The sequence below is a fragment of the Macaca fascicularis genome, chromosome 15 (genome assembly GCF_037993035.2).
Source record: "Macaca fascicularis isolate 582-1 chromosome 15, T2T-MFA8v1.1".
NCBI classification, from domain to species: domain Eukaryota; kingdom Metazoa; phylum Chordata; class Mammalia; order Primates; family Cercopithecidae; genus Macaca; species Macaca fascicularis.
Genome location: NC_088389.1, coordinates 36,193,605 through 36,477,394, shown reverse-complemented (window position 1 = coordinate 36,477,394; position 283,790 = coordinate 36,193,605). Strand labels below are relative to the sequence as shown.

At 51.9% G+C, this 283,790-nt stretch overlaps 1 protein-coding gene and 1 pseudogene across 50 annotated transcripts; one reads left to right on the top strand and one right to left on the bottom strand.

The window, feature by feature from the left end:
* Positions 1-14,456: 14,456 nt before the first annotated feature.
* On the bottom strand, positions 14,457-15,801 carry LOC102120274 (putative high mobility group protein B1-like 1; annotated as a pseudogene).
* A 50,873-nt stretch (positions 15,802-66,674) lies between these two features.
* On the top strand, positions 66,675-283,277 carry DAB2IP (DAB2 interacting protein). Of its 50 annotated transcripts, none has more exons than XM_074016647.1 (17): positions 66,675-66,829; positions 177,812-177,915; positions 198,416-198,549; positions 254,964-255,117; positions 256,616-256,714; positions 257,601-258,155; positions 261,232-261,376; positions 261,461-261,605; positions 264,236-264,472; positions 266,177-266,378; positions 268,301-268,479; positions 270,483-271,305; positions 272,086-272,238; positions 274,028-274,221; positions 279,191-279,278; positions 280,082-280,152; positions 281,284-283,277. In XM_074016647.1, the coding sequence occupies exons 1-17, from the start codon at positions 66,790-66,792 to the stop codon at positions 281,291-281,293; spliced, it is 3,333 nt and encodes a 1,110-aa protein (XP_073872748.1). In that variant the 5' UTR covers positions 66,675-66,789; the 3' UTR covers positions 281,294-283,277. The 50 variants fall into 50 exon arrangements, with proteins under 50 accessions (XP_073872748.1, XP_045229707.2, XP_073872769.1 ...); XM_045373772.2 differs by having other exon boundaries at positions 270,417-271,305; XM_074016668.1 differs by having other exon boundaries at positions 177,812-178,052.
* The last annotated feature ends 513 nt before the right edge of the window (positions 283,278-283,790 follow it).

Genomic DNA, 283,790 nt, shown 5'->3' with positions numbered 1-283,790 from the left:
CGCAGATAATCGAAACCTCAGAAAGCAAAACTACAGATAAGGGGAACTACTGTACTGAGAAGTCAAACTGAGTGTGTGCCTGGAAGGCAATTGTGCCCACCTCTTTGTTGTCCACCTGGACAACAAACGTCCACCTGTGTGTGTACCTTTGTGTGCCTATGTGTCTGTGAGTTTGTGAGTGTGTATGCTTGAGTGTGTGGATATATCTGAATGTGCCTGTGTGTCTCTGTGTGTCTATGTGTCTGCACGCCTAGACCATGCCAGACACATATTAGGCACTCAATCAGTATTTGGCAATTGAATGAATGTGGGCCAGGCATGGTGGCTCACGCCTGTAATCCCCGCACTTGGAGAGGCTGAAGCGGGTGGACGACCAGAGGTCAGGAGTTCAAGACCAGCCAGACCAACATAGTGAAACCCTGTGTCTACTAAAAATGCAAAAAATTAGCTGGGTGTAGTCCAGGCGCAGTGGCTCACACCTGTAATCCCAGCACTTTGTGGGGCCAAGGCGGGCGGATCACGAGGTCAGGAGATCAAGATCAGCCTGGCTAAAATGGTGAAACCCTGTCTCTACCAAAAATACAAAAAATTAGCTGGGCGTGGTGGCATGTGCCTGTAGTTTAGCTACTCGGGAGGCTGAGGCAGGAGAATCACTTGAACCTGGGGGGCAGAGGTTGCAGTGAGTCGACATAGTGCCACTGCACTCCAGGCTAGGCAACAGAGCGAGACTCCGTCTCAAAAAAAAAAAAAAAAAAAATTAGCCAAGTGTGGTGGCAGGCACCTGTAATCCCAGCTACTGGGGAGCCTGAGGCAGAAGAATTGCTTGAACCCAGGAAGTGAAGGTTGCAGTGAGCTGAGATCGTGCCATTGCACTCCAGCCTGGGCAACAAGAGCAAAACTCCATCTCAAAAAAAAAAAAAAAGGAATGAACGTGTACAGGTGTACAGGTGTATCAGGACTTGAGGGACTTTGCATATTTATAGACATATGCGGCTTCACGTGCATTGCCATATGTTCACCAGTATATGCCAGCTTGACTGTGCCTTGGGGGTGGGAGTGGACAAATGCACGTTGTATGTTTTGTATGTCTGTGCTGGTGCAATTGAAGAGTGAGTGCATGTTTCAGTGTGTGAACCTGCAGGGCTGAGTGTAAGGAAGTGGGTGCTCACGTGTACTTGGGAGCTTGTCTGCAAGGGCAGTAAATGAGCATGTTTCTGGGCATGTGGCTGTGAGCATGTGTATGTGTGCATGTGTGCTTCATGCATGTGTGCTGTGAGGATTGTGCAGCTGGGGACCTGCATGTACACGGAGCCACGTGGACCTGGGTTTGTCCTCCATGCCCCAAGTCAGCAAATCTCTGTGGTTTGTACGATAGGTCAGTTCCCCTTTCACTTCAGTGGGGGCCTGAAGGACCCCTGGTAACCTCTTAGCTATTCTTACTCACCCACTGGGTTATTTCTGCTCCTTTGTGGGAACCAGAGAGTGCATGTTTGCAAAGGCTCAAATGAAGCTTTTCAACATGCCCAGATGCTGAGGGTCTGGAGGAAAATACCATGGTTCTGGTTCCAAGGAGGAAGCCTCTGTGCTGCCCCCTCCCACTGCATATTCCCAGGTCCCTGGCAGTGCAGCAGGGCAAGGCCCCTTCCCCAGTCAGGGGAGCCTGAGCACCTGCTGGAGGAGCTGACAGTGCAAGAGATTTGAAGGTAGACAACCTGGGTTCAAGTCCTGCCTCTACCCGGGGCGGACCAAGAGGCTTTGGACAAGTCACTGAATAGGAGTCCTGATATCAAGGTTGACCTCTCCCAATGCCAGTGAACCTGAACTGAGACCATGAATAGGTGTGGTGGATGTTGCCAGGACCCCACCCAGGTCTCTGTGCCCCAGCAGATGCACCCGTCTCCAGCCTCGGTGAGTATTTATTTCTTTTTTCTTCTTTATTTCTCTTTTTTTTTTTCTTTTGAGATGGAGTCTCGCTCTGTTCCCCAGACTGGAGTGCAATGGTGTAATCTCGGCTCACTGCATCCTCCGCCTCCCCAGTTCAAATGATTCTCTTGCCTCAGCCTCTCGAGTAGCTGGGATTACAGGTGCCTGCCACCACGCCCAGCTATTTTTTGTATTTTTAGTTGAGACAGGGTTTCACCATGTTGGTCAGGCTGGTCTCGAACTCCTGACCTCAGGAGATCTGCCCACCTTGGCCTCCCAAAGTGCTGGGATTACAGGCATGAGCCTCTGTGCCCAGCCACAAGTATTTGTTTCTAAGGTTGCAGCTGACCCCTTCCTTAGGGAATGTCCTCAGGTAAATGGAAGTCACTTTGCCTGGAAGGTCATGTTCCCCTGAGGGCACTCAGCAATGAATGACTTCCAACTGCTGTGGGCTATAGATAATTACCCTTCTTGTCTCAAAATGGAACCAACTCTGGGATAGGAACCAACTCAGGGATGTGATCACACTCTAGAGCTCCTTGTGGTGTCAGGTTAAGCTAATACCAGCCAAGACCAGACCCTGCCTTAGCTCTGGTTCCCTGCCCTAGCCTGCATCCCTCAGCCCCCTTGTCCAGAGAACATACCCCTAATAAATCACTTTCACAAGAGCCCCCCTCTCAAGCTCTGCTTCTGGGCAACTTGGCCTAAGGCAATAGGAAAGCACTTTAACTGGTCTCGTCTTATTTTATACACACAGCAGCCCTATGAGTTGAGGTATGAGCTAGGTATTATCACTCTGTTTTATGAAAATATGGACTTTAGTGGAGGACAAAATGAAATCATAGAGAATAACGTGCTTAGAGAGGGTTAAGAACCCAACCATCAACTTGAACCTCTCAGACTTTAGCCACCCGGTTATTTCTAGAGTTTTCTCCAGCCCTGCAGCTTCTTAGGATCAAAGGGAACCTGAAAAGTCAACTGGGACACTCATCTGACGCTTCTCTCTGCTCTAGACAAATGTTCCTTCCAGTTTGTATTTTAATGCTTCTCAATGAGGGAGGGCTCACTCTCTCCAAAGAAGCAACTTCTACTCTTAGACAGTGTGGCTACTGGTCTCCTTTCAATCATTTGGCAAATATTCTTTAACCCATTTCCTGATTAGAGAAAAAAAGTGCAGCTCACCGCCAGCACAGTAGTCTTGGAGCAAACGGGAAATGCACTTATTGTATGCCAGGTGCTGTGCTGAGCTTTGAGGTCAGGCTAGTGGACGCGTTGGTGGGAGAGAGAACCAACACGACCACAGAAATAAAAACCAACCAGGGGCCGGGCACGGTGGCTCATGCCTGTAATCCCAGCACTTTGGGAGGCCAAGGTGGGTAGATCACCTGAGGTCAGGAGGTCGAGACCAGCCTGACCAACATGGTGAAACCCATCTCTACTAAAAATACAAAAATTAGCTGGATGTGGTGGCAGACACCTGTAATCCTAGCTACTTGGGAGGTTGAGGCAGAATAATCACTAGAACCCCGGAGGCGGAGGTTGCATTGAGCCACGATCATGTCATTGCACTCCAGCCTTGGGGACAGAAGGAGACTCTGTCTCAAAAAAAGAAAGCCAACCAGGAATTGTTCAGAGTAAGGCTTAAGGTGCTGCGAGGGCTCACGGTTGGGGAGATCTCAACTGGCTTAGCAGGGACAGGGAAGGCCTTCTAGAGGACCCGATGGCTGAGCTGGCATACGGGGATGAATAGGGAGTAATGACGAGCTGAGCAAGGGAAGCGTGTGAAGGAAAGTGGGAGCAGCATGTGCAAAGGCCTGTGGTGGGCAGGAAAGGGGAGTGGCACATGTGTGGCACTGAACAGAAGTTCATGAGAGGACTCAGAAGACAGGCAGGAAGGCCAGGCACAAAGGCTCACGCCTGTTATCCCAGCACATTGGGAGGATGAGGCAGGTGGATCTCTTGAGGTCAGGAGTTTGAGACCAGCCTGGCCAACATAGTGAGACCCCATCTCTACTAAAAATACAAAAATTAGCCAGGTGTGGTGGTGCATGCCTGTAGTCCCAGCAACTCGGGAGGCTGAAGCAGGAAAATTGCTTGAACCCAGGAGGCGGTGGTTGCATTGTGCCGAGATTGCACCATTGCACTACAGCCTGGGTGACAAAGCAAGACTCCATCTCAAAAAAAAAAAAAAAATGAATAAGAAGACGGGTAAGAGGGAGATTGCTTGGGATGAGTCCGGGGGTAAGGTAGGACCCAAAGGCGATTACCCCAAGAGCAACTGGGAACCCGAGCGGCTAGGTTCCAGTCAGGGCCCTCTTATTTCAGACCATCAGAGCCTCATCTTCCTCATCATTATCATCATAATCTCATCATTATCACCACTACCATCACCAGCATCACATCATCACCATCACCACCATCATTACCATCTTCATCATCATAATCTCATCATTATCATCACAACCACCACTAGCATCACTACTATCACATCATCACTATCATCACCATCTCCCCCACCACCACCATCACCATCATCTCATCATCACCATCACCACCATCATCACCAGCATCACCATCATCATTATCATCATAATCTCATCATTATCACCACTGCCACCAATAGCATCACTACCACCACCATCATCACTATCATCACCATCTCACCACCACCACCATCAACATCACCCTGTACTCCAGCCTGGCAACAGAGGGAGTCTCTCTAAATAAAATAAAATACATAAAACAACAAAAAGAAATGTAAAGCCCTGGAGCCATGCAGATCACCTAAGAGCTACTCATGCCTTTTGCTAGCCTCACTCAGAGGGTCAGCTTTGTCATAGGTAAAGTGATGCCTCCCGCTGGGATTACTGAGAATGTGAACAAAGAAAGGGATAAATAGAGCTCTCCTAATGGCTGGCACCTCTCGTTGTAACAGCTAAGAACTGTCTTCATTTGGGGAAAATACCCTGATAAGCCTTTTGGTGAGACCCAGCAGGCTGGATGTGACACGGGGAAGGGCCCTGTGCAGGGGAAAGACAAAGGAGGGGCAGACAGAAGAGCCAGCAAAACGGAGAGAGCCCAGGCAGGGAGAGGCAGGGCAAGGAGGACTCCCAGCCTGTAGTAGGGTTCTAGAAGGATGATGCAGTGCCACTCTCCCCAGAGGCTGCTTGTAATAGCACCTCTGTCCCCTTGCTGCTCCCAAATTATCAGTAACATCTGCCAGTACCCTAAGCGCTTTATAGAAGTTGTGTGTGTGTGTGTGCACGCGCATGCACGCGTGTGTATGTGTGTAACTCTAAGAGAGCTATGTTTCCTATTTGAGTCAAGGCAACATAAAACAGACCACAGAGACGGAAGAAAGAGCCAAGCATTGGAGAAAGCTTGATTTGGCAGATGCTACTGGCTGTCCATGGAAATCCATTCCGTTCCTCTTCCTGGGCTCACAGCTTGGCAATACTCCCCAGCCTCCCTTGCAGCGAGGTGTGGCCAAGTGACAGAGCTGGAGCCCTGGAAAGTGCCTGGAAGTGATGAGTGCCACTTTAAGGCTTGGCCGGGAGGACCACCCACCCAGTTCCTTGCTGCTCCTGGGATGGTCCTGAAACCTCCTGTTGATAGTGGCAGATCCCCCACTCAACCAACCTGGAACCCCCTAGACCTTATCATGAGGGAAAATTAAACGTCTATTACAGTCTGAGTCTAATTGTTAAAGAATTTCAGCCTATGCAAAACGATACACTTGGGTAGGGCCTTGAGCTTCCGGGGACTATGAATTCAGGGTGGACACTGCGGGTAAAAGGTGTTGGACCCTTCAGCAGATCTACAGAGTGGACAACACTATCTGACGTAGGTTAACTTCGTGGAGTGTTTTGTAAGCCCTTGGCAAGCAACAGACTTTTTTTTTTTTTTTTTTTGAGACAGTCTCACTCGGTCACCGAGGCTGGAGTGCAGTGGCACTATCTCAGCTCACTGCAACCTCCGCCTCCCAGGTTCAAGGGATTCTCCTGCTTCAACCTCCCAAGTAGCTGGGATTACAGGCATGTGCCACCACGCCCGGCTAATCTTTTTGTATTTTTAATAGAGACAGGGTTTCACCATGTTGGCCAGGCTGGTCTTGAATGCCTGACCTCAAGTGATCTACCTGCCTTGGTCTCCCAAAGTGCTGGGATTACAGGTGTGCGCCACCGCGCCTGGCCAGCAACAACCATTCTGATGATGGTGTTGCTCATTATGAAAGAGCTTGTCTATATCTAAAATGAATTCACAGACCCTATCTCTCAGGCAGATCCATGGGGACTGGGTTAATGGGCTGTGGGTGCTGTGCTGGCCCGCAGAGAACTTGAGTTTTGTTTTCCCGCTGTTGGAGAAAGAAGACCCCTTGGCTGAACTGATCTGAGCTGGTGAGTGTTGCAAAAAGGGGAGATTATTTGGCTCAGGAAGGCACAGAAGACATTCCCACCCTCAGGGGGAGCTTAAGCACCCTCCATACCAAAGAGAGTATACAAGCCCTTTGCATTTCTAAGTTCCCAACCTTCCGGATAAGCCATGAAGCCTCCCGAGTAACTGGGACTACAGGCAGAGAAAGGGGCAGAATGCATGCTTAATGTTTCTAGGGGCTGAAAAGGAGAGTGCCCTGCCTGGGTAGGGGGAAGGGGCAGTGAGTGGGCACCGCAAACCCTCAGGGCACCAGTGGCTGAGCTCAGCACTGAGATATGAAATTATTGGCTGAGCCCCTACACTTGGAAGGGTCACAGTGGCCTGAACGAGAAACCGGGTGATATGAGGCAGCCACAGTGGATAGGTACAGGAGACTGTCACCCAAGCAGTGCCACACAGCAGCTAGCAGCATGGCATTGGCGGCAGGGACAACATAAACAGCAGCTTCCCTCTGTGATGCCTGTATCTATCCCCAGCGTCCCTGACGACACAGCACTTCCTGGTGCAGCTGGTTTTAATTTAACTTGAAGAATGGAGATGGAGCATCATTTGCTGATGAGTGAGTGGAAGAGTTTGTATTTGTCAGCAGAACTTAGAAGAGAGGCCTATGGGCCCCTGGTGAACACCTGGGGGATCAGGGGCAGGTTACATTCCCCAAGTCGAACCAGGCACCCTCTGCCCTGTCCACTTCTGCTGGCTATCAGCATCTCAGGCCTCTTAGGAAATTCAGAGACCCGACTCTCCAGGAACAAATCAGACCTAGACAAGCAGGAGGCCTCAGGACAAGGTTCAGCCCCCAAAACACATGTCCAGCCCTAGAGCATGGCTGATGGAGGAGGAGGGAAGGAGAGGCCAAGCAAGAGCAGGAGGAAATGAGCTGCAGACGTCTGCAAAGGCTCAAAATGACTTTAGCACTGCCAAGACAACTAGAGGTTCAAATGTCCACAAATTATGTTTATCTTGCAAAACACCCATTTCTTCCCACATTGATGATGAGGAACAGCAAGCCATGATGTTAGGGGAGCCAACTGGAGTTCTGTACAGAGAAGGCCGGGCCCCGGTTGGCCAACGCCAATAATTCCAGCACTTTGGGAGGCCGAGGCAGGTGGATCACTTGAGGTCAGGAGTTTGAGACCAGCCTGACCAACATGGTGAAATATAAAATTTTTAGTCTGTACTAAAAATACAAAAATTAGTGGGGCATTGTGGTGCACACCTGTAATCCCAGCTACTCGGGAGGCTGATGCACGAGAATCACTTGAACCCGGGAGGCAGAGGTTGCAGTGAGCCAAGATTGCACCGTTGCATTCCACCCTGGGCGACAGAGTGAGACTTCATCTAAAAATGAAAAGAAAAAAAAGCTCTGTACAGAGAAGCTAGAGACTTCTTGTCTCTGAGCCTCAGTTTTCCCATCCATAAAATGAGGATTATAATATTTGCCAGATAGAGTTATTGTGGGGAATTAAAATAAATGGAATATACAAGCAATTTAACATCATCTTTTAAAAAATATTAATAACTGTTATTATATTTTAGAGACAGGGTCTCCCGGTCTCAAGTGATCCTCCCGCCTAAGTGGTGGGATTACAGACATGAGCCACCACACCCGGCTCTCCCCGAGTTTGTGATCCAAAGCAGGTTGTTATCTGTGTTCAATGTAAGGTTGAAATCTACAGTGGGAATACAAAGACAGGAAGTGTCATTCTAAGAAGGGTTCTTGGATGGGGGCAAGATTTGAGCTAAAATTTTCCAAGGAAAAGCAGGGTATCAGCAGGAGGAAAGTGGGGCAGAGGGGACGCCTTGCTAGGCAGCAGCTACAGTTGGAACAAAGTCAGGGAAGTGGAGACACAGCAGGCATACTGAAGAGTCTCAGGAAGATGCAGGCTGCCACTGAGGCCTCCATGGCAGAGAAGTGAGCAGGGGCTTCCCAACTGGAGCTGTTACTTTACAAAAAGGAGCTGTCATTTTTCTTTTCTTTCCTTTTGTTTTTTTTTTTTTGGCGGGGGATGGGGACGGAGTCTTACTCTGTCACACAGGCTGGAGTGCAATGGTGTGGTCTCAGCTCACTGCAACCTCCTCCTCCCAGGTTCAAGCGATTCTCTGACCTCAGCCTCCCAAGTAGCTAGGACTACAGAGACATGCCACCACACCCGGCTAATTTTTGTATTTTTAGTGGAGATGGGTTTCATTATGTTGACCAGGCTGGTCTCGAACTCTTGACCGTGTGATCCTCCTGCCTTGGCCTCCCAAAGTGCTGGGATTACAGGCGTGAGCCACTGTGCCCGGCTGTGGAGCAGTCATTTTTCTTCCAGGTCCCTTCACAAATCCATCAGACTGCAGTGCCACGTGGGCAAGGACTGGCTGGGTATCCTCTGCTATTGCAGCCCCAGTGCCTAGCACAGTGCCTGGACCACGGTAGGCACCGAGCATTTGCCGGATGAATGGAAATAGGAGGGAATGTATTCTCGTCCATCTCTTATTTTTGACAGACTTCCTCCTCTGTGACCATACAACCTCGTCTCTCCCTGCAAAGAAAGCAGCCTGAAACTGGAGAGGGGGTGGGAATTAGGGAAGGGTTAGGATGGAAACCAGCCCCACTGAGAAGCATTTATCTCAAGATACTGAAGCCACAACCGTCTCCCTTTCCGCACACCTGTTCACTAGGGTGCATTGGGAGCCAATTCTCCAATGGTTTTTCAAGTCTTACAAGCAGAGCCACTGACTGCCTTTTGTTCTGGACTACCTTTTCTACAAGCAGCCTTGGAAGGCAGAGCCTGTGGCTCTCTGAATTAAAGGGCAAGCATGCTTACTGCCCTTATAAAAGATTATAAAAGATTTAGGTTCTTCAAATCAGTGTCAGTCTCTTGTAATGCAACTCACCGTGGGTGAACTCATACAGCTGAACTCATCTGTGCCACCCATGTCGAGTTGCCAGTTAAAATACAAGACACCCCCTTCAATTTGAATTTCAGATAAATAAAGAATACTTTTTTTAGGAATACTTTTTTAGTATATGCACACCCCATGCAGTATTTGGGACATACTAAAAATGTATTCATTGTTAATCTAAAATTCAAATCCAACTGGGTGCTCTATATTTTTGTTTTCTAAATCTGGCAACCCTACCCCTGTGGGACTTGGGGGTAAGAGGAATTAATGCAAATATGTTGATATTTATGCTGCTTCTCATGCTGTGAGGAATAAAATCTTTTGTCTCTGACCCAGGAATCTTGTGTGTTCTGTTAGCACTTCAGTTAGCTACCATGTAGGGTAAAATCTTATGCTCTCCACAGTTCTTAATACATATCCCCAACTTAAGCTTGGAGCGTAGCAAAGAGTTGGCTGTGAAATATATTTGTGGGATGAATGGTTGTCAATCCATAGGAATTGCTGCCAAGTACACAGAATTCCTCAGAGTTCCTCAGAGATTGAGAATTTGTTACTGGTGCTTTGTGCGCAACTTTACATCTCACTAACGCAATGTTGTTACCATGGTTACTATAACTACATTGTACTTCATAGCTCCCAAAGAGCATTCCATGCATTTCCTCATTCAATTTCCCAATGACTTGCTGAAATATGTGTGATTATTCTTACTTTAGGAATTAGAAATTGAAGTTCAGGGTCAAGTGATTCTTCTTCTTCTTCTTTTTTTTTTAAACGGAGTCTCGCTCTATTGCCCAGGCTGGAGTGCAATGATGCAGTCTCAGCTCACTGCAACCTCCACCTCCCAAGTTCAAGCGATTTTCCTGCCTCAGCCTTCTGAGTAGCTGGGAATACAGGCATGTACCACCATGCCTTGCTAATATTTGTATTTTTTTAGTAGAGATGGGGTTTCTCCATGTTGGTCAGGCTGGTCTCAAACTCCCAACCTCAGGTGATCTGCCCACCTTGGCCTCCCAAAGTGCTGGGAATACAGGCGTGAGCCACAGCACCTGGACTTTATTTTTTTTGTGAGGAGGAGTTTTGCTGTTGTCACCCAGGCTGGAGTGCAGTGGTGTCATCTCGGCTCACTCAACCTCTGCCTCCCGGATTCAAACAATTCTCCTGCCTCAGCATCCCAAGTAGCCAGTATTAGAGGTGCCTGCCACCATGCCCAGCTAATTTTTGTATTTTTAGGAAAGACAGGGCTTCACCATGATGGCCAGGCTGGTCTCCAACTACCAACCTCAGGTGATCTGCATGCCTCGGCCTCCCAAAGTGCTAGGATTACAGGCATGAGTCACGGGGCCCAGGCCCCCTGTCCCTCACCTCCCTTTTTTTAAGTAAAAACTCATTAAGACATTTTGGAAAATGCTTAGAAGCAAAACATTACTTGAAATTTATCATTTTTTCCTATTTTTAGCAGAATGATGCCTTGATTTTTGCAAAGGAAATGAAAAAGAACACCATGAAGGCCACCACGCTGCACAATTCCAGAAGCTGTTGCAGGACTAGCAGGGATCCCAATGGGCACCATTCACTGTGCTTCATGTACTCTAAGTCAATAGTGCCTCCTGGAGTTGTGCAAGGTGGTACCCTTGGCAGCATTGATTACCTAAAAAGAAGTGTTGAGACAGAGCCTGCTTGTCTCCTTGTCTCTGGAGCCCTTCACATATTTCCCATAAAGCCTTTGTTTGTTTTTGTTTTGTGAGACAGAGTCTCACTCTGTGGCCCAGGGTGGAGTGCAATGGCATGATCTTGGCTCACTGCAACCTCCATCTCCCAAATTCAAGAGATTCTCCCGCCTCAGCCTCCCAAGTAGCTGGGCTTACAGGCATCCGCCACCATGCCTGGTTACTTTTTGTATTTCTAGTAGAGAAGGGTTTCACCATGTTGGCCAGGCTGGTCTTGAACTCCTGGCTTCAAGTGATCTGCCTACCTCGGCCTCCCAAAGTGCTGGGATTACAGGCATGAGCCACCGCTTGTGGCCAAGTTGTTCCTTACTTTCAGATGCTACGACATCTTCTAATTTCATCTATATTTTCCCTGTTCCAATCCTGGAATCAGCCATTTTTTCGAGAAAATGGAGGAGAAATTCTATGGAGTCCTTATTTATTTTATTAGGGAATGGTATTTGAAAGTGAAATCTGGGTGCAGAATGTCCTCATTGTGGTTGGGGTGTCATGGATTCTAGTCCCTCTCCACAGACAGAGCTAGGGACTGTGTTTACGTATACTCACGTGCCTATTGTGATGGTTACTTCCATGTGTTAACTTGACAGGGCCAGAGATGTGTGGTTATACATTATTCTGTATGTTTCTATGTGGGTTTTTTTGGATGAGATTAACATTTAAATTAAGCCAAGTACAGTGGCTCATGCCACCGGGCAGATCACCTGAAGTCAGGAGTTTGAGACCAGCCTGGTCAACATGGTGAAACCCCATCTCTACTAAAAAATACAAAAATTAGCTAGGCATGGTGGTGCCTGCCTATAGTCCCAGCTACCCGGGAGGCTGAGGCAGGAGAGTCGCTTGAACCCAAGAGGTGGAGATTGCAGCAAGCCAAGATCATGTCACTGTACTACAGCATGGGTGACAGAGTAAGACTCCATCTCAAAAAAAAAAAAATTAAAATTAGTGGGCTTGAGTAAAGCAGATTGGCCTCCATCATGCGAGTGGTCCTCGCCCATCGTTGAAGGCCTGAACAGAGAAAAATGGCCCACGAACAGGAGGGAATTCTGCAACAGATGCCTTTGTATGTGAATGAACTGCAGCATCGGGCCCTTGGTCTTAGCCTACCAGTCTACTCTCAGATTTTAGACTTGCCAGCCTCCGTAATCGCATGAGCCAATTCCTTAAAATAAATATATTTCCCTCTATATGCACATCCTACTGGTTCTTTTCCTGTGGAGAACTCTGGCTAATGCACACACACACATTTCTCTCTCTCTCTCTCTCTCTCTCTCTCTGTTTTTTTGTATAGGCATATGTATATTGATATGGTTTGGATCTGTGTCCCCACTTATATTAGTCTGTTTTCACGCTGCTGGTGAGACATACCACAGACTGGGCAATTTACAAAAGAAGGAGGAGGTCTAATTGGACTTACAGTTCCACGTGGCTGGGGAAGGTCTTACAATCATGGCGGGATTGTTTACATGGCAGTGGCAAGAGAGAATGAGGAAGACGCAAAAGCCGAACCTCTGATACATTAGAAGATGTTGTAGCATCAGAAAGTAAGAAACAAGTTGGCCAGATCTTGTAAGACTTATTCACTACCATGAGAACAGTATGGGGGAAGCCGCCCCTATGAATCAAATTATCTCCCACCAGGTTCCTTCCACAACACGTTGGAATTATGGGAGTACAATTCAAGATGAGATTTGGGTGGGGACACAGAGCCAAACCATATCATTCTGCTCCTGGCCCCTCCAAATCTCATGTCCTCACATTTCAAAACCAATCATGCCTTCCCAACAGTCCCCCAAAAATCTTAACTGATTTCAGCATTAACCCAAAAATCCACAGTCCAAAGTCTCATCTGAGACAAAGCAAGTCCCTTTCACATATGAGCCTGTAAAATCAAAAGCAAGCTAGTTACTTCCTAGATGCAATGGGGGTACAGGTACTTGGTAAATATAGCTCTTCCAAAGGGGAGAAATTAGCCAAGACAAAGTGGTTGCAGGGCCCATGCAAGTCCAAAATCCAGTGGGGCAGTCATATTTTAAAGCTCTACCACTTTGGCCGTATGATTCCACAGATCCAATGGTTCTTGAGGTGTCAGTGGCAAGAAGGATGCTGTTTGGAGCCTTTGGCCAACCTCTATTGGTGAATCGCAGCACAGGCCCTTAGGATTTTGGAGCAAGGCCTTGCCATCTTCTTTTGAGAGACAGCTCTTGTCCAGCAGTTGGACTTTGTAGAAGCTGGATACTTGATCATGGGCCACCAAGTTATCATGTGACTCGGTGGGCATTATCTGACCTGGTGGCAGTTGACTGCATTGGTCCTCTCTCATCATGGAAGGGGCAGCATTCTGTCCTTACTGGACCAGACACTCTGGATATGGATTTGAACTTATGGAATGCCTTATCCATCATCAATCATAATATTCCACATAGCATTGCTTCTTTTTTTGAGACAGGGTCTCAGTCCTGTTGCTCAGCTGGAGTGCAATGGCATGATCATGGCTTACTACAGCCTTGAACTCTTGGTCCCAAACAATCCTCCTGTCTCAGCTTCCTAAAGAGTTGGGATTACAGGCATGACCCACCATATCCAGCCTGTTTCTGATGAGGGAACACAATTCACAGCCAGAAAAGTGCAGCAATGAGCCCATATTAATGAAATCCACTGGTCTTACCATGTTCCCCGTCATCCTGAAGCATCTGGCTTGACAGAATGGTGGAATGGTTTTTTGTAGACTCAGTTACAGTGCCAGCTAGGTGACAGTACTTAATAGGGCTGGGGCAAGGTTCTCTAGAAGGCTGCATAAGCACTGAATCAGCATCTGATATTTATTCAGTATTGTTTTCCCCAAGCTAGTGTTATAGTCTCGTCAATGCACCACAACGTGGCAGTCTCTCATTGTTTAAGGTATCATCTGGAGTTCTTTTTCTCATGACCATGAAAATTAAGGTGTGTGTACACCAAGGGTGAGGTTGGAATGAAAGTTCAATAAGCAAAAAAAGAAAACTCTCCGCTGTGGAGACAGGGCCCAAAAGAGGGTTGCCATTTTTACAGTTGAATGCAAAGGCTTCTACAGGAAACTGATGAGGGCTGGGTGTCTCATTTGCATAAGGTGTGAATTTCTAGTAGCTCTACCCCATGCTCCTAATGTGCATGTGTGCCTTTAGCTTGAGTTACTCCATATTGCTTTGTTTCCCTTACTGCACATATGTCAGGAGATGGAATTTTCCATTGCAAGCATGTCTAGGCAAGTTACCTGTGTAGGCTTTCTTATCTGTGCATCTGTGGGCATGCCTTAGGCAAGGCCCCATGCAAGTTCCCTTATCTGTGCCTGCAGCTTGATTTTTCTTTTCTTTTTTTATATAAAAAAATGTATTTACTTAGAAGCATTCAGAATGTCAATAAACAGCTGCAACTTTTTTTTTTTTTTTTTTTTTTTGTAATTACAGAGTGGTATTCAGTTAACTGAACAATTATTTTGTATAAGCTGCATCAGAGACAACTGAAGATGAAAAATCTACCATCCCCATATGTAACTAATTTGTGCTGTACACCAACAAGAACCTGTTTTAAATTTCCATGCCAATTTACAACCCCCATAATGTACCAGGCAAAGTTAGTGGCTATTGAAAATACCACCAGGACAAGGCTATCTAAAGACACATTTGGTAGTGTGGTTTTGTTTTTTTTTTTTTTTTTTTTTTTTTGAGACGGAGTCTTGCTTTGTCACCCAGGCTGGGGTGCAGTGGCGCAATCTCGGCTCACTGCAACCTCCAGCTCCCGGATTCATGCTGTTCTCCTGCCTCAGTCTCCCGAGTAGCCAGGACTACAGGCGCCCATCACCACACCCGGCTACTTTTTTGTATTTTTTTTTTTTAGTAGAGACGGAGTTTCACCGTGTTAGCCAGGATGGTCTCGATCTCCTGACCTCGTGATCCACCCACCTCAGCCTCCCGAAGTGCTGGGATTACAGGCGTCAGCCACAGCCCCCTGCTGGTAGTGTGTTAACTATACAAAAAAAGACACTACACAGTTTAAAAACAAATCTTACAAAGCCTTACATTTCCATTTTTTTCTTTAAAAGGAGTGAGTTGCATACAGGGGGGTTAAATGCCTTATAGACAAGAAAAGAAACTGCGCTAGAATCAACTTATTCATCATCATCTTCTTCATCTTCCTCCTCCTCCTCCTCTTCATCTTCCTCATCTTCCTCCTCTTCCTTCTTTTTCTTGCTTTTTTTCAGCCTTGACAACTCCCTTTTTTGCTGCATCAGGCTTTCCTTTAGCTTGATATGCAGCAATATCCTTTTCGTATTTTTCCTTCAGCTTTGCAGCCTTCTTTTCAGAAGGCTGCTTTGCCATCTGCAGCAGTGTCATTCCACATCTCTCCCAGTTTCTTTGCAACATCACCAATGGACAGGCCAGGATGTTCTCCTCTGATTTTTGGGTGATACTCAGAGCAGAACAGGAAAAAGGTTGAAGGAGGCCTCTTGGGTGCATTGCAATCCTTGAACTTCTTTTTTGTCTCCCCTTTAGGAGGGATGTAGGTTTTCATTTCTCTTTCATAATGGGCATTGTCCGCCTTTGCTGTATCTTCAAATTTTCCCTTCCCTTTAGCAGACATGGTCTTCCACCTCTCTGAGCACTTCTTAGAAAACTCTGAGAAATTGACTGAAGCATCTGTGTGCTTCTTCTTATGCTTCTCCAGACAAGCTTGCACAAAAAATGCATATGATGACATTTTGCCTCTCGGTTTCTTAGGATCTCCTTTGCCCATGTTTAGTTATTTCTCCTCAGCAAGGCAGAGAGTCGCCCAGTGCCCATCCGGCTCTCACTTGCCCCGGTGCTGTCTCTGTGAAGCTCAATGTACTGCAATGACTGTGCAGCTTGGTTTTTCAGGCTGTTCTTTTGTTTGAAAGAATGTAATCGAGAATCCACCCTAACTGCCTGCCTCACCAGTTTCTTCCTTTCTCCTCTCTCATTCCCCCTCCTCAAGGGTGAAGGCCGTAACTGCTGTTAGGGAGGTGGGGAGATGATCCTTCTGGCTACTTCCTACTGGAGAGGGGGTTGTGTGGGGAACAGCTGGTAGGGTTCCTACTGAGGTCAGTATAAGAGTCCTCGGAAGAAAGGTGCATCCATGTGTGATTTCATTTGCATCACTATTTGGAGCTCGATAGCCTTTAGGAAAGAAGAAACAATTTGGGTTATTAGAGGACATGTATTAAAACAAAGCAAAGGGGTGGGGGTAAGGACAGCTATCCCAAGGCTGCCAACATGCCCGGATAACTGGTAGCTATATTTATGCCTGCTAAGATTTGGATGCATGGGGTTTGGCTTTGGTTAACTTCTTTGGTTCTATTTTCTAAAACAAAGAAAGCTCTGGGTTATGGGCACCCTATTTACTCACATCACCTGGCAGGATTTGCAGGGTAATTGCTCAGAACTAGAATACTGATCTAGATTTTTACATTACCCATTTCTCTTTCTTTTCTTTTTTTTTTTTTTTTTCCTGAGCTGCAGCTAGAGATTGCTAGTTGGTTTACAGGAATAAGCAGGGTTAGTCTAAAATGTAGGCAAGAACTAAAAACAACCAAGGAGATTAGAATTTAATGACAAGTGTATAAGTTTTGAAATATAATTTGTCTCTCTCTGGTCCTCATTTTTGTTAAAAACAAATCATGATAGGACTGAGTTGTTTGCAAAATAAACTTTAGGGTTTTTGTTTGTTTGTTTGTTTGTTTTTGAGATGGAGTCTTGCTCTGTTGCCCAGGCTGGAATACAGTGGCACAATCTTGGCTCACTGCACCCTCCGCCTCCTGGGTGCAAGCAATTCTCCTGCCTCAGCCTCCCAAGTAGCTGGGATTATAGGTGCATATCATAACGCCTGGCTAATTTTTGTATTTTTAGTAGAGATGGGGTTTCACCATGTTGGTCAGGCTGGTTTCGAACTCCTGACCTCAAGTGATCCGCCTGCCTTAGCCTCCCAAAGTGCTGGGATTACAGGCATGAGTCACCATGCCCAGTCAAACTTTAGTTTTATACTTGGCCTGATTATTTGAATAAAGTGCAACAGGAATAATTAGTTTTATATAGGCTTTTAAAATTGGCTTTGATAGAACTCTGTTCCATAAGAAATCTCAGATAGGAGTTTTTAAAGCCAAGCCCAGCCATGGGTTTGTACCCTCAAATACCTATGAATTGCGTGAATTCCTCTCTTCTTATAGTCCCAAAAACATGGGATTCCTAGACCTGTAAAAAACTGACATTCTCTACTCACTACAGCTTAGGAACCCTGCATGGGGACTGTGTAGACAAGGTATGAGGCCAGTTTTCCCAAGTGGCTTTTATTGGCTCTGTAAGTCAAGCTTGATTCCTTAAAGGGAAGCATACCCTTCCAGTCAAAGCCAGTAAAACAACTAATTTCTCCAATTGTGTCCTGTTGCAAAATGAAATGGATTCTTACTGCACTGATGCAAACAACTATATTGCCATAAGTTAACAGTACTCACAAACAGTTTTCAAATTTTGGAGAAGTCATGCAGAAAGAAACAAACATGCTCCAAGTTTTGTTTACAAGAGTATACCTCACCTAATTGTTAAAGGCTGTATATAGCTTGTTTCCTTGACTCTGAAAAACAAAACAAGGATCAACAACTTTTTTTTGAGACAGAGTCTCACTCTGTCACCCAGGTTGAAGTGCAGTGGCATTATCTCGGCTCACTGCAACCTCCATCTCCCAGGTTCAAGCAATTTTCCTGCCTCAGCCTTCTGAGTAGCTGGGACTACAGGCACCTGCCACTACCCCTGGCTAATTTTTCTATTTTTAGTAGAGATGGTGTTTCACCATGTTGGCCAGGCTGGTCTCAAACTCCTGACCTCAGGTGATCCACCTGTCTGGCCTCTCAAATTGCTGGGATTATAGGTATGAGTCACTGTGCCTGGCCAAGGATCAGCAATGTTTTAAGCAAAAAGGTTTAAAAAATTAATTACTTCAGTTTTCTATTAGTTCAGTCCATTCTGTTAACTCTTGTTTTGCTTGATGTTTATGAATATTTCAGCACTTCATGAGCCCTGTACGTTTTTCCTTTGTTCCAATGTCATAATCTCCAAAGTTATTAGAGACTTTTATTTAAGAGCACCTGTCAAAGTCCTATAGCTGATTACAAACCATCTTTTGAAGAGGATTAAAACAAGACAACAATTGTCTGGGAATGACAAAATGTCTAGGGTAGTTACAGTCAATAACACAATGGCCAGGCATGGTGGCTCATGCCTGTAATCCCAGCACTTTGGGAAGCCAAGGCGAACGGATCACTTGAGGTTAGGAGTTCAAGACCAATCTGGCCAACATGTTGAAACCCTGTCTCTACTAAAAATACAAAAATATTAGCCAGGCATGGTGGCACATACCTGTAGTCCCAGCTACTCAGGAGGCTGAGGCATAAGAATTGATTGAACCTGGGAGGTGGAGGTTGCAGTGAATCGAAATCATGCCTCTGCACTCCAGCCTGGGTGACACAGCGAGACTGTCTCAAACAACAACAACAATGACAAGACACAATTGACAAAGAAATTTGGTAATTTCTGTGGTTTACAATAACTTAACATAATAACCTTAATTATGATTGATAGCATATACTCAGACATTAGAATTATAGAAATTCCATAAAATTTTGGAACGTATGTTAATATTATTCACTAAAATATAAACTGAAGAAGATTAAACATCATGTTGGCAATCCCACATACCTAAATATCCCAAATAATCCTGTTTACCTCTCTTCTGGATGCTTTAGGGGCCCTCTGTAGCATCTGAAAGCTAGTGGTTAGTGCTAGGGATAGGCCCCCAAATCTGGCCATAAACTAGCCCTAAAACTGGCCAGCAACAAAATCTCTGCAGCACTGTGACATGTTCGTGATGGCCATGACACCCACACTGAAGGTTGTGGGTTTACTGGAATGAGGGCAAGAACACCTGACCCACCCAGGGTGGAAAACCACTTAAGGCGTTCCTGAACCACAAACAACAGCATGAGCCATCTGTGCCTTAAGGACATGCTCCTGCTACAGATAACTAGCCAGAGCCCATCCCTTTATTTTGGTCTATCTCTTTGTTTCCCACAAGGAATACTTTTAGTTAATCTATAATCTATAGAAATAATGCTTATCACTGGCTTGCAGTCAATAAATATGTAGGTAAATCTCTGTTTGGGGCTCTGAGTTCTGAAGGCCATGAGTCCTCTGATTTCCTACTCCACATGCTATATGTCTCTGTGTATGTCTTTAATTCCTCTAGTGCCTCTGGGTTAGGGTCTCCCCAACCGAGCTGGTCTTGGCAGGTTAGGAAAGACAATTTTGAATCTGAAGTTTGATTTAGGGAAGCCTGTTAAATGTTAGAGATTTAAAACACTTGATATTATAAAATACAATTCCAGATTAACATAAATTATTTATTTTGTCAAAATGATGACTCAACATTTTAAAACAAGGTGAAAACCTTTACTCATTAAGAGGGAAGACTTAGCTAGCTTTTCAACAGTTTTTCTCCTTTCCCCTTTTTCCTCTCCTTGGCAGTCTCTCTGGAAGGCAAATGAAAATCTTTCATTATTCTTCACTACTACATGAAAATCTTGTACAAGGGAGAGAAAGCCAAATTTTACCCTTAAATTTCTTTCAAAACAATCTTTTATTCCTAGACAAGATTTATATTTCCACTCCTATTTTTATTGTTTAATACAAACATATTTTACTTTTCTTACACACCTTGCATGGAAATCTATTTTCAGTAGTCTCATTTACATGTTATAATGGTAACTCTTAGCAATTTTAACTTTAATGTAAAACCCTGGTAAGTTGTTTTAGTTATATACTAGGAGCAGATAAAGTCTGACTTTTTCCAGCACAGTTAGGGGCATGGTTAATTTCTTATGTCACCAGGCCTTACTAAGTTGTAAAGCAGGCAGTTGACGATCTTGAAACATTTGGCAAAGCTAGTATCTAACTTACATGATTTAGAGCACTTATTTACATTTTGACAACACTGCATTTTACCAATTATCTTTAAAACTATTTTTATTTCCTAAAGATTAAAGTCACTTGAACTGAAAGGCATTACAGTGTTTATCTTTCCTTTCTGTGTATCTGTGTTTCCAGCAGAGATTGGTGTGTTAGCTGCTGGACTGAGTGGTGAAGACTTCTCAGCTTCCATAACCATGTGAGCCAATTCCCCTAATAAACCCCCTTTCATCTACCTGTCTCTGTGTATCTGTCTAGCTGTCTGTCTGTCTATCTATCTATCTATCTATCTATCTATCTATCTATCTACCTATCAATCATCTTATCTATCAATCTAATATGATTTGACTGTGTCCCCACCCAAATCTCATCTTGAATTCCTATGTATCATGGGAGGGATCCAGTGGGAGGTAATTGAATCATGGGGACAGGTCTTTCCTGTGCTGCTCTCATGATAGTGAACATATCTCACAAGATCTGATTTTTTTTTTTTTTCTTTGAGATGGAGTTTTGCTTATTTGCCCAGGCTAGAGTGCAGTGGCATGATCTCGGTTCACTGCCACCTCCGCCTTCCAGTTTCAAGCCATTCTCCTGCCTCAGCTTCCTGAGTAGCTGGGATTACAGGTGCCTGCCACCATGCTTGGCTAATTTTTGCATTTTTAGTAGAGATAGGGTTTCACCCTGTTGGCCGGGCTGGTCTCAAACTCCTGACCTCAGGTGATCTGTCCACCTCGACCTCTCACAGTGCTAGGATTACAGGCATGAGTCACCACACCCAGCCCTAGATCTGATGGCTTTATAAGGTGGGGTTTCCCTGCACAAGCTCTCTCTTTGTCTGCTGTCATCCAACTAAGATGTGATTTGCTCCTCCTTGCCTTCCACCATGAATTGTGAGGCCTCTCCAGCCATGTAGAAAAGTCCAATAAACCTCTTTCTTTTGTAAATTGCCCAGTTTTGGGTATATCTTTAGCAGCAGCATGAAAACGAACTAATAAACTCTACCTATCTATCTATGTATCTATGAATCTATATATCTATCCATCCATCCTATTTGTTCCATCTCTCTGGAAAACTCTGATTAATAAAACAACTAAATGCAATATGGAATCCTGGAGTGGATCTCGGACTACAACAGGGTATTAGTGAAAAAATGTAGATAACTATTCCATTATATCAATGTTCATTTTTTTTTTTTTTTTTTGAGATGGAGTTTTGCTCTTGTTGCCCAGGTTGGAGTGCAATGGCATGATCTCAGCTCACTGCAACCTCTGCCTCCTGGGTTCAAGCAATTCACCTGCCTCAGCCTCCTGAGTAGCTGGGATTACAGGCATGTGCCACCGTGCTCAGCTAATTTTTGTATTTTTAGTAGAGACGGGGTTTCCCCATAATGGTCAGGCTGGTCTGGAAGTCCCCACCTCAGATGATCTGCCCGCCTCAGCCTCTCAAAGTGCTGGGATTACAGGTGTGAGCCACCTTGTCCAGCCCGTTTTCTGATTTTAATCACTGTGCAACAATTATGTAAGATGTTAACATTAAGGCAAGTTGGTGGAGACAGTACTTTTTGTTTTTTTTTGAGATAGAGTCTTGCTGTATTGCCCAGGCTGGAGTGCAGCGGCGCAATCTCGGCTCACGGTAAACTCCGCCTCCTTGGTTCAAGTGATTCTTCTGCCTCAGCCTCCTGAGTAGCTGGGACTACAGGTGCACACCACCATGCCAGGCTAATTTTTGTGTTTTTAGTAGAGATGGGGTGTCACCATATTTGCCAGGCTGGTCTTGAACTTCTGACTTGATGATCCACCCGCCTTGGCCTCCCAAAGTGCTGGGATTACAGGCATGAGCCACTGCACCTGGCTGAGTGTACATTTTTTGTAAATTTTCTGTAGGTAATTTACAAAAGAATATTTCAGAAGAAAACCTGTTTATTTTTTTATTTAAAACATATTTAAAATTTTTTTTATTTCCATAGGTTTTTGGGGAACAGGTGATATTTGGTTACACAATAAATTCTTTAGTGGTGATTCGTGAGATTTTGGTGCACCCATCACCCAAGCAGTATACACTGTATACACCCAAGCAGTACATACAATTTGTAGTCTTTTATCTGTCACCCCCTTCCCACCCTTTCCCCTTGAGTCCCCAAGGTCTATTGTGTCATTCTTAAACCTTTGTATCCTCATAGTTTAGCTTTCACTTATGAGTGAGAATTTTTTTTTTTTTGAGATGGAGTGTCTCTCTGTCACCCAGGCTGGAATGCGGTGGCGCGATCTCTGCTCACTGTAACCTCTGCCACCTGGGTTTAAGTGATTCTACTGCCACAGCCATCCGAGCAGCTTGGATTACAGGCGCCCATCACCATACCCGGCTAATTTTTGTATTTTTAGTAGAGACGGGGTTCACCACGTTGGCCAGGCTGGTCTTGAACTCCTCATCTCAAGTGATTTGCCCACCTTGGCCTCCCAAAATGCTGGGATTACAGGCGTGGGCCACCGCACCTGGCTGAGTAAAACTTTTTTTTTAATCACTTGAGGTCAGGAGTTCCAGACCAGCCTGGCCAACATGGTGAAACCCTGTCTCTACTAAAAATACAAAAATTAGCCAGGTGTTATAGCAGGTGCCTGTCATCCCAGCTATTCAGGAGGCTGAGGCATGAAAATTGCTTGAACCCCAAGGCAGAGGATGCAGTGAACCGAAATCACGCCACTGAATTCCAGCCTGGGTGACAGAGTGAGGCTCTCTAAAAAATAAATAAATAAATAAAAAAAGAAAAAAAAAAGAAAAAAAAAATCACAGCTCACTGAAGCCCTGACCTTCCAGGCTCAAGCAATTCTCCTGTCTCAGCCTCCTGAGTATCTGGGACTACAGGCGTGCATCACCATGCCCGGCTAATTGTTTTTTATTATTTGTAGAGACGAGGTCTCATTATGTGGCCCAGGCTGGTCTTGAACTCCTGGGCTCAAGCAATCCTGCCTTCTCAGCCTTCCAAAATGCTGGGATTACAGATATGAGCCACCGTGTCTGGCTGAAAAGTGTTTTAGGGAGAGAGAAATGTATATGAATGTTCTTTGCAGTGTCATTTGCAACAGTGAAAAACTGAAAACAAGAAAAGTAGTCAGTAGTAAGCAACAGGTTGAACAAATTGTAATCCTTTCATAGGATGGAATGCAATGACACTATTTAAAAGAATGAGAAAGACCTGAATGTAGGAATATAAAAAGTTCTCTAAGATTTATTACTAGCAGGCAACATCAATATGCAGAAAGGTAAGTATAGTTTGGACCCATTTCAAGCAAAAGTTTTAAAATGTATATACAGAATTTAAATATATATATACATGCTGATATGTGCATAAAGCTTTTCTTTTTTCTGGGAAGAATCACAAGAAATTATCAACAGTGGGGAAAAGATTGTTGCGGGGAGAGACACTTTTCATTATGTAACTGTACTGTCTGCAGTTTCCAGTTTTATTTATGTATTTATTTTGTTTTTTCTTTTCTTGAGACAGCGTCTCACTCTGTCATCCAGATTGGAGGGCAGTGACAGAGTCATTGCTCACTGCAGCCTCCACCTCCCAGGCTCAAGCGATCCTTCTACCTCAGCCTCCTGACTAGTTGGGACTACAGGCACGTCCTACCATGCCCAGATACTTTTTGTATTCTTTTGGTAGAGATGAGAGGCTCACTTTGTTGCCCAGGCTGGTCTTGAACTCCTGAGCTCAAGTGATCCTTTTGCCTTGGCCTCCTGAAGTGTTAGGATTACGGGTGTGAGCCAGTGTACCCGGCTGGTTTTTTCTTTCAACGCTTTAAATATTTCACTCTAGTCTGACGTAATGCTTATTCTTGTTCCTCTACAGGTAAGGGGTTCTTGTTTGTTTTTATCTCCTGCTTCTTTCAAGGGTTTCTTTATCTTTGGTTTTCTGCAGTTTGAATATGATATGCCCGGGCGTAGATTTTGTTGGAATTTGTCCTGCTTGGTATTCTCTAAGCTACTTGGATGTATGGCTTTGGTGTCTGTCATTAATTTTGGGCAATTCTTAACCATTATTACTTCAAAAATTTCTTCTCCTCTTTTCTCTCTTTTTTCTCCTTCTCATATTGCCATTACACATAACCCACAGTTTTGTGTATTCCGTTCCTTTTATTTTATTTTAAAAATAAAAATAGAGATGAGGTCTTGCCATGCTGCCCAGGCTGATCTCGAACTCCCGGCCTCAAGCAATCCACCCACCTCAGCCTTCCAAAGTGCTGGGATTATAAGTGTGAGTCACGGCACCCAGCTGTTTTTTTTTTTTTTTTTTTTTTTTAATTTTCCCCATGATTTTTTTCTCCTTGCATTTTAGTTTGGGATGTTTCTATTGCCCTATCATCTGCCATGTCCAGTTTGCTGATGAGCCGATTAAAGGCATTTGTCATTTCTGTCACAGTGGTTTTTATTCCCAGCATTTTTTCTTGATTCTTTCTCAGAGTTTCCATCTCTCTGTTTACCCGTCTGTTCCTGCATGTTGTCTACTCTTTCCATTACACCCTTTACATTGTTAAAGAAAAAGTTCATCCATACCCTTGTTAAAAATGGTAAGGCAAAGCTGGGTGCGGTGGCTCACGCCTGTAATCCCAGCACTTTGGGAGGCCATGGCAGGTGGATTACAAGGGCAGGAGTTTGAGACAAGCCTGACCAACACGGTGAAACCCCGTCTCTACTAAAAATACAAAAAAAAAATTAGCCAGGCATGGTGATGTGAGCCTATAATCCCAGCTACCCAGGAGGCTGAGGCAGGAGAATAGCTTGAACCTGGGAGGTGGAGGTTGCAGTGAGCTGAGACTGTGTCACTCCTCTCCAGCCTGAGCAAGAAAGCAAGACTCTGTCTCAGAAAAAAAAAAAAAAAAAAAAAGATAAGAGGTTTCTGCATGAACTGACTTGATATGACTTTTTTTTTTTTTTTTTTTTTTTAAAGGGTCTCACTTTGTCACCCAGGCTGGAGGGCAGTGGCTCACTGCAGCCTCGACCTCCCAGGTTCAAGCAATCCTCCTGCCTTAGTCCCACAAGTAGCTGGGACTACAGGCATTAGTTGTCTTTGTAGATTATCTTTTCTTATTAAGAATGATATTGAGATTTTGCTTTTTTTCTGGACTGATCCAAACAGAATGCCAAAGTTCAATCTCCATCCTTGTAAATCTGAAGGAGACTTGGGCCATGAACTCCTGGTCTCTCTGGGAAGGGATGTCTGCAGGCCCCCACTCTGGTGGGCACCCCGCTGAAGGGCTGCTCATACCAGGTTGGATGCACCACCTGCAGCTTTCAACTGAAAAGAAACACTCTTTGCTCCGGTTTTTGTCTGGCTGAGCTTTGGAAAGGCGGGCCCCTCTCAGCGAGCTGGGAGGCCGCGGCTGCTGAAGATGACCTACGGGGCTTATCAGCACTTGTCTTTCATGAAAGCCCTGAGAGGCCAGCTTTGTGTCTGGGACCCTGGCCGCTCAGGAGGGCAGCTCCACTTTTGTTCCTTGTTCTTCTCCAGCTGTTGGGAACTTTGCTGACAGCAGAAATCGACTCCATGGATTCACAGCACAGAGACGTATTTTCCTCCTAAAACATTTATTTTTTTCTGATTTAAGAGTTAATGCCCATTTTCTTTTCTAGCTTTTTATTTGGAAATAATGTGAAGCTTCTAAGAACACTGTAAATGCTCCTTTACCTCTAGATGCCTCAGTCTGTATTTCCCCCAAAAAATAAGCACAGGCTAGTGACTAGATCAGGAAATTAACGTCGACACAGTTCTGTTAGCTTCCACAGGCCCTCATCATACTTTTCCCAGGCCCAGGAATGGGCCTTTTCTGAATCACACCTTGGGTTAATTATAATTATTGCTTCTCTTTAGTCTCCTCTAATCTGGACCACCACACCTGGCTATTTTTTGTTGTTTGTTTGTTTTGTTTTTTGTTTTTGTTTCTGAGATTGAGTTTCATTCTTGTCACCCAGGCTGGAGTGTAATGGCACAGTCTTGGCTCACTGCAACTTCTGCCTCCCAGGTTCAAGCAATTCTCCTGCCTCAGCCTCCCAAGTAGCTGGGATTACAAGCACTCACCACCATGCCCGGCTAATTTTTTTTTTTTTTTGTATGTTTAGTAGAGATGGGGTTTCACCATGTTGGCCAGGCTGGTCTTGAACTACTGACCTCAGGTGATTCTGCCTGCCTCAGCCTCCCAAAGGGCTGGGATTACAGGAGTGAACCACTGCGCCTTGGCTGACGCCCAGCTAATTTTTGTATTTTTTGTAGAGACAAGGTTTCACCATGTTGCCCAGGCTGGTCTTGAACTCCTGAACTCAAGCGATCCACCTGCCTTGGCCTCCCAAAGTGCTGGGTTTATAGGAGTGAGCCACTGCACCCAGGCTTTGATAGGACTCTTGATAAAGCCTGACCAGGGTAGTCAGATGCCAAGAGGAGGGATTTTCAATAAACTGACCTAGCAGGATTCCTGCTCCAATTGGATTCTGCAAGGACAGAAAGGGAAACCCAAGAAAGGCCTAGTCAAGCAGAGAACTCAGAGAAGCTTGACTAACATTTCGGTCAAAGGAGTGAGTCTTTGCCAATATAATCAGAGTTATTTCAAAATTTTTATCTGATAATTCCTTATTCTGTTTTATATCTGAGTCTGGTTCTGATGCCTGGTTTGCCTTTTCATGCTGTGTTTTTTCTTGCCTTTTAGCAGACCTTGTGATTTGTTGTAGAAAGTCAGTCATCAAGTATCTGGTGGTAGGAACCCAGGTAATGGGGCTTTTAGTGTGAGGTTTCATGTTAATCTATCAAGGAGTTGGGCTGTCTTTAATGTTTGTTGCAGCTGTAGGTGCCACAGGCTTCAAATAACTTCCTCTGGTCCCTCCTTGTTTTTGTTTTTCCTGTTGTCTTTGGTTTGCCTAAGAATTCTTTTTAAAAATATTTTTTCATTTAAAACATTTTTTGGCTGGATACTGTGGCTCACACCTGTAATCCCAGCACTTTGGGAGGCCGAAGTGGGCAGATCACTTGAACCCAGGAGTTTGAGACCAGCCTGACCAACATGGGAAAACCCCATTTCTACTAAAAACACCAAAATTAGCTGGGCGTGGTGGTGGGGGCCTATAATCCCAGCTACTCAGGAGGCAGGAGAATAGCTTGAACCCGGGAGGCAGAGGTTGCAGTGAACTGAGATTGTACCAGTGCACTCCAGCCTGGGCAACAGAGTGAGACTCTGTCTCAAAAAAAAAAATAATAATAATAAAAGTGAACATTTTTTTTCAAGACAGGATCTTACTCTGTTGTCCAGGATGGAGTACAGTGATGCAATCTCAGCTCACTGCAGCCTCCACCTTCTGGGCTCAAGCCATCTTTCCACCCCAGTCTCCTGAGTAGCTAGGACCACAGGTGTGCACTGGCTAATTTTTTACTATTTTGTAGAGATGGGGTCTTGCTATGTTGTCCAGGCTGGTCTTGAATTCCTGGGCTCAAAAGATCCTCCATCTCAGCCTCCCAAAGTGCTGGTGATGGCAGCAGTGGCCTGTCTAGAGTAACTGCTGTCATGACACTGGCTACAGTGGGTGAGGTGCGGCCAGGGCTGCATACTCCATGGAGCTGGTGGGGGCTGGGAGCAGGCACGAGCCCCACCCTTCCAGATGCAGCTGCAGCTGCCCAAGCCATGGCTGTGGATCCAGGCATTTCTGTACTCTCAGGGGCCTGGGAAGACACCCCTTCCCCCACAGGCTTGGAAGCTCCTGCTCCTGCTGCTTGGCCTCTCCTTGATCTTGGAGTGAGGTTGGGGCTGAGCCCAGGCGCTCTCACAGCCTGGCCAGGTGTGGGTACGCTTGGTGCAGCACTGACACACAAGCCCCCTGCCACCTTAGCCCCCTCCAGACTTTGAGCACTGATGAGCAGGGGAGGGGGACCAAGGAGGGACTGAGGGTTCATGCCCTTCCTCGGAGGGGAGGAACTGTGCACCAACTGGTCCATGAGTAGCCATGGGTGGGCCCAGAAAAAGCACCCCAAATTCCCACTCCTTTCCATGAGACTGGCAGCACAGTCCCCAGGCTTCAGGCCCTCCCTGGCTTGAAGGTGGGGCTTCACCAGGGGCCTGTCTCCTCCCACCCAGGAGCCTGTCTGCCTCCTGCTGCCATTCATGGCGCTCAGGCTGTTGGTGCCAAGGGGCCTGTAATCCTAACACTTTGGGAGGCTGAGATGGGCAGGTCACCTGAGGTCAGGAGTTTAAGACCAGACTGGCCAACACGGTGAAACCTGGTCTCTACTAAAAATACAAAAAATTAACCGGGCATGGTGTTGGACGCCTGTAACCCCAGCTACTCAGGAGGCAGAGGGAGGAGAATCGCTTGAACCCGGGAGGTGGAGGTTGCAGTGAGCTGAGATCGCGCCACTGCACTCCAGGCTGGGCAACAAGAGTGAAACTGTCTCAAAAAAAAATTTTTTTTTTTAATTTTCCTTTTCAAAAATGTATAATTTTTATAAAAAGATCAGCGTCTCTGTCACGCAGGTTGGAGTGTAGTAGCATGATCATAGCTTACCACAGCCTTGGGTTTCTGGGCTCAAGAGATATTCCTGCCTCAGGAAAATTTTTTTTTAAATTATTTTTCTTTTCAAGAATTTGTAACTTTTTAAAAAAATCCAAGGTCTCACCCTGTCACCCAGGCTGGAGTGCAGTGGTGTAATCACAGCTCACTGCAGCCTCAAACTCCTGGGCACAAGGAATCCTCCCTCCTCAGCCTCCCAAGCAGCTAGGACTACAGCCACATATCACCACATCCACCATGCCCAACTAAGTTTTTATTTTTTGTAGAGATAGGACCTTGCTATGTTGCCCTGGCTGGTCTCAAATTCCTGGCCTCAAGTGATCCTCCCACCTTGGCCTCCCAGAGTGCTAGGATTACAGGCATGAGCTACCTGCTGGTAGATCACTTTTGGTTGCTGTTATTTGTAAACTGATAGGTTTCTGCCCTGGAGGCATTTACAGTCTGGAGGGGGAGATAGAGGGTAAACCTGTAAGTAAATGCTACAAATTGCAAGAGGTGCTGAGAAGTGCCACAAGAAAGTCTTCAGGGGAATCTTGAGGCAGAGAGAAGGTCTTGGATGGCAACAGTGACTGCTCAGCAAAGGTCTGAAGGAGGCTCAGGCAGAGAGAATGGGTGGAAGGGCAAACATTGAGAAGTCAGGAAGCCCCAGCCTTTCCAACTCCCAGGCCAGAGCATGGTCCTCCGGCCTTTATATTATCCCTCTTCAGTCATTCTCACCCTTAGCTTGATTTGACAACTCTGCTGCGTCCACCTGGGTGGTTGAGTTGGAGCCATTTTCACAGGCAGATGCTCTCCAGGCTGGATGACTGTCTTCCTCTCTTCGAATAAAGTTGCTTGGGCCTAGTTGGTGATTCTAGGAGAAGAAACCTACAAACAGTGTTTTGGTCCCGGGTCCTGCTACCACTAGCCTCAAGAAAGGTATGTGACACACACACAAAAAAATAAAGAGCAAATAATAATTAAAAAACAAAACAAAAAACGATCAGAGCTGGTGTCCTTTTGCTGCTAGATGTCCTTGTGTGTGTTAATCACTCTCCTTGATCACACACCCTGTGTGATAAGCATTATTATCCCCATTTTACAGACAAGAAAACTGAGGCTCAAAGGGGAGGGTGCTCATTTGCCCAGTACCAGGCAGCTAGAAAGGGTGGGGATTCAGACTTAAGTGTCCTAACTTTAGGTCTGAGCTCCACCCCCCACACTCCCACCAAAGTCATGCTGACCTGGTGTGACAAAGTCATGTGCCCTGTGGCCTCAGCTGCCGGCATCTGTCCCAGATGTACACACAGACACTGTTGGTGATTTCATGGCAGGCCCGTTGGAAATTTGGCTTAGAGCCTCCATTGTCTCAGCATTCTGTAATCTGGTCCTGGGCAGGGGGCTGGGGGCAGAGGCCACTTTTCATGGGAACTCAGGCAAGGAGGGAGTGTGAACCGTCAGACTGGGACCCAGGCCAGGAGAGTGAGAAGAAAGTTGGGGCCTTTGCCAAGGCTCAGGGCCCTCGAGAGCTTCCAGCTGGATGGGGCCATGTGGGCTGAGCCAGATGTGGGCCGGAAGGGCACAGAGTTGCCAGGATTCACTGACTGAAGGGGAGAGAGACATGAGCAAGCTGACATGCCGGTCCAGAGGGCGGGGCTGCCATCCAGGCACACAGGGGCTTCCCGTCACCCAGGAGATCAGCCCATCCATTTTGACGGAGCAGAGAGGAATCTTAGAGGAGGGACTCCTAGTGTTCTGACACCCAAGAGATGAGCAACGATGGACTGGGGGAGAAGGGAGAATGGCCTTTCTGGTGGAGGAAACAGCAGGAATGAAGAGCATATCAATGAGGAAATGTCTAACCCATTTGGGGAGCTTCTTTTTTTTTTTTTTTTTTTTTTTAAATTTTTGAGACAGGGTCTTGTTCTGTCTCCGAGGCTGGAGTGCAGTGGCACAATCTCGGCTTACTGCAGCCTCAACCTCCTGGGCTCAGGTGATCCTCCTACCTCAGTCTCCTGAGTAGCTGTGACTATAGGCTTGTGCCACCATGTCCAGATTTTTTGTTTGTTTGTTTTTAAGATGGAGTCTCAGCCAGGTGTGGTGGCTCACACCTGTAATCCCAGCACTTTGGGAGGCTGAGGCAGGCAGATCACAAGGTCAGGAGTTCAAGACCAGCCTGGCCAACTTGGTGAAACCCCGTCTCTACTAAAGATATAAAAAATTAGCTGGGCGTGGTGTCGCACATCTGTAATCCCAGCTACTTGGGAGGCTGGCGCAGAAGAATCACTTGAACCCAGGAGGCAGAGGTTGCAGTGAACTGAGATCATGCCATTGTACTCCAGCCTGGGCAACAGGGCGAGACCCCCTCAGGAAAAAAAAAAAAAAAATGGAGTCTCACTTTGTCACCCAGGCTACAGTGCAGTGGCACAATCTTGGCTCACTGCAACCTCCACCTCTTGGGTTCAAGCGATTCTGCTGCCTCAGCCACCTGAGTAGCTGGGATTATAGGCTCGCACCACCACACTCAGCTAATTTTTGTATTTTTAGTAGAGACAGGGTTTCACCATGTTAGCCAGGCTGGTCTCGAACTCCTGACCTCAAGTGATCCACCTGCCTAAGCCTCCCAAAGTGCTGAGATTACAGATGTGAGCCACTGTGCCTGGCCTATTTTTTTTTTTTTTTTTTTTGTAGAGACAGGGTCTCACCATGTTGCCCAGTCTGGTCTCTAACTCCTGGGCTCAAGCAATCCTCCTGCCTCAGCCCCCAGAGTGCTGGGATTCAGGTGTGAGCTACAGTGCCCAGCCTAGGGAGTTTCATGTAGTCCAGTCTGTCCCAAATTTTACATGTGGAAAACAATGTGGCAAGTAACAAGGTTGGAGATATGGAAAGAGTGCAGGGAATGGGAGACTGTGCTGCCAAATACTGCATGGGATGTACTCATACTAAAAAAAAAAAAAAAAAAAAAAAAAAAAAAGGATTTCATATTTATCTGAAATTCAAATTTAAGTAGACATCCTCTATTTTTATTTGCTGAATCTGACAACTCCAGCCCAGGGCTAATTTGGACCAAATTCCTAGGTAGTGGAAGTCATCAGAGGTTTCTTATTTTTAGTTTTTATTATTTATTTATTTGTTGGTTTGTTTTTTTGAGACTGAGTCTAACTCTGTTGCCCAGGCTAGAGTGCAGTGGCATGATCTCTGCTCACTGCAACCTCCACCTCCTGGGTTCAAGAGATTCTCCTGCCTCAGCCTCCCAAGTAGCTAGGATTACAAGCACCTGCCACCACACCTGGCTAATTTTTGTACTTTTAGTAGAGACAGGGTTTCATCATGTTGGCCAGGCTGGTCTCAAACTCCTGACCTCAGGTGCTTCGCCCACCTCAGCCTCCCAAAGTGTTGGGATTACAGGTATGAGCCACACTGCACTTGGCCCCAGAGACTTTCAGAAGGGAGGTGACAGGATGATATTTGCATCTGAGCAGATGGGCAGCAGCAGGACCGAGGGGCAGGACCAAAGGGAGGAGACCAGCTGGGAGGCTGAGGCTGGGCTGAGAGAGAGGCTGTGAGGAGGAAGAATGGGTGGGACAGGTCGGGATTTATTAAAGAGGTAACGTCAGGCCAGGTGCAGTGGCTCACATCTGTAATCCCAGCACTTTGGGAGGCTGAGGCCGGTGGATCACCTGAGGTCGGGAGTTTGAAACCAGCCTCTACTAAACCCCGTCTCTACTAAAAATACAAAAATTAGCTGGGCGTGGTGCTGGGCACCTGTAATCCCAGCTACTTGGGAAGCTGAGGCAGGAGAATCGCTTGAACCTGGGAGGCAGAGGTTGCAGTGAGCCGAGATTACGCCACTGCACTCCAGTCTGGGCAACAGAGCAAGACTCCATCTTAAAAAAAAAAAAAAAAAAAAAAAAAACCAGAGAGAGAGAGATAAACACAGTGGGTCTTGGCAATTAATTGGGTGTGGAAATAGAAGATGGGCAGTCGAGTTTGACATCCAAGTTTCTGGGCCACTAGACAAATGGTGATGACCATTTCTTTTTTTTTTTTTTTGAGATGAAGTCTTGCTCTGTCACCCAGGCTGGAGTGCAGTGACGCGATCTCGGCTCACTGCAAGTTCTGCCTCCCGGGTTCACGCCATTCTCCTGCCTCAGCCTCCCAAGTAGCTGGGACTATGGGCGCCTGTCACCATGCCCAGCTAATTTTTTGTATCTTTTTTAGTAGAGACGGGGTTTCGCCAAGTTAACCAGGATAGTCTTGATCTCCTGACTTCGTGATCCACCCGCCTCGGCCTCCCAAAGTGCTGGGATTACAAGTGTGAGCCACTGTGCCCGGCCTCCTTATTCTTTTCTTTTTTTTTTTTTCTTTTGAGATGAAGTCTTGCTCTGTCACCCAGGCTTTCCCTCCTCAGACACCACTAACCTGACAATAAAGGAATAATATAAGCTGATCCGCAGTGACAAAGAAGCCGGGAGAGGAGGCATCTGCCAAATAAAGATTCCAACTAACCTTTGGAAGATGGCATGCTAACAGAGAAGTACCAAGGTCACTAGTGGTTACGACCCAAAGTACGCATGGAGGAGATACCAAAGCCAATTTGTCCTAAAACATCCCGGAGAGGTCCAAGTCTTGGAGGGAACAGGTGCAGCTGGAAGTCTGAACATGGAGGAATTGTCTCCCAAGCCTTCTCCCTATCCCATGCAGCCAGATAACTAAACCCACAGGCATAAAAACAGCAGTTTCTTCCTGGAGGAATTGAACTCAAAAGCCCCCAGACTTGTTCGGACCGGGCACCACAGAGAACAGGACTGCAAACAGGGATTAGGGACATATATTCTGAGTGGCAGGATTCCAGCCCTTTTTCCTCGGCCTGCTCCCAGAATGCCAACAAACCAGGGTGTCTCCTCCATGCCCTACCCCAAGCAACAGATTGGAGAGCTTTTCTTTTCTTTTCTTTCTTTTTTTTTTTTCTTTTTGAGACAGAGTTTCACTCTTGTTGCCCAGGCTGGAGTGCAATGGCACAATCTCAGCTCACCTCAACCTCTGCCTCCCAGGTTCAAGCGATTCTCCTGCCTCAGCCTCCTGAGTGGCTGGGATTACAGGCATGCACCACCACGCCCAGCTAATTTTGTATTTTTAGTAGAGACGGGGTTTCTCCATGTTGGTCAGGCTGGTCTCGAACTCTCAACCTCAGCTAATCTGCCCGCCTTGGTCTCCCAAAGTGCTGGGATTATAGGCGTGAGCCACTGGGCCCAGCCTGAGATTGGAGGACTTTTCTTTTAAGCTACTAAGTTCCAAAGAATGTACTTTCTGCTGATGGTATGATGAGAGCTCTACACATGCTTCAATCACCTTTCAGTGGAACCCGGCCGTGAGAATCGAGCTTCCAACCACCTTTTGAAAGTTCCTTTCACCTTAGTGTTTTTAAAGAAACAACTAGAATTTCTTTCTTTCTTTTTTTTTTTAAGACAACTAGAATTTCTAAAAAAGAATCAAATGAGGCTGGACCTGGTGGCTTACACCTGTAATCCCAGCACTTTGAGAGGCCGAAGTGGGCAGATCACTTGAGGTCAGAAGTTGGAGACCAGTCTGGCCAACATGGCGAAACCCCGTCTCTATCAAAAAAAAAAACCCACAAAAATTAGCCAGGCATGGTGGCGGTCACCTGTAATCCCAGCTACTTAGGAGGCTGAGGCAGGAGAATCGCTTGAACCAGGGAGGGAGAGATTGTAGTGAGTCAAGATCGTGCCATTGCACTCCAGCCTGGGTGACAGAACGAGACTCTGTCAAAAAAAGAAAGAAGAGAAAGAAAGGAAAGAGAGGAAAGAAAGAAAGAAAGAAAGAAAGAAAGAAAGAAAGAAAGAAAGAAAGAAAGAAAGAAAGAAAGAAAGAAAGAAAGAAAGAAAGAAAGGAAGGAGAGAGAGTAAGAGAGACAGAGAGAGAGAAAGAAAGAAAGAAAGGAAAGAGAGGAAAGAAATAAAGAAAGAAAGAAGGAAAGAAGGAAAGAAAGAAAGGAGAGAAAGAGAGTAAGAGAGACAGAAAGAAAGAAAGAAAGGAAAGAAAGAAAGAAAGAAAGAAAGAAAGAAAGAAAGAAAGAAAGAAAGAAAAGAAAGAAAGAGAGAGAATCAAATGAATATCCTAAAACTAAAAATTACATGCTGAAAATAAGCATTCCAGGCCAGGCACAGTGGCTCATGCCTGTAATCCCAGCACTTTGGGAGGCCGAGGCGGGCGGATCACCTGAGGTCAGGAGTTCAAGACCAGCCTGGTCAACATGGTGAAACCCCGTCTCTACAAAAATACAAAAATTAGCCAGGCGTGGTGGCGGGTGCCTGTAATGCCAGCTACTTGGGAGGCTAAGGTGGAAGAATCACTTGAACCTGGGACGTTGCAGTGAGCTGAGATTGTGCCATTGCACTCCAGCCTGAGCGACAGAGTGAGACTCTGTCTCAAAAAAAAGAAAAAAAAAAAAAGAGAGAGAGAGAGAGAAAGAAAATATGCACTCCATAGATGGGTTTCACAGAAGATTGGAAATAAGTAAAGCCAGGACTAGCATACTGAAAGATGGGTGTGATTAAAGATATCCAAACTGAAGCATAGAAAAAAAAAGTAAAAATAAAACATAAAAGAGCATAAGACATAAATACAACACACATGAAAGATCTAATATAATATAAATATGGTTTGAGAAAGAGAAAATTAGGAAGAAGCAATATGTTAAAAGATAAACACTAAAACTTTTCTGAATCTAATGAAAGACATCAAACTATAAATTCAATAAGCTCAGCAAACCCAAAACAAAATATAGACAAACAAGCCACATTAGAGTACATCAGAATAAGATAGTCAGAAACCAAAGACAAAGAGAAAATTTTAGAAGCACCATAGGACAGCCAGGGGCAGTGGCTCACACCTGTAATCCTAGCACTTTGGGAGGCTGAGGCAGGAGGATTGCTTGAGCCCAGGAGTTCAAGACCAGCCTGGGTAACATAGAAAGACCTCATCTCTACTAAAAATCAAAACAATGAGCCAGGCACAGTGGCATGAGCCTGTGATCCCAGCTACTCGGGAGGCTGACGTGGGAGGATCGCTTGAGGCCTGGAAGTTGAGGCTGCAGTGAGCCGTGATTGTGCCACTGCACTCCAGCCTCGACAACGGAGAGAGCCCTGTTTCAAATAGAAGTAAAGTACCATAGGAAAGATATATTTCCTTGAATACTCACCCTCATCTCTAGAAACAGCAGTTGTTGTCTACTTTTTTTTTTTTTTTTTTTTTGAGACAGAGTTTCGCTCTGTCTCCTAGGCTGGAGTGCAATGGCGCGATTTCAGCTCACTGCAACCTCTGCCTCCCAGATTCAAGCGATTCTCGTGCCTCAGCCTCCCAAGTAGCTTGGATCACAGGCATCCACCACCATGCCCAGCTAATTTTTTTTTTTTTTTTTTTTTTTTTAGCAGAGTCAGCATTTCACCATGTTGGCCAGGCTGTCTCATACTCCTGACCTCAAGTGATCCTCCCGCCTCAGCCTCCCAAAGTGCTGGGATTACAGGTGTGAGTCACTGCACCCAGACTTTACTTTGTTATTTTTAAATTACTTCAAGTCCTCCCTTACCTCCTTAGTGGTTAACTACCATGTTTCCTTTTCTCTTTTAAAAATTTTCTTTGAGAGAGTCTCACTGTTGCCCAGCCTGGAGTGCAGTGTTGTGATCATGGTTCACTGCAGCCAGGACCTCCCGGGCCCAAGCAATTCTCCCACCTCAGTCCCCCAAGTAGCTAGTACTACAAGCACAGACCACCAAGCCTGGCTAATTAAAAAAAAAATTTTTTTTTTGAGATGGAGTCTTGCTCTGTTGCCCAGGCTGGAGTGCAGTGGCGTATCTCAGTCCACCTCCCAGGTTCAAGTAATTCTTCTGCCTCAACCTCCCAAGTAGCTGGAACTACAGGCGCACACCACCATGCCCGGCTAAGTTTTGTATTTTTAGTAGAGACAGGGTTTTACTATGTTGGCCAGGCTGGTCTCGAACCCCTGACCTTGTGATCTGCCCACCTCGGCCTCCCAAAGTGCTGGGATTACAGTCATGAGCCACCACCATGCCTGGCCAAAAGATACAATAATAATAATAATTTTTTTTTTAGGTGGAGTCTTGCTCTGTTGCCCAGGCTGGAGTGCAATGGCACAATCTCAGCTTACTGCAACCTCCGTCTCCCGGGTTCAGGCGATTCTCCTGCCTCAGCTTCCCGAGTAGCTGGGATTGCAGGCGCCTGCCACCACGCCTGGCTAATTTTTGAATTTTCAGTAGAGACAGGGTTTCATCATGCTGGCCAGGCTGGTCTCGAACTCCCGACCTCAGGTGATCCTCCCACCTTGGCCTCCCAAAGTGCTGGGATCACAGGCATGAGCTGCCGCGCTCGGCCAAAAAAAATTTTTTTTTGTTTTGTCAAGTCGAGATCTCCCTATGTTGCACAGTCTGTTCTTGGCTCAAGCTATCCTTCCTCCCTGGCCTCCCAAAGTGCTGGACTTACAGGCATTAGCCATACACCTGGCCAAGTCCAAGCTTTCAACCACAGCAGCAGATACAAGATAAGGTTTCCAGGTTCTGTCTGCAGTTCTTTCCACGGAGGCTCACTGCTGGGGACAAACTGGGCTCCCAGCAAAGAGCCCCTCCCACTGACTTCCTCTTCTGGGAGAAGAAAAACCAGAAGGACAGTGAAAAGTGGGACAAGCTGCAGCTATTCCTACCATCTCTTCCCACCCCCTGAATCTCACCACCGAACAAGCAGCTACAAGAGAAAAGAACCGGCCTTGTCTCGCAGGGGTCTGTCCTGCAGAAGGTGGGCTCATGATGCCAAGGGGGAAATATGGTGGTAACAGCATGGACCTGACCTGGGTTGGGTCCCAGGCACTTTGTTTTTCTGAGATGGAATTTCGCTGTTGTTGCCCAGGCTGGAGTGCGATGGTGCCATCTCGGCTCACTGCAACCTCCGTCTCCCGGGTTCAAGCAATTCTCCTGCCTCAGCCTCCTGAGTAGCTGGGATTACAGGCATGCGCCACCATGCCCAGCTAATTTTGTACTTTTAGTAGTAGACAGTTTCTCCATGTTAGTCAGGGTGGTCTCAAACTCCTGACCTCAGGTGATCTGCCTGCCTTGGCCTCCCAAAGTGCTGGCATTACAGGCGTGAGCCACCGCACCTGGCCTGGCACTGACCTTTTAAAGGGCAAAGCCATCCGCTCCTCCAGGAAAACATGGGGAAGGAGAGTCCCAACATTTCCTGAGCAGCTCCATGTCCGGCACTGAGCACATTCCATCTGTTCTCTCATTCACTCCTAATACTGACCTAGAATGCCTGTCTGACATTAATTCACCCTGGAGGCCTGAGGATGCTGTCAGCCTATAGATTGCTGCTGTTTCTCAGCTCTCTTCTGCCCTGCTGTCCTCCCTCTATAGTCCTCAAGGCCCATCTGCAAGCACTATCCCATCCATACCTGAGGTTGCCCTGGCTCTGACCTGCATGACATTTGGGAGCTGCTCTAATGCCACCTTCTGGCTGGTACTAGAAAGACAAGGATCTGGCCGGGCACGGTGGCTCATACCTGTAATCCCAGCAGTTTGGCCGGCCAAGGCAGGCGGATCACCTGAGGTCAGGAGTTTGAGACCAGCCTGGCCAACATGGTGAAACCCTGTCTCTACAAAAAATGCAAAAATTAGCCAGGCATGATGGCACATGCCTGTAATCCCAGCTATTCGGGAGGCTGAGGCAGGAGAATCACTTTAACCCAGGAAGCAGAGTTTGCAGTGAGCTGAGATTATGCCATTGCACTCCAGCCTGGGTGACAAAGCAAAATTCTGTCTCAAAAAAAAAAAAAAAAAGAAAGAAAGAAAGAAAGAATGAAGAAAGAAAGAAAGAAAGAAAGAAAGAAAGAAAGAAAGAAAGAAAGAAAGAAAGAAAAAGACGAGGACCTGGTCATGGCTTCAGCCTGTCTGGCCCAGGCCAGAGGGTCCACCAATCCAGTTGTACATTGTCTGGTTGGTTGGTTGATTGGTTGGTTTGCTCCCTGCCTCACTGCAGAAAGGACCTCAGGCAGCTTCTGAGGATGCACAATATACAACCAGAGCAGAAAAAAGAGTTGGGGGAAAACAAGAAAGTAGCACAAGGGTGGGAGCACAGAGGATCCAGGAACAAGGTTAAAGTGCAGAACATAAAGATCTACTGTGGGGGAAATAAGACCAGAGACTCAGGATTTTTTTTTTTTTTTTTTTTTTTTGAGATGGAGTCTCACTCTGTCACCCTGGCTGGAGTGCAGTGGCCTGATCTCTGCTCACTGCAACCACCACCTCCCAGGTTCAAGCAATTCTCCTGCCTCAGCCTCCCGAGTAGCTGGGATTACAGGCACACATCACCACACCCAGCTAATTTTTGTATTTTTAGTAGAGACAGGGTTTCACTTTGTTGGCCAGGCCGGTCTTGAACTCCTGACCTCAGGTGATCTGCCCGCCTTGGCCTCCGTGCTGGGATTACAGGCATGAGCCGCCATGCCCGGCCAGGATTTTTTTTTTCTAACTTCTTAATTTTATTTTATAAAGACAGGGGTCTCACTGTGTTGCCCAGGCTGGTCTCAAATTCCTGGACTCGAGCTATCCTCCCACCTCAGCCTCCCAAAGAGCTGGGATTACAGGTGTGAGCCACCTGTAATCCTGGCCAACTCAGGAAATTTTGATGGTTTTTACGGTCTACTCGGGCACAAAGGAATAAGGGAAGCATCCACCAGCCATGACTGGGTGATAACTCATCTTCGTTCTCAGCCTATCAGTTTTACATGTTCTCTTTATCAGTGATTCCACGCACACACATGCACACATATACATATACTCACCACCTCCTTCTGGAGCTCATGTTGAGATGTACAGGGGAGGGAGACCCTTGTAACACAGATTTGAAAAATGATTCAGACATGCATCATGAAAACAAGGAGAGCCGGGCGCAGTGGCTCACGCCTGTAATCCCAGCACTTTGGGAGGCCGAGGTGGGCGGATCACAAGGTCAGGAAATCAAGACCATCCTGGTGAACACGGTGAAACCCCGTCTCTACTAAAAATACAAAAAAATTAGCTGGGCGTGGCTGCGGGCGCCTGTAGTCCCAGCTTCTAGGGAGGCTGAGGCAGGAGAATGGCGTGAACCCAGGAGGCGGAGCTTGCAGTGAGCCGAGATTGCGCCACTGCACTCCAGCCTGGGCGACTAAGCGAGACTCCGTCTCAAAAAAAAAAAAAAAAAAAAGAAAGAAAGAAAACAAAGAGAGGCCGGGCGCAGTGGCTCATTCCTATAATCCCAGCACTTTGGGAGGCTGAGGCAGGAGATTCACCCGAGCCCAGGAACTTGAGACTAGCCTAGGCAACATAGTGAGACCTTGTCTCTACAAAAATTTAAAAAGTTAGCTGGGTGCAATGGTGTGTGCCTGTAGTCCCAGCTACTCAGGAGGCTGAGGTGGGAGGATCACTTGAACCTGGAAGTCAAGGCTGCAGTGAGCTGTGACCAGGCCACTGCACTCTAGCCTGGGCAATGGAGTGAGAGCTTTTCTCAAAACACAAAACAAAACAAACAGGGAGAGTTTCAGTAAACTAAATAAGGTATTTGTGTGAAAAAAGATTCAGATACACATTTGAAAGGACAGTATTCTTTTGGAAGAAAAAGGGAATATGATTCTGAAGGAGTGAAACATGAAAGATATTTCTGTTGGTTGAGCTTGTAACTTTTGGACCATGTGGCATGGCGTTCTTTTGCTATGAGGGGCTGTATTCCCTCATCACTATACTTTTGCCACACATTGGCTCTAAGCTTTCTAGCAGGTGGTGTGAAAAGGGAAATGTGTCCACCTACACAATGTCCAAAGTCTAGGGAGGACGACAAACCAATTGCTTAGGAGAAGCAGGATGCTGGTACTGAGATAGGAATAAGGTACCCCTGGGCCCAGTGGAGGGTTCCAGGGGAAGATGACAGAGCCGAGGGTGAAGAATGCCCTTGGTGACAGCCTTCCCATCACGCCAATCCCAAGACAGTACACTGCTTCCAAGGAGACCAAGACCATGGGGGCTGCATGGCCCACTCTCTGCTGGCCTAGCCCTACCCCTGGAGATGTTTAGACTATCAAGACACAGACCCTATCTACAAAAACAGCAATAATAATAATTAGCAGGCATGGTGGCACACACCTGTATTCCCAGCTAATTGGGAGGCTGAGGTGGGAGGATCACTTCAGCCCGGGAGGTTAAGGCTGCAGTAAGCCATGATCACACCACTGCACTCCAGCCTGAGTGACACAGTGAGATCTTGTCAAAACAAAAACAAAAACAAAAACAAAACACACACACACACACACACACCACACACACACACACAACTGTCAAGAGGGTTGTTTCTCCTTCACAGGATTTGATTTTCTGATTTCTGGGGCTCTGTGAGTACTCTGAGTTTGTGGTCCCTGTGGAAGCCAGGGAACTGAGTGTTTCTCTTAAGCCCTGAGCTGTCTGGAAAGGTACAATCTCATTCATCTGCCTTCCAGCATCACTAGCTCCAGGGCTCCTCCCTGGAATGGAGGCCTCTGTAACCCTGCCTGGGTGGTCCTGCTCTCAGACCACTGTGCCAGACTCCGGTGAGGGTCTCAGCCCCGTAACCACTGAGTCACTGTCTCAGGCTCCAGATTCCTGCCAGGCTGTGGTGAGGTCCCTCTGTTTTGGTTTGGCTGAGGTGGTTGAAATGAACAGGACTGCTCTGACCAGCTCATGGAAGGGGAAGTGGATGGCACAAGCACAGGTAGGGCAGCCAGGGAGCAGAGATTCTCTCGACACCCCAAAATCTCCAAATCAGGGTTCCTTGGGATGCAAATGACAAAAATCCCAAGCTAACCTCAAGCAAAAGAAGGAAGAGGAGGAGGTATTGGCTGATGCTGGCTTCAGGTACTGCTGGATCCAGCACTCCATCTTGCTTTCCTCATCTGCCTCCTCCCTGCTCATTCAACCTCTGACTCAACCCCATCCTCTCAGCTGCCAGTGAGCAGTTTTTCTCTTCTTATCAGTTCTAACCATGGTCCCAGCCAGACACAAGTCTCACTGAGCCAGACGAAGTACCCGGCCCTGCTCTGAACCAATCACCACAGCCAGGGGGAAAGAATTACACTGATTGGCTAGGTCTGTGTCTCCACTCAATTCTAGGCAACTCAGTCCCCTAGACTAAGGTTTTAGGAGCTCCTTAGGGAAAATAGACATCCAGAAGAGAGGCTGATAGGCAGAGAAATATCCATCCTTTCTATCCAGGAAGCCCAGAAACCAGAGCCAGGGAGATGGTGGGGGGCTGAGGTGGGCCCTGCAGGGCTATGGCGTTCTGCTTCTCTCCTTTCTTTGGTGGCCCCTTGTATTTCCCTTCCTAGTTCCTAGTCTGCCGATATGGAGACCCAACCCACCCCAGGGCCAGGTGACACAAGCTCATGGAGTCAGTCCATGTGGCTTTGAACCCTGGCTCTGTGTTTCTTAGCTGAGGGACTTGGGACACTTCATCCATCTGAATCTCATTGTCCTCCCCTGCGAAGTGGGCCAAGGACAGGGCCAGCCTCCTGGGTGGTGGCTGCCAGAGCTTCATGAGATAAGGCATTAAGAACACTTAGCAGAAGCTGCTGTGGAAAACAGTCTGGCGGTTCCTCAAAAAGTTAAACATAGAATTACCATATGATCCAGCAATTCCACTCTTGGCTATAGACCCAAAATAATTGAAAGCAGGGACTCAAACAGATATCTGCACACCATTACTCACAGCAGCATTAGTTACAACAGCGAGAAGGTGGAAACAACTCAAGGTCACCAACAGATGAATGGATAAACACAATGTGCTAATACTGACAGGATACCCCCAATATGGCATCTTGGCTTTTTTTTTTTTTTTTTTTTTTTGAGAAGCAGTTTTGCTCTGTCACCCAGGCTGGAGTGCAATGGCACAATCTCAGCTCATTGCAACCTCCACCTCCCTGGTTCAAGTGATTCTCCTGCCTCAGCCTCCCGAGAAGCTGGGATTGCAGGTGGTCGCCACCATGCCCAGCTAATTTTTTGTATTTTTAGTAGAAATGGGGTTTCATCATGTTGCCTAGATTGGTCTCAAACTTCTGACCTTGTGATCCGCCTGCCTCGGGCTCCCAAAGTGCTGGGATCACAGGCGTAATCCACTGAGCCAGACCCATCTTGGCATATTGACTATTCCAAGCTGAAGGAATTTGAGAAATGGAATGTGCAGGAAAGATCTTCTGACCTTCCCCTGATGAGGTAATAAAACCCACTTGTGAGAGGTGCCCTGTCTCTACCTGGAGGAAAGGAGACTCCTAAACTCGAAGACAAAAGGATGTCAAGAGGAATCTGAATGAAAAGGCCTTGGTAAATTTCCCCCAGCTGATTACACTCAGCTCTTTGTCCCATCCCATTCTTCCACGACTTTCTGCTCTTCGTCGCACCTGCCATAAAACCAGCTTAGGCAACACAGTGAGACCCCTATCTCTACAAAAACACAAAAATTAGCTGAATGTGGTGGCATGCACCTGTAGTCCCAGCCACTTGGGAGGCTGAGATGGGAGGATCACTGGAGCCCAGAAATTCAAGGCTGTGGTGAACCATGAGCAAGCTACTGCACTCTAGCAGACAGCAGAGCAAGACTCTGTCTCAAAAACAAAAAATAAAAAAACTAGCATACAAATATTCAGGTTTAATGGCTTCTTTGGGTCTTCATTTCTTTATGAAACCTCTTGTATTACATAGAACTTACATAAAACTCATAAGAAATAAATTTGTATGCTTTTCTTTTTTTTTTTTTTTTTTTTTTTGAGATGCAGTCTTGCTCTGTTGTCCAGGATGGAGTGCAGTGGCATGATCTCAGCTCACTGCAACCTCTGTCTCCCAGGTTCAAGCAATTCTCCTGCCTCAGCCTCCTGAGCAGCCGGGACTATTGGCACAAACACACCACAATGCCTGGCTAATTTTTGTACTTTTAGTAGAGACAGGGTTTCACCATGTTGGCCAGGCTTGTCTTGAACTCCTAACTTTGTGATCTGCTCACCTCGGCCTCCCAAAGTGCTGGGATTACAGGTGTAAGCCACTGAGCCTGGCCCTATTTTTTTGGGACAGAGTCTTGTTCTGTCACCCAGGCTGGAGTGCAGTGGTGCGATCTTGGCTCACTGCAGCTTCCGCCTCCTGGGTTCAAGAGATTCTCCTGCCTTAGCCTCCCGAGTAGCGGAGACTACAGGCGCCTGCCACCACATCTGGCTAATTTTTTATATTTTTGGTACAGACAGGGTTTCACCATATTGGCCAGGCTGGTCTTGAGCTCCTGACCTCAAGTGATCCCCCTGCCTTGGCCTCCCAAAGTGCTGGGATTACAGGAATGAGCCACTGTGCCCACCCAGTCTCTTATCTTTCTATATATGTATATACACACACACACACACACACACCACACACATATAAATTCATCAGGGTTCTCCAGAAAGACAGAACTAGTAGGATACATGTGTGTCTGTGTGTGTGGCTGTGTGTGTATATGTGTGTGTGTGTGTGTGTATATATATATATATGTGTGTATATATATATATATATGTGTGTGTGTGTATATATATATATATATGTATATATATGAATTTATTGGAAAGAATTGGCCACACCATCACAAGGTGAAGTCCCATGATAGGTCACCTGCAAGCCGAGGAGTAAGGAAGCCAGTAGTGGCTCACTCTGAGTCCAAAAGCTTCAAAAGTAGGGAAGCCGACAGTGCAGCCTTCGGTCTGTGGCCAAAGGTCCGAGAATCCCCAGCAAACCACTGGTGTTATAAGCCCCACCCAGAGTCCAAAGGCGGAAGAACCTGTAGTCTCATGTCCAAGGGCAGGAAGCAGCCAGCCTGGGAGAAAGATGAAAGCCAGAAGACTCAGCAAGTCGGCGTATCTCACCTTCTTCCGTCTGCTTTGAGATTGAAGGTGGGTCGTCTTCTCCCAGTCCCCTGACTCAAATGTCAGTCTCCTGGCAACACCCTCACAGACACACCCAGAAACAATACTCTATCAGCTATCTACGCATCCTTCAATCCAATCAAGTTGACATCTAATATTAACCATACATGTATGTATGTGTGTGTGTGTGTGTGTGTGTATATACAGCATCTTTTAAAAAAAGAGAATGTAGTACAGAGGCTGGCACGTGGAACCCGCAGTGCTATGCACAGTAGCTGTGATGAGTTTTGATGGCTCTGCTTATATACTTTTGGCATTTGCTCTTGCTGTTCAGGTGACCAACTGTCCCCATTTCCTGGGATGCAGGACTTTCAGTTTAAAAATCAGGAAAGTCCTGGGCGAGGCGGAGTGCTTGGTCACCTGGCCTGCTGCTCAATTCTCTTGGTTTCCCAATTCCACAGCAGGATATTGGTTTGGTTCAGCTCATTTTTCCTAGCCAAGCCACTCAGGTCACTAACAGACCTGCAAGGGTGTCCTTGGGGCAGGGCTCGTCCCTGGTAGGAGGCGTAGGGTCACTTGGTGGGGGGGCACTTTGAACAGCCTGTGGGTGAAGCAGAAGCAGAATGGTTTCAGGGTAAGACCCCACCTGGGCAGGTTGGTGGCCACTGACCTCAAAGCCAGCACTTTGGAAAGCAGCCCAGTGGTGACAGCAGGGGGACCTCAGGCTTTCAATCTGCCTGGCTCAAGCCTGTGTTCCTCAGCCAGACACGGTGGCACCTGACTGTGGTCCCATCTACTTTGGAGGCTGAGGCAGGAGGATCACTTGAGGCCAGTTGGAGACCAGCCTGGGCAACATGGGGACACCCCGTCTCTACAAAATTTTTGTAAAAATTATCTGAGAATGGTGGTGCACACCTGTACTCCCTACTACTGGGGAGGCTGAGGTGGGAGGATGATAGGATCCCAGGAGGTTGGGACTGTGGTGAGCTGCTACACTCCAGTGTGGGGGGCAGGGCAAGAGCCTGTCAAAAAAAAAAAGGCCCGATGTGGTGGCTCACGAACCTGCAATCCCAGCACTGGGAAGCCAAGGCCAGCAGATCGCTTGAGGCCAGGAGTTCCAGACCAGACTGGCCAACATGGCGAAACCTTGTCTCTACTAAAAACACAAAAATTAGCTGAGCATGTTGGCAGATGCCTGTAATCCCAGCTACTCGGGAGGCTGAGGCAGGAAAATTGCTTGAATTCAGGAGGCAGAGGTTACAGTGAACCGAGATGGCGCCATTGCAATCCAGCCTGGGCAACACAGCAAGACCTCATCTCAAAAAAAAAAAAAAAAGACTATGCTCCAATTCGTTTATCTGTCCCTTCCCCCACTCTCCTTTGCCCTGGTATCACAACTTTGCCCAGAAAGGACCCAGAGACCCCGCCCCTGTACTTGGGCGTGGCAGTGCCCTGGTGTGAGGGGGCGTCTTCCACTGACCACCGGACTGACCCCATCCTCTGGTCCCTACTGTACCCTGTGAGTTACAACAGTGACCACAGGGCCTGCTATGTGCAGGGTGCTCAACGGCCCTCACATAAGCGAGGAAACTGAGGCAGGAGCCGCGAGGTCACTCGCCTGTCTGTGACTGGGCCAGACTTGAACCTAGTCTGTCTGACTTCAGAGCACGTGCTTTTTCCGACTTCCTGCCCCCCAGAGTCATCCCCCCTCCGGAATCGAGGCTCTGGGATCCCAGGGCCTCAAGGAGGGGGCACCTTCCCCCCAACCACCGCCGAGGAGTGGGCGTTTCTACAGCCTCCTCCGTGGGCCTGCGACCCCCAGTGGGAGGGGAAGGCCGCTGTGGGCTCTGGAAATCCCCTCTTCCATGGTTGGGAGGTGAGGGGCTGAGGCGCAGCGCTGGACTCGGCCCAGGCCAGCTTCGCCCTCACCTGGGATGGAGACGGAGGCGCTCCGGGTGTTCTGCAGGTGGGCCACTTTCCCACCCCGCTGGCCCCTCACGTCGGCGCATCCTCATGGGATCCTCATGAGGGGTCCGTGAGGTGGGCTCCATTCTTACTCTCTCCCCTGGCGGGAGGCGAGCAGAGGCCCCGGACTCCACAGGTGGAGCGTGATGAGCAGCCAAGATGAGCTCAGGCAGCCTCTCCAAAGCAGGGGCGCTCCCCCAGCCACCTCTGACGCCCTGGCCGCCTGCCCGCCCCCTCCGCCCCTGCCCCTGCCCGGTCCCTAAGGCCACATCTCTCCCTCCTCCTCGGCCAGCTCAGCCCAGGCCGTCCCTCTCTACGCCCGCCAGGGGGAGTGCGAGCTCCTTGCAAAGACCTCAGGAGGCCGCGGGGAAGGTCTGGACAGGTCAGGCGGGGCGGGAAGCAGGTGGACCCGCGGGGCGGGGACCGGAGCTGCTGGGAGACCGCCCAGCTTGACGTCCTGGTCCTGCCCAGGCCTCCCCAGGCTCCGGTCCTCCGCAGGCCTCAGTTCCCTTGTCTATAGACAAATGGGAAGTGGGGCCCTCGGGAGCAGAGCTGCTCACATTTTAAGAACATGTGAATCACCTGGGAATCTTTTTTAAAGGCAGATTCTGATGCAGTGGGTCTGGGGTGGGGCCTGGGAAGCCGCATTTCTAATGAGCTCCCAGGTGAGGTCCATACTGCTGGATTCTGGATTCATCTCTCTCTCTCTCTCTCTCTCTCTCTCTCTCTCTCTCTTTTTGAGACGGAGTTTCACGCTGTCGCCCAGGCTGCAGTGCAGTGGCACGATCTCGGCTCACTGCAACCTCCTGGGTTCAAGTGATTCTCCTCCCTCAGCCTCCCGAGTAGCTGTTATTACAGGCGCCTGCCACCATGCCCAGCTAATTTTTGTATTTTTAGTAGAGATGGGATTTCAGTATGTTGGTCAGGCTGGTCTTGAATTCCTGACTTCAGGTGACCCACCTGCTTCAGCCTCCCAAAGTGCTGAGATTACAGGCGTGAGCCACCATGCCTGGCCTCTGGATTCATCTCTAAGAGACCTGCCAGCTTCGATGACAATTTGGTTTTTTGGGTGGAATGAGGAAGACCTGTCTGTGTCCCAAACCCTTCTGAAGAAGTGGCTGTTCATGTGGTCATTAACTTATTCCCTCATTCATTCATTCAACAAGCATCCTCTGAGCCTCTCTCTGTGCCAGGTCCCTGCCTGGTGCCAGGGATATAGAAATAGACAAGATCTTGTCCTGCCCTTGAGGAACTCATGGACACAAGAATCAGAGATTAGCACCCAACGCGTGATCAGTGCTGTGGGGGAAAGAAGCCCAGGGCAGAGGCGTGAGAAAACCAGAGGAGCCCCTCACTAGACATGGGGGGAGGTCAGGGAAGGCTTTTGGGGGAGAAGACCCCTCCCCCTCCTTTGTTTTTTATTTTTGAGAAAAGATCTCGCTCTGTCACCCAGCAATCACTGCTCGCTGCATTCTCAACCTCCCAGGCTCAAGTTCAGACTCCTGAGTAGCTGAGATTACAGGTGAGCGCCACCACACCTGGCTAATGTAATTTTTTTTTTTTTTTTTTTAAGAGACAGGGTCTCACAATGTTGCCCAAGCTGGTCTCAAATTCCTGAGCTCAAGGGATCCTTCTGCCTTGGCCTCTTAAAGTGTTGGGATTACAGGTGTGGGCTCCACCTCCTCTTGATGAATGGGCAGAAGAGCACCAGGCAACGGGGAGGGGAGGGAAAGGGTTTTCCAGCAGAGGAATGGGCATATGCGAGGCCCCGAGCAGAGAAAGGCCGTGGGGTAAAGTGGTTATGCAGTGAGAGGGGCCGCACACAGACACACAAGAGCACATAAACCCCTCATACAAAGCAAACACACAAATACAACAGCACATACACACACCCCCTCAGCGGTGCAGATGTGGGTAGGAAGCTGCACCCTGAAAGAGAGGAGAGTTCTTATTCGGGAACTTCAATGAGCTCTGATTGGAGTGGGTTGTTGTAGGATGGTTTCCTTAGCAACCTCCTGCTTTCCTCCCCCAATACTCTGCAAGGAGGGCTTCCAGGGCTCCTTCAGCTCCATGGCTGAGGCTCCCCTGACTGCCCAACTCCAGAGTTTACTCCCGCCCCATCTCCCTTCTCCACTCCCATCCTCAACTCTGGGCCCCCAGCTCTGAAGAACTGATTCCAGGGAGTGTCCTGTCACATACAGGCCCACACCCATTCCCACCCCTCTCTGCCCCAGTCGCTACCTGCTTTTCCCTACCTCTGGCCCCATGCTGTCCCTCCAGCAACTTTGAGGGGCAGGTCTGATTTGCGCCTTTGTTTTTGTTTTTGGGATGGGGTCTTGCTCTGTCACCCAAGCTGGAGTGCAGTGGCGTGATCTGGGCTCACTGCAACCTCTGCCTCCCAGATTCTGGCAATTCTCCTGCCTCAGCCTCCCAAGTAGCTGGGACTACAGGCTTGTGCCCACCACGCCCAGCTAATTTTTGTATTTTTAGTAGAGATGGGGTTTCGCCATGTTGGCCACTCTGGTCTTGAACTCATGACCTCAGGGGATCCACCCGCCTCGGCCTCTCAAAGTGCTGAAATTACAAGCGTAAGCCACTGCGCCTGGTCTAGGCCGCTGATCTTACTGTTTGTTTTCTATTTGTCCCACTTACACTGTTACTTTTTTCTCCTTTCTTGCCTTCTCTTGCCAACCTACACCAACGTACCCAGCAAAAAATACTCTTCAAAAACAAAGGTGGCCTCTTCTAGAAGATCTGATTTTATAAAAAGAAGAAGAAAAAAAATTTTTTTTAATTCAAGTGAAACCGAGACATTTCATACAAATAAAAATGGAAAGAATTTGTCATCAGCACATCCCCATCAAAGAATTAGCAAAGGGTGATTTTCAGGTGGGAGAAAATGGATCCCAGGTGGAAACTTGGAGATTTGGGAGGAAATGAAGGCCAATGGAGGAGAAAATATTTGGTTAATCTAAACAAATATTGTCTGTGTAAAACAATAATAATTAGATCTTGTGGAGTTTGAAATATATAGAGGATTCAAATAGCAGATGGTAACAGATGACTATAGCATCCAAGTCAGGAGGGGGTAAATGGAGTTTTAAGTGGTCTAAGCTTCCTGAATTTTCCTATGAGCAGTGAGAGTTCGTCTGTAGCAGACTTTAATAAGTCAAGGATACGCATTATAATCTTTAGGACAACCACTAAAAGAAAGGAGTACTAACAAATTAATAAAGCAATGACACGGATTAATTAAAAGTACTATATCAGTCTGGGCTCAGTGGCTCACGCCTGTAATCCCAGCACTTTGGGAGGCTGAGGCAGGCAGATCGCTTGAGGTCAGAAGTTCAAGACCAGCCTGGTCAACAGAGTGAAACCCTGTCTCTATTAAAAATACAAAAACTAGCTGGGCGTGATGGTGGGTGCCTGTAATCCCAGCTACTCAGGAGGCTGAGGCACGAGAATCGCCTGAACCCGGGAGACGGAGGTTGCAGTAAGCGAGAATGCACCACTGCACTCTAGTCTGGGTGACAGAGCAAGACTGTCAAAAAAAAAAAAAAAAAAAAAAAAAAAAAAAAAAACCACCAAAACAAACAAACAAAAAAACCCATATCAATTCAAAATAAGATGAGAAAGGAGGGAAAAAAAATATTTTTAAAAGAAACTTCAGGGTAATTAAAATGTTCTTAAATTGGATGGTGGGCACACAGTGTCCCACTTCAACCTGATTCATATACCGCATGTGTATTAAATATTTTTTTCCCCAACGCCTGCCGATCCCGCGGTGTCCTCGGCTCTCCCCAGCGCCAGCACCTCCAGCTGAGCGCCCCGACAGCCTGCCGTCGTGACCCGTCTCGCCCACATGGTGGCGCTGCGGGGACGGCCCAGACTCTCCAGGTCCGAGGGCTGGGGACCGTCGCGGCAGGGAGGGGGCGGCGCGTCTTAGGGAACTGATTGATTTCTTCGGCTTCCCGCCGACAGCCTTACCAGGTGGCATCTGGAGCGCTCGCTCGCAGCAAGTCAGTCGCCCCAGTGGGTAGCTCCGGAGCACTCAGCGCCAACTGCCGGGCCGTTATTCACGCAGTGGTGCCGTCCAGCCCACATCGCCGCCCGGAGTCAAATGGGCTCGTGTCTCCGGCGACAAGACTGGATTCCCAGAGCAGGCCTGGGGGGCTCTCACGGCATTTGTTAGGACAGGCTTGGGGCCTGCCTCCAGAGGCCCTTAGGTTCGGGTCCCTGGGGGAGTGCAAGCCGTGTTGACCCACCTCACCCGTCAAGGGAACTACAGAGGAGGGAGAGGGGTCTTGCCTGGGTCCCTCTGGGCTGAGGTTAGGTGTTTCTGATCTGTCTCTGAATGCTCCCACATGCAAGTCTGAGCAAGCCACTCCCTGCCTAAGACACTCCATGGCTCCCTATTGCCCTCAGGAGAAGGTCCAAGTCCCTAAGTCTGACTCTTGAGGTTCCTTACCACCCCCAACACCCAGTGCTCCATCTCACCTAATCCCTTCATTCCCTTCCACCTATCAGGCACTTTCTTAGCTCTGAGCTTCGCACATGCCATTCCCATTCACTCAAACACCTTTTCACTCCTTTTTCTTCTTGGCTAACTCTGACTCATCCTTCAGACCTATAGTTTAAATGCTGCCTCCTCCCGGAAGCCCCCCCCCCACCCCTCAAAGGTCCCCAGGCTTCCCTTTCTCAACATCACATGGAGTCTTGCTCTGTCACCTAAGCTGGAGTACAGTGGCATGATCTCTGCTCACTGCAACCTGTGCCTCCCAGGTTCAAGAGATTCTCCTGCCTCAGCCTCCCAAGTAGCTGGGATTACAGGGACGCACCGGCTAATTTTTGTATTTTAATAGAGACGAGGTTTCACCATGTTGGCCAGGCTGGTCTCGAACTCCTGACCTCAAGTGATCCTTCTGCTCTGGCCTCCCAAAGTGTTGGGATGACAGGCATGAGCCACCACGCCCAGGCTTCACACTTGATTCTAATGATAGGTTTATTGCCTGCCTCCCTCATTGGACGGTGGCCTCAGGAGGGCAGGGGGCTGTCTGCCTGAGTCATTACTGCTCTCTCAGGGCCAGGGCCATGCAGCACTCAGCAGGTGCTCCATAAATTGCTGTGCCATGAGCGAATGTTCGAAACCATGCATCTCCTGGTGGCAGGTGCTTGAGGGGTGTGCAAAGACGCTCTGTGGCCTGTGGGTAGGTGGAGGTGTCAGGGACGAGGCATGGTTACCACAGCCTGTCTAAGGAACCACTGGGCTTCCCTTGGACTCCTGCTCTCTGGAGAGACAAACCACAATGACTGGTGGTTACCGGGCCCATCCCCAGCACCCAGAGGGTGGCTGGACACAGACTGACCTCAAGCGGCACCAGAAAGAGGTGAGCGTGTGTGTCCCTTCACCCAGCTCTGTCTGGCCTCCTCCCTGTGCACACGGTCACCTCCCAGACTCGATGCCCAGCCTTCATGCCCAGCTGATGATGGACATCGCCTCAAACATCTTCCAGCATCCTAAAGTCATCTGCATTCTCATCTTCCTCAAATTGCTTCCCTTTCTGGTTCCCCATCTCAGGAATGGCTCCACCATCTCTCAAGCCACCAGCCCGTTTTCCTCCCTCTACCATCACCCACTCATCACCAAAGTCTGGTCGTTGATTGAGGACCCCACCATCTGCTTTGCTGATCTCTCCAGGGTTCTGGTAATAACACCTTTGTCCACCTCTGAGCCCTCCTGAGCCCCATATCACAGCCGGGCTTACCTACTTTCAGTTCCCCGAATGAGCTGAGCCTGCTTTCTGCTCCTGGCCTGTCTGGCTGTTCCCTCAGCCTGGCCTCCCCGTTTTTATCTGGGGAAGGTGTATGCACCCCTGAGGTGTCTGCTTAGACATCCCTTCTTCCAGGAAGTCCTCCCTGATTGGGTGCCCCTCCTTGGGGATCCCGTGGTCACCTGGGCTTTCCTGGTCTTTGCTCTCATCACACTGTGTTGTTGTTGCCTGTCATCTGTCTCCTTGTTGCCAAATCTGGGGTCAGCGTTTGGTCCTCAGCACACACAGCTGCTCAGCCTTGCCTGACCCAGCCGGCCATGCCCTCCTTGATGAACACCCTCCTCCCATGACTTCCAGGTCACTGCTGTCTCTGAGGTCTCCTCCTGTTGGCTGGCTGCTCCTACTCAGTTCTCTTGGCTGGTTCTTCCTCATCTCCTGCCCCTAATGTTGGCGTCTCCCAGGACTGGGCCCCGGGAACTCTCCTCTCCTCTGTCTACTCTCCTTCCCTTTGTGCCAGCCTTCAGATGCCCGGGTTTCAATCCCATTTGCATGCCGACAGCCCCTGAATTCTATCTTCAGCTTGAACCTGTCCTCCGGTTGCTCCTCACCTCTCCACTCAATGTCTAATGGACGCCTCCAGCCCAGCAAATTCACATCAAGCTCTTGGCTCGAACCCCTTCCTCCACTGACTCCTCTTTTGGGACCCTCACCCTTCTGTTCAGGAAGCCAAAAAGCTTGGTGTCATCTTTCAGTCCTTTTTCTCATCCCCACGTCCAATCTGTCAGGAAAGCCAATGACCACCTTCAACGTACACCAGAACTCCACCCCTTCTCATCACCTCGCCTGGACCACCTGGTCCAAGATCTCTTGTTAAGGCAAGTGCAGTGGCCTCCTGGCCCCATCACTGTTTCAGCCCTGGCCCCCTGCAGTCTAACTGGCGCCTGGCCTGGAAGTGAGGCCACGTTCACCCTCAGGCCCCACCTCACTTGTAGTAACAGCCAAGCCCTTTCCTGCTTATGAGACCCTCGGGGGCTGACCTGCTCTTCCACCACTGCTGGCCTCATAGCCTTTGCACTGTCTGTTCCCTCTCCCTTTGACACTCCCCCCATCATATCTGCACAGCGCCCTCCCTTTTGCTGTCATATCTCTACTCAGGGAGGTCTCCCCTGGCCAATCTGCATGCAAATCAGGTCTCCGGTACTTCCCATCTTAGACATATGTTTATATGTTCCTTATCTTTCTCCTCCACTAGAAATAAGTCTGTGAGAGGAGGAATTTCTTTCTCCTGTGTTACCTGCTGTATTTTTAGTATCTAGAATGGCACCTGGCATATAGTAGACCCAGATAAATATTTGCTAAATAAATGAATGAATGAACAAGTGCCTCCTTCACCAGACAGTGAAGATTAAAATGGCAGACCAATGATTGTACTCACCACCATAACCCGAGTACTTGAGCCTAATCAGGGCTCAGGAAATACTTGTTGAATGCATAGGCGGATGGATGGATGGATGGATGGATGGATGGATGGATGGATGGATAGATGGATAAACTATCCCCAAGGGTTGCTACCCAGACAGGTACCTGGCCCAACTTTGCAGGAAGAGGCAGGTCTGTCCACCCTGGCGATGCCTGAGCCCCAGAGTCTCCTAGGGGCAACTGAGACATGAGGTCTCAGCTCCTGACCACTCCATAGGACTTCCCCAGGTTCCAGAGGGTTTGCAATGCTTGTTCCTGGCAGCAAGACAGGAAACTGCCACAGGATGCCAAACTGATCCAAAACTTCAGTTCTCGTGCCCTTTAACACAGCATTTTTGCTTCAGAGAATCTTTTTGACTAAAAGGCTAGCAACAGTGCACAGAGTTAGAACCGCATGTTGGAGGGTCACAGCAGCATGGCTGGTAATCACCTAGAGAAGGGAGCAGCCTGGATGCCCAATCATAGGGGACCGCCTGGGTGCAGGGTAGCACAGCCTGCCACGTGGTGCTTGGTGGCCAATACAAAGATCAAAGAGGATGGATCCAGGTGCTGAGATGGGAAGACACAGGTGGAGTTGCTAAGTGACAGAAGCATGTCATGGAACCATCGTGTGGAATGAGCTATGTGTGGTGTGAACAATGAAGCCTGTGGGTGTGTGTGTGCCCATGTGTACATGTCTGTGTGCATTGGAAAGGGGCTGGACTCACACTCACCCACCTCCTAATCAGGTCACCCCTGGCTGGGGAGCAGGATTTGAAAGGACACTTCCACTGACTGGCCTAGATACTTTTTTTTTTTTTTTTTGAGATGGAGTTTCGCTCTTGTCGCCCAGCCTAGAGTGCAATGGCATACTCTCAGCTCACTGCAACATCTGCCTCCAGGTTCAAGCGATTCTCCTGCCTCAGCCTCCCTAGTAGCTGGGATCACAAGTGTGCGCCACCACTCCCAGCTAATATTTGTATTTTTAGTAGAGATGGGATTTCACCACATTGGCCAGGCTGATCTCAAACTCCTGACCTCAGGTGATCCGCCCGCCTCAGTCTCCCAAAGTGCTGGGATTACAGGCGTGAGCCACCATGCCTGGCCCTTTCCTTCCTTCTTTCTCTCTTTCTTTCTTTTTTGAGACAGGGTTTCACTTTGTCACTCAGGCTAGAGTGCAGTGATGTGATCTCAGCTCACTGCAGCCTTGACCTCCCAGGCTCAAGCAATCCTCCCTGCACCTCAGCCTCCTGAGTAGCTGAGACTAAAGGTACACACCACTTTGCTCGACTAATTTTTGTATTTTTGGTAGAGAAGGGGTCTTGCTATGTTGCCAAGGCTGGTCTCAACCTCTTGAATTCAATGTATCTGCCCACCTCGGCCTCCTAAGGTGCTCAGATAAGTGCCTAGCCATTTTTTTTTTTCTTTTCTTGATACAGTGGCTCACTTTGTTGCCCAGGCTGGAGTTTGGTGGTGTGATCATGGCTCACTGCAGCCTTGACCTCCCGGACCAAAGAAATCCACCCACCTCAGCAGCCTCCTGAGTAGCTGGGACTACAGGTGCATGCCACCACACCTACCCAACTAATTTTTTGTTTGTTGAGACAGGGTCTCATTAGATGGCCCAGGCTGGCTTTTTTGTTTGTTTGTTTGTTTTGTTTTTAAGAGACAGAGTCACCCAGGCCTTGGAATACAGTGGCACAATCATAGCTTACTGTAACCTCAAACTCTTGGGTTCAAGGGATCCTCCTGCCTCAGCTAGCACACACCACACCTGAGGCTCACTTTTTTATTTTTGGTACAGATGGGGTCTCACTATTTGCGTAGGCTGGTATTATTATCATTATTTGGAGATGGAGTTTCGCTCTGTAACTCAGGCTAGAGTGCAATGGTGTGGTCTCGGCTCACTGCAATCTCCGCCTCCCAGGTTCAAGCGATTCTCCTGCCTCAGCCTTCCGAGTAGCCGGAACTACAGATACAGATCACCACACCCGGCTAATTTTTGTATCTAGGCTGGTCTTGAACTCCTGGCCTCAAGCAATCCACCTGCCTCAGCTTCCCAAAGCTCTGGGATTATAGGCACGAACAAACACACAGGGCCTGTTTTCACATTTTTAAATGTTTGGGGGGAAAAAAAGTCAAAATAATACTGTACTGTTTTATGACACAAGAAAATGACAGGAAATTCAAATTTCAGTGTCAACAAAGTTTTATTGGTAAACAGCCATGCTCATTCATTGACACATTGTCTATGGCTGCTTTTAAGCTACAGTAGCAGAGTTGAGCAGTTGCATCTGTGACTACGTGGCCTGCAGCATCTAAAATACCACTGGGCCCTTTACAGAGTAAGTTTGCCAACCCCGACATGTAATATCTTGCTTGGGGTCAAACAGTAGCTCTGTGGCCTGTCTGGCTTTTTTCTCTTGTATCCACCTAGCCTAAATGCCCTCTCTGTCACTGGGAAATTAGCCACCCTAAAGGATCCTTTCAAACCCTCCCCTCCACCAGGTGGGCTCACTTTGCTGATCCAGTCCCCTCCTGGCTGATGCCTCTGGTCCCTCCCCACCCTCCCGATCCCCATCTGAGTGGAGAGCCTCATAGGCAGTAACTGACTGATTCATCTCTGTGTCTCCAGCACTTGGCATAGTCCCTGGTGAAAGTTTGCTGAATTGCATGAACTGCTGTCATTGCTGGGTTGGTGAAATGCTTCCAGGCTTCTTGAGGTTTATCCTGACTCACCGCAAAACCTGAAAACTATCCAAGAAGCATGGGGAAGGGTGGCTGGGGAGGGGGGTCAGGTGGAATGCAGAGAGCTGAGCTCATGTGGGGAGTTCTGATGATCTCAGGGGCTTCCCCGGGGCAAAATCACTCCCTGTGACCACAAAGAATAAAACTAGGATGACAGATTAGTTACTGAGTAAAATGGGTGTTATTCACATGATGGATACCCTGTAAGTATCCCTGACTTGACCACTACGCAATCTATGCATATAACAAAATTGCACATGTACCTCATACATTTGTACAAATGGAAACAAAAAAGAAAAGCTAGGGCAGGGTGCGGTGGCTCACGCCTGTAATCCCAGCACTTTGGGAGGCCAAGGCAGGCGGATCACTTGATGTCAGGAGTTCAAGACCAGCCTGGCCAACATGGTGAAACCCGTCTCTACTAAAAATACAAAAATGAGCCAGGCTTGGTGGTGTGTGCCTATAGTCCCAGCTACTCAGGAGGCTGAGGCAGGAGAATCGCTTGAACCCAGGAGATGGAGGTTGAAGTCAGCCGAGGTCGTGCCACTGCACTCCAGCCTTGGCAACAGAGCAAGACTCCGTCTCCAAAAAAAAAAAAGAAAGAAAAAGTGAAAAAGGAAAACCTAGGACCAGGATTGCCTGGAGGTAGGGAGTTCCCCATTTTGAGAGGTAAGCAAGCAGAGTTTAGATCAAGGATGTCACGGAGGAGATTGCTGCTCTGTTGGAGGGTTTACTGGATGAGATCTCCAGTTGCTTCCAACCCAGAGCTCAGGAAGCCTGGGGTTCTCTTGGATGATGGCCAGGCCCTTGTGCCTCACCAAGGCCAAGCTCTGGGGGCTGGGAAAGGGGACGGAGAGCCCCATTCCTGACAGCTGCTGAAGATCCCACTCCATCCACACAAGCCTGTGTCTCATCCCTGCCCTGACCTCCTACAATTATGTGCCTGCTACGGGAATCCTGGGGATAGCTTCCTGGAACACAAGGCAGGGCCGTGGGACCCAGCAGCCGAGACGTCTCAAGTCCAGCCCCATAGTCCATCATGAAACTGATGATTTCCAGGAATTTTGAGGACCCCAGACCATCATCTCCGTCCACTCAGCCCGGGAAATCCCCTCACTCCAGGCATTTATTTATAGCTTGCCTCCTTTCCTGGAAAGGTTTGAGGTTGTTTAATGATAATTCCACCTCACATTTGCGCGGCGCTAGGAGGAGGCCACAGGGCATTGTGGCTGAGAGTCTGGGTCCTGGAATCAGCTGTGTGATGGGGGAGGAGGTGCCAAGTTATATAACTTCCCCAGCCGCACCACCGCGGAGGACTGGAATTTCTAACCCAGCCCCAGAAGCGTGGTGCCTGTCACATCCTCCCTCTGTGAGGCTGATTAGCCATTTCCTCCTCTGAGCCTGGGTTTCCTTGGGACGGCTGGGATTCCCTGAGAGGACGTGGGAACTCACGAGGACCCTCGGCAGGCACACACGGGGCAGCTGGCTGGCTGTGGCCCCCGCCGGCCCTGGGGAGCCGATGACAGGGCCGCCAGCAATGCACCCTCGTCCCCTGGGGCTGGCTCAGAACTCCTAAGGTGGTGCCAGTCTTTGGTTCAAGGCCTTTAGATGAGTCAAGAAAGCCTCTGTACAACAAACCCCTGTGACATGAGTTTCCCTAAATAACAAATCTGCATGTGTACACCTAAACCTAAAATAAAAGTTTAAAAAATAATAATAAAGCAGAGCCCTCCCCCTCCCTAAATGGGGGGGGTGGAGAAGGACAGCTGTGGGAGGGGCCCGGGATGTAAGGCGAGACCACCAGCGAGCAAACCAAAGCCTGGCTCAGACATTTCTCTTTGAAGGTCCCTTCCCACCTCCGCGCCTCCCTGTCACCCCCACCCAGACATACTTCTGCCCTCCTTGGCTAAGAGGAACTGGGTGTTTATGTGGGGCGAATAATGACTTCCTGTCCGGCAGACTTGGATTCAAACCCCAGCTCTGCTGCTTCTCGGCCACTTGAACGCCTCTCAGTTTTCCCATCTGTGAAATGGGGCTCAGAAAACCTTTTTAAAAGGTTGATATATGAGGTGCACGGAGAGTACCAGGCCTCTCTGAGTACAAGACCCTCTGGTCTCCCTCCTCCCATTCTGGTCCCCGGGTACCAGCCCTGAATGAGAAGGGGGAGGGACCCAGTCCAACCAGAAAAGCATTAAGATGCAGGGACAGTCAGGCGTGGTGGCTCACACCTGTAATCCCAGCACTTGGGAGGCCAAGGAGGGCAGATCACTTGAGGTCAGGAGTTTGAGACCAGCTTGGCCAACATGGTGAAACCTTGTCTCTACTAAAAATACAAAAATTAGCTGGGTGTGGTGGCCCGCACCTATAATCCCAACTACTTGGGAGGCTGGGGCAAGAGAATCACTTGAACCTGGGAGGCGAAGGTTGCAGTGAGCTGAAACTGTGCCACTCCACCACGAGACTGCACTCCAGCCTGGGCGATAGAGAGGGAATCTGGTACCTCAATAAGGGCTCCTGGATGGAGTGCATACAAGGCAGGAGGGGGTGGGGAGAAAAAATAATAATTCAGCCAACACTTAGTCATTCCACAAATACTTTTTTTTTTCTTTTGAGACAGGGTCTTGCTCTGTCACCCAGGCGAGAGTGCAATGGTGCAGTCATGGCTCACTACAGCCTCAACACCCCAGGCTCAAGTGATCCTTCCACCTCAGCTTCCTGAGTAGCTGGGACAGCAGGCGTGTACCACTAAGCCTGGCAAATTTTTGTATTTTTTGTAGAGATGGGGTTTTGCTATGTTGCCCAGGCTAGTCTTGAGCTCCTGGGTTCAAGCGATCCACCTGCCTCAGCCTCCCAACGTGTTAGGGTTACAGGTATGAGTACCAGTTAGGGTTACAGGTATGAGCCACCACGCTCAGGCAAATGTTCAAATATTTTATTCAAAACATGTCTATTGAGAGTCCACTGTGCTAGGCACTGTTCTAGGTGCTGGGGATACAGCCTGGAGCTTCCATGAAGGCAGGGGCTGGAGAATGATACACAAATAAATATATAAATAATGTCAAGTGGGATCCGAAGGGCCAGGAAGAAAACTAAAGCTGGGACAGGGGCAGATAGAGCAATGGGAGGGGCAGGGATGCAGGGCTCATGATATCTTAGGGAGGGTGATCAGGGGAACCTCTAAAGGAGGCAGCATATGGCCAGGACCTGAACGTGGGGGAGAGGGGTCTTATTCCAAGCAGAAGAAATAGGGTCCTGTAATCCCAGCATTTTGAGAGGCCAAGTTGAGCAGATCACCTGAGGTCAGGAGTTCCAGACCAGCCTGGCTAAAATGGTGAAACCCGTCTCTACTAAAAATACAAAAATTAGCCAGGCATGGCGGCACACACCTGTAATCCCAACTACTCAAGAAGCTGAGGCAGGAGAATCGCTTGAACTTGGGAGGTGGATGTTGCAGTGAGCTGAGATGGCGCCACTGCACCACTCCAGCCTGGGTGACAGAGCAACACTCTATCAAAAAAAAAAAAAAAAAAAAAGAAGAAGAAGAAGAAGAAGAAATAGGGAAGCCCTGAGGTGAGATGCAGCGCAAAGAAAAACCAGGAGGCCAGTGTGGTTGGGGGATGGGGGAGAGGGAGAAAGGAAAAGGAGAGAGTGCAAAGAAGGAAAGAGGGAGGCAGACAACGACAGAGGGGAGAGAGATGGAAGGAGGGGGAGATGAGGTGGTGGGCAGATTTTGCAAGGCCTGGCAGGCTGTGCTACGGGCTATGGATTTTAGATTCACTGAGCACCTCCTCTGGTCCAAGTTCTGTTTTTTGTTTTGTTTTATTTTGTTTTGAGATGTAGTTTCACTCTTGTCACCCAGGCTGGAGTGCAATGGCGTGATCTCAGCTCACCGCAACCTCGGTCTCCTGGGTTCAGGTGGTTCTCCTGCCTCAGCCTCCCGAGTAGCTGGGATTACAGGCATAAGCCACTCCCGACCTCAGGTGATCTGCCTCCTCAGCCTCCCAAAGTGCTGGGATTATAGGCATAAGCCACTGCTCCTGGCCCCAAGTTCTATTTAAGTTCTACCTGAATTAACTCATTAGTTCTCCTAATGGCCCTCCAGGCATGGCCTATTTTTATCCTCGATTACACATGAGGAAACTGAGGCACTAAGGAGTGAAATCACTTGCCCAGGGTCATCCAGCTGGAAAATGGGAAGCTGGGATTTGGACCCAGGCAGGCTGATGTGAGCTCCTGAGCTCCAAATCACTAAGCTCTGCTACCTGTCCTCCGGGTGAGAAAACCAGCCGGGAGGCACTGGAGCCAGAGCTGACGCTGGATTCCAGCCCATGTGGGTCTGGCTAAATGGCTGGAGTCTGTGTCCTGGAGATGGGTGGTGCTGGGTCAAGGAAAGTGCCCCAGCCTTAGGTCAGTCCCCACCCTGGCTAAGAATCTCAGGAAGAATAAGACATTCTGGGCCCCCTATGGGCTCCATTTGGCCTTCAATAGCAGGATGTAGCTAGAAAATCAGTGGTTTACTCATTGGCTTACATCTGTAATCCCAGCACTCTGGGAGGCTGAGGCAGGCAGATCCCTTGAGGCCAGGAGTTCAAGATCAACCTGGCCAACATGGTGAAACCCCATCTCCACAAAATAGCCAGGTGTGGAGGCGTGTGCCTGTAATCCCAGCTACTTGGGAGGCTGAGAAATGAGAATTGCTTGAGCCTGGGAGGCGAAGGTTGCAGTGAGCTGAAATTGCGCCACTGCACTCCAGCCTGGAGCACAGAGCAACACTCTGTCTCAACAAAACAAAACAAAACAAAAATCAGAACTCACGGCAGGAAAATAACCTGAAAGCATACACAGCCAGGCTGTCACACATTTGCATGCCTTGATACATAGTAGTGCCACATGCCCATCCTCCTCCAGTCTGCCTGATGAGCTCCTCTTCATCCCTCATAGTCCAACTGGGCTGGCCCTTCCTCTACAAAGGCTTTCTGGATCCGGCTGAGCAGATCACTCCTCTCTCATGCTGCTGCTTTACGCTAGACCTGTCTTCTTACAGCTTTTAGGCCCCTGGGTTTTGGTTTGAATCATTCCTTTGTGTCTGGCTCCCCCATCTCCACCCAGCCCAGGGCTTGTCAGGGGCAGAGGGGGTGAGCGGGGCAAATGCCACATCTCGCTGTGCCAGCCTCACTGGCCGCATCCTCCCCAACAGGGCAACCAACGAACAAGCTGACCACCAGGTGCTGCTGTCTCTCCCTGATGCCCACTGAGGGACCCTGGTCTACCCACTCCCTCCTGCTGACATCCCTCCACACAGCCAGACTCGGGGGGCCAGCTGCCACCAGTGACTCCTCAGCTCCTTCCTTTACATGGAGTGACAGGTCATGTCTGGAACCTGGGAATTCCTGCTGCTGCTGCTGGAGCAAAATCATGCAGTGGGTTGGTGGAGCTATGGCTCCCAGATCTATGCCCTCTGTCCCCACCACTCCACTGAGCCCTGATCTCGCAGCCAGTAATGACTTGCCGGACATCGCCACATATCTGTCTACATTTCTCAAACTCAACATCACCACAGCAGAGCTCTCTCTGCCCAGCCCTACCCCTTTCCTTCTAGCCTCTCCCAGCTCCATGGACCAATCCAATTGCTCAGGCCAAGAGCCTCAGAGTCTGCCTGGACATGTTGCTTTTGCCTTCCTCCACATCTGTCAGGTTGTGCCGTTTTTTTTTGTTTTTTTTTGTTTTTTTTTTTTTTTTTTTTTTTTTTTTTTTTTTTTTTTGAGACGGCGTCTCGCTCTGTCACCCAGGTTGGAGTGCATTGGTGCAATCTCAGCTCACTGCAACCTCTGCTTCCTGGGTTCAAGTGATTCTCTTGCCTCAGCCTCCCGAGTAGCTGGGATTACAGATGCCCACCACCACACCCAGCTAATTTTTGTATTTTTAGTAGAGATGGGGTTTCACCATGTTGGCCAGGCTGGTCTTGAACTCCTGACCTCAGGTGATCCGCCCGCCTCGGCCTTCCAAAGTGCTGGGATTACAAGCGTGAGCCACTGCACCCGGCCCCCATGTGTATCCTGAATCTGTTTACTTTGCCCCACCTTTGCTACCAACACCCCAGCTGAGGTCTTTCTCCTTAGAGACGACAGCAGTGTCCCACTGGCTTCCTGCATCCTCTCTGGCCACTCCTCCAGTCACTTTCCCTTTGTAGCCAGGGAACCTCCCATGTCACTGTCCTGCTTCCACCTGCAATGGCTCCCATATCCCCTGGCCCACAAGGTCCTTGGAGAGGTGGCCTCTATGATCTTCCCCTCTTCTCCTGGACTACTCTTCCAGCTGTTCCCAGCCCTGGCCATGCTGGCCACCATTCCTACCCTCCTGCTCAGCCAGCTCACTCTCATCCCGGCTTTGCAGCAGCTCTGCCCACTCCTGGGTGCTCGGCCCCTGAACTCTGCATGGCTGGCTCCTGCTTGCCTGGCAGGTTGCTGCTTGGATGTCACCCCCTCTGTTGTGCGGCCCCCATTTAATTCTCTGAACAGCACTCCTTTCTACCAGACAGTGTGTGTCTCCCCCAGCTAGAGTAGAAATTCAAAGGAGCAGGGACACCATCATCCCAGGCCTTCTACAGGTCCAGGCACAAAATCAGACTCAACAATGGCTGGCGGGATGAATAAAAGAACAGAGGGGACTTGCAGGCCCTTTGCCACCATGCTGGGAATTTTGCAAACACAGGCACCTTTTGACCCAGCAATTTGGTGTCTAGGGTTTTCCCCTAAGATCAGTAGACAAATGGGCACAGTACGGTCAAGATAGTCCTTGCAGTGTTGCTTGTCATCAGACAACTGGCAGCAACCTAGGTGTCCATCAATAGGGGATTGGCTCAAAGCAGCTGTGGCATAGCCAAAGGGTGGTATGTTATACAGCCACTAAATAGACGTGTCTCTTATCACAAAGGGAGGGAAGCAGAGTCTAGAGCCGGATGTTCAATACAATTAATCCCTGGAGGGTAGGAGTTCTGGTTGCACTTAAACATGTCTAATTCATTACAAGAGGGAAATGGATTCGGAGGTGGGAACTGCCAGGGTCATCTAAGTCCATACCTTGACTGGTGAAGAAAGTGAGGCCCAAGGAAGCAAGACCCTCTCCCTAGGTCACACCACTGCCTGGAGGCACCACCAGAGCTGGGGTCCACATCTTCTTCCCACTAAGACCTACTTCTGCTCTCAGCAGGTTCTGGGGTTACAGCCAGCCAAGTGAAGGGTACATCCTGAGCCTCCACGTAGACCCTCAAGTTGAGTCCTTTCTTTTGGAGCCTCAGTTTCCTCATCTGTAAAATGGGCCCATGTTCTCCCACGCTTCCTTTACTAGGTTGTGGAGATGATAAAATTTGCATGAGGATGAGCATTGCCCTTTACTGAATGCTTGAGACACACCCAGACCTGCCCTAAGGCTTTGATGCACATTACCCCTTTTGTCGGCACAATAACCCTCTGAAGTAAGGGCTTGAGTAGCCCCATTCTGCCAACACGACTCACAAGAGTTGAGTAACTCACCCAGTGGCACCCAGCTAGTTGGTGGCAGAGCCTGGATATAAATCCAGGTTGTCAATTTCAGCCCCATCCTGCTAACCACCACAATCTATCTGAAAAGAGACCGCGTGTGCATATGTACAAATGGGCACGCAGATCCCCTAGGGCCTTGGAGGACTAGGGAGAGCTATACCTGAATCCATCTATTGGCTAGTGGTTCAAGGACCTGATTTCCCCCTTCTGCCTCCTCAACCCCCAGCCTGCCCTACCCACTGATTAGAGCCGGGGAGCCTGGTGCCTGCAGCTAGCCTAGGTAGGGCCAGTCTCCCCATAATTAAGGCAGCAGGAAGTTGGGAGCTGGGATCCCTGTCATCCGAGGTGGGGGAGGAGGGGTGACGAGTGACAGAAGGAGCCTCCCTGTCACCAGGCCAACTACGTCAGCAGCCACTGGCTGCTCTGGGAGCCGCTGGGCAGCAGTGGGTGGCCGGCAGCAAGCCTGGTGGGTTCTTACCTCCTTGCCATCCCTGGCCTGGACCCTCCTGTTAGCCTCCTGCCTTGACTCCCTGTCTCCCTGTATCTCCCTTCTCTAAATGTCTCCTCCACCCCAGCACCAGAGCCATGTCTCCAAAAACCAGGTCACCAAGGTTTGGCTTCTAGTGTTCCAGCCATGCTGTGGGGACAGAGGATTTCTCCTGCTTTCAGAGCAGAGCGTTAAGAAGGCTGCAAGGAGCTGCTTACAGGAGCTCCCAGGCAGCCATTGAGAAGGAGGTCATTTCCCTGGAACAAATGCCTGCTGGGGCTGTGTATCACCCTCTGGAACCCGCCCACACCCCCAGGCTGGCACTCCAGGCCCTTTCTTGATCTAGCCCAAACCTGCTTATCAACCCTGACGTCCTCCCAGTCACCTGTCATTTCCATTGTGTGTTACCTTCCTGCCTCCATGCCTTTGCTTGTGCCATTCCTTCTAACTGGGACACTCATTTTACCCCGCTTGGCCCATCAAATTCTGCTCTTCTTTGTCTGCCCAGTTCAAACACCTCCTCCTCTCAGCAGCCTTCCCTGATTGAGCCCAAATGAAGCTGTCTCCCATAAGCCCACGGTACTGCCCTGTGGTCTGGGTGGGCTTGTGGGAGAGGCAGATAAAGACTTTTTTTGAGATGGAGTCTCACTCTGTCGCCCAGGTTGGAGTGCAGTGGCCTGATCTCTGCTCGCTGCAACCTCCACCTCCCAGATTCAAGTGATTCTCCAGCCTCAGCCTCCTAAGTGGCTGGAATTACAGGCACACACCACCACCCTAGGCTAATGTTTTGTATTTTTAGTAGAGACGGGGGTTTCTCCATGTTGGCCAGGCTGGTCTCGAACTCCTGACCTCAGGTGATCCACCTGCCTTGGCCTCCCGAAGTGCCGGGATTACAGGTGTGAGCCACCGTGCCCAGCCAGGAGATGCAGATTGAATGCAGACTGATTGAGATGCATCTTTGTCCTCTCTACCGTCCCAGCACCAAGGCTACGCCCTCTCTGGGGTCCATGCCTGCCCTGGAGGTCACTCACAACTGTGGCCTTGGTCAAGTCACATCACCTCTCTAAACTGCATTGTCCCCATCTGTAAAATAGGAGAACCACAGTTTCTCCTGGACGGGACCAGAGTAAGGAGTGTATGAGACAATGTGGGCAGTACTCGAAACCGTGCCCACCTCTGGCGTCTGCTTAATAAATAGCACCCAGGGATCCTACAGCTGTGGCTGTGGAGCCTGCATCTCCCTCTGCCCTGGTGGCTTGGCGGCTTCCCCTCTTTTACAAGGTCACCAGGGAGGCCTTCCCAGAGGACAGTCCGGATCATGTCATTCTCATGGACCCTCCTCTGGGCAGGCCTGGAGCCATTCCCAAAGGCCCTGTCCAACCCATTCCTGACTCTCTCCCTGGCTCTCCGATCCCATCTCTCACCAACCACCTGGAACTTATTAGGGGGGCACTGAACGCCCCATGCACCCTTTCACCTCAGGGCTATTACACAGGTCACTCTCTCCTTCTGTACCTGGCTAACTCCTGCTCATCCTTTAGGCCCCAGCTTACGTGCCCATTCCTCCAGGAAGCCTTCCCTGACCACCTCGTCCATCCTGGTGAGGTGCCCCTTCTGTGTGTTCCTGCAGCTCTTGCATCACACACTGTGCTGCAATGACCTGTTTTCCTGTGAGCTCCAAGAAGCCAGGCACTGTGCCTCGCTCCCTGCTGCAAACTCAGCACCGGGCACGGTGTCTGGTGCTGACTAGATGCTCAAAAAATATTTAGTGACTAACTGAATGGATGGATGAGTCAATTTCTGCATCCCCCACACTGCGGGAAATGTCTGTAGAACAGATTTGAGTGGGAGGTTCCAGCAGGGCCTGGGAGAAGCCCCTGGGGTTTGGGCACTGGGGGTAAACAGAGCAGACCCCCCAACCCCTCCCCTGGAGGGCTGGGCTCCCCGCGTCCTGCAAACCCCCTGGGCCCCAGAGGCGGCTTCCAGATGCTAAGCCCATCTCAGCCTCACCTCTTAGCTTTTCAATCTGCACAGCCGGGCCAGATCCCCGCAGCCAGCATCACGGGCAGCCAGGCCAACCGTCCCGGCGTCTTCCTATTTTAGACATCTCACTGCCTCAGTCCCTTCTAATGTTTCCAGTCAGGCTGCGGGGGGAGGAAAAAGAGGTTACTGCTACTTTAAATGTACTGTATGAAGGCGAGGGCTGGAAAGGGGCCTGCTTGCAGGAATACCCAGTCATCTAGTTGGAAAAGCCGCCAGATGGAATACAAAAGGAGGAACCCAGACGCTCATGGAGACAGCCTCGGTTCATAAATCAGGTGGGGCCAGGGGCTGGGGGCCCACATGCCATGGAGCCCGACTCCCTCCTGGACCAAGACGACTCCTACGGTAAGACGGTGCCGGCAAAGTGCAGAGTTGGGGGTTTCAGCCTCTCTGCTCAACGGACTGTTCTCTGCTATAGGAATCTGAGTTGAAGCAGGGAGGCAGTCAGGCATCTGGGCACTGTCTGGTCTTGGGACCCATGGGTGGGCATGGGTGCCTTGGGTTATGAGGCTCAGGGCTGGAGGGTCCCTGGAGTGGGCAGCCCCTCAGACTCCAGGCATTGACAAGGTCCAGGGGAGGGAGAGAGAGTTTCTCAGCTGCTTCTGTTTTGCTCTTGGCCAAGAAGGAAACGAAGGAAGTTTTGCAGCCCCCCTGCCTGTCTGCCTGCCTCGCTGTTCGCCAGGCCTGCCCTGTGCTGTGGGGAATTCAATTAGTGCGATCCTACAGATAAATATAGATGGAAGAGGCAACAGGAACATACCTTGTAATTAAAGGCCGGGGCTCATGCTGAAAGCACTCCCCGTGTGACAGGGCCCCAGTGGCTGCCACCGGGGAGCTGCCCCTGTGCAGCTGCCCAGGCCACTGGAAGCCCTGCATGCATTATTGGGGAAAAGTTGCTTGGGACAGAGACCATGCAGAGTATGGAACAGGGATTTATAAGACTTGGAAGGGTTCCTTCGTGGCGGTTTCTGCGGGCCTGGGGCTCCAGGGATGCAGTAACTCAGCTCCTGCACTGCTCAGCCTGGCCAGAGAGCTCACTTTTGGCTGGGATGCCCAGCACAGCCTGGCTGTCTCTGGACAATCAAGGAGGGATGCAGGAGTGCAAAAGTGTGGCCGAGGGACCAAGGCTGGGCATGGGGAGGGGGGTGGGGCAGCAGGTTTTAGGACTCAGCGGGGAGAAGGCCTGTTGGCCTCGGAAGAGGTGGTAATTGCAGGGCGACCTCATCCCAGCTTGGGTCAGGTCAGCCTTCCAGGGGCTCAGGTCCTCCTGAGACCACAGTTCTACTAAGAAAACCAAGCTCTTGTTTCTCTGGACATTCCCCGACCACATCCAGGCCTGGCTGCCTGGCACAGATCCAAGGCCAAATTTCCTTCCTCCTGCAGGAGCTCAGCCCTTTCCAAGGAGAGGGGCCCTTTGCCACGTTTGGAGCTGCAGCCCTCAGGGAAGCTTGGCAAGGCCTAGCCCACAGACCTGGCATCTTTGGGCACTCGGTGGTGGGGGGCAGTTGATGCATGCAGAGTGACCTCCGTGCGCCAAACCCCGTGTCAGGGTCAGGGGTGTGTAGGAATAAGGAACTCAGTCCTAACAAATAATTGGTGCTTAGTGAATGGAAGGAGGAGAAGAGAAAGGGAGGAGAGTGGGAAAAAATAGGGAGAGCAGCCCTTGGCCTGGAAGAGCTCCCAGTATGGAATGGGAGACAGACAAACAATCCCAGACTAAATTCAGAGTGATGCGGTCCTTGGGGAGGCGAGGGGCAGACAGCCTGAGGGTGTGGGACAGGCCTGCCTGCCTCCAGAGCTATTCACTGGAAGCATGGCATAGGGATGGGTATTGGCTCATTGGATGTATGGATGCTCCCCTAGGGAGGGCATTGACCTTTGAAGAGGCAGGCGAGGGGGTGGGGAAGACCAGCCCCAGCCAGGGATATCTCAGGAGCCCACAGCCCCCACTTGCTGTCCTCCAGATTTGCTAGTAGCAGCCTCTGGGCTGGGCAAGGCTGGAAACTGAGGCTGCCTCCACCCTCACAGAAAGACCCTGTGCACAATCAACTCCTTGTCCTGGCCTGTCACGAGGCCGGTTGCTGATCTCCTGGAAGCTAGCCAGGCAGGGAGGTAAGGGATTCAAGAGGAAGAGGAAAGGGACAGAGAGGGCCTTAGGAAAGGGACGAGCAGGCATGGAGTGGAGCCCAGGCTCTCTCTGGGAGCAATCCCAGGCCCAGCTGGAGAGGAGTCCGGCTTTTCCAGCCAAGGTCTCCCACCCAGCCAGTCTCAGGGGTCCAGGGCTGAAGGAGGCCATCCTGGGTCAGGGCAGCACAGGAAAACTGCGGTCTCAGTGAGTCACTTCCCCAGTCTGAGCCCTGGTTCTACATTCGTTCATTTAACAATTACTTTCAGGTTCTGGACTGGGCTTTGGGGTTCAAGAACAAATCAAACCTTGTGACATTCCTAGGCTAATCTGAGAGAGAGGCAGGTGCTCTGATGGGGGAAGTCAAGGCACGTGGAAGTCCTAACCCCATACTTGGATTCCAGACAGACTTCCTGGCAGAGGTGACTCCGCCACTGAAGAAGTCAATGATTCCCTCTATATTGGTCAGCTCAGGCTGCTGTAACAAAATAGACAAAGTGACTCACACAACAAAGTTTTCAGAAACAGAAATTAAAGCAGGAGCCTGGGCGCAGTGGCTCACGCCTGAAATCCCAGCACTTTGGGAGGCCGAGGCAGGTGGATCACTTGAAGTCAGGAGCGTGAGGCCAGCCTGGCCAATACGGTGAAACCCCATCTCTACTAAAAATACAAAAAATTAACCAGGCGTGGTGGTGCATGCCTGTAATCTCAGCTACTCGGGAGGCTGAGGCATGAGAACCACTTGAGCTCGAGAGGCAGAAGCTACAGTGAGCCAAGATCATGCCGTAGCACTCCAGCCTGGACGACAGAGAGCAAGACTCGGTCTCAAAAATAATAACAACATTTTGCAATGATGTGATCAAATGTCACTGTAGCCTTGAACTCCTAGGCTCAAGGGATCCTTCTGTCTTAGCCTCCTGAGTAGCTGTGACTACAGATGCATGCCACCACACCCCACTAATTAATTTTTTTGTGTGGAGATGGGGTCTTGATATGTTGCCCAGGCTGGTCTAGAACTGTTGGGCTCAAGCAATCCCAATGCCTCAGGGTCCCAAGTGCTGGGATTATAGGCGTGAGCCAAAGCAGTCAGCCCTTTTCTCTCTCTCTCTCTCTCTCTCTCTCTCTCTTTCTTTTCTTTTTGAAATGGGGTCTTATTCTGTCACCCAGGCTGGAGTGCAGTGGTGCAATCTCGGCTCAGCTGCAACCTCCACTTCCCAGGCTCAATCCATCCTCCCACCTCAGCCTTCCGAGTAGCTGGGGCCACAGGTGCACATCACCATGCCCAGCTAATTTTTTGTATTTTTGGTAGAGACAGGTTTTCGCCATGTTGCCCAGGCTGGTCTCAAACTCCTGAGCTCAAGTGATCCACCTGCCTCAGCCTCCCAAAGTGCTGTGATCCTTTTGTCTCTTCTTATAAGGACACTAATCCTACTAGGGACCCATCCTTATGACCTCATTTAACCTTAATTACTCATTAGAGGCCCCATTTCCAAACAGAGCCACATTGGGAGTTCAACATATGACTTGAGGGTAGGAGGGATACACATGTTCAGTCCACCACACTCTCCTTTTTTTATTGAGACACGGTCTCTCTCTGTCACCCAGGCTGGAGTGCAGTGGCATGATCACAGCTTACTGCAGCTTCAACCTCCTGGGTGTAAGCAATCCTCCTGCTTCAGCCTTCAGAGTAGCTGGACTACAGGCGTGTACCACCATGCCTGGCTAATTTTTGTAGTCTTTGTAGAGACAGGGTTTGCCCATGTTGCCCAGGCTGGTCTCAAACTCCTGGGATCTCGCAATCTGCCCACCTCGGCCTCCCAAAGTGCTGGGATTACAGGCATGAGCCACAGTGCTGGCCTGGCTTCTGGGACAGGGTGCTCTCGAAGTTTCCTCCCATTCTCTCTGGCTGGCCCCTTCTCCTGGGGCTCTCTTTCCCGCTGCTGCCCACAGGGTCTCTTCGCCAGGGCCTGCCTCCTCTGCTCCTTCATGAATGAACTATTCCTCCCTCACCGCTCACTCCCTCGCTTCCAGCCATCGGATCTGACCTTCCTCATGTCCCCAAGCTGAGTCTCCCCTCAGGGCCTTTGGGCACCCTTCCTCTTTCTCTTCCCTAAGCTAACTCCTCCTCCTCTTCCCAGTATCAACTGAAAAGTCACCTCCTCAGAGAAGCCCTCCTTAAACCATGTTCCCCCAATGCATCAAATGAGACTCACTTTCACAGCCCTACTGCCCTACTTTTCCTTTACGGACGTGTTCATATGTGCGCTACACATTATTGCATGCTGATATGTTTCACCTGCGTCTCCCATGAGTCTCTAAGCTCTCTGGATCCCCAGAGCATAGTTCTCCACCTGTCAGGAGTAAGCATCCAACAAATGCTTGTTGAAAGAGTGAGTGAACAAATGCAGTTGGTTCAGGCAAGGAGGCGAGGAAAGGCAATCCAGGGCAGAAGGAACAGCGGGTGAAAAGGCATGGAGACTGGTGATGCTTTAGCGCATTCTGTGATACTTACAATCTCAGCCAGGGGTTGGCAAGTTGAGCTCCTTTAGGGAGCTAGGGAACATTGATGGGGATGGGGAAGGGTTGGGAGCTGCAAATCTGGGAGTGAGGCTCTGGACACCTCTCCTTGCTTCAAGCTGAGCAAAGCGCCCTTCTGGTGAAGATCCCAGCTCCGATTGCATCTATCAGGTGTTCAGAGGCCGAAAGGGTTTGGCCATGGCATGGTGGGGAATCCGCAGCCACTGGCACTGAAGTTCCGGAGGCCTAAGCCTCTTAGCAGGCAGGACTGAGCAGAGCCCTATTGGGTGGTCTGGCAGTGGGAGCCCCTTAGAGCAAGGCCAAGAAGGGCTCAGACACGGCTGCAGAGAGGAGCAGACACAGGTGCAGAGGTTTGTTTTACAGGACAGTCAGAGGCAGGAAGGTGAGGAGAAGAGGAGAGCTTGGAAACTCAGCACTAACCCCTGCAGAGCCCTTGTGATTGGCCTTAGTTTCCCCAGGTGTAAATTGGGGTAACGGCCAGACAAGATGTGACTGTTCCCCTCTGGTGCCAGCCCCTTGGAGCTGTGTGAAAAGTCCAGCTCAGAGAAGCATGTCCTTTCTGTCTGCCTTGTGATTTCCAAAGAAGGGGGCAAAAGGGAGGCCTGGCAGTGGCCAGCATAAAAGAAAAGGCTCTGCCCTGCAAAATATACTTTCTTCAGGTTCTCTTGGAGTCCTGCTATTTCTCCCACTTCATGGGTACCACCTCCTACCTGTACCCTGCCGACAGCTCCTAGTGCTTCCTCTGCCAGGGTGTATTTTCATTGCCTGCTCACCGGCCTGACTCCCACAGGAGGCTATAAGGCCCTTGAGGACAGGAGCTGTATCTTGTCCGCCACTGGGTTCCCAGGGTGTTGCACAGCACTGGTCCTGAGAAGGCGCTCGATACATACTCAGTGGATGAGTGAATGAATGAATGAATAAGTGAGCGAGAGTGAGTGAATTAATGAGTAGCGTGAGCTGGATCCTGCCCTTAACTTGCTCCGCAACCTTAGGCATCCTCCCCGACTCTGGACTTCTGGTTCCTTAGCTGTCAGCTGAGGGCGCTGGGCCCCATGCCCCAAGAGAGCAGGCCTGCATCTCGTCCCAGTTCTCTCTGTTATTGGGTGGCCTGGACAAAGTCCCTGCCCTGACTTAGCCTCAGCTTCCTCATCTGACAAATGGGCAGACTCAGCCCTGTCTTGCCTGTTTTCCTGGTGGTCTTGGAGCTCTGGAGGGGTAAGGAGACAAAAGAGTGTGAGGTTGGACACCTGTCAGGGGAGTCTGTGACTCTTACAGGAGGGGATTGGGCTCAGATAGCCTGCTGGGATAAACCCTCCAGAAGGGGATGGTTGCTTTGGATATCATGGAGGTGGAGCAGGCAGCTCAACAGCTCAGAACTTTCCATTTCTTCCTGATGACAACCAGCATGGGCATCTACCCCAGGGTTGTTGGGAGATCCCAGCAGAGAAGCAGGTGGATGTGAGCTTGTAAACTTCCAAGTGCTGCTGCTGTAATAACCAGTATCATTCGGTAAGCACCTGCTCCATGCCAGGATCCGAAGGCACTTTATCTACACTGTCTTCTGTTTTTGTTTGTTTGTTTGTTTGTTTGTTTTAGAGACAGAGTTTCGCTCTTGTTGCCCAGGCTGGAGTGCAATGTCACAATCTCGGCTTACTGCAACCTCTACCTCCTAGGTTTAAGCGATTCTCCTGCCTCAGCCTCCCAAGTAGCTGGGATTACAGGCATGTGTCACCAAGCCCAGCTAATTTTGATTTTTTTGGTAGAGGTAGGGTTTTGCCATGTTCGTCAGGCTGGTCTCAAACTCCTGACCTCAGGTGATCCACCTGCCTTGGCCTCCCAAAGTGCTAGGATTACAGGAGTGAGCCACCGTGCCCAGCATTGTTTTGTTTTGTTTTGTTTTATTTTCGAGATAGAGTCTCACTCTGTCGCCCAGGTTAGAGTACTGTGGCATGATCTCAGCTCACTGCAACCTCCACCTCCTGGATTCAAGAGGTTCTCCTGCCTCAGCCTCCTGAGTAGCTGGGACTACAGGCATGCAACACCATGCACAGCTAATTTTTCTATTTTTGTAGAGATGGGGTTTTGCCGTGTGAGCCAGGCTGGTCTCGAACTCCTGACCTCAGGTGATCTGCCCACCTCGGCCTCCCGAAGTGCTGGGATTACAGGTGTGAGCCACCACATCTGGCCTACATTGTCTTCTGAATCCTTGTGATACACTTGGTGGGTTGCTGTTAGCCTCATTTTCCAGATGAGAAAATTGAGGCCCAGGGAGGTTACATGACTGGCCCTGATCACATAGTGAGGGCACTGATTTGAACCCAGCTCGCTCCAGCTACAAAGCCTGATATCTTTATTTTGCTGCAGTCCTGAGAGCCATTGTGTGCCAAAGCTGGCACCTGGAGGCCCCTCTCTGTGCCGGTGGAAAATCCTCTCTCCTGGGGAGCGTTCACTGAAGCAGCTCAGATGTGGCAGGAGCCATGTCAGCTTGGCTGGGCAAGGCGAGAGGCAGACTCAGCTGTGGGCCTGTGATGGTCTAAAGAGAGGACAATTTGAGGCCACAATAGCCTGATGTCATCAGGGGGCCTGACGTCATGACTCCTTGGGCCTTCCTTTGAGAGGCAAAGGGATTAGCTTCAACTGGTGACAGATAATAATCATAAAAAGTAATAGCTATGTGTCCGGCCACTGGCCTCCCATTCATCATCTCGCTTCTCCTGCTTAGGCCTGCCCTTCCTCTGAGGCCTCCTCCTGGCTCTGCCACTCGTCTCACTCAACAGGTGCCAGCCAAAGACCTGGGCTCTTGTTGAGCCTCCGTTACCCCATCTGTGAAACTGACACCAGCCTAGCCTGTCTGGAATGGGGAAGGGATGCCAGAATCTAGATTCCTTCCATCTTGTTCAAGGGCTCTGTCCTAGACCAGGCTGCCTGGGTCTCAGAAAAATCAAGGAAGAGATGCCACATTCATACCTGGAGCCCTTCTATAAGTGAAAAAATTAGGCCAAAGAGGCAGAGCTGGGGTCCCGTTTATGAGCATTTACTGTGTGCCTGGCTCCCTGCTAAATATTCTCCATTGACTCCTCACAGAGGAAGGAACAACCCCACAGCTCAAATGAGACAATCCAGGCTTAGAAGGGCCCTGCCACACAGCGACTGAGGAACACTTGTGATTCAAACCCAGGACTCCCAGACTCCTGTGCACTTTCTCCACTTTGGGCTGCTTCCACCACCCCCCTGGGTCTCCTGGTCCCCAATCCAGGGCCCTTTCCCATGCCCAGGGGAGCCTCAGTTCTGCTGGCCAGCCATGCGGGGGGCTTCTGAACTTGCCCAGCTGGGCAGGTGGATGAGTGGTAGAGCCACATGCCCCCTCCCCTTGCCCTGAGACTCTGGGAAGAGGCTCAATCAGGAAGAACAGACAATAAAGAACAAAGAGGCCAGCTCAGGAGAGGCTCCGGTCATTTCTGCACACAAGCCTGAGCAGCTGGCCTCATAACAAGGTAAGGGGCTGAGGCTGCAGTGAGGGGTGGCAGGTGAGGAGGGAGCCCCTGTGCCTGGAGCTGGGCGGGGAAGAGCCAGGATAAAGCTCAAGAGAGAAGAGTTGGTGTCCCCAGAGAGAGGGACAGGGAAAGGGAGGGAGTGCCTGTGTGCATAGGTCGCGGACATTTCACTTCCCATAGGCTCCTGGAGAGCCCCTCCTGAATTGCACTTAACACCCCCAGGCCTGGGCTTCTATCTACTGTGCCTCCATGTGACCTGTGAGCCAGGCCCGTTGATTCTCAGAGCCTCAGAGGGATGGGGACCACAGCAGCTATCGCGCAGGGCTCCTCTCTTGAGGACTAAGCAGGATAGATCCTTGCTTCTTTTGTGGTCCTGGACAGCCACTGCCTCAGGCTGGCTCCTCCGCCATGGGACCTGGTGCAGAGTCGCAGATCTTTAAGTCAATCAGTAGCATGATCCGTGTCCCCTAAGCTTTCCTACCACCGAATGTGTTTCTTGGCATATTGTTCAATTCCCATTTTATAGAGGAAGAAACTGACACACTCGCTTGAGTATCAGTCCTTCAAGTAACACGGCCTGACTCATGCTCAGGTTGCTGGATGGCTGCCGCAGCCCTCCCTATTCCAAAGAGGCAGGTGGACCCCACGCATCAGGCCCAGTGTGTCCCCAGCTTCCCCTCACTGGCCTCCCAAGGCTGACTGCAGGATATCCAGAGTCCAGCCCTCTGCTCCCACTGCCCAGTCCATTCCTTCTGCTGGGTGGAATGCCCTGGGCCGCTGAGCCCACCCTGGGTCTTCCAAAGCCAGAGCTGTGGTCCTCCCAGCTGGGATTCCTCCCAAGGTCTCACCTCTGGAAGCCCAGGGAAGCTGGAACAAATAGCAAATGGCCAAGGTGTGGGGAGACCCCAGGGGAAGGTTCTCCTGAGGTCCTCGTGTCCATTCCCTGTTACATCATGGGAAGATGGAGGTCAGAGAAGATGAAACCAGGCCTGCTTACAGTCCATGCTACCTCCTAAGAGGTCCAGAGATCCACTCCGACTCTCCATCTCCCAGCCCTCACTTCGGGCCAGGCTTCACCTTGGACACCTGCACAGCTGCTTTGCCTCTTCCTGGGGCTCTCCATCTCTACCTGTCCCCCCAACTTATCCTTCATGTGTAGCCAGAAGGGGCCACACATAGGCATTCAAAAAACTTCACAAGGCCCACCACTGCAGCAGGATAAAATCCAAACTCATTAACAGGGCTTAACGCAGTTCATGGTCTGACCCTGCAGATACATTTCTGCTCTCATCTCCAAGCCACACCCCTCTTTCTTGCCACTCTTACCATCATGAATTAATTTCTGCCTTGAATATGCCTCTCTCTCTCCCTCACCTTTGTACTTGCTGTTACCCCTGCCTAAAACACTCTTTCATCTTAGCCTTCCCTACTACCCCTCCAACCTGGTCAATCCTGCCCATCCTGAAGTCTCAGCTCAGGTCACCTCCTCCAGGAAGCCTTCCCTGACTAGCTTATTTGAGCTGACTAGGCTCCCTGGGTTTTCTGCTACCCCACTGCACTTTGATGACTAAAGTCCATTTGCATCTCTGAACTGTGAGCTGCTTGGTGAGCCACAGTGAAAACCTGGAGGGGAGGCTGGGTGGATAAAGAAAGAAGTCAGGATAATCCTGATCTCTGGCCTGTGTGGCAGGAGATGTTGGTGTCCACACTAACAGGGGAACCTGGGTGGAAGGGCAGATTCTGGGGTGGAAGGGGGATCGATGTTCTGGGCTTGCTGTGTCTGAAGGGCCTGCAGGGCCCTCCAGTGGCTATCTCTAGAGGAGTTGGTGACAGTCACCTTTGAGAGAGGCCTGGATTCCAGAGGGGAGGGAGAGAAGCTGCTGGGGCCTTCCCGGTGTGTGTCAGAACCGCTCCCTTTCCTAGGCTTGCAGAAGCCCTTATTCAACTGCCCAAACAGGGTCCTGTTACCTCCCCCAGGAAGCCAGCCTGGCCCTGACAAAGCAGTGCTCTGTTCTCCCCTTGACCATTACTCGCCTCTGGTCTGAGGACATCTCTTGGACTCTGCCTTAGAGATGTCCTCTTCAAAGTGGGAGCCACATCCCTCCATGTCTTGTAGACTCCGCATCGCCCAGCACAGGGACAGACACAGAGAAGAAGCTGCATGGACAAGGAGCCCCGCCCCCTCCCCTGGACAGAGCCCCAGACAGTGGGATTCCGGAGGAGAGAAAACACAAGCCTGAGGAGCTTTGGGTCAGATTGTCTCGGGAGAGCGGGGAAAGAGGCGGGTGGAAGGGGGGTGGATTTCTGTCCAATCTGGAAGCATGTGCTGGATGGCCGGATCACCAGCACCCCAGGCTCGAAGCATTCCAGCCAGTGACCTACATTCCCAGGGCGCCTCTGTGTTGCCCACACGGGCAGGCGTGCGTGAGTGCAGGAGCTCCACGGTGTGCCTGCCAGTGGGCCTCTGTCTCGGCAGGCTGTCTCCTCAGGAGCCCGTGAGTGAGCACGTGAGAGCGTGGGGCCCACACTCCCGCTCTGGGGTTCCACAGACACTGCACCAGAAAGAGTCGGTCCGTGCCCCAGAAAAGCCAGCGCCAGGGACTGCAAGAACAGACATGGCTGGGGGTGCCTGTGCCACCTGCAGCCCTGCCCAAGACCCTCTTTCTCTCCTCCCATGCTGTCTCTGTGACAAATGGCCTCACACTGCCCTTTGCTGATGGTGGGGTGTTAGGCATGGAAAATGGAGGACACAGCTCTTAGGTGGTGGTGGAGGGCAGGGTCCTCAAACCACAGCCCGAGGGAGCCAGACGGCAGCCAGAGGTCAATAGGGCAGGTGGTTCAGCAGAGGGAGCAGGCACCGGACTCTAGGCCCTGCAGCCCGAGGTCAGAGCGTCACTCAGGGGTCCTCAGGGACTGTCCCAGGTCGGGATTCTCCTGCCCCCAGGCGAGGGTAGAGGTGGAGATCCCTCCCCCTGGGAAGGCCTGTCCTTGGCTAAGAAGCTAAGCTCTCTATGGCCCTGAAGCCAAGGCACCAGGGAATCTGGGGGGTGGGTTCCCTGCTCAGAAGACCCTTTAGTCTCTCATTTGCCAGTTCTGTGGTGGGTGGGGTAGGGGTGGCTGTCCCCCAACCCCTTCTGAGCCTCTTCTTTCAGACTTGGTCCCTGACAGCAGGGAGGGGTTGGGCAGTCCTTTCAGAGACTCTCTCTAGGTCTATCTCTGTCTCGTTTTGTCTCTGCCTTTCTGTTTCTCCGTCTCTGTTCCTATCTCTCTGTCTTTCTGTCTCAATCATCTCTATATCTCTCTCTCTCTAGCTCTGCCTCTCTCTCTCTTTCTCCCTCCTGCTGGGTTCTCCCTGCTCCCCGCTTCCCCTCCTCTCCCGCTAGTGACTCCTGCAAACCTCCCCCTCCCCAGCAGAATGGGGTCCACAAAGACTTAGCCGAGGGCCTACTGTGCCCGGCAGCAAGAGAGAAGTGAGGCTCAAGCCCCCGACAGCTTCTCCGGGGCCCTGCCAAGCTCCAGGGGATTTTTGCTTCAGTTCTCCTCTCCCTCCGTCAATTCCCCAGCTGAGGCCAACCTTGCTCCCTGGGCTCTGCATCTCCTGCCCACCCTCCTGCCTATATGAGGACCCCCTTGCTGGCTCTTTCTCCCGCCCTGCAAAGAGCCCAAGTCTCTCCCATCCCATCCCATCCTCACTGCCTCATCCTCTCTGGCCCATGTCCTTCTTCTTTCTTTCTTTTTTTTTTTTTTTGAGACGAAGTCTTGCTCTGTCACCCAGGGTGGAGTGCAGAGGCACGATCTTGGCTCACTGCAACCTCCGCCTCCCAGGTTCAAGCTATTCTCCTGCCTCAGCCTCTCGAGTAGCTGGGATTACCAGCCCATGTTCTCCTGATCTCTGCTTCCCCACTGGCATCGTGCAACTCGACACCACTCCCTGCCTCAAAGCTGCTCTGACCGGGCCCACCAATGGAATACCAGCTGCAGAATCCAGGGTTTTCTCTTGGGGAGTCATCTTACAGTCCTCTCCGCGGAGGCTCTGGTAGGGGGTAGGTCAGGGCAGGGTGCCCGGAACCCCACACCATCAGATCTCTGCCCCTCACCAGCGGAAATGATGTTCTCTGAATCTCGGTTTTCCCACGTGTGAGATGGGATGGTTACCCTGGTACTCCTCTCACAGGTTACTGAGAGGAGTAACAGTGTTCATGCTTATTTTAAAAATTATGAGAACTGTTCTAGCAGAGAATGAGGCCTCAGTTGATCCTGGCTGTTGTTATAATCATTTGTGTTTACCATTGCTTGAATCTCTCACCAACCCACCCCCGCAACGAGGACCCCACCGTCTCCTCTCCTGGCATTCCTCTCGCCTCTCTCTTCATCCCTTCTCGGTCTTTCCTGCAGGCTCCCAGCTAAGCCACCAGGTGCCCAGGCCAGGCCCTCTGCAGTCCCCACCGTCCCTCCTCACATCTGTGTGTCTTCATACCCCTGCCCATGGCAGGACCAAGTCCACCTCTGCCACCTGCACCTTTGCCAGCCCCTACCTGGACCTTCTGCCTTGCCAGTACCACCCAGACCAGGGGGCCTCCCTAACATAGGCTCAATACCCTCCTCCTCTGTGCCCCTGACCGGTTCTGCTAAGGGCTCTGGGGGCAGCCCTGTCACACCTTATGGCCTTGTTCATCAATCTGTCAGTCCACAAACCTGTCTGCCACACACCTTGGAGCTTCATCTTTGTGGCCCCAGCACTTTCTGCTGCATATTTGTTCAATGAATAATGAATGAATGAATGACTCGATGCAAGTGAAAGTACTTTGCAAGCTATAAAGCGCTTCTCCAATCAATGCAACACACAGTGGCGTATTAAGGAGCACTCAAAGCCTCCCGCAGGACTTGGCCTCACCTTGCCCACTGCACCTGGGTGGGGGGAGGGAGACCTGAATCTTCCAGAAAGTTCTAATCCTTGATATGCCTCAGGATCATTCTGGGTAGGAACAATGCCCAGCCTTACCCTAGAGATTTGGATTCAGTTTAGTCTAGAAGGGGCCTGGATATTGGAATGTCTACAACCCTCCTCCTTTTTTGCCTTCTCCCTTGCCCCACCAGGTGACTCTAAGGGGCAGCTGCTGGAATTGGAGGAGGACTGTTGGAGCCCTGGTCTTTGTTCACTGCCCAGGTTCACTTCTTTTAATTTGTGCCTTCTCTGTGCCAGCTCCATGCTGGGTGCTAGAGGGGAAGCATGCACCCAGGAAAGCATGAGGCTGGGTCTCTGCCTTAAGGAATCGCTTAGAATAGGCACTCAAGGCTACAGTGACATCCCATGGTGGGGAGGCCTCTGGGGGTAGGTGGGAAGGAGAAGATGCTGACCTTTAAGATAACCAGAGACCTAAGGCCAGGTACAGTGGCTCGTGCCTGCTATTCTAGCACTTTTGAGAGGCCAAAGGAGGAGGATCGCTTGAGGCTAGGAGACCAGCCTGGGCAACATAGGGAGAGCCCATCTCTAAAAACAAAGCAAAACAAAACTCCAGAGTTTGGCTTGGTGGATGGAGGTAGTGAACAGGCAGAGGGAACCACAGAGGAAAGGCCTGGAGTTGAGAACTACAGAGTAGCCCATCTAAGAACTTTTATTTATTTATTTATTTATTTGTTTATTTATTTATTTATTTGTTTATTTATTTATTTATTTATTTATTTATTTATTTATTTTGAGACAGTCTCGCTCTGTCGCCCAGGCTGGAGTCCCGTGGCGGGATCTCGGCTCACTGCAAGCTCTGCCTCCCGAGTTCACACCATTCTCCTGCCTTAACCTCCCGAGTAGCTGGGACTACAGGCGCCCGCCACCACGCCCAGCTAATTTTTTTGTATTTTTAGTAGAGACGGAGTTTCACCGTGCTAGCCAGGGTGGTCTCGATCTCCTGACCTCGTGATCCGCCCGCCTCGGCCTCCCAAAGTGCTGGGATTACAGGCGTGAGCTACCGCGTCCGGCAGCCCATCTAAGAACTTTGAGTGATTCAGTGAGGCTGCCCCCCAAAATCCAGGTGGGCAGGGCTGGAGAGGTCGGCCGGGCTGGGGTAGTGGCCTCAAATACCGGGATCAGGAGATTGGGCTTTATCTTGCACCTGGAGGAGCCCTGAATAGTTTCAGGCAGGGAGGAACAGGGTTGTGCTGCGTCTCCCTGGAATTCCTAAGACCCAAACCACCCCTGAGCCAGCTCAGGTGAGGCTGGGTGGCTGCCTACCTCTGGGAGCTCACAATCCCAGCAGGAGAAGCCTAGCCCAAGGAGGGAGGCCAAGAAGACCCAGAGCCAAGGGGGCAGTGGGTTCCTGGACTGGCTACCCCCGACCCCAGGCCTGCTCAGCCTCCAGTTCTCTATCTAGTGGCATTAAAGGTCTCCATGCCCCACTGTCCTTGGCAGCCCAGTGCACGCTCAACTTGTGGGGGAGGAGGAGGAAGACAGCTCTGACTATCTTCTTTGTACCTTGTACCTTCAGGAGGGGAGCCAGCCAGACTCTTAAGGAACAAGAGAAAGGGAAGGGAAAGTGCATGAGCATTTTGTGCTGGAGCTCATAGAACTCTGGTTGGAAAATGTAGCCCCATTTTACGGGGAGGAAACTGAGGCACACAGAGATTTGTGATTTGCCCCTGGTCGTACTACCAGGAAGTGGCAGAGTCAGGATTTGAACTCTGGTCCTGCTGGCTTCAAAGCCTGCGTGCTTCCCACTGTGTGCATCCCTGCTCTGAGTCTGCACTGAGCAGCCCAAGTGCCTAGTCCTGCTCCAGGGAGAGGCAGACGAGGCTGTGTGAGAGCTGCAAGGAGCCTGGGGTCTCTGCTCACCTCAGCAGTCCCAGTAGAGTAGGCAGGAACCATGGGAGAGATTTGAGCAGAGGAGGGACAGGTCCAAAGCTGCAGCCAGAAATCGCCTGTGCTCCAGCCCCCGTCCCCAGCCCCTCAATGCCAACTCCCCATCCTTCAGCTGACCCCGGGCTCATTAAGTGCTAGGAAACCCCACCAGCAGCGGGTGCAGGGCTGAGGGCCAAGCTGCCAGTTGGAACAAAAGAGCTTGTGTTTGGGGATAGGACCTCCCCCTCCTTCACCACAGTGGGGGGCTGTGGGGGGAAGTGAGGACAGTCATCTGGGGCCAAGAGGGGCTGCAGGGCTGGGGAAGGGGCTTGTCAGAGCCAGGATTCAGATAGAAAGGGCTGAAAGGGGGTTGGAAGCTAATCTGCCTGAGCATCTCAGCACAAACGGGCCATTTTCAGAGGGCCCAGAAATCAAAACATCCCAGCTGGGGGAGAGCAAGCTTTGAACTTTTCCTGACTCATGGTCCTGGGGGTGAAGAGCTTGGGGACTGCCTTGAGGTGGGCGCCAGGCCAGGGTAGGATGAGCAGCCGGCAGCCCAAAGCCCCCTTCCTTCTATCCCCATGCTGAGTCTCAGAGGGAACCAGGGCTGCTCAGAGCATTCAGAGGAGGGTGCAGGCTGTGGGAGGTGAGAAGGGAAGGGAAGCCCCATTTTCACTGTCTCCCCACCCCCAACTGTGGGCAGCCAGGTGCACTTCTACAATACAGTTCTGGCCCCACATGCCCTGCTGCAAACCTCCACTGGCGCCCCCGCGACCCTCAGGATCTATTCCCAGCTCTGGAATAGCCTCTCCAGACCCCTGGCCCCCCGTCCCCTGGGCAACTTACCATGTCCCACTCCTGATAGCCCCCCAATGACCACTTTATGCTTCAGCCAAATCTAGCAGTTGACAGCTCCTCAAACGCTTGGGCTGGCTAAGCCTCCGCGGTTTCCATGCCTCTCTTCTGAGCCGGAAACACCTAACTCCTCCCTACCTGCATTCATTCCCACCCCACAAACGGGACAAACTCCTATTCACCTGCTGGTGCCCCTTTGCTCACCACTGCCTCCAGAAGCCTTCCCAGCCCCTGTGACTGAGTTCTTAGTGCAGTGGTGGCCACAGTCACTGCAGGATGCAGCTGTCTCCAGGTGAAGGCTCTGCCCTGGGGGCAGCCCTCATGTTTATCTCATTCCCCTGTAGCCTGAGGTTTGGGACAGAAAGCTTGAGACCAGCAACCAGCCAGCATTTGTTGAAAGATGAAGGGGAAGGGGAAGGAGCAATGAAAACAGAACAAAACAAAACACGTATTTTTAGAAAAGGGAGAAGCTGGCCAGCTGCAGTGGCTCATCCCTTATCCCAACACTTTGGGAGGCCAAGGTGGGTGGATCACTTGAGGTCAGCAGTTCAAGACTAGCCTGGCCAACATGGCGAAACTCCGTCTTTACACAAAATAAAAAAAAATTAGTTGAGCATGGTGGCAGGTGTCTGTAGTGTCCCAGCGACTTGGGAGGCTGAGGCAAGAGAATTGCTTGGACCTGGGAGGTGGAGTTTGCAGTGAGCTGAGATCACACTGCTGCACTCCAGCCTGGGCAACTGAGTGAGACTCTGTTTAAAAAACAAAAAGGAAAAGGGAGAGGCCAAGAAAGAGAAAACAAAAGGGTAACAGGGGTAGGGGAGTAGCCAACTCTTCTGGCCACTGAGGAACATGCCAGAACAAACAGACGGCACACCCTGAGCATCAGAGCAGATACCATTTCTCTGTGGCAAGACCCCTGGACAGCTCAGTGCCCCAGAGGCAGGGTCCTGGGCACAGGCTGGCTTTGCTGGCAGGCCCCTCTACAGTTTAGCCAACAAGGCAGGACAGGTGTTGGGGGGTTGGGTGGGGGGGTCCCAGGTGGGCATTTAGCTGCCCACATAGCACTTTGGGCATCACCTGCCATCCGTGGATCCTAGATTCCTGTCTCTAAGAGCCCCAAGAGCCTATAGGCTCTGTCTAGGCCAGTGGTTTTCCTGTCATGTCCAAGGAGAAGCTCAGAAGTTGGCATGTAGGAGACACTTTCTTCCTTGAACCCAACTTGGACTAGAGCAGCTCACTGGCATCTGATACAATACAAACATTGATGCTGGGCCTGGTGGTTCATGCCTGTAATCCCAGCACTTTGGGAGGCCAAGGCAGGCGGATCACAAGGTCAAGAGTTTGAGACCAGCCTGGCCAACATGGTGAAACCCCGTCTCTACTAAAAATACAAAAAATAGCCAGGCCTAGTGGTGCATGCCTGTAATCCCAGCTACTGGGGAGGCTGAGGCAGCAGAATCGCTTGAACCTGGTCCTGCAGAGGTTGCAGTGAGCTGAGATCCTGCCACTGCACTCCAGCCTGGGCGACAGAGTGAGACTCTGCTTCAAAACAAACAAATAAATGAATTCTTTTTTGAGATAGATTACAGGTGTAAGCCACCATGCCCAGCCTCAAAATAATAACAATAACAATAACAATAATAATAATAAAATAGTAATACAAATGTTGGGCTTGCCTGAACATTTTCATTTAAATGAGGGTTCTCGGTCACTTGAACCCAGGAATTTGAGGCTGCAGTGAATTATAATGTGATCACACCACTGCACTCTAGACAGGGCAATAGAGCAAGACCCTGTCTCTAAAAAATAAATAAATAAATAAATAAAATGAGAGCTCCATGGCTTAAGTAGTTTAAAGAACACTGGTCTAACCTCTTCCCCTTGTAAAGATTGGAAGACAAGGCCTAGAGACAAATAGGTTTCATCCTAAGTGCCCAGGGAGGATAGAGTGACAGAGCTACCTCTAGCTCCTGGCCTCTCCTGCTGGACCACACAGCCCTCTGTTGAAAGTATAAACATATGAGGGAAAGATCAGGAATCTGAAAGTAGGTTTTGTTGGGTAACAGGGAATAGCAACAAAGGACACTTGGTTTCTGGAGCAAGGGGTGGGAAGTAGAAAAGAGGACCAAAGTGGGAAGTGGGGCACAGAGTGGCTGGAGAGGGGTTTGTGGGAGGACGATCACCGTGCACTTAGTTAATTAATGATAGCTAGCCTGCTGGCAAAGCCATTCAAAAACACGTCATAAATTTCCCAGCTTTGGACAAGGCAGCCGTAGGTTTATTTTTATTTATTTTTACTTATTTTTAGAGGTGGGGTCTTTCTGCATTTCCCCAGCTGGAGTGCAGTAGCTATTCATAGGTGCCATCCTAGCCAACTGCAGCCTTCGACTCCTGGCCTCAAACTGTCCTCCTGCCTCAGCCTGCTGAGTAGCTTGGACTACAGGCGCGTGCCACTGTGCCCAGCAGCACTAGGTTTAGAATCAGAATCTCAGAGTTCAAGTCCCAACTCCTGCATTTATCTACTCACTGCATTGACCTTGGCCAAATCAATGACCTCTTGAGAATCAGTTTCTTCCTCAGTAAAATGCGGCTAACAACACCTCTATCCCAGAGTGTCGAGGGGTCAGTGAGAGCACAGAGTCAAGGCTGAACAATTCCTGGTGGGTTCAGGATTCTTCCTTGCATAGGAACTTGGGGAAGGTTCAAATCCCAGTTCTGCCCCTTACTAGACATGTGATTTGAGGCAAGTTTCCTAACCTCATCTGCAAAATGAGGATAATAGTAGCATTCACCTCCCTCACAGGATGTAATGAGTTGATATGGATTAAAGCGCTTAAAACAGAGCTGCACGAGGGTTTGTTATCATTATTTAGACTCTATTAATAACTGCAAAGATTAGGTCTTGCCAAGGAGAGATGGTCAAAATGGAATAAAATAATGCAGATAATTGGCTGGGAGCGGTGACTCACGCCTATAATCCCAGCACTTTGGGAGGCCAAGGCAGACAGATTGCTTTGAGCTCAGGAGTTCGAGACCAGCCAGGGCAGCAAGCTCCCCGTCTCTACAAAAAATACAAAAATTAGCCAGGCACATGGTGCATACCTGATGTCTCAGCTACTCAGGAAACTGAGGCTGGAGGATCGCATGGACCCAGGAAACAGGTTGCAGTGAGCTGAGATCATGCCACTGGACTCCAGCCTGGGTGAGGGTTAGGGTTTTTTTTGTTTTTTTTGTTTGTTTGTTTGTTTTTTAATAGAACGGGTTAATGAATGGGTATAAGAAAAATTAGGGTTCTTCCAGGAACCCTAGTTATGGATCTAACTTGACATGGTCCTAACCCATCAGTGTCTTCCAGTCATTCCTCTGGCTGGGAGCCCACCCTGGCTTGCTGTCGCTGGGCCTCTCCCTGCATTCTTCTACACACACGTAGAGGTAGGATACCATGTCACCTCTAGATGACTTTGAGTGATAAAGAAGTAACTTCAGCCTCCTTGAATTGAATCTTCTATCCAGAACGTGTAACAAACCTGGAAATTGGAATTGCCCTGAAGCTGATTATTTTGGGAGGGCACCTCCTGGCATTAAAACTAAATTAGATCAAGATACCTCTGTTATTAGCAAAATAATTCCCTACGATTACCGAATACAGCCATGAATCCTGATGGCAGATGAACTTCAGGTGACTTATTTGAGACAAGTAACTGCGAAAATCACAGGCTCATCGAATCGCTTCTCTATAGTGTTGCCGTTGGGTAATTGTGGTAATAGTTATAAGAAATCATCCTTTGTGGTCTGGGATCGGGAGGGCTTGAGACAGACACGTGAGTGGCAGATATTACCTGCTTCGAGCTGGAGAGACTGGGCGCCATGTTTGGGTCCTAAATGGGCCCTTGCAGGGAGTTGGTTTGGCCCCTGTCTACAGGGGAGAAATCTGTTATGCAGCCTGAATTGCAGTGGCCTGGCACTTCGGGAGGCTGAGGCAGGCAGCTTACTTGAGCCCAGGAGTTCGAGACCAGCTTGGGCAGCATAGCAAGACTCCCTTCTTTACAAAAAAAATACAAAATTTAGCCAGGCAAGGTAGTGTATACCTTCAGTCCCAGCTACTTGGGAGGCTGAGGTGGGAGGATTGCTTGAGGTGGAGGCTGTAGTGAGCCACGATTGCACCACTGCACTCCAGCCTGGGTGACAAAGCAAAAACAAACAAAAAATTACGGTGGCCTCATTAAGCGTCCCTTTTAAAATCATCTTAATACAGGAAACTGAGTTTTTCCAAGTTCCACTGTTGGGTATGGTAATTCCAAGAAGCAAGTTAAAAACTGTAAAAGCAGGCCGGGCGCGGTGGCTCAAGCCTGTAATCCCAGCACTTTGGGAGGCCGAGACGGGAGGATCATGAGGTCAGGAGATCAAGACCATCCTGGCTAACACGGTGAAACCCCGTCTCTACTAAGAAATACAAAAAACTAGCCGGGCGAGGTGGCGGGCGCCTGTAGTCCCAGCTACTTGGGAGGCTGAGGCAGGAGAATGGCGTAAACTCGGGCGGCGGAGCTTGCAGTGAGCTGAGATCCGGCCACTGCACTCCAGCCTGGGCAACAGAGCGAGACTCTGTCTCAAAAAAAAAAAAAAAAAAACTGTAAAAGCTTGGGACCTCTGAGTTGATTTGATTCAGCAAACATGCCTCTGTGCCCACTGTGTGCCAGGCAGTGATCTAGGCACAGTCAGGGAGGGTGCCAGCATTCAAGGGTGTACTTGATGCTTTCTAAACAGTCTCTTGTCCCCTCTAACCTGATAAGAGAGACAGTATTGTGCCCATTTTAGAGACAAGGAAATGAAGGCTCAGAGAAGCGAAATAGTGCTACTGCTGCTAATCAGTGGAAATGACTACTTCTATCCACCCACAGGGAATCTAGATCTAGGAGACTTCCTGAAAGAGTGGATTTGGGAGAGTGCAGAGTAGGCAGAGGAAACAGCTTGAGGAAAAAACCCGGAGGCAGGGGATTAAAGTAGAGGTTCAAGAATGGGGTTGAGGCCAGGCACGGTCGCTCATGCCTGTAATCCCAGCACTCTGGGAGGCCGAGACGGGGAGATTGCTTGAGCCCAGGAGTTCAAGACCAGCCTGACCAACATGATGAAATCCTGACTCTACTGAAAAGACAGAAATTAGCCAGGCGTTGTGGCGCATGCCTATAGTCCCAGCTATTTGGGAGGCTGAAGTGAGAGAATCACTTGAGCCTGGGAGGTTGAGGTTGTAGTGCGCTGAGATCTCACCACTGTACTCCAGTCTGGGCAACCAAAGTGAGATCCTGTCTCAAAAAGGAAAAAAAAAAAAAAAAAAAAAAAAAGAATGGGGTTGAGAGGGTAGCTGAAGGTCCGGAAACAGAGGGCCTCAAATGACTAATTGAGGGTTTGGACAATGGGGAGCCACCAGAGGTGGCTGAGTAAAGGAGGAATAAGATGGAACCTGAGAATACCTGGGCGGAAGTGTGGGGGACCCACTGGTAGATAAGGCTCCTCGCAGGGACGGGGCCAGAAGGGGATAAAAAATGGATAGTTTTTTCAGTATAAGTGTGTCCCAAATATTGCACAGGATATACTTATACTAAAAAGAAAAAATTGATTGTTTATATATGATTGATGTTCACCTGCCATCTTGTATTTCATCTGGCAATTCTACCCCCATCTCCTCACATCAGTGCCCAGCTGGGTTCTCTGCCCATGATGACTTTCCCCTGTGGGCACACAGCCTGGTAAACTCCTATCCATGCATTGAAGCCCTGCACGCCTTACCACTGCTGTGGCAATAATTATCATGCACTACAGTGATTACTTTCATAGGTGATTGTTTTACTATCTACCCATCCCCTCAGCAGCCAACCTTACTTCTGGCTGCACAGGGGAAATAATGTCAAGACTGTGAGTCCCTCCATTTCCTGACCTCCTCGCCACCCCAAGTTGCTTCCAGCTTCTGCTTCTGTCTCAAGACGAGACGGCCTGTCCATCCCTCCTGCGACCTTGCGTGATCCCTTGAGTACTGTACACGTCTCTCCCTGGCAGCCCCCAAATCAGACATTCTGCTGGGTCATTCCCATCAGGTGGGCACCTAGCAAGTGTTTCCGGTCCTCCTTATCCCCAGTGGGGTTCCCCAGGAGCAGACTCTGAGAGGTATTCATGCATGGGAGATCCATCAGGGACTGCTCTCAGGCTCAACACCTGTGGAAGAGAAGGGAAGGGAAGGGAAGGGAAGGGAAGGGAAGGGAAGGGAAGGGAAGGGAAGGGAAGGGAAGGGAAGGGAAGGGAAGGGAGGGGAGGGGAGGGGAGGGGAGGGGAGGGGGAAGGGGAAGGGAGGGAAAGGGAAGGGAAGGGAGGGGGAAGGGGAAGGGAGGGAAAGGGAAGGGAAGGGAGCAGGACTGGGCAGAAGAAGGAATTGAGCTTCCACGCAGTCAGTGCAAGCCTCAGCCCACCCTACACCTGGAGCTGAGATGGCCCTTCAGAGTCATCCTGAGCAGTGCCAAGCTTTTATGACCCTGGGTTGGTTAGTCACTGGATGTAGGACACCCCAGGAAGGAGGTGTTGCCTCCAGGGAGGTGGCTGTCTTCAGCAGAGGCAACCTCCAAAGAGCTAAGCACTGAAGCACTACTTCTAGCAGCCTCCCCATACCTAGGGGAGTGAGACCTTCACTCCTGAAGAGGAGATCCCGGGGGCACATCACACCCCCTACCCTGCACCAAACCCAAGGCATTCCCCTCCAGCAACCATCCAATCTCTTATCTTCCTTCTGACCTAACCCTTCCTGTCCTCCCTTCCCTGCCTCCTACTCACTCCTCAGATTTTTGTAAAACTCAAGAGTTGGCTCTATCCCTCCCCTGGGGTGATATGATCGAGTCTGTGCTTTGAAAACCTGATGAGGAGAACTGGTAGATGGGGATCCACATGGAGGGGGCCAGTAAGGTCACCCAATAGCTCCCTTAAGGTCTCTCAGTAGCCTCCTAAAGGCCAAGCTCCTGTGCATGGCATGTAGGGCCCCTCATGGAGCAGCCCTGCCTCTTCTCCTGCCCCCTCTCAGGGCTGCTCCCTTCACTTGAGGCTCCAATAATACTTGACTGCAATTCCCCGAGCATGCTGGCTGTTTCATGGTGCCATGCTTTTTCATGGGCTGTTTCCTCTTTGCCTGGCTAACTTTTCTTTCTTGCTTCCTTAAAGACACACTCAGGTCATCTCCTTGGAAGCCTTTCCTAGAGCCATTCCTACCCCGCTCCCAAGGCTGGTAGCAGAGCCCCATAGCTGCCACCTCTGTCTCAGCCATTACCAGCAGTGCTCAGTAGCATATGGGAGTGTCCTGCTTGGGGACAACCTGATGACATTGTTACCTGTCTTTTCCCCCTGCATCTGTGTCTCCAGCACCTAGCCCAGAGCCTGGCACAAAAGGAGCCCAATGACATTGACTTAGGCATGTGGAGAATCCATGGACAACCACCTCCCCAGAGGTGACACCTCCTTCCTGGGGTGTCCTACATCCAATGACTCACCAACTCAGGGTCATAAAAGCTTGGCACTGCTCAGGATGACTCTGAAGGGCCATCCCAGCTCCAGGTATAGGGTGGGCTGAGGCTTGCACTGACTGCGTGGAAGCTCAGTTCCTCCTTCTGCCCAGTCCTGCTCCCTTCCCTTCCCTTCCCTTCCTGGGGTATGAGAGAAACTGTGGAGGTGGAATCGAAGCATCTGAGAATGATTAGACTCAGACAGGGATGTGCCCCCTCAGAACAGGTCTTCCCTGGAAACAGCTGTTTTCCTGTTCAGTATCACCTGTTCCTTCCTCCATGCATGGTATCTGACATCATCTCATTCTCTCTGGGTATTGAATTCTCAATGCCTCAGAGGCAGAAGTGAGGTCTGTGCATTTCTACTGTTTATGCTCCGTGACCGTCATGCCCCCCCACAACACAAATCGGAGATGCTCTCTCCTCCTGGCCCCTCCTTCCCACTCCTGCCCTGTCATTCACGCCATCCCTGCTCCAGGGTCTTGTGGGCCTGGGTCTTCATCCTATGATGCTTCAGTCACTGTGGTTTTGAGTTTCACTTCCATCATCAGGTAAGGACCCACCACCCCTAGCTTATCTGTGAAAAGGGTGTTGTGGTTACAAAACCCATGATCTGGAATCAAATAGATGGGGTTTGAGAACAGGCTCTGTCATCTACATGCTGTGTGATCTTGTGCAAGTTGCTTAAACTCTGAGCCTTAGTTTCCTCATCTGTCAAATGGGAATAGATACTAGAGCCTTTTCAGAGGCAGTCGTAAGAATTAAATGAGAGAGCATCTGGCAAAACATTCAAACTTACATTCACAGCAATGGGCAGAAATGTCCAACAATGATAAACAGAGCCTATTGATGGAGGTGGGCAAGCAGACGTCCTTGCCCACCTCCATCAATATTCAACAAACATTCATTGAGCACCTACTACATGCCCTTGCTGAGGGTAGGAGGAGATATAACAATGAGGAAAGCCAGGCATGCCAGCCCGGGAGCATGACACATCCACTCAGTGACCACACGATGAAGGTGCCATCACCAACTGCAACGAACACCATGAAGGAAAGTGACTTGAGCCATGGGTGTGTCAAGTGGGAGGCCAGGGAAGCCTTACCTGAGGAAATGACATTAGGCTTCCACTGGGAGAAGTTAACTGGGCCAAGGAAGGGAAAAACGTGTTCTGAAGAGGGGAACCTGGTATGCAAAGGCTGTGTTGTGGGAGGAAGGGTTGCATATTTGAGGATCTGGAAGTTGGCTGGAGTGGCTGAAGGCAGAGAGGGAGGGGGCAGATGGCAAGAAATGAGGCTGGGGCCAGGCATGGTAGCTCACACCTGTAATACCAGCACTCTGAGAGGCTGAGGCAGGTGGATCACTTGAGGCCAGGAGTTCAATACCAGCCTGGCCAACATAGTGAAACCCTGTCTTTACCCAAAATATAAAAATTAGTTGGTTGCAGTGATGCGTGTCTGTAATTCCAGCTACTCAGGAGGCCAGGCACAAGAGTCACTTAAAGCCAGGAGGTGGAGGTTGCAGTGATCTGAGATCGTGCCACTGCACTCCAGCCTTGGGCAACATAGTGAGACTCTGTTCCCCCCCACCCAAAAAAGAAATGAGGCTGGGGAGGTGGGTAGGACCTGACCAGCCAGGATCTGGGAGGCCACATGATGGCAACAATAAATCATTGAAAGCTTTGAACAGAAGTGAGGGTAATATGACCAGATCTGTGCTTTGAAAACCTGATGAAGAGAGCTAGTAGATGGGGACCCACATGGAGAGGGGCCAGGTGGATGCAGGGAACTGGCTCAGTTCTTAGTGAAGTCCAGGCAGGAGACCACAGTGTCTGGACTGGGCTGGAGATAAACATTTGGGAATCATCTGCATAAGGACAGTGGTTGAAGCCACGGCCTGGGTGTAGTTCAGTTTGCCTGTGGAGAGAGTCTCGAAAAATAAGAGGGACTCAGACCGTGTCCAACTCCAACTTTTACAGCCCAGTGGAGTCAGATGAGGTAGCCAAGGAGGAGAAGTGACCAAGGAACTAGGGGACAAACTGGGAGAGTATGGTAAGATGGAAGGGAACAGAAGTTTCTGTGGGGTTAAGTATTGCCAAGAAAGAGATCAGGTGAGATGGAGTTGGAAATGTATCCTATGGCATTACCAACAAGGAGGTAATTGGTGACCTTCCTGAGAGCCATTAGGAAAGATTGCAGATCTGGCCAGGTGCCAGTGGCTCACGTCTATAATCCCAGCACTTTGGGAGGCTGAGGTAGGCAGATCACTTGAGATCAGGAGTTTGAGACCAGCATGGCCAACATGGTGAAACCCCGTCTCTACTGAATACAAAAATTATCTGGGCATGGTGGTGTGTACCTGTAGCCCCAGTTACTTGGGAAGCTGAGGCAGGAGAATCACTTGAACTCAGGAGGCGGAGGCTGCAGTGAGCCAAGATTGCACCACTGCACTCTAGCCTAGGTGACAGAGCAAGACTCTGTCTCAAAAAAAAAAAAAAAAAAAAAAAAGAGAAAGATGGCAGATCTTAAACTGGGTCAGCTTCCTGCCTGGCATGGCCGTTTGCATGGGACAAAGTGCCCCAGTGGCTAATGTCCATGTCACCAGGATAATATTACATTGTTCAGAGAGATCTGAACCAAAGAGGATTGGCACATTAGCTCAGAAAATCTCATTGCAATCCTTGAAGTACACGTTGTTCTTTTCCAGTGACCATATAGCCCTGTCAACTTTATACATTTGTTTGCTTGTACAACATGTAACATTAGCCAATTCATCATCTAGAGCCTGAACCATAAGCAATTTGCTATCCTGTATGTTGCCTTGATGGAAGAACTTGACAAGTGGACACATGTGGATTTTGCAGATACAGTGCAGACGATGTGTTTGGTAAATCACTTCAGAGGCATCCCTTGGGGAAGGTGCTGCAGGCTCTGTCGCCCCTACAGATGGAAGCTGGCAAGGCAAAGACGGGTCCAGATTGGAATCCCCGGGCTACATGTGAGAACAGACTGCAGGGAGCCAGAGCGGATGGGGAGACAGAGAAGAGGGTCTATAGTTCTGAAGTGTTGTACAGCGCCTCACCCAGGGGGTGGGACAAAGGACAGGAGGAAAGAGCACCAGAAGCACTAACTTCACGCTTTTGACCTTCTCATCTCCTGGGCCAGCCTCCATGGGTGTTTTTGACCTTCTCATCTCCTGGGCCAGCCTCCATGGGTGTGTTTTTGTTTAGAACTGGAGAACACCCCTGAATTGTTTAAATAATTGAGACAGAGTCTCATCTGCTGCCCAGGCTGGGGTGCAGTGGCGTGATTGTAGCTTATTGCAGCATCAAACTCCTGGGCTCAAGGGATCGTCCTGCCTCAGCCTTCCAAGTAGTTGGGACTGTAGGCATGCTCACCACTGTGCTTGGCTCCTCTTGGAATTTTGTTGTTGTTGTTGTTGTTGTTGTTGTTGTATTTTTTGAGACAGAGTCTCTCTTTGTTGTCCAGGCTAGAGTGCAATGGCGTGAACATGGCTCACTATAACCTTGACCTCCTGGGCTCAGGTGATTCTCCCAACTCAGCCTCCCAAGAAGCTGGGATCACAGATGCATGCCAACATGCCCGGTTAATTGTCTTTTCATTTTTTTTGTAGGTATGGGGTCTTGCCATGTTGCCCAGGCTGGTCTTGAACTCTTGGGCTCAAGCGATCCTCCTGTCTTGGCCTCCCAAAGTGCTGGGATTACAGACATGAGCCACTGTGCTCGGCCCCCTGGAATTTTTGATCTGCTGCCCGCTTTCTTTCTTTCTTTATTAGTTTTCTTTTCTTTTCTTTTTCTTTTTCTTTTTTTTTTTTTTGAGACAGAGTCTTACTCTGTTGCCCAGGCTGGAGTGCAGAGACGTAATCTCGGCTCACTGCAACCTCCACCTTCCAGGTTCAAGCGATTCTCCTGCCTCAGCCTCCCGAGTAGCTGGGACTACAGGCATGCACCACCACACCAGCTAATTTTTGTATATTTAGTAGAGATGGGGTTTCACTATTTTGACCAGGCTGGTCTTAAACTCCTGACCTCAGGTGATCTGCCCGCCTCAGCCTCTCAAAGTGCTGGATTTACAGATGTGAGCCGCCATGCCCGGCCCTCCCACTTTCACAGTAATCTGATCAAGTTCCTTCCATCCTCCCCTGCAAACATTTTCCTCTTGACCATAGTCATATAATTGCTACCTGTACCGAGAACGGAGCCACACATTTTGCCACTATGATCTCACTGAATCTTTGTAATAACCCCTTGTGATAATCTCTAGTCAATGTTGGCTGTGTAAACCCAGCAACAGGCTCAGAGGGATGTAGTAGCATAGTCTAGGTCACACAACTGACAAGCGGGTCAGCCTGGATATGAATGCAGCACTCTTTTTTTTTGGAGATGGAGTCTTGCTCTGTCACCCAGGCTGGAGTGCAAATGGTGCAATCTTGGCTCACTGCAACCTTCCCCTCCCAGGTTCAAGCAGTTCTCCTGTCTCAGTCTCCCTAGTAGCTGGGATTACAGGTGTGCACCACCATGTCCAGCTAATTTTTGTATTTTAGTAGAGATGGGGTTTCACCATGTTGGCCAGGCTGGTCTCGAACTCCTGACCTCAGGTGATCTACCTGCCCCGGCCTCCCAAAGTGCTGGGATTATAGGCACTCTTTGACTTTGAAGTTCACATTGCCATCAAGAACACTCAATGAAGACCAGTCCGTCAGTCCAGCAGGTGGTGGGGTTGCTTTTTCCTTTTGACAGTTTGGAATGATCCCTTTTGGTTTCTGAGTCTTTGGGTCACTCAGTCCTTTTCTTCATTCAATAAACTTTCCTGAGGCCAGGCCCCATGCAGGTGGTGGGGCTGCAAGGTTTGTGACTTGGAAGAGCTCACAGTCTGCTCCAGGAGAGAGACCCATAGCTAGGCGCAACAATCTACAATGTGATAAATATAGATGGTGGAGTGGGTGGGTATGGTGGGAACCCTCTGCTTCCCATGGGCTGGAATGCCTGAGCTGCATTGTAATAGGAGAAGTAGGCACTGACTGGGTAGAGATAGGGAGGACAGGCATTCTAGGAAGAGTAAACAGTGTGTGCAAATTCCTGGGGCATGGTAGAGCTTGGGGGACTTGGGAGACCTGGTTGTTTGCTGGTGGTTGGGTGGGGGCAGTCTCAGCTGACTAGGACTAGGGTGTGAAGGACCCCAGTGAAGACTGCAGACTGGGCTATTCATGTTCTTAAGATTTGCTGAGCACTTCCTCATGAGCCAGGCTTTGTGCTAGGTTTTTCCCAGAAAGGATGACCATGTTATTAACATAAGGAAACTGAAGTTCAGAGTAGGACTGGGTTTTATGTGGCCCCCCACCATGCTGCTCTGCACCTTAAAAAAAAAAGTGATGAAGAATAAGACAAACACTGTGTGTCTCCTATCCTGGTCAAGAAATAAAACCTAGGATGAGCACAGTGGCTCACACCTGTAGTCCCAGCACTTTAGGAGGCCAAAGCAGGAGGATCGCTTGCGCCCAGGAGTTTGAGACCAGTCTGGACAAAATAGTGAGACCTTATCTCTACAACAAACAAACAAAATTAGCCCGTCATGGTGGTGTGTGCCTGTAGTCCCAGCTACTCAGGATGCTAAGGTGGGACAATCCCTTAATCCTGGGAGGTTGAGGTTGCAGTGAGGTATTATCACATCATGCTACTGCACTCCAGCCTGGTTGAAAGAGTGAGATGCTATCTCAAAAAAATGAGCAATGAGCAAGAGGGTCTCCATGTCAAGACTCTGAGTCACTGGGGTATGTGCACTTCAACAATTCTAGATGCTGCCAAATTGTTTCCCAGAGTGGCTGTACCCATTTCCCCTCCTGCCTGCAGCATGGGACAGTTCTCCAGACTCCTGCTGTCCCACTTCTTTGTTTTTGCGCCCATCTGACAGGTGTGAAGTGGCACTTTACTGTGGTTTTGTTTACTATTTTTCTGATTACTAGTGAGACTGACCATCTTTGCCTATGTTTATTGGCCATTCACGTTTCTTTTTCTGTGGACTGTCTGTTCATATATTTTGCCCAATCTCCCATTGTTTCTTTTGCAAATTGGTTTGTAGAAAGCCTTTGCATATTTTGGATATCATGTTGCAAGTATCTTTTTATAAACAGAAGTTTTGAATTTTAATTAAATGTATTGATGTTTTTCTTGATGATTTATGCTTTTGAGGTCTTCTTTAAGACATCCTTGACTATTATGAGTTTTGTGTGTGTGTAAGTTTTCAGTACACCTGGAACTGAAATTTTATGCATGGTGTGATGTAGGGATTCAGCTAATCTTTTTCTAATACGGACATTAGATCGCTCTAGCACCCTTTATAGAAAAGTCTACCCTTCTCCCACTGACCTGCGGGGCCATCTCTGCTACATATCAAGTTTCCATACCTGTATGGGTCTATTTTTGCAGCCTCTATTCTAGTCCACTGACCAATTTATCTATCCTTAGGCTAATACCAGATGCTGTGATTGTACATTTTGGGGTCCTTAGCACCTCCTCTCTCGAATTAGAAGAGTGCTAGTGACTTCCTGAGAGTAGAAACTTGTGTTCACCTTTGCGGCTCTCTCATCACGTTTTACACGAACATTCACATAACCCTTTTGTTTACAAAAGGATTTCTTGCATACTGTCTCTTGGAGTTCTAAAACTCCCTTTTTGCAGAAGATAAAACTGAGGCACAGAGGTGAGATGATTTGCCAAGGTCGCACAGCTAGAAAGTGTCGGATTAGGGGTTCTATCAGATTTCAAAGCCATCCTGTGCATCCATCGCATATGCTCTGAAGACTTCTACTGACCCTGGTATCGGATTTCACTGCTTCCTGCCTTCATTCAACAAGTAGCTCCTGAGTGATGACTGCGCCAGCTTCTGTCGGGTGCTGGGGCTGAGACCCCATTTCTAGGAGGCTCTTCCCAGTACTGGAGACCGGTGAGAAGGGTGAGACAGTAGATGGACTTTTTATGGGACATCGTCTGCGGCTTGGGATCAGCATCAAGTCCCGCCAGGTTTCAGAGCCAATTTAAAGAGCCCCATTTTTGGCGTGCAGTTGGGCCCAGGCGCTGTCTTCGGAGAGGACGCTGGCTTCCCCCTGGAATTACAGGCGTCCTCCCGCCCTCCCGCCTCGAGAGGCAGGAATGCGAAGGATCAGCTTTCAGTAGAGCTGCGGCTGCCGTTCGGGGAGTTCACCGTGCAGGCCCGTCCCCAGCGGCCGAATTAACTTGTTCGGTCTGTCCGACTGGGAGAGCAGCTCTCGCTAAAAATAGCGCCCTGCCCAGCTCGACCTGCGCGCCGCCGTGAGATTCCGAGCCGGGACAGCTTGAGGAGCCCGGGAGCCCTGCGCACCCCTCACCCCGGGCCTGGCCGGGGACCGACCCCGGAGGCGGAGGCCGCGGGCACCGCGCTGGCCCCACAGGTGCGGCGGAGGGTGGCAGGCCCACTGGCCGAGGCACTGCCGAGGCCGTCAGGGATGGGAGCCGGCGGTGCCTCCTTCCGCCCCCTAGCCTGGGCCTCCCTGCCCCTGCTGGGGCCTCCGGCCTGCGCGCTCTGCGACGACACGCTCTGCTGCGGAGGTAAGGCCGGGCGCCTGCGGGCGCGCCCTCGCCCTATCCATGCACTTGTCCGGGGCCTGTTTCTCCTCCTCGGCCCCAGATCCGCGGCTGGGGGCAAGGTGAGGATGAACACAGGCATCCGCATAGGGCTGGGAAAAGGAGGCAGGAGCTCTCAGCAAACCCACCTTTAGCTGGAAAACGTCGCTGTCCCTCGCCACCACGGTCCGAAAAGTGTTTGCCCTGCTCTGGCCTCAGTGTGCCTATCTGGGAAATGGGTCAATATTATAGTCACGTTTTAATATTTGTTGTGGCCCGAAGAGAAGTTTGGGGGCTTGCTGAAGCGGGTCGCAGACGTTCGCGGGAAGTTCCCTCCAGCCAGCCAGAGTCCTCAGGAGTTTCTGTTGGTGGGAGTGCTAGGGTGCCTTCCCTGTGACATCCCGCAATGTCCCCTTCCAAAGCTCTAGTTCCCCCATCAGTCCTCGGCTCCTGAGGTTGGAGATCCACGCAGGGCGCACAGAAAAGTTTAAGGGGTCAGCGGATGCGGGAAGATTCTAGCGGGAAGGGGAGCTGTAGGGTGGAAGAGGGATAAGTAAAGCAAAGTCGCGGCCCTCTCCCGGGTCCCGTACCCTCATAGCACCGAAACGGAAGCAGAGCTTATCTCTGGACTCCTGAAGGCCTGCGGACTCCGGGAGGGGAGGGGGCGTGTGGTCCCGCCGGCATCTTGGGCCAGCACTAGGCTGGGGAGTGTGTGCTCTGAGCTGAGGGCCTCGGCTCTGCCCAGTCCGGCCTGGGCGGGGCGGTGGTGGGGAGGTCGATTGACCAAACAGGTGCGCCCCCGCCCCTCCGCTCCCCGCCCTCGCTGGGTCCCCGGCCTGCGGGCGGAGCCGTGGGGGGCTGGGCCTGCGATTGGCAGAGCTGGGCAGGCCGGGTGGCCGCGGGAGCCCGGGAGCCAGAGAGCGGCGGCGCCGGGGGAGGCGCGGAGCCCGCCGGAGCGCGCTCCTGCCTGGCCAGCCGCCTACTCCGCCCGCCCAGCTCCACTCGGCTCAGCTGGCGCGACGGAAACTTTCCTGCAGCCACCCGGCGACTCCGCGACTCCGCGACTCCGCCGCTTCGCAACCCTGGCCCTGGGCCGCTCGGGCTCCGGAGCCTTTGGGATGGCAGCGCCCAGCGGCCCGGCCCGCGCGTAGAGGTAAAAGCTGGTGGCCGCGGCTCAGGTGGAGGGGGCCTGGGTGGTTGCCGGGAACCGAGCAGCATCCCGGGTTCGGGAGGATCCGGGGGCTCCGATGCGAGGTGTTGGGGTAGGGGACTGAGGAATGGGCGGCGACTTTGCTTTATTTACCCCGCTGTTACCCTACAGTCCCCTCTCCCGTAGGGAAATCTGCGCGATACATTGACCCTTTAAACTTTCCTGTGTGCCCTGCCCAGATCTCGACCGCCGGGACCCAGGGCTGGCGCTGTTTTCTCGGGAGAGTACAACATAGGGGATCACGAGGAAGGCGTCCCCAGCCGGGGCCCGCAGGCGGCGGGAGTTGGGGATGGGGGGTGCCAGCCTACCGATCCCCAAGGCTTCCAGCGCTCTGCCAAACTTCAGACCTTCCTCAGCTCACCCTGGGGATTGGTGATGGGGCAGCCAACCAAACCTCTCCACCCAGAGCCAGGCACCCCCTGGGGCACCCAAGTTTTGGGTGTTTTTGTTCAATCCTAGCCAATCCTAAATTATCAGGGAGGCGATTGACAGGGCTGGGTCGTTGAAGTGAGGTCTCTTTTCCGTTTCCTGGGCTGCTCTGGACCCCATCTTCCGTGAAAACAGCTTGGGCTCAGCAGAGTGGGAACAGGGACCAACGCCACCTGGTTCCAATGCTCAGCCTAGTGGGAATGACTGCAGGGTGTTCTGGTCTCAGGATGGTCCACTCTTGAGCTATCTAGTGTGAGCCATATGGAAACTCCTCTCGCTCTGGCCCCTTCTGCTGTTAAGGAGGGACATTTTACTTTAATTTTGATTGTGAGTGGGTGAGTAGGTAGCTTGTCACCAATAAGGACCAATCTTTAACATTATTCCTTCTTAATGTTAACTCCTTTCCGTGTTTTATTGACCCAGGACAGAACACCTAAGAGTAAAAAAATGGAACCAAACACCTACCTCTTGAGCCCAGGGAACCTGGGTTCCAACATCGAGCCCTGCGGCTCACTAGCTGTGTATCTGTGGGCAGGTTTCCTAACCTCTCAGAGCTCAAGGGTCCCGTCCAAGGGGGATATAGGGAGGCTTTTTCAAGGTGAGGCGTTGAAGGCGCCTGGCTCATAGGACAGCCGTCTTGTGCAGCCAATCTATACCCTGGAGCTTGTGCCCTCTTGCTGTCTGAGAGAGCCAGCATCCTCGTGCCTCAGTTTCCCCTCTTCTAGAAAGTTGGTAAGGACCAGCCCCTCTTAATCAGTCCTTTTGAGAAAAGTGCACAGTGCACACACCCACAATTTCAGTGGGTTTGTAGGCTTGGATTTAAACAGCCTCACATGTTCTTATCCCTGCAATGAACTATTCAGAATGTACAAGGCTTCTATCTATCCTGATCTCTCCCCCTTTCCCCACCCCCTTTTAGACACCTGGAGGTAACTATTGTAAATGGCAAGGAAGAGCAAATGAACTAAATAACCAGCATGATGGGGAAAAGGGCTGACCTGCAGAACCTGGCCCAAAGTCACCTTCAAGATCACCTTGCCCCCCTAGCCCCCCATTCTTCCTTCCCTGGTGCTGTGTCCCTACTTGGTGAACATCTAGTCTTTTTTTGCTAGGGTCCTATAGTAACAGTGAATTCACTAGACAGTTGGTTTCATGATTGGGAAACTCTTGGTTTCATGATTGAGCAACATTCTTCCTGTTTGGGACAGAAATCTGTGTCTCTATGACTTCTATCCACTGGCTCTGGAACAACCCTTGGGGCATCTCTTACTGTCTCAATTATTCACTGTGGTCCCCTGGTGCCTGGCATTCTGTTCCGTCCCTTCAGTATTCAACACACAGGCACTGAGGTTGGTAATGATCATAGCACTGTTTATTGAGTGTTTATTATATGTCAGACCCTGCCCTGAGGACTTTACACATATTATTTTCTTGCACCCATAAAACAAACCCATGAGGTTGATTATTTTCTTATCTTCATTTTGCATATAAGAAACTGGTTTAGAGAGGTTAAGGGACTTACCCAAGATCCTACAACTGGCAAGAGGCTGGCTGGGCTGTGCACCAAACTCAGCATCTGTATCTGTCTTTAGAGCACATGCTTCGCTTTTGACCTTTGCTTGCATACATGCCTCTCTGTGTGTGTGTATGTGTGTGCCCACGTGCGTGTGCACGTGCATGACTGTGTGCCTGGGACTAGTGTGTGACAGCAATGCTTTTATCACAAGCACCTGGAGCACCTGTTAAAATGCAGATTCCTCATCTCTACTCCAGGCCCTCGGATCTGCACTTTAAACCACCCCCCACCCCCACCCCCACCCAGCCCAGGCCATTTCCCTGCAGGTCACAGTTTGAGGGCCATAGCACTAAGGTACTCTTAGGAAGAGGATGTGGAATATAGGTTTCAACAGATCTGAATTTAGTCTTGGCTTCACTCTCTGGAGCTGATCACTTTTCCTTTCTAGGGCTTTCTTCCAAGTTAAGATGGGCATGCTCTTCCATCCACTGGTGGGTGGAATGGAGCAGGCCCTTGGCTGATGGGAGCCCTGGCAAAGCTTCTCCTGCCACAAGTGGATGTGCTTGCGGGCAGACCCGTGGCACCCCCAAGATCACTGGCCTCTGCTTTCTAGGATTGGTGTGCCTTAGATGAGGCCCTCGTGCTCAGGTTATTTTATTTTGGAGACAGGGACTCACTCTGTCGCCCAGGCTGGAGTGTAGTGGTACTATCATAGCTCACTGAGGTCTCAAACTCCTGTGCTCCAGTGATCCTCCCACCTCAGCCTCCTTAGTAGCTGGGACTACAGGCACATGCCACCATGCTTTGCTAATTTTTAAATTTTTAGTAGAGATAAAGTCTTGCTATGTTGCTCAGGATGGTCTCGATCTCCTGAGTTCCTGATGCTCCTGCCTCAGCCTCCCAAAGTGCTGGGATTGTAGGTGTGAGCCACCGTACCCAGCCTCTGCTCAGGTTTTTCACCCGCAGTGGTGGGGACCCTGGAGAGGCTGGCGGAAACCTCTCCCTCCCCTCTACACCTTCTTCCTCCATCCTCCTATGGTGGCCTCTGGCCCTCTAGGAGAAGGTGTTGGGCCTTCATCTCGGGGGGAGAGGAGTGGGGTGGTTCTGTTGTGTGCCCATCTGTGTTTTTTTTTTTTTTTTTTTTTTTTTTTTTTTGAGACAGAGTCTCGCTCTGCCGCCCAGGCTGGAGTGCAGTGGCGTGATCTTGGCTCACTGCAAGCTCCGCCTCCCGGGTTCATGCCATTCTCCTGCCTCAGCCTCCCGAGTAGCTGGGACTACAGGCGCCCGCCACCTCGCCCGGCCAGTTTTTTTGTATTTTTTAGTAGAGACGGGGTTTCACCATGTCAGCCAGGATGGTCTCGATCTCCTGACCTCGTGATCCGCCCGTCTCGGCCTCCCAAAGTGCTGGGATTACAGGCTTGAGCCACCGCGCCCGGCCCCATCTGTGTTTTTTATCGCCATCCTTTCCCTTGGAGGATTGCTCTGTGGGCCATTGGGCAGCTCTGGAGAAATGTCTGGGGAAAATGTGAGGTTGCCTGGCCTGGGCTGACTCAGGAGATACAGGGTAAGGAATCACATAGACCCCCGCTGTGTCACAATTCTGGCCTACCAGTTGTGCTGTAGACAGGGTGCTTGTTCTGCCTTGGACCTGTTTGATCCTGCTGAAAGCACAAAATTATTAAACACCTCATTTTATGAAAGAGGTCACTGGAGTCCAGGAAACTACAGTGACATTTCCAAAGCCCCAATGTGTGTATGTGGGCAGGGGATGGCATGGTGATAAAAGTCAGGACCTGAATCCAGGTGCCTTGACAATAAGGCACTCTGGCCTTTTTTGCAGTCTATTTTATGCCTTACTATTTTTCTGCCCTACCTGGTTGTGGCTTTGGTGCCAGAGCCCTCACCTGGAAGCTTGAAGACCTGGGCCATGATCGGGCTGTGTGATCCTGGGCAGGGCTGGTCATCTCTTACAACGTTAGGTTTCTCTTCTGTAAAGGGGCTGGAGGTGGGGCTTGTTGGCCAGATCTCTGAGGTTCTTTCCCACCTTGACGTTCACAAGTTGGACTCTGTCTGCATTTCCTCTCTGCATTTCTAGGGAGAGGTTATGGGCTCAGGGCATGGGTGAAGGGTTGAGTTGGGCTGGAGGGCAGAGTGCTCCATGGGAATTACTATGAAAGGGGCCAGAAGGGCTCTTATGGGAATGGTGGCCAGTGGGGCCGGGACACCTAGGGGCAGTCCAGTGGGGGACAGGTAGTGGAGGAAGCCCAGGGGAGGGGGAGATCACTTACCTTAGAATTACACAGTATTTTGCACCCTGATCCTTGCAAGAAGGTGACGGTGGGAATGATGGGGGGGTCAAGGGCAGGAGCCAAGGGGGAGTGTGGGGGCACTAGGGCCTACCCCACTGCAGCCCCTCTCAGCCCTGGGTAGTCTTGACCAGGAGACAAGGGGGACACATAAGGACCTTGTCTCCCTTCCAAGCCATCATATATCTCTCCTCTGGGCTTCCTCAGCCTTTCCTGAATCTGACCTGAATGATTCTAACCTCTCCCTGGAGCGAGCAGCTGGCTGAGGGGGTCCAGCTGCCCGTTTCCCATCCCAGGTGAGCCTCCAGCAGCACAGCTTCCTGAAGTAACCCTTGGTAACCGCAGCCTCTGCTGGCCACTTACTGTCATGTGAGTGGCTTCCTGTTAACCACGAGATCAAAGCCAAGCTCCCTGGCCTGGCAAACACAGCCCCATGGCTGGCTCCAGTTTTCCTCCCTGCCTCTTCTTTCTCTGCTCTTCAGGTTTTATGTTGCCTGGACTTTGCCTGTGACTTCCAGAATGCCCTTTTCTCTCTGCCACTGCTTACTGCCCAAATTCTTCCTGCCCCTCTGGGTGTAGCACCAATTTCACCTCCATTTGGTCTCATTGCCCCTCTAAGGGTGAGCCGTTCCCCACTGAGGTCCTGGCTTGCAGCTCTTTCTTACTAACTGCCCTGCTTTGACTGGCATTGTCTGCTTGCCTGTCCCCTGTGATGGGCTCTGGGCTCTAGAAATTGCTCTAGTAAATGCCCTAGTGAATGCTTGGAAAGCTTTGTAGAGTTGGACTAGCTTTGAATCAGGCATGATTTTTCCACTCCTGCTCCAACTGCTGTGCCTGCACCCTGCTCCTCAACACAGTCAAGTGGGGGAGCCTCGCAGTCAGCTCTGGGCAGGGCTGGCTCTAGCAAGCGACAAGTAACAGATGGAGAGATGCCTATGGTTTGCAGAGGACTTATCTGCTTCGTTTGGATTGTTCTTTCTTTTCTTTTCTTTCTTTTTTTTGAGACAGGGTCTCCTTCTGTTGCCCAGGCTGGAGTGCAGTGGCATGATCTTGACTCACTGCAACCTCCGCCTCCCAGGCTCAAACGATCCTCCCACCTCAGCCTCTCGAGTAGTTTGGACTACAGGTGCTCGCCACCATGCCCAGCTAATTTTTGTATTTTTTGTAGAGACAGGGTTTCCCCATGTTGCCCAAGCTGGTCTCGAACTCCTGAGCTTAAGTGATCTACCCACCTCAGGCTCCCAAAGTGTTAGGATTACAGGCATGAGCTACCATGCCCGGCCCCATCATTTGGATTGTTATTGACCTGCTTCTTAAAAAAAAACTTTATTCTGGCTGTGTGGCATCAAGTGGGACGGGCCTAGAAGCAGGTTGGGGAAAGCCACCTGTCAGTGTCCGTCCCCAGCTACGGGCTGAATTTCAGGTCTCAAATGAGAATAGCCAAATTCACCTGTTCTTTAGAATTATTATTGGTTTTTTTGAGACAGGATCTCACTCTGTCACTCAGGCTGGAGTGCAGTGGCGTGATCTTGGCTGACTGCAACCTCCACCTCCTGGGCTCAAGTGATCCTCCCATCTTAGCCTCCCTAGAGTATCTGGGACTACAGGCGCGTGCCGTCATGCCTGGCTAATTTAAAAATTGTTCTTCTTGTAGAGATGAGGTCTCACTATATTACCCAGGCTGGTCTTGAACTCCTAGGCTCAAGCAATCCTCCCACCTTGACCTCCCAAAGTGCTGGGATTGTATGCATGAGCCACCGCACCCGGCTTCTTTAGAATTCTTAAGAGTGTTTAGGGCCGGGTGCGGTGGCTCAAGCCTGTAATCCCAGCATTTTGGGAGGCCGAGACGGGCGGATCACGAGGTCAGGAGATCGAGACCATCCTGGCTAACACGGTGAAACCCCCTCTCTACTAAAAAATACAAAAAACTAGCCGGGCGGGGTGGCGAGCGCCTGTAGTCCCAGCTACTCGGGAGGCTGAGGCAGGAGAATGGCGTAAGGCTGAGGCAGGAGAATGGCGTAAACCCGGGAGGCGGAGCTTGTAGTGAGCTGAGATCCGGCCATTGCACTCCAGCCTGGGCGACAGAGCGAGACTCCGTCTCAAAAAAAAAAAAAAAAAAAAAAAAAAAGAGTGTTTATAAAGTACTTGTGAAGGGCCTGTGGGGGTCATTGGGATTGTGTTGGGGGCCCACAGACATGGTCCCCACAGACATGGACATCGAGGAGTCACATGGCTTTTCTAGGGTTGCACCATTATTTGTGGCCAGAAAGTTCACAGAAACATCTGTCCCTGAGTTCAGAGGGGACTGTTGAGCCTCAGAGGCCAAAAGGCAGAGAAAAAAATGAGGACCAAGAATACATATGAACGCTGGGTGTGCTAGCTCATGCCTGTGATCCCAGCACTTTAGGAAGCCAAGGCGGCAGGTCACCTGAGGTCAGGAGTTCAAGACCAGCCTGGCCAACATTGTGAAACCCCGTCTTTAATAAAAATACAAAAAAGGAAAACAAAAAAAAAAAGAAATTAGCCAGGTGTGGTGGTGCATGCCTGTAATCCCAGCTACTCAGGAGGCTGAGGCAGGAGAATTGCTTGAACCCAGGAGGCGGAGGCTGCAGTGAGCTAAGATGGCACCACTGCACTCCAGCCTGGGTGACAGAGTGAAACTCTGTCTCAAAAAAAAAAAAAGTATGCTAAAACACAAAGCATTTATACCACACTTTCTGGTGTGCAAGGTGCTTTCTTCAGAGGGTCCCCTCCCAGTCCCCCTGTAACTTTCTGCTGAGGAAACCAAGGCTCTGAGGAAACACAGCTCAGCTCCCGTGGCTGGAGGGACCCAGCTCAGGACTTCCCTGACTCCCCTCACTCCAGGTCCAGTGCTCACGGGCAGGGCTCAGAGTGGGTGCTGGAAGCAGGCTGTCCTTATTGACGGCTCCCAATTCAGAGTAAGGATTTTTTTTTTCTTTGACATTCTTGTGTTGGAATCACTTTCCCTGTTACTATCATTGGATAAGCGTGAACTCAGGCAGTAGGGGGTGAGGGGGGTGGGACCAGGGAGAATGGCAGCATCCTTCTTTTTTTTTTTTTCTTGAGATGGAGTGTCGCTCTGTTGCCCAGGCTGGAGTGCAGTAACACGATCTCAGCTCACTGCAACCTCTGCCTCCTGGGTTCAAGCAGTTCTCCTGTCTCAGCCTCCTGAGTAGTTGGGACTACAGGTGCATGCCACCACGCCTGGCTGATTTTCATATTTTTAGTAGAAACAGGGTTTCACCGTATTGGTCAGGCTGGTCTCAAACTCCTGACCTTAAGTGATCCACCTGCCTGGGCCTTCCAAAGTGCTGGGATTACAGGCATGAGCCACCACGCCTGGCCGGCAGTGTTCTTAAGAATGTAGCGAACGCCTGTGCAGATGGGCCAGGTGACCAGGTCAGAGATCTCTGTCCTGAAGTAGGAAGCCCTCTCTCCTTGTAGGTGACAGTGGCTGATACCTAGTAAAGACTCATCTTGGAGTGAGGTCTGATGGATGCTAGGATACTGGAGGGAGAGGAGAGAGATTGATGATAGGCTGGTTTTATGTTCAGATACTCCTATCATTCCTTTGGGTTTTTCTTATTTTTTTGAGATGGGGTCTTGCTCTGTCACCTAGGCTGAAGTGCAGTGCCACAATCATGGCTCACTGTAGCTTGAACTCCTGGGCTGAACCAATCCTCCCATCTCAGCCTCCCAAGTAGCTGGTACTGCAGGCAAGCACCACCATGGCCAGCTATTTTTTAAAAAATTTTTTTGTAGAGATGGGGTCTTGCTGTACTGTCCAGGCTAGTGAACTCCTGGCCTCAAGCAATCCTCCCACTTAAGCAATCCTCCCACTTCAGCCTCCCAAAGTGCTGAGATTACAGACATGAGTCACCACTTCATCGTTCCTTTGTTACTTCCTGTCCTACTTACTGTTGCCTTATCAGTTTATCTGTCTCTGCCCCTACCCCTGTCCCTAGACAGAGCATCCTAGCACAGGTGCCTCATGGTTTTCCCCTCTGGGTGACCCTAGAGCAAGACTCACCTCTTAAGAGGGGAGGGGAGGGAATGTGAATAAGTAAATAAATAAGCAGATGAATGAAGGACTCTTCTCAGCATCTTTGGTGACCTTGTCTGACTATCACTGGCTGTAGAATGTGTGACAACTGAGTCCACCAGACAATGGCTATTTGCCGGGGGCAGCAGGACCCAGCCAGACATAATGGAAGCAGGCCCTGGCCGGAGCAAGGACCTCAGAGCCTTTCCCGGCAGAGGGAACGCTGTCAAAGCTGGTGCTGCTTCCGGGAGGAGAGAATTCCCAAAAGGCTCTGTCAGCCCCTCTGATAGGGATCTGCAGGGTGTGTGAGAGATTTGTTTTTCAGCCAGGATGTGGGGAGTTAAAAATAGACACCCTAATCCCTTGAGTTCGTGTCACACTTGACGCTGTGCAGAGCCCTATGGCTCCATTATCTCACTTGAGTGGCTCGGCAGCCTTTGACGTGGGGAGAGGTTGCGCTGCCCGCTTTATAAACGAGCGTGTGGAGGTGTGCACCCAATTTCTCACTTGAGACTGTACCCCAAATTCAGTGGCAGAACCTGTCTGATCCCCAGTCCCTGGGGTCTGTGTTTTATATTCTTAGGAGAAGCCAGATGAGAGTCAACAGGCTCCAGGAGGGAAGCGGGTTGGTGGAAACAATAGGTGTAGATTTTTAAGCAAAGCAGCAAGGATGGCAGGGAGACTAAGAATGAATCGAAGTCCCAGGGAGCAAAGGCTCAGGATGGGCTTGGGGAGCAGCTAAGGACTGTAATTGAGTTGAAGCAGGAGTTGGGGGGCGGGTAAGGTAGTGATGGGAATAAAGCAGAAAAGTACCATCAGGACCCCAAATCGAGGACCTAGAATGCCATGATAAGGATAGTGAACGTAAAGCTGTAGGCAATAGGGAGCCATTGAGGATTACAGAGCACAGTAGCTTCCTGCTGTAACAACCATGCATTGCAATGACGCGGTGACTTTGCTATAGGTATTACTTTATGGTGTTTGACAGAATATATATTTTTTAAACTCTCAGAAGACACCTGTCCATCCTGACCTCTCCTTATGGAACCTTGCATCATGCTGTGGGGAGCACCCCATTTTCTGCTGCCTTTTGGTTTTGGGAGGAGCCCACTCTGGGGCAAAGTCTGTAACTAGGTTTCTTGGCTTTTTCTAGTTTTTGTTTGTTTGTTTGTTTGTTTTTGAGATGGCATCTCACTCTGTCGCCCAGGCTAGAGTGCAGTGGCGTGATCTCAGCTCACTGTAACCTCTGCCTCCCGAGTTCAAGCGATTCTCCTGTCTTAGCCTCCCCGGTAGCTGGGACTACAGGTGTGTGCCACTACGCCTGGCTAATTTCTTTGTATTTTTAGTAGAGATGGGGTTTTGCCATGTTGGCCGGGCTGGTCTTGAACTTCTGACCCCAGGTGATCCGTCCGCCTTGACCTCCCAAAGTGCTGCGATTACAGGTGTGAGCCACTGCGCCCAGTCTTCTAGTTTTTAATCTAGGTGCTCCTGGTTGTCCGTCTGTCTTTCCCATGGTGGGAGGAATTAAGTGAGAGGGAGGAGGTAGTGGCTGAAGTACTGGAGGAAGGCTTTTCCTCTCTCCTGACCTGACTCATTGAAACTTTTATAGGATGTCTGGCGCATCTGACCCCCTGCTACTGACAAGCTCCCAGACCACCAGGATCATTTTTCTCTTCTTCCCAGTTCCACCCCTCCTGCTTTGGGACCCCCATTCGGCTCCCAACTTCTCCAGGGAGCCGCACCAATCGTTTCAGCAACACTGGCCTTTTCTGCACGTTTTAGTGCCCATGGCCCGCTAACTTGTACCTTCTTTGCTCCTTCCCTAGCTAGGCCAAGGCCCCTGGTGGGCAGGACAGGAGCTAAGAAAGATCTGAGCTGGACAGACCATTGGAAATCTTCTGGTGTAATCCATCCATTTTAGAATTAGGGAGATAGAGGCCTGGGTTTGCCTAAAACTTCATGACAAGTTCCTGGCAGAGCTGGGATTCAAACCTGGATCTCCAGGGCTATCTTGGTCCTTGGCTGCAACATCACCCACTTCTCAGAGCCACCCTGCTTCTCAGCCCCAAGAACCAAGAATTCCCAGCTCTGCAAGAATCACAGTTTTGCAGCCTTGGCTCCTCCTAGGCCTGGGAGCCAGCAACGCCAAGCCTGCAGGTTCCCAGAGAGGGCTCCTGGCGTCGGTGTGGCTTAGTCACAGGGATGAGATCACTACTCACCTCTGGATAGGGGAGGATGCCAAGGTTTGGGAACTTTCACTCTGATGCACTTGATTTTGTGTGTGTGTGTATAAGAAAAACAAACCTGTTGGTTGGGACTTTGTACTTGGCTCATGAACTGTGGGCTTGGGGAAGCTGCTGGGGCATGATAAGCACTTGTACTATGCCATCTCACAGCTTCCCCGGACAGTGGCTCTGTGTCAGGAAGGAGCCCGGCCCAGGCCCAGAACCTGGTGTTAGCATTTGCTCTGCCTCACATTGGCTGTGTGACCCTGAGCATGGTGCATGACCTCTCTGGGCTGTAATGATAATATCTAGCAGCTCACACTTTCTGAGTGCTTTCCATGGGTCAGTCACTCGGCTTAAGGCTTTCCAAGCATCAGCCCATTTAGTTCTCACAGTAGACCCGTGAAGTCCTGTTTTCATCTCTGTTTTGCAGATGAGGAAACTGAGTTCCAGAGAGGAGGAGTGACTTGCCTAAGGTCACCCAGCTGGGAAGGGCAGAGCCAGGGTTTGAATACAGGTCTTCCCAACTCCAAAGCCTATGGTGTCAGGCACTCTGCTGCCCTGCCCTCTAGCTGCAGGGCTACCTCCTGAGGGATTATGGAAGTATGGAGAAAGCAGGTGTAATTAAGCAGGTGAGGGGTGGGAAGGTGATGAATGAAGGGTCTTCTACACTGATATCATTCTCCATCTTCCCACTGTCCAAGAATAGTCAGAGGTGGGCACAGAAGAGAGCAGGTACAGCGGTATCCAGGCTCCATGAGAGGAAGGGCTCATTTGAAGACATGATTTCATGGACTGCCAGTCCTGGGCCTATCTCTTTCCACCCCCTATAGGTCACTGGCTTTTTGGATGTTGATTGTAATTCCTTTCCCATCCTCCCCTAGAAGGTACCTTCAAGGCAGGGGCTTGCTAAGGGACTTCATTTTGAGCAGAGTAACCATAAGGTTGTTTGTTTGTTTGTTTGTTTGTTTGTTTGTTTTTGAGACAGTCTCACTCCATCACCCATGCTGGAATGAGTGGTGCAATCTTGGCTCGCTGGAACCTCTGCTTCCTGAGTTCAAGCAATTCTCCTGCCTGAGCCTCCCGAGTAGCTGGGATTATGGGCGCCTGCCACCACGCCTGGCTAATTATTGTAATTTTTGGTAGAGACTAGATTTTGCCATGTTGGCCAGGCTGGTCTCGAACTCCTGACCTCAACTCCTGAGGCCTGCCTCAGCCTCCCAAAGTGTTGGGATTACAGGTGTGAGCCATCGTGCCCGGCGTTGACCATAGCGTTTTGATTCAGATTTGGAACAGAAATCTGTTGATGGCCACTGAATCCTGGGCTTGGGGTAGGAGCTAGGGAAAGCACCAAGTAACTCGTTCCCATCCCAAGGAAGCTAAGTACAGCAGACAGGGTAAGGAGGTGTGTGTGGTCTAAGGTTCATCAAACAGACCTGGCTTTGAGTTCTGGCTGCTCTACCTACCAGCTGTTTGACCTTGGACAAAGTTATCTTATTTCTCTGATCCTCAGTATTCTTAACTATAAATTGGGGATAATAATGCCTATTTTTAGGGCTGTTATTAGATTAATTAAAAAAATTTTTTTTTGAGACAGGGTCTCACTCTGTTGGCCAGGCTGGAGAGCAGTGGTGCGATCTCGGCTCACTGTAACCTCTGCCTCCTGGTTCAAGAAATTCTCCTGCCTCAACCTCCTGAGTAGTTGCGATTACAGGTGTGTGTCACCACACCCATCTGATTTTTGTATTTTTAGTAGACACGGGGTTTCACCATGTTTGCCAGGGTGGTCTCGAACTCCTGGCCTCAAGTGATCCACCTTCCTTGGCCTCCCAAATTGCTGGGATTATAGGCATGAGCCACCGCGCCCGGCCTAGATTAAAATTATACATGCAGAGAAAGAACACAGTACAGTGTCTGCACATCATAAACATTTAATAAATGCTACAGTTTTGCTTTTACTTATTATTTGCATTATTACTACTGATGGTCTTCTTAATGCACTTTGCAGCAGTCTTGGGATCCTCTGGCCATACCCCTTTCCAGAACTTACTGCCTTTGGTGAAGGTAGTTCTGAGTAGGGGAAGGTCTGAATTAAAGAGTCAGTCTAGGAAACATAGGAAAACCCTATCTCTACAAAAATAACAATAATAATAAATACCTGGGACTGGTGGTGTGTGCTTGTAGTCCCAGCTACTCTTGAGGCCGAGGTGGGAGGATTGCTTAAGTCCGGGAGGTTGAGGCTGCAGTGAGTTGGAGCCATGATCGTGCCACTGCACTCCCACTTTGGTGACAGAATGAGACCCTGCCTTGAAAAAAAATTATTATTTTTAATGTGAATGATTTTTCTCTTGGAGATACACAGGGTCTCATATCAGCCGGAAAAAAAGGTGTCTGAACATGGGTTTTTAAGGAAGCTACTTTGATGAATAGAGAAAGGGGATAATAGAGAAAAAGATTTCTTTAAGGTGCTTAAAATGTATCTTTTGCACGGTATTTTCCCCTGTGAGCCTGTTTCTGCTGTGTAAGTCACGGGGTGAGTGTTTGTTGAAGCAGGCATGCTGGGTTAAGGTGGGGCAGGGCGAACTCCAACAAGTCTCAGCTGCTGCTCCTCCCTCCCTCCCTCCCGAGAACCGCCAAGGTCCCCCTTAGAGAGACAGCCTGCTCAGCCTTTGGGGAAGCCACACATTGGTGAAGTTGGTGTAGACAGCAGTGTGTGTGTGTTTGTGTGTTGTGTGTATGTGTTGGTCGGGGGAGGTGAGAGGTCTAGGGGGTTTCCCAGAGGAAGAAAGGCTAGAGCCAGGCCCAGGAGGACAACTGCTCAGGTTTCTGCAAACAGGATTGCAAAATCACTTTTCACGAGCTTACCCGGTTCTCCATCGGAGTCTTGCAGGCAGGTCAGCTGGGAGCCCCCAAGCTTGGCAGTTAGGACACTTGGGGAGGTGGGGGAGGGGAGGATGTCAAATCCTGCCTCAGTTTCCCCATTTGTCCTGGCTATTCCTAGAGCCCCGTTTATCTAGGTCATGCTTTTGGACAGGAAGCAGAGAGATGTGGAAGGAGAAGATGCGGGTTTGGGATAAGAGTTGAGTGTGTCACTTCCCACTGTGTGCCCTCAGGCAGGTCTGGTCCTTCCTTCTCCAGCTGCCTCGGCTCCTCAGTGTTTTGAGGCTTCAGTGAGGTAACGTGTGTAAAGTGCTTAGCACAGAGCTGGCCTGAGGTAGTGCCTGTAATTAGAAACCACCTTGGCCACTGTTGTTTTTAGCTTGGGACCCACCTCACCCCGACCTGACCGCCCTCTCCTCTTGCCTTCCCCGGAGTTCCTGTTTGTTTTTGACATCCTCCTCACCAACTAATGCAGGGATTTTTAAAGTATTTATATCCTTGCTGGAATTTCTCTTCGCATTGTTTAGTTAATTACCAAATTAAATTACAGCAAATAATTTCACTTCCTTTCCAGTGCTAGGGCAGGAAGTGGCCCGGTGCCTTTTTTACTGTGATTGAGATGATTATTGAGATATTTGATGATAATGATGTCTCCTTCCCTTGAAAGGGTCGCTTCCTCTTAGATCAGCTCCACTGGCCCCATAAATCAAGTAGCAGCCATATGTGCTTGGAACATAAATCTTGTTGAGGATGTTGATGCTTTGACCACGTGTGGTTTTTGGTGTTTGGGCAACTCGAAAACTCGCGGAGGGATAGTCGGACTCCCTTTAAAGATTCAGAACAAATGACCTATGTGCTTATTGGAGAAGTGCTGTCCAATGGCATACAAATTAAAAATCAAGGCACAGGGAGAAGGCTTCAGATGGCAAGAAATCAGTGGCTCTTCTCCACACCTTGACAGTGTTGATAAGTGTTGGCTTTTGCCCTGTCCCTTGTGGCTCCAGGGTGGTGAAGCAGATTGGATAAAGATATGGGGTTGAAACTGATGTGTTGGGGGACTTCAGATCCCTGCCCTGCCACTTAGTAGCTACGGGAATTAATTGCGGCCACTTAACTTTCCCTGGGTTCTAAAACAAGGGATACAAGATAACTGGTTTCATAGGTCTATGTTGTAAGAGTTTTGCTTCACACAATGCCTGGCACATGATAAGCACTGGTAAGTAAGCCATTACTTTTAACTCACGGATCCTCATCATGTTCTTTACCCAAAGACCCTTCCCATCCTACCTTTCTAGCCTTGACCTCCTTCTTGCAAGATGATAACCAGGACTCAATGTGTCCAGGACTCTGCCACCTCTGCACTTCTTTTTTTTCTTTCTTTCTTTCTTTTTTTTTTGAGATGGAGTCTCACTCTGTCGCCCAGACTAGAGTGCAATGGCATGGTCTCCGCTCACTGCAACCTCTGCCTCTTAGGTTCAAGCAGTTCTCCTGCCTCAGCCTCCCAAGTAGCTGGGATTACAGGCATGTGCCACCACGCCCGGCTAATTTTTGTATTTTCAGTAGAGATGGGGTTTCACTGTGTTGGCCATGCTGGTCTCAAACTCTTGATCTCGTGATCCACCTGTCTCGCCTTCCCAAAGTACTGGGATTACAGGCGTGAGCCACCACATCTGGCCCCACCTCTGCACTTCTGTTACGCAGTTTCTACTATTTGGAACATCCCCTACTTGGTCTCTGCCCATAGAATCCTTTCTTTTTCTTTCTTTCTTTTTTTTTGAGATGGAGTCTTGCTCTATTGTCCAGGCTGGAGTGCAGTGGTGTGATCTTGGCTCACTGCAACCTCTGCCTCCCGGGTTCAAGTGGTTCTCCTGCCTCAGCCTTCTGAGTAGCTGGGACTATAGGGGTGTGCCACCGCGCCCAGCTAATTTTTGTATTTTCAGTAGAGACGGGGTTTCGTCATGTTGGCCAGGATGGTCTTGAACTCTTGACCTCAGGTGATCCACGAGCCTCGGCCTCCCAAAGTGCTGGGATTACAGGCGTGAGCCACCGTGCCTGGCCTCTTTTCCTTTCAGAACTTATCTCAAGCGCTGTGCTGTCCATTAAGTTTCCTATGGCCCCTCAACATTAACTGCCTTAGTGTAGGACACGGCAGCCAAGGACCTGCTCTCAAATAACTTTCTCTTTTTTTTTTTTTGAGACAGAGTCTTGTTGCCCAGGCTAGAGTGCAATGGCACAATCTCAGCTCACTGTAACCTTGGCCTCCCTGGTTCAAGCAATTCTCCTGCCTCAGCCTCCCGAGTAGCTGGATTACAGGTGCTCAACACCATGCCCAGCTAATTTTATATTTTTCGTAGAGACAGGGTCTCACCACATTGGCCAGGCTGGTCTCGAACTCCTGGTCTCAAGTGATCCACCTCCTTTGGCCTCCCAAAGTGCTGGGATTACAGGTGTGAGCCACTGTGCCTGGCCTTAAAGAACTTTTGGTCTTGTTGAGGTGGCGAGATGGGCATATGGAATAGAGACAGATTAACTGCTAATTTTGTGTCCCTGGGCCCACATGTAACAGGAGCCCTGGGACCCTGTTGTGTCCCTGCCCAAGGAGGGACACGAGAGTCAAATGTCCTTTGAGATCCCAGCCCTGTTTCTGGGCCTGGGACCCCAGAATTTGACCCCACTTGCCTCCCACCCTGATCCCTGGGGATTCCTGTGGCCCTACTGTGGATGCCTCCTGCAGGATGTAGGCGAGGGAGGGGCGGGAAGGCTGCAGGGAAGAGAAGAGCCTGCTGTTTATCCAGGCACAGCCTTTTCTTGCCTTTCTGGGGGAAAATGCTCCTTTTGGAGTTCTCTTTTTTATCTGAAATTCTCTGGGGAGCAATTACCTGACGATGGGAATTATCTGCTGTCTTTATTCTAGTGCCTGTCTGCCTGAGCTCCCTCTTGGAGTAATTGATTTTGGTAATTCAGAGCTTCTGAACGTTTCTTAGGAGAGGGTGTGGGTGCCGAGGCAGGGGGATACCCACAAAGGCGTTTTTAAAGGCGTTGGCGGCTAGCGGCTCTGCTGGTGGTGGTTGGTGACAGGGATGGAACAGTGACTAAAGAAAATGTATTTTTTAGCTTTGAATTTTTCCCCACTTATATGGAAGGTGTGTGGGTTGCATGGGAGTGCTCCTGACTGTGGAACTGGGGCAGGTTTGCTGAAGGGAAGTAAGGAGTTGAAAGGCAAGTTGTCAGGTCTGATGGGCTTGGTCACCCTTCGCCACAGGCAGGTCAGTCCTAAGTACCAGCCTTGGCCCGACCCTGGCCCTGACCCTCACCCTTTGGTCTGCCAGGGGCCTTGGGAGGTGGCAGAAACTCCTTGGAGAGCCTTTAAAGAGAGCAGTGGCTCCCAATTGGCTTGACCTTTCTGCTGGGCAGACTGAGGTACTGGCTCCTGGCCCTGCTGCCCCAGGCACTGCTGTCCCCTGGGAGGAGGGCGCTGACCAGGGCACCTGGCTTAATGGGGGGCAGAGAAGATCATGAAGGGTGGACCTCAGTGTGAGGGGCCTGGGTGACTGGAGAGGTTTATGTGCTCAGTGAATAAAAAGAGAGTAGGGGGGCCAGGCATGGTGGCTCATGCCTGTAATCCCAGCACTTTGGGAGGCCGAGGTAAGTGGATCACCTGAGGTCAGGAGGTCGAGACCAGTCTGGCCAACATGGCAAAACCCCATCTCTATTAAAAGTACAAAAATTAGCCGGGCATGGTGGCACACACCTGTAGTCCCAGCTACTCAGGAAGCTGAGGTGGGAGAATGGCTTGAACCCAGGAGGTGGAGGTTGCAGTGAGCCAAGATTGGGCCACTGCACTCCAGCCTGAGCAACAGAGTAAGACTCCATCTCAAAAAAAAAAAAGGGTGGGAAGAAGTAGCGGGTAAATTTCCTCCTAGAAATGCCCTTCTAGCTAATGCCCCAATTTCAAATGAGTGAATATTCTGGATGTGGGAGGAAGAGCTTGGACTAGAAGCTTCCTCAGGCTCTCTCATCTCAAGGGTTCTGTGGGAAGGACAGCCCAATACAGCGGTTTCCGTGGAGTCCCTCTTTCTTCTCTGCATCTCACCCAAGGGAAAGGAACCTGTGGGGCACTGGTTTGGGTCCAGTCCCAGAGGCAGCCTGTCCTTTGTCATAGTGACCACCCTCCCCATGAGGTCTGGACACTGCAGCTCTATTTCATGGCCTTCGGCCTGGTGTTACCTGGTGTGTTCATTCCTATTTTATAGATAAGGAAATCGAGGCCCAGGGTGATTGGTTCACACCGTGAGTTAACAGTGGGGCAAGGCCTCATACCCAGTCTCCTGATAGCTGGTCCGGGATTCCTGTGAGCCTGAATGGAGGGTCGGGAGCTCATCAGATGCCCAGTGGAGGAGTGGGGTGCATACTCACGTGGGAGGGAAGCTGGTTTCTCTGGTTCCATCGTAGCTCTTAGCTGGATTCTCAGCTCCATGACTGGTTACTTGAGTCTATGTTTAATCGCCTGCTAGACCGAGAAGCCCCTGAAGGACAGGGACCCTTTGTCACATTGGGATCACCTTTTGTGGCCAGCTCAGTGCTTGCATGAGGTCAGCCAGGGCGCTTTAGGTATAAGACATAAGGCCACCCTCAAGCTGGCCAGAGTGAAAGCGATTTTATGGGCTCACCTATCTAAAAACCCAAGGAGGCCCAAATGAATTAGGATGGGATTATCTGTCTGTCTGTCTCTCTCTTCCCATTTCCCCCAAGTTCTGGGTTCAGTTTCTCCACTGAGCTGGGAATGGGGAAAGGGGAGTCCCCAAGGGAAACTGGGGTGTTGGCCCCAGAAGGAGGAGGGAGCAGACAGAGGCAAAAACAACAAAAGCCTCACAAACACACAAAGTGTATATCATGAATGGTAAATTCAATGGATTTTTTTTTTTTGAGACAGAGTCTCACTCTGTTGTCCAGGCTGGAGCACGGTGGCACAATCTCAGCTCACTGCAACCTCCACCTCCCAGGTTTAAGCAATTCTCCTGCCTCAGCCTCCTGAGTAGCTGGGATTATAGGCATCCATCATAATGTCCGGCTAATTTTTGTATTTTTGGTAGAGACGGGGTTTCGCCATGTTGGCCAGGCTGGTCTCGAACTCCTGACCTCAGGCGGTCCTTCCAGGGTGCTAGGATTACAGGCTGAGTCACCGTGTTTGGCCAAATTCAATGGATTTTTGTAGAAACATTTTTTTTCCTCCCAAAAGGAATTCACACTGGAAGCGTGACATCCAGGTGCACATCAGCTCCTACAACTAAACAGAGCAAGCCCTGTGCATTGAGAAAGATTCTGAAACCACCTCTTGGTTCAGCAAAAAAGAGCATCATAATCGGTTTAATGATTTGTGCCTTTGCCTTGGTGGTGGGGGTGGTGGGGCAGGGGCTGTGTGTATGGCATCCCTAATCTGGTCCCAATTTTGGTGTTATAGAAGTACTTTTAAGAGTTGAAAACAATTGGATTGAACCTAAATAATGTTGCAAGATTTCCCCAAACTTTAAAGAGCCAAATATATGTGGTTGGGAGCCCTTTTTGACCGGCTGTGATTCCATCCTAAGGACCGACAGATAAATTATAATGTGGAGGCCATGATGAAGGGTGATTGTTGGAAGCTGTGGCTCTGGGCACTCTGATGGCTCCAGGGAGAGCTTCATGTTCTTTGTTTTGAGACAAGGTCTCACTCTGTCGCCCAGGCTGGAGTGCAGTGGCGCGATCTCAGCTCACTGCAACCTCAGTCTCCCAGGTTCAAGCAATTATCATGCCTCAGCCTCCTGAGTAGCTGGGACTACAGGTACGTGCCACCACGCCCTGCTAATTTTTGTAATTTTTGTAGAGATGGGGTTTTACCATGTTGCCTAGGCTGGTCTTGAACTCCTGGCCTTGAGTGACCCTCCCGTCTCTGCCTCCCAAAGTACTAGGATTACAGGCATGATCTGCTACGCCTGGCCTTCATATCCTTTAACTGTGACAAGAGTGAGCTGCATGGCCCCTGCCTGTGCTAACGGTGTCAACATGTATTTATTCAGTGCCTACCATATATCAGGCACAGTTTTGGGGCAGATTGAGAGAAATCTATCCTGGATTATATGTCAAACTTCTGAAAGAGGAGACGTTGGAAAAGGAGGTAGCTCTTAAGATTTTTTTCTAGCAGGGCCTTGGTAAGACTTGAAAATGTCCTTACACTTGGGTGGAGTATGTTGTGATCCCAGTAATGATTTCCGGGAGCTCTTGTAAACCACCTCTGGTGTCTGAAATTCCACCATTAGTGATTCATTCCTTTGGGGTAAGTATTGCTGTTTCTATTAATAGCTTAGGTATTAGGTACTAATGGGATACTAAATAGGGATCTCATTCATCGCTAAGACCTCCTTGGGTAGGAAGTTATTCTTTGTTTTTTCTCCCATGACAGGGCCCTAAGAAGAGAACCCCATTTGGGTGGAAGTAGAAATGGAGTTAAACTGGGATACAACATTGGGTTGGTGGTGGAAGCCAAAGTATGTGCATTGTAAGACGTGGTGGCTGCCCCACCCAGAGTGCTAAACTTAGCAACAGTCAAAAATTGTCATCATGGAATCACTTTTAGTGGTCATTGTTTTCCAAGTTTGGATCCTGAAGGCAGAACAAGAAGTAAAGGTTCTTCCCGGCTCTGACCCCCTGCTGCAGCCTTCCGGATCCAGCCGCTCAAATGGGCGGCTCCAACTCCTGCTGCCTGGGCCAGCTGCTGGAGGAAGTTGCTGGAGCCCTGGCCAGGCCTCCCTGCCCTCCCACCCTTCCCAGCTAGAGGTGTGGCTGTCTGTTTCCACCTGTTTACCTTCTGGCTTCTAGCAGCTCCTTCCGCACTGAAAATGCCAGCCACTGACTGGTCTACAAACGCCGACCATCCCCCTGCTCCACATACAGTAGTTAAAGATGTGTGTGAGCTCTGGAGTCTGAATGGATTTAGGATGAGGCTTGACTTGCTGAGTAACTGAGCTGCTCTTTGCTGACATTCCCATCTGTCAAATGGGATAACAGTGCTAACCCCGGTAGGTTCTTGGAAGTATCAGTGAGGTAGCTAATACCTATCAGGTCCCTGGTTAAAGACCTTGCATGTAAAAGGAGCTCAATATATGTAAACTTTGATGTTATGTTATTGCTTGGAGCCTTGGCCAGCCACCCTGGGGGCGGTCCTGCCCCTCCAGCTGCCCTCTCTTGCCTTCCCAGACACTGTGCTCTTCCGGTGTCTCAGATGTTTCTCTACTGAGACTTCGCTGTTGACACCGCCTGACCCTCTGAGGTCCTACCCTGGGTACCCCCCTCTTCTCACTTACCAGCTCTCATCTGGGAGCCCCACACAAGCCCAGGGCATTAACAACCCCTGAACCTGGGATACTCCCAACCCAGACTGTAAACCTCTCCTGAGCTCCAGATGGAGAGAAGTGCTTTTCACTGGCTGCTCTAAAAGCACACCAACCGGTCCAACATGAAAGGCCCTTCCTTCCCCTAACAACCACTTACTCTCTCGCGTTCACCTGCTGCCCTAGGCCCCAACTTTCCTCTTTGAGGAGAAGACCACACTGGCCAGCCCCTGGGACAGGGAACCACACCCAGGTGTTTCCCTCCTTCTCTTCCCTTTTTCCTACCTGCAAGACTGGTGGTTCCCCTTGGGCACCATCTCCCGCACCCCATCCCTGCCCTCACTACCCATTAGGGGACAGCCCAGCCACAGCCCCTTCTGGTGCGGCTTCCTGTTTCCTCCACGCTGCCCCCAGGGAGAGCCTCTGGACCTTGGTCTGAGGGGTCCCTCCCCTGCTCAAGGACCTTGAGGGACTCCCTGTTTTCCCTGAGGTATAATCCAGACTTCTCAGCTCAGTTTTCAGGGCCCTTCTACCAAATTTCAGTAGGAGCCTCCTTGCCAACAGTTCCTTCCTATGTGCCCAGGAGCTCAGCTGGCTGAACAGCCCTCGCCATGGCCTCTGCCTGTTCGACTGCCTTGCCTGTGTTTCTCAAAGTTCCCCTGCCTGGTGTGCCTTCCCCTCAGCCCTGTGCCTGCCTGTGGATCTGATCACATTCACAAAGCCTGCAAGGGACGCAGGTTCTCATGCAGCCCAGTCCCCTGTTTCCCATCAGAATAGCACGGCAGTTTTTTTTTTTTTTTTTTTTTTTTTTGAGACCAGTCTCATTCCGTTACCCAGGCTGGAGAGCAATGGCGCAATCTTAGCTCACTGCAACCTACACCTCCCAGGTTTAAGTAATTCTCCTGCCTCAGCCTCCCAAGTAGCTGGGACTACAGGCACCCGCCACCACGCCTGGCTATTTTTTTTTTTTTTTTTTGGTATTTTTAGTTAGACATGCGGTTTCACCATACTGGTCAGGTTGGTCTTGAACTCCTGACCTCAAGTGATCTGCCTGCCTTGGCCTCTCAAAGTGTTGGGATTACAGATGTGAGCCACCATGCTCGGCCCTGTTTGTGTTTCTTTTATTTTTTTTCTTCTTTTTTTTTTTCTGAGACCAAGTCTTGCTCTGTCACCCAAGCTGGAGTGCAGTGGTGCAATCTCAGCTCACTGCAACCTCCGCCTCCCGGGCTCAAACGATTCTCCTGCCTCAGCCTCCCGAGTAGCTGGGACTATAGGCACCCGCCACCACACCTGGCTATTTTTTGTATTTTTAGTAGAGACAGAGTTTCACCATGTTGGCGAGGATGGTCTCGATCTCCTGACCTCATGATCTGCCTGCCTCGGCCTCCCAAAGTGTTGAGATTACAGGCGTGAGCCACCATGCCCAGCCCTGTTCATGTTTCTTACCCTCCCTTTGGCTCCTTCCATAGAAGCAATGCTCTTTGCAGCCTGGAAATCTCTGGGGTCTACAAGAGAGGGATCTTGCCTTCTAGGAAAACCACCTCTCAGGGGCAAGATGGCTGCCTCCAGAAGTGTGGGCTTTGAGGAGGCCAGGATGGGAACCTCTGATACCTGACACAGGGCAGAACTCTATTCCTTGTGACTCACTGTCTCGGAGGTTATGTGGGTTTTGTCAGATACGCTGGCCTCCATGGCCGGGAGCCCTCCACTGCCCTCGTGTCGGGGCTCTGCGTCCCTATCTCTCTGTCAGGAGGTAAGATTTCCACTTCTCAGGGCTGGGGCTGCCGGGTGGATTGAGCAATGGTGTGCATAAAAGCAAAACAGAAGTACACAAACTAAAAATTAACAGATGTCAATTGTTAATAGCTGAAAAATACCACCATCACCCTACCCCCTACCCCCAGGAGGGAGGAGAGCAAATGATCACCTGACCCCTTGGAGGAGATCATTTCACAGCCAGCTTGGGGCAGGTTTGGCCGAGGGAGTGACAAGTACTGTGGGGTATATGGGCAAGGGGGATGGGAATAGTGCCATTGCCAGGGCCACCGGGCTTTGACTTACTTCGATTCCCTTGTTTAATGCCCATAGCCTTAAGAGTCAAGGGCGGAGGCATTCCTGAGAATGAGCATGTGGGTGCCTGGGGCTGTGCACATGAGGCACACTGGGTCCTATCTGCCGAATCTGAGCCTTGCGCCATCTCTCTCTCTTTTTTTTTTTTTTGAGACAGAGTCTCGCTCTGTCGCCCAAGCTGGAGTGCAGTGGCACAATCTTGGCTCACTGCAAGCTCCACCTCCCGGATTCACGCCATTCTCCTGCCTCAGCCTCCTGAGTAGCTGGGACTATAGGCGCCCGCCGCCATGCCTGGCTAATTTTTTGTATTTTTTTTTAAAACAGAGACAGGGTTTCACCGTGTTAGCCGGGATGGTTTCAATCTCCTGACCTCGTGATCCACCCGCCTCGGCCTCTCAAAGTGCTGGGATTACAGGCGTGAGCCACCGCGCCCAGTCGCACCATCTCTCTTAAGCAAGTGAGATGCTTGCTTAAGAGAGTAATTTTGCTCTCTTTCTCACCTCAGTTTTGCAGATGACATTGGCTTGACATGCCTGAGGTCAGCCCCAGATTGCCAAGCCAGGGTCCTCACTGTGACACCGTATGGCCAGTCCCTACCCTAGACCCAGGTGGCAGCCCCACCAGATTTAACATCCAGGGGTGGTGCAGGGCCAGTGGGAACTTTACCTAGCTTGAGAGGCCTCCTCTTTGAGGCAGGGCTTTTAAGCTTTCAGGTTTAAGAGTTCAGTTTTGTTGTTGTTGTTGTTCTTTTGGTCGGGGGAATAGGGTCTTGCCCTTTTGCCCAGGCTGGAGTGCAATGGCATGTTCACTGCTCACTGCAACCTTGACCTCCTGGGTTCAAGTGATCCTCCCACCTCAGCCTCCAGAGTAGCTGGGACTGCAAGCATGCACCATCACACCTGGCTAATTTTGGTATTTTTTGTGCAGATGGGGGTCTGGCTATGTTGCCCAGGCTGGTCTTGAACTGCTGGGCCTCAAGTGGTCTACCCACCTGGCCTCCCAAAGTACTGGGATTACAAGCTTGAGCCACCATGCCTGGCCAGGGTTAAGGTTGTTTTGTTTTGTTTTTGAGATGGAGTCTTGCTCTGTTGCCCAGGCTGGAGTGCAGTGGTGTGATCTCGGCTCACTGCCACCTCCACCTCTTGGGTTCAAGTGATTCTCCTGCCTCAGCATTTTAGTAGCTGGGATTACAGGTGCACGCCACCATGCCTGGCTAATTTTTGTGTTTTTAGTAGAGATGGAATTTTGCCATATTGGCCAGGCGGGTTAAGGTTTTGAGTTTCCTTCACATCAGTGATCTGCTTCTCTCCTTCCTTTGCCTCCACGTTTGTACATTTTCTCATGAGAGAAACCATCCATTTGTTCTCTCACTTGCCTTGGGCCCAGCCAGGTTGGTTCTGTCTGGACTGCAGTTCCCACCCTTCAGCCCTCAGGCTTGGAGGTACCTTGGGTTCACTCCTGGTGCCACCAGCTCACAACCTACCTGTGCACCTGTTGGCCCTGGCTCAGGTGTCAACTTCTCCATGAAGCAACTTTTCCAGGCAGAGTCTATGGTTGTCTGTGCCACGGACCCAGCGGGGCTGCCCAGAGGCAGGAGTTGGTGTTATTCCTGGTGTCCCCAGGCTGACCAGGTTAGCACCTGGCAGCTTGTAGGAATCACAGAGGTGTGTGGCAAGGAGGAAGGCAGGCACCTGAGGAGCAGGCTGGAGTGGTGACTGAGATTGCTGAAATAGTGTACGGCCAAATCCAGCCTGTGCCACTTACAAACCAGCCTTGGACAAGTCAGATCACTTCTCTGAGGCTCAGTTTGCTCATCTGTAAAACGGGGAGGTAAAAATACAGTGATGTGCCACTTAATGATATTTCAGTCAAGGACAGACTGCATATATGTTCGTGGTCCCATAAGATTTAATACCATATTTTTACTGTATTTTTCTACGTTTACATACATGAATATTTACGATTGTATTACAATCACCTACAGTATTCAGTACAGTAACATTCTGCACAGGTTTGTATCCTGGGAGCAGCAGGCAACCCACCATATAGCCTAGGCATGTAGTAGGCTACACCATCTAGGTTTGGGCAAGTATACTCTATGATGTTCACACAACAACAAAATCACCTAACGATGCATTTCTCAGAACATATCTCCATCATTATGCAACACACACACAACTGTACATACCTTCTGGAATTACTGAGAAAGTTAAAAGACAGGAACTTACGTGAAGCATTTAACACGGTGCCATGCACGTAAGTCTCAATAAGTATTCATTTCTGTTGTGAGGATTTAGGGGGCTGCAAGAGGAGCATACGGCTATAAACAGGCCTTCCTGGGCCAGGATCTCGGAGGCTAAGCACTGGCATTCCCTGCCCCATCCAGGACATGGATGAGGGGCTGAGATGGGGAGGGAGGGATCCTGCTTTGGCAGTCAGCTCCTCCGTGATGAGTCCATATAACATCCATAGGAAGTTATTGTTTTTCCCCCATATTTTACAGAGGAGGAAGTAGAGGCTCAGAGGAGAGAGAGGCTCAGAGAGGTGAAGTCATTCACCCCTGTCACACAACTGGGAGCTGCAGAGCCAACACAGATGCTACCAAAGTGACTGGGCTTTTTTTTTTTTTTTTTTTTTTTTTTTGAGACAGAGTCACTCTGTTGCCCAGGCTGGAGTGCAGTGGTGTGATCTCGTCTCACTGTGCCTCCACCTCCTAGGTTTAAGCGATTCTTGTGCCTCAGCCTCCCGAGTAGCTGAGACTACAGGTGCGCACCATCATACCTGGTGAACTCTTTTTTTAAATTTAAATTTTTTTAGTAGGGACGGGGTTTTGCTATGTTAGCCAGGCTGGTCTCAAACCTCTGACCTCAAGTGATCTGCATGCCCCGGCCTCCCAGAGTGCTGGGATTATAGGCGTAAGCCACCATGCCTGGTCAATAGTTGGGCTTCGAATCTCCCTTTGGCAGTGAGGTTTGGGCTCTGCAGTGAGTAGGTTTTGGAGTTTGGGCTGATGGGATGGCAGGATCAGGAGGGCTTTTTGCTTTTTTTTTTTTTTTTTCCCAATGATGCCAATTCTGAACTGTTGCTTCCTGAGGCACCACAGGCAGGGAGTCTGGGCCAGTCTGTGATGACTTGTATTTTGCTATGACTTGTATGGTGTGTGTTTATTTTAATATGTGATCTAGTTGTCTCCATTGAACAGTCAGGATTTTATATCCAAATCTGGTAGCTTCTTGTAAACTTGATCCTCTGGCCATCGTGGGCCCACATTCTAATAGGACAATGTGGGCTGGATTGTGTTCCCCATTTAGCCTGGCCAGTCCTGCTTCTCTCCTTTCCTTTCCCTCCTGGCTCACACTGGCATTTGCGTTTGTGATTCCTGAGCCGAGTGAGCTATAGGGCTGGGGCACACGTGCGATGTGGGTCCTGGGAGCCCTCTCTGAGAAGCTCCCTGTTAACAAGGGCAGGCAGAATTATGATTCAAGGCAAGATGAGTGGCCCCAGAGAGATGTCTAGACAGTGCTTGGGGCTTTCAGAAATGTTAATGTGTTCAGAGGAGGGCATCCAGTGACTTGGCACACATTTAATGAGCTCTTGCCTTGTGCCTGGCACTGGGCATCCCTGGAGGCTGCAGAGATATATTCAGGACACAGACTGTCCTCAGAGAGCCTGTGTTTCAGGGGGCTAGGGCATCCAAAATGGGCTTTCATGGAGAAGGATATTTGTATTGGTAAAAATGAAGATGTGAGGCACTCTGGGCAGACGAGATGGTATAGGCAAAACTTCAGAAGGGAAACCTTTTTTTTTTTTTTTTTGAGATGGGGTTTCACTCTGTTGCCCAGCCTGGAGTTCAGTGGTAGGATCTCGGCTCACTGCAACCTCCACCTCCTGGGTTCAAGTGATTCTCTTGCCTCAGCCTCCTGAGTAGCTGGGATTACAGGCACCTGCCACCACGCCCAGCTAATTTTTGAGTTTTAGTAGAGACAGGGTTTCACCATGTTGGCTAGGCTGGTCTCAAACTCCTGATCTCAGGTGATCTGCCTGCCTTAGCCTCCCAAAGTGCTGAGATTACAGGTGTGAGCCACTGTGCCCGGCCAGAAGAGAAATCTTGACAGCACACCCTGGTTTGAGCTTTCGGAGAGTGGCACTTGCTCAAGAATGATGAAGGCACAGGGAGATTCAACCTGGAGAAGCACTGACTTGGAGGAAAAGTTCTCCTGTGTTTTGAATTTCTAAAGACTTTTGATCTATTTTTTAAAAAATAGTCTTTATTTTTTAGATCAGTTTTAGGTTCACAGCAAAATTGAGCAGAAAGTACGAGATCCCATCTACTCTCTGCCCCTGCACAAGCACAGTCTCCTCCACCATTAACATCCTGCACCAAAATCTGCTTCTTAGTCTATAGAAATGGCATGTCATGATTTTGTTTACTAAAAAGAAAATCAAACATTATAGACTGAAAACTAAGCCTTTTTTCTTGACCCCCACTCAACACACACACACACACACACACACACACACACACACACACACACAGAAGTATATGTAAGAATCTACTGGCCGGGCACGGTGGCTCACGCCTGTAATCCCAGCACTTTGGGAGGCCGAGGCAAGCGGATCACAAGGTCAGGAGATCGAGACCATCCTGGCGAACACGGTGAAACCCCGTCTCTACTAAAAATACAAAAAATTAGCGGGGCGTGGTGGTGGGCACCTGTAGTCCCAGCTACTCAGGAGGCTGAGGCAGGAGAATGGCATGAACCCGGGAGGTGGAGCTTGCAGTGAGCTGAGATAGCACCACTGCACTCCAGCCTGGGCGACAGAGCGAGACTCTGTCTCAAAAAAAAAAAAAAAAAAAAAAAAAAAAAAAAAAAAAAAGTCTGTCCACCCAGGAGATCATCCCACGTATCCTGAAGTATCCCGTGCGTCTTCACCTCGAGGTCCACGGTGTCAGCACACACATTTCCAGCTCGTGCTGCAGAACGGTCACACAGGATTCCATTTTCAGGAGATACTATAATTTATTCAACCAGGCCCCCGGTGATGGACACAGACGTTGTTTACAGTTTTGGTGCGTGGTTTTTTTTTTTTCCTGCTTTAAACAGGAGTGCATAAACATCCTTGTACATCTGTTCTTACACGCTTGTGAGAATTTATCTGAGGGATAGCATGTAGAAGGAGAATGTATGAGTTTAAAATGCACGTTTATGGATTTTTAACTTTTGATCCATGTTGCCCACTCACCCTCTGCAAAGATTGTGGCTGTGTACTCTCCTGGCAGCAGGATGTGAGAATCGGTGGGTCATGATCTTCCTGCGTATCAAGAGTGGGGCTGGGCTAGGGCTGGGGCAGAGTTGGGGTGGGCCCCTGGCAGCAAAGCCTAGCCAATGCGTGGGAGGCATTTGGAGGGCGTTTTTCTCAGTGCTGCCTTGCACTTTCATGCACATGTATATATCCATAGCATAATATGATTCTGTTTAAATTTCTTTTTTGAAGTCACATATCGTTCTGCAACTTGCTTTTTCGTTCAGTAAGATATTTGGAGCCATTTTTTTAGTTCAGCTGTGGAATTCCGTCTCACTGTTTCTATCTGCTGCATAGAATTATCTGCAGTATGAGGTTGACTCAGCCACCCCTCTGTGAAGGTTCTGCTTCAGGGAACATCCTCTGTGGGCCTCATCAGGCTCGGGTGCCAGCATCCCTCTGTCTGTAGGAAGCACATTTATTAGGAAAGTGGTCATTGCTGTAAACGACACTGATGTTATTCCTGCCATGCACCTGGAGCAGAGGTTGTGGTTCTTGCCTTGGCCTTGACCTTGGCCCTGGCCCTGGCCCTTCTCTGAGTTTTCTCAAGCTCCATGAGGATGCAGTGAATCTGCTGACTTTGTTCCTGGAGCTGGGTGGAGATGCTGGCTCAGGGCTTCTTCTAGCTCAGAGAGTGGCTGTGATGTGATTCCTAGCCCCCCTTAGTCATCCTATCAGACTGGATTAGGTGGGCCCCCCCCTTCCTAGTGATTCTGAGGCAGATGCCCCCTGCCCAGGTGTGAACAGACTCTGCCTCTGGTGGAAGGTTGGCACAAGCCATGGGGTCACCTATTTATCTTATTCTAGCAAGATCTTCCTCCAGGCCTAAAAGAGACCCTGTAGGGCACTTGGACCTGGCTATGGGTGTGGTGGTTGGAGGTGATAAGGAAAGAACTTAGGTGCTGCTGGTGGCCAGTGCTGACAGCTTCTGCTAAGGGTGGGAGGCACTGGAAGACTTGAATCTGCAGAGTGTGGGCAATCAGGGAAGGCTTCCCGGAAGAGGTGGGACTGGGCCCAGTGAGGGTTTTAGAATGAAGAGGCAGGGTCTCTGGGCTCCAAGGGAGCCCCTGCGCAGGGGCAGGGAGGGAAAGGGGCATGCAGAGGACCTGGTGAACTTTCTTTAGAGGGACTCTGTGGCTACCTGTGGTTGCAGGATGACCACTTGATGTCGAGAAAGCTACTAAAGGGGAGCTTTGGAGCTGGGCAGACTGGGCTCAAACCCTGCCTCTGTTGTTACCAGCTGTGCCAGTCACTTACCCTCTCTGAGCCTCAGTTACCTGGTCTGTAAAATGTGATGATAACAGTTCCTTCTTCACAGGGCAAGTGGGATGGTTGCTTGAGCTCCTGTTTGAAGAATGGTTGGCACCGATCTGCAAAAGGTGACAGGTGTGGTCACACCTGAAGGTGACCCAATCACTTGGGCCTGGAGTGATGGCTAGAACTGGCCATGGTGTCTGGGCGAGGACAGAGCTACTTCCCTAGTAGAACCCCCCGGACTCAGTGATGGACCCAAAGTGCTGGCAAAGGCGACAGAAATGATGGGATAGACTCCCTTCCGCCCTTGGGTCCCACCCCAGGGGCCCACCTCGGGGCCCCATCTGCAAAGAGCAATCCCTCAGGGACACTGGACAGGTGAAGAGGCTTTGAAGGCAGGACCCAGGTTGGAAGGCACCCTGGGGTACCCGGGGAGGAGGAAAGCCTGGCTGGCTGATGGCAGAGGGCGGTAGGGGCGACAGCTAAGCTTCAGGCTTAGTGCTTCTCTCAGAAAATGTGTCCAGAGATGATGTCCCCAAGCAGCATTGGGTGCGTCCTCATGGCGCCCTTTCTTCCTGGGTAATTAATGGTCCTCTCATCCCCCTGAGAGGGCGGTGGTGGGTATGGCGGGCTGGCTGGGCAGGCGCCAGGCAGGCAGTCAGAGCCCACTCCAGCCCTCCTCAGCCATTTATTACCTGTCAGCTTTGCTCTTTCAGGACATAAAATAAGTGCCTGGGAGGCGGCCAGAGCCCTTGAAGCCCCAAGCTGGGCTGTCTGGGGCACACTGGCTCCAGGGAGTCATTCTCTGGAGGCTTCTGCTAAGCTCACCCCACTGAGGGGCTTCAGATAAGCTGGGACAACCAGGCTGTGGGCACAGGCTGGGTTCCTCTGTGATGTGACTGAGGCAGGCGGATGGAGATGCAGGACTGGAGAAGGTCAAGGCCTTGGCAGTCAGCTAGAGGCCAGAACTTGGGTTCCGAGACAAATCCTTCTCTTTTCCCTTAAACGCCCCCCTCTCAGCCAGGGCTTCTTTACCAGGGCTTCCAGGACCCAGTGAGTCTCAGGATGGAATCCAGAGTGTCCAAGAACTGGAATAGGAAAAAAAGAATCCCAGTGTTATTTTCAATAACCACTAATTACAATGACAAATGATAATTCCTGCAATTATAAATGTAGATGATCAACCACACTGGCATTAGCCATTCTATGGTGTTGCGGAAATCATAGGAATTGCAGAAATTCTCATGTCCTATTATCGTGGACATGATAATAGGACATGAGATCCCCAGCTGACATGGTTATCCTAAAATAACATTTTTGTTCACCATACTTCAAAATTACAGTAGTTATTAGCCCCAGATCTTGTTCTCTAAGGCATTAATAAAGAAGCACCTATATTGCTATAGCATTAAAAATATGTGGAGGCAGGCAGATCACGAGGTCAGGAGTTCGAGACCGGCATGGCCAACATGGTGAAACCCTGTCTCTACTAAAAACACAAAAAATTAGCCAGGGGTGGTGGCAGGCACCTGCAGGAGAATTGCTTGAACCTGGGAGGTGGAGGTTATAGTGAGCCAAGACTGTGCCACTGCACTCCAGCCTGGCCAACAGAGCGAGACTCTATCTCAAAAAAAAAAATTTTTTTTTTTTTGATAACCAGGCATGCGCCACCACACCCAGCTTATTTTTGTACTTTTATTTATTAATTTTTAATTTTTATATATATTTTTGAATGGAGTCTTGCTCTGTTGCCCAGGCTGGAGTGCAGTGATGTGATCTTGGCTCACTACAACCTCCGCCTTCCAGGTTCAAGCAATTCTCCTGCCTCAACCTCCCAAGTCGCTGGGATTACAGGTGTGCACCACTACACCCAGCTAATTTTGGTATTTTTAGTAGAGACAGGGTTTCACCATGTTGGCCAGGCTGGTCTTGAGTTCCTGACCTCGGGTGATCCACTCGGCTTGGCCTCCCAAAGTGCTGGGATTACAAGCATGAGCCACCGCACCTGGCCTGTTTTATGTATTTAAAAACACTTTTCTGAGAGGGGGTCCTTAGACCTTACCAGAGCCCAAAGGGCCCATGGCACTAAAGAAAGGTAAAGGACTCCTGCTGAGGCCCAGGGAGGGGCCCTCACAGTCTGGGGGCTACCCCACACTGACAGGGATGAGATGTCCGACCGTCTAATGGACTGAAGTCTGCACTGGGCAAGCCTACTCTTTGTACCCAGCTCTGTGCTGGCCTTTGGGGGACAGCAGCTTCTGGTGAGAGAGGACCTTGCCCTCCAGGAGCTCCTGGCCTGGTTGCGGGAGGGGGCAAGGCACACAAACAGCTGAACAGTTCTCTGCACTGTCAGGAGTTCGGAGGAGAGAGAAGTCACTTCCACTACTGGGACCTGATTGGCCATCCTGGGAAGGCTTCGTGGAGGAGGTGGCATTGGATTTGGGCCTTGAAAATTTTGATGTAAGAGATGGGGGAAAGCAGGTCAGGCCAAGAGGGACCAGACTAAGCAAAGAAATGGAGACCAGAAGGCTGGGGCATGAGTGGTGCCCAGGGAAGAGCAGGGTTCAACTAGAGGGTACGGGAGAGAGACCACAGGGAGGTGGGAATGGAAGTCCTGAATGCAAGGCAAAGAAGTTTGCGGCCGGACACGGTGGCTCACGCCTGTAATCCTAGCACTTTAGGAGGCTGAGGCAGGTAGATCACGAGGTCAAGAGATCGAGACCATCCTGGCCAACATGGTGAAACCCCGTCTCTACTAAGAATACAACAATCAGCTGGGCGTGGTGGCACGTGCCTATAGCCCCAGCTAGTTGGGAGGCTGAGGCAGGAGAATGTCTTGAACCCGGGAGGTGGAAGTTGCAGTGAGCCAAGATCGTGCCACTGCACTCCAGCCTGGTGACAGAGTGAGACTCCATCTCAAAAAAAAAAAAAAAAAAAAAGAAAGAAGCTTGCACTCTGCTGTTGGCCCAGGGAGCTGTGGCAGGGCTTTCAGCAGGGAGCAGGGCAGGTTTGGGTTTGAGGACAGACCCCCTGGTTGTCGTGTGGAGAGACGATGGGAGAGGATGGGTAGGAGGGTGGCCATTGTTGAGACCTTGCAGTCGTCTGATGGGGAATGTGGAGGGCTGAACTGAGCCCAGGGTCCTCGTGGGGACAGACAGGGGCCATCCCAGCTACGGAATGAGGTGGAAGGTCAGGAGGCTCAGATGTCTGAGGCTGGGACTGACCGCCTGGGTTTGAATCCTGGCCTCTGCGGGTTACTAGCTGCGAGGCCTCAGGCATGTTTGTTACGCTTGTGAATTTATTTGCTCATATAAGATGCACGGTGATAGCAGCACCTGTCTCTCAGAGTTGCTGCGAGCTTAAAATGTGACAAGGCATTTGAAGCTCAGCACAGTGCCTGGCACAAAGTAAGCCCTGGACACGCCATGGCTATGGTTGTGTTTATTACCAGTGATAAAACAGATGGGTCCTGGTGACCCAGTGGACTGGAGGAGATGCAGGGACAAATGAGGCCAAGCCTGAAGTTTCAGATCAGCACCAAAGCCTGGGTCTCTGCAGCTGGTATCTGAGCACAGACTAGGTCTCCAGGTGCTCTCTTCCCTGCTGACCCTAAGGGCTGGGGCAGGGACACCTCCTCCCCTGCCCTCACCTCTTCTACCCAGCTTTCCCTTAGCAAGGCCTCCTCTGATCCCTCCAGTATAGACTCCCACCCCCCAGGAAGGGTCAAATAGAAGCTCCATCTCATTCCAACACCTCGTGCTGTCTAACCCTGTTCTTTTCCTCCAGGAGTTCCCAGGGTCAGGAAGGTGCAGTGAATGAGACAGGCCTCAGAGAGTGATGCTGGGAGCTCCACTTGGTTTCCAAGTCTCAGAGCAGGAAGTGTCTAGACCAGCGTCCCGCTGTGAGTGAGCGCTGGAGCCTCCCTGAAGAGGGATGCCGTGGGCGAGATGGCGTGACAAAGGTGGGGTCTTCGAACGTGGGATTTTGCAGGACTAGCTTCACCTCTGGGCCCTGCTCATTCTGGGGCTGATACCTGGGGTCCTGGAATGCCACATGCATTTCCCCCAGACCCTTTCGGGGGGCTCCCCACCCCTGCTCAGCTTCCCTCTCTCCCAGGTGGAGGGGTTCCAGCTGCTCCGGGCAGTGGGAGCCCACTGATGCTGGAGAATAAATTTGCTGTTTTGTAGACATGTGGAGGCATATTTGGGGGATTTAATCTTCTTAATAAATTGTTCTCAGATTGTACACTATTAAACTCCCAGACAATTCATGAGCACGCTGGGAATAGAGACCTCATCGGCAAGGTTTGACATGAACAATACAATAAACGCAGCTTCTAAATTGGGTCAGGGAAGCCTTCGAGGCCCAGAGAGAGGACATTCCCGCTTGACCCTCCCCAGGCCTATAAATTAATCATGTGCACAAAGAGGGCCTTGTTCTCTCTTGTCAGAGCAGGGGATTGTGTCTTTGCCCACTGACCCCCCCAGCAAACCACCTCTGCTGCAAACAGAGCGCCTGGTGAGGCCGTTCAGCGTCTGTGCTTTGTTATTCCTGTGTCTCCAAAGCAAGGTGGGTGTACGTTTCGGCAAGGGAGATGTAGGTTAGATAGGGGAAGAACTTCCTGGCCGACTGTGGGGCGGTGTGAAATCCTGGAATGGGCTGCTCTGGGAACTCGAGGAGACTCTTTTCATTAGGCTTTTAAGACCTGGCAGGCTCTGTCCCCCTTGGTGCTCTCAGGCCATTGCCCAGAGACAACAGTGACCAGGACAGACATTGCCCCAGGGTTTGGCCACAGGAGCTAGCCTGGATGTGCCTCATTCTGGACCATGGTGGGAGATTTAAGGCTCAGTTAAGGGGATGTCAGGACAGCATCCTCCAGGCCCAAACCCTCACCATGGTCTAAGTACATGGCATTTGGATAAGGGAGGTCAAGTTAGGTCTCTGCCATGGGTCTGGGGCTGCTGCTCCCTTCCTCAACACCCTCAGCCTCTTGGAGTCCTATTCAAAGGCTTGGCCCAGATGCCACCTCCTCTGTGAAGCTTTCCTTGATTTCTCCCTGCCCTGTCAGTCAAAATTAGTTGCTTCCTCCCTTGTGCTTCCTCTGCCTTGGGCCCTTGAGAGTCTCTGTGGAAGCCTATGTGTCCCACCAGACTGTCAGCTCTCTGAGGACAGGGACTGTGTCAGAGCCCTCTTAGGACACAGAGGGACACAGTTCTTGAAGGGTCCTCCAGGGACCATGCCATGGCTTGCATTGGTTTTCACATGCCAACTCCTAGGAAGGGTCCCCTATGCACCCCGGGGTGGAAGCTGAATGGCCTGGCTTCCCAGTGACAATGTGGGAATCCTGTGCTTTTAAGACAGGAGTAGGGCCAGAAAGAGGAGAGGTGGAGGAGGCAGAGGCCCCAGCCCGCCACAGTGGGCCCTCCCTTTACTCTCTTGGTTCTGACATTTCACAAGTCTTCATTTTTTTCTGAATCTGCTCAAAGTCCTTCAATCCTGCAGGTCTTTGGAGCAGGGTGAAATGGCCACCCCCAGTGTACACAGGAGCCCCACCCTGAGCCAGTGTGGCCCCAGGCGTCCCCTTGTGCCTAGAAAGCAGCCTCACTCCAGTACAAGCCTGGGCAGGTGCAGCCTCGGTGCGCAGTTTGGAAGGGGTGATGCGCAGGTCTGAGAATGGGTGGGCAGTGGGGGTGGAGTTCACTGTCAGCGCCAAAGAGGAAGCGGGGAGGCCCTCGTGAGAGTATGGAAGAGGAACACCTTTCTCTGGGGAGAGCACTTCCAGGAGATGTAACTGGGTAGCCTACCCAGACCCCCGGCCTTAGTGGTCCAGCCTCTAAAGGAAGCAGATGGTGGCAATAGGAGAAGGCAGTGAACTGCCCCATCGGTCCTGCAAGTGCCCCAGCCACTACCTGTGGCTAGGCTGGGAGGAAGCTGCTCTTCTACTCCCACCCTCACCCCATGGGCTTGGCTGCTCCCTGCTGACTTGTGAGTGTGTACCCCCAGCCCCCTCAGCCAGAACAGCCAACACCAGGCAGGTTTGATGCCTGATGCCATGGGGCCCTGTGTGTCAGTGCGGCCCACCCAGCCTCAGACCTGCATATGTGTGTGTGTGTGCACGCGTGTATGTGTGTGTACGTGTGTGTGCGAAGGGGAAGCTTGGCAGAGGGTGACTATGGCGTGGACGGGGCTGGAGAGGCCAGGCCTCTATGTGACCGGTCAATGCCTCAGGAGGTCAGCAGGTGGAGAAAGAGAGCCATGTGTGGGGTCAAGGAGACCCTGGGGCCGTTCAGTGGACAGCACTAATTCAGTGCCTAAAAATAACCTCAGACTTCGTACAGCACTTCGAAAATTTCCAGGCTCTTTCAGACCCTCCCAAACTCATTTCAATCTCCAACGTCCTGTGAGGACGTTAATTCCATCCTTATTTTACCACCAGGAGCACCAAGTTCTAGAGTAAATCTGTGAAGGGCTCACAGTTAGCTAGTGGTAGAGCTGAAACTGGAACCCTGGTCTCTCTGGCTGTAGGTTCAGGGCCACCTCCTATGGACTTACTGTGTGCTTAGCCCCGTGCAGGGGCCTGGACATGGAAACGGAGTGAAGGAGGCACTGGCTTTGCTGCCAGCATGGCCTGTCTGCAGGGAAGAAGGCCACCTGAGAAAGAGAGGTTAGGACGCACCAGGGCAACCACAGGAAGGAGGGGAACTGAGATGGGAGCGAGGCCGTGGGTAGTAAAGGATATCCAGAGCTAGAGAGGGTGGGGCTTGAGGGTGGAGGCCATTCAAACACAAAGCATGCTGGGTGAATACAAGACAGTGGTAAGCAGACTTAGGCCCAGCCCCACGCAGAGCCTTAAAGATGCAGCCGTGGGCATCCCCTGCAGGGCCTGGCAGGCAGTCCGCCCAGGAGAGTCACATTTGAGGGACCCTGCTGTGGAGGACCTTCCCAAGGGACAGTCTCCTGTTCAGATGTCTTTTTTTGGGGGGTGATGGGGGGACGGAGTCTTGCTCTGTCCTCCCAGGCTGGAGTGCAGTCACATGATCTTGGCTCACTGCAACCTCTGCCTCCCAGGTTCAAGCGATTCTTGTGTCTCAGCCTCCTGAGTAGCTGGGACTACAGGTATGTGCCACTGTGCCCACCTAATTTTTTGTATTTTTTTTTTTTTAGTAGAGAAGAGGTTTCGCCATGTTGCCCAGGCTGGTTTCGAGCTCCTGAGCTCAGGCAATCCACCTGCCTCGGCCTCCTAAAGTGCTAGGATTACAGGCGTGAGCCACAGCGCCCAGCCTCAGATGTCTTTTGAGGGTGGAACCAGGGCTGCACTGCAGAGGTCACCCCCCACCCCTGGCCCTGTCACTCTCCATCCTCTTCCTCCTGGCCAGACCTCCTGCTCTGGCCTGCTTTTATTCTCCTTTTAGCATAAGATGGCAAAGTGACTGAGAAGGAGGAAACAATCAAAGGAAGAGAAGTGGTTGCCACGGAAACTATAAAGTGGAAGCAGAAACTTTCAGGAGCAGGAGGGAGGAGGGAAGCAGACCTGGTGGCTGGGTGGGAGGAGAGGCAGGAGGCCTGGCCTGGGCTAGCCTGGAATGCCCCTACGCCCAGTCCTCGCCGCCCTCCCCAGCTGAGCAACGCTGGGACCTGTGCTTTCGGGAGCAGGAGGGCCGTCTTGTTTCTCCCCAGCCTGGGCAGGAGGTGGCTGGTACCAGAGTGAGGTAAGCAGCTTGGCCTGTGGGTACATGGGGCTGAGGAGGAGCCCTTGTCTTCTGCCCAGATCCCCACATGGTTCTGAGCCGCCAGTCCCATGTCTGTCTGGAGGAGTCTTTGCATGTCTTTACACCATGTCTTGATTCCTCTGTTCTAACAAGCCAAAATGACACGGTGCAGGACCGGGCAGTTTACCAGGCAGCTTCCTGAGTGCAGTCTCATTCAAGTCTTGTGACAGTTCTGGGAGGATAGTATTCAGATTCTACAGAGTGGGGAGTTTAGACGCAGAGAGATTAGGGAACTTGCCCTAGGTCACAGAACTGAGAACCCCCAGGGGTAGGATTTATGCCCTGGACTGTCAGATCCTAAAGCCTTGAGCTCTCCTTTCCTTCTAGACACTTTGTTTTGTAATGCAGGGCTCTGCATGAAGCCATGAGTTCTCTGTAACCTCCAGCCCCTTCTCCCTTCTCACGCTTCATTTCAGTAAGACTTTCCCCCAGGGAGCTGCTCTTTGCTTCCTGGAGGAGCCTAGGGAAATTTGTTGTCTCTGAGGCTTAATTTCCCCATCTGTAAAATGGGCATAGTAGCACCTTTTCTCTCTGAAGGCTTTTGTGAGGATGCAATGAGACGATTCAAGTCAAGTGCTGGGTGCAGTGCCTGGCATAGAGGATACCCTTGAACTCTCTGCTGGCTGCATCTGAACCTAGCATGCACCTGTGGAATGTGCAGGGCTGGGGCAACCTCCCTGTATTTCAGAGAAGCTACTTCGTCTGTGAAACGGTTCCGATGGGTTCCTGCCTTGCTCGGGGAATTGGAAAGGCAGATTGAGATCATGGCTGTGGAGTAAACCACCGAGTCTAGTGGGGGAAGAAGCAGGGTCTCTCCTGCTCTAAAACAGGGCACTACAGCTCCAGTGGACATTGAGACGTCTCACTCCGCCAATGGTCTCTCTGTTGGAGGAAGGGAGAGGAGAGGGATTGGGACCCTGCCCAGTTAGCCCCTGAGTAGGAGGCTCAGACCTGCTGAAGGTTTGGTTCTGAAATGAGCCCTTGGAATTCCACGTTGCCTGCCCCGGAATTGCAGCCAAGCCTTAGATTTCTCCCGGGAGAGGCCCAGCGAGCCAAATGTATTATTAAATGGCAGAGAGGCCGAGCGCTGCATGTGAAGATAATAGGGGAATTTATTTGATGGGCTATAAATCACAGAATGAGAAGCCCTGCAACCTGTGGGGAGGAAAATTAAGAAGTCCTGAGCAGTGACTTGTTTGGGGTGGGGGCGGAAGGCATTTGACCATGTTTTGCTGTGAGCCTGGCAGGTTCACGATGCACGAGGCCCAGGGGTCCGAGGGGCTCTGATGTGCACACTTCCTATGTACTCAATGGTGACACCCCCCCTCCCCCATTGGCAGCTGCTGTGTGACAGTGCCAAGCTGGGCACTGGGTTATGACCCTCAGGGAGAGCAGTGCGCCAGGAGAGACAGATGTGAGATGAATCATCAAAAAATATGCAGTAGGCCCTCAGAATCTACGGGTTCTGCATCTGTGGATTCAACCAACCGAGGATTGAAGATAGAAAAAATTGCATCTGTACTGGACATGTAGAGACTCTTTCGTGTCGTCATTACCTAAACAATGCAACGATCTCCATAGCATTTACATTGTATTAGCTATAAGTAATCTAGAGATGATTTAAAATATACAAGAGGGTATGCATATGCTATATTTTACTGTCAGGGACTTGTGCATGCTTGGATTTTGGTATCTGACTGGATTTTGGTATCCTGGATCCAATACCCCTGGGATACTGAGGGAGGCCTGTATGGCATTGCACAAAGCAGTGGACTCCCTGGAGGAAAGGCGCACGGAGTTCAGGGAGAGTGTTGCAGGAGGGCTGTGGAGGAGGCGGTGAACTGGGAGAGGGGAGTGGTGGTTTTTCTGGAAAGGAAGAGTGAATGGGAGTCAGCCAGGTGGCTCAAGAGAGCTGTGGCAGGGGAGGTGAGCCAGAAAGAGTGGCCAAAGGCCAGCAGGGCCAGGGCAGCCAGGGCAGGGGCTGTGTTTCAGATTTCACTCTGGCTGTTTTATGGAGAACTACACTGAAGAGGCAGCGGAGGATTTGGGGGGACAGTTTGGGGGGATGGAGGTCCCCAAAGGTAGAAATGGCGATGCCCTGGTTCTGGGAGATGTCAGTGAAGGTGATGAGGTGGACAGCCTCATGCTGGAATTTGGAGCTCAAAAGAGCCCATTTCACAGAGCAGGCTCCGAGTCTACAAAGTCAGCCCCATGTCCTGTATCCTAGGAGGTGGAAATCACGGGAGCAAAGACACAAAGGAAAGAAGCAGTGGAGGGCTGGGGGCCAGGGTGACTGGGGAAGGGACAGGAGTAGGGTGTGGTAAGAGGGGAGATAGGAGTAGGGCTGGGGCCATATCCACCGACCACTACTCTAGGCTAGGACTAGAGTCAAGGCTGTGCGGGATTGAATCCTGTCTCTGCCGCTAATCAACTCTTGTGCCTGTAAAATGGGAGAGTAACAGGATTCACTGCTTTGGGTCATTAGAAGGACTCACTGAATTGACACTGTCTGACAAAGGGGAAGCACTGAATTGGGATTAATAAGTATGCACTGAGTGACCTTGGGCAACTCTCCCCTCTCTGAGCTTTGCTTTCTCCTAGCAGGTCTCTGCAAACCCTTCAGGCCAAAGTCCTCTAATCTCCCTGTGCTAGCAGTGTGCAGCTCCGGAGGGTGGTCAGAGCACAGCATCAAGCTAGCTGTATTGCCTCAGATGGGACCGTGTCCCTCTCTGCCCTGTAAGGGGATACCATGCCTATCAGAGCTGTAAGGGGATATTTTAATCAGCCCAGGACCTGCTGAGGTCAGAGGACACAGGGACCAGGACAAAGGGTGCCAGTCACGGCTGCTGCCTGGCCCTAGATGACCTGCTGGGCCCCAGAATCCAGACCCCATGGGGAGCCTGCAGAGGGTGGTAGAAGCTAGGGGCTTCACTGTGGGTCAGGGACTGTGCAAACTGGGTGTTCTCCATTTTGGGCCTCAGTTTGCCCATCTGTACCATGAGGTTAATAACCGCTCCCTGCCTGCAGGACATGGGGTGCTGAAAAAAAGGAACAGGCTGCAGTTTGGACAAAGCAGATTCAGGTCTTTATTGGGGGCTGTGGTCTCAAAGCCTGAGAGAGAGCAACAGGTGGGCGAGTGAGGCTCAGTGAGGCCCACAGATGACCTGCTTCGGAATCACCTGTGGGCCCACTGCCCGCTGATGAAAAATGCAGACTCCTGGGCTGTTCCCCAGACTGGCTAACCTAGACTCTGCCGGGTGGGCCCAAGTGTCTGCACTTTGACCCACATCCCAGGGGACTGAAGCGTCTTAAAGTCCGAGATCTGAGGTTCTGGGCATCCCCTTCTTTGTACCAGGAGAACAGGGGCCCAGAGGGCATGGGGTAGGCTGGCCCACATTGCCTAGGAGACTGGAACCCTATGCCATGCCACTCAGGGGTCTACCCTGGACATAGTCCCAGGATCCCTGGGAGTCCTGGGTGATGCCTGGGGCAAGGGGGACTTTATCCTAGGGCTCCATAGCCCAGCAGGGAGCAGTGCGGATCAGCATCTGCTGAGGGCTCTCCGCTGCTGTGTGGGCCTGGGCGGGGCAGCGGGGATCTACAAAGAGCCCACCGTTGGGGAGAGGCAGGTGTGGGCTTGGGTGGGAAGGCGAGCCTGTTCGTGCATGGGAGCCTGTGTCAGGGGGGCGACAATGAGAGAGGGAGCACCAGGAGGACACAAGAAATGCGATGTCAGAGAAAGCAGGCCCAGAACATTGTGAAACTTCCTTACGGCTTCCCAGGGGCAGAGGCTGCAGGGGAAGAGGACAGAGGCTCTGTCACTCAGGCTGCCTCCCCAGGACTCTCAGTGGGATTAGGGTGAATTCAGGCCTCCCCACCTACCCCCACACCATGTCCTCTGGGCTTTTAAATAAGGATCAGTCAGAGGTCGGCCCCTCCCCAAGTCCAGCATCAGAGTCAGGAGGGACTAGGGGTTGGGCTGCAGGCTAAACTCCAACCCCAACTCTCCAATTGGCCCTTCCTTACTTTGCCTGCTACAGCTTCCTCAGTTGCTGGGAACCTGTGGGCAGGCCTACGGTGTGGGGTGGGGCCCGTCCTGAGCCTCTTGGCCTCTGACTTGAGAGTGGGCTGACCACTAGCTCTCTTGAGGCCCTTCTGCAGGTCCCAGTTGTGGGAAGGCAGCTTCACTTTCATACTGTCTCAGGGCAATGGGGGGCTGGTTTGGTAGTGAGCTCCCTGTCACCAAAGGTATGCCAGACAAGACTAGATGAATTTTGCTTCCTCTTAAGCCTTTGGTGACAGGCTAAAGGGTGGGTCCTGGGCCATCCCCTCTTTATACTCCATCTGTCTATGTTAATCGTTAATTGCCAAGAGAGCTCCTCCTGGGATGGGGTGAGTCCCTAGCTATGGGGGATGCTGATTTCCAGGATGACATTGAGCTTGTTTTTCTTGGCCCCAAACTTTCTGCTACTTCCTGTTTGAGCAGGTGCAGAAATTATAGGGGCCCAACCCTTCCTTGTTTCCCTGGTGGAATTTTCAGACAAAATGCTCTTCCCAGGATGGGAGCAGGACTGTTCTCACTCCCAAGGGGATTTGAGGAATGAGGATGGCAGAAGGTCCATGTAATTCCCACCTACACGGCCTTAGGATGCCAGCTATGGGCTAGGTGGGATCCTCAGGAAGGGCCAGTAAAGGTGAGAACCGTGGCTCCGGCAGTGCTTGCCTCTCCTCTAACACCAGCTATGGCTCCCATTTATGTTCCAGACTGGACACAGAGGCTCTGAGTGTCAATACCCAATGGCCTTGAACAGCCACCCAGGCCAACCCCATTTTGTAGGAGGGGAGGCTGGGGCTGTGAGCCAGAGGAGCCTTGTTCAAAAGCACATAGCAAAGTGAAGGCATTTATTCATCCATTCATTTATTCACCGAGTGCAAACTCTGTGCCAGCTCCTTCATGGTCAGGATTTGCACCCTGGCCTCCTGACCATCCTCAGCTGCCACTCAAAAATAAACTTTCCAGCCTGCCATCCATGTGTCACACCAGGCTCCATGAGGTAGATCAGTTGTTCCTGGTCCCACAACCAGCCAGCCTGCCTGCCTGCCTGCCTGCCTTCCTTCCTTCCTTCCTTCCTTCCTTCCTTCCTTCCTTCCTTCCTTCCTTCCTTCCTTCCTTCCTTCCTCCCTCCCTCCCTCCCTCCCTCCCTCCCTCCCTTCCTTCCTTCCCCTCTCTCTTTCTTTCTTTCTCTTTCTTTTTTTTTGACAGGGTCTTCCTTTGATGCCCAGGCTGGAGTAGAGTGACACGATCATAGCTCACTGTAGCCTCAACCTCCCTGGCTCAAGCAATCCTCTCACCTCAGCCTCCCTAGTAACTGGGACTACAGGCACACACCACCATGCCTGGCTAATTTTTAAAATTATTATTATTGAGACAGTCTCACTCTGTCGCCCAGGCTGGAGTGCAGTGGTGCAGTCTCAGCTCACTGCAACCTCTGCTTCCTGGGCTCAAACAATTCTCGTGCCTCAGCTTCCAGATGGGATTTCACCATTGCTGGCCAGGCTGGTCTTGAACTCCTGACCTCAGGTGATCTGCCTGCCTCGGCCTCCCAAAGTGCTGCGATTATAGGCGTGATCCACCGCACCTGGCTTTTTTTTTTTTTTGTACAGACAGGGGTCTCACTATGTTGCCAGGGCTGGTCTCAAACTCCTGGGCTCAAGTGATCTTCCTCTCTTGGCCTTCCAAAGTGCTGGAACCACAGCTTGTTTTCTTAAAAAAAAAAAAAAAAAAAAAAAAAAGATCAGGAACTTTGAGCCCAGCTCCCTTCATTCACCTCGTTCATCACACATTTATTGAGTGCTATTCTATGCACTGGGCATATGGCTATGAACTGGACTCACAGGGATCCTGTCCTCATTAACGTTTGGGGAGACAAATTAATGAACATCTGAATACACAGATTAGATAGTTTCAGGAAGCGATAAGTGGAAGAAAATAAAACAGGGCCGTGGGATATCATGGAGAGACTGGGGCAAAGGCACTTGAGATAAGATGTCTAGGGAAGGTCTCTGAGGGTGTGACATTTGAGCTGAGGCCTGAATGACAGGAAGGGGCTGCCCATCTGAAGATCTAGGGTTTGTGGGAATGAGGTAGCAGGAACCAGAGATGCAAAGGCCCTGAGGAGGGACCACATTTGGCACATTCAGAGATTGAAAAGGTATCAAGCTGAGTCTAGAACTATCTTAGCCAGTGGCTCCCCAAGAAAGCCACTAGAAAGCTCTTTTAAGAATACAGATTCCTTGGTCCTACCCATCAAAATCTGGATTCAGGCATGCTGGGAGGGGCGCCCTGGAATCTGTTTCTGAATGCTCCCAATGTAGTTAATGGCATGCAGTCCAGCCCCACACCTGTAAGCCTGCCATAAAGAGCCAGCCCCTTCTTTCATGGTTGCAGAGGGAGGATCAGAGAGGCACTGTGACTTATTCAAGGTTGCACAGCCACACAGTGACAAATCTAAGCCTCAAGCCCAGATCTCCCACCAGAGTTCTGTCCTTACCACATCTCTTCTTGCCTTCTGGAGAAGCTGCCTGGGCCTCACCCCAACTTGGATCTATCTCCCTGTCTCTTCTCCCTGATCTCACCCCTCACATAGCCTGCTCCCCAGTCCCCACTGTATCCTCTGCTCCAGCCTCACCATTTTACCCACTGTCTCCAGTACATGCTTTGCTCATTTCCATCTCTGGGGCTTTTCTCATGCTGTCTCTCCCTCCAAGAATATACTCTTCTGCTCTCTACCCAGTCAACTCCTACTCGGTCGTCTAGCTCCATGCCAGTGTCTCCTCCTCCAGGCAGTCTTCCAGGACTTCTCCCTCTTCCAGATTCTCTCAGTGCTGACTCCAGGTCAGATAGGCCCAACCACTTTTTTCGAACATTGCCATCATCTCTCCCAGTGTTGCTAAGAGCCTGCTCTGGACTGGGAGCTATACTGATCAGCTCTGAACTGTCCTCTCAATGAATCCACAAATTAGTGAGAAAAGAAATAGCCAAGGCTAGGCGTGGTGGCTCAAACCTATAATCCCAGTGCTTTGGGACAATAAGGTGGGAGAATCACTTAAGGCCAGGAGTTCAAGACCAGTCTCAGCATCATGGCAAGACCCTGTATCTACCAAAAAGTTAAAAAATTAGCCAGGCATGGTGGCACACACGTCTATAGTCCTAGCTGCTCGGTAGGCTGAGGCAGGAGGGTCACATGAGCCCAGGCACTCGAGGTCGCAGTGAGCTATAATCCCACCACTGCATTTCAGCCTGGGCAACAGAGAGAGGCCTTGTCAAAAAAAAAAAAGAAAAAAAAAGAGGAAGCAAAGAAGGAAGGAAGGAGAAAGAAGGGAAGGAAAGAAAGAGAAAGAAGTAAAGAAAGACTGGGCGCAGTGGCTCACACCTGTAATCCCAGCACTTTGGGAGGCTGAGGCAGGTGGATCACCTGAGGTCAGGCGTTCCAGACCAGTCTGGCCAATATGGCGAAACCCTGTCTCTACAAAAATTAGCCGGGCATGGTGGCACATGCCTGTAATCGCAGTTACTCAGGAGGCTGAGGCAGGAGAATTGTTTGAACCTGGGAGGTGGAGGTTGCAGTGAGCCATGATCGCGCCATTGCACTTCAGCCTGGGCAACAAGAGCAAGACTCTGTCTCAAAAAAAAAAAAAAAAAAAAAAAAGAGAGAAAGAGAAAAGAAAAGAAAAGAGCCAGGAGGGGAAGCTTGTCAGTTTATACACAAGGCTTTGATCCACTATGTTATTTGACTCTTCCACAACCTCACAAAACATTTGTATACCCCTTTACACCTTAGGAAATGGAGGCACAGAGAGGTGAGGCACTGATATGGGGTCACACAGCAAAGAGGGCAAGGCTCATCACTCCAAATGCCCCACCTGGATGGGGGCTTCCTAAGAGCTGACTACGGTGGCCCATTCAGCTGTCCTCCTCTGTGGGCTCTGCAGGAGTTGAGTAAGGCCCTCCCCTGGAACCTAGGCCAGTGCCAGCTACGAAATGGTTCACAGATGACCAGGCAGGCCTGCTTGAGAAGGGAGGGGGCTCAGTGACCTCACACTGGGATCATATGCCACCCCCTCTGGTTTCCCAGTGGGTGCGGAGCTGTCTGGGCCCATACTGAAGGGGGAGGAGGAAGCCCAGAGACCTGGAACCTCAGCCCCAGGCCTGGGCCAGGGAGAAAGGAGGGAGTGTGGGCCTCACTGGGGCCCGGGGCCCACCTGGAGCTTGGCAGCGTTTCTGGGTCAGGGCAGGGAGAGGAAGTACACAGAGAGAGTGGCTCCAGGCTTGGCCATCTGGGCTGAAATGCTGGCTGCTAGGGCTGGGGTGAGGAAAGAGGGCTGGGGCTGGGGCCTGGAGAGTGGATTAGTCTCCCCTGGGCCACAGGATTGGAGCCCTCAACTTCAGGGCAGCCAGTGTGGAGTGGAAGCCCAGGGCTCCTGTGGGCAGAAGGCAGCAGGCATTCTGGGAGAGGTGGTCTTGGCAGCTGTATTTAGGTTCCAAGGTGGAGCCCACCCTAATCCGCAGCCCCATGTGTGACCCTGGGTGAGTCGCTCCTTCCCTTGGCCTCACTTTCCCATCTTCAGGGAGAGATGCTGCCCCACCCTGACTGCTCTGTGCTGGGGTGAGAGAGTCAGCCAGACCCTCGTTGGTTGCAGAGTTGATGCCAGATTCTGCTTTGCCATGGGTTAGGGAGGGTCCTCTGGGCAAGCAGCTGATTTTGAGGGCCTCAGCTTCCCCAGTTCATCAGTTTCTCTCAAGGTTCCTTCTACCTCGGACATTCCGGGGCTTTATGACAGGCTGCCGACATGTACGAGGGAGATGTGCGTGTCCTCTTCTCTGGGCTTCCGGAGGACTGGAGGGGACCTGTAGGTGGTGGTTTGGGGAATGGGGAGATTTTTAGATCCTGATGGAATATCTGGAGGTGAGCTGAGCAGAGCTGTCACATCTCCATTTAACACGTGGAAACCTGAGACCCAGAGATATCACATGGTGACCCCCTCTTAGAGCCCTGGCCTCTCCCGAGGGCTCTGCCCTCGGCCCAGCCCTGGGTGACTTGATTGGAAAAGCACTCACACTCCCCGAGGCGCTGTCTGTGTGTGTTCAGATGTCCACGCTTGACTGGTCCCCAGCTTCCGCCTGTGTTGAGAGGGGCAGAGCCATCCAAGCCTGGGGTCATCTTGTCCCTGACTGCACCGTTTTCTGCAAAGGATGTCATGTCATTAAATATATCGGTGGCCTTTGGGAGGAAGTCTGGGGGGGGCGGTGGCAGCGGTGGTCGCCTGGCCAGCCTGGAGTGCTTTAGCGTGACCTCACGGAGCTTGTCTATGCTTTTCCCCGAATGGGGTGACCTGGCCCCAGTCTCCCCCTTCTTCCTAGTGAAGATCCTGCTCCTGGTCCAGCCTTATTCCTGGAGGAACAGTGGATGCAGGAAGTCGTCATTGCCTGCCAGACAGGCCACCTCCTGGGGCAGAGGCCATGACCTTAACCATGAGTGTCCCCTGTTCCCCCACCCCCACCCCTGCCCAGAGATCCAGAGACTGAAAGGTTGACACTGTCCTTGGAGGCGGATGTGTGCAGGACTGCCTGGCTGGGGACTTCACCGGTCACCACCACCCACCCTCGTCCCAACAGGAAACCTGACAGCTCTGAGCCTTCCAGACACCCATTGTGTGGGGACTGGTGTGGGCTCCGATGCTTCCCCTGTCAGGACTCCTGTCGCCCCTAGCCTCCTCCTGTCCCTTGACAAAGCTAGCTGTTAAAGAAAGTTCCAGACTGTTTCCACTCCCTGTCTCTGCATTCAGTACTGCTCAACCTTATGATCTTTGCTCCTTTCAGCCCCCTGGGTTCAAATCTTGCCTCCTAGTGCAAGCCCTGTGACTTTAGGGAACTCACCTACCCTCGTTCTGCCTCTTGACATTTCTTTTGGAGAAAGAAATAACCATCTGCTTCTTAGGATTATTCTGAAATTAAATGAGATGATGTGGGTAAAATGCTGAGAATAGGACCTGGGACATAGTGCATGCTAGATGCAGCTCAGCTACCATGATTAGGATTAAACCTAAACTCCACCCTCAAACCTCTCGAGGTCAAACTTGTAACCCTCCTGTTAAGAAGCCTTGGGTTTCTGTAGTGCCCCACGCATGACCATCTCTCTTCCCCTGGGGGAGGCTGGTGTTTGAAGATAACTGGTTGTGGTTGCTGTTATCATCCCCCCTGTACAGAATGGCCTGTCGATGAAGGCTGTGCTCTTCTGTTTTATGCTCAGCTGCAGAAATGGGTGATCTGTCTTAAGACTGGAGGAAAAACTATGCTTTATGGGCAGTTTAAGGCTTTTCAAAGGTAATTTTGGCAATACGCTTTTTTAAAATCTTTTTATCTTTTCTCATTGACCTCAGTCAACCCTGACACCCCAGAGGGATTCAAGACTGCCTTGGGCTAGCCTCCCTCCCCTGCATCTGGTGACCCTGCTGACCCAGCCCTGGCCTGGCCCATGATGTACCTGGACTTTCAGCCCAGCCCTGATGCCACCCACTGCTGCTTTTCCAGCAGGGATGCTGATGGTTTTCTGCCCAGAGGGGAGTTTTTTGGGTCCATCCCTCCCTGGTCGTCACAAGTAGCCTCCTGTGTCCCCATTATTCAAACTGACTATTGGGGTATACCAGGAGCCAGGAGGAGGGTGTCTGTCCTTGGAGTCAGAGTAGACTTTTTAAAGGAGGGGGTGCTTCAATTTGCAATTGCAAAAATGTGGAACCAAGTCAAATGCCCATCAATCAATGAGTGGATAAAGAAACTGCGAGAGAGAGATATATATGAAATATATATAAAATATATATATACACACACATATACATACAGATTGAGCTTTCCAGCCCTGCTGATGTGAAAGCCTCAATACCTATAGGGTACTGAGTGAGGGTGATTTGGGGACTGCAGCCCTGTCCCCCCTAAAGAAGCACATGGGAGGGGTGGGAGCTGGGCCTATTGAGGAGCCCCTCTGGAGGTGGCAGAATAAGACCAGACCTTTATTTATTCCATCATGTATATATATACACATATATATGTATATACAGACATATATATGTATGTGCATATATATATGATGGAATACTACTCTGCCATAAAAAGGAGTGAATTAATGGCATTCCCAGCAACCTGGATGAGAATTGGAGAATATTACTCTAAGTGAAGTAACTCAGGAAAGGAACACCAAACATTGTATATTTTCACTCATAAGTGGGAGCTAAGTTATGAGGATGCAAAGGCAGAAAAATGACACAGTGGACTTTAGGAACTTGGGGAATAGGTGGAAAGGGGGTGAGGGATAAAAGACTACAAATTGGGTTTAGTGTATACTGCTTGGGATATGGGTGCACCAAAATCTCACAAATCACCACTAAAGAACTTACTCACGTAACCAAATACCAACTGTTCCCCAAAAACCTATGGAAATAAAAAATTTAAAAAATAAAAATAAAAATAAAGGAGGGGATGCTTGAGCTGGGTCCTGAAGGGTAAGCAGGAATTCACCAGGTGGGTGCAGAGGGAAGAGCTTGGTGGCAGCCGTCCAGGTCCTACCAACAGGGCGAAGACTGGTGGTGGGAAAGTGTGTTTGGAGGATGACCAAGGGCTCTGGAATGGGTTGGGGTACAAGCGGGAGATGGTCGCTTTGTGGCACAGCTTGGTCTCTGAGAGTTTGCCTGGGGAGGCTTTTGAGGGGAGGGTGAAGGTGCTGTTGGTGGGGTTGCATCAGATCTGATTTAGCCAGCCCCAGTACCCACGCCCCTACTCACTAAACACGCATGTTTCCAGGCCCCATCCAGACCCACTGAACTGAGTGTCTTGAGGGAAACCTAGAAATATGTCTGTTCACTGAGCGAGGGTGATTTGGGGGCTGTAGCCCTGTCCCCCATAAAGCAGCACATGGGAGAGGTGGGAGCTGGGCCTATTCAGGAGCCCCTCTGGAGTGGCAGAATAAGACCAGACATTTAGCCTTGTAGGTACTGAGGCTCTCACATCGGCAGGGCTGGAAAGCCCGATCTGTTGGTCTGTCACAGGAAGCAGTGGTAGTAATGGTGGTGATGGGCACTGGAAGTGGGCTTCTCCTGATCAGAGGGAGGAAACCACAGGGGCGCTGGCGGGAGGTGGGAGCAGCAGATGGGGAGCTAGTTCCTGAGCAAGATTGATTCCAGGTCCCCTGCTGGGCTGTGCAGGGAGCAGCCTTTATCTGCTCTGGTCTTGGGCCAGGAGGAGGGACACGGAGCTTGGGCCCTTTCTCTTCTAGCTCTGGCCCTGCCCCCTTCCCACTCAGTACCTGGCGAGTACCTGCCCCAGGCCCGTGGAGATGCTCGGCTGGGCTGGTTGGCGATGCCCATTCCCGTCCCAAGGGCAGAAATGCACAAGCTTCCTCCATTTCACTAGCTGACCCTCCTTCCTCCACAAGGCAGATGGATTGGGGGTCCATAGCTTCTCCCTGTAGGTAGGGAAACTAAGGCACAGAGAAGAACTTGAAAAGCTGAAACGGGGAGACCATGCCAGACCTTTGGAGCCCAACTGTGTTTACAGATGAGGTCCTGAGTTCCAAGTCACTGCTCCCTCTCCCCTCCACACATACTCCTCAGACATCTGAGGGCCCAGGCCAAGACCACTTGCCCACACCACTGATAACAGTGAGTTGACTGTGAGCCTCCCGTCCCCTCCAGGGGGGACTAGTACCTGGCTGATCAGAGGGTTCCTGCTTTGGGAAACAAAATGGGCCAGATGAACTCAGGCCCTGGGAGCAGGAGCGTTGCCCCGGCCCTAAGCAGGACTTCCTGGGTGGGAGTCCCTCACCCCCAGAACCCGTGGACCTGGCTGTGGAGGTTAGTCATCCCTGGAAGTGCCACGGTGTGGACAGGTGGCGCTCGGAGCCCCACCTGTGTGAGGAGGCGCTGAACTGGGTTCTGGTGGTTTGGCCAGAGGAGGATGCATGCTAAGAAGGTCCCCCCAGCTTGCCTGGGGACTGAGTGACTGCGTGTGGGCTCTGTCCATGGGCTTCTTTTTAAAGACGTTCCTGCACCATGTCTGCTGTGGAAAGGAGATAGGGCAATGCCTCCAAGCTTATCCAACCTGCAACCTCTACAGGCTGCATGTGGCCCAAGATGGCTTTCAGTGCTGCCCAACACAGATTCATACATGTTCTTAAAACATTATGAGGTTTTTTTGTTTTTGTTTTTGTTTTATCATCAGCTGTGGTTAGTGTGAGTGTATTTTATATGTGGCCTGACAATTCTTCTTCCAATGTGGCCCAGGGAAGCCAAAAGATTGGGCACCCCTGGCCTAACCTGAAGGAAGCTAAGGGTGTCCTCTTGGGCACCCTGGTTTTCCATCTTCCCCGTGGGATTGGAAGAGGGGACCAGGGCAGCTGACGGCTCCGGACTTCCCAGACTGGATTTGGTGGAGTAACACCCCTCCTGCCCCTCCCCCCTGGTCAGGGAAGGCGCCTGGCTTCCAGCTGTGAGACGGGCTCCTCCGGACTAGGGGCCCTCCCCGCTGGCTGAGAGAGCTAGGGAGGGGGCTTCCTCTGTGACGTGCAAAACCCGGCCTGGATTTCTGCCCAGACGGCCCGGCGCCCTCCAGGGACCCACCTTTCTCCCACTGTTCTGGAAGAAGACCCCCAAGACGGCCTCAAGCACCTGCGGTGACTCACACTCACCCCCCACCCCTAAGTTTGAATGTTGAGAGCCCCAGGCTAAGACCACTTGCCTCTGCCACTTTCCATGTGGCTGAGGCAAGACCTCCTTGCCAAGGCCTCAGTTTCCCCCTCTGTACTTCAAAGGGTGCAGCTCAGGCAGGTGTCTTAATAATTTAAACGACGAATGTTGCTAAAGGCATAAGGGGCGGGGAGAGGGAGAGATCACTGTGGGCCATGGTCAGGGAAGGGTGGAGGAGCTGGGCCCTGAAAGGGTGGACTTTGATCAGGTGGAGAAAATAGCCAAGAAGGCAGTCCCTGCTGGCAGCACAGCAAAGAGAAGTGAGAATTAGGGAGAGCGGAGGTGAGGCTGGAAGGGACTTTGGTTGGGGCAAGATTATTTGGGGTCCAAATAACAAGGAAGGATGTTTAGACGTATTGCCATTGTGCTCTGGGGAGCCATGGAAGGTTCTTCAGCTGAGGAGTGACTTGGAGAAAGCTTTTCAGCCAATCCAATAGAGGGAGTTGGCACCTTTCCTTATGCCACCCTGAGTTTCTGGTCCCTATAGTAGGGTAGGGATTATTCTGCCCCGCCTTCAGTGCTTTGAGTGCTTGAAACACACACCATAATTTTAATTATATAAAAATGACATGTGTATCAGACGGGACAACCTTTAAAATGTAAAGAAGAGGCAAGTATCCTGCATCACAGGGAAGTCTTTCAACCTGGCTGGGCCCGGGCCTGCGGAGCAGTCAGGGTCCTTTCTCAGCCCAGCGAGCCTGGGGCAGGAACGCACACTAATTGAAGGTGACGGTCCCCACGCGTGCCATCCTGCCCTGGGCTCCGGAGGGCGCACAAGCAGGTGTGCACCGTCTACCCGCGCTGGCGGGATTGGGTGCCTGGTGCGCCCTCAGGTCGACGGTCGAACCCTCGGGCGCGGGGGTAGGAGCCAGGACCCTCGGGGGGACCCATCTGGGGTCCCGGGGAAACTCCGGGCCGCCTCGTCCCGCTAACTCCAGGCCGGGATTTCTCCCGCACTGACTTTCCGGGCCGGTGCCAGCCCAGCCTCCCGGTCCCCAGCCCCCGCCGCGGGGCCGGCTGCTCTAGGAGCGGGAGTGGGCAGGAGGCGGAGGAGGAGTTTGAGCGACTTTGTGGGGCAGCCTGGGCCTTGGCGGCCGCTCGGGCGAGCGCGGGAGAACGCGGGGGCGCCCGCCGGGCGGTCCGGAGTGGCCGATGGGGCCCGTGTGAGCGCGCCCAGGCCCGGCCCGGTGCCCGGCGGGCGGCAGCATGTCCGCGGGCGGCAGCGCCAGGAAGAGCACCGGGAGGTCCTCCTACTACTACCGGCTGCTGAGGCGGCCCCGGCTGCAGCGACAGAGGAGCCGCTCCCGCAGCCGGACCCGGCCTGCCAGGGGTAGGCGCCACCCCGACCCCTGACCCCTAGACCCTCCCAAGGCCACTAAGCCACCTGATGCCCTGGGATGCTAGGGACCGGCATCCTCCTTCCAGCCATTTGCCGGGGGTTTTTCTCATCCGCCCCTTCCTGAGTCTCCGGACCCCCCACTCCTCCCGCTTCTGCCTAGTCCTCCTCTCTCCGGGGGAACCTGAGGCTCTAGGGTCTTCTTTTAAGCCACGGGCAGGGAGAGGGGAGCCTGGAATCTTTCTCCGCACCTCAGATCAGACCTCCTACCCCACTGTGCCTCAGTTGACTCAGCAGCCGGGCAATAAAGTAACCTAGGGTGGATCTTGGCTTTCCCACACCTTGCCTTCCCAGCCCTGGCCGCGGACTTCTTTCTTCCATTTCCAGGAACTTAAGGGGCTCCCCACTCTTGGGTGCTTGGACAAGTGGGTGGACCTCAGGGAAGGAACCGGGACCCCTCGAGCGGGTGGGCGCCAACTCCTTTGCAAAGTTTCTCTCCATCAAGCTCATGAGGCAGGACGAGACGGAGGGGGAGGTGCGAGCAGCATTTTCTTTTTCCAGTAACAGGATCCTCGGCTGGAAATGCGTGTGATCCAGGGGGCTGCGTTTGGGCGGGTGGGGGCCGGGACTTCCTTCCCTGGCGGAGTGGGAGGGAGGGAAGCCCCCTGGGAGGAGGAGGCCTTCAAAGGGGCTCTGGGGAGGCTGGAGTCCTGGGCAGAGGTTCAGGCCCACCGAGGGTGCCCGTGGGGTGGAAGGGAGGAGAAAGACGGCGCCTTAGCCGGGACCTGGGCCGAGTTGACACCATCAGGTCATCTTGAAAGTGGGAAGCCGGGCCCTGTGCCAACAAATGCCATGCAGGGGCCGCATTCCCACCCTGCACGCTGCCGATGTGTGACCTGGGCTGAGCTGCCTCTGAACTTCAGTTTTCTTGTCAGTGTGAGGGTAAATGAAGCAGGCAGGCAGTGTTCATTTGCTTCCCCATTCCCACAGTCAGGACTGAGCAGCAGTCCAGGGCTTCCTCAGAAAGTGGTGACTTCCCCGTGCGCAGAAGGGTTCAAGCTGAGGTTAAGGGTATGCACAGGTGTGTGCTGGTAGTTCAGTCCTCAAGGGTCTCTCAAAGCCTGTGATCCCCCAGCTCCTGCCTTTCCTGAAGTCTTAGTAAGTACAGAATTAACAGTACTAAGCCTTTAGTACTCCCTCCCCCTGGAGGGAGTACTAAAGACCTGGGGAAAGGCTTTGTCTCAGAGGTTCAGGTTTTGATTCTTCTATCTCTGTCCTTCTATCTCTGTCCTTCAATTTAATTCTGTACTTTCTAAGACCTGGGGAAAGGCTTGTACTATCAATTCTGTACTTACTACCTCCCCCTGGACTTGGTCTGGGAGACTGGGAATCTGAGCTCAAGCTTTGTGACTTTGGGCAAGTCATTTCACCCCTTTCTGAGCTTAGTTTTCCTGGTTGTGAAATGGACCTGCCATATGCGGAGGATTCAGTGAAGAAACTGAGAAATGGGAGCTGTGAAAATGCCCAGTACTGTTTAGACCACCCTGGGGCCTCTCCTTCTGCACCCACCTCACGTCACCTCACCCCCTCCGCCCGCCCCCCCTTGCCTCAGAAATGCCCTGCATGACCTTTCCCTCTTCTCAGCTCAGCCCAGTTCCATCCCTGACTGTAACAGGAGTCCCACTCCTGCTCAGCTGACCGGGCAGGGGATAATCAATGTGTCAGGGGCTGTCACCTGAGCCCCAGCTCCCAGACCCCACATGCACAGGATCACTGCTTTGTGTCCCCGCCTTAAAGGAGCTCACAGCCTGCAGAGAATGGGGAGGAGACTGTCTCTGAACAGAAGTTATATCTGGGGAAACCAGGGAGAGCTTCACAGAGGAGGTGACATTTGGATGGGATCTCACAAAATGGATAGGATTTCCCTTGGCAGAGGGAGTCATTGAGTCAGATCTGAGTTCAAGCCTCAGCTGTGCACACAACTATTCTTCAGCCAGTTACCTCTCCAAGCCTCAGTGACGTCGTGTTGTCAGTGGGGCTAGCAGTGACAGGGTCATGTGAGGGCCAGAAGCCAGTGCCCGGGACTAAGGCTGAAGCTGAGGGTGAGCTACTGTCCTCTCTCTGGACAGAATGAACAGACTGTGCAGTCAGGGAGAAGGAAAACGACTTGGGTGTTGAGGATAGAGTTCCTACTGGGGTTGGGGAGGAGGGTGGATTGGGAAAGGGGCTGGGTCGGTGGGTGGGGAAGGGCAGGCAACAGTAGTTTGGATTTGATAAAGGGCTTTGAACTTTGGGAGGCCAAGGCAGGAGGAATCCCTGAGCGCAGGAGTTCAAGACCAGGCTGGGCAACATAGCAAGACCCGGTCTCAATATTTTTGTTTTTGTTTTTGTTTTTTTTTAAAAAAGGCATTGAGTGATGAGGAGTGAGTTAGAGCTGCAGCCAGGGTGTGGGGTGGAGGCTGGAGGCACCCTGTCCTCCTTGGTGGGAGGCAGCTGGGGCAGCCATTGCCCTCTCTCCACTAAAGCCTCAGACACCTGACTCTGCCCCAGAGCCACAACCACCTGCTGAGGGCAGGGCCCCACCCAGGGAGAAACTCAGGCTGAGGAAGCTACCCCGTGGCCTTTGAGCCAGTCCCTTCTGACCTTGAACTTCAGTCTCCCTATCCATCTGGGGACTTGGTCCCATCGTATGGTAGCATCAGACCTCAGAGGAATGGGTGGTGCCTAGCATCTCAGCTTGGATCAGACTCTTGCCCCCACACCCTTTCTGGCCTCTGGCACTAGTATGGAAGGAAAATGACCAAGAACTCAGGCTGCGTATTTGTTCAGAAACAGAAAAGTGCAAGGAAGAGTTGGTAGCTGCCAGGTTCTGCAACTGGCCAGGTTGGGGGAAGGGACCAGGGCTTTGTCCCTGGTAGGGCTGTGAGTGAGGGACAGTGTCTGCAGTCTCCCTAGTTTGACCCAATAAGGGGCTTAGGCTCTACCCTTTTCTGGGCTTCCGTTTCCCCGTCTGAAGAACAGGCAGAGTGAGACCTGCTGTGGTAGGGGGTAGAGCACGAAGCTGGAGGGTATCTGGAAGTGGGTTAGAAACACTGACCTTCAGAGGGCGAGGGCCGTTTGCCATTTCCCACTGTATCCCTGACTCCACCTGAAGGCTGGGCATGCCCTATGGATTTGGGGGGATCCTGTCCCCCAAAGGGTGTCATAAGCAAGGTGCCTCCCCACCTAGTCACACCAAGAAAAGTTTTGTCTCTGACCCATGTTTCCCCAGGGCTGCTAGGAGAAACAGAAATTTTCCTGTAGCCCTGGATAAAGTTCTGATCCTTTCATTCAGCCAGCCAGCAGCTCTTAAGCACTTACTATGTGCTGGTCTTCAGCTTGGGTGCCGGGGCACATGGAGATGAATCACATGTGCTCCCAGCCCTCGCCAAGCCCCCAGTCTGTAGGGGAGGCCAGCTTGTTGGGGTGCACGAGGGCACAGGGCTCTTTCTAGGGGACAGAGCAGTGGTTAGTGGGAGGCAGGGGCTCTATTTCCAGCTCAGCCTCGGACTGGTTGTATGACTGGACACATCATAGGACCTCAGTTTCCCCATCTGTCGAGGGGGGTTAATCCTGCTCTGCTGCCCCTTGGAATGCCTATACCCATAGCCATGAGGGGTTTTGATTATGTTATTCATATTTTCATCTGAGTTTTTCTAGGGGTCCAGCCACCTGCCAGGCCCTGGTTGGGAGCTGGGGATTTTGCAGATGTTTTTTTCTTGAGATGGTTAGGTCCTCCTCCGTGCCTGTAGGCAACCCTCTTGCATGCCTCTGTATCTTGCCTGCATGGTAGAGGAGGATGGTTTCACACAGCTGGTTCCTAACCAAGAGAACAGTTAGGTAAGGACCTGTGTGCCACCATGGGGGGTGGGTAACTTCTCGGAGGACCCTGGCTTTTTTTTTTTTTAACGAGACGGAGTTTCGCTCTTGTTGCCCAGGCTGGAGTGCAATGGTGTGATCTTGGCTCACCACAACCTCCGCCTCCTGGGTTCAAACGATTCTCCTGCCTCAGCCTCCTGAGTAGCTGGGATTACAGGCATGCGCCACCACGCCTGGCTAATTTTGTATTTTCAGGAGAGATGGGGTTTCTCCATGTTGGTCAGGCTGGTCTTGAACTCCCAGCCTCAGGTGATCCACCTGCCTTGGCCTCCCAAAGTGCTGGAATTTCAGGCATGAGCCACGGCGCCTGGCCGGGACCCTGGCTTTGATAAGGTCTGCAAGAGGCCTCTGGGGCAACAGCTTGGACTCCATGAGTGGGGCGAGCCTGAGAACAGCCCTGAGGTGGGGGGTTTGTGGTTTCCCAGTTTTCAAATGTTGTGTTTTGTGGTTCCCCAGTTTTCAGATGTTCCCTGAAAGGGCCCTAGGCCTGGCTCTCTGCCTGCACCTTGGATGAGACCTGTGAAATCATCATTATGCCCTTTTCTGCCTTGTTTCTTCTTCTTTTTCTGCTGAGACACAATCTCTCATTTGGGGCTTGGCCCTAGCCTTTCCAGTACCTCCTCTTCCTTACGTACCTCAAGGATTGGGGAGCTCACTCCCTCTCAGGTCGTGTAACGTGGGTAAAAATGGCTCCTTTTTGTTATGACTCCTGTGTGCCGCATGCCTGCTCTGTGCCTGGCAATGAGCTCAACTCTGAACTTGCCTTGTCTTATGCAGTGTTCAGAACAACACTGTGAGATGGATACTGATAATACCCTCATTTCATAGGTGAGGAAACTGTAGCCCAGAGAATGAAAGCCTTGCTCAAAGCCACACAGCTCAGAAATGGTGGAGCCCAGCTCTGCCCACCTCCAGGTCCTCAGATTCACCTTGCGATATCCATGGGCAGGCAGACCTTTCTGAGGTCAGGCCCTGACTTTGAGAAGGCCACCTCCCTTCACAGCTAGTGACTCCACTGGGTGTTCATGGCAATCGTCTCTCACAATCTTGGTCAAAGCTTGGGAGGGAGGCAGGGGAGTGGCCCTGTTGGCATCTGGTTGCCTCCTCCACCTGCCTGGGATAGCTCAGGTGGGACCTCCCTGGCCTGCCCCTGCCCCCTGGATCCTGCTGTCACTCATGTGCTGCCAACCATGCCCTTTCTAGGGCATGTGACAGGTCTCAGGGCCTCAGCCATGTTTCTCCACCAAAGCCCTTAGTGCTGAGGGTTCAGAGTCCCCTGGTGTGAGTTCCCTGGAGTCTGGGGAGATAGCTGAGGTCTAATCCCCAGAGCTTTCTAGGTCCTTGAAGGAAGCCACAGGCCCCAGTGAATCTGCTGGAATGTCAGCCTCTTGCCTTTGTCCTTCCTGACCCACCCTCATCACCTTTAATAATCAGGAAGAGAATAGCTCCCTTTCACCAAGCTGAATGTGTGCCCAGCCCCATGCCAAGAGCTTCCCCTGATTACCTCATGTCGCATCTCAGCTCTCTAGTCCTCCTAGCTGGTAGGGGTTATTGTTGTTACTTTCCTTTGCCAGGTGAGGAAACTGAGGAAACCAAGCTCTGGGTGTGATATTTCCCCTGCATTTTCCTCTCAGGGTGGTGAAATAACTGGTTTGAACCCAGGCCACTGGACTCAAAAGCTCATGCTCAGAAGCCCCAGGGCTCCCTCTAACTTTCTTGGTTGCTGCAACTCAGAGAGCGCTGGAATGGACCCAGGTCATGCTCCTCATCTCAGTGGTTCAGGTTTTGGTTCTTCTATCTCCATCCTTCTGTTTAATTCCATACTTACTAAGACTTGGGGGCACGGGGTGGGGGGCTTGGAGCCTATTTGCCCAGCTACTGAATGGGGAGGTTGGAGAGATGGGTACTTGTGGTTCCAGTACCAGGAGCCAACTGTTCCCCTTGACAACTGGGGAAACTGAGGCCCACAGAGCCAAGACCACTTGCCCGTGGTTACCTAAAGACGTTCATGAGAAATCCAGACCTGGAGCTCAGATCCCTTTGTGTCCTGTTTTGGTGTTGGCATAGTTGGTTGCTTTCCCTAAGATGAGTCCAGATAGGGAAACTGAAGGGCCCGGGCTCCTCACTGGGTCTTCTTGGGGGAGAGAATGGTGATTCAACTCCCGTGTACTGTTGAACTTGACACACACACGTTCACATACCAGGTTGCATACGTGTTTTGCTTTAGAAATGACATGAAGCCTTGTGACTATTTTAAAGAGAAAGGCAATGGCTGTGATATTTCCCCTGCACCTCCCTCTCGGGGCCACTTGGTTAAATGTCAGGAAAGGGAGAGTATTTCCTGGTCAGGAACATTCAGAGCTTGCTGGGAGCTGAAGTTTTGTTTTCCATTAAGTAGGTATTCAGGGAGTCTATTTCCCTCCGCCTCCACTGCTGTTTCCCGGGAAGGTTGCGCTTGACAGTTGCAGGGAGGAGGGGTTTGAGAATGAGCAGCCGAGATGCCCATGTATCGTGTGCCCGCTCTAGGAGTGGCGGGGTGGCTATTTTTAGCCATCCCGATTCAGTAGAGGCATTTCAGCGTTTGTTCAATATTTAATTATCCATCTGAAATTGGCCCATGTGGCCTTCAGTTTGGAAGCAGCTCTCTGTGCTGTGATTTCCCAGTTGCATAAATAAGGAAGCAAGGGGAATCTCAATAGCCCTCCAAATAATAATAATGGGAAAAAAAGGTAGACTCGGTACTCAGCAAAGACAGGCTTGGTTCATCGGTCTAGACAGACCACCTGTACGTTAGCAGAGAAGTGCCACCGAGGATGCCCATCACGCCCTTGGAAATGCGGCAGTGCTCAGTCTCCGAATCTCAGATCCACAACTGCCTGGGTTTTATTGGGGATGGGTTTTCCTCCCTTCGCCAGGTTCCTGTGTTGACTTTGACAGCTGCTGGGTACCTGAGAGGTGGTTTGGGGATTTTGCTTTTGGAAGTCTTGTTAGCTTTTATTTCCCTCTTCTCTTCTCTGTGACAGATAGGAGAGTACTGTCGGCATCTGGGCTGTGCTGTTTCTTTTTCCTTGGCCTTTGGAGGCAATGTGCCAACATAGCTGTGAAATGAACAAGGCAGAGCACAGGGAGGGAGATGTGGGAGCCATGAGGCTCTGTCTCCCTCGCCCAAGCCCCTGGCTGATGAGGCAGAGAGGGGAGAAGAGGAGAGAGTGGGGCCCAAGGGTGCTGGGCAGTTGGAGATGACTCCTTCCTGGTTGGCATGGGGATTTGTGGACTTTGGTTTGGAGATTGGAAACCAAAAAATTGGCAATCTGGAATAAGCTTGGTTTTCTATCCATGTATACCTCTATTCTGGGGACACAGAGTTTGGCCTGGGAGTGTGTACAGAGTCCTGACTAGGTCATAAATGCTGTGTGACTGCAGACAAGTCACTGAACATGTCTGGACTCAGAAGCACATGTAACAGATAGATATGACACAGCATAGGATGTCATTATAGGCTGGGAGAATTGTCATTATTAGCTGTTCATCCAAAGTCTGAGGGGTTGCTTGCAAATCAGTTAGGGCTGATCTAGAAAGAAAACGTGATGCCAGTGGGGATTGGACCCACCTTGGTGGTTTCTTGGCATCCCTCCCCAAAGAGGCTGCCATGGGTCTCACTGGTACTTGTTCAGAGCAGCAGAGCTTTAGCGCACCACCTAGTATGTGCAACCTGTGTGCCAGGGGCTGCCATGGCAGATATAGCCGGCCCCCGCCCTTGGGAGCTCAGAGGCCAAGGGGAAGGTAGTTTTAGCATAAGGTTAGCAGATGGTGTGACTAGAAAGGTAGGCAGGGCCTTAAGCGATGAGCAAAGAGGGGAGAACAGCCCCTGGCAGGCTACTGGGAATCAAAGGAAGTATTTTGAAAATAGCAGGAATGGTAACAGTGATCTCCATGTCTTGAGCACTTACACAGTGCCAGGGGTTCTCCTAAGTCCTTTACATGCATCCTGCCTTAAATCGTCATTCTCCCAGGTAGCGTTATCAGCTCCATTTTGTAGATGAGAAAACTGAGGCTCAGACTGATTAAGTGACCTGCTCAGCATCACCTAGCTACTGAGTGGCAGAGTCCAGGATGTTTAACCCTCACTATACTTACCAGAGCTGTGATTTAGGAAAAGAACTCTTAGCGACCCACAAGCTAAACTGGTATGGTGCAGGGAGAAGAAAGTGGGAAGAGGGAGCAGGGAGGCCAGTCCGCTTCCTGGGGAGTCTTGAAGGAGGCCAGCAGGTGCAGGATGGGGGAAGGCAGAGGGCTGGTGGAGAGGAGCTGGGAAGTTTGGAAGGGCTGACACAGGAGAGAGGCTGCCGCCATCCGAGGGCCAGTGCTGGCCTCCTGCCGTGATCTCCCCCTGGCCTGCGGTGAAATGAGGACTGTAAGGGCATTACAGCGAGTTTCCCATAACATCCATTTCACTTCAGTAATCCATTTTGGTGCCTCTTTTTTTTCTGAGATGATGGTCTTTGGATTCTTTGAGGTTAGAACATTCCTTTTATGTAATGCATAAATGTCTAGTATGCACCATACTAAATTGTGTTCATTTTTAAAAAACATCTGTATTTGGCAAGAAAAGAAGTCAGTGGTTCTATGTGGCCCACCCTCGTATTATGTTACTTCATAGGTTTTATTTGTAAACATTGAACTAGTTCCTGGAATTCCCACAGGATGGTAGGCTGACACCCACAAAGGAGAAGTCCAGGGGTTGTCCTTACAGCGAGAGGAGTGGGAGATGGTGGTGAGATAAGCCCCTTGGAAAGGTGTTAAGAAGGGGAAGGATGAGGGTCAATGAGGGCTGGGGTGGGGTGGGGGCCCGGCAGGCTGTGGACATGGCTGATGGGCCTGCCTTGGATGCTGATGCTGCGGGGGTCGTGGCATCAGACTGGGCAAGGGGGGTCTTTAGGGAGCAGCTTCAGGAGAAGGCGAGAAAGGTGCTGGAGGCTGCAGGGGATCGATTATTTGGGGAAGAGCAGGTGTGGGGTGCAGAATAGGAAAGCATTGGAGAAGTTTGGTGAAAATGGAGGTGCAAGAAAAGCTTGGATTTCCCATTAACTGTCGATACAGTCGTGGTTCCACCTGGTATCTAGAAACCTGTTCACAATTGTAGGTTTAGCAGCAAACAGGGTGGGATGAGTGTCTCTCCCCATCAGTAGCAGCCTCTGAACTCTCCTGGGACCCTGAGCTTCAGAGAACCCAGGCTGTGGTCCTCCTCCCCTCCCCCAACTTTGGCAATGCCGTCTGCAGTGGCACGGGCCGGTTTTACTAGCACAGGGAGTGCTCCGGCTCCTGTGTGTCGGGGAACATTCTGGAAGAGGCTCCTAAGTTATGGAAGGTCCCCAGGAGACAGACCACCAGTTTGGGCCAAACCCCTCCATCTACATTAAACAACAACAACAACAACAATAATAATGTTTATGGCCAGGAACCATGGTTTATGCCTGTAATCCCAGCACTTTGGGAGGCCAAGGCGGGAGGATCACTTGAGGCCAGAAGTTTGAAACCAGCCTGGGCAACATAGTGAGACCCCATCTCTACAAAAAATGTTAAAATTAGCCAGTTGCGGTGGCACGGGCCTGTGATGTTATCTACTTAAAAGGTTGAGGTTGGAAGATTGCCTGGGCCTGGGAATTCCAAGCTGTGATGATCTATGATTGCACCACTGCACTCCACCCTGGGCAACAGAGTGAGACCCTGTTTTGGGAAAAAAAACAAAAAAAAAACAAAAAAAACCAAAACACCCAACTCCTAAGATTACAAAAAACAGTAAATATCTATTACAGAACAGAAGAAAAATAAAAATCACCTTTAATCTGGCACCCACCAATAAGCTCTGGGATCATTGAGGGGTTATTTCCAGCCCTTCCCCTTCTTTTCTCTAAGTTTTAAAAAATTCTAAAATATTTGACAGTAGTAGAGAAAAGCATAGAAAATAATATTGCAGACAGTCACCTCTCAGGTTGAACAAACCTTAACATAGCCATACCTGCCTCTCTTCTCTTTTCTGTCTTTCTTAGAAATAGAAATGATTCAGGTCCAGGAATCAGCACAGTGTGGTCTACTGGCCAAACCCAGCCCCTCATCTGTTTCTGTATGACTTGTGAAGCCAAGAATAGTTTTTACATTTTTAAAGGTTGGAACAAAAAGTCAGAAGAAGAAGAACGTAGGGAATTATATGAAATTCAAATTTCAATGCCCATAAATAAAGTTTTATTGGAACACAGCCATGTTCATTCATTTATGTATTGTCTATAGCTGCTTTCACGCTACAATGGCAGAGTTGAATAGCTGAGACAGAGACCATATGGACTTGTAAGCCTGAAATATTTGCTATCTGGCCTTTTATGGAAAGTTTGATGATGCCCGAGATATAGCTAAAGCCACCTACTCTCTCTCCAGGGATAACTGGTCACCTAAAGGTGGTGGGTATCCTGACTACATGTGCTTTCTGCTTTTACATTGAAGCCTATGTGTATGCTTCCAAGTGTGTCGAATTGCATTGTGTGTTTAAAAATGGATATGGTGAAATTGCACATGGCAGAGAGGAGCAAACACATATGGACACCCTGAGACCTCGTTAGTTTCCTGAACTCCAGCAGCACGGAATAAATGCCAGCTCTCTGCCAGCCCTGGAATAGGCCCTGCAGCTGCAGAGAAAAGAATCGTGGGAAGAAAACTCCAGAATAAAAAATGGGGAAAGTGACACTGCTGACTCAAATTACTAGAAATCCTCAGAAAGTAAAGAAGGAAAAAGAAACTCAAGGTTGAGAGAAGACTTTGGGCCGGTGAATTCATCCTTGGAGTGTTCAGGAAATCCAGAGATTTTTGGAAGGCTGAGAATTCTTTGGAAGTGAGGCGTGTCTGGAGATAAGGAATAGGAAGCATGGACTGTCAAAAGCAATTGTTAGGGGGCTCAAGTAGAGAAGCAAAAGGAAAAGCTGGGGAGGTTGACAGATGCTGAAAACCTTGTAGGATTTATGCTAGGCTATACTAGACTCTTAACGCGGCCAACCAGAGGCCAATGAGCGCGCAAACCCTTGCACTGTCCTTGCGGAAGGGCCCTACCCAGCATCCTGGGATGTAACTGGGAAGGACGCGTCTCATTAGCTCCTCTGCCCCACTTCTGGAGTACCAGCTCCAAGACAAACAGGTCCCCTCTGAGGAGCTGCTGTGCCCTGCCCCTGAGTGCTCTATGTTGAGGATCCTCTGGGCTTGAACGGTGGCCTGGATGCTGAGCCCTCCACAGTTGTCCCCATGTCCCTCTCCCACCAGACGGCATCCCCCAGCAACAGTGGGCAACATCCTCTGACTCTGAACCACCTCCTGAGCTTAGGGACCATTGGAACTCGGATCCCAGCTCCCTTAAGGAGACAGCAGGGTATCACAGTTCCATGGCCTTGGGACACTGTACCTGTGCCACCTCCAAACTCAACATCTTGAAAACAAAATGTGAAATCAACATCCCTCATCTTTTTCTGCCGGGTAGCTGGGACTGAGCTGGGCCCTGGGGATATAGAGAGAGGCCAAGGGCTGGGCGCGAACTCAGCTTCCCGAGTGACTTGGGAACGCTGTCTTCTCACTCATCTCTGCATAGTGCCATTCCTTCCCCACATTAGGAAAACCCTTAGATTCAGAGATATCCAGGCTTGAATCCTGTTTTCAATGTTTCCTAGCTGTAAGGTCATGTTTTGAACTTTAGTTTCCTCAGATTAAAGGGGAGCTGATGTTTCTTAATTCAGGAGTCAGTTTTAGGATAAAAATACAAATACATGGCACAGTTACTATCTCTCTTAGATCTGTTTCTCCACATTTCCTGGTGATCCATTTATATTACTTAGAGAGCTAGTTGTTTTAGAACTATTTGTTGAAAAACATATCTTTTCCAGCATCAATTTACCTCAGCACTGTTTTTGAAAATCAATTGCCCCATGTATGTATGGGTCTATTTCTAGACTCTATTCTGTTCCATTGATCTGTATGTCTACCCTTATGCTAATACTACACTGTTTTGTAAATTAGCTATATTTCAAGACCAAAGTACTTCTTGAGACCGGGTAATATAGTCCCCCAACCTGTTTCTTCTTTCTCAAGTTTGTTTGGCTGTCTAGGTCCTTTGGTTTGCCATCTAAACTTAAAATTCATCTTGTCAGTGTCCTCAAAATTTTTATTTTGGATTTTGATTAGGATTACGTTGACTCTATGGATCAGTTTGCGGAGAAATGCCAACTAAGCAGTAGTGAGTCTTCCAACCCTTGAATGTAGTATATCTCTTTATTTAGATCCTTAGTGTCTCTCAGCGGAGTTTCTGAGTTATTAGCCTGTTATGTGTTAAATTTATTAAGTATATTTTGGTGCTCTTGGCTAATCACTGAAGCAGCTGAGATTTTACTCTACTTGCAGCTAACAAGTTAAACAGGTAGTTTCATGAGTGCTGGCGGAAGATATGAGACACCTGGGTCAGAGACAAAGGACTCTATGATTCATGGCGTAGCAGGCAGCATAAGCTTCAGGTTTATATCAGTTCCCTTTCCTGCTAACTTCCTAGGGCTGTTGTAGAACATAAAATCATCTATGCTAGAACATAAAATCATGATCTATTCTAGAACATAAAATGATCTTCTCTGTAGCTTTCCCAAATTATAACCTCATGTCCCTTACAGGATCTGATACACAGTCTGAGTCAACTGTTCTGGAGGCTAAAAATTACACAAAAGGCTGAAATTCAGTTTTGTTTTAGTATCAAGTCATTAAATTAGAACCTTGGAGATAAGTTAAAAATTGACTTCCAAGTTGCCATATACAGAAAGGTAAAGAAAGTTTCAAAATTATGTGGAAAAACCAACACATACATACTTAAAACTTTATGCCTGTTTATATTTGTTAGAAAAAATAAGCCTATTATTTCATATAGTCATGTTGTCCTAATTTAATAATATAGATTTCAAATAAACATGGGTTGGACATGGTGGCTCATGCTTGTAATCCCAGCACTTTGGGAGGCCAAGGCCGGAGGGAGGATTGCCAGAGGCCAGGAGTCGGAGGCCACCCTGGCCAACAGAGTGAGACCCCCATCTCTAATGAAAATAAATAAAGAAAAGAACAAAAGTGCAGAACATTACTAAGGTGGAAATTTTGGGGGAAAATAGTTTACAGTTAATGAATGAAATGAAAAATAAGATGAATTTAATAATACATGTGGATATTTAGGTTTTGATAATCATGGTTCCCTCTGGAGTGCTATAATTAGAACTTATATACCCTAAAGAAGTATTATTGATGTAATTAGTACCTATACTAAAGGTAAAATACACAGAGTGTGGAGTGACTGTATGAAAGGATAACATGTGTACAGATGTGAAAACATCTCCAAGCTATATTATGAAATAAGCAACCAAGGTACCCTATATTTTTGTGGTTTTCAAGCTCTATCACATATGTCTTTTGATAACAAGTGCATTATGGAGAAAGAATAAAGCTTACCTTACATGGGAATAAGTGTGATATTTCTAAAAGGAAGCTCTTCTCTTTCATTAAGGCAGTTGCAGATTTGAAGGAGGAGAGATGGGAGCCCTTGAAAGTCCACAGTCCTGAATCAGCTGATGATCTGAACCTCTATCCCTCTATCTTTACTTTAATGTAACTAGAATATGTTGCGCCTCGATCCATGCATGTATTAGTGCCTGTGACTGCTGTAACAAATTACCAGAAACTTGTAACTTGAAGCAGCAGAAAGTTATTATCTTACAGTTCTGGGGGACAGAAGTCTGAAATCATTTTAGCTGGGCTAAAAGCAAGGTGTCAGCAGGGCTGCACTCCTTGAGGCTCTGGGGAAGAATCCATTTCCTTGCTTTTGCCAGCCTCTGGAAGTTGCCTGGTTCCTTGTCTCATAGCCCCGTGTCACTCCCACCTCTGCTTCCATCATCACATCGCTTTCTCTGACCTGCCTATCTTCTTCTTGTAAAGACCCCTGTGATTATTTTAGGCCCACCCAGGTAATCTAAGATAATCTCCTCATCTCCTTAACTTAATCATATCTGCAAAGTCCCTTTTGCCATATATGGTGACATATCACAGGTTCTAGGGATTAGGACACATGGTTCTTTGAGGGCCATTATTCTGCGTAGCACAGGTGGGTAAGGTTTAGTAACCTCCAAGCAACACCTTTCCTCCCTGTCCCAGAGAGGGGTGCCTAAAGACTGAGCTAGAAAAAGTGTGCAGTGACATGTTCTCAATCATAAGTGGGAGTTGAACAATGAGAACACATGGACACAGGGAGGGGAACATCACACACCAGGGCCTGTCGGGGGTAGGGGGCTAAGGGGAGGGAGAGCATGAGGACCGATACCTAATGCATGCAGGGCTTAAAACCTAGATGACAGGTTGATGGGTGCAGCAAACCACCATGGCACATGTATACCTATGTAACAAACCTGCACGTACTGCACATGTGTCCCAGAACTAAAAGTAAAATTAAAAAAAAAAGAAAGAAAAAGTGTGCAGTGGGAGCCAGGAGAGCTGCCAATTTATCAGTGCATTATTTCAGCAAATTCTTTATCTGGCTTCATCCCCCATCCCAAGCTCCAAAACACACACACACACACGCGCACACACACACACACACGCGCACGCACACACACGCGCACACACACACGCGCACACGCGCACACACACACACACGCGCACACGCACACACACACACATGAGCGCACACGCACACGCACACACACGCGCACACGCACACATGCACACACACGCGCACACGCACACACGCACACACGCGCACACGCACACACGCACACACACACACGCACACGCACACACGCACACACACACGCACTCTCAAAAGAGACGTACACAGAGGCATAAGCTGGACAGCTCTTCGTCTGGAAAGTTCCAACAATCTCAAGATTCCATGACTTGTTGCATGGTGTTTTTTGTTTGTTTTTGAGACAGAGTCTCGCTCTGTCACCCAGGCTGGAGTGTAGTGGTGCCATCTTGGCTCACCACAACCTCTGCCTCCCTGGTTCAAGCGATTTTCCTGCCTCAGCCTCCTGAGTACCTGGGATTACAGGTGTGCGCCACCATGCCCAACTAACTTTTTGTCTTTTTAGTAGAGACCGTGTTGGCCAGGCTGGTCTCGAACTCCTGACCTCAAATGATCCACCTACCTCGGCCTCCCAAAGTGCTGGGATTATAGGCGTGAGCCACCACGCCCGGCCTGCATGGTGTTTTTTACCTTTGGCTTCCTGCTCAGTTCACCTGGCTCCTCCCTCGGGGAGCGCTAGCCAGTTCACTTTCCACTTGCGAGCTGTTTCCCCACCCACAGGTATGTTTCTGATTCCTGATCTTTGGACTTCTCTGATCCACTTTTTCTTTCTTCCTTTTTTTTTTTTTTCTTTTTCTTTTATTTGGATGGAGCTTCACTCTTGTTGCCCAGGCTGGAGAGCAGTGACGGGGTCTCGACTTACTGCAACCTCTGCTTCCCAGGTTCAAATGATTCTCCTGCCTCAGCCTTCTGAGTAGTTGGGATTACAGGTGTATGTCACCACACCCAGCTAATTTTTCGTTTTGTTGTTGTTGTTGTTGTTGTTTTAATACAGATTCAGTTTCGCCATGTTGGCGAGGCTGGTCTTGAACTCCTGACCTCAAGTGATCCGCCCGCCTCAGCCTCTCAAAGTGTTGGGATTACAGGCGTGAGCCACCATGCCCGGCCAGATCCACTTTTTTCTAACTGGCCATTTGTATTAGTATGTTTTCACGCTGCTGATAAAGACATACCTGAGACTGGGAAGAAAAAGAGGTGTAATTGGATTTACAGTTCCACATGGCTGGAGAGGACTCAGAATCATGGCAGGAGGTGAAAGGTACTTCTTACATGGTGGTGGCAAGAGAAAATGAGAAAGATGCAAAACCGGAAACCCCTGATAAACCCATCAGAACTCATGAGACTTATTCACCACCTCCAGAACAGTATGGGGAAACCGCCCCCATGATCTAAATTATCTCTCACTGGGTTCCTCCCACAACATATGGGAATTATGGGAGTACAATTCAAGATGACATTTGAGTGGGGACACAGAGCCAAATCATATCACCATTTGAGCTGTTGTTGATTTTTATTTTATTTTTTATTATTATTATTTTTTGAGACAGTGTCTTGCTCTGTCTCCAGGCTGTAGTGCAATGGTGCGATCTCCGCTCACTGCAACCCCCCGCCTCCCGGGTTCAAGCGATTCTCCTGCCTCAGCCTCCCAAGCAGTTAGGATGACATGCATGTATTACCACACTTGGCTAAATTTTTAACTTTTCTTAGAGATGGTGGTCTCGCTGTGCTACCCGGGCTGGTTTTGAACTCCTGGCCTCAAGCAGCCTTCCTGCCTCGGCCTCCCAAAGTGCTGGGATTACAGGTGTGAGCCACCACGCCCAGGCTGTTGTTGATTTTAATTTGTTTTGTTTTCTGATTTTGTTTTTTCTCTTCCTTCTATTCTTTTCTCTTCAGATGTATTCAGCGAGTGCAGTTTGTGCTGAGTCATATCACCTATTTGTATTTTAATTTTACTATTAGTTTTTGGAAGTCTTAATTATTTTTCATTCAGGAAATGGTACAGTCATCTGTTTCCATTCATAGCCCATCCCCTTCTCCAAAGAGAACTTCTGATAACAAGTTTCTGGCTACTGTGTAATATGATATTTTTCTATGTAAGTGCATGCACATGTAAACAAAGTAAAACATCATATTAATCACATAGAAAGCCTTACTTTTTTTTTTTTTTTGGAGACAGAGTCTTGCTTTGTCACCCAGGCTGGAGTTCAGTGGTGTGATCTTGGCTCACTGCAACCTCCACCTCCTGGGTTCAAGCAATTCTCATGCCTCAGCCTCCCAAGTAGCTAGGTTTACAGGCATCCACCACCAGGCCCAGCTAATTTTTGTATTTTTAGTAGAGACGTGGTTTTGCCATGTTGGCCAGGCTGAGTGTTGGCTAGGCTGATCTCGAACTCCTGTCCTCAAGCAATCTGCCCGCCTTGGCCTCCCAAAGTGCTGGGATTACAGACGTGAGCTACCGCGCCCAGCCAGCCTTACTTTTTATTTTGAAATAATTATAGATTTACAAGCAATTGCAAAACCAGTATGGAGAAGTCCCAAGAACCCAGTTTTCTCTGATGGTTGCATCTTACATAACTATAGGAGAGATCCTCCAGCTGCAGTTCCTTCTAGCCAAAGACCCACCGAGAACGCACCTCTAGCTGAGTAAATTGCATTTATTACTCACTGCAGTGAGGGAGAGCACACACCATGGGGCATCTCGGTAAGAGATGTGTTAGGTGTTAGGAGTGTGTTAGGAAGAACCTAGTGTAGAATTTGGGTTTTGGTTGGGTGATTTGGGGGAGGTTGAAGGGAGTAGGTTTCACACTAGATGAATTGCGTCTGCTGTCAGAAGGCAGAAGCAAGTCTGTAATTGCGCAGCTTGAGTCCTATCACTAGGAAGAGGAGACTAGCGTTGGGGGCTAAAGCTATGATTGGTGAAGCAGCAGCAGTCACTGATTTCAGCCAAGAGAGGGTGATGGTCGGTATTTTGTGGGTGGCACCGTGACCTTGTCTTTATGGGTTACTTAAAAATTATGAAGTGACCTTGTTTTGTCTCACTTTATCATAGCCTCAGAGTAACCTTGTCTGAGGTTGTATCTTGTGTGATTATGTCTAAATGGAGAATAACATGGCATAGCTGTGCATGCCAAGCCAGCTTCCCGATGTCAGGGGCTTTTATTTCTGATCTTTCATGGACATTGGTACCATGCATACGTATAGTTCTCTGCCATTTCATCATGTATGTAGATTTGAGTAACTACCACTGCAGTCATCATCCACCACGAAGACTTCGCTCGTGCGGCCCCTTTAACATCATATCCACCTGCCTACCCTAACCCCACCATCCCTAACGCCTGGCAACCACTAATCCGTTTTCCATCTCTATTGCTTTATTCCTTTGAGAATGCCGTGTACACGGAATCATACACTATGTAACCTTTTGATACTGACTTTCCTTGCTCAGCATAATGCCCAGGAGATCCATCCAAGATGTCCTGTGTATCAATAGTGTGTTTCTTTTTTAGGGCTAAGTAGTGTTCCATAGTGTGTGTATTCGTTTTCTATGACTGCTGTAACGAGTTAAAACTTAGTGGCTTAAACAACACAGGTTTTTAATCTTACAGCTCTGTAAGTCAGAACTCTGGCATGGATCTTGCCAGACCAAAATCAAGGTGTCAGTAGGCTGCGTTCTTTTCCAAAGGCTGTAGGGAAAAACCCATTTTATTGCTAATTCCTTGCTAGGGGAATTCAATTCCAAGTGGTTGTAAGACTAAGGTTTCTGTTTTCTTGCTGGCTATCAGCTGAGGGCTGTTCCCAGTTTCTAGATCGAGGCCACCCACATTCCTTGGCTTGTGACCACCTCTGTCTATGTCAAAGCTGGCAACAGCAGATGGAATTCCTCTCAGGCTTAGAGTTTCTCCTGCCTCTTTCCTAATCACATTTCTCTGACTCACCTCCTTGCTTCCCTCTTCCACATTTAAGAATGCATATCATTTGGCCAGGCACAGTGGGTCACGCCTGTAATCCAAGCACTTTGGTAGACCGAGGCTGGTGGATCACTTGACATCAGGAGTTCGGGGCCAGCCTAGCCAATATGGTGAAACCCTGTCTCTACTAAAAATACAGAAATTAGGCCGGGCGCAGTGGCTCAGGCCTGTAATCCAAGCACTTTGGGAGGCTGAGGTGGGAGGATCACGAGGTCAAGAGATCGAGACCATCCTGGCCAACATGATGAAACCCCGTCTCTACTAAAAATACAAAAATTAGCTGGGCATGGTGGCGGACACCTGTAGTCCCAGCTACATGGGATGCTGAGAATCACTTGAACCCAGGAGGTGGTGGTTGCAGTGAGCCGAAATCATGCCACTCCACTCCAGCCTGGCAACAGAGCGAAACTCCGTCTCAAAAAAAAAAAAAAAAAAGAAACCAAAAATACAAAAATTAGCCAGGCATGGTGGTGCATGCCTGTAATCCCAGCTGTTCAGGAGACTGAGGCAAGAGAATTCCTTGAACCCGGGAGGTGAAGGTTGCAGTGAGCTGAGATTGCAGCACTGCACTCTAGCCTGGGTGACCGACCTAGAATACATCTCAAAACAACAACAACAACAAACTCATATCATTAGATTATTCTCACCTCGATAATTCAGGATAATCTCCCATCTCAAAATCCTTAACCTCAGCCACATCTGCCAAGGTCCTTTTGCCACGTAAGGCAACATTCACAGGTTCTGGGAATTAGAGTGTGGACTTCTTTGGGGTACCGTCATTCTGCCTTACTCATCCTGGATGCAGCACAGTTTAACCATTCACCTGTAGAAGGAGGTTTGGTTGTTTCCAGTTTTGGGGCTATTAAAAATAAAGCTGCTATGAACATTCTTGTTAAAAAAAAGGTGTATAAGTGGATTACACAGTGTTTCCTTTTGCAACTGATTTTTTTTACTGAACGTCATATTTCTGAGTTTTATTCATGTTGATCTCTATAGTTCTAGGCCCTTTGTAGTGCCATTGTGTTCCATGTGAATACTATCTCCCCCTTCCTTGCTGTGTGATGTTCTACTGAATGACTGTTCCCCTATTGGTGGACATTTAGGTTACTTCTAACTTTTCTCTGCTACAAAGAGTGCTGCGGTCAGTATCTTTGTGCAGATCTCCACGTGTGCAGGATGAAGCAGTTTTCTAGACTGGATGTGTAGGAAGGAAGGTTCTGGCCCTAGCACATATGTGTTGTCGGTTTCTACTGGCTATTGTGTAATTGTTCTTCAAGCCCTTTTCACTCCACCAGCAGTGATGAAAGTGTAATGTGCCTCTCTGCCAACATTTGGAGTCAGTTCTTTTTAATTTCTAGACTGGTTTCTTTTTCATTTCTTTTAATTAATTTCTTTTAAATTATGGACTGGCCTAGGACCTTTCCAAAAGGTATGAAATGGCATCTGAGAGTTTTAATTTGCATTTTCCCGATCACTGCCGAGGACACAGGGACACCCCTGTCCAACACCTCCTCGTTCTACACCCTTGCCAACTTCTTTTCTCCTGACACTAGCGTTAGAGGTTGCTGCCTCTACCTGCTTTTAAGCATTAAGATCTGGGCAGTGCAACCCGACAACTGAAATTTGGTGTCTTGTCTGAAATTACAGGATGTTCCTCAGGCCGCCATGTTTCCATGGGAACAAGTAACAGTCATCCTTCATGATTAGGTGGTATCCATGGTAACCAAGCCAGCAGCATTTGAATGAAACTGATTTTATTTATTTTTTGCAAACATATGAAGGTTAAAATGCATTTCTCCGGCTGTGGCTTCCAAGAATAGGAAGACAGCCTGGTAAATAGGAAGACAGCCTGGTAAATGTCCTCCAATAGGAGGACAGCCTCCTAGTGGAAAGGGGATCCAGGATCAGCTGGTCCCATGCCTAATTTTGCAGACTAGGTGACTGAGAGGTCACACAGAAGTCACACAATGAGTCTGGGCCGAGGAGGAAAGACTCCTGGATCAAGCTCAGAGGTCTGGGGCGGGCTCTTAAGAGATCGGCTGGGTCTCCCTTCCCATGATCTAGCCCTAGGAATGCCACCTTCATACTGTGTGATCTTAACAGATTCACTTAACCTCTCTGGGTTTCTACTGGCACCAGCTGTGGTGCTAGACCTGTGGGACCATGAGGCCAGGCCTCCCAGTGTCTGTTTGCCCAAATTAGAAAAGATTTTCTACAAAATCAAAGGCCAAAGGCAGCATGCTGGGGCCTAGGACCCCAAGGCTGAACTCCCAGGGTCCAGAATTAGGACTCAGGGTCGGTTCCCTGCCTTCTTTTCCTGTTTAAAATAGAGGGTGTGTGTGTTTTTACTTGGTGCCAAGGACTGGAGATGACCATTGCTCTTACTCCCTGACCATTAGATTGATGAAATCAGCTCAGAGAGGGAAAGGGGCAGCCATGGAGTCACACAGCAGAGTGAGGGTTGAATCCCCGCTCCTGGTGTCAGCTTGGCCCCTCACCCGACCCCATGCTCCATGTCTCCTCCACCTTCTCTGGGGCTGGAAGTGGGGGTTTGGGGGCCGTTTAAGGGACTCTCAGCATATACTCTTGTTTCTTCCCTGGAGGACTTTTAGAGGAAGTCACTTTTGCTTCTAGGAACTTAGTTTCCCCATCTGGAAAGTGGACTCACTACAGAGCTGCCCAGGTTGTCCTGTGGGATTACATCTGAAAGGGTCCAGAACATGCATTCTCAGCGGAGGTGAGATTGCTCCCAAGTGGGCAAAAAGTTGGTTCTTGGACTGGAAGATGAAAAAAAAAACCTTTCTGTACAAAGCCCAGTATATACATTTAGCGCATAAAAGATGCTGTATGTCTGTGATATTAAAATTTTATGGAGGGGAAATTAGGAAAAAAGTGTCTAAGAAGACTTTTAAGGGAGAGCGACAATGAAAAAACATTGAGAAACCCAGCGATCCATGTGTTTGTTAACTTTGTGTTTAGAGCTTACGGCAGGCAGCTGGCTCCTTGGGGAAGGTGTTTGGGGTGTCGGGTCAGGAGAGAGCCTGGCCTGGCCCAGACTCTGCCCTTGATGTTCAGTGTGACCACGGGCACACCACAGCTCCTCTCAGGGCCTGATTTCCCCATCTGTGGATAAAGGAGGTCCCATCAGCTCCATGGGTGACTCCCAGGCAGTTGAGCTCCCACCTGGCGGATCAGTTCGGGGTTTGGAGAAAAGCAGGTGGTGCCTCAGACTATGGTGATTAGAGGAGCGTTTAATAGAGGGGCTGCTTACGAAGGTGTGGGCAGGCCTCGGGAACCACAGGGACAGTACAGGACCCCAAAGCTAGGGACAGCAGGGGCTGCTTCCCTGAGGCCCTGCGGAGGAGGGGAGAGCGTGGTTGCTGGGAAGAAAAGGTCCAGAAGAGAAGGTCATCCTGATGGTGGCTGGACCTTCCGTGGAGGAGGCAGGCAGCCCAGACGACTCTCCTCCCTCCCCTCATCTCTTGCCAGGGCTCCTCTTTGGCCAAACCACATGGAAGCTGAGGGTCTAGAAGCTCAGATAATAGAGTCTGTACAGGCCAGTGCCCTGGAGCAGAAGGCAGTGTGCAGAGAGGTGGAGAATGGAACTAGGGGCCACACAGGAGACACCTGGGAAGGTGCCCCAGGTTCCCCTCCAGCTTTGTATGGAGTGCAGGCCTTGCCCTGGTGTGGGCTGGGAGAGTGGGGAGGTCAGGGGGGAGAGCCAGCCACCCTGTTCAGGAGGGAGAGTGGGCGCCTATCCTCCGCCCCCCTGGGCTCCTTGCTTGCCTTCCTATCTTCTCAGGTGGAGGGGTGTAGCCAGGGCTTCTGAATGGACGTTTTAGACTATTTTGGGAGCACTCTTTTCGTTTCTTTTTTCTTTTTTTTTTTTTTTTTGAGACAGAGTCTCGCTCTGTCTCCCAGGCTGGAGTGCAGTGGCCAGATCTCGGCTCACTGCAAGCTCCACCTCCCAGGTTCACGCCATTCTCCTGCCTCAGCCTCCCGAGTAGCTGGGACTACAGGCGCCCGCCACCTCGCCCGGCTAATTTTTTTGTATTTTTAGTAGAGACGGGGTTTCACCGTGTTAGCCAGGATGGTCTCGATCTCCTGACCTCGTGATCCGCCCGCCTCGGCCTCCCAAAGTGCTGGGATATCAGGCGTGAGCCACTGCACCTGGCCGAAAGCACTCTTTTCTATAGACCTGTTGTTGAGGGGATCATGCACATGTTTCTTTCCTTTTGGTCTTAGCTTCATCATCTATCAGATGGGAGGTTGGACCAAGCAGCCTCTGAGAGCTTCCTGCTCAGACCCAGGAGGCAAGAGGCAGGATTCTGGGCATCGGTGTTGGTCTCAGTGGAAAGACATCCTCACTGGGCACCCAGCGTTCTACCAGGGGACTCCATGTGCCTCTTGCCTACAGTGGTGAGGGCCCACCTACCCAGGAAAGTGTAAAGCTGTGGCCAGGGGTGTGGGGTGTGTGTGTGTGTGTGTGTGTGTGTGTGTGTGTGTGTGTGTGTGTCAGGTGAGGGAGGGTAGTTCCTGGAAGCTCCAGCTCCTGTTGTCCTGGTGATCCCAAGACCCCTGTGGGGCAGCCTGACTCTGCCAGCCAGGTTCCATAACTGCAGTGGGTACCCCGTGTTTGTTGGTTTGATGGAGGAACTTTGAGCACTGCAGGGTGCCTGGCTCTGGGTGGGGGTGGGAAACAGACAACCCATCTTCCTGCCGAGACGCCAAGGAGCAAGTCTGCAAGGCTGACTGATGTGCGGGGTTGTGAGTCATTCTGCCTAAAGTGATCTGGGCGTCCCCAGCATTGCCCCAGAGCTCAAAGGATGACAGTTCCCACAGGAAGCCATTCCAGGGAAGAGAATGCTAGGGAGAGGGGAGAGCATGGGCAAAGGTGTGGAGGTGGGACATTCCTACATCGTGGCAGGTACAGCGAAGAGGGTTAGCAAGAAAAGCCAGAGAGTTGTGTAAGGTAGAATGACCTTGGGTACCAGGGTGAGGAGTCCCTTCTTTCTGAGGGTGTTGAGGGCATTAGAAGAACTTGGGCTCAGGGTCCTGACTGTGCCTGGCACTGCCCATCTCCCACTTCTACCACTTTCCCTAGGAGAGGTTGCTGAACCCAGGGGTCTGCCTCTGGCTAAGGTTTGCATCCCGAGACTAAGTCCTGAGTACCTCTTATGTGTTGGCCCCTTGGCTGGGTGTTGGGACCCATGGGACTCAGGGCTGAAGGAGCCATGGACTCCGTCCAGACACACTAGACCCTCATTCTTGCTCTAGTGCTCAGTAGCCCTGTGACCTTGGGCTGGTGACTGCACCCTGAGCCTAGCTTCTGCTCTAGTCATTGGCAGCTTGGCTGAGTGTAGCAGGTAGGACATAGGTTATGGGTGACAGCCTCCCAGAGGGAGGTGGCATGTGCTGTCACAGAGCACAGGAGGGTGCTCCAGGTGGGTGGTGCGATGGGGTGAGAGATGAAGGCACACAGGAAAGCATGGGAAGAATTTTCCTAGCAAAACCTCCAGAAAGAGTGGTTATCCCTTGAGTGTGACTAGAGAGATTGTGGAGGAGGAGGTCCAAGGAAAGTTCTAAGTAGGAAGCACCGTGCGGGAAGAGCAAGGGCCTTAAGAGACGGATGACGCCAGGCTGAGGATAAGCCATGTGGGAAGGGAGCTTTTCTGGAAGAGGCGCCTGGGGCTGGATGGTCTGGACCTGGTGTCAATGCCTGCCCCAGGCCTGCCTGGAGGTCAGCGGGCCTGAACCAGTCTCAGGATGGCTTTGCCTTCTTGGCCATGGGCCAAGGCTCAGGATGGAGCCTGTGCTTTTGTGGACTCCTGTCCATGTGACTGTGTGGAGGGAATGACCTGGAAAGCACACAGAGCCCCAGCATCCTGTTCTGCCTTCTGGAAAGTCTGCTCCTTGTGTGAACCCCACGTCACCTGGCCTGTGTGTGTGCACACATCCCCTGCTCAATGTGTACCTGGGGTGGGTCTGGGAGTGTACACATTGGAGAATCTGCATGAATATAAACATGCAAGTGTGTTTGTCTGGGCATTCCTGTCTCATTCCACACCCCTGTGTGTTCACACCTACCAGGGAAACCTCTGCCCTGTCCTTTTTTTCCCTTGTGAGTCAACAGGTCTTTCCCAGGCACCCCCCACGCACCAGGCTCCATGCAGGGTGCTGGGAGGTGGAGAGGCAGCCAGCTTAGGCGTGGGCGTTAGGAGTTCTGCAGACACACACATACACACACACTCACACACGCACACATACTGCAAATGAGAGCGTTGATAGGAGACTCAGATCTAGTTATTGCTATAGGAGCCAAAAGGGAGGCAAGAGCTGGAGGTAGAGGGGGTCACCCAGCACCTCCTCCAGGGACTGCAGGATGGACCAGGCTGGGGAAGGGTAGTAGGAAGAGAGTCCTCTGTTGGGGGCCACCTCTGGAGCAATGGCAAAGAGGCAGCTGGTGCCACACTGTTGTGGGGGAACCAGTGAGGAAAGTGGCCATGTTGGCAGGTTGGACAGACTCAGGAGGTTTTATGTAGGTGTGCTCAGGCCGTGGCTAAAAGTTTTCAATGAGCTGTCACCATTTAAGAATCAGAATACTTCATAGTTTGAAAAACCCAGATTATCAGCCTCTGTTGAACCATGGAAGCGATGGCTACCCCGAGCCCCTCCTTGTGATGTAGCAGTTAACCAGTTAGTGCTGAGTGGGTGGCTGCTTTCCTGGATTCTGGATTTCCTGCTGGCCTCTGTAGGCCTCCGAAGTTTACAGCCTCTGGAAAATAAGGTCTGAACTGGAAGCCAGAAGTCACAGATTCTCATGTTTGAAAAAACATGGGGGCTGACACAGTGACTGAGCCCTGTAATCCCAGCACTTTGGGAGGCCAAGGTGGGAGGATTGCTTGAGGCCAGGAGTTTGAGACCAGCTTGGGCAACAAAGGAAGACCCCATCTCTACAATTTTTTAAAAAAATTAGGTAGGTGTGGTGGGGTGCACCTGTGGTCCCAGCTACTTGGTAGGAGGCTGAGGCAGTAGGATTGCTTGAGCCTAGGAGTTCTAGGCTGGGTGAGCTATGATTGCATCACTGCGCTCCAGCCTGAGTGAAAGAGTGAGACCTTGTCTGTAAAACAAACAGAAAACTTGAGAAGTCATCAAGCTCCCCAAGTGTGGCATCCCAGGAAATGGCTGTTATCTGTCTGCTTGTATGCCTCCAGTGACAGGGAGCCCACCACATTACAAGGAGTAGGGGTTTAGGGGAATCTTTCCCCCGCTTTTTTTTTTTTTTGAGACAGAGTCTCACTCTGTTGCCCAGGCTGGAGTGCAGTGGTATGATTTCGGGTCACTGCAACTTTCGCCTCCCAGATTCAAGTGATTCTCCCACCTCAGCCTCCTTAGTAGCTGGGATTACAGGTGCATGACACCACACCTGGCTAATTTTTGTATTTTTAGTAGAGACAGGGTTTCACCATGTTGGCCAGGCTGGTCTCAAACTCCTGACCTCAGGTGATCCTCCCGTCTCAACCTCCCAAAGTGCTGGGATTATAGGAGTGAGCCACAGCGCTAGGCCTTTTTTCCCCCTTTTTAAAAAGGTATGATAAAATATATAAAACATAAAAGTCATCATTTTAACTAGTTTTAAGTGTACAAGTCAGTGGCATGAAATCCATTTGTAATGTTCTGCAACCATCACCACTATCCAATTCCTAAAACTCTTCATCACCCTTCACAGAAACTCTGTACCATTAAGCCATAACTCCTGATCCCCTCTCTCTTCAGCCTCTGCTAACTTCAAATCTACTTTCTGTCTCTACGAATTGGCCTCTTCTAGATATTTCATATAAATGGGGTAATACAAAATATGTCCTCTTGGGTTTCTCAGCGTAATGTTTTCAAGGTCCCATCATGTTACAGCTTGCATCAGAACTTCATTCCTTTTTAGAGCAGAATGGTGTTCCCTTACATGTCAATACTGTGTGTGTGTTCATTCTTCTGCTGATGGACACTGGGGTTTCCATCATTTGGCTGCTGTGAACATTTGCATACAGGTATTTGAGTACTTGTTTTCAGTTATTTTGGGTTATACCCAGGAGTGGAATTGCTGGGTCATGTGGCACTTGTATTTTTAATTTTTTGGAGAAACTGCCAGACTTTTCCATAGTGCCTGGATCATTTTCTAGGGGTCAGTTTGTCTGTTGTCCTGGCTGCGATGGGAGTGGCAGGAGGTCCTAGCTGGGTGGCCTTGGCTGTTCTTGTTCAACCTCTCTCTTCTCCTCTGTTGGCAGAGTCGCCTCAAGAAAGGCCGGGCTCTCGGCGCAGCCTGCCCGGCAGCCTCTCCGAGAAGAGCCCCAGCATGGAGCCCTCGGCCGCCACGCCGTTCCGGGTCACGGTAACTATCTCTGCGTCACCACCACCGCCACTGCCACCACCATCACCACCTCGCCCGGGGTGCTGCTCTGCGACCCCACGGCCCCCCCTTCCTGGAGCCTCATGGACCCGGAGAGCATCCGGCCTCCCTTGCTCTAGGTATCCGATCCCTCAGCTGCTCCCATCTCCGTGGCTCAGCCCTGGCCCCAGGGGCCACATGGGGGGTCCCATCCTGAGAGGGAGGGGGCAGGTGGAGGACAGACAGCACTGAAAGCTATGGGGCCCAGCGCTGAGCTGGCCCAGGAAGACAAGAGGCTCTTGTTAGTTTGGATAAATGTACCCTTGAGGGCGCACACACACTGTGCTTCTGCAACCCTGAAAAGATACACTGTTTTTGTTTCCATGTATTTTAACACCTCTCATGGCATACCATAATTTAAATCTTTCTTGGCGGTACATAAAATGATGCTGTATCTTACAATTGACGATGGCTTAGAACCGACAAAACACAGACTGTATATCGTAGCTATTGAACTGAGTCCTCCCCACCAGCACACAGACTTTTTAAAAATTACAAATCTAAACAGCTTTATGGAAACAGACCCCAGTGACCCTTAACGGCTGACTGTTCACGCCCTTCTGCATTGCTGTGTGTACACACACACACACACACACACACACACCACCCCCCCAGAGTTTTGGGTCCCTCCACTCCCTCATTCAGGAGCATTACTGTGTGTACTTCTCTCTAGGGCTGTCCCAGGCACCAGAAACGCAGCGATGACATAGACACATTCCTTTCTCCAGGGAGCTCAGGTCTGTAGGGCAGGTGGACGTTGGATGGGTTGTTCATCCATTCATTCGCTCATTAGTTTTTCTGTCATGCCTGCTGTGTGCGAGCAGAGGAAAGAGGGTTCTCGGTGGCGAGAACAGAGAGTGTGCAGGCCTGGCTGTCACCGGATAGCATCATATAGGGGCTCCAGGGGAGCTGGAAATGACTGGCAATTCCCGAGGGGGTCCCACGGGAGCTGGCTTTTGAGCTGCATCTTGAAGGATCCATAGAAAATGGCTAGGCAAGGACAGAGAGGGAGAGAGACTTCCAGAGAGGGGGAACAGCAGTTGCAAAGGTATGGAGGCACCCTAGAAATTTCCTCTGCTTGCCATAGGGCTGGCGCCTCATCCCTTGGGCATCAGCTTAGATATCAGCTCCTGACCACACACCTCCAGGAAGCCCTCTTGGTTTTCCCCATCACAGCAGCCTGCTCTTCTCTTTCCTAGTACTTAATGTCAGCATGAGAATGTGAGCTCATAAGGTCGAGGGCTGATGTGTTTGTGGCATGCAGAAATGCTTGGCGGAGCTGGAGTCGAGGGGATCTGGAGGACAGGGTGGGTGAGACTGGGAAGCCTGGCTGAGTGGAGGTCACATGGAACCTCCAGTACCAGGCCAAAAGGATGGGGCTTTCCCCAGGGCCATTGATTCTCCCCACTGTCGATATGTTATAACAATGCCTTAAAAACTAGCTTATTGTCCTTCTTTAAGATTTCAGTCCATTGGGCCAGGGCAGGGCCTGGCAATCTGCATTTTGACAAGCTTCCCCCAGGAGGTGATTCTGAGTCCCCAGCTGGGGGTTGACCCTGTGGGCAATGAGGAGGAAGCCTGCACTGAGAGGAGTGAGGGTCGTGGCCCTGGGTTTGGCCAGGGGTTCCCAGGAAGCTGGTCTCCAGCCTGCAGGGAGCGCCTGGATGCTGGGGCCAGGGTGACCCCCACTCCTATCAGCTGGAGCGAAGGCCAAGTTCTGATCTCTGTGGATCCCTGGGGCCACAGCAGGCAGGGTGGGCCTTCAAGGGGGGCCTAGGGAACGATGACTAATAATAATTAGTAATAGTAGCTGCCTCCATTGATGAAGTGCCTACTGTGTGCCAGGCACTGGGCTCACTGTCCTACATCCCTGATCTGTTTGTTTTGTTTTGTTTTGTTTTTGTTTGTTTGTTTTTGGTTTTTTTGGAGACAGAATCTTGCTCTGTCGCCTAGGCTGGAGTGCAGTGGTGTGATCTTGGCTCGCTGCAACCTCTGCCTCCCAGGTTCAAGCTGTTCTCCTACCTCAGCCCCCCGAGTAGCTGGGATTACAGGAGTACGCTACCACACCCATCTATTTTTGTATTTTTTAGTAGAGATGGGGTTTCCCCGTGTTGGCCAGGCTGGTCTCGAACTTCTGACCTCAGGTGATCCTCCCACCTTGGCCTCCCAAAGTGCTGGGATTACAGGTGTGAGCCACCACTCCCAGCCTACCTGATCTCTCTTCATCCAGGAGACAGACCTACAGCGGAAACATTGGTTACCCCATTTCCCAGGTGAGGAAACAGGTTCCGAGAGAGAAAGTCACTTGCTGCCCAAGCTCCAACTGCTACTAAGTGGCGGAACCAAGATTCGAACCCAGGTCTCTCTAACCCCAGGGCATGAAGCACACCCATCCTCAGGCTAGGAGGAGGATCCATTGCCCCACACCCTCCCACAACCCCATCAGCATCATTTTTCCACCTGTTTCCCTTTCCTGAGTTGCTCTAATAGGGGTATGATCACACCTTAAAGTTGTTATAATTTGCAGCTCCAGTTGACAGCTAGGACTGGTATTTTCCCTGTAGTGGTGTCTCTGCTCTGTCTCTCAGGGTAGAAACCACCTTCAGTCAGAGTCAGAGTCAGAGTCAGAGCCAGAGCCAGCCTGGGGAACCTCGAGCTACCTGGGACTCAACTCACAGTCCCACCTGCCCTGTTAGGGTCTGCAGTATGGAGAGCATGTTCAAGGTGGTCACTTTGCCCACTTCTCATGGCAACCCTCTAGGGGAGGCACTATTAGTGTGCCCATTTCACAGGTGAGGAAACTGAGGTTCAGAGGTGAAATTCTTTAGCTGGTGTCACTCAGCTGCTGAGTCAGGACTGCCAGACATTTATGTTTTGTGTCCTTTTCTGGGCACGTTGGTCTTTAAGGGGTGTGATTCGAGATTCTCTTCTGGGCTGGGTGCTGGGAGCTGGCGGGGGGACTGGAGAACTCAGAGGTGGGGATCTGGGTTCAAATCCCAGCTCTTCCATGATCCATGTGATCTCAGTAGCCACTCAGCCTCTCCGAGCCTCGTGTTCTTGACAGTAAAATGTGGAATGACAGACTTTGCTTGGACTGTGGACTTGGTGAATGTGGTCGCCCAGGTCTGACCCATGGTGGGTGCTTCGTGGATGAAATCCATCATTACCATCTGAATCGGGTTTCCATTTTTGGCTGTAAAACATCAGTAAAGATCTAGGAGGGTTGGAGTACAGGCAGAGGACAAGGTGTTTGGGGGAAGGTCAAAGGTGAGCCTGGCCTGGGCCTTGGAGACAGACCCTCACACAGACCCTGTGCAGGGCCAGAAGCACCCGCCTCCCTCCCCTAGCCCGTAGCACACACTTGTTCACTTACAGGCTCCCAAAAGCTACGTCCTCACGTGCTCAGCTGACTTTTGCTCTGTGTAGACCCTCGAGGGAACCCGGGAAACATGGTTTTGCCTCGGGGAGGCAGGGGAGATGCTACAGGATGTACTGGAATAACTGCCACCTTCACTGCCATTTCAAACCCAGATGGTGGGATGTCAGCATTTCTTACAGGGGTGCTTCTTTGGGAGAATCAATGAGTCAGGGTGTATGTAAAGTCTACAAGGCTCATCCTGTCCACTTTCTCCATGGAAACTGAGGCCTGGGAAGGGCTTGTCAGCGGTCACCACGCAGCTGACAGCGGTTCAGGAGCCTGGGTTGTTTACACCCTCACATGCCACGCCTCCTCATTTTGTGAGTCAGCCAACGACCTGCAGCCACTCTGCAGGACATTGAAGGCTCAGTGCTAGTCCCGTCCATGGCTCTTGGAGACCTTGTGACCCTGGGAGAGCCTCAGTTTCCCCTTTTGTGAAATGTGGGGGATGGACTTTGTAAGGTAGCGTACAGTTTGGGCATAAATAGGTGCTTAAATGTTCTGGTGCAGTAGCTAAGATAATGGGCTCTAGAGAGTTCCCTGACCCGGGTTTCAGGCCCTGCACAGCCTCATACCAGCTTTGTGGCTTGGCCAGGAATGGAACTTTTCTGCCCACCTGTGACAACTCCCTCCCTCCTTTAGGGAGAGTTGGAGGGTAGGGGAGTGACTCTCCAGGACGACACAGTGCTACAAGGCTGGCATGTGCTCTGCAGGTTATAGGGGGCCTTGAATGAGGATGGGAGAAGGGGCCTGGGAGTAGATGACTAGAGAGGCTTCCTGTGCGTCTGTGGCCATCAGCTCTCAGATTCCTGAGATTCAAACCCAGATCTGTCTGCTCTGTGCCAGTAGCATCTCCTGGAAGGGATGGAGGGAAGGGTGGCAGGCAGCATGCTGGGGCGCTGGATCCACATAGACCAATGGTCAGGCTGGGTCTGGGGGCTTTGCATGTGCCCACCCAGCTTCCCCAGGCCCTGGGCTCCTTAGCAGCAACAGTGTGCTGTTCTGTCTCTCCTGCCACTCCATGGCAGAGGAGCTGTGGTTTGATTTGGGAGGCAAAGAACTGATGACTCTTCCTGGTCTCCCCACTAGCTCCTCAGCCTGACCCCTTCCCCAGCCCCAACCTTCCCTGTTGCGGGCTGGGTCCTTCCTCCCTCTCTCCTTCCTCCCTCCCTCCCTCCTTCCTCCCTCCCTCCTTCCTCCCTCCCTCCTTCCTCCCTCCCTCCTTCCTCTGCCCCCACCCCTCCCATCAACCTTGAGGATGGCTGGCAGACCCGGGGTGTGGGAGGTGGCAGAGGCTCTGGGAAACTTGACAGCCAATTGATTCCTCCTCGAGAAGTTGAAAGTGGAGACTCGTGTTTGAAGGTTTAGCTGAAATTAGGTCTCAGGGATATTTTTTGCGAGATGGAGAAGGAGAAGTGTCAGGGAGGGGAAGGCCCAGGGGGCTGGCACAAACTGCAGATAGACTCAATATTGGGTTGATTGCGGATGCTTCTAGGAGCAGGTCTTTGGTTTCTTTCAACAACTCACTTTTATTGGGTGCTTGGTTGTGCACACCCTGTGACAGAACAAGGAGCAGTTATCTCTGGCCAGGAAGGACAGGGAATTCTTAGAGGAGGGACTTTTGGGGCTGGGCTTTGAGGGGTGTATAGGAGTTCATCAGGAACCAAGGGAGAAGAGTATTTCAGTTAGTGACGTGAATAGAAACAAACTAATGACCCTGTGTGATTAGAGTGCTGGATGAGTTCAGGGCCTGGAGAGAAGAGTGAGAGACCTTGGTGGGTGAGCTAAAGCCTTTGGACTTTCTCCTGCAGGACACAAGAACCACAGTGGATGATGGCCGTGAGTGGAGGTAGCAGTAGACCTCTGGGCTGTGGACCTCAGCTTTCCCAGCTGCTCACCCCTCTTCCCACTCCTGTAGCCTCCCCGCATCCTTGCCGTGTTTCAGCTGTCTTTCTGTCACACAAACACAAGAAACAGGCATGTGAACACAAACATGCAAGCTAGTGGGTGACCCTCCCGCCTATGTCACCATGGAAAGGCTGTTGGAAATTAACTGGTTCAACCCTTCCCTATACAGAGGAGGGACTGAGAATCATAGAAGGGAGGGTCCTTTCCTGAGGTCACACAGCATGTCTAGGGTAGGGCCTGGAGTTGAGCCCAGGTCTCTGTCCTTCTCCCCCACATCCAGTAGTCCTCACCCCTTACTCCTTCCCGTCCTTTCCTCCCAGCACCTGGACATCAGCCACCCCATCTGAGCTGAGCCCTTCTCCCAGCCCCCATCACATTTCCTGGGGGGAATGGGTGTTCTTTGGTCCAACTGCCTTTGGAGCCCCCGACAGCTCCCTCCTGCTCATCTACACACTGCCCCCTCCTGGCCGCCAGGCCCCAGCCCCAACTGCAGAGGCACCTGAAGTTTGGGCTGGGGGCTGCCTGAAGGAGGAATGCATGACTTAAGGTCCAGGAGGGGGCATTCTCTGCTCCCGGCAGAGTTGGCCTTGCTACCCCCCATTTGTGCCCCTTCCAAGCTACGGAGGCTCCGAGTGGCTGTTGGGGTGGGGAACAGAAAAGCCAGCCAGGCTCACAGATGAGACGATCCAGATCTGTCCTAGGGTATATGGGGAAACTGAGGCCTGCAGAAGAGCGGCTTGCCCAGGATACTTGCTGGGGCTCCCTCCACTGGCCCAGGCTGCTGTGGGTCCATCTCAGATGGTCATTCACTTGGGACATATTTATGTTTGTGGCCCATCAACCAGTGGAGGGATGTCAGCCATGCAGCCCTGGCTGTAACAGGGCGGTAGTGCTGGACTCCTGGGTGGGGTCCCACCATGGACTCCCCAGTTTTCTCCTTGAATTATGAGGAATTTGCTTAGTTCCGCTCTGTGAGTCAGTCTCCTGACCCAGCACCTGGCGTGTATTCAGCAGATGGGCGGGGTGGTGGGAGAGGAAACCCTGCCCCCTCCACCCCCTCCACCTTCACCCCCTCCATCCCTGACCTTCATGGAGCCTGATTGGTATGAAGCTATTCAAACCCAAAAGGTATTACTGTCATTTTGGTCTGTGTCTGCCTTCCGCGGGGGGCGTCCCCCTTTTCTGCAGAGGGAGTGTTGGAAGGTGGGACTCAGGAGTTGTCCAGGGTGGCCAGGGTGGGGCAGGGATGGTCTTCAGGGCAGGAGTCTAGGGACAGGGGGTCTTGGAGCCTCCTGAGTCCAATACCAGGCCAGACTGAGGCCTGGGACAGAGGTGGGACTGCTGCAGCATTGGTAGGGTTGGGAGGCTGTCTCCCCACCCCATTAATACACAGGAAGGCGGTTTCATTAGCTCCGTTTTGCAGTTGAGGAACCCAGGCTCAGGGAGGAGAAGGGCCTGGCCTCAGCAGGTCTACAGCTGGTGGGTGGCAGGGGTGGGAGCCCAGCTCTGGTCTGTGAGTCTTGCCGTGGTGTGAACGAACTTACTTTCTTCTCTCCTTTTGCCTTTCTTTATTCTTTCTTGCAATACATTTGTCATCACTACCAATTATGTGTCAGGGCCTATGCCAGTCACTGAGGACACAAAGAGGATGAAAATGTGGTTGCTACCTGCAGAAATACAGAAGGGTCAGCCGGGACTTGGTGAAGTAATTTCCAGGCAGGTGAAGGGGAAAGGACATTCCAGGCAAAGGCCAGGACATGGGAAACAGCATGGGCAAATGACAGCAGGAAATGAGAGCAGTTTGGGGGCTGAAATGTGAGGAAGTGGCTGGAATGGAAGTGACAAGAGATCCATGGCAGTGAACAGAGCAGATGGGATCTAAGGCCATATTAACAGGAGTATGAGGTCCTCATCAAGGGAGGTGAGGTGGGCCAGAGGAGGCCAGAGCAGACATGGAGTGCAGCATACTTGAACAGGCTAGGAGAGTCTGGAGCTCCTTCAGTGGGCAGAGAGCAAGACTGGGTGGGGATCCAGCATGGGGTTGGGGGGGACAAGCAAATTGCTTAAGTAGGTTCTCAGGAGCCTGTTCCAACCCCCAAACATCTGTGCTCAGAATGCCCTTGTGCAGGAGTAGAGGGAAGAGCCCATTTCAAGGATCCCTGGAATCTCCTGCCTTACCTTGGCAAGTGGCAGCTTGGCTTGGGCAGTGTGAGTGGGAAGGATGGAAGTGAAGGGAACAAGCCAGCCTTAGTACCCCCTCCTCTCCCTGCCCTGGGGTCTTCCAAATGCATCCGTAGGCCATCCCTGCAAACTTCATTTCCCCAGCCCTGCACTTAAGCCTGTTGGGCAGCACAGAATCAGATGAACTGGTTCCCATTAAGGTGTAAAGGCCACCACCCCAATTCCTGCCAGGTTCAGTAACTGGCAGGTGGAATGCTTTGTGGGGGCCTTTCTTCCTCTCTTCACACCCACTCAGGGTCCTGGGGGTACAGTGCTGGCCTCTCCCAGGGATAGTCCCCCAAACCCAGGGATGGAGTGGGATTAAAATCTTGGCCACTGCTCCCTTCTGTGGGATGTCTCAGGCAAGTTGCCCCACTCTCTTTCCCTGTCTGTAAACGGGCAGGAACCCCTCCCCACAGGGTGGCTGCGCGGGCTCAGTGCCTGGCACAAGGGAACATTCCCCAGTGTTCACACCTGTTCCCCTTGCTTGTGTGTGGGGTGCCCTTCCACCCCACATTTCCTCCAGAGCCCCAGGTAACTGGGCAGACCCCTCCCCCTTCCATACCCCTCCATCACGGCCCCAAAGCAACATCACCCCTGACTGAACTTCTAGGGCTCAGCCCTGGCAGTAGAAGGTGGAGAGGGGCTGGAGGGGTTCCTCGGGGACCAGAGACCAAGTTGTCAGGTGGTGAGTTCAGATAGAGATGGAGGTGTCTGCGCAGGGCAGTTTCCCGCCAGTTGGGGGCAGCAGAGGGTAGCAAGTGGACTTCTGGGTGGCTCCTCCCAGTGAGTGTTGAACTCCCAGGGGTTTGTGTGTCCGGGGCCACAGGGAGGCAGCCCACTGTGCTAAATAAGCTGTAGAGCCCACTGCTGGGGGCTGGGAGCAGCTTAGATCTGGGAGCACCTGTCAGTGGCCGGGCCTGGCATGACTGGCTGTGCCAGCTGGGCCTGGGTCGATCAGAAAGCCAGGGGTTCTGAAAGGGGACCCTGGTCAGGGACACTGGATGGAACAAGGTCTGGGGCCGAGACAGCTGTCCACCAAGAGGAAGGGCACAGGGTGAGGTGGACCAGTATGTGATCTGTCAGGCAGGGCTGCTGCACTGGTCACCAGGCTGGGACCAACAGACACCAGTCACTGCCACCCTTTGATGGGTTATAGGCACCTGTTCCACCTACCACTGCTTTGAGAGGAGGTAAGGCAGGCATTGTGGGAGAGGCGTGGTGGTGGTCAGAGCTTGCACTCCAAGTCCCATTGGCCTGAGTTCGAATCCCAGCTCTACCACCTCTGCTATCTTTACGATGGGGGATTTTGAATCCTGTTCTGCACAGTACTCTGGGTCAGGCCCTGTGCTGAGCACTTTCTAAGTATTATCTCATTTAATCCTTACAACCCGAGGCTCAGATAACACAAATCTCACTCTCAGAAGGTGACAAAATCAAGGCAGATGGGGAGTGAAGAGCTAGCTAGGATGGCTCCGCTCACGGGCCTGGATCTTGAAGTTCTCACAGCGCCCGGCCCACAGCACGCAGCCCAGTCTTTGCTAGCCAGTGCTGTTTTTCTCTCCATCTTACAGCTGAGGATGTTGAAGCCCAGAGAGGGGAGGTGCATTGTCCTGGGCCACACAGCTTGCAGGGACAGAGCTGAGATTTGGACCCAGGCCTCCCCATCTCTCTGCCTTATCTTGTCCTGCCCCTGCTTTGAGCAGGCCTGGCCCCAGGAGTCAGACACCCCTGGGATAGGAGAGAGCTGTTCTCCTCTTGCCATCCTGCTCTGTGGCCCTGCAGGTCCACCCCTCTCCTGGGAGGTGGTGGGGTGGGCTGCATGTCAGGGGCCAGGCTCAGATGCCTTCATTTTCCCACCTCCTCATGCTACGAAAATGAAACGATCAAGTGGCATTTTGGTGGGATTGCAGACATAATTATATCTGAGTTGTCGGGCGGGAATTGTTTCCAAAGCCAGGAGGCCCTCTGTGGAGGTGGCAGTAGTGACATCTGTTTCCAACACAAGGCTCTGCATCGAGATGAGTAACTTCTCCTGTGGAATTGCTTAAAGAACGTCTAAAACGAGCTGAGCTTGTTACTCCCCTGCTCCAGCACCTTAGATGGCTCCCAGCAGGGTGGGGGATCCAGCTCCCCAGCCTGGCCTTCAAGTCCCCCAGGCTGTCCCAGCTTCCATGCCTTTGTGTGGGCAGGTCCTTCTACCCAGAATTCCTCCCCATTTCTCTGTCTCCAGAGCTCACTGGTGCCATCGAGGGCTGTGTCCAGGCTCCCTCACAGACTCTGTGACTTCATGATCCATCACTTCTGTCTCTCCCACCAGACGGTGGTCACTTTCTCAAGGACAGGGACTGTTTCTGATTTGTCTGAACTCCCAACACGGGAGCAAGGACTCACCCGTGGCAGATTCATGAGGGGCTTGTGGAATGAAGCTGCACGAGACAGAAAGAGACAGGGAGTAAACGAATTAAATGGAGTAATTGCAGGGCGAGCAGGGAAGGTGAGCAGTGATCTCTCCATTTCTGCCAGCCCCTGCACTGTGTGTCTGAGGTCAGAGTGGCCCCCTGCCATGGGAGGACAGGTCAAGACAAGTGACCCAGGCCACCAGAGGCCAGCAAGGACACCAGCCCTTGCCTTGAAAAGTGCCAGGCGTGGTGGCTCATGCCTGTAATCCCAGCACTTTGGGAGGTTGAGGCAGGTGGATCACCTGAAGTCAGGAGTTCTAGACCAGCATGGTCAACATGGTGAAACCACATCTCTATTAAAAACACAAAAAATTAGCCAGGCGTGGTGGCGCATGCCTGTAACCCCAGCTACTATGGAGGCTGAGGCAGGAGAATAGCTTGAACCCGGGAGGCTGGAGGTTGCAGCGAGCCGAGATCACACCAGTGCACTGCAGCCTGGGTGGCAGAGTGAAACTCCGTCCAAAAAAAAAAAAAAAGTAACTGACCTTTAAAGAAAAAAAGAAACTGACCTTGACTCCACCCCATACTCTATCCCATACCCAAGGGCCTTCTGAGGCCAGGACTCCCAGGTGAACCTTGGCCCGCAGATGGTAAATCACCCAGGAGGAGATATAGCCTATAAAATCCTCTCCCAAAACGGTGCATTTTGTATTCTGTAGTGAAAAGGGCTTTTCAGAGCACTGCTTACTCGGGTGGATTTATGGAGTTTCCCCCGCCCCTCCCTCCCACTAGTGGTTACTGGTCCTCAGGCCTGGAGCTCCCTGGGGTCCTGTTGTTTCCTTGGTAGTTCTTGGTCCAGGGAGAGAAACAAGATAGCACCTCTTTCCTGCCTTGCTGCCCTGGGGCCACCCAGGCCAGCTGGGTGCCTGGAAGTGCGGGGGAATCCTATCCAACTGAAGCTCCCTGTGGCCCAGCGCAAGTCTGTAAGTCCCACCATTAGTGCCCCTTTGTCCCCAGAAGATTCCCCCCCGTGTGTTGTCACCTGCAAATGGGTCACCAGGGAGGCACACCCAAGCTGGAAAGAATTTAGAGATCAGCTAGACTAATCCCTGCATTGTACAGCAGGGAAACTGAGTCACAGAGCGGCTTAGGTGCTGGCTCAGCGCCTCAGTCCGAAAATGGGATTACATGAGAGCTTTAGCTCTGGAGCAGCCTGTCTGTGTTGAACCCAGCTCTACCGCTTCCTGGCTGTGCGGTGCTGTGCAAATTAGTTGCCCTTTCTGAACTTCTGTTCTCCCATCTGCACACTAGGTTGTGAGAATTAAACAAGAGAAGTCATGGGAAGCTCTAATACAGTGCCTGAAGCTTAGTCAGGGCTTACTAAATACATCTGACTAATTCTCAGCAGCATGTTGGAAGAGCCTTCATTAGTATTAATAGCAGAGCTGGGTTTTGACCCCAGAGTTGTAGACTCCAAATGTGGTTTTCTTGCCACTCGTGCAGTGCACAGAGCACAGGATAGGGGAGTTTTGCTGGGGAATGAGCACTAAAGTCAGCAAGTGGCCCCGGGAGGACTGGCTGGGACCTCAGTGATAGGGCGTGGGGGCAGGCGGAGAAAGTATAGACCCTGCTGCAGGGGTGTAACCGCCTGGTGGAATTGGCTTCCTTGTAGCCACGTGGCCCTGGGTGTCCAACTCCCCACCCCATCCCACGGCCAGGGCTGACTGAGAGCTTAAAGAGGTGATGAGGTGTTTGTAGCCATCCAGACCTCTGGGACAGGCTTATTATGCTAAGGCAGGTGCCAGCTGGAGGATTTATGGGACAATGAGTCACTCCCTGGCTGCTCTGGGTTGTCACATCCCAAGCTGAGATCTTGGGAATGCGTAACTGGTTTCTGTTCACTGATGCCTGCCCAATCCTGGGCACTAGCAGATACCAGGAGGGCCCTGCCGACATCCTCAGCTCCCCTCCCAACTTCACCTTCACCCTCTTCAAATCTGGGCTCCCCTCTTTTTCCTCCACTAGACTCTCAGTGTTCCTTAGGGTTCCCCTTTACTTGGGTGTCCTCTGCACTGGGGAGGGGATTATAAGCCCAGGCTCAGGTGGTGGTGTGTAACTGGGAGGCTGGAGGGACCTGTGATAACTCTAGGGGCCTCCCTGGACAGCCAGACTCCCCACTGTCCTACCTCTACACCTCTGCTTATGCTGTGAGTCTGCCTAGAATGCCTGTATGTGGCTATCCTGTCCCAGCTAATCTCCGCAAGCCCACCTGCTGTCCCACCTTCAGTGTTTCCAAAATGCTGTCAAAAGCTGCCTCCTCTAGCAAGTCTGCCCAGATTGCTTCCAAGTGAAATCCTTTCAAAAAGCCCCGCAGAGCACTTTCTCTGTTTCCTTTTATGTCATTAAATATTTGTGAATTCATTCAGGAAATATTGAGAGAATAGCTGCCAGGTGTCCAGCACTGGAGACCCAGGTTGCCATGGCCCCTGCTCTGGAGGCTTTACAGTCCAGTATGGGTGGGGAGGCACTAAATAAACACACTTATAATTACAACTGTCGTAAGTCTACAGGGAGACCTGGCCTAGGGTGGGGACATCGGGGGACGCCTCTAAGGGAAAGACTGAGGAGGTACCTTAAGGGTGTGGAGGGTCTTCCTTCCCAGGCAGGAGGAACAGCCCAGGCCCTTCTGGCTAATGGCTGGGCTGGTCTCTGGTGGTCAAAGGAAGTGATAAATGAAAGTGATCGTGACAGCAATGCCAGCAGTTCGTATTTATTGTATGCAGGGAAATGGGCTAAGTTTCTTCCATGCATGATCTCATTGCATCTCCACAACCACTTTGTCCTCATTTTACAGAAGAGGACACAGGCATAGAAGGTTAAGTCATGAGCCCAAAGCCCCGTAGCCATTAAGTGGTGGAATCCCCTGCTTTCACCCTCTTCCAGGGGAAGTATGAAAATTATTTACATTTTACCTGGGGATTCCTAGAGATTGAATTACCCTTAGGACCTAAAGAGGTGTGTCAAACGGTGGAGTTTTAGCTGTGCTAATGGGCAGAAGGAGAAATGTTTAGGGCAGGGACCTTCAGCTCTTGCCAGGGAACAGAACTGCAAAAGCCACATGTTCAGGGAGCTGTAAAGACAAGCTTTTTGAGTGTGAGAGGAGCAAACAAGTTGTCCTCAAAGACTGCCAGAAAGTGAAGCCCTGCGAGAAAAGCAGAGGGGGTTATCTTGGAAGCCGTTAAGAGCTGTTTTCTTGCCTTGGTCCTGAGATCTGGGCTCCCAACTCTGGAGCTTCCTGGGCCACTTGCCCTTCCTTTCCTGGTTGTGAATTTGAGTACATGTGGGCCAGTGTGTTTAGTTTTGTGTGTCTGCACAATTCTGCGGGTGCCTGATGAAAGCTGAGTACATATGTATATTTATGGGCTTGTTTCAGTGTATTTGTATTTTGGCTTGTATGTTTCATGGCTGTGTATGTGTGTATTCGTGTGTGTGCTGATCAATGTGTTTGTGTTTGTGTGTGTCTGTATGTGTAGTGGTACCGGAGTACTTGTACGCTTACACATGCATTTCTTTGTGGGATGCCTTTCTTGTGTGTATTTGTATGCATGCCTGTCCTACACTTGCGTATGTTTCTGGCCCTGTATATTTCTCTAAGTGAACATGTTTAAGTGTGTTTTTCCAGGCAGTATTTTAACACAACAGTGACCCTGGAGTGTCAGGGTCCAGCCCCTTCCTGGGGCTTCCCCGAAGGCTCTCAGGGCCTATGAATTGGTTTTCTTTGTATGACTTAAGTAGTCTGGCTACCTTCTCCAGGCGGAATATGTGGCGATCTCACTGGTATGAGATTGTGGAGGAGTCTATGGGCATAGGGTGGCCTGTGAATAGGTGGCCACCAGGAAGGCACTAACCTAATCCCAGTTTAAGATGCCTCCTGTCTTTTGCCTGTCACAGTGTCTGACATTCCACCATTAGTGAGTCATTCTCCAGCTGGGACCCTCTTTGATGGTGCATACCCTTGAGGGGAGGAGGCCAGAGAAGCTGGGCAGCCTGCCGTGGGTAGAGACCCGGGAACAGGGAAGGCGAGGGCAGGAGGAATGGCACATCTGAAGGATTCGGGCAAAGCCAGAGAATTCCCTGATGCCGTTGGTGCCAAGCCTGGGGCGGGCCAGGCAGCCTGGCCCTGGCAGCTGCTCTGACTTTATAGGATCATCAAATATCAGCACTGGAAAGGAGCTTGGTGATCACCCAGTCCAGCCCCTCGTGTTGCAGATGGGAAGACTGTGGCCCAGAAAGAGGAAGTGAGGGCAGCCTGTGAGGTTCTTGAAGCGTGGATGCTGAAGATACAAAGAGCACTGGGCAAGGAGCAGGGGACCCAGGTTCTAATGGCCCCGACTGGTGATGCTGGGCAGGTCCCACTGCCCTCTGGGCCTCAGATTTCTCCTCAGTATCACCAGCCTGGCTGCCCTCTGTGGGCCCTCCTGGCTGTCACCCTGTGACTCTGGAAGCAGGACCCCCACCACCCCAGCCCTTTTCTAGTGCCCCCACCAGCCTGCTGCAGTGTCGGGTCAGCCCGCCAGCCCGTGCGCTCAGCATTTCTCCCCTCCTGGAGCTGAGAGAGGTGGCAGGATCTGGATGGGATCTTCTCCCCTTCCTGTTTATTTAGATGTGCTTTTGGCAATCGGGCAAAGCCCCAGAAAGATACTGAGAGACATGCCTGTCAAAATAGTCTCCCTTCTCCAAGGCTCTCTCTTTGGGGATGGGCCTTAGAAACAGCTATGGGAGGAGCCGGGCCTGGGCGGAGGGAGGATCCACAGGGTTCTGCCTCCATCCTGAGTACTGTCTTGGGGTTCCCCAGTGGGCAGCTGAGGGCTCAACGGGCGACAAAGTTCTGCCAGGCCCACCTACCCATCTGCAGCAGCCCAGGTCTGTCTGTTGAAAGGGGAGAGAGTGATGAAGACAGGCCTGGAGGAAGAATGCAAGGACAAATAGATGTTGGGCTTGGGGGAAGGAACCCGCCTTTGATTGAGCACCTACTTTGTGCTAGGCATGTTGCTCAGTCAGTGCTTGGTATTCAGGTGAGAAGCAGTTTCTTTGAGACCATTGGTGACAAGCGGCTCCCGGGTGTCTAGGTGACGGCGCTGAAATGCAGATCCCTGGTTCCCTAGGGACTGCCTCCTCGGCTGGGAGTGAGGCACAGACAAGGACAGCACTGGGCAAGGTTCTCCTCCCTGGGGGTGGGGAGCCTCCAGGTATTCACTGGGAGCCCCTGTGTGACAGCTCTGCACTCAGGGAGTGAGCGGGCCTCCCTTTCTTCCCTCCCACCTTGGCTTTGGTCCCTGAGGCCTAGTACAGTGCCTGGGGCTGAGTGTGGGGAGGATGATCAGAGCTGTCCATTCTGTTTCCCTATATGGAGGAGTCCCCACGCTGCCCATCCCAGGGGCCAGAACTCTCTTGGTTATAGTCCCAGCTCTGCCACTTTCAGCAGGTGACTTAACTTCTCTGAGCTTCCATTTCCCCACCCGGAAATCCAAAACATCCTGAATTCTGAAGCCCTTATTCTCCCAGGGATTCCTGATAAGAGGCGTTGGGAGCTCCTAGGCGTCCTCTCCTAGGGTGGGAGTGACTCGTCAGAACAGAAGCTTGATTGCTGGTAATATATCATCATCATCACGTGGAATTCATTGAAATGAGTAAATGAAGAAATCACGTATCTTGAATTCTGAAAGGGCTTTGAAAAAGTCGTTCAGGACCTTCTGGAGAAGGAACAGGGTTGTGGGCCAGATGTCAGGATGGTGGTGAAGTGGCAGGAACTGGGGTAGGAGAGTGGCTTAAGAACTTGGGTCCTTCCAGCCAGAGACCCCCAGGCCTCTGACCCCCACTCAAACTGCCCTGTGCTTTGGTCAGTGATATGATGGAAGCCTAGGGCCTAAAGGATCAGCTGGCATAGGAAGGATGTCCAGATGGGCAGTGGGCCATCCACAGAGAGGGGTGAGAGCTACATAGCTATCCACGCCCAGCCATCAGGGAATGAGCTGGGGAGGTGGCACCAGGCAGCAGCCTTGTGCAAAAGCCCTGAGGCCTTAGTTGACCTCAGCGCCATGGCACAGCTGCCTGACAAGTAGACGGGGACATGGGCTGCCTTAATAGAGGCAGAGTGCCGCATCTGGGGAGGGAGCCTCGGGTCCCCGCGGACTGTGTAGGCTGCTTGCTGAGCTTTAGACATCAGTCCTTGCTCCAGTGAATGAAAGCTGAGGCCTCCACCTGAGCAGCCCTGCCTGCCTGTGCACTTTGGACATCGGGAGTCTCTGTGAGGTTGCTTTAGGAAAACAAAAAAAAGTTCTTGTTTAAAAGAGTTCAAAACTACCAAACTGGATGACATTCTGTGGCTCCAGAATCATTTTGCAAGCATGTTCATTCATGTCTCCATCCCCCCTGCTGGACAGCCCGCAGGCTCCTGTCTGGAAAGCCCAGACAGACTCCCACCCTTGGTGGTCATTTACCCATTGGGGCAAAAAGAGGTGATGGTGCTCAGCCAACATCAGTATTGGTTGCAATAAACCTACTACTGTGTGTAGTTGCTTAATAGTTACTGTCTTTCTGGCGACATCGTACTTCATCCTTCCCAGGGTCTCATAAAGTAGGTATCATCATCAGTTGATTTTACACATAGGGACACTGAGGCTCAGAGAGGGCCAGTAATCGGCCCACAGCTTGTCTGAATGAAGATTTGAGGCCAAGCGATGTGAGAGGGCTAGAGCTGTCCAGTGAGAATGGTCAGCAAGGATGGGCTCCTGTGGTCCAGGGCCATCTGCAGGAGAAGTGGGATACAGCCAGGCCTTAGGGGGTGTGGCTAGGGGGTCAGAGTCTGTCAGTGGGCAAGGGAGTGATCATGGGGACCACCTATAATCCTTGCAGATGAGCTAGGCCCAATACATGTCACTACAAATGGAGTGTTTTAATAGTCCTGTACATGTATATGGGAATTCCACGTAGCTTTTGTTGAGCACTTACTGTCTGCTACACTCTGAGCCTACAGCTTTATCATTTTTTTTTTTTTTTTTCCCCAAGATGGAATCTTGTTTTGTCACCCAGGCTGAAGTGCAGTGACGCAATCTTGGCTCACTACAACCTCCACCTCCGGGTTCACGCGATTCTCCTGCCTCAGCCTCCCGAGTAGCTGGGATACACGCTCGTGCCACCACACCTGGCAAATTTTTGTATTTTTAGTAGAGATGGGGTTTTGCCATTTTGGCCAGGCTGGTCTTGAACTCCTGACCTCAGGTGATCTACCTGCCTCTGCCTCCCAAAGTGCTGGGATTACAGGCGTGAGCCACTGTGCCTGGCAGCTTTATCAGCTTTTATCTGCCAGTTTAATCCTCACTGCAGCCCCCCATCCATTTCACAGAGAGGCAAGGGGCCTTAACTGTCTTCTTTTGCAGTGAGGGGTGTGTGGAGCTGGGTTTGACTTGGTTCTTAGCCACTGGGCTGTCAGCGGGCTCCACTGCGGTCCCGGAAAGTGGGTATCAAGAACCCTGTTTGACTGAATGATTTGCCAACTGCCCCTCAATTAAAGGTTGTCTTGAGTCTAGAATAAGAGTTTCTGACCTGAAGACCAGTCAACCCCTCTTCCCAAGTTCGGGGCTATAGCTGCCTCCGGAAATCAAGTCCCAGGAGCTGCCTCTGAAGGGACAGCAGAAAAGGTTTGCCTCCCTTCATCTGGCGATGAGGGAGAGGACGCCCTTGGCCCTCCACCCCCATGAAGGAGAGCAACAAGCTGTCTGGCTGGGCAGAGCAGAGGACTGGAGTCCGTGGTCCTTGATTAACTTTGCTTTGTGACCTTGGGGAAGTCCCTTCCCTACTCTGGTCCCCAGTCACCCTGTAATGCAGCCTTTGCATCTGAGTCCCCTTTTGGTAGTGGCTTTCCAAGATGATGAGTATTTGTTAAGCCTGTCATATGCAGGGTCCTGAGCTGAGTTATCTGAGGGACACAGGTCTCTAGGTGGATGTGTGATATGATGGGTGGGTGGGTCAATGGGAACACTCTCTGTTCCCTGGAAGAATCTCTTTTCTCATGATCTGAGCTCCCTGACCTCTTGAATATCCATACACTGCTCACTCCATAATGTTCATGGCTATCTTTGCTACTGTGTCTAGCACATAATGGCTCTCATTAAGGTGAAAGAGTGAATATGACAGGGTATTAGGAGTCCCCAAGGTCATTGTCAGTTTGGGTGGGGGAGGTACCATTCTGAGTAGGCTTTAAGGAGGAGGCTGCTTGTCAGAGGAACATTAAGTAGAGTCACAGGGGGTGGAGTGGGGAAGAGGAAGTAGCACATGTGCATCAAACCTCCTAGAGGGGGGAAAACTTTTTTTTTTTAACTCAGAAATAGGATAAAGCCATCAATATTGCTCTAGAATGAGCTACATAAATTGTGAAACATGCTTCTTTGTTCTTCGTACCTCAAGATTGCAAAAACTATGAAATTTTCATCAGTGTAGAAAATAAAAACCAAGAAAAAGTACAAGCCCATTGGTATAACTTGCTTGACCACAACCCCTGGGAGAAGAGAACCCATCCAAATTAACCAGGTGCAGCCCCCTCCCCTATACCTGGCAAGAGGTGGAGGTTGGGAGAGCTCAGAGCTCACGAAGAGGTGCAGGCCTCTGCCTCCATGCCGTGTGTCCCAGAGAGCCTAGTGCTCCCCTGACCTGCCACCATTTGCGGTCCCTCTGCATTAAGCCTTGCCTTGTCTATGGGTCACGCCTCTGGAGAAGGATCCCTCCTGCAGCCCCTAATACCTAAGAGATATTTGTGGCAGCTGATTAGAATACCCTGATCGATAATTCCAGGCTGCAGAGGTGAGGGGCATTTGGACTCCACTGCCTGGGATGGCCTTCTGGTGAGGTAGTATTTCAGCTGGGCCTTTAAGGACATGCAGAATCCCAACAGGTGGCCACAGGGGTAGTTCTCCTGTGGATACGAAAGGCTGAGGAAGAAGGAAAAGGCAGAGGGAGAAAGATAGGAAAAGGGAAATCTTGAAAGCTCTCGAATTAGCCAGGCCCAGAAGCTGGGTGTCCTTGGATGAGTCATTTTACCTGTCTGAGCAAGCCTCTTCATTTGCAGAGAATGTTTTTCTGTCATTTTCTCTCTGTGCGGGTGACATGAGATGACTTGTACAGCACATGTTTGACCTTCTCATGTTGAAGATGGACAGATGCAGCCCAGGGCCTGTGGCAAGCATCCACTGCTCCTCTTGGACACAGAGAGGGCTGCCAAACTGACACTTTATTTTGGGATGGATGGAATGTGGTATTTGGATTATATACATTAACCTCAAATTAAATTAATATCCCACTTGCAACCTGGAGTTGAGACTGAGGTGGGTGGCCCCCAGAGCCCCCCCTCCTTAGAGGGCTCCCCCTCCTCCAGTTTTCCTCTCCCTCAAGCTTCCTGTAGGTTCCAAGCCTGGCAGGACCCAGGCTGTGTCCCCTGGGGCCCCCACATCTCTCCCGTCACCTGTAAAGGGAAGATTGGTTCGACCTGTGTGTATTGAACGCCTGTCTCCTCTGTCTCTTCCATCAGACCAGGAGCTCTTGGGATGGGGGAGGTGGGGGATTAAGCTCTGTTCTCAGTCGGTGCAACCTGGTAGGTGGATAAATGGCCTGAATAAGGTTCCCCAAATCTTGAAGCTTTTAATGGGGATACTCAGCAAACCCTTCAGCTCATCGGGCCCCTCCCTGAGCTGGGCGCTAAGGATCCTTTCCCCAAGATGGTTGTCCTTGCTGGGGTACATACAACGTTCCGGGCAGGGGCCCCACACTGACATCAAGCGACTGCCGCTCTGGGAGGGAATGTCGCCCGGGATCGGGGTCTAGGTGGCCAGGGCACTGCCAGGCGCAGGCCAGCCGGCGCCTCAGCCGACCACGCGCCCGCTCTCATCGGTACCACCGGGGGCTGAGAGCAGCGACCTCGCAGCGGAGGAAGGTGCTTTGTCAATCCCCGACGGGGTAGGGGGCGTGGATTCCTCCTGGTGGGTGGTGGGGGGTGTGACCTCGCTCTGGGAGGACGAGCTTGGAGGCGGCGGGGAGGTGAGTGGGGCGGCCGGCCCTGGCGTTCCCCGGGGGTCTCCGCCCCTCCGCAGCCCCGCCCCCTCGTCCCGGTACTCCCCCTCGCCGGGACGCCCGGGGGGCTCGGGCAGCCTCGGCAGCGGTCGGCGCGGCTCGGCTCGGCGTCGCCATGGCAACAGCGGCTTAGGGGGCGGGGGCGACGTGGCGGGCGGGGTGGGCTGGGCCGCGCTGCGCGGGCCGGGCCGTCGGCGCTCGGTCGGCGGGCGGGCGGGCGGCGCGGGCCGCGAGCTGCTGGGGCCGAGCCCGAGCCCGGCCCGCCCTCGGCCGCGCGGCCGCCCAGCAAGGGTGCGGGTCCCGCGCGGGTCCCGGCCCGCCGCCGCCGCGCTAACCCCGCCTCCCCTTCCCCTTCTTGTCGCCCCGTGCGCAGGGCTTCCTCAGCCGCCGCCTCAAGGGCTCCATCAAGCGCACCAAGAGCCAGCCCAAGCTGGACCGCAACCACAGCTTCCGCCACATCCTGCCGGGGTTCCGGAGCGCCGCCGCCGCCGCCGCGGACAATGAGAGGTGAGCCCGCCGCCGCCGCCGGGTCCCCCCGCGCCGCCGCCCCGGGCTGCGCCCCTGAGGGCGCGGGGACAAAGCGCGAGCCCGGCCCGGGACGAGCCACATGGGGGAGGGGACCCCACGCCGCCTGCTGGGAACTTGTGGGGCCACCTGGGCCGGACTGGGGGGCCCGAGGGGAGGACCCTGCGCCTCCCTCCGGGGTGAAGAGAGGAGAGCAGAGGGTGCCCGCGGCGGCCCCCGGCGAGGCCGGGCGCGAAGTGCCCTCGCGGAGAAGTCCTGCCTCGCCTGTCCGAGGTGGGCATTGTTTCCCGGGCCGTGCGGTGCCCGAACCGGGGACGGAAGTGGCGCCTCCGCCCCCAGGACCCATCCCCCTGCCTCAGGAGCCTCTGGGTATCAGATACAAAAGGCATTTTCGGCCAGGTTTGGCCGAGACCGGGCGCTGCTCGTGGTGAGGGGAAGGGTGAACATCTGGAGGGGAGGAGCAGGGGGCTGGGCCACTTAGGGGGCACATCTGCTCCAAGTAGGGCGCGTGCTCCGTCCGCTGGGGGCCGGGGCTAGCAGAGCGGGCAGTGCCCAGGCCCTGAGCTGGGGGCACAGCCTGAGGCTGGGGAGCCAGGGCCGCCTCCTCTCCAGCCTAGGCAGCTTCTTCCCTCCCTTCCTCACCTCTCCACTCTCAGGGGTGTCTCCTGCTTTCTGTTTCCTTCTCCTGGGCCAGCCGGGAGCAGGTGTGGAAATTCCGCGGGGAGGTGGCTGATGGGGCAGAAAGGGAGAGGGAGGAGGAGGAGGTGGTTCAACCTGCCGGGGAGACGCTGGCAATGGAGCGGGCTTCAGCTCGCAAGGGCAAGCCATCCTGTCCTCCAGGGGGCACTGGGCGGACACAGCCTCTCAGGGCCCAGGTCCTCCTCGAGCGGTGCCAGCCACAGGCACCTTTCCACTTAGGCACAGGCATGGTGATGGATTCTGGTGCCAGTTAGAACGTGTCCCTGCCCAGCCTGTGGAGGTGAAAGTACGGGCAAGCACCGAGGAGTCTTTTCAGCATTTAGCCCGAACATCTCAGACCACTGGCATCTGCCTTCGTAGGGCTGTATCCGTGTTGGCACTCCCTGTAGGGGAGGCATAGGTAGCATGAAAATCTCTCTCCCCTCCTCCTTGGTTCTAGCAGGCAGAGGAGTACAAGTTATAGCCCAACTCCTGCCCAAGGTTGAGTGACTGTTTAACTGACCCCTAGCATCTTCCTGGAGAGTAACACTCCCACCTCCCAGTAGAATGGCTAGACCTTTAATTTCCATCGGCCCAGAGCAGCGCTCTCCAGTGCATCCTCACCACTGCCTGCAGCTGATTTCCTACCCCAGCTGCCAAGCCCAGCCTGAGGCGGGACCCTCAGCCTTTCTCTGATGGCTCTGGTGCCCCAGGGGACCAGGCGTGCCCTGGCAGGAAGATGCAGCCAGGCCAGAGCTCAACGCTGGGTGCAGTCACTGCGTCTTTGAAAATCTCGCTTCCCATCTTTGTTATTGTCTGGGCGGCAGGCCACCCGGTTTGCTGCCTTCCTCCCTCCGCCCGGCCCCTGCCTTCGGCTCTCTTCCCCAGGAACATGCCCTTCTCCGCGCTTTCCTTGGCGGGGGTCAGGACCCTCTGCACCCGCATGCGGGGGCTTGTGTACGTACCCCCTTTTGTGTGCATGTGGTGGTTGTCCGGGGAACAGGAGAGACAGCAGGCAGTCCGGCCTCAGAGTGTCTGCTCTCCCGGGAGCAGGCGGCATGCATGTCATGTTTACCTCCTTACAGCGGGAAGCCTGTACCCTGCCAAGTGCTGGCTGGCCACCCTAGCCAGAGGTCAGGGCATGGTCGAGACGACCTCCTGCAGGTCCTGCCCTGCTTGGCCTCAGGTCAGCCTTGCCACATGCTGAAGGGGCGCAGAGTGGGGGTTGGGAGTGAAACTACAAGCCTGTTTCTGGAAACGGTAGGAAACGGTAGGAAACAGTAGCGGTTGGAGCAGAATGTCACTGGCAGCGGTGTGGAATTGTCTTTTTAATTTTCTATAAACAAAATCTGGCTTGGTGGCTTCTCTGGCACAGGAAGGGAGCCTAGATTTCCCATGGACAGGCAGAAAGACTGGGTTTGAAATCCCTCTACCCAGCCTTGGAGCTGAAATAGGCTTTCCCAGGACTGGGGTCTCCTGATTTGCTGCTTTGCTTAGGAATAGATTCGTCGGCTGCTGCTGGGATGGATGGGCAGAAATATCTCTGGGGCTGTCCCTGGAGTCATCCTATTTGGAGTTCAGTGAGTAAAAACAGCTATGGTGACCCCGCCCGCCCCTCCAGCTCATGGCCAAACCTGGATGAGTGGAGCGGTACCTCTCCCTGCTCTGATGTGGTGTGGTTGTGCTGTTGAAGGCTGGGAGGGCAGGACAGGCTGCCTCTGGCTTGGCTTAGCAGCGAGGAAGGGTTGTGTCCTGGCTCCATGGGACCCCCACTGGCTGCCATGCCTCTGGTTGGGGAGAGGGTAAGTGCCAAGACGCTAGCCTCAGTGAATGGGTGGGGACAGGAGTGGGAGGGAGGGTGCAGGCTTCTAGGTGGTCAAGCCGGAGCCCTGGTCCCCATGGCCTTCCCATGTAGATGAGTGGCACGGGGCACTCTGGGGTGGCCACTTGAGTTCTGACTTTGGATGAATCTGGTTTATATGGCTGCTGAAAAGGCTTTGTTGAATGCTGTCTGTGTGCTCCGAAAGCTGCTGTGTTGGGGAGGTGGTTTTTTTGCGCTGGAATTCTCTCATCTGGAGGTTGGAAACCAGTTGGTTCTGTGCTGGGATTTTTTTGGCTCCCTGGAAAAGGAGTTGGTTTCAGGGGTGGGGATGCCAAACCTGGCTGGTTGGGATTAAGGGTTGCTGTCTGGTTGTGAGGCTGGGGTCAGGCCAGGCAGGGCTTGGTGGGCACAGCTGGGCTCTGGGGGCTGGGGGCTGTAGGACAAGCTTAAGCCTTCGGACTTACTCTTCTGAAACAGCCTCAGGGGTGGTTGCCAGCTGGTCTCCACAGTCTCTGGGTCCCTCAGACACTCATTTCTTCTTCAGAGGCTTTGGCAATAAGCACCAAGGACAGGTGATCATTTCTCCTGGATAACAGAAATACATGCTGCTTGGAGCGCTTTCCAGGTGAAAGGTGCGCTGGCAAAAGCATCTTCATTTTGCAGACTGGAAATGCTGCCGCTTCATTTACGGGGCTGTTTTAATGTTGGTAAAAGTGACATAGAGGATGTGGTTCTGCCAGCCCAGAGGATAATTTCCAAGTCATTCATTTATTTATTAATGTTACTGAGGATCTAGGAGGGTCAGCTGGCAATATTATGCTTTCCTCATTCCTTGTCTTTCCTGACGCTGTTTCTGGGTGACTCTAGCCCTCCACACCTGCTGGGAATGTGTCTCCTTTGGCATGCTACCTGTCTAAACTTACACAGTAGTTACTCTAAATCATCTGTACCCCCATCAAACTCTTCCCAGTCATCCTGGTGCAGGGCTTAGCTCATAAACGCAGGCAGCTTTGGTGCAGGAAGGCAAGGCTGCTCTGTGTGGAGTTAGGGATCGATTCCCCCTTCCAGAGTATGTGTGTGCTGGCTGGCGTTCCCACACCTGAAAGTTGCTAATGGTGGAATTCCAAATGATATGGGACTAGGGAGGGAGATACAGTACTTGGATGTTGGGGATGGCAGCTTCCAGGGACCCTCACCTGGACCTGAGTAGGCAGGAATCAATTCTGCCCCTTGTGGTGAGACAGTCCCTGGAGGAGGGAGCGTGAAGAAGGTTGATGAGAAACAGGGGAAATGGAAGTTAGGGTCTATTTTCCTGCTTTGGTTGCTGACAGGAGGTGCAGGCAGGGCTGAGCATCCATGTCTGGTGTTTCTTGCCCTTGTTCCCTCCCCTACTATAGACAGGGAGGGCCTGGTCCTTTTTCTGGGGACTAGTCTGTCTAATGTGGTGATGTCAAGATGATAGTGCAGTTTAGACAATTTCCAGGAGTAATGGGATGCATGTGATCTTTGGATTTGAAGCCAGGTATTCCTGGGGCAAGTCACGTAACCTTTCGAAGCCTCAGTTTGCTCATCTGCAGAATGGGCATGATGATAATCATGTCGTTGAAGACATTAATAAATTTAGCATACTTTTCATAGAAATTGTCCGGTTCAGTGCTGTTTCCTTAGCATTTAACACTGGGTCTTGCACATTTCTTAAATGTTTCTAAAATTTAATTAATGCGTGAAAGAGGTTAGATTAATATGTCATAGGTTTTCAGTTAATATTGGTAAGTTTAAGTCACATCATCTTGGTAAGCCTCAGTTTTCTCATCCACAGTGTGGGAATAATCAGCAATCATGTGGCCTCATCCTGAGGTTCAAGAGATAATAGATGTTGCTGTGCCTGGTAAGGTGAATCGAGCTGTAAGAAGGATCGCTATTGCCTTAAACATAAGAAACAGCCATTATTACCTAGGGCACAAGACATTTTCCTAGGGATTGCTGCCTACACCTGGGAAAGCAAAGCTCTCGGGTGTGTTAATAATCAGTTTTAAAAGTTCATTGTTCCATCTTCTGTTTGGGTCATACTTGTTTTTAATCACTTAGGCATTTAGGTTATGTCTAGTTTTTCTTGATTAAAAATGACACTGGGATTTAAATCCGTGAATATCTTTGCCTATGTTTCCGATTTTTCCCAAAGGATAAAGTCTTAGGAAACAGAATTACTAGGTCAAAAAATATGAATAGTTAGAGGTTTTTCTTAGAAAAATGTCACCCACCGAAAACCTGTAATAATTCATACCCCTCCCCAGTGATTTTTGAGAGTGCTTACCTGTTTCCTCACACCCTTCAAAACGTTGGATGTCATCAATAAAAGTCTTTGTCATTTGGATAGGCAGAAAAAGGGCATTTTTTTTTTATTTGCATTCATTTGCTTGTTGGTGATTGAATAGTGCTTTCCTGAGTTTCATGGCCAGTGGCAGTGCTTCTTTTGAGACTTGTCTGTTCCTGTCCTTTGCCTGAGTGTTCTGACAAGCCTCTTGCAGGATTCTTGGTTGCCCTGTTTGGTCTTCCTCAGCTTGGAGAGGTCCCATGTAGGTGGATCCTGTATGTTAAATGAGCCTCTGCCTTCCAAGAGATATGACAGGGAACTCATTAATTACCTGCAAGGAAGGCTCACCTGGCTCTCCCCTCCTCCTCCCTCTCCCTTTTTCTTTCATCCTCTCCTCCCCTCCTCTCCGCTCCATAAGTAAATCAGGTTTAATTCCTAATCCCATCATTCATAAGGAGGCCCTGTATTTACACAGCACTTTAAGAGGTCTTCTGCCCTGTAGGGTAGGTAAGCAGTGAAAGGGTTGTTCTATGGCCAGGAAAACTGAGGCATACAGTCAAAGGCGTGGAGGTGGGGCCTATGCAGAAGCCAGGCATTGGAACCAGATCCCCTGTCTACTGCAGCATTGTACTTGAGCCCCATGGGCACCTTTGGGGGCAGGGCTGACCAGCACAGGAGCACATGATTCTGAGTCTCATCTCTAGAGAGGAAGGGGAAAGCCACAGAATACGACCTGGACGTATAGAAGAATCAATTTATTTTTTGCTTTCTCATTTTTATAGCCTTCCTTTTAGATCTGCAGCTCCCTTGTGTAACTTCCCAAGATCCGAGCTGGGCAATATTTTTAGGAACGGTGGAAATTAGCTAGTGAGAGTGGGATCAGCAAGGCTGAGGTTTCAAAACCTCAAAGAAAGGCTAGAGAAGCCTTTCTCTGCACAAGCAAATGTATGTGTACGTTTTTTGTATGTGTTGCAAGTGTGCACCTGTCCTCATGAAGTGGTGTGTATATTATATGTTAATGTCCTTGTACATGTCTGTGCATTTAATTGAGTTAATACAGGTGAAGTATTTGGAACAGTGCCTGGGTCACATCATATGGGGTGAGACTGTGTAAAGTAGCTGTTTTTGGAGGCCAAATACAGGCAATTGCATATACGATTCAATCTGTGTGTTCATTATAAGTGTTGTCTACTATTGTTATTATCGTGTGTTTTCTTCTTGGGTATACATCTACCAGTTGTTTGTACATGTCTGTGTACGTATACCCTGTTGTATCTGTGTGTATAGTATATTCTCTGAGCACTCGCGTGCATCCCTGTGTGCATGTGTGCACTTTCTGTCTGGATGCATGGACACTGAGCCGGCCGTTGTGTGAATAAGCACCCCACCTTCTTGGGGAGAATTTCTCGGACAGCAACTCTTTGCCTCCACTCTCACCTTCAGTTACCAGGCAGAGCTCAGGCCCAGGTGCCAGGCCTGAGGGGTGCTTTGGGACCGCTTCCATTCTCCTCCAGGTAGCCCTGCCTATTTCCAGGCCCTGTATTAGAATATGCAAATGGACTCTTTAATGTAATTCCTTTGCAAAATATTACTTGAACCAGAAAGTTAATTACCAGGCTCTAATTGATGGCTGTTTTAGAAGGCCACATAACAAAACTGGAGGAGATCGTAAGAGACCAAAAAGGCAAGAGGGAAAAGCATCCAGCTCTCCCGGTCGGCTTGGTGACTCCTTCCAGGGTAGCAGGGTGTGCTTAGCTTCTCTCTGCTCTGAGCAGCCAGCCTGCTCCCTTGTGGTGATTGGCTGTAGGTGAGTGAAAGCTCCGTTTGCACGAAGAACCTCTGGTGGTTCTAGTCTCTTGGCCATCAGTGCATCCATCTGTGAGGTGTGTCCAGGGCAGCATCTGCCTGGGGATGGGGTGAGAAGGTGTGGATAGCAAGCCTGGGCTGAGGTGGGGCTGTACCAACCTCGGAGCAGCCAGGTGACATGCCCAAGGCCTGGGCTATGGGAGGGACAGTCACTAGCCACTCTGCTTTCCCACCCCTCCAGGGGCCTCTGGGCTACCGCTGCAGGGAAGCTGCCCCCAAGTCAGAGCCTGGGAACCTGAGGCAGCTTCCCACAGCCAAATCTCCACCAAGGGCCCAGCTCCCTCCCCTCTGCTTCTCTCTGAGCTCTCTGTGGCCCATGTGTGACGTGAGAGATTGCTTGCATACCCCTTCCTTGGGCTCTTGGTCAGGCCCTGCCTATGTGTGACTATGGGCAAGCCATGGTTCCTCTCTGCCCCTCCTTCCACTCATCCATCAAGAGGAGTGATTGTGCCCACCACCTATCTCAAAGGACTGGTTGGAAACTCACAGGAGATTATAGTGATGGAAATGGTAGGGAAGTTTCCCCTCCCAGCTGGGGTGTGCCTGTGTTACCATCCCCTCCTGAGATAGAGGGCATCTCTGGCCTCTGTGGGCATATGGCTGTCCTCCCTTGTGTATACAGGCCATGCCACCTGCCACCTGGCACACATGCACGTCCTTGTGGAAGCCACCAGCGTGCAGCAGATGTCCCCTGTGGGCCACATGGGCGATGGGGTGAAAACCTATGGGAGGGAGAGGGAAACAACGTCCATCCCCACCCACAAAGGTTCCTGGCACCCTGCCTGAGAATTCCTTGGGGGAGAGGTAAGAAGTGACTCCAAGGCTGGAGGTCAGGCCCCATCTTGAGGGCAGGCCAAGGAATAAGTCCTCCCTTCCCCCCTCCCTGTGTCGGCTTAGGAGGCCCTCGTTCTGCAGACCTGTAGGGTCATCCCCTTGTAGACCTCAGCTGATGACTGCCTTGGCGATAGGCTGCTTGGAAGCACTAACAGAGCACTTTGTGCCCTGTGCCGGAGGCATTTAGAGTTGGCCAGTGAATAACTGAATGTGCTTAAATTTTTTAAGAGAGACGGACCAGTGGGTAGCCTCAGACTGTACTTTTTAGGGGTTCCCCAAAAGGCAGCCTGAGCAGCTTTTTGCCACCTCCACCCTTCTGCCGCCCCCCTCAGTTTTCCCATCTCTCAGGTGGGGCTAGTGGTACACTACTGCATCAGATGCTCTGCGGAGTGAGTTACTCCTTGGCACAATGATATCCCATCTCCACTTTTCAGTGGGCAGCCCCCATGGGGGAGCAGAGGAGCCCTTCTCCCTACTGTCCCAGGTAACCATCACCTCCTGCCTGTCGCCCTGACCTTTCTGGAACAAACCAGGGCCCTTGTTTTCAGGCTGGGCCTGATTGTAAAAGAGTGCACTGGGGAGAGATAGAGATGGCACCAGGGTAGCATGGGCCCTAATTTGATTCGACGTTGTCATGGGGAGTTTTCATACCGAGGGCAGTGAATTAGTGTAGTGTCTCCCTGTGCCCACTGACTAAGGGGAAGTTAATTTCATGCTCTGCCTTTTTGACATTCATAATCAGAACGTGGTATTGCAGCTGCAGATTGTTAGCAGGTGAAGGATGTGTGAGCCTCAACAATTACCATTTCTGGCTGGGGAGGAGATTGATTAATAGATTGTTCCCAGCCCCACCCCCTCTGCTCCTTACTCTCCTCTGTGCTTTCTTTCCCTCTTTCCAACTTCGCCACATTTCATCAGTAAACTAAGTGGCTATGACTAAATCCCTACTCTTGTACTGGAAACCCAGGGCAGAGGAGGACCTGTATGACGAGGAATTGCTTAGGACACCTGATAAAATGCAGATTCTTGGACACTACCCCGGATCTTCTGAATTAGACTCTCTGGGTGGGGTGGTCTTGCTTCCCCAAAGTTTGCTCCTTTTGTAGAGGGGCAGGCATTGTGCCCCAGCTGTGTGCTGGTGACTTGCCTAAGCACTTCCTGTGCTGTACTCTTAGTGATTTCTCATAGCAAGAGGGCTTTTTGTTTCCCATTTCACAGATGTAGAAACTGAAACCCGATGTGTGAGTGGCCCAGAATTACACATTGGAGGAAACCCAGTAACCAGGCAAGTCCATTCCCTGGTTGATGTCAAGATCCCACCAGTAGCATGTCATATCCTTTCTCCTTAAGGCTGTGACGCCTTTTGAAATAAACCCTCTGCCTCCTCACAGGAGTATCAGTAGCCCCCTTCGGTGCTTGCACTGGGCTCCCATTATGAAAAGCTCCTCCACACCAGTGCCCTGGGTCTCCTGAGGGTGCTTGGAACAGTCAGGGCATTTGTGACTGATCTGCATTTTGCACCTGAGGTAGGTGAGGCTCAGAGAGGTGAAGGGGCAGAGGCAAGGGGAGCTGGAACTTGTCTCCTAACTCCAGGTCCAGTGCTCATCCCACCTTTGCCACCAAGGCCCGCTCTTCTCACTAACTTCCTGGTTGCAGGTGGGGAAACTGAGGTTCAGGGAAGTGTACCCACTTGCTTAGGATCAAGCGAGCCGCAGTAATGCAATTCAAGGTCCGCCAAGTCAAATTCCACAGGACAGGACTAGTCAGCATTTTAGGACTGGACCAGATACCCTTAGCTCCCACCTGAGAGTGGAAGTCTTCCAGACCCCTTGGAAGGTCTCGGCTCAGGGAAGAGAATGACTGTCTTTGGAGAGACTAGGCCAGGTGGGGTGGGCTGCACTCCCAACTAAGGAGGCCCGGCACCTGCTAGGGTTGTGGGAGGTGATGGGGAATCTGGGCCTGTGAGGCGGGCAGCTGGAATCTGAACCTAGGGCTGCCTTACTCTAAAATCCTGTCCCCCACACCGCCAGTTGCCGTGGAGGTTAATAGCAGGCGTGCCTGAGTCAGTCTCCCAGAGCTGGCCCAAGGCTCAGCTCCACCAACTGCTTCCCTCTGAGCTTCAGATTCTCTATTTCAGTAAAGCAAAAACAAAAATGGAAACTAATGTCTCGGGGCCCAGGATTCCTGGCACAGGGCTGGCCCAGTCTTTCCTGGGCTTTGGTTTACTGCATTCAGGTCATGAAGCCCCTGGAGCTGTTGGAGAATGGAGCCATCGTAGTGGGGCGGGACGGAGATGCCTTTCATCCTGCTCCGTTCATGGCAAACTGCTTCTGACACTGTGATAGCCCCACCCACTGCCCTTGAGTGGCCACTCAGGATGCGCCAGGCTCTGTGCCTGGTGCTTACTTGTGCATTTGTTCAGCTCATTCTTACTGTAGCACTTTGAAGGATAGGTGCTATTACTATCCCCATTTTACAGAGAAGAAAATAGAGTCACAGAGAGACTGAGCAGCTTGTTCAAGTCCTACAGCTCATAAGTGGCAGAGCTGGGTTTCAAACCCAGGCGGTTGGCTTCATTATGTAAGGCCTCTATCAGGCAGCGTTCTACGTGGCCTGTGCTCGTGTGCTGTGTTTCACATTACATGTTCTGTCAATGATCAGATTGATAAACCACTTGGTCACTTAAGAAGCACCTGTGTGGTAGGCATTATGCATTGTATATGCATCGTCTCTGATTTTCTTGACTACCCTCATTTTATCCTCCCCCCATTTTATAGGTGAGGAAACTGGCCTCAGAGTATAAAATCATGTAGCCAGGATTAGTCTCAGGTTGCCTTTAGAATCTAGATCTCTTTGTATCCACAGCCAGGGCCCTCTATAGTGTATTAGCTGACATGGCTGAGCACATCTTATGCGCCAGGCCCTGCTGCCTGCACTTCACTGAGTTGAACTCGCTTCACCCTCACAGCAGCCCGTGAGATATATACTGTTGCCGTCCCTGGTTCACAGCCAAAGAGGCGTGAGTTGTGTGGCCGGAAATGGCAGAGCTGGGATTAAACCCAAGCTGTCTGGCTCCCACATCAGTGTTTTTAACCACCCCACAGTACTGCCCTCTCCCTATCTTATAGGTGAGGAATTTGAGGTTCTGAGAAGTAAAAGTCACTTGCCCTGAGTCGGACAGCAGGTGAGTGGCATAGACAGGATTTGCATCCAGTTCTTTCTAGAATGTTTTTCTGTCTCCCACAGGTGAGAGAATGTGGCTGCTGCCAGGCGGTTTGGAAGTGTGTCCCAAGGGCACCAGGGGCTCTGCAGGGGGCTGCTGTGGGTGCCCAAGTCCTGAGATGGTAGGGGTGGCGGTGGAGGCAGGCCTTAAGATGGGGTCATCAGGATGCAAGGGCAGGCTTGGATCAGTGACTGCCCCTCCTATTTGCAACTTATCACTTATTCTTAAGCATCTTTTTCTGTGGCTCCCTTAGGGTTCTGGGCTCCCATACCTCTTTTCATCTGGGCAGAGCTGATGAGCTATGGCTGCATTTGGATCTGTTGACTTATAATGCCGGGTGAGGTGGGGCAGGTAGAAGAAGGGGTTGTGGCTAGGCTAAGTGACCTTCCATAGCACTTCTCTTCCTCCAAGGTCAGAACATGGAGGTGGCTTTCATCACTACCCAGGAGGGTGAAGGCAAACAGGGTGATGATGATCGTGGCCAGCGACTCCCCCACCAGCCTCTGCTCAGGATCTGTGGGAAGACGGGTGAAGCTGGCGCCGAAACCCCCAGCCACCCCAGGTAGTACTACAGCAGACTCACCAAGGGGGTTGCCTATTGTGCTGCAGGCCACACTGCCCTGGTGTCAACTGCCTTCTGTGGACTGAACGTGACGTGGGGAGGTGGTAGTGCTAGGGCCAGATATTCTGCCTGGAGCCCATCCAGCCTGCCTGAGGTGGTCTTGTTCAGTTGCCCTACGATCATAAAGTCCACGAATTTGATGGTTGTTTGAGGATAGGGAAAACCTACTCCAGAGAATTTCAGAATTAAGGAATAATGGAGCTGGCAGAGAACTTAGTAAGTCTGAGAGTCTCTGCAAGCCAGGGGTGCACTTGAAAGGCCTTGTTGCCTTTCGTACCTCTGCTGCTTATTATTCAGAGCACCCACACGAGTGTTTTCCCGAACTGGGTTCCATGGAACACCTGTTCTTAGAGATGTTAATGGGTGTTTGGGATGAGAGAATTCCATAGTCCAAATAGGACTGGGGAGCAGTCTGTCCAGAGTTTCTCAAACTCAGTTCCAGAGGTTCTTGGAGGTGAGACTCCAGTGGGGTGATTGTGTGCTCAAATGCATTTTCCATCCTCAAATTTTGCTTCCTCATTCTTGGGAAATCATTTGTGACCCAGGAGATTAAAGGCCCTGAGAGGTCCTACAATAAACAAGTCAGTTTTGCTTTGTTTAATCCAGGGTTTCCTGTCCCCCAACCCCAGGAGCAGCTGTTAACATCTGTGGAGCAGTTGTATTTTGCAGAACATTATTTGGTAAACATTCTTTTGAGGTGTTATGTCTCCTCAGAAGCATGTTTTGGAGGAAACTCTGGAAGTGTTCCCTGCCATTAGTATCTGCAGGAATAAGCCCTGAATGATGGCATTGCTGGCTCAGCAACAGGTAGTGGGTCATATGTATTTGGAAAAAGGCATCCCAGGTTCTCAATATCATTCCTCAAAGCAGCTACCAGCCCTCCTGTGTGTGGGATGGAGCCTGGCTCTGGTCAGAGAGCCCTCTGTGGGGAGGTGGTTTGTCTGGGACGAGCCTAGGCCTAGGGTGTAGGGGTTTATTCCCCTTTTTGCAGGCTGGGTGGCTCCCGTGTACCTGGCAGCTTGAGCTCTGGGCCTCCCCATTCCCCTCTAGACTCCCTCTGCAGAAGGCAGTGGTCGGGCAGAGGCTGCCCACAGATTTGCATAATTGCACTGTCCCCTGAATAATTAATAAAGCTCTGCCCTTGCTGGGAGCAAAGTCTGCACCATTATGGATGGGTTTGCCATGGATGGGTTTGCCGGAGCTCTTCCAGGGGAGCCGATGGTTCCCGGACTCCTCTGCCTTTCCTGGCATGGAGCCTCCAGAGAGAGGAGAGGGCCCTGGGTTGGGGGCCAGCTCTGGTGTGTCCATATGGCTCCCATAGCATGATAAAGGGCAGGTGGGGGTAGTGCGTGCTTTCTTCCAGGATCCACACATGGGTTTTCTAGCACACAGATGGTTTAGTATTCTTATTCTTTCTGCTTTCTGTGGTCCCACTAACCCTTTTTCTCTGAAGCGTGATCAGCTGTTTTGGGGACTTAGCCCTCTTTTCTGGCAGCCCAAAGGGATCACTGCTTATGCAGTGGGTAAGAGCAATGAGGGCCAATTTTCAGACGAGTAGGGGAGGGGAAGGTATTTCTGCTTGGGGGCCTTCTTCAATCCCTCCCAGTTTCTGGGCTTGTTAAAGTCGGAGGTAGCCTGGGAGTGATTCCTATTTGAGATTTCTAAATCCCTTTTGATGGTGTTTCATTGATGTGAGTTTTCCCTCTGACACATGGCCTTGTCTCCCTATCATGCTAGAAAGGAGAGTAAGGGGTAGGCCTGCCCCCACCATGTAGTTGATATTGGGGAAAGTCCTAGAGTCTCACCACACCACGAGTACTCTTGAAAGGCCTTGCTCCAAACCTTCTATAGGAGTATTTCTTAAATGGGTTCCACTGAACATATTCTTACAGATGTTAATGGGTGCTTGGAATGAGGGAATTCCACAGTCCAAACAGGTCAGGGCAACGTCCAGTGAACCAAGTCAGTCAGTTTCTTTGATGCATGGTTCCTTAGAGGCTTTAATGTGCCAGTGTGTGTCTGAGCCCATGGGAGGGGGTACAGGATGCTCTGCTTCCCATCCACACCGGCACTCCAGTGTTGGCACATCTCCAGCAATGGGGAGCTCTTTCCATCTGGAGCAGCCCCTTCCCTTGGAGGACAGTGCCAACTCTTGGAAATGTCCCCCTTTGAGGAGCTTCCCTAGCCAGCATTTATGGGTCACCCTGTCATTCCCCACATGGCCCTCACACCAGCTGGGAAGGTGGCAGGGCAGGGATTATTCCATTTTATAGATACGGTAACTGAGGCCCAGAGAGGGTAATTGTCTCACCCACAGGCACATAGAGTTGATATTTAAACCCACATCTGCCAGCTGGGCTTTCAGCTCTTTCCTCTTGGCCACCAAGAAACCATTTGCTCCCTGGATAAATGTCAGTATGTTGGCTGGGGTGGGGCCTTCGGACCTGTTGCTCTGAAAGCACCCTTCCTAGCTTGCTTGGAGTGTCTGGGGGGTGGAGGCAGGAGTGAGCGAAGCCTTCCTTCAGGGTTTCCAAGCTGTGGGGCCTGGCTTTAGAGCCATTCATAGATAGGGGCCTAAAACCGCCAGATGCCTGCTTATCACACCACTTCCAACTCTCACCCTTTTCCTTCTCCTGCCCTCTTGTTATAGGGTGAGGATATTTGAGGTACCCCAGGAACTGGGTATGCACTCGACTTGGGCCAGTAGTGGTGGTGCAGGGGTGATGGAGTGGGACAGGGGGGTCCAGCTGGCTTGTCTTTCTCCAGGCCTTTCTGAGAGTTCTTGGACAAGGCTGGTGGATGACTAGGGGAGCCTGGGGTGAACTTGTTCACAGCAGCTGGGCTTAGAAGCTGCACCAGGGCTAAGATGTGACTTCAGGACTCGGGCCAACTGTTTTATATCTCAAAAATCTCCTTGGGTTATACCATACACCATGAAAGGTACTGCATTGCCACACCCAACAGTTCCATTCTGGTCCTAAAGCAAGCCACATGGGGGCTCTCTGATGAACAGAATCCTGCTCTGCTGACACATGTACCCAGTCCAGATCCGATGCCCCAACTCCCTCCGTGATCTGGGACGAGTCACCTAATCTCTGACCCTCTGTCTCCTCATTTTCAAATGGGCACCAAGATTGTGGCGCCTGACTCCCAGGGTTTTGAGGTCTATGTGGGATCGTGTTACGTGGTAATTTGATCATGTCATTCTGTCGTCACACACACATACTCACATTCTCACACACCGTGCTTTTGCTTTTCTGTTTGAGATCCCACAACCTGTCAGCACATCCAACCCAGTCTTCCCAGGGTCCACCTCATCATATAAGCAAGAGATGGCCAAAGGCAGACATGAAGTGATGTTTGTGCTGACATTTCTCCTACTTAGAAAATCAATATTCTGTGGTCTGCCTAATTGCTCTGTTGCTGCTAAATGAGTCATTATGGAGGGAAAATAGCAAATGCATTGTGAGATTAATGGGAGAAAATAGTTGACAAATGACTTTGGTTTGCTTCCGAAACTCTGAGAAGGTGTTACTACGTGAAATCTGGAGAGCCACACAAGGCCGAGTCCCAAGCAGCAGGGAGACAGGCAGGCAGCTATTGGTGCTGTGAGCCTCCCTTTTAGGGTGGGGCACCAATTCAAGTATTATAGAGGCTGGACTCAGGAGTTGCTGAGTGATGAAGTCAGGAGCCAACAGTGGGATAGGCGCTCTGACAGCCTGGTCTCAAAGGAGAGGATACTCTTCAGTTAGAGCCCGTTACGTGCCAGGCATAGTGCTAAGCTGGGGGATGCAAATGAGCAAAACCAGCCCCAGCTCCTCCCCTAGTGGAGGACACAGGCTGAAGTGCAATTGTCTTACAGGTAACTGTGTAATTGCAATTAAGATGTGTGTCCTGAAGGCAGTGAGAGCCCAGATCTGAAGGGTTTCATCTGGTGGAGGTGGTGGCAGTGGCCTCCCCAACGACAAAAGGAGTAAGCTGAGCTCTCAGGGAAGAACCTTCTGGGCAGTGGGAGAACTCGTGCAGACCCAGTGGGTCTTCTAGGAGGGGCTGCCAGTGGACTTCTTTGGCCCTAACCCTCCGACCATCCTAAGAAATGGATATTTCTCATTTCACAAGCGAGGAAACCAGGATTGAAGATGGTTAAGAGACTTGCGGGAGGTCATAGAACCCTTAAATGGCGGAGTCCAGATTTGAACGTGGGGAACCCATGCCAAGGGGCATGCCCCCCCCCCCCGCTCCAGGGAGCTGGCCTTGGCACTTGCTGCCCTGAGAGTGTCTCTTTAGCTAGGGTTGAGGACCTTGCTCCTGCAGGGCAGGGGGCTGCATGGTGGTTGCCTGAGAGCCTTCTGAGCGAGAGGGTTATAGGACTCTAGAAAGGGGGCACCCTCAACAGCCTCAGCCACGCCTCTTTGCTTTCTCAGGTCTTTGCTTCCTTTTAATGACAATGTGACTTGGGTAGTTTTCTGATGATCAAATGCCAAGTCAACTAATGACTCCTCTTTCAAAAGGCTCTGTAAATAACACACTTCTCTCCCCATGAAATGGGTCGGTTTATTCTCTGCCTCTAATCCCAGCTGGCCTGTCATCAGGCGGGGCCTATCAGTTGTCTGCAGAGGTGGGTGGAGGTATGGTCACCTGAAGGTGCTTGTAAGGACAGTGCTTGTGAGTCCTTGTAAACTTCCCAAGGTTTCAGGAATGGCAGCAGCAGATAAGAAGAGTCCAGGCATTTCCTGTGGGCATTGTGAAGGAGCACCAGAGGCATCCCACTTTGCCTGGTTGTAGCTGAGCATCACAGTGCCATGAGAACCTGGTAAAAAGATTCCGGAGCCCCACCCTGGGAGGGTCAGGGTCACAGGTCTAAGGGGGGCTCTGGAATCTGTATTCCTGATAAGCCCCAGGTGATTCTGAGACCCACTCAAGTATTGAGATCCCCAGTTAGCAGCTCTGGATTCTCCCCTCTCTGAGAGGGTCATAGGCCTCCAAGGGATGGTGGTAGTGGGGAATGCTTTTATCTTCCTGGGCTGGATGTAACACTGCCTGCTGCCAGCTTGGGGAGCCAGGCCACACTGTGCCCCTAGGGCCACTTGTAGGGCAGAGCCTGGTGCTCAGCTGAACCCCAGGTGAGGCAGGAACTGCCTGGGATGCTTCGCTGCTGCTACTGGCCGGAAGCTGAGTTTCATCCCAAACTCAGGTCTGACTGGCTGTGCCCTGTCCCTTGCGAAATATGAACTGCAGCCCTTCCTGGCGAGAGGCTAAGTGTTTATGTGGGCTGGTTGCAGAGCCCAACTCTTTATCCTGCTCAGATTCCATTTCCAAAATAATTCTGCTTAGTTCTTCACATAAACAGCAGAGCCCTGAGGGACTGGCCCTGAGAGTATAGAGGGGATCCATCCCCATCCCAGCACCCCAGTGTGCTCTCAGGAGACACCAGTGGGCATCCTGTGGGTGGTACCCAGAGCTCTGCTTTCTTCTGTTAGGAGGCCAGGAGCCACATTCCTGAGGCCCAGGAATGTGATGGGGAAACAAGTTTCCCAGGTTGGCCAAAGACCAAGATGGGAGCCATGGGGCCAAGGTAGGTGTGGTAATTCAGTGCCACATGTTTCCCATGGTCAACCCTGTAGTCTCTCTCCCCGCTAAGTCAAAGGGGCAGCTTTGCTGTTGTCAGGTTATTTGGTGAATTTCTGTAGCCTCTAATGATGAGTGGTGAGTTGGAACTCTGTCTCTTTTGCTCCTAGCATCTATCAGGAAGACTGTTTCAGTGAAGGCAAGTCTCATACGGAGCTGGGCCTTGTGCATGTATGTGTCATAGCAAGCACTCATGAAGATGGGCCGGGGTCTCTTGTGAGCCTGGGGCAGCCCTGGGGGGATCTTGCCCTCAGAGAACTCCTCAGAGAAGCACTTTGCACCATGGATTCACCCCTAGGTGATGCTACACAGTCCTCATGGTACGAATTACCAACTTCCACATCGACTCAAGGGCCAGGATCTTCTAAGTGGTGGGACTTTGGGGCAAGCAGAATTCTGGACTCTGAGTGACTTCCTAAGAGTTGGCCTGCTGCTTAGCCTGAATCTTAGGGCAGGTACAGACAGGATGGTGGTGCTCACAAGGCCTTTTTATCCAGCTAGCTAAAAGCCAGTCATTGTACTAGCAGAAGCACATTTCTACACATGAAAGGAAACACTGCATACTTTGTGGTGCAGTTTTACAGAAAACGATTTAATGGGCTTGCTGTAGCTACCCCTGGCATGTGGATCCTGATAATCCACCCCTGGGTAGATTCACTTGGGTCACACACGTGTGTTTATCATACCGTGTGTAATTGACCTTAGTATGTGTGCAAAATGGACAGCACACCACTTAGCAGTGCCCTGGGCATCCTGACCTGCCCCCCTTGCCCCTCCTGGCATGTTTACTCCTCGTTACCCACAGTTCTGGCTTCCGTGCCCCACCCTGCCACATGGCAGCCACGTGCCGGGCACTGAGAAGAGGCCCAGGTGAGAGTCCAGTCAGGGTCCTGCCTTCCTGGGACCATTCTCCTTTGAGCACCACCTCTCCCTTCTTTTTCTCTTCCCCTCCCTCTCCAGTCCTGGACTCCCTGCTGTTCCTGGTACAGGGGGAGGGCAGGTACCACACAGTGATGGGTGTCCTGCAAGCTGAGCCTGGGTTGTTGAAACTCCTGGCGCAGAAGCCTCTAGCCCCCAGCCAGGGTCCCTGTTTGGGCCGCATTGTGACATTCTTGTTTCTGGCATGTCAGGTGTGACCGTGCCTTCTGTCTCAATGGCTTTCCTTGCTGGTGGTCTCCCTGCGGGGCCGCTGTCCTTATGTGTTGAGGTTTCAGAATGGCCAGGCTCTTGGTGGGGAGGCCCTGGATGGACATGCTGGTGGCCCAGGAGAGAGTGACCTATCCTCAGTCCCTCTCCCTGTGAAGGCAGACTCTCCTGCCTGCCCTGGCAACAGCTCTGCGTCAGCCCGTCTGTGTGGCTGCCGGCAGCCGCGGCTCCTGACTGGCTGCCTTCTCCCAGCTCCCTCACGCCCTCCAAGGTGCTTGCTCACTCACTCACTCGCTGGCTGCTCGCAGCAGCTCAGGCAGCACTCAGGCAGATGGTGCAAAGGAGGCGTGGGTGGGGGTCCTTGGACTCTGCTTGCATATCCCCATGTGTGGGTGAGGTCACCCCCAAGGGATGTCATCAACATACGTTGGGATGGGCTGGGTGCCATTCAAGATCTATCTGCAGGGACAACAAAACCCGACTTCGAGGACTTAACAAGTCCCTTGGGAGTCTCCAGACTTGAGTCCTTACCCTGTGTCACCCTGAGCCACCAGGCCTTGGTCTCCTCTGTTGACCCACAGAACACTGCAGGCAAATGCTGGGTTGAAATTCCAGCTCTGCCACTTGTCAGCTGTGACTTTAGAGAACTTAGCTAACTCTGCAAAATGGGGGAGAGTATCAGTTCATAGCATTGTCAAGAGGAGTAAATGGGATCTGCAGCTAAATGCTTAGCAGCACCTGGTGAAGAGCAAGCGCAGGAGATGAGTTAGCCAGGATTGTGTCATGGAGTTCCCTGGCTCGTGTTGTGTCCTCTCTGGAATGCCGCCTTCTCTTTCCCCTGTGATTCCTACTTTGATCATACCTATCTTTCAGATCCTAGCTTCTTCTGCTTAAAGCCTTAAAGCTGGCTCTGCTCCCCCTCCCCCAGTCCCAGGCAGACTTCAAGGCCTTCACTTTGCTCCCCATCTTTTGTGCCTGATTTCTGTGCTTCACTTTTGGGTTCTCTCCACCTGGTAGCAAGGGGGGGCTTCATGAGGACACTGGATGGGATCTCTTGATATATACATGTCCTGCCCTCACTGGTAGAACAAAGCAAGAATCCAGCTCCTTCCTACCTCCCCAGAACCTCCGGGCAAACCTGGCTGTGGTCCTCTTACTCCCCCAAAAGTAGAGCACATGACCAAGCCCATTCCCAGGGCCTTAGGATGAGAAGTCATAGTGATCCCTTTACAGATGGGCAACTGAGGCCAGGAATGAGGAGGGGACGTACCCAAGGACATGTAAGGAGTTGGAGACCCTGGCCTGCTGCTTCTGTGCCTCTCTGCTGGGGGTTGGGGGAGGAGTCAGGCCATCTCTCAAGGAATCCAGGAGGACTTCATAGAAGAAGTGACAGGAGTTGAGACTTGAACGAGCATGGGTTCATCACATAACCAAGGCAGGGAAGGGCATTTAGGCAGAGGGAACCCCATGAGTCTAGTGCTCAGAGGATGAAAACCTTACTCTCTTCCTGGAACAGTTATTGAGACTACAGTGAGAGGTGGGAAAGGGCCTGGAGCATTGGGAAGGTGAGGAATCATTGGGAAGGGCAGGAGCCAGCACTAAGGAGAGGCAGAGATAGAGAAGGTGAGCTGGTCAGAGGCTTGACCCAGACCCGTGTGTGTGCCAGATTGGACTAGGGGAGGGAAGGCCCAAGGATAAGCATCCCTCTGTGCCAGGTGCTTCGTGTCTTAGTGCTTACAGTGACCTGAGAGGTGTGCTTGTTTTAGAGATGGGAAAACCAGATGCAGAGAGGTTTGGTAGCTTGACCAAGGTCTCATGGGCTAGTAAGAGGCAGAGACAGAATATGAACCACCAGCAACATAATTCTCAAGTCCTCTGGTGGCCACCACCTGTTTGGGATGGGGTGGCAGCTCCTCTCAGGGCAGGGACCCTGTAGTCTACTCGCCAAGCAGGTGTGGGGGCCATTAAGAGAGTGTATAGCCTGGGCAATATAATAAGACTATGTCTCAAAACAGGTTCATTGTTAGGTCCTGGGTATGTGTCCAGGTGCACATGGATACCTTCAGTGAACCCGATTGTTCACCAAGCCTGGCAACTCTCTCCAACTAGGCCCTGTCGTAAAATGGGTAGAATGCCAGGCAGCCTACAGCTAGGCAGCTCCAACTCTGGCCTCTGTTGCCCAGAAGGCAAAAGGTGGGGCTCTTGTAAGACCTGAGCGCCTCGCCCCCGTGTCTGGGTCCCATAGCATTTCGGTCCTTACTTCCTTGCAGTTCTCAGGGTGTGGCAGTTGTCTGTGTGCCTCGTTGAATGGCAGATCTCCTGTGGACCCGGCGCAGGCGCCTCTGGCACCTAGCATACAGCCTGGCCCAGCACAGGTGCCCCGTAGATGTTTGTACCATGAACGATACATTGAGCACCTACTGCATGCCAGGTACTGTACCAGGCCCTGGAATAATTAACTTTGGCATGGCACTTTATGATGCACAAAGCTCCTCCCAGTCCCCTCAGGAGTCTGATTGTCTCAGATCAGGTATTTATTTCCCCATTTTCCAAACCAGGAAACTGAAGCTCAGGGAGAGGAGGGCTGTAGCCTCAGGTCACATCTGTCAGACAGGGAGGGGCAGAACCAGGCCCAGCCACTGCCCACTTCCTGCTCCCTGGGCCATGAGCACACCCTGGAGGCTGACAGCTATTTCTTTCCAATCCCTGTGAGTGAGAGAGAGAGCACCCTGGCTGGCAGGGAAGCCAGGCCAATAGAGAATCCATATCCCAGGAAGCAGGGCTCCTGGGGGCTGCAGTAGGCACCTGGCTCATCCTCAGGGCTCCACCCTGCAGGAGCAGGGGCCTCCTCTTCCACTACCAAGGACCTGGTGGTTGGGGACAATTGTCTGTGTCTGGGGTAAGTCAGAGGCAGGAGAACAAAGAGAACCCTTCCTGCCAATGTGACTCTGACCTTGAAAACCCTGTGGGGTTTCATTTACTCGAAAGAAAAAGGGAAGAGTTGGTTACTAGCTTCAAAGAGGGGCAGACCTCCTGCAGGCGGGCATTGAGGAAACCTTGGCTTTGTGAGTTATTGCTGCCAAATTTCTGCTTTTCAGTTTAACAAAAGTCCTGGGGATCACTGTCCACGGGCTGGGGAGGAATCCGGCCACCTTTTTTAGAAGGCAGGAAGGTGCCAGGATCACTGCTCTTACTTTGACTGGGCTCTAGGTGGCACAACTTTTGATGTAAAGATGAAATAACAATGGGGAGATCTGGATGCAGCCTGAAGGCTCACCCCAGTGTTTTGCTGCAGGTGTGCCCAGCTGTGGGACCAAGACCCCGGGAGTGAAGGGCATTGTTCCATCTCTGCTGTGGGAGTCTCTCAGGGAAGCAGCATAGCGCTCAGGAAATCCTGGGCACCGTGAAGGACTGTGTATTTATTCTTTATTCCACAAACAATAAGCAAGTCCCTGCTGTGTGCCAGCCACTGAGTGGGATCCTGGGAGGAGGTCTGATGTGTTGTGGGTCCTGCCATGTCCTGCCTGCTGTGACAGTCCACCACTGTAGTGGCACCTGTGGCCATCTAGAGAGTACACGTTCTGCTAAGGGGGGCAGCAGCCATTGCACCATGGCACTGGGCATTTGGTGGCAGGCCTTTGGATTTATAAGAGAAGCCAAAAATCTAGAGGTTTTTTTGTGACATTTTAAAATTTCACATCTTTAAATGTTGGCATTTGATTCAAAACTTAAAAATGTCAACACTGTGTGGGCTAAACAAAACATGAATGTTGACCAAATACAGCTCATACTCTTTAGTTAAAGACCTTTATCTTAAAGGTTGGATAAAACCCAGATGGGCAGAGGGCAATAGGCAAGGCCTTCCTGGGGAGGGGGCACCTGGACAGAGGAGTGGTGGTGGGAATCTGCCTGAGCATTTTCAGGGCAGTTGGGGACTGGGAAGCCATGGGCGGAACTGATGGGGCCCCGCCCAGTCATGAAAGCCTTGCATGCCCTGGACATGCAGATATGCTGCAGGCCTGACCCAGGCTGCCCTGAGAGCCTCCAGCTGTGTCCACCCCTCCAGCAGTGTTTACCCAACGTCACATAAATGAGGCTTTGGCCAGGCAAGAGCTCAGGGAAGAAGGGTCATGAGTATTTAAGAGAAACCTCCAGGACACATGATCCTGATCTCTAGGAAAGCTATGGAATGGGGGCTGTCGATCTCTCCAGTGTCCACACGTGCATGTGACCTCCCCTGCCGTTTGCGTTTGCTCTCCTGCCAGCCAGCAGCTCCTTCAGGTTCTGGGCTGGGCCAGGAGGGCCTTCGCAGGAACACCTAAACCCTTGAAAGGGGTTCTTCCCTCCTCCTCCTCTTCCTGTTCCTCCCCTGCAGGGGTCTTGCATTCTTCAGAGGGTTTGAATGGCTCTGGCCAAAGCCTGTCTGGGTGTCTTCCTGTTCGGGGCCTGCAGTTATGACTTCTCCCTTTTTCTCAGTTTCTCCCCCTATCTGCCACTCCCCCCTTGATCCACCTTTGAGTTTCTTCTAAATGATCACCTGCAGAAATGGTCCTTCAGATTGTCCCAGAGATTTGTCCAGGAAACTTTCATTGAGCCCCTGCTGTACGTAGGGTCTTGGGCCAGAGAGGTGACTGAAGCCCAGGGCTCCCGCTGACTGGTGGAGTAGACAGCCACACAGACAGCCGGTGGGTCTGAAGAAGAAACTCGTGTGAATCATGGGGGGAGTGGCAGACAGGGGGAAGAAACAGAAAAAGGGAAGTTATGACTATAGGCCTACCTGGGAGACTGAGGCAGGAGGATCTTTTGAGCCCAGGAGTTCAAGTCTAGCCTGGGCAATATAATGAGACTATGTCTCAAAAAAAGATAAGTTAAAAAAATTGCAAGTATAGAATACCAAATTCCAGGCACTAAGTAAGCAAAAAGTAACAAAACTTCTATGCCACTGCCACCATGGAATCTCTTACCCCACCAAAAGCCACGGTGGACTGTTTGTAGGGGACTTTTTCTACAGACTTTTCTGTGGCCAATGAAATGATCTTATCTATGTCCCTGTGCCTGGAACAGGCCACCCAGCATACTCCTGCTTCCTTGGGCAGCAGAAGGGCTGAGGGAGCCTAGCTGCCATGGCCCAGAGCCCTCTCTCCCAGCACCCACAGCCTTTAGTCCCATAGCAGTGGGGCTGGGTGGCCCTCCATAGACTGAGTCTGTGGCTGTGAAAGGAAGAGGGCATGGTCTTTTCCCAGCAGTGCCACACAGACTCAGGCCATGGGCTGCCTCAGCCAGCAGAGGGGGAGGCAACAAGCAGGCTGGCTGGCTGAGGGCTTCGAGTGCATACAGGGCTCCCCCAAGGGACCCTCGGGATTGAGTTATTTCTGTTCTTGCTCACCCGTGCCTGGCCCTGGGGACAGAGACAGGAATCAGCTGCAGTCCCTGCCTCCCTGGAGGAGCTCCCAGTCAGGGGTGGGAGAGGTGCCTGCCACCCCTGATGAGACTGTCTCTACCTACGGTTCTCCCTGCTGCTCAGAACAGGGGACAGCCAGGAGCCAGGTCCAAGGAGGAGTGTGGCCTGGGCTCAGGGGAGCCCTGGAGGAAGCGGGTTGTAAGCTAAGATTGGGAGGAAGTCTCCCCACCCTGGTTTCACCTGATGGGGCTTGCAGCACCTCCTGCTCAGCAAGCAAGGAACTGGGTGGGAAAGAACTGACACCTGTGCAGTGCAGACACTTGGAGCTGTTGTTTCATTTAGAGTACAGTGTTTTCCCCATAGAGGCCCTGTGTGGATGAAGACACAGAGCTGGTTGAGGATTGGGCCCGGGGGCAGGGCGGAGAGGAGGGCGCATGGTGAAGATCTGTCTGCTTAGGCTGGGGAGCCCACTCGAGGTGGAGCACTGGCTTAAGGCACTTTGGCCCTGCCCATTGTGGCTGGGGGACCTTGATCAAGGTACTTCATCATCAGTCAAATGGGGCAGGGAGCCCTGCCCACTTCCCAGGGCTTCTCTGCAGGTCTGCCTGACAGTCTTTCTGCCTTGGGAGCAGCAGAGCCTGGGCCCATGTTGGGGATGATGAGGATGTTGATGGTAACGAGGATAGTGACAGGGACAACACGGGGGATTGTTGACTGAGGATTCCCTTGTGCTGGCGCTTGAGATGACACACCCTTGCTATGTGCTTTGTGTCCTGCCTTCACGGCTCCTTACTGGACCCTGCACTGAGCCCTAGACTTGTCTCTCCGTATTCACCCTTGCTCCCCTTTCAGTCTGTTCTCTGTCCAGGACTCACTTGTTATGACTCAGGTTCCTTCCTGTGGACCCTGAGTGGGCAGCACCTGACTACCTTTCCAGTTGCACTTCCCACACCCCTCCCCATTCCCTGCCCCAGGAGAGCTCCAGCACACATCTGTGTCCTTGTTCCCTCTTCCTGTCTTCCTGGAACACTTTGTCCAGATACCTGTGTGGCTTGCTCCCCCACTTCATTCAAGTGTTAATCCAACCACCCGGTCAGACACAGCCCCCTCCCACCCTCCAGTCTGGACCCGGCTCTGCATTTGTCCCCAGCTCTTGAATTCATTTGATGTTATTACATACATCGTGTACTTTTCCCACACTAGACTGCACGCCACATGCGAGTAGAACATTTATGTCTTGTACCCTGATGTGTCTCTGGCACCTAGAATAGGGCCTGACAGAAAGTTGGTAAACGAACAAACATTTAATCGTACCCCATAATGTGGACACATTGCCGTCTACATTTTACAGATGGGGAAACTAGGCTCAGAGAAGATGTGGATTTACTAGCCCAAGGTCATACAGCTGCAGCGGGACAGAACCAGGATTTTAACCCAGTGTCTGTGGCTTCTGAGCCCTGTCTCAGCCAGTTAGACGGTCCCACCGTCCCAGAATCTAGGATGGACAGGAATGGGAGGGGGGCCAAAAAGGTGGGTAGGATTTTACCCTGGAGTTGAGGGGTGAGGCCAAGGAGGGGATGAACCATGGGGGTCTGAGAGGGCGAGGGGCAGGTCAGGGACTTCAGTGAGGGTCAGGACGGGGAACCCTTGCAAGACAGTCTCTGAGGAGAGCACCCCCGGCACCAGCCACTCCCAAAGACCAGCTGCCTCCAGGCTTCTTGTGCTGGCTCTGGTTCCTGGCACGATTTCTGTTTCCCAGAGGAGCTCAGGCCTGGCCCAGCTTCCCAGGGTGGAGAAACACATGGTGAGTGAGTATGTGTGTGTGCATGTGTGTATGTGTGTGTGTGTGTCCAGCCTTGCTGTTTGCGTTGCCGTCACGTCTTCTTAATCAGCCTATTTCTGGGAGCGATGACTTCATCTCCTGTGATTCTCGACACAGCCATTGTCAGGCATCCATGGAAAGATTGGGCCTGGCAGTGTCCATATTCCCCTAACGAGCCAGGTTAGGAGAGCCAGTTGGCGGGTCCTGGTCTGACCTGGCTCGGGGGCTTATGGTCAGGTCTGTCTCCAGGAGACTCCACTGCCCAGGGTCACCCTTAGATTTGGCCTCTGACCCTGGGGTACCCAATGCAGCAGATTCCAGCCATTGTTTCCTGTGTGCTTCCTCTGTGTATGCTCTGCTATGGGCAGGGAGCAGGGGACAGTCACACCAATCCCTGCTTTCAGGGGCTCCTGCTGGCTGAGAATACAGATGGGTCAACAGACCTCACCTTAGAGGGTCTGTGCTTGAACAGAGAAGGGAGTGAGGACTCCACCAGGGCTCAAGGAAGGCACCACTGAGTTGGTTGCGCCACAGGGTGAAGGTGAAGTTTCCCTTGAGGGAGGGAAAGGGCTGTGGGCACGCCAGATAGTTGGGTATCAGTGGGCGCGGGCATGGGGCGGCTGTGTGTTGGGCCTGGAGAGTACAAGGAATAGAGGGGAAGGTAGCAGGAAGGCAGCAGGGTGTGGACTTGATCCTGAAGATAGCTGGGAAGGATTTTAAGAAGAGATGGGACCTAGATAGATCAGTGATTTTAGAAGCAAGTCCTTGGCCATGTGTAAGGGTAAATATGGAAGGGTATGACATTGGGAAATATGTACAGTATTTGATTTCTTGGCACACAACTCCTGAAATCCTTAGATTCTCTAAAGTGACGTCTACTTATATGCTAATGAGTTGACTGATAGCTGGCAGCCCCTAGGTGGCTTCAGAAAGGGGTCACAGAAAAGACCAAGGCAGGATTGAAGGCTTGGAACTTTCAGCCCGCCCCATAGCCCCTGGGACAGGGAGAGAGGCTGAAGGGTAAGTTAGTCGCCAATGGCCAGTGCTTTAATCAATCATGCCTATGAAACGAAGATTTATAAAAACCCAAAAGGACAAGACTTGGGGAGCTTTCAGATAGCTGAATGCTTGGAGGTTCCTGGTGGGTGCCTAGGGAGGGCTTGGAAGCTCCACGCCCCTGCCCACGGACCTCTACCTGTGCATCTTTTCATCTGTATCCCTTTATAATAAACTGGCAAACAGAAGTAAATGTTTCCCTGAGTTCTGTAAGCTGTTGCAACAAATTGATCAAACCCAAAGAGAGGGTTATGGGAAACCCAGTTTACAGCCAGTCGATGGGAAGCACTGGTAAACCAACGCTGGGCTTGCAATTGGCATCTGAAAGATGGGGGGATAGTCTTGGGGACTGAGTCCTCAACCTGTGGATCTGATACTATCTCCAGGTAGATGGTGTCAGAATGGAACAAAATTAGAAGACATCTGGCTGGTGTCTGCTGCTCAACTGATCGCCTGCTTGGTGTGTGGGGACCACCCCTCCTGCCCGCACCACATCTGATGTTGGAAGTGTTCTGCTTTGTGAGAGTGTGAAAGGAGCGAGGAGAAACTTAGTTGGGTTTTTTCTACAGAACGTATCTGGGACGGGAGGAAGAAGCTGGCGACTGAGGGCTCAGCCCTGTATTCCCCTTTATCTTCAAGGGGAAGGATCTCTTTCCCCACCCTACTCCCTCATACTGTACTTCAGGAACTGGTGCCAAGGCCAGCCAAGCTCAACCAACTGCTAGGAGCTCAGGTCCCCACCCTGGAATGCTGGTGGGCTGGGGACAGGAGGTGGAGAGGAGTAGGGATGTGGGGTGGTCTCAAAAATATTTTGCTGCACTTAAACTGCAGGCTTATGTATAGCTTTGCCTGGAGGCAGGGGGACAGTTGAATGAGTGCCAGCAGGATAAAGCGCTCTGAGGGGTGGTAACTTGTGTCCTGCTCTTGGCCTGGATGCTCATTATCCCCTCACCTCCATTCCCCATCTGGGGATCCCTCGGGACCCACCTGGGAGCAGAGACACTGATGTAACAGTTCAGGCTCCTGAGCTGCTCTGGCTGCGGTGCATCTGCTTCCCAGCGTTGTGGCCTCTAGCAGGTGACTTGCTCTGTCGTGAATTTTAGTTTCCCTTTCTGTCAGATGGGGACAAAAAGTGTAACCATTTCCTAGGATACTTGTGAGGATTAACGTGTTTTAAGAGGGAGGCTTAGCAGAGTGCCTACACATAGAGGTGCCAGCATGCCTTAGCATGGCAGTGGGGGTGTGGCAAGGGTGAGGGCAACTGTCTTCACCGTAATTGCCAAGGCTCCCTTAGGATTCAAAAAGCCAGGGATCAGGGGAGTGAGGAGGTGTGATGGGGGGCCCAGCAGAAGAGCTTGATTGGCGGAGCAAGAAAGAGACTGGGCCCTCCTCTCCACCACTTTATGACCTCATCTTTCTGGGCCCAAAGAAATGGCGAGAAAAGGAATGTTGGGGGCCCCCATTGCAGGGGCAGGTGAGGAGCTAATGTATCTGTTAACACTTGTGTATTTCCTTTTCCCTCACAGCCGAGAATCAGCTGCTCTTGGGCAGGCATCCAGCAGGGAAATGCTTTGAAGGGAGCCTTCCCAAGCTGAGGGTAGCCAGGCTCTCCCACCTCCATCTCCTTCTCCCACACAGGGCTGTCTGCCTTCTCCCTTGTCCCTGAGCCACCACCCATCATCCTTTGCATGCTTTAACTGTTCCAGCTGCTCAGTGTTGTCTTTTTTTGTAAGAAAACAGTCCAGTTCAGCAAACATTTCATAAGCACCTGTTGTCTGCCTGGGTCTTTTTTGGGCTCAGGGCATACAGGGGATGGTTAAAGTATCAACCCAACTATCACAGGGGAGAATATTAGGGAATTGTTTTGAAAGATCTGAGTGCAAAAGCAGCGATCCCAGGGCACGAGGCCCTGGGTTCTAGGCCCTTGTTCTCCTTTCTTCCCGTGGGACCTTGGACAATTTATGGTACCTCTCTGAATCTCAGTTTCTTCAACTCAAAACCCAGGTCAGTCTGTTGATGCCCCTGGTTCTAAGACGCATGCTGTGATAAGTTTTGGAGTAACTTACCCTGTGGGCTCATCAGTTAGAGAGGTCTCTGCGAACTCCAGTTTCAGGCCGTAGTGAGAACAGCAGACCCCAGAGGGAGGAGTCTGATCGAAGTTTGAGTCCCATTCCACTGCAGCTTGCTAGTTGTGTGAATTTGGGCCTGTTCCTTAACTCAAAGACTGGGTTTCCTCAGATGTGAGGTAGGCATTGTGATATGCCGACAAATAGGGAACTCACGGGTCATATTAATGTTACTGAGATCCTCTTAGATACAGGGCCTGCTCCATGCCAAGAACACATCTCCAACCCTCCAGAGCTCCTTGTATCAGAGAGGGGCATTAGTGCCCAACTTCAGAGGAGCCAGTGAGGGTGGGGAGGACCGCAGCTGGAGCTCTAGAATGACTCTAGATGGGCTGGGAAGGGGCTCCTTGATTTCAACATGCACTAGTGTGGAATTCTCTCTTGCTTTATGAAGAAAATGTTTGTTAATGATATTGATAGTGTAAATGAGATTTGGGGAGTGGGGACAGCCAGAGGAAAGGGTTATTTAAACACACTTCAAAGAACACCCTATTCCAGTATTTAAGCAGCAGCATTTGCATATGTAATAATTGTGCTAATTATAGGTGGCCTCATCTGTTAACAACAAGTTTGCCTGGTTGTGTTACATTATTGTAATCACCCAATCATAATTCTCTGGCATGCTTTTCACTAAAGATAACAACAACAATAGTAACAATGCCTGTCATTTTTTAGTCCTTTGCTCTGTGCCAGGCTTCCTCCCAGGTACTTGACAGTCATCAGCTCATTTAATCTTCACAACACCTCTGTATCCCAAAGATTCTTATCTCTTGTGTACAGAGGATGAAACTGAAGTACAGAGAGGTTAGGTAACCTTCCTGGGCTCACACAGCCAAGAGCCAAGGAGGAAATGCCAGCTCACAGGCTCTTTCCACCGGGTGGCACTACTTCTCTGGGGACACTTGACATGTGTTCTCACCCTTTATCTCTAAGTCTTCTCTTTCTCATTTGGTCCTCTCAGAAATCCCCATTTTGCTGAAGAGGAAGCTGAGACCCTAGGGGAGAATTTGGGGCTGGGCAGGAGGTGAGCCCAGGTCCCCTTAACTTTTAGGACAAAACCAGCCCCAGCATACCCACCTGCCTTCCTGCAGTAAGGGATGTGGGGGCAGCAGCCCCTCCATGTTCTCCTCTGAAGTTTTGAAGGAGTCCAGCCTTGAGGAGGAGGGTGCCCCTCACCTCTGCTATCAAGTGGGGTAGGCCTGGCCTCTCCATCAAAGAAATTATAAGTCAGTAAACAGGTGGGAGGACTCTAGCACGTCATTAATTGCTTTACATACGTTGTCATTAAATCAGAGGTAGTATATGGATGGCTGGTGGCCAGATGTATCCCACAGACAGGTTTCATTTGACCCGATGGGGTGGAAAGATTCTATTGTTTTGTTGGTTTAAAATCAGTTACCAACACTAAAACATTTACCTTAAATATTCACCTGAAAATCTAGATTTCTGGCTTCTTTTAAAACAGATGTGGCCTCAGTGGGCCTACATTCCTATAGGGCAAAGAATTGGTTTCTTCAGTTCACCTCAGACTCCTTTTCTCCCTGGAAGTCTCCTCCCAGCAACCCTGGGAGGTGTGTGGGTGTGTATGGGGTTGTAGTGTTCCCCTTCTACAGATAAGGAGCCTGGGGCCCAGAGGAGACTGGCTGGGCCACTCCAAAAAGCTGTTGGTAAGGTCAGGACTTGAACCTCCATCCTCATCTCCATGCTGTGTGGTTCTCACTCCACCTTGCTGCCTCCCAGCCATGTCCAACCCCCACGGCCACCAAAGAAAGAAAGAAAAACTTTTCACAGGCCTAATGACTCAAAAATAAACAACAGTAAGCCTGAAGAACTGTTCCTATCTCCCTGCTCTCCCTTTCCACCCTTCCTGAGGCCGGAGGGGACATGGGAAACCTATTCATTTAAACTCAATTATTTTCTCGAAGACAGAACAGAACTGAATTGGGTCAGCGGCTATATTTGCTGTGCTCAGCTGTTTTCCTGCAACAGCATCACCCACCGGGTCTGTTGCTGGGCCCTGCACTGCTAGGCTCACCAATTATAGCTCCATATTGGTAGCCATTCCTTGGCAACCTTGGCTTAGGAAGAGAGGAGCCAGTGAATGGAACCTATCACCCTCTCCTTTTTCACCCAACAGGCTACAGGAGCAGGGTCCCTGGGCCAATGTAGGTCCAGGCTCTGGTCACCACCTCCAGGGACCTAGGCTTCAGGTATTAGACATTTAATGTCCAACACCCGTCTGTAGGGGAGGTACGTCTGCAGCAGAGTTTCTGCAGATGAGGAAACTAAGGCTTAGAGAAATGAAGTGCTTGTTGGAGAGGCAGACCTTAGAGTCAGACACAATTGCCTTTCTAGCTGTGTGACTGGGAGCAAAGAACCTGACTGCCTTGCTCCTCTGATCCCACCTGTGTAAAGGAGGCATAATTTGACATACCTCACAGGGCCGGGCTGTCCGGTTGTAGATGGGTTGCAGTGTATATGCCAGCAGCCTGCCCAGGGTTAACCCTCCTGGCAATGAGAAGTGTGCACGATGTGCCAGGCACAGAAGTTGGTGGGGACACAGATCTCTGAAGAAGGATATGCTTGGACATCCTCCTCTCCAGATACCTTTCCTGATTCCCTGCTCCCAACTGGAAATGCTCCTGCAGTCTCTCTAGGCCCCCTGTTGGGCCAGGCCCTGCCCTGGACACGTTTCACCACGTCTTCTGGGCCCACAGCCTGTTATATATGATTTTTGTTTGGTCTTAATATTTGTGTACCTTCCCTTCTCTACTAAACTACCAGTTTCCTGAGGACAGACCTTGTTCACCTGTTTGGTTCCTGGTGACACTCCCTTCCCAGCTGGGTGGCCTTGGACTGGTTGTTTAACCCTGGTGCGCATGTTTTCACATCTGTAAAATGGGAACATTGATCTCTCCCTCTGGCACATGTCATGGTGAGGAGGTTAATACCACACGTGGCAGTATTGTGCCAGATGGCTGTACGGAATGGAGTCGAGAGAAACATTGGGAGGAAACCAAAGCAGAGGCTGCCCCTCTGCCATCCTTGAAGTAGGGAATATCTAACGGAGTGGGGCATAATGGTTATAAATGCTGTCTTGTTACAGAATTGCTGTCTGGTTACATGGGGAAGTGGGAACAGAGTGGTGGCCAATGGGCCTCTCTTTGTTTTCTCCAGCTTCTTGCTGTAGAGGGCTGGACTTGCCCCAAGAATGGACTGTTCTGGCTTCACAGTAATTTCAGATTGCTGGGGCTGGGGCTGGTTGGAACCTACCCACAACCACTGACTTCCAGGCACCTGGATTGCAGTACCTGGCATTAGATCTCTTCTTTTGGCAGCCATGGGGTCTGGGTGTACAGCAGGATCTCCCTGCATTACCCCACAATATTATTGCTGGTCTCAGGGTTGGGGAGTGTTTAGGGAGACTTGAGTTCCCTGACCTTTCAGGAAGCATGCATGTGAACATAGGCATTGGACCTGGTGTAGACATGGTGTGGTGATGGCTGGGCCCTACTCTGGTGGGGTGGGAGCAGGACTTGGGGACTAAGCAGCAAATGACCTAGCCACAGACACAGAAATGGCTCTGGTGGGAGCCCAGCTAGTGGCACTGGACTCTCTGGGGGCCAGGGCTGAGGGCACTGCCCAGGTTGATCCCGGCGTCTTATACAGTAGAACCAGCAGTCACAGGCTCATAAACTGTAACCGTCCTCTTTCCGTTGCCTCTTGGTAGCATTCAACCCCTGGCACACTGTGCTGGGTGTTGCCTAGCACTTGGCACTGTGACAACCAAGAAAGAAAAATGCTGACCATGTCTCACTGCTTGTTCGAGTAAATTTACTCTATATTTTTTAGAGATGTTGCATGGGTGGGAATTTACTCCCACTAAATGTTTTGATGGAAACATTACATTTTTGGAGTGAACATGTGTCAACATCACTGTGGGGAAAAGGTTCCAGGATTCTCTGCCAGCCGGAGTCATCGCCATAAGACACTGGTTGGGGGCCTGGCAGGTGGAGATGATGTGACCGGGCTGGTAGTGGGGCAGAGGTAGCCAGACGGCGGGAGTCCAGCTGGCTGGTCTGGAGGGAGAAGGGGGTCTGAGCTAGGGGAACTGAATAGGTGGTGAGGAGGAAGGGAGTGGGGAGGCTGTGGGCTGACGATGTAAATTAACCACCCACACAGCTCAAAACTAGGTGAGTGGGGAGCTTGAGGGGCAGGAACAGCGAGCAGAGGCTCTGAAGTGTTGAACACTGGTAACTCAGATCCGAGGGACAGTCTGGGGCCAGATTGTTGAGGGTCCTAGAATCCCAGCTCCCACCAGTAATTAGCGGTGTGAGCTTGGGCAATTTTTCCAAGCTTTCTGTGCTTCTGCTTCATTTTTACTAAAAGGTAGCATGGATACCCACAGCTTATGGCTCTTTGGAGAATTAAAGGAGATAATGTCTATAAAACACATAGCAGGTGCCAGGACACATTTGCTCTTTGTTAGTGATGATAAAGCCACGCAAGTATAGATGTGCTCACATAAATTAACAGCTGGTGTACTGAAACTACTTCCTGAGTTGGCCCTCAATCTAATACCAAGTTTGTTTTCTCACATTCAGCTAAGTACAACTGGTCCCTTCAGAAGCCCTTGTGGTCTCTTGTACTTTGTGGTACAACTGTGGTCTCTTCAAAAGCCCTTGTTCATGAACAGCCAGGCCCTGGGCTGACTTTGCTACAGGGCGGGCATCCCTCTCCGGCCTTGTACCTGTTTCTGTCCTACAGACGGATCCTGAGGCAGTTGGTGGGTTTTAGCAGCACCCTCCTTCAGAAAGAGCCTCTGTCGTCTGCTCAGCCTCTAGAAAGAAAAGATGTTTCCTCTCCCAGGATTTATACATCTCTCCCCACGGGACGTACAGGCATTGCCTGGAGGTATTCTTTGACAGTCGTGGCCCAAACTCTTGTCACTCAAAGAAATGGAAAGCTTTTTGAGGGTTAAGGGTTCCAGACTTCCCCAGAGAGCCTAGCCCAGTTGCTGAGGACATCTTCAGATCTGAAAGAAGATAAGACAGGAGCATCCTGAGCTCTTTAGAGAAGACTGCCTGCAGTGTGTGTGTCTCCATCACTCATGTATGGAGTCCCCTAGGCCCTGAGAACCAGAGATGAACAGACCCCAAGGAAGGCCTGGCAGGGTAGGCAGTAGTAGCCAGGAGAGGGGAGTCAGACCAGGAATTCAGGCAGAGAGAGGGAGAGATTGTGCACTTTCCTGTGCCTGGGGCCACTGGGCAGGCTTCCCTCAGGTGGGGGCAGTTGAGCTGGGCCTTGAAAGGTGAATGAAAATTAGAAATGGGGGCAGGAGGGGAACCTCGTGGAAGCAAGGGTGTGACTGTGAGAAAGGCAGGGCATGCACGGGGAAGGGTTAAAAAAGGAGGCAGGCCTTGTGACTATTCCCTGTGATAAGCTTCAGGTATAAAGGTGAGGAGTGTGCAGGGACAGGTAGGACCTACTGACGGGCGAGGCCCAAGGCTCTGGGCTTCTTCTGTGGCTGCGGGAGATGCTGAAACCAGGAGTGACTGGATCAGGGCAGCCTCTGAAATTCCCCCAACTACACATGGCCAGGAATGGTCACTGTGTACTCAGTACTTTTATGTGTTACTCAAGATGTTGCTGAAAGGAGCCTGCAAGCGGTTATGCAGACCTCTGAGCAGGGGCTAGGAAGGAGGGCACAGAGGAAGTGATGGCAGACAGCTGGTGAGGGTAGGAGACCCACTGGAGATGGACATATCCTGACCCTCAGATGCAGGCTCATTTCTTGTTAGCGCGTGACTCCTTCCTGTGAGAGCTGTCATGCAGAGGCAAAGGCCCTGTTATAGGGCCCTGTTTTCTTATAACAAGATGTTTTAACAGTGTGGATGAATCAGGGGATGGCTTCTTGCCTGAGGGAAATCTAGGAGGGCTTCCAGGAGGAAGGAGTATTCAGATTAAGGAGGGAAACAAGAGGGGACTAGTAAAAAGTGCAAAAACAGTTGTCTAGGCGTGAGGCACACTTTCAGATGTAGTTGGGTGAACCTGAGCAAATGACTTAGCTATTCCAGACTTGATTTCATCTATAAAGTGGTCGCAGTATCTGCCTTGCCTGTTTGTTGCCATGATTATGAAATCAGTGGGAGCAGACCTGGCTTGGAGCCTGCACCCTGGAGGGAGGTGATGCTCAGAGGATGCACTCTGCTTTCGCCTTCCTTGTTGGCTTGGCTGCTCTGGAGCCAAAGTGGGCTTCTCTGGCCGCAGGACCTCTCTGAGACTCTATCTTCACCTTTCCCCCGCTAGGAAATTTTATTAAGACATTGGATAAACAGATGACAACTCTGAGGGAAAACTCAGAAGGAAGGGGACAGGACACTGTAAGTGCTCTTCTGGCTGGGAGGCTTTTAGGCAGTAGCGGGAGCTGGATAGCTCTTTTGGCTTTGGAGGTGTGGACAGATGCAAATATGGCCAGACTGGTGGTGTTGGATCGCCTGGCCTGTGTGCACAGCAGAGCTGAGCCTGGAGCCTAGGGCCCAGCAGGGGATGGAATGAGTCAGGGACCTTTCAGGCTGGAGGCTGCTGATGGGGTCACAGTAAAACCTCTTCACCAGTCCTGCAATAACCCCAGATGGTATCCTGCCTGCCTGTACACAGTAGGTGCCTGACACAGCCTGCAGCTTAGTAGGAGCTCGGTAGTTGTTTGCTGAAACACCGGAGCAGGTTGCAACTGCCAAGGACTGGCCTGGGGTCTGTGATGCCTTAGGGTGGAGGATGGGAGGAGCTGGGCAGGACCTAGGTAGGACACCAAGGGGTGGCTCTTGTTCTTCCACTGGCTTCTGTTCATATTTACATCAGGAGGCTGTGCAGCCTCGGGTTCCTGGCCTCAGCTGGATTAGCGCTTCTAGCTGGTGGCTGTAAGTGAAGGAGGTGTGACGGTATGATACCCTGCATGTGGTAGAGACTCAGTAAGTGGATACCATTGCAGTGGCTTCTCTAGTGGGGTGGGAAAAAGGGTGACCCCAGGCAAAAATACCTGGTTGGCTGGGTGTGCCCTTCCCCTAGGGGTTTTTGTTTCTGTGAGGGCCTGGTAAGTGACCCAAGGATGAATCTCCAGGCCAGCAGGTGGGGCAGGGGTTTGTCTGCCCACAGGCTTCTGGGCGCACTCAGGAACCTGGGCAGCTTACACAGCTCACCAGCCTGTCGTCTCCTTCGCTGCACTCGACCTTTCCCTTCTGTCCTGCTGGACTAGCCGGGTGCTTTCCAGAAGAGAAAACCCGGGACTGCTTCCTGGGAACCCAGTGCCCTTCCCATCTTAGGCTGTCTAGTCCCAAGTCGGGGTGGGGAGTCGGGTTAGGGGATCATGGTAGGCAAACCCCTGGCCTTGTCTGGACCTCAGTTGTGTTCACTTGTTAAAATGTTTGAATGGAAATGTGGGGAAGGGAGAGCCTTTGCCTTGTTTGGGTCTCTGGGCTGTGCTGGTCTAAGCCCAACGAATCCAGGGTAGGGCCAGCGGGACCGAACTGGAATGCGCCGCCGGAGCCAGGCCGCGGGTGAGTGAGGGACTGGCGGGGCCGGTGGGGACCCAGACTCGCAAGAAGGTGGGGAAGGGGTTGCAAGGCAGAGGCCCGCGAATCCCCGCACCGGGGCCTGCGCATCCGCCTCCCCCCGCCGCGTGCCCAATGCGCAGCGGCAGGTCGCTAGCGGGAAGTTCCTGCAGCTGGGGGCAGCTGGCCGCGGAATGCTGGGAAGGGCTGGGCTGGGGCTGGGGCTGGGGCTGGGGCTGGGGCTGGGGCCGGGGCCTGCCGCTTCCGGGCTGGACAGGGTTTGGGGCGTGGCGCAGCCCGACATTAGTCCGGAATGCTCTTCGAGCGGTGCTCGGGTGAGGTTACCTTGGCGCGCCCCCAAATCTTTTGGTTCCCCTGCTCCTGCCTTCCACCGCTCTGGCTGACCTGGCTCAGACCAGCTTGAAAAATGCATTCATTCAGTACATCTGTCAGGTGCCTACTTTGTGCCAGGCTCTGGTTCGAGGTGTGCTGGGCTTACCTGGGCGTGCAGGTCCCTGTTCTCGTGGACCGGACATTTTCATGGTGGGTAAAAGACAGAAACAAACAAGATGACTTAAGGGTAGTTCTGTGGAGAAAATGAAGCAGGGTGGTAACTTGGGAGATGGTAGTTGCCCCTTTAGTTAAGAGATCAGGGAAGGCCTCTTCCTGGGACGGGACTTTGGGTCTGAGACCAAAAGGAGGAACCAGCGTTGCCCAGGGAATGGCAAATACAAAGGCCCAGAGGCGGGGCTTGGGGCAGGAGATGACCTTGGGCGGAGTCAGCATTTTAGGGGAGGAGCCTGTCGGGACGGCTTCTCCCTCTTTCCTGACCCAGAGCTCTGTGCTCAGGCCTGCACCCTGCCCAGAGGCCCTTGGAGGGAGACTTGCCGTGGCTGGAAGCCATAGTTTGCTTTCAGGAGTGTTTCTCGTCTTCTTGGACCTGGAGGTTGTGCCGTGTGGTTACCTGTATGGAAGACTGTAATTTTCCACTTTGTTTCCTGAAGGACACGGAAACCTTTAGATGTTGTCATCACTGTGTTTATTTAAGTCATTTTTGAAAGTTCAGCTTGGAAGACACAGATTCAGCACGTGCCTTTCGGGAAGGGCAAGCTCTCCTAGGCTCACCTCTTAGATGCCGGCCCGGCCGAGAGTCCTCCTAATCTGTCTAGAATAGGTGCCTGGGTGAGCACCACCCTTGGGAATGGGCCTCTGTGGCCTTGGACTTTTTAGTGACAACTTCGGTAAGATCCTGGGCCGGGCCAGAGGGCCTGCTCACTGGAGACCTGGCCATCTTCGGAAGCCAGATCTGGCTCCAGAGCCTCAGGGGTTGCAAGTGCCCAGGACCAGGTCAGCAGAGAGGCCTGCGCTCCCACCACAAAGGTCTGTTTGAAGTTCTGTGGGAGGGAGGACAGACACCACAAGGAAACTTCCTCCCGGGTAGGTGGGTCTCCAGCCTGGTATGGGTTCAGACAGGCTTTGGATGGGGGTGGGTTGGGCTGGAGGGTGAGGAGCTGTTTCTCCAACAAGGCCTGGTCCCAGAACTGAGTCCTCAGTGGACAGGGCTTGTTGGTGTGCTGTGCAAGTGCAAGGCTTGGGGGACTGAATGGGGGACTCCCTCGGACATGGGAAGAAGAGTGAAGGTGGGGACTGGGGTTGCTAAACTGGCTCCTCCAGGGAAGCAAGCCCTGCCCTCCTGGAGCTTCCAGCCTTTAGGTGGGGAGGTGGGCTGGGGAGAAGCTTTAGGGTGCAGCTCAGAGAAGGCCAAGCAGGCAAGGTTGTGGGGCACCTGAATGGTGGGCGTCCAGTAGCCTGGCTGTTGACCTAGGCTCAGGGAATCAGCATTTGGTTAGGTGGGCTATGAGGAATGGGCCTTGACCCTAGGCTGCGGGGCTAATGAGGGCCTTTAGCCAGAAGCTGCCAGCACAGGTGAGGGGGAAACTGCCGGTGCCCCTGTGCCCTTGCACTCTCCCAGCCCTGCCTCTCCAAGACAGATTTAACAATCCACGTCTGTCTCTCTCTCTCTCTCTCTCTCACAGTTAGTATTGCAGGAGAGAAGCTTTACTTCTGAAACTTTTATTGATCCAGACACTAATAAAAAGTAAAGGTTTTTTTTTTTCTTCTTTTCTGCTGGAGCAAAGAATATCAGAGCCCTAAAACACAAATTTGTTTTCCTCCTCCCTAGATCTGGGAGGGAGGTGTAGGTTGGCCTTGTTCAGATCTAGCCTCTTCAAGAAGCCTCACTAACTCCTCAGGCCTGCAGTCATCCACCTGTTCCCCAGCAGTTAAACAAAACTGCCACATGTGCCTCTGTCTGACCCCAGAAGGCTGGGGTGTCACAGAAGCTTTCCTTCCCACCTGAGGCCCCCAGGGGTAGGGAGAGACGCCATGGGAGGCATTCAGGACCAGGCTCTTGATTTCATGTATGTCTCTCAGGGTTTGGAGTTTGGTTCTTTGGCTGCCCTGGTCTTTGTTTTTGCATCTTGATTTCATCAGGACTTACTGAGCTCTTGCACCGTGTCAGACCCTCTCTTAAGACACAGAAATACAACACATAGAGCTTGGCTACACACAGCTTACCTTGTGACAGGAGAGGCAGATAATAAATAAGCGGAGAAAAAAAGTGATTCCCGATTGAGTGAAGTTTCCCTACTGAAATGTGAGTCAGGGATTTCTGTCTGCTTTGTTCAGCACCTGTCTTCCCAGTGCCTAAATAGTGCTTGGCACATCGTTTGCACTTAAATATTTGCTAGCCTCATGAGCAAGATGCTATGAAGGAAACAAACCAAGTGTTCCACCGGGGAGTAACGGTGGCAGGGCAGGACCTGTGTAGATGGAGCAGTCAGGGAAGGATTGAGTTGCAGAAGATGCCAGAAGCCCGCCAATTTGCTGTTTGAGTGTGTTGGGGCAAGAACTCCTAGCCTAGGGAGCAGTAAGTACAGCCCTTGAGCAGGAAACAGACTTTGGTGTGTGTGGTGGGGGGCGTTGGGTGTTGCTGGATGAGGTCAGAAAGTAGGTAGGTCACGATTGCCAACGTCTTTCACCTGGGGAGCAGTTCACATTTATTCAGTGCAGTGGGGAATAATTGAAGGCTTTTAAGGTGAGGAGTTCAGTAATCTGATTTGCATTTCTGAAAGGTCCCTCTGACCCCTGGTAGGGGTAGGGGGAAGCCCAGTGGTTTGGGAGGCTGCCTGGACAACAGGCTGCCTGGGGAAGATGGAGAGGAGTAAACAGGGATGTGGGATTTCAGAGGAGGTAGCAGGAGGATTTGTGTTGGATTGGATTCTGAAGGCCAGGGAAAGGAAGGGCTCCTGGCTTTGCTACTGAGGCTCCACGCTGGACATTTCAGATGTGAGGTTCCGTGAGATGCCCTGGAGGTGCTGTCAGGCCGGCATGGAGATGCATGTGTCCGGAGCTCAGAGGAGGGGAGGGCTGGGAATACACTTTGGAGTCATGAGCATGCTGGAGGTATTTAGAGCTATGGGAGTGGATACAATCACCAAAGGAAAGTGTTGTGCTAAGGAAGAGTGTCTCCGAAACAGGCCTGAGGAACTCCAGCACCCGGAGGAAGGGAGGTGAGGTGCTAGAAGCCTGTGAGAACAGAGGAAACCTGGAGCACGGTGGCCTGGGTTCAGGGGATAGTAAGGCACAGAAACTGGTTAACTTTGGCAACCTGGAGGCCTTTGGTGTCCTCAAGGAGACCCAGTGGTGTCGGAACAGACAGGTGTGTTGAGTAGGAAAAGGAGTTGAGAAGGTGGCGGGGGCAGCAGTGAGCAGAGAAGTGCGTGAGGACCCAGCCAGCCCAGGATGCTGAGGAGGGGAGGGCTGGAGAGGGGCCCGAGTGTTCTCTGTCCACGGCGTGGGTTTACCAGCAGCTGACCCAGGGCATCTCAGCCTGGAGATTCTGATTCCGGAGCACTGATAGGCTCCCCCCAGTGATCTTTCCCAGCTCCCTCAGCCCTCTCCACCTACTCTGGAAAGCTCGCTGACTGTGCCGTGTCACATTTTTGGACTCAACACTGAGTCTGTTGACCCTGGTTCCCCTGTCAACCCCTTTCCTTACCCCAGTCTCTGTGGGTCCACGCAGAGTATCCTGGAACCTGCCTTACCTCAAGTGTCTTTCCCAGAGCAGAGCGAGACTTCCTTTACACCAAGGGCATTTCTCTGGAAGGCTTCTTTATGTGTTTGGCTTCTGGAGAAGTTTGAGATTTTTTTCACAATATTTTGGTGGCCAGGAACACTAACTCTCACCCCCAACAACCCTGCCCCAGGACTTTGCTGGCTCTGGGGAGGGTTTAGAATGCATCGGCTTGAGGGTGCAAGGTTGGCACACATAGCTGGAGATAACCTAATGTCTGCTGGACCCCTGGTGGGTTTCAGTGTCTGTTGAATGAATGGCACACAGAGTTTTGGGTTCCCAATTGCTTTGTTAAATGCTTTTCCTGGTTAACCAATGTTTTTACATCTGTTATCTGCAGGGAATAGTGTATTACCTCATTTTATACATGAGGAAACTGAGACTCAGGAAAGTAAAAGGACTTGTCCAGGGTTCCACAGTTGCTAAATGACACGACCAGAATTGCAGCCTGGGCCTGCCAAATACCCAAATCGGGCCTCTCCTTACTGACTAATCCTGGGGGTGAGGTACACCGTAAGCAGGGAGGTTAAGGCACCCAGGTCTCCTACTGCCTCTCAGGAATAGTGGCCAGATGTTCTGCCAGGGCTCCAAGGCATTCCTCCTGCCTCCCACCCACCCATTTCCTCTGATGCTGGACACCTACTCCTCTCCCCACATGCACACCAGATGCATTTGGCTCCAGGAAGATAGGATGAGCCTTGAACCTTGTCAAGTCTTGGGGATGCTTTCGGCAAAGCCTCTAGCTTCTGTGGAGGCTGTTTCTGCAGCAGGCATGTAGGGTGGCCCTATGGCTGATGCAGAACTCCCCATAGGTAAGGTGAGCTCAGCAGGATCACATGCCATGACCACATGTGAGCAGTGGAAGACAAACCCAGAGAGGTCTGGAGGCGGGGCCCCACTGGAGAGGCGAAGCCTTGTGCTTATGCTACCTCCTGACAGCCTGTGTGGCTTTGGGTTCTCGCTTCCCTCTTGCTCTGCCCCTCCTACCCAGCAGACTTGCTTAGCCTGGGCCTGGGCAGCCAAGGCAGGCTGTTTTCAGGCCTCAAAGGATTTGGGCCACAGCCCAGCCTTTCTCAGTATTTCTCGCCTTCTGTCCTTGTCTTCTTGTGGGAAGGAGCAGGGATCTGGGAGGTAGCAGATGGGGGGTCCTGCCTGGAAATCACTGAGGGTCAGAAACAGGCTGAGAGAAAGAAATGACTCAGCCACAGTTACTGCCCAAGAGTCTAGTTTCCTATTTGTGCCTTCAGCTATCCTGGGGCTGCTTCCTTCACGCCAGCTGAAAGCAGGCGTTTGTTACGCACTCACTCTCAGCCAGGCTTTGCTCTGTATCCTCTCAGCAATCCTATGAGGTAAATGCTATTATGTCCATTTTCCAGAGGAGGAAACTGAGAGAGCCCAGAGAGGTGACTTAACCTGTCCAATACCACACAGGTTACAAGTGGCAGAGTCCAGGTTGGAACACAGCCTGGCTTCAGAGCTCATCTTCTTTACCATCAGGCTGCACGTCCTGAAACTTATTTGACTTCCAGGCATCATAGAAACAGAGTGAGGGCACTACATCTTTGAATGACTTGGCCCCTGTGGAGTTAGGCCTAAAGCAGCCTCCTGGCCTTGGCTTTTCTGACCGAAGATAGCCACACTGGGCAGGGCATGGTGGCTCACACCTTTAATCCCAGCACTTTGGGGGAGGCCAAGGTGGGTGGATCACCTGAGGTCAGGAGTTCGAAACCAGCCTGACCAACATGGTGATCCGTCTCTACTAAAAAAATATACAAAATTAGCCAGGTGTGGTGGCCCATGCCTGTAATCCCAGCTACTTGGGGGGCTGAGGCAGGAGAATCACTTGAAACCGGGAGGCAGAGGTTGCAGTGAGCCGAGATTGCAGTTACACTCCAGCCTGGGCAACAAGTGTGAAACTCCGTCTCAAAAAAAGAAGATAGCCACACAGAACCTACTGTGGGCCCAGCCACTCCAGGTGCCAGAATGGCCCATGCTTCTCTGAGGGTACCATAGACCAGGTGCTGAGACCCAGACAGTCAAGTCTCTCTTCCCTTCCTCTCCCCAGCCCACTCCTATTCCAGTAACTAGGCAGGCCCTGCCTACCCTTGCCCCAGGAGAAGCCCCACTCCTGTGGACAGTGGAAGGGCCTCAGCCAGCTTGCCTGAGTCCTGGGCTTGGAAGGACGGTTGCCCCCATCTGCCTTGGTTCCCTGCACCTGCCTTTTCTTCCCCGCGTGCTCCCTCTGACTCCCCGCTTTTCTCTGCTTTCACCTTCCCCTAGTGTTCTTCTTCTTTCGTGTTGTGTCAGAAGCCATGATTTCCAGTCTTCTCATCTGGAAGATGGAGGAAAAGATAGACCCGACCTCACAGGGTTCTGAGGCTCAAACTGAAAGCCTGGTGGTGGGGCACCTGTGACAGGTGAGACTCCTCATCTCGCCCCCTTCTTTCTTCCTCATGAAGGAGAGACACTGGAGGATGTGGAGCAGCTGGGGCCTGTGGTCCAGGTGGGAGGGAGCAGTCAGGGCCTCGTGGAGGGAGCAGGTGGGAGGAATACTCTGGCTATGATGGACCTCACGGGGTGTGGCCCAGCTTTGCCACTGACTTGCGTGAAGTTCTGGCGAGCTGGGGAGTCCCTGCACTCTCAGCTTCCTCATCTGAAAGATGGGGCAATGGTAATGCCTGTCTGTGGAGTGGTGAGGAATAAATGAGACTGGGCCATAAAGTACCCAGTGCTGTGCCCAGCACATAGTGCCCAAAGAGGGCCACTATCCCGTCTCTTATTCTTGAGGTTTAGCTTCCTTGTTTTGTTTTTGAGCTCTTTAGGACTTTCTTGGAATTTGAATTTTTTCTGTTGTTTATTGTGTCTAAAATCTTCCTCAGAAGCCGAGGGCCTCTAACCTGATCATGAGTTTTGGATTTTTTTTTTTTTTTCTGCTTTCCTGTTTCCTGTACAGGAAAAGGGGACCTGTACCTTTAAGACCCCAGCAGGCCCAAGTAGTACACTGGCCCTTTAAAAGCACATTACAGAGAGTTGGAACATAGCCTTTGTTGAACTGGCCATGATTAGTCCCAGCGGACAGGGCTGGAGTGGCGTGTCTGGGAGCTGGGCGGGGCTGGGCTGGCTGGGGCCAGCCAGGAGCAGCAGACAGCGGGAAGGCTCACCCGGCCACTCAGCTTCCCGAGCCTGGTGGCCGTGCTGAGGGATGGTGAGTGGCTTGAGTGGAGCTTAGAACAAGGGAGGCTGGGAAAGCCAGGAGGGAGGCAGTCTCAGGGCCCAGGGAGACCTGAATGAGCTGGGTGGCAGCAGACACCTTCAGTGAGCGACTGTCACAGGAGCTGGTCCCAGGAGGGTCTCTGGAGCACCCTGGGATGCCGTCTCTGCCCCTCTACGCAGACATCCACTGCCGGCCCAGAATGTAGAAGCAGTTAGGATGGCCCTGCGAAAAAGCGGTACACCAAGAAGAGCACTGTTGCTGTTTTTAGTTTTTAAAATGAGAGGAAGCCCAGTGTGAGTCGCTCCGTCCGCCAGGCGCGGTGGCCCCTATGGTGTGCTCCGTTGAGAACCGGGAAATGCCAGGGACTGCTGACAAGTTTTCTGAGCTGAGGAGCTTGGCCTTTGCTCTGAGTGGCCGAACCCTTGGCTGGCTGGGTGGGGCTGCACTGGGGCTTGGGGGCCATGGTATCTCCGCCCCAGCTCCTCAGCAGAACTTTCTTTTTTCTTCTCCCTTCCTGCTTCCACTCCCTAGTCCATGGGGCCCAGGCCTGCTGGGTGGGGTGGAGGCGGGTGGGAGACTGGGAAGACTGTGTCTGGGCCAGGAGTGTGTTTTGGCTCTGCTTGAATATTTGAAACAGTTGTCAGAAGCCAGATCACTTTGGTGTGGTAGCATCTTTACTGGGCAAGTACCCATTTCTGGAAAAGTCAGGGGAAGGATTGGGCTTGTTACAGCCAAGTCTCAGTGCAGGTTGGTCTGAACCACCTTTATTACCACAGCTGGGGGCAGATGAGACTGCCTGCCAGTAGGTGTCCTCACTGTTTTACAGACAGCCACCCAGGAGGTGACAAAGGCAGGGCTCAGTATATTTCTGGTGACCCAGGGTTCCTGTAGTTCCTTAAAAGTTGGTGCATTTGGTCATAGGATTTTTGTAGGTTTGGTGAAAACCTGAGGCATTGACGGGCAGTGAAGAGAATTTGGAGTTAGAGCCCGAGTGCCAGGTGTCCTGCTCCTCCCTTGTGCCTGTGAATCATGACCTTAGGCAAACTGCTTGACCTCTCTGAGCCTCTGCTTCAGAGCAGAGGGCGCGTGCATAGGCGCAAACCCTGGAGGGAGTTGTCAGTTCTGGGGGAGGCTTCGTGGAGGTGGTGGCCTTTGAGCTGGGCATAGGCTGCTGTAGTGCAACCCCTTGAGCAGAGGCATGCAGTTTAGCATGATGAGCCAGATAGGGCCAAGCAGGGCTGGCATGACTGGATTGGGACCTGGAAACGTACCTTGGAAAGCTGGATTTTAAATATGTTGCTTTATCAGTTGGAATCCTATGGGTCAGGTGGCAAATGACAGGGCTAGCTTAGCCTGGAGTCAGCCAGTGTGGAATGTGGGGGAAAGGGGCAGAACGTGAAGTCTGACACACTGGCCTTGGGAAGCCCCTGGAGGTGTCAGAGCCTCACACTTTGCTGCAGTTAGCTGTGTGAGGGTCAGAGGTGCAGAGCCAGTGCCCTTTGTGCCCTTCCCAGGTGTGTGGGCTTACTGTGGTGTGGTGGTTGAGCAGGTACTTGAGAGCCACAGGTGGCTTTGGTGCATGGTCACTAGCAGCAGGAGGAACTCAGCAGCCACACTCCTGGTTTTCTTTGACATGGTTTCTCTGAGTTTCTGCCCGTGCCAGTGGCCTGGAACCCTGTGGCTTACTGACAGCCGCTTTCCTGCTGTCTTGCTGCTGCTGAACACTCCTGGCTGTCTCCTGCTAGTTACAGTCTGAGAAGCAGCTGCTCTGGTGCCCCATGCAGACTTCCAGACCTCAGGCTTTGGGAGGAATGGGCAGCTGACATCCCTAGGCCCATAGCCTCATATGCTCCTGCTGATGTAGTGGAGGTGCTCAGTGGCTGTGCTGGTGGCTGGATCAACTCTGCCCAGGATTGGGATGGGGTGGGGTGCCTTAGCATGATGTATCTTCCCAAACTCTGCCAGGAGGCAGGGGCAACCCACTTGACATGGGAGGAAGCTAAGGTGCAGGAGAGGCCCACCCGAGGTGCACACTCCTTTGGCCCAGTGCTCCTTCCTTTCAGATCTTCACCTCTTGTGTCTCTCTGAGCTCAGGCTGCTAAGAAGGAGGGAGCCTCTGTCCCAAATGGTGGCTGGAATTGAAGAAATAGCTGTGCTGGAGTGACCACTGGGGCTGGAGTCTAGGGTGCCAGCATTTGTTCATAGATTTGTCCATCTCTTCTTAAATGGGGGTCTTTCAGATTCGTGCTTAAAACTGCCTGTACTCTGGAGCTTGCTCTCAAGGTGAGGGGGTGGAGCAAGTGAGGTGGTCTGGGGTCAGTTGGCAGAGAGGCTTTTTGAGAGCTCAGCTGTGGGGAGAGTCAGGAAGGATCTGCTGGGCAGAATGAGAGACAGATCTTGGAAATGTCCTGGGCCTGGGAAGAAACCAGGAGCATCCAGAGAAGTGCTGGCAGGAAGGGCGTGCAGAAAGGGACAGAATGCCCCCGGAAGGCAGTCTCAGCCCAGCCTGGATGGCCATGGGGGCAGCCAGGGCTGATTACTGGGGCTGTGTATGGAGAGCTCGCTGCAGGTCAGGTGAGCCAAAGGTGGTGGTGTCCCTGTGTTCCAGATGAGAAAACTGAGGCACACAGGTTAATTAATTTGACCAAAGTCACAGAGTCTTGTGTGTGTGTTTTTAAGGAACCATGCCTGCTTACCACCTTCAACCAGCATAATGCCAGGAGCTGGGGCTCTGCGGACAAATGGCTGGTCCTTGGTTGAGGCAGGAAACCTGGCCCTCAAGGATGAGGGAAGGAGGCCATCCCTAGATCACCCCAACATGAATGGCCCACATGGTCCCAGGAAGTAACGTGGCATGGCGCCCAGGTCTTGGGTGGAGGAAATGAGACGGAAGAAGATGCTGCCTCTGCCCCCGCATTCTGTGGGGGGGCCCAGCATGAGCTAAGGAGGACTTCCTGGATGTGGAGAGCTGGGAGGAATTAGATAAGCCAGAGGGGAAGCACTTCCTGGAGAATGGAAATCTTCACTTTTCAGCTCATTTATTCTTCTGTTTCATGATCATTTTCCACTTGAGTCTTGCATCCCCAGGGCCCTGAGTGGCTGTTGGAAGTATTTATGGTCCCGGGTGGGGTTCAGGGACCAGTTAGAAACCAGTCCTACTCAGGCCGTGATGCATGGGTGTGTTCACGTGTGAGGAGGAGCCAGACACAGACTGAGCTCAAGGAGAGGGAACGCCAGGGTCAGGGCCTTGAAACATTCTCAGGAGTGGCCCCCAGCGGAGAGACTGGGGGAGGCCAGCGGGCTAGGACTTTTGTGGTGGGCTCTACAGCTTGGGAGCTTCAGGATTGCTGCAGTTGTGCCTGGGCTTGGAGCCCCAGGTGCTGTGCAGGGGAGTTGGGCTTTTTTCCTGATGCTGGGGGTAGGGGGACCGTCACCCTCCCTAAACTTTCTGAGCGGCCAGGCCAAGCCTGGTAGTTTTTCCTACAGGCCAAGGAGGGCTGGAGGGTTGTCCCTGCTCAGAAGCAAGAGGGGCAGGGGCAGCTAGCCCGCAGCTCACTTTCAATTTGCCCACCACTCACCCTCGTCAATGAGTGTTCCTTGGATGCTCTTCTTTTAAAATTCAGGGCACTTCACTGTTCTACTGAGGTTTATGAATGTTTAAAAACTGCTTCGCAGTCCCCAAAGTAATTTGACAAGTCTGACAGCTATTGATTAAAAACCCGAAATTATTCAGGCTGCAGGATGACTTGGGGGATTAGATAGAAAGTTTTTTGTTTCTTCTCTCTGCACCGCCCCCCCGCCCGCCGCCCCGCCGCCCCGCAAAAAAATAAAAAAAGAAGACGTGGAAAGGTAAATGTGTTCCTGAATGTTTTTTTAGGACTGCACAGTTTATACGGGGAGAGAATGCTGAAGGCTGCCTCTCATTCAGGAGCCAGTACCAGCACCCTCTGGAATCCCTGGTCTCCTGAACTTTGGCCCAAGTCACCCCAGGCAGCAGTGAGATGTTACTATTATGTTACTGCAGGTGATGGTGGCGGTGTTGGTAGCAGTTGTGATACTTTATGGTCCCTTATGTTCTAGGCAGTTGACATAGGGTTTTTGTGGCTTTCTCTGAAGTAGGTCAGCATGTGAGGAAATGGCACCTAGAAAGGGGAGGAAACTTGTTTAGGGTCTGTGATAGACCTTAGATACAGCTGGGATAGAGACCAAAGACTCCTGCAGGGAGAGGAACAGGCCCTTGCTGGGGTGCTGGGCTGATTGGAGGCCTGGCCTCCAGGCCTGACCCACTGTGCGGTCGGTGCCAGGAGTGTCCCACAGAGGCTGACCAGGCCGTTAGAACCCCAGCTGTCACTTCTGGACCATGTGACCTAGCCAAGCCATTCCCTCTCTCCAAGCCTCAGTTTCCTCTTAAGAGAACATCCTAAAGCTTCCAGTGAACCTTTTGGATTAACTGTCTGTGTACAGGAAAAGTTGCCCCATGAGCCAGGGCTCATGGGACCTGAGCTTGAATACCTGTTCTCCCTTTCTTCTGGGTCAGTGCTGCCTTTTGTGCAGAGTTGTTGGGAGAAGGCCATGAGATGATGTGTGTACTTTGGTAAGAACACCTGCAGCTGGCACAGAGTAGGTGCTTAGTAAGTAGCTGTTAGGTCCAGGCTGCCACAGTGTCATTCATTCAGTCAGCCTGTATTGGGCACCACAGGACATCAGGCCTCACAGCAAGCAATGAGCTGCCCCGTCCTCCTGTTTTGGTTGCAGAGTGTGGACCCTCCTCTGCCAGCTCAGCCCTGTGATGTAGGGGGGAAGCACAGGCTCCCAGGGGTGAGGGCAGAAGGCAAGGTGCCTCCCTGTCTCCCAGCCCAGGTCTCTCTGTGTGTATGGGGGTGTCACAGCTAGGTCTTGGTGACTGCTAGGACCTGCCCCTTACCTTGACCTGAGGGAACCCTGGGCTGAGAGGGACTGTGCCTCTGGTCCCTGTCATCCCTGGAAGACTTCCCAGGCAGGGCAGCCAACCTCTCTGCCTTTTTAGGACAGGCTCTGTCTCCCCAGGGGCCTGGGAGCCACCAGGCGGCTACATTCCTCTCCTCTCCCCTGGGATCCTAGCTGGGTCAGGAGTGAGCACTGGCCTTCTGAGCAGCCAGTTCCCACACCAGCGGGGCAAAGCTGGGCTTGGGGAGAGAGCTCTGCTGGACATGCCAGGCAGGGCGCTGCCCTGTTTAGGTCCTACCGCTTGATTCCCAGCAGGTCAGTGCATTCATTCTGACCATGTCCAGACTCTCTCTCCTTCCAGTGTGGGCAGAGATTTCTAGCACAGCCCCTGGACCTGCCTGGCTGTGACAGGCAGAAGCATAATTGGCATGTTCTGACCTAGAGAGTCTGCTGAAGTCCTGACTGCAGAACCATCAGGTCCTGCCAGCCTTCAGTTGGGCACCCACTCTGTGGAGACAAACCTTGTCTGGGATTTCTCTTCCTTCCAGACCTGGCTGGGGTAGTAGACAGTGGCTTGGGACCACACAGGCTGGTGGGCTGGAGACTGGGGCTGGGGATGGCTGTGCTTGGGAGTCACAGGCAGAGGGGCCAAAAGGGCCCCCTCATGGGGGTCTACTGCCCACTGCTAGGCACACTTTCTTCTCCTTTCATTTCGCCTCAGGAAAGTAAGGGCTTTTAAAGAAATTTGAGGCATCCCAGAGCATTTGGGCAGATACAATTGATCCCCACTTTGCAGATGGGGAAAACTGAGACATGGAGAACGTAAAGAGTTTGAGTCGTCAGGGGATGGGAACAGGAAACAGCCTGGGAAGTCCATATCTTGTCACTCCAAATTGTCAAATGTATGACCTATCCCAGAAGTGTCAGCCTTGATAGCAGCGTGTGCATTGTTCACCAGTGTTGTTCATGGCTGTGTCTCCAGCTCCTGACATTGTGGCTGGCAATGAGGTGGGCGAATGGAACAGACCAAGGAGGCATGAACAGTTACGAGCAATGGATGGGAGTCACTGACACCCCTGCCCTCCTAAGCCTCTCACCGGCATGGTCTCATTTGATCCTTAGAGCAACCCATGAGGAAGGTGTGTCATTATCCTCACTATGGATGGGGAAACTGAGTCCTAGAGAGTCAAATGACTTAAAGTGTTCAAGGTTGTATGTTTCATAAGGAATAGAGACTAGGTTTACTCTACAGCCAGGCACCCTTGACACTAGGCTCTCTGTCCTCCTGCCTGCTTGCAGCTACAGGTGCATTTTTGTAGCATTCACTTGTGTACGTGTGTGTGTGTGTGTGTGTTTAATCCCACGGCCCACTTCACTGCCTGCCTGTGTGTACTGCCTAGCCCATTACCCTGGCAGCCCTAACCATGCAACATGTCTTAAAGGGGCCTCCCAGCTCCTGCTTGCACACTTTCAGAGACAGGGATCCCACTCTCTCTAAAACCAGATGAGCCTGGCCCATTCAAGGACAGTTGTGACTGAGCTGGAAGTGGCCTCTCCTGGTCCCAGTCTTGCCCTTTGGGGCCACACAGGGCAGCTCCCTCTGAGCTTTCGAGATTTGGAGGGTGATCCTGAGCCCCTTACTTTTCCGGCCAAACAATCCCACTCTCAGTTCCCCCCACCCAACAGCTGGGAACACCCTTGCTGTACCAAGTAGGGATTTTTAATTACTGTAAGTTTTGGTTTGGGGTCCTTTTCCTCCTTGGAATGAGTTTGCTGAGCTTCTGTGTCACCGACCTTTTAAGAGAAAAAAGGATCAGAGTTGAAAAACAGCTTGTGGGTTGGCTGGAAGGCTATCAGATAAGCCTAGGCCCCAGGAGCCAAGACAGTGTCCCTGTTGTTCTGCTGCCAGCCCTCACAATGAGCTGCTGTTGGGCCCTGGCGCTGTCTCCCACAGCAGCTCCCTGTGCCTTGTGCCCACGTTTCCTGGGCCCTGGGCAAGGTCTGCCCCCATCCCTGTATCCCCCGGTTCTTCCTTCCCGACCTGAAGTGAGTGGGTCACAGCTAGTGGGTTAGCTGCTGTGGACCTTTCCCCTGTGCCCGGCTGCTGTGGGCCTTTCCCCTGTGCCCGGCTGCTGTGGGCCTTTCCCCCGTGCCCGGCTGCTGTGGGCCTTTCCCCGCTGCCTGGCTGCTGTGGACCTTCCCCGCTGCCCAGCTGCTGTGGGCCACCCCTGGACGATGGAAAGGCCAGGGCAAGGCTGGTGCAGTTGGTCTTGGACTCCGCTGAACTGGTTTCGCTTTTGACTCTGCCACTTGCTATGCATGTGATCTTGGGCAGGTCACCTCAACTTTCTAGGTGCACCTTTTTCATCCTGACAGGATTGTCACGAGAATTAAGTGGGACAGGTGGGAGACTGTGGCCCTGAGCGGGCTTAGGTAGCATAGTATGAGCTGTCTGGAGAGACCAGAGACCACTTTGTGGTGGTGACATTGGGCTGTCCCTTGAAAACTGAGGAAGGACTTTGTTTGGCAAAGTAGTGGAGGGAGAGGCAGAATGGACAGGCTCAGGAGACTGCTTGGACATGGACGCCTGGAGGGTAAGAGTATGCAGCTTTGTCAGGAAGTAGCTGAGTGGGGGAGAGTTCAGGTCACTTGGCCAAGGTGTAGTGCAAGGGGCCTTTCAGGAGGGCTGGGACACCAGCTTGAGGCATCTGGGACTTGATTATCTTACAGGTCATGAGGCGAGAGAGGAGGCACAGGCGTGAGGCCCTGCCAGGTGGAGTGGCTTGTCCAGTGGTGGGTGCTGCTGTGGTCACAGGAGAAAGCCAGTGGAACTCCCATTCCCCTCTGCCCTCCCATGCCCTGGCCAAGCTCCTCTGTAGCAGTGGAGTCCAGGGCAGGTCACCCTAGCCATGGCCTTGGCTATCCCGTGTGTGACCTGGGTGTCATGGTGCTACCTCCTTCCTGGGAGCAGTAAGGATTCCACACCATGGAGGACAGGTAAAGGGCTTCTGGTCCCTGGAGCGCTATCATGGGGCTAGTGATCTGCTATGTTTAGAAGGGTCTCAGGGCTGGAGCCGTAGGGGGCAGGGTGTAGCCACAGAGGGTAGGATGAGCCTCCTAACCTTGAGAGGGATGGGGGAAGCGGCCCATAATTGGACAGAGCGAGGGCAGGGGCATTTCCTGGAGACTCTGGAATGAACATTGGAATGCTGCTCTTGGGACTTGGCCTTGGACAGGCAGCTGCCCTGACGACCCACCCTCAGGCCTTCTTTGTCCCTCCTCCAAGGGAACAACCACGTCACCAGGGTTTGCAGGCTGAGGGAGGACTGTCCTTATCCCCGCTGACCTCCCGTTCCCTCTGAGCTTAGCTGACCTTGGCTACTGGCATATTGGGGTTTTGGTCCAGGAACTCTAAGGCTCTGGACCTTGGAGCCAGCCAGACCCAACCCTACCCACCAGGAACCCACTGCCTGACAAGGAGACGGTTCTGTGACAGACCTTCCCAGCACAGCCTGGATATGGCTGTCTGGCCAGGGAGTCCAGGAAGGCTTCAGGGAAGAAGGGGCACTGAAGCTAGGTGTTGAAGGTTGGATAGAAAAGGGGAAGGACAGCATATGCCTGGGGCCCTGCCTGAAACTCCCGCTTCCTGGAATGGAGGGTCCCAGCAGGCAGGCCGCTTGCAAGAGTGGGCCTGGTCAGGTGGGGCAGGCAGGTAGATGCCAGCCAGTGGCTCAGAGTGCCAAGTTCTGGGGCTGGCATTGAATCCCGTGTGGTCTCAAGAGGGGATCCCTTCACCCCCTCAACTCAAAGGACTGGGAAATACCTCCCCCTGAAGGCGCTGTCTTCACAGCACTTTCAGTGTGTGCTGGCTGCCAGTGTTTTCTGGGTGAAGCAAGCCTCCTTCCTCCTTTTTCAGATGAGGAAATGGACCCAAAAGGTTTGGGTGTGGCAGCAACACTAGAGCAAAGATGGGATGCTGGGCACATCTCTTGCCCTCCATGGCAGCCCTCAGTTTCTCCCCTGTAAAGCAGGGTGAGGTCAACATCTGCCTCTTGGGCTCGTGGAGATTCTGTGAGGTGACTTGTACGGTGGTTCATGTGACGCATGGCCCAGAGTAAGCCTGGCCTGGGGATGCCAGCTCTGCCCTGGTGAGAGGCAGGCAGTGTGCAGCCCACGCCCTCGTTTGAGACCTGCTTCTGTATGTAGTGGACATGCAACATCCTGGCAGGGTTGTTGTAAGAAGTAGCTCAGACTTGGGCCATGGAAGTGATTTGCAGGGGTGGAATCCCCATGTGAAGGCCCTTTGCCTTCCTTGGTGCCACCTCGCCTACGGGACCAAAGCTCTAGCCTCCAAGGACCACAGGAGGTCAGAGGGGAAAGACATCATGAGAATGAGCTGGGCACAGGGTCGGAAGGATGCCATGGGCCATGCAATTGGGCCACTTTCTCTTCCACCCCCAGCCTTGGGCAGCAGAGAGGGACTGGACCGAGGGCTGGGGGACCCAGCCCTGAATACAGGGGCATCAGCCCCCAGATACCACACCACATAGGGCAGCTGTGGGCATGACTCCTGGACTGACCTGGTTCCCATCCCAGCAGGGGGCCTTGGGCGGCTCAAGTAACTGCTCCTCTCTGACCCTGTCATACCTTTCTGTAAAATGGGTAGATGAATACTCCTGGCAGAGCTGTGCGTAGTTGAAATATGAAAAAAGGGATGTGCAGGTGACCAGCAGGGCGCTCACCGTGTGCTGACTAGAGGTGGGTGCCTACAAGCATCCCTTCCTGGGAGTAGAATGGGAGCAAGGTAGAGACCAGTGCCTGCTCACCTCCTTTCACCTGAGCATCCCAGGTAGGGAGGCTGCGCCTACCCCTGCCCCTTTGGAGCGTGGGCAGTCTTTACTACCCATCTTCTGCCTGTCTCTGATGTGCTGCTTCCTGAGCCTGGCAGGGCAGAGGCTGGAGGTGAAAAAGGAAGTGGCCCAACAATGCCAGCATGGGATGAAGCCAGGGGAGGGGAAAAGCCTGCCTTGGGTGGCTGATGGGGCCGTGAAGTGGCCAGGCACTGCTGCAGACACAGGACAGAGCTGGCTTCCCAGAGAGGCGGTTCTTGGGCCTTGAATTGGTCCTGCTGGGTTCAGGAAGTGACCAAATGGCCATTTTTCCTTCCTGAGCCCCCTCATCTTATCAGCTACCACCATGGGTACACCCTGGCAGGGTCACAGCAGACGAGCTCCCTCTGGGCCCAGATGAGGGAGGGACCGAGGATACTGTGTGTCAGGGCCTGTAGACTCTAGGCTGGTCAGGAAGGAAATACATAGGAACGTGAGTGAGAGAGGTACAGGTCCACTGGCCCTGCCTCCACCACCCGCTTGCTGTACTATCCAGGAAGGAGTAGCCTGGGAGACCTTGTGGGAACCACTTGGGCCTCCCTGGGCCTACCCTGCCCCTATTCCTCTTCCCCCCAGAGAGCTTGGGCTGCAGGGATGGATGCAGCCTCTGCTCTACATCCCACGTCGTGGAGAAGCCCCCAGGGAAGTGGGGAGGGTCAGGGCTGCCCAGGTAGGCTGGGCCAGTCCAAGGTGTCTTAAGGGCCTTGAGCTTCCCCCCAGCCCTCTCTTCTGCCAGGATCCTTTCCAGGTCAGCCAGAGCATGCTTGTGGGACAGGATGGTGGGGAAGGAAGAGGAGGGCTCTGCAACCACAGACTCCAGGATCTGGCTGTTTTGGGGTCTGGCCTGGGCCTGCTGGGCTCCTGGGGTTGCAGGACCAGGGTCTCCTTGGGTTTCCCTGGGCAGGTCCAGCCTGCTGAAGCATGCCTCGCCTTTCCTCTTCACAGCCAGCTCATCCATGCGCCCCAGGCAGGAGGCGGCTTCAGCTCACCAGCTCCCCGCTCTGTACTTCCTTGGTCCCTACCTCACCCTCCCTAGCTTCCAGCATCCTTACCTGGCAGAGATTTTCCAATCTGGGCCAGAAAGCAGCCCAATCCCAACCTGTGGGCTGGGTTTTGGGTTCCAGATGTCAGGCCTATGGGGCTATGGGTCCCAGCCGTTCCCAGCCAGGGTGACTTCCCTACTATCAGGCAGAGCATCTCTTCCACTGAGGTATGAAGCCCCATGTGGGAGGGAGGCCTGGAGTTCGCCCTCGGAGGTGGGTGACTCAGGTGGAATCTCAGCCCAGGGAGGGCAGGCCCACCCACGGCATTGGTCGTTGCCATGATGGGGAGGAGGCCAGGCTGCTCGAGCAAGGCCTTGAGGGATTATCAGGAGAAGAGGCCTGTTCCAACACAGTGGTGTGGCGGTGTGGCGTGGCAGGTAGGCCACAGTGCCCCTTTGTGAACTGGGCCTCGCAGGGAGAGCGCCTCAGAGGAGTAGAGGCACATGCTGGGCTTGCCCACGGGCTTAGGCCACAACAGGAAAGCCCCAGGTGGGAGTCGTCGTAGGAGTTGGGGAGGGCTCCCCCTGTCTTGAACTTGTCTCACAGTTTTCCTCTGGCTCTGCCCATTCCCTCTGCTTTCAGAGGCCAGCTTCGTGCTGGGCATGAAGAGTCAAAGGGAGCCGGTTGACTGGGGCTCCTGGGCTGGCCTCTGTGGGGGAATCTAAGGATTAGGATTCCCTCAACTCTGACTCCTTATGGCATCTAGCATGGGACTCCATGTTGGGGAGGGCTCTTATGCTCAGAGGGCTGTTGCCATGGAGGTGTGGAGCTTGGGGTGGGAGGGTGGCCACTGTCAGCCTGAGTCCCTCTGAGCAGGGCTCTTCCTGCTCACCTCTGGGTTCTCAAGTGCCCATGGAGTAGGCTCAGCCCACTGACCCAGGGCAGTTGCAGAAATGAGTATACAGGGTATACACCCTACAGGGAAGTGTCTCATGGCTCTGCCCAGTTGTGAGCCCCTCAAGGTCAGGGGCCAAGTCTCAGCATGTCCCAACATAGGGGTCTTGGTTTGGTGAGGCAGGGAGAGAATGATGGACTGAGCACTTGGACCATTGGAGCCAGGAGCCAAAGGGCATAGGGCGTTGGGGGTAGGAGGTCTGTGTGGGCTAAGCCTGGAGTAGGTTTTTCACCAACCCCAGGGTTTGAGCCCTGGACACAAGCAGGGTTCAGCTTCTGCACCGGAGGTGGTCTTAGCAGGCCCAGCCTATCCTCCCACTTTTCCTCTGCCCCACTGTGGGGGTTGGGGGCTGTAGGAGGACACTGCTCTGTGCTGCTGACTTTGGAGAGATTTTACCTAACCCTGGAGCAGGTATCGTCTGTGGTGCTTTCCATGTGATGCACTGAGGAAACAGGCGCGGGGGAACGATTTCCCCAGGGCCACACAGCAGGGGAGTAGTGGGCCCAGGTCTGGTCTGCATTTGGGTGCCAGGTGGCATCAGTCCTGTGCTCTTTGTGCCTGTCGGAGCTACTGACCCGGGCCCTGAGTATGTGGACCCCAATGGAGTGTGTGTCTTGGGTACTGTGCAGAGAGGACTGCATCTCTTCTGCTTCAAGACTCGCCTCGCCTTGCTGTCCTCATCTGTAATATGGGAGCAGCAGGGTCCCTGTGGCTCTCGCTTGTGTGGGGCTGGTGGTGTGGGACAGTGTATGAGGAAGGGCTGTTGGCAGTGGTATACTGGATAAATGTTGGGACAGAGTGACTGCTCAGTCTTGGACAGGGACCAGTGCAAAAGAGAGGGGAAACGGGAAAGGGCCCAGAACTGCAAACAGCTGCCTGGATCAGGTGGGCTTTCCTTGGTCTCTGAGACTGCTCAGGAGCCAAGCTGGCCCTTACCCTGCAGGCTCACTTGCTAATATTAACCCCGGAGTGGCCCCTTGATCTCACCTTCTTGCTCTCTGAGAGGCTGAGCCCCCAGCCAGACTCCTGCAGTGGGGAGGAGGTTCCCCACCTGCCCCCAAATCTGTCTTAAGACAGAAAGGAGAGAGAGTGGAGAGGAGTGGCTGCCTGCTGGAAGGGGCAGGGCCGGGGCAGATGGGCGGGACGTGGCAACCAGCTTGACCTGGGCTGCGGGGGCCCAGCCTGACACACCTACTGCCACCCCAGGTCCCATCTGATGCCAAGGCTGAAGGAGTCTCGCTCCCACGAGTCCCTGCTCAGCCCCAGCAGTGCGGTGGAGGCGCTGGACCTCAGCATGGAGGAAGAGGTGGTCATCAAACCCGTGCACAGCAGCATCCTTGGCCAGGACTACTGCTTCGAGGTGGGTCCCATCGCAGGGCTTGGGTTGGACACCCCATCCTCTCCTGGCCTGTCTGGTCTCCTCTACATCCTCCTAGAGTCCAGTCTGCTGTGGCCTCAGCAGGGGCCAGGGTCTTGGGGAGAGTGGCTTGTATTTACCGATAGCTTTCAGCTCCTAAGAGACCAGGTGGAGCTGGGGCAGGGGCTGTCCTTCCTACTCTCTGAGCTCTCTGGAAATGGGCCAGCACCTGTTCTCCATGCTAGCATGAAGCTGCTGGGGCCCCTAGTGGGTGACAGGGAGTAGGGGAAAAGCCTGAATTTCTTAAGCACCAGAGCCCATGTCTTAGAGCCTGCTCACATCCCAAATGCAGTGTGGATAGCAGAGAGTCTCCTCTTGTATGGGCCTGTTTCCCGCTTGTGAACAATGAGAGCCCAAATCTTTCCTGCCCTGGCATTCTGCGACCTGAGGTTTCAATGCAGAGAGGCAGTGACCTACCTGGGGATGACCTGTCTAGTCCCTCATAGGAAATGGGGGATCTGAGGCCCAGAGGAGGCATGAAGACATCAGAGGTCACACAGCAAGACTGAGACCAAGCCGGGAGCAGGGTTACTATTGTTGCAGGTGTTCCTGGGAGTTCCTAATCCAGGACTCCTGGCCAAGCCGGGCTTGATCTGGGCTCTGACATCCTTGCCAGGGATAGGGTGAAGATGGCCCTGTCTGCTGGTTCACAGCAGGGGGTGCTGCGGAAGGTGCAGGCCCTCAAATGCCGAGTGAAGAGCATGCTTCCCCTGCGGAGCCCTGGGTCTGCTGCTGGGCGCAGTGGGAACACATAGCAGGAATTGCCCGTACTGGCTCCCTTACCTGGAATAGATGTCTAAGCTGGACCAGAGGAGGAGTGAGAGTCAGACAGGGAGGGGAGGAGAAGGGTCAGGGACCGGGGACCCTAGGGCCTGGCACATCCAAACAGTCCAAGTCTCATTTCTCTGGTCTGGCATGAAAAATACCAGATTTATATTACCATTGTTGTCACTGTTGCTTGATGGAAGAGAACCCTCAGAGTTGTCAGCTGAGGACTGAGGGGATTCTGGTACCTATCTTTGGTTGTCTCCTTGGTTCTTGTGGTTCCACCTTTAGGGAAAGTGCGCTCGTGTTAAGCATTGCCCTCTGACCTGGGCGAGGTCTTCGTTCCTTCTCTCTTTCCATCTCAAGGAGAGGGAGGTTAGAGTTAGGAAGATGTGTTCCTATTGGACAGAGGGCACTGAGGGACGAGTGAGGAGCCCACTGGTGCAGGACAGGGCCACTCTATGGCTGCTGACTTGCCCTGGGACAGTGGGTCTCAGTGTACCACCTGCAAAACATGAAGTAGAAGGGTCATGTGAGCCTTGTCCTGGCTGCTTCCTGTAGCTGTGATGCAGACCTGATGGCCAGAGTCCCCTGAGCCTCCAAGGTCTTCTTCCATCACTGCCTGCCCTTGCTGTGGTCCCTTCCCTCGTAACACTGTCTTGCCTGCTCCCCACAGGTGACGACGTCATCAGGAAGCAAGTGCTTTTCCTGCCGTTCTGCAGCTGAGCGGGATAAGTGGATGGAGAACCTGCGGCGAGCAGTGCACCCCAACAAGGTAAGCCTGCACCCCTCTCACCAAAGCATGGGGGATTGAAGGTAGGCTCAGATATGAGGAAGCAAGAGAGAGACAATCTCTGTGACGTGGGCTGGGATTGGGGGCGGTCAGCCTGCATGGAGGCAGGACCCGAGTGGACAATATTGGTGGACTCTGAAAGAGATGTTTGAGTTTGCCAGGTTGAGACAGGTGCTGTGTGCCTCTGTTTTCTAAACTACACATTGAGTCTGGGCTGGGGAAATGAGTGCTGGACCCTGGGGTCCTTCTGCTGGGATCCCTTGTCCCTACTCCCCAGCCCCTGGCCGACTTCTGCTCATCTTCCCATTCCAGCTTAGGTGTCTGCCCCACCTCCAGGTGAGGACCCCTCTCCCAGGCTGGTGTCGTCTGTGTTCCCACTGCCCCTGGGCTCCCCCGTGAGGTCCTGGGAGCCCCCACTGTAATCCCTGCTTCTGTATCTGTCTTCCTAGCCGACTTGAGGGCCTGACCAAGTCCTGGTCACCATAGCCATCTCTTAAGTTACAGTACAGACCAGCAAATTAAGGAAGAGTTAATAATGGCGTAGCCTGTGTTGTGCCAGGCGTTGTGCTGGCCTCTCTCAGTCTCGCCCTCTATGAGATGAGGGTTTACCTTAGTCCTGTTTTATACACAAGCAACCCAAGGCTCCAGTTAAGTCACTTGCCCAAGGTGAGTGAGCTTATGTGAGGTCGACCAGAGATCCAGCCCTTGTCCATCAGCCCCGCCTCATCCTGACTCAGGGTCTAGGCGCCCACTGCCGCCTCCACCTTCGGAGCTCCTCCTGGGTCTGAGGCTCTCTCAGGCTCTGGGCTGGTTGGGGGTTACATGTGGCACCCCCAGCTGACCACCCCGGACTCCCGTGCACATACAGGACAACAGCCGGCGTGTGGAACACATCCTGAAGCTGTGGGTGATTGAGGCCAAGGACCTGCCGGCCAAGAAGAAGTACCTGTGTGAGCTGTGCCTGGATGATGTGCTCTACGCCCGTACCACGGGCAAGCTCAAGACGGACAATGTTTTCTGGGGCGAGCACTTCGAGTTCCACAACCTGCCACCCCTGCGCACAGTCACTGTCCACCTGTACCGGGAGACCGACAAGAAGAAGAAGAAGGAGCGCAACAGTTACTTGGGCTTGGTGAGCCTGCCCGCTGCCTCGGTGGCCGGGCGGCAGTTCGTGGAGAAGTGGTACCCGGTGGTGACGCCCAACCCCAAGGGCGGCAAGGGTCCTGGGCCCATGATCCGCATCAAGGCGCGCTACCAAACCATCACCATCCTGCCCATGGAGATGTACAAAGAGTTCGCTGAGCACATCACCAACCACTACCTGGGGCTGTGTGCAGCCCTCGAGCCCATCCTCAGTGCCAAGACCAAGGAGGAGATGGCATCTGCCCTGGTGCACATCCTGCAGAGCACGGGCAAGGTGAAGGTGCGTGCAGGCCCCTCAGCTCCTGACACAGGCTGGGCGACAGTGCTGGGTTACTTGCCCTTCCCCACATCCGTACATTTCAGGCCTAATGAAGGCCTTGGAGGCACCAGTCACTACCAGATGGGTTCCCTAAACCCAGGAGTTCTGTTTTGGGCTGGGTGTTTTGTACTCCTGTCTGTGGCTGGAGCTGATCACTGAGGCCTGTGTGGAACCAGCGGATGGGATTGCAGCTGGTAGTGAGGTAGTGGGCTTGGGTTGAGGTGCCTTCTACCACTACTGCAGAGGACTGACCCCCTGAGGCTCCAGGGGAACAGGCTGGGTGGCTGGCTGTCCCAGCATACAGGTCCCACAATGCCACCAGCCCCAGTGAGCCAAACACACATCCCCTGTGAGGTATGGAGTTCGGCAGACCTCCCCAGCAGGATGCACAGATGAGTCTCCATCACAGCTCCACCTCACCCCACACTCTCATCCAGACACACAGATTCTCACACAGATAGACGCAGTCAAAATTGTACCATTTCAGGGTTAGCCAGCCCCACCCCAGAACCTCACAGAAGCGGGAATCTGAGACCCACCCAGGCAAGCCATAGTTCAGGGCCAGAGGTGCCCAGTGTCCATCCCCATAACTCCTTTCACCTTTTGCTCTCAAAGATGGGCCCAGCAGCCCACCATGCAAGCCATGCCTCAGCCCCACCTACCTGGTTTGGGGACAAATGGGCTCCTGGACCAGGATGCCCCTAGGAAGGCAGTAGAGCATGGTCTGTGGGCCTCGAAGGCAACCTTCTTTCTTTACATTTGCCACCTGCCATTCAGGAAGCTGCCCAGAGAGGGTGGGAAACGGGCTGGACTTGAGGCCTCTGCAGCGTGGATGGACTCTGGTGCTGGGCTAAGGACTAGGGCCTCTGCCCTCTGGACAGTGGCGTGTTGTAAGCCAAGTGACAGGTGGCTGAGGGGCGCCCTGTGTCAAAGTCCTAGGCTCTTAGCCCTAGGTTGGGGAGGCACAGTTGGGAGCCATGCCCCAGGTACCCCAGGGCAGAGTCCAGGGCACAAGACTCGTGGAGGTCCCTCACCCTCTCACCTGTTCCTAGAGGTTCTGAAAGGGGAGGCCATGGCTGGAAGCCTCAGCAGCCTCTGCAGTGGGAACCCTCTGCAGCACCCCTCCCTCTTGGACTTGCTGTATGCTGCAAGTGCAGGGCTGGGGCGGGGACCTCCTCCCCATGGACCTGTGATAGGGAGCAGTTTTCCTCTATAGTGCTCGACTACCTCCTCCGTCACCTTCTCCTCCAGCCTTCAGACTTGACTGGCTAGGCTGCACGTTGGGCCAGCTCTGGCTGCCCCGTCCTTAATGTGCTGGTCAACACAGGAGACGTATGCTGGGAAATGGAATGAATCAAGGACCCATGGGCACCAGAGAGGGAGTGAGGACAGCTGCAGAGGCTGGAGCCTTTTCTGCAGTTGTGTCTGATGTTTCAGTACCTGGTCCCCAGGGCTGGGCTGGGGCTGGCCTGTTCTGGGAAGCGGATTCCTCCCTGAAGCAGCCTGAGATGATAGGTCCGTCCAGGTGCTCATTGTGGAGGGAGATGAAGCCAGGGCCGCAGCCAACCCCAGAGGCCCTCAGTGGGGTTGCGGAGGAGTAGATAGAAAGATGGAAAGTAACTTGTGCTCCTGGGGTGACAGGCACCTGAGCCCCCAGCTCTGGAATACTTGGGAACTAGCCCCTCTTCCCTCTCCATGACTAGAGGAGTAATGGGGTCTGGAAAGCAAGGGACTTGGACCAAATCTGGCCCCAGGTGGCTGTGTGGCTATGGACAAGTCATTTTCCTGCTGTGTGTGCATTGGTTTCCCCCTTACTGGGTCCTGGCTCTCAGGAGGTTCTCATCCCAGCACTGGGGCCCGACTCTCATTGCAGGAGTTCAGGAAAGCTGTGGTCCTGAGTGGGAGCCCCAGGGGAGATGCAGCTCTGACCCCTGCTTCAGTGTGTTCAGAGAATGCGACCCTGGAGGTCGCCTGTTGGTCAGGAAGGGGTCCTCAGGCCACATGATCCCCAGGAAGCCAACGACAGCTTCCCCTTGGCCCCTGCTGTCTCTCTGTGCCTCTGCTGTGCAGCCTGGGTTCCTGTGTCTACATCTCAGTTCTGTTTTAAAGGACCCCACTCGTGCGTGTCAGAGTGAGGTATTTCTTGAGCACAGATGCCTGGGTCCACCCCCGCTGGGTGCCTTGCAGGCTCTGTGCTAGGTGGCCCCCTGCCCTGACTGTCACCCTCCCTTGAAACTCTGACAGTTTTTCCTATCTTCTTCCCCTCCCCCAAGCCACAGGTTGGTTGTAAGTACAAGGAGGTAGGGACTCCTGCGGGAGATAGTTAGTATCCACATGGTTGCTAGAGTCGGGGGAAGGTGTGGGTTCGGGCTCCTATGCTGGAGTTTTCCCACAACACTTTGTGTGGGACCTGATGGGCCAGGGGCTGCTACCCCGGATTGCCAGGTGGGCAGTGGCGCCTCCACCTTCCCTCTCCAGCCAGTTGCACATCAGTTCCTGCTCTCACCTGCCTGAGCATGGTGGCTCATGACCTCCCCGGGCAGTGGGACTGCACAGAAGGCATCTGTGTCCGGTGTGGGAGCCCCCACCCGAGTCACAGGTGGATACTGGTGACCATTTTGACCATGAGACAGGGCAGCCTCATTTGTCCTCTTTGGCACTGATGCTGGGGGGAGAGGTGAGTCCTGCTGTGGTCACCAGGCCAGGCCTGATTAGGGCTATACGTGGAAATGAGTCCGTTCTCAATTTGTGGGGGATTGTGGCTCCATGTGGCATGCACTTGTTCAGGCTGCCTCCATCCGTAGACCCGGCTCTACTGTCACCAGTTCTAGGCTCCTACCTTGGCTGGGGGCCCCTGCTCTGCCCACACTCCCCAGCAGCCCCTAAAGGTGGGCACACTGTTCCTCCTGGGGACCCCTGCAGCTTGGTGATGGAGCGGCCTCAAAATGCCAGGGCTTCTCTGGCTAGGTCTGGAATCCTAGGACCCTCCATGCCAGGCCAGCTCAGGTCCTGCTCTCCCCACCTCCTGCCTCCTCAGGACTTCCTGACAGACCTGATGATGTCAGAGGTGGACCGCTGTGGGGACAACGAGCACCTCATCTTCCGGGAGAACACACTGGCCACCAAGGCCATCGAGGAGTACCTCAAGCTAGTGGGCCAGAAGTACCTGCAGGACGCCCTAGGTAGGAAGTGGGCCAGCAGCGGGGCAGAGGGTGGGCAGGGCCCGCCAGGTCCTCACTCCCCACTCCCTGCCCACTTGGCCATAGGTGAGTTCATCAAAGCACTGTACGAGTCAGATGAGAACTGCGAGGTGGATCCCAGCAAGTGCTCGGCCGCTGACCTCCCAGAGCACCAGGGCAACCTCAAGATGTGCTGCGAGCTGGCCTTCTGCAAGATCATCAACTCCTACTGGTCAGTGCAGCGCCCAGGCCTCCCACCCTGTCACCTTCCCCATCCTTCAGTGTCTGGCACCCACAGTGTGCCCGGTGTTGCCTGGCCCCTGAGTTGTACTGACTTGCCAGTCCCCTGGCCTTGTCCCTTTTGAGCTCTCAGGTGAGGCAGCATTTAGCACATTGCTGTGGCTTTGTGGTGAAAAGAACCTGGACATACCAGTCCGCCGTTTCTGGTGATAAGGGAGCACCCTTCATGTGCTGGGGGCTGTTGTGGGTGCTTGGGCTGCAGCGGGAGTGAGACTGACAGGCCCTGTACGGGCCCCCAGTTGGGGTGGGTGGATGGCTTCATCTGAGGCTCCTCACCTGTCCCTGGGAGCTAAGGTGCTCATGTCACAGTCTTGTGATGGGGTCCAGCAGCGCCACACCGGGGGCCTGAGCACCCCAGGCAGGCCTTTTGCTGGGACTGGAGAATAAAGAGAAAGGACTAGACTGAAGTACAGCGGGGTCTGCAGGCTCTGCCATCCCCAGAAAGCAGCAGGGCATGCAGTGGCGGGCTACTCAGACAGGCCCCTCAGCAGGGCCAGAATCAGTCCCGGAGAAACTTATGGTAAGGCCGACTTCACAGCCACCGGCTTGCTCCTGTGGTATATGTGTGTAGTGGCCAGCCAGCCTGGTGCTGGCTCCTCCTGTGGAGTACAGCCTCCTCCTGTGGTGGCACACGGGACTGTCCGGGAGGGCCTTGCTGTCATTCCAAGCAGTGGGGTCATTTTCACCCCAGAGGAGCTGCCCAGGTTTAACCTGTGTTCCCCTCCAGCTCAGGGCTTACAGCCCCCACCCACCCAAGCCTCTGTCCGCAGCCTCTTCTGACACCACTCCCTCCCTGGCCGTACCTCACTCCTTGTTAGGTGTGCCTCTCACTCACCTGCACCTTGACCTGCATACACTCCTGCCTTTCCTGCTCCAAGGCCACACACCTGGGTACCCTCCGTCGCAGCCCTGATCCCATCAGGATAGGGTTGTGCCTGTGCCTGAAACATTTCCTCCAAATGCTGGGGCACCCTGGGGGCAGGTGAGCCCACCAGCTCAGGACTGGGCACACAGGAGGGCCAGGGAAGTGTTTGCTGCTCCCCAAGGACAAGAAAAGGTGGGGTGAATGGGCAAGGCCAGGAGGGTGGGCACCCAGGGCCTTAGCCCATGGGCTATACAAGGTGCTTACCTGGGCCAAATGGGCACCTCAAGATGGGCCACAAATGCGCAGCTTTCCACACCCTTGGGCTTGGGGTGGAGAGCAACTATAGGGCCTTGAACTCTGGGAACACACTTCCCATTCCCAGCTGGGCCATGCTTTCCCCCTCCCCGCTCCCCCCTCTTCCCAGGGGGGCTGGGCATGTGACTCAGGGAAAATATTTGTGGACAGTGATTTTCCATTTCCTCTTTCTGGCATTTGTCAGAGACACCTCTCCATTCTGGACAAGGCCATTGATAGATGTCACCACTCAACACCTGCCCCCTGTCCAGTTCTGTGCCAGGCACTGTGAGAGCCACGGCTAAAGGTGGCTCACCTTCATTCCCCGCTAGGCGTGCCCTTGATGGGTCAGCCAGCATGCATTGTGGGAGAGCCTGCTGAGCAGGCTGCTGGGCCTGTGGGGGAAGGAATTTCAAGTTCTTCAAGCCTATTGTAGCCTTGGGGTTTTAGCCTTACGATGGCTCTGTGAGCTTGGCAGGGCAGGTCTTTTTCTCAGTTTAAGGGAGAGAAAACCGAATTCTTCCAGGAGGGTTAGGGCCTTGGTCACATCACCCTGAGGTCATGGCAGAGCCAAGTGTAAACTGAGTTCGGGGACCACTGGGGCCTGGCCTGCCCCAGGCTGGGAGATGTATCTTTTAGGGAAAAAAAAATAGGAAAACCACTTAAAGGTTGGCCAGGTGGGCCTGACCATGGCAGGCCAAGATGCCCAGTAGAACCAGGAGCCCCATTGTCTAGGGCCATCTCTGCCCACTTGCTCCATTACCCTGGGGCAGTCACTACCTCCCTTTCCCTCACCATCTAGAGAATGGAGAGCTGTGTTCTCCCACTGTGTTCAGGGGTAGTCCCATCTTGTTGATCTTTCTGAGCTTGTAGGAAATCCCAGATTCCTATGACATCATTCAAGCAAAGGAAATGAGTCTCAAAGCCAGTGATGGGAACCCAAGGAATAGTGGTCTATTCCTGTTTTCCTCGCTTCCCCCTAGACCCAGATGCCTGCTGTTAGGGTTGAAAAATGAAGTAGAGACTGGGGGAGAGGTGGGGAGGGCCCAGACCAGAAGCTGGATAGGCAGTTCAGCACTGGCCCTTGGCAGTTAATTCCGGTTAGGATGGAGAGCCAGCTCCTCAGGCCTCCTCCCATCCCACCGGCCTGGCCCTTCGCTGAGAACCCACTGCCCGATGGGAACCTGGTCTCCCCACTCCTCCTACTGCCTGGGCACTTGCTTCAGCCGCCCTGTACTGACTGCTCTCCCCAGACAGCTGTGTCCTCAGAGCTCAGACAGTGGGGCTGACCTCATGCAGCTGGTGGGGTAGAGCCAAGGCTGGAATGCAGGTTCCTGCTGTGTGCACTCCTGTCCTGGGCCCCTGCTTGATGGCCAAGCCCACCCTTGTCTGTCCCTGCACAGCGTCTTCCCACGGGAGTTGAAAGAGGTGTTTGCCTCGTGGAGGCAGGAGTGCAGCAGCCGCGGCCGGCCGGACATCAGTGAGCGGCTCATCAGCGCCTCCCTCTTCCTGCGCTTCCTCTGCCCAGCCATCATGTCGCCCTCACTCTTCAACCTGCTGCAGGAGTACCCCGATGACCGCACTGCCCGCACCCTCACCCTCATCGCCAAGGTCACCCAGAACCTGGCCAACTTTGCCAAGTGAGTGCCTCCTCCCTCACCAGGCAGAGTGGGCGGGGCTGGCATCCACAGGGCAAGCCCTGGGGGTGTTTCTGCCCCCAAGCTGGGCAGAGACCATAAACAGGCCCTGGTTTTGTCCCTGTCATCCTCAGTCCTTCTCCTTCCCACTTTTTAAAAAATAAAATCTCCACACTCTATCCTTCTACTCAAGGTATATGTCATTTTGATATGTTTCTTGATTTTTAAAGGTGGCAACATGAGACTTTTTTTTTTCCTTTTGCTTTTTTGAATTAATGTATTATTATAAGGATTCTCACATATCCCTTAGCATTCATTAAGCCCTGTTTTGAAATAAATGACTAATATTCCTCCAAGGGGAACTGGCCCGTATTTCCTTAACCCATTCCCTGTGCTTGGACACTCGGGTTGGGCACCACTATCCTGGTGTCATGCTCTCAGGATGTCTTTCTTTGCTGATAAAGCACTATTGGTGTTTTCGGCTGCATCCTTAGAGCAAGCGGGCAGAAGTAGAAGGGCTGGGTCATCTCACTGCTGTTCATTCTCAAAGCATGGATTGAGCCCCATCCTGGGGCTCTCTATGTACTGGGCTCTGACGGTACCAAGATGAATCAGCCCTGGTAGCGCTCAGTACTTCAGCCAGGGAGATGTGTGGAATAAGCAGGGGAGCAGTGACAGACACACATGAGCCTCTTAGAAAGGCCCTCAGCTTGTTGGGAGAGGAGACAGGAAAGCCTCCAGGGTGACAAGATCCCCCAACTGCATGTCAGGGTGAGGCGGTCATTATCTCAAGGAAGAGGAGCAGAGGCCGGACATCCCAAGGAGGGCCATGTGCTATGCCAGGTCAGGAGAAGCTGGCAATGAGACCTAAGAGGACAGCAAGGACCTGAAGGCCAGACAGGGCTGTGGAAGCCACCAGAGAGTTTTAAACAAGAGAGAGGATGGCCTTCCTCTGTTCTGGACCCTGAAAAGCTCACCCTGACAGCAGTGGGCAGATGGGTTGCAGGGAGCAGGATGGTAGCCAGAAGACCTGAAAGGAGAGCATAGCTGTGGTTCTAGCAACAATAGCAAAAAATTGGCAGGGAGGGGAGGGGTTCAGGAGGCCGTGGCTACAAGGGACAAGGTTAGGGGTTATTAGTAGGCAAAATCAGCGGGCCATGCCATTTGGGAACGAGGAAGAGGGAGGACTTGACAACTGCCAGAGGTTCTGGCTCAGTTATCTGTATGGGTAGTGGGGTCTCCACTTAGGGTAGGGAACTCAGGAGGAGGGCATGGGTTTGGGTGATGGTGATGACTTCACGCGTGGCCAGGCTAAGTAGGAGGGACTCCCAGGGGAGGTGCCTGCGCATATATTAATACATGTCTGAAAGCTCATTGGGAGACCTGGGTTGAGCATGGATTGAGCATCATCTGTATACCAGGACAGTGAAACTTGGAGGAAAAGCAGAAGGACACTGTTAACAGGCAGTGTATGGGGGACACAGAACATTCCAGGTCCTGAGATAAAAGGTTCAGAAAAGGGTCACTGTTACCATGAGCAAGGAGGGCCCTGGTGACCTCAGTCAGAGCATATTCAGCTGACTTGGGGAGTGAGTGGGGTGGGAGCCGGCCACAGTGGGGAAAGCGGGTGGTGGTGTCCCAGTGGAGGGAGTTCCTGGGCGGGGCCTGCCTGGGCCCACAGTGCTCACCCAGCTACCCTCTCTCCAGATTCGGCAGCAAGGAGGAGTACATGTCCTTCATGAACCAGTTCCTAGAGCATGAGTGGACCAACATGCAGCGCTTCCTGTTGGAGATCTCCAACCCCGAGACCCTCTCCAACACAGCTGGCTTCGAGGGCTACATCGACTTGGGCCGCGAGCTCTCCAGCCTGCACTCACTGCTCTGGGAGGCCATCAGCCAGCTGGAGCAGGTGCCTGTGGCTGTGGGGCGGAGGTGGGGCCAAAAGCTACCATCGGTCTTTTAGTGTTCCCCCTTCCAGAGTAACCATGGAGGGCAGAGAATTTGCCCATGTGGCATGATCAGGAGCTAACTGCGTACCAGGAGCCCAGGGCTCCAGGCCAGGTCCTGTCAGAACACACTGGGGATCTGTGGGCCCCATTTTCTCTGTGGGCAAATGCTGTGTTCACTCGGCAGTATCTGCCAAGGCAGCCCCACTCTGGGTACTAGGGCTGGGGTGTTCCGCATGCACTCAGCCTTTAGTGGACAAGTGCCACTGTGCTGCCTGCCAGAGCATGTGAGAAATAAAATTGGATCGTGAATTCACCTGTATGAAGAAGATGACTCAAGACCCTGTACCTCCACTTGTCCAGCAGGAAGTTGGAAACCTTTCTAGGATTGCCCTTGACCATCTGTTGACAAGGTTACTCCCTAGACACCTCTGACACTGCTGCAGTCACCTGAAGTGAGCCCTCCCTAGCCTGAGACTTCACTGACCCCCAGCCTCAGCCCACATAGTGAGCAATTAGTTCTTGGACTTAAGGGCTGGGTCTACCAGGAACTTCTTCCCAAATATCTGTTGCTTTCTAGGGCTCCAAGGGACCACCTTACTTTTGTAAGGTGCTGAAACTGGCCTGGAAGGCCCTTCATGCCTCCTGGTCCCATTCCCTAGAGGTGACCGCTCAGAGCACTGGTATGCAGCCTCCTGGACGCGATCTGTGCATGTGTAAGCACGCACAAACATGCAGGCGCACACACATAGAGCTCTTTCCCTTTTTCTGTTTGTTTTAAAGCGAGAACGTACTGTGTATGCTGCTGTGTGCGTTTCTTACCACTCTATTGTGGGCCTCTTTGCTTGTCAGTGCAATCTGCACCACCGCCAGGGGCTTTTTAATGACTGCATCATATGAATGCTGTTTATTTCACCAGTCCCCTGTTGATGGACACTTAGGTTAGTCCTGACTTTTCACTAGAAATAGGTGCTGTTGCAATCAAAGGCCATCATTTTTGCTCATTTGTATCCACTTGCCTTTGGCTGTGAGAGACACAGGAGGGAGAAATGGAAATGAGGGCCGAGACCCTCCTTTCCACTGGTTCCGGTCCCTGCACTGCAGCCAACACCAGTCACTGTCACTGCCACCACTTACCTTCCCCCTGTGCTGTCCACGTATCTGCACAACCAGGCGGGAAGAATGGAAGGTGATTGGTATTGTCACACTGGTGATAGGGTGCAACAGGGATTTGAAACACAACTGTTTGCCTCTCAATTGTGTGCTCTATTGCCTGCATGAGTTTTCACACTTTGTTTTCTCACAGAGACCTCTGTGGAAGCTTGTGCATAAACAGGTGAAGGCAGTGTCCCCATAGCCTAGAATCCTCTGCCCCTCAAGTCCTCTAAAGCGTGCCAGCAAGGTTCAGATGGGTTCAGGCTCTGCCTTCTGCCTGACCAGCACCTGGGGGTGCCTGGACCATCTCCACTGGTGCTCAGGTGCCAAAGTGGGTCAGGCCCCAGCCCATCCCATGGAGTAGGTGATGTGAGAGAGGCTGTCACAGAAGCCTCTGGATGGAGAGGTGGAGGTGTGGAAATGCTGGGATTCCATGTGTGCTTTCCTCTCTGCGGAGGCACCAGGGCAGGGCAAACTGAAGGAGAGGCTTGCACTAGGTCAGCATCTCCCCCTGTGGGCCTCCTACTCCTGCCCCAGAAATATCTGGGAGCTGGTTAAAAACGTAGATTTACCGATTCCTGGGCTCACCCCCCTCGCAGACCCCTCGGCAGGTGGGGATCTGCACTTCTGACAGGCTCCGCGGTGGTTTTCAGCCACAGTGGCTGCAGCACATATAGCCTACCTGTGTGGTCCCAGGAGGTCACACCTGCCTCTTGCTGTGCCTTTGCAGAGCATAGTGTCCAAACTGGGACCCCTGCCTCGGATCCTGAGGGACGTCCACACAGCGCTGAGCACCCCAGGTAGTGGGCAGCTGTCAGGGACCAACGACCTGGCCTCCACACCAGGCTCTGGCAGCAGCAGCATCTCAGCTGGGCTGCAGAAGATGGTGATCGAGAATGATCTTTCCGGGTAAGAGCTGCCAGGCATGTTGGGTGTGGTGGGTGCGTGTGCAGACTAGGCACAGCCCACCTGTAATCTCAGATGAGGAAAGAGAATGCCTACCTAGTGTTTATAAAACAAACCTGGCAAGACTTGAGTTGTACAGGTCCTAAGTGGTGAACCTCCATTTGGGAATAATCAGGGAAGCCTTCCTAGAGGAGATGATGCTATAGTTTTTTTCTTTTCTTTTCTTTTCTTTTTTAATGTTTTAAGAAAAGTATCATTTCCATTGGTGGAAAAGGCATTCTAGGTAGAGGGACAAGCAAAGACATGATGTGTCAAAGAATAATTGTCTCAAATAACCCCCAGCATTTCCAGATCCCCTGATATTTGTTAAAAATACACATGTTCCTGGTATTTCCTGAGCCTGAGTCAGAATCTTCAGAAGTGGTGTTTACCTGGAGGTGTTTTCAATAGGAGTTCGATGACTCTGCCAGGCTTGGAGGCTGGGAACCCCAGAAAACATAAAGTGTTGCTGAGACCCAGTCCTGGGGTCTGCTTTGCCTAAGTAAGACACACACAAGGCAGATTGGAAGGCAAAACGTTCTTGTTTAAGTCAAAATAGGGACATTTCTTTCAGTTCATGGTGAAGCATTTCTGCTCCACCCCTACTCTCCCCTCTCCCACCGGGGATCCCTCTTACCCCAGCATGTGAGGCCGTGGCTGCAGCAGCAGAGTTGGGAGTATGGTCTCCCTGAGGCAGTGGCAAGGCAGGCTTTTAAGCAGGGGAGGGTGCTGAGATCAAGAACCTGCTGAGATCAAGAACCTGGGGTTAGGGGAGCCTAGGAGGGGCCAGAGATGCAGGTCTGCTGAGTCTTGCATTGGATCTGTTCGGTGAATGTGCCAAGCGAAGCCAAGCAGAGTCACAGGCCAAGAGTTTGAAGTGGGGGGTGCGGTGGACAGCCCTTGAGCGGCTGAGAGGCAGCCGGGCCCGTGAGTTCTGAAAAGACGGACCTGGCGTGTGGCCTGGGCAGCCAGGTTCCCACTGCTCTCCATCTTTCCTGGCTCATCTGCTGCTCTAGCCAGCTCTCCCAGGCCCATGAGCATTGCAGCCCCGAGTGGCTGCTGCTGCCCATCTCAGGGAGTGGCGCTTCCTTGCCATCTGAGGCTAAGCCAACCCATTCCGCATTCCAAGCCATATCAACCCCCCCAAGTCCTTGCTGCCTTCAGTTCCCCCCACCCACGTTCTTCTCTCCAAAGCCCCCCCGGCCCCCACCACAGTTATGCTTTCTTCCAAAGGAGCTAGCTTCTGGGGAGGGGCCAGGGAGAGGCCAGAGAAAAGCGTAGAGTGAGGAGGAGGCCAGGGCAAGTGCAGCCCTCCCACCGAGTCATGCTCTCCATGGAGCCTGCTCTCATTCCTTGTTTTTGCCAGGAACTCCAGCCCCCGCCTGCCAGTCAAACAAGGGAGCGGCAGCAGGAGGCTGGGCAAGAGGAGGTTTCACCGGGCCCCCACTTCAGTTACCAGTCTGATTAGGAACAAGAGGGAAGAGGCAGAGGGAACCCAGTGACTCTGAAGTTGGAGTTCTCAATGCAGGATCCGTGGATAGCAGAGAGCCACTGAGTTGTGGCTTAGGGCTTAGCTAAGGAGGAGTTTTCCAGAGCAAGCCAGGCCCCAGTACCCATTGTCCCAAGATGCAGCTGAACAGGGAAGGGGTCTTCCAGGCAGCGCGGCCTGAAATGTGCAGTGCTGGCCCCTAAAGAAGAGGTTCTGTGCAGGAGCAGCCGCCTCAGCCTCTGGTCCCCGGATTCTCCCACTCCTGTTACCCGAGCGCATCCATCTCCCCAGCGCTGGCTTGGGCTGCCAGGCCCCGGCAGGTTGGTGGGTGCTGTCGGTTTGGACCCGCCTTGGCTGCACTCACAGTTCTTCTTTTCCCCTTCTTTCCCTGTGTGTGCTTGTCTCCCTGCAGTCTGATAGATTTCACCCGGTTACCGTCTCCAACCCCCGAAAACAAGGACTTGTTTTTTGTCACAAGGTCCTCCGGGGTCCAGCCCTCACCTGCCCGCAGCTCGAGTTACTCGGAAGCCAACGAGCCTGATCTTCAGATGGCCAACGGTGGCAAGAGCCTCTCCATGGTGGACCTCCAGGATGCCCGTGCGCTGGATGGGGAGGCAGGCTCCCCAGCGGGCCCCGATGTCCTCCCCACAGATGGGCAGGCCCCTGCAGCTCAGCTGGTGGCTGGGTGGCCAGCCCGGGCAACCCCAGTGAGCCTGGCAGGGCTGGCCACGGTGCGGCGGGCAGGCCAGACACCAACCACACCAGGCACCTCCGAGGGCGCGCCAGGCCGGCCCCAGCTGTTGGCACCGCTCTCCTTCCAGAACCCTGTGTACCAGATGGCGGCTGGCCTGCCGCTGTCACCCCGCGGCCTTGGCGACTCAGGCTCTGAGGGCCACAGCTCCCTGAGCTCACACAGCAACAGCGAGGAATTGGCGGCCGCTGCCAAGCTGGGAAGTTTCAGCACTGCCGCGGAGGAGCTGGCTCGGCGGCCCGGTGAGCTGGCACGGCGACAGATGTCACTGACTGAAAAAGGCGGGCAGCCCACGGTGCCACGGCAGAACAGTGCTGGCCCCCAGAGGAGGATCGACCAGCCTCCGCCCCCACCCCCGCCGCCACCTCCTGCCCCCCGCGGCCGGACGCCCCCCAACCTGCTGGGCACCCTGCAGTACCCAAGACCCTCAAGCGGAACCCTGGCATCGGCCTCACCTGATTGGGCAGGCCCCAGTACCCGCCTGAGGCAGCAGTCCTCTTCCTCCAAGGGGGACAGCCCAGAACTGAAGCCACGGTCAGTGCACAAGCAGGTCAGTGCCACTAGTCAGAGGGCAGGGCTGGGCACTTGGGCCCAGCTGGGCTGTCATACCCCATACCATCCTCCTCCTCTCAGTCATTTCACCTCCTCCCTCACCCAGCTGCCATCCCATCCCACCAGCCTGCCACATGCACCACCACCCCCTCCCCCTGGCTTCTTCCTGAATCCTGTGAACCAGGGACACTGTAGCCTTGGGGAACTCCAGGCCTTTCTGTCAGTGCCCCTAGGGGCAGGCTGGGGTCAGAGAGAAAGAGTGCATTCATCTTCAGTTCCAAGCCTGTCGAAGCCCTCACCCAAAGTAGGAGTCATCTTGCCCTACTCTGGCCCCACACTCCCCTCCCAAAATGTTTTCACAGGCTGGACAGACCTCCAGGCACAACCACCTGGAGCATGGATGGCCCTGTCACCCAAAGGCTGCAGGCGGTGTCTGGAGTGGAGGTGCCTTGGGCTGACAGCCCAGCCTGGCCCTGTCCTCCTCTCAGCTCAGCCTGCCCTGGTGCCCCCAGTGGCAGGGTCACTCTCTGTCCCCTTGGCAGCAGAGGGTGCTGCTCAGGAGGCCACCTGGCACCTATCGGCTTTGCCTTCGGCTACCGTCTGAGAGACAGTGTTCCTGGGTGGGGACTGCCTCTGTAGGCGCTCAGTCAGCTGGAGGACCCTTCCCTCCCCACCATGTCCCAGAGCTGCTTGTCCTTGTGGCTCACCTGGGCCACTAATGCCCTTCCTGCTTGCCCTCCTCCTCCCTCCAGCCCCTCACAGCTGTGTTTCGTTGTAGGGCCCTTCACCCGTGAGCCCCAATGCCCTGGACCGCACAGCCGCTTGGCTCTTGACCATGAACGCGCAGTTGTTAGAAGACGAGGGCCTGGGCCCAGACCCCCCCCACAGGGATAGGCTAAGGAGTAAGGACGAGCTCAGCCAAGCAGAAAAGGTAAAGCTGGACCCTGGCAGCTCGGGGCAGGGCGGGGCTGCCTCCTGGAGCAGCTGGTAGGAGTCTCTCCCCCAGGTCCCCCAGCAGTGGGTGCTTGTGTCCTTGTGAAGGGCTTGTCCCCTCTGAGCCCCTGTTCCCTGTGAGGATAGCAGTCAGTAGGGTCTGGAAGAAAAGTAACAAGAGGGATGGATTAGCAGCTTAGACCTGAGGCTTCCCATCTACAGATTGGAATCACAAGGGAATTGTCTTAGATATAGACTCCTGGGACCTCTGGGAAGGCTCCTTAGCCTGGGGCAACTGAGGCAGCTGAGCTTCCTGAGGACCTGGGGGTTGAGGGGCTGAGGGGCTGAGGGTGCCCAAGAGACATATAGAGCCCCCCTGAGGGAGCCTAGTACCTGAGGAGGCAGAGGCATGGGTCCCCAGGATGACTGGGAGAGCCACCCCAGCCTGGCCTCCGGGGCTTGTGCCTGCCCACGGCCTGGCTCTTCACCACTCTGGTCTCCACCAGGGCCTGGGAAAGAAACAGCAGTTACCAGCATTAGGGGTGGGGTCAGGCTACCATTGAGATGTTTTCTTCCTCACTCCTGGGAAAAGAACCTATTCTGAAAATCAAAATCTCACTCTGCCACACACATCTAGCATCTGCTGGGGCAGGGGGATGCTTTGTTGGTCTCCCAAGCCTTCCAGCTGTGGCAGCTGCTCTGGATCGGGGGGTAGTTTTTGTCTCCTACTGCCAGCTGCAGTCCATGTAGACGGAGGAACCAGCGCAGGCCCCAGATCGGCAGGCGCTTCTCCACTCCCCTCTGGATGCTCTCGCCCCTCCGGGCCCCAGGAAAGCCTGTGGCAGCCTCTCGAGCAAGGGTATTGGGGTCAGAATGGCAGAACTTCTCCCTGGCCTCAGGCGAGGCCCATCTCCATGCTGCATCCTGCCGCCCCCACCATCCCTGGTCCACTACATCCACCTGCTTTCACCATAGTTACGTGAAGGGGACCAGGGGACAGGGGACACAGTGCTCCCAGAGCCAGAGTTTGGCTGGGGAGCGAGGAGGCCTGGCCTCACTCCAGGCTCTTTGCATCCCTGTGTCCTCATGGCGTCTGGCCCCTCTCGATCCCGGCGTTGGCCTTTCCTTGCCCAGCACAGAGCACCTGGCTCCTCTGTGCAGCCACGCCGCTTCCCAGCCTTGTCCACATCCCTGTTCCTCCCTGATGGTTGGGGTCTGTGCTGGACTGAGGCAGATCCAGAGCCTGGACCACCTGCCTTTCAATTCTCTCTCTCTCCATTTCCTCATGCCACTGCCACCCTCTGGCTTTAGATTCAAACAGAGGCTGGGAAGCTGGGATCTTACCCTGCTAGTCAGTCGCTCTTCATGTGACATGGTCTCCTTGTCTGGGCCTCAGTTTCCCCACCTGCAGAGCTCCCACCTCTCAGGGTGCTGTCACACGTCCTTCATATATCCAAGGGTTCTTTAACCTTTGTCATAAAAAGTTCAAAGCCCTAGTTACACCCTTACCCCTGGGATTTGGGTTTGAGTCTTCATCCCCGCCATAGCCATACAGGTCAGGCTGGGAGCTTGGAGTGGAGACCCCCTGGTGGGGAACAGGCACACGTCTGGCTGCAGCCCCCACCAGCTGGGCTCCTTGGGCATCTCTTTGCTATGTGAAGTGGGCAGGTCACAGCCACTGGGGCCTTCCAAGTGGGGCTCCTCCTACCCTTCCTCCCACTCGGGCTGACGAAGCTGTGCTCTCTGTGTCCTGGGTGCTGTGCCCGTGGATGCTGCTCTCCTGGTAGGACCTGGCGGTACTGCAGGACAAGCTGCGAATCTCCACCAAGAAGCTGGAGGAGTATGAGACCCTGTTCAAGTGCCAGGAGGAGACGACGCAGAAGCTGGTGCTGGAGTACCAGGCACGGCTGGAGGAGGGAGAGGAGCGGCTACGGCGGCAGCAGGAGGACAAGGACATCCAGATGAAGGGCATCATCAGCAGGTGGGGCCCACACCTGTCTGGCCCGGCCACAGGCACAGGCAGGGCAGCCATCGCTGCCTTCAAGGAGGCCCCTGGTGGGAGAGCTTCCTCAAAGGATGAGCTGAGTGTGGAGAGGAGGAGGGAAGAGAGTGGCTGGACAGTGGGAACAGCGTGAGCACAGGCCTGGAGGCAGAAGGTGGCCTAGAAGGTGGGCAGCCCACGCAGAATACAAAGCTGGGGATGAGGCTGGACCAGTGACAGCTGGCTCCCGATGGGCCTGAGCCCCTACAAGGAGCCATGCCATCTTAGCGCTCTCAGGGACGTTGAGAAGCTGGATTGGGGGGTGCCAGGAAAGACAGTGAGAACCAAATACAGGGTAAGAAAAGTGGGAATGAGCATCAGTTACGTACAGTAGGTGAAGGTGGAAGACACAGCATAGCCCCCAGATTCCTACCAAGAGTGTCTGGGTGTGGGCGTATCAGGGTGCCAGTTACTGAGCTGGGAACTGTTAAGAGGAGTGGTTTGGGTGGGGAGGGAGAGGGGGATGGTGCCAGTCTGATATCCTGAGTTTTAAGCCTGGGTTATCTGGGAAAGGGCTTCAGAGGAACAGCAAGTTTTAATGCTGACTCTCATCTTTTTGAAGGCTTATGTCAGGCTCCATGGTGACGCCTCCATCTCTGTCTCTGCCTGTGGGTAGGGCATGTCTACCTTGGTGTCAGGCAGGGAGTGCAGTCAACCCCAGGGTCCCAGTTGTGGAGTTGACTTCCTTCTAATACCAAGCACGGGAGGACAGACAGTGTGTCTTGTTTGCATTGGCCTGGTCTAAGACCCCATCAGCTGGACAGACCAAGCAGGTGTGCAAGAGCCAGGAAGGCCTCCACTCCATGCTTTGTCCATGGCATAAGGCCTTCCCGGATTCCTCCTATTTAGACGACCTGTTTCTCTGTTCCTGACTGTTGTTTGTTTCATTTACTTGTAGTTTTGTTCATTATAAAATAGTTAACATGAGTGAAACCAGGGTGATTAGAAACCTGCTGTTCACTTGATCTCCAGCTCTGCTCTTGGCTCACCTTGTGTGTGTTTCCAAGAATGGAAATGCTTTTCAATTTAACTGCCTTCTCCACATTGTTTGTATTCTCTGATACTTGCATGTTCTGAATTCAGAGACTTGCTTAACACGTTCGTTTCTACTAACCAGTCCTGGAATATTTCCTCCTTAATGTAAGTGCCAATTAGGTAGATAGTGTTCAAGTATTCCATATCTTTACTGGCTTTTCTATTTCTCCCTTCATTCCAACTGGTGTTTGCTTTATATACACTGAAACTATTCTTAGGTGCATACACATTTCGGCTATTTATGTACTATTGTTGAATTAACCTCTGTCATTATAAAATCACCTTCTTTATCCCTTGGAATATTCTTTGCTATGAAATCTGCCTTGTCTGCTATTAATGTAGCCACCCCAACTTCCTTTTGATTTGTGTTAGTATGGTATAGCTTTTTTCATCCTCGTGCCTTTAACTCATTGTCTTAGTTCATTCAGGCTGCTATAACAAGATACCTTAGACTGGGTAATTTATAAACAACAGAAAATGTATTGTCCCCAGTTCTGAAGTCTAACATCAAAATGCCAGCAGATTCAGGGTATAATGAGGACTCTCTGCTTCATATTATAGTGCCCTGTTGCTGTGTTCTCACATTGTCGGGGGTGTGAACAAGCTCCCTTGGGCTTCTTGTATAATATAAAAGCACTAATCCCATTTTTGAAGGCAAAGCCCATATGATGTAATCACCTCTCAAAAACCCTACCTATTAAGATAATCACCTTGGGGGTTAGGTGTCAACGTATGAATTTAGAGGGTGACACAAGCATTCAGAGCATAACACTCATCTATATATGAAGTGAGTTTGTTTTACAGGCACCATACTGTTGGGTCTTGCTTTTGTCTAAATGTTTCTGCCTTTTAATTGGATTGTTTTGACCATTTACATTTAATGTAATTACTGATATATTTAAATCTGTTGCCTTGTTTCCTATTTGTACCATCTATTCTTTTTTTCCTGCCTTCTTTTGGACTGAGTACTTTTTTATGATTCCATTTTGTCTCCTATTGACTTATTAGCTCTATCTCTTTTTTGCTCTAGGGCAGGGATTGGCAAACTTTCTACAAAGGAGCAGATCAAAAGTATTTTAGGCTTTGTAGGCCATATGGCTCTATTGCAACTGTTCAGCTCTGCTGTTGTAGCAGAACTATCTGTGTGAGATGGCTGTTTACAAAAACAGGCAATGGTCCAGATTTGGCCCTCACCCTGAGGCTGTAATGACAGGGAGTCTGTCATTGTCTTTGTTCCTCTGTACTTTATGTATCTGTTTTCCCTGGCTGTTTGTAAGATACTTTTTTCTTTTTTTTTAAATCACTGGTTGTCAGTAGTTTGATTGTGATGTTCATTGGTGTGGTTTTCTTCTAGTTTCTTGGGTCTTGGGTTGTATGTCTGCAGTCCCACCTCCCCGCATTTCTTTCTCTGGGATTCCTAGCACACGTGCATTAGGCTGACCCATATTGTCCTGTATATCACTGATGCTGTGTTATCTTCTTCATTTTTCTTCTGTTTTTTGTCTTTGATAGTTTCTATGACTGTGTCTTCAAGTTTGCTAATTATTTCTTCTTCAGTGTGTAACCTGCTATTAATCTGATCCAGTATTTTTTCACTGCAGATAATTATATTTTTCACCTCTTAGAATTTCCATTTTGCTTTAAATTCCATTAGTTTTAATTCTCATTGTGCTTTTACTTCTATTTTCTGAAACATGTAGAATGTATTTATAATACCTTGTTGTTTTCATGTCCTTGTCTAATTCTATCATCTGTGACATCTGAGTCTGTTTTTACTGATTTATTTTCCACCTGCTTACGAGTTTTTCTACTTCTCTCTGTATACTTAGTAATTTTTGGTTGGATGCCAGGCATTGTGAATCTTACAGTTAGGTGCTGAATGTTTTTGTGTCCCTTTAAATCCTTTCTGGGGGCTTTGTTCTGGGAGACAGTGAGGTTACTTGGAATCTGTTCAATCCTCTCGGGGTTTCCTTTTAAGTTTTGTTAGGCTGCATCCTGCAGAGCCTTTAGTCTTGGCCTAACGTGGCCCTGCTGCTGAGGGGGTTTCCTTCCACGGTCCTCTGTGATTCCCAGTGTTAGTGCGTCACTCCACTCTTGCTGGTGCAACATGAACTGCTTCTGGGATTGTTTTGTGTTCTCCTTTCTGATGGTTCTTGCCTAGCCTGGTAATTTTCTCATCTGCGTGCAGATATTATTCAGTCAGAGACACAAGGGGAACCCCCACTTGGGAGCTGTGTGGAGTTTATCTCTGCCTCTTGCTCCTCTCTAGCTGTCTGCCCTGCAAGTCCCACACTTTGACCTTCCTGACCTGCCTGTCTCCTCAGCTCAGTGAGGCTGCTGACTCTGCCTTCCCTCTGCTTCCAGGCCGTTCACTGGGCTCACCTTGTTGGTTTCTGTTCTCCTAGAAATTATTGTACTGCATTGCCTATATTATGTCCAGATTTCTGGTTTGTTTGTTTGGTTTTTAATAAAGAGATGGGGTCTCGCCATGTTACCCAGGCTGGTCTTGAATTCCTAGCCTCAAGTGATCCACCCTCCTTGGCCTCCCAAAGTGCTGAGATTATAGGCGTGAGCCAATGTGCCTGGCCCTATTTGTTTTTAAGATGAGGGTAAATACAGTCTCCTTCCAATCTAATTTTCCTTAACAAAACTAATACCCTCCCCACACCCCACACCCAGCACAAGCTTTCCTCAGAGTGGTACCTTCCTGTATTGGGGAACCTGCCCCGAGGGTCCCCCCCCTGCCACCACTCCTCCTGGTTAGTGCTCCCTGAACTGCTGCCCTGCTGCCCCCATTACAGTCCCATGCCCGGCACTGTGGCTCCCTGTGTGTCTGCTGTGAGTGGGCCAAGGGCTTGCCCAGGGTGCGGTGGCTGCTCTGGGCTGGAGGAGTCAAGAGGGCAGGGATGGAGAGAAGCCTTGGGAGTGGAGGGCTCATCTGAGAAGAGTGTGCGGAACAAGGAGAATGGATGCTGAGGCCAAAGCCCTGTGGAACCCCCATGTCCAGGGGCAGACAGGACAAGGCATCTGAGACAGGCAGACCCAGAGAGTGTGGAATCCCAAAGCCAAAGGAGAGTGGGAAGGTGGGAGTGCCCAGCAGTGAGAGTGTCTCAGGAGCCAGCCAGGTGGGGCCGGGGGGGGCTCCCAGGGAGGGAGCAGCAGGACAGGGCCAGCCTCCTGCCCACTGAGCTTCTGCAGATGGTGTCCCCCAGCCTCTGCTCATTGTCCTACCTGCACACCGGTCCTTCAGATGTCTCCTACCGATGTGCCACCTCCCAGCCCACCCTCCAGGAAAAGTCACTGCTTTCTGCTCTTTGTTCCAGGGACCTGAGCTTTCCACTAGAGCAGCTGCTCCATGCAGGGTGTAGTTAGTTACTCGTGCCTCCTGCCCTGTGAATTCCTTGAGGGAAAGGACTAGAGTTCATTCATCTTGGTACCTCGAGTGCCCAGTGCAGAGTCTGCACAACTTTGTGAAGATGGCAGGGGCAGGGCGGAAAAAGTTCTAGAGCCTTTCAGGGCCTTCATCGTTCCAGCACCTGCCTAGCTCTAGGGGTTTTGAAGATCTAACACCCATTCCCACCCATCTTGGCTCCTAGAAGAACATCGGGAAGGGGGCAGCCCAGGGGCCTCTGGGGCTTTAGGAGCAGCAAGTGTGGGATGTGGAGGTAAGGAAGGAGGCCCAGCAGTGTCAGTTGCTGGGAGTCGGCTGGAAGGCCTCTGTCCCAGGCAAGTATGGGAGGCAAGTCTGTGACCCAAGGAGGGGGTCTCCTAGTGTGTCCCTGCTCTGCGTGGGGTTGATGGGCTTGTTCCCACACCCTCTCCCCACCTCTGCTGCCTCCAGGGCCAGCCTGACTGTCCCTGTCTCTGGCTATAGGTTGATGTCTGTGGAGGAAGAACTGAAGAAGGACCATGCAGAGATGCAAGCAGCTGTGGACTCCAAACAGAAGATCATTGATGCCCAGGTGGGGGCTCTGGCCCTTTGGTCAGCCACAAGAGTTAAAGGGCCTGGGATTAGGAGGGGGTGACTTGAGCCTCTCCATCCTCAGTCATACCTCACTGCAGACACTGAGGGGAATAAGAAACCAGAATCTCTGCCCTGAGAAGTCAGACCTGTGGTCTTAGTGGGCCACAAGCTCACTGGGACAGGCTGTGAAAGGAGGGAGTCAGCTCCTCCCCTGCCGGGGCTGTTGGTGGGTATTGTCTTTCACCAGGACTGCTGACCAAAGAGTGGAAGCTACCAGGAGGGAGGTGGGGTTAGGAGTGATGGCAGACTGGTCAGAGGGAGCAGAGGGACTCTTGTTCACAGCTGTGGCATCCAGGCTGCATTGAGGGGAGACATGAAAGGCTCTCTGGCTCCAGCCTCCTTTACTCAGGGCTGCACTGCTTTCCTTTACTCGCCCAGGAGTAGGCTGGGCCTTGTTCAGACTGTAAACTGCATAGACCAGGAGCGGTGACCTCTAGTGTGTCACGCAGACACATGTGAGCAAGGGTGCCGGCTCCAGGGGCCTCAGGCAGCCCATAGATAGCACCAGAGCTGCTCCATTTGGGATGGTAAGCAGGCAGCGAGGCTGCGTCCATGATGCTGCAGAGGCCTCTGCCCGCCTTCTCTTGCCAACTGCTCGCAGCCTGGAGCCTGCCTGCCCCCCTCATCTCTAGGCCACCCCATTCCTTACTATCCCAGTGCTTGTCGTAGGTACACAAGGCCCTAAGGAGGCCCCTAAGGAGCCTGTCCCATGACCCCCGCTCACACCCCCATTGTCCACAGGAGAAGCGCATTGCCTCGCTGGATGCCGCCAATGCCCGCCTCATGAGTGCCCTGACCCAGCTGAAAGAGAGGTACAGCATGCAAGCCCGTAACGGCATCTCCCCCACCAACCCCACCAAATTGCAGATTACTGAGAACGGCGAGTTCAGAAACAGCAGCAATTGTTAACCTGCCTGAGGAGGGAGGAAGCTACCCAAGGAGAGGGGGACTGTGGTGGCCAAGGGCAGGGTCTCGGCCTGGGGAGGCACCCACGGTTGCAGCCCCAGCGCAGGTGTCAGGAGGCCGAGCCTCCCCTCCCCGCCGCTGTCCAGGAGGTGGCCGCAGAGGGAGCCGCCAGAGACTGAAGCAGCGTGAGGCGAGGTCACCAGCCGCTCCCTGTGGGGTGCGGGCAGAAGAGACTGCACGCTGGGGAGTGGGGACAGCCTGGTGAGGCAGAGGGCCTGCCAAAAACATGTCTGTTGGTTCCTGAATGTGGCGTGTCCTTGTCCTCCTGGATCTGGCCGAGTGCATGTTCCCCACATCCGTGCCAGGGAGGGGGCTTCTTGGAGGGGGGATTCAAGGACTAGGGGCCTATACCTGTGGCTTCCCCTCACCTCCTTGGGGGGCCCAGGACTCCCTGGCAGCCAAGCCCTGTCCTGTGGGACCTGGCACTTGGTGGATTGGTTGGCAGGCAGGAAGATAGGAGGACACAGGGCAGGAGGTCAGTGTCCCCTGCCTGTCTCCATCCGAAGCACCTGTCACTGCATGCGGCCTATTGGGACCTTCCTGGCTGTGAGGAACTGAGGATTCCTACCCATCCACCCCCTCTGAACCTGTCCCCAGAGCGCCACCTGCCACCTTCTTCCCTGCCTTAGTTGTATTGCCAGATAGACCCAGTGAGGGCCATGGCTTTTTCTTGTGAGCTCTTATCCCTGTGGGGAGGACCCACAGCTTCCCACACTTCCCACACAGGCCCAGGCTGATGCTCTAGGGCTCCCAGAAGCCAAAGATCTGGGTGGATCTGGCCAGATGGCTCTGAGCACTGTATCTGCCTTCTCCTGGGGCCCAGCACACCCAGGGCACAGTGGCCCTGTAGGGAGTGCCACCTGGTGCTCACCCTGAGAGAAAAGGTGATCCTTCCTCTGAGTGATGGTTTAAAAAAAGATTCTAACGCCTGCAGGCCCTGAGAAGGTGGATAACTGTGATTTTTTTTCCTTTCACAGTATGCATTAGAAACAAAAGCCCGCTTGCTCGCTTGCTGGAACACAGGGGCCTTTTAAGTTGAGCGTGCGCACTGCATGGGAAATAGCGGCCCTGGAGGATGTTAGACTTGCTCCCTCTCCAAGACAGCAGCAGCCTGCACCCAGCCCCGTGTGTGCAGCCGGCCTCCTCCTCACCCTTCCCGGCCCCCGGCCAAGGACCCAGGCGCTGCATACAGGGGAGGGGCGCACCCCACAGCTGGGGCAGGTTTTCCTCAGCTCTAGGCTGTTCCGTAGCTTATCTGCCCCTCCCCCACTTTCAAGACAGATGAGCAGGAGCTTGGGTCTCTCTCGGCCCCTGTCTGTTCCCAGCCCCTGCAGATTCCGAGCAAGGGCCCTGGGTAACAAGGGTGGAAGTGGGGCCTTTGCCAGCAGAACCAAGGCAGGGTGAGCTGCAGGAACCACCCCACTGCCCCTGCAGCTGGAATGTGCCACAGAGGCCCCACCGGAAGGGTGGATGTGCTGGAGGGGTGGCCCAGAGCCATACTGCATCCACCCTGAGCTCAGGGACAGGTGACAGCAGCTGCTCTGGGAAGGGGCTCTTAGATGTAACCTACAATTCAGTTAGGCTAGAGACAGATGCTGGTGGAGGGAGGGCTGGGCCACCAGGGGTCACAGACCACAGGAAGATGGGAGGCAGGAGCAGAGGCCCTGCCCCCACCCCTTCCTGCCCCACTCCTGTCTTGTCCCCACCCATGCGCCTTCGTGCCTGAGACCAGGGTGACCACACAGGCAGGGCCTGGCTCCGATCTCATCCTCCCACTGCCCAGTGAGACCTGCCCTCCTCTCCCCAGCCCCCTCCCACCGCTGCCTCGTAGAGTGACCTCGGACAGAGCCTCCTTAGCAATATGGGGAGGCTCCCAGGGCCTGGACAGGTGGGCTCGGAGGCCACCCGCTGTGGCCGGTGCCAGCTGCCCTTGCAGGGGTGGGTGAGCTCTCAGGCCGAGAGCCTTATTTACCTAGTGCAAAAACTGTAAAAGTGTACAGACTCTTCACAGATTTTTATCTTAATTGCAAGTCTGCCGATTTTGTAAATGTTCTTGGTGTTTGACTGTAATGTAACTATCTCACCTAATGTTTGTACATATCCTTTGGTCCTGGTGCTGCCAAGGGCTGGCCGGGACTGCTGCTCTCCCAAGGGTTTTATTTTATTTCTGAATCTAGAGAACAGTATTGGGCAGGAGGAAGAGGCTTGAGGTCTGCAGGGGTTGTTTTCCCTACCTGTGGCATTTATGTGTTGGCTTTGCAGCTGCTGTCTGGGTAGCGGCTGCTGGGGTGCTTTCACTGGGCCAGTCAACAGGGGCTCCTGCCCAGGCCACAGAGAACCTGAGTTCCCAGGAGCTGGGCCCTGCCTGCAGCCAGGGATGGGATTGCCAGAGGCCCTGGAGGGAAGGACAGTCCCTGCTGGGGAAAAACACAGCCCTGGGGCCCCCTGGTCACTGAGACTCAGCCTCTGCTGGAAAAAGCCACGCCCTCCCCGCTAGCACAGAGGCCTGACTGACTTTTTTGCTTAACTTCCATGTTCTGGGTGATGGAAACTGCCAAACCTCCTGTCAGTGAGGACTCTTTCCAACTGCCCAGAGAGTGGGGGTGGAGGACCGAGGCTACAGCTCCACACGCCCCGGTCCCCCAGAGCATCTGCCCCAAGTACACCTCCCCTTGCGCCCCGCACAACTGCGGGAGCCAGACTCTCCAGGGAAACAGCCCCTCTTTTCTACACACTCAGCCACAAAGCCCCCCAGCCCCCACACCGCGTCCCAGCTCCCCTCTTTTGTAAGTATGTGAAAAGGAAAAAATGCAAACATTGGAGTTTGGGCTGGAGCTCCTCCCTCCAGCTGCGACTTTTAACTATGTAATAATGTACAGAGGAAGCTGTTGGTGTTCTAAGACTCTGTGTGGCTGTGCAATTTCTGTACATTTGCAATTAGAAATATTAAAGATTTATTTAGCTATTTTAAGCCTGACTCGTGTCTCCATTCAGCTGTGTGATGTTACAGGGGTGACCCTGAGTCCGGAGTGGACGCTGGCCTTTATCAAGGGGACCCCAGCATCTGGTTCACTCTGGTGGCAGTCATGGGCAAGGGATACCCCTAAAGCCAGTGGTGGTGGTCTGGCCAGCTTGGCTTACTGGGTGATCTGGGATCGCCCCTCCTCCTCTGAGTTGGGGGGTCTCTGCACCAGGGAGTAGAGCAGTTGTCCTCTTAAAGCCTCTCCCTTGACTCTGACATGTTTGAAAGAGAAGTCTTCGCTGGCCCCACCACCTCCTGGGAGATAGGGCGGCCCCAGCACCTTCACTGCAGCACACACTGGCTCTTGGCAGGCGCTGCATTTAAGTGCTTTCGCATCCACTGACATCTGGCTCTGGGAGGGAAGAGACCAGGGAGAAGAGGTTGGCCCAGGTCCCAGCAAGTCGTGGCAGGGCTGAACTAAACATTTCCAAGCTTTCAACACCTTGAAAGTCAGACTCAGGC

Excerpts from the sequence above, each read along its gene's own strand:
- DAB2IP (XM_074016635.1), top strand. The coding sequence starts at position 150,875 with ATGTCCGCGGGCGGCAGCGCCAGGAAGAGCACCGGGAGGTCCTCCTAC. Across the intron at positions 178,053-254,963 it reads TCCGGCCTCCCTTGCTCTAG|GTCCCATCTGATGCCAAGGC; the intron begins GTATCCGATCCC and ends CTGCCACCCCAG. Across the intron at positions 279,279-280,081 it reads AGAAGATCATTGATGCCCAG|GAGAAGCGCATTGCCTCGCT; the intron begins GTGGGGGCTCTG and ends CATTGTCCACAG.